The sequence below is a fragment of the Molossus molossus genome, unplaced genomic scaffold, assembly GCF_014108415.1.
Source record: "Molossus molossus isolate mMolMol1 unplaced genomic scaffold, mMolMol1.p scaffold_m16_p_8, whole genome shotgun sequence".
NCBI classification, from domain to species: domain Eukaryota; kingdom Metazoa; phylum Chordata; class Mammalia; order Chiroptera; family Molossidae; genus Molossus; species Molossus molossus.
In genome coordinates, this window is record NW_023425402.1 from 99538253 (window position 1) to 99826610 (window position 288358).

The 288358-nt window shown below is 44.2% G+C and overlaps 2 protein-coding genes and 1 pseudogene across 5 annotated transcripts in view; 2 read left to right on the forward strand and 1 right to left on the reverse strand.

The window, feature by feature from the left end:
• The first annotated feature begins 9199 nt into the window (after window positions 1–9199).
• Window positions 9200–220645, forward strand: PLEKHG1 (pleckstrin homology and RhoGEF domain containing G1). Its single transcript, XM_036248920.1, has 18 exons — window positions 9200–9226; window positions 59414–59472; window positions 67532–67588; window positions 129279–129784; window positions 160246–160346; window positions 177046–177115; window positions 184818–184864; window positions 188507–188657; window positions 192435–192566; window positions 194822–195004; window positions 195105–195200; window positions 195391–195477; window positions 200579–200612; window positions 202444–202521; window positions 204053–204091; window positions 205895–205917; window positions 209324–210965; window positions 217216–220645. The coding sequence occupies exons 4-18, from the start codon at window positions 129377–129379 to the stop codon at window positions 218268–218270; spliced, it is 4146 nt and encodes a 1381-aa protein (XP_036104813.1). The 5' UTR covers window positions 9200–9226; window positions 59414–59472; window positions 67532–67588; window positions 129279–129376; the 3' UTR covers window positions 218271–220645.
• A 5812-nt stretch (window positions 220646–226457) lies between these two features.
• MTHFD1L (methylenetetrahydrofolate dehydrogenase (NADP+ dependent) 1 like) overlaps window positions 226458–288358 on the forward strand; it is a 191257-nt gene continuing 129356 nt past the window's right edge. The window contains exons 1-16 of one of the 4 annotated variants that reach the window (XM_036248192.1): window positions 226458–226684; window positions 235064–235148; window positions 236288–236338; window positions 236430–236483; window positions 240309–240433; window positions 240896–240996; window positions 246321–246457; window positions 259507–259618; window positions 266515–266606; window positions 269096–269193; window positions 271783–271956; window positions 278926–279062; window positions 283603–283649; window positions 286068–286175; window positions 287038–287112; window positions 288005–288107. In XM_036248192.1, coding sequence (XP_036104085.1) covers window positions 226461–226684; window positions 235064–235148; window positions 236288–236338; window positions 236430–236483; window positions 240309–240433; window positions 240896–240996; window positions 246321–246457; window positions 259507–259618; window positions 266515–266606; window positions 269096–269193; window positions 271783–271956; window positions 278926–279062; window positions 283603–283649; window positions 286068–286175; window positions 287038–287112; window positions 288005–288107 — 1723 coding nt within the window. In that variant the 5' untranslated portion in view covers window positions 226458–226460. Of the gene's footprint in view, window positions 226685–235063; window positions 235149–236287; window positions 236339–236429; window positions 236484–237914; window positions 238028–240308; window positions 240434–240895; window positions 240997–246320; window positions 246458–252547; window positions 252681–259506; window positions 259619–266514; window positions 266607–269095; window positions 269194–271782; window positions 271957–278925; window positions 279063–283602; window positions 283650–286067; window positions 286176–287037; window positions 287113–288004; window positions 288108–288358 lie in introns of those variants that run through there. The other 3 variants (XM_036248194.1, XM_036248193.1, XM_036248195.1) reach the window with 3 other exon arrangements.
• Window positions 229675–230753, reverse strand: LOC118621013 (annotated as a pseudogene).

Here is a 288358-nt window from a genome sequence, read left to right on the forward strand (position 1 = left end):
TTTCCTGCAGATATTCGTGTTTACAAAGCAAGTAAACATACATCTTACTTAACTATATTGGTCAAAATTGAGGACATTTAGACAGTTAGAGGAACAGAAAAAATGATGATGGGGACCATGAGCTACCTGCACTTCTGGCTTTCACACGTTTCTGTTACTCAGGCACTTTTCTGTGCTTTCCACCTCTCTTGGTGCCCCTGTGCGGCCTTCTCTCGACCTGGCTGGTGTCTGGGGTCCCCCGCCCTGCTGGGGCCTTCCTCACCAGCAGGAAGTTAGGCTCTTTGAGAAGATCAGATGCACTCACTCCGCTAGTGCCACACTAAGCAGGATCATCCTTCGCCGTGTTATCCTTGACGGAGAATGAATTTGCACTCGCCTCCTGGACACCAACCTTAATCCACTAGGCTACTGGCGAGGGGACTTTCAGGCCCTGCATTGAAGGCCAACGGTGGAGATAGTCTCAAGCACCAGGATTTCCAAATGGCCTCAAATCCTCTACCTACTTCTAGGCCCCAGTCAGCTACATACTGGTCAACGTGGACCTTTCTCACTTTATCTCTCACTCATTGAAGTTAGCACAGCTTCTTCATTTTTAAATCTTCTAGCTAATTAGAGGCTTCAGAAAAAGAAGCACCAGCACCAGCATGGACTCTGGTCCCACTCCTGGCTGAGGGAGTTTGAAGACGCATCTTGGTTTTCTGTCTTCCTTATGTGAGACCCTACATAAGCTTTACCCTTTAACACAGAATACTCTAGGTCATTGTCAACCAAATGTGAAAGTGAAATCACTTTTTTTTTTTTTTTAAAGAATAAATGCTCCTTGTATTTTTCCTGAGGTGCTCCTATAATCTAGGGCTCATGATGTTTCTGATCTTGTAATGATCATAAATTCAGTCCAGCCTTCATCAGCCTCATAAAAGTTATCACCAAACGTCATAAAACGAAAGCAAGGCGTGATCCAGCCTTTTAACTCTGTAACCTTTGCAAACATTACCTCCCATATGGGCAGCGTCGATGGGTGATGAAATGTGAGTGTGTGTGGTTGCCCCGCCTTCACTAGAAACAGCTGGGTAAGTGGGACACCCCAGAGAACCAGACACACCGCTCCAGGTTTGAAACCTGCTCCGCCTTGTGCAGCTGCGTGAGCTTGAGCACGTCACTGAAACTTCCTCGCAGGTGATTTAGAAATTATAGTATTTACCTCACCAGGTCTCCATGAGGAATAAATGAGACGCTGTGGGAGATGCTCCGTGATCTCTAAAGGCAAAAGCATTTCCTCCAAAGCAATCTAATGGATAAGCCCAGTCTTATTTGAGAAAGAAAAAGGTATGATTTGAGGGCTGTGCTAGTCTAGGCTCGCTCTCAGCTCTTCTCTGCCCTTTTCCGGCTCAGCATCACAGGCTGCAGGGATGGCAGGGAGGACACCCAAGTCTCCCTGTCAGCTGGGTTCAACCTATGGAAGGCACTGGATTGGAGGGTGAAGGAAGGAAGAAACCAGGGTATTTCTCCCCCTCTCTGCCACCGCGTAGGGCAGCGCCCAGTTCCCCGGCTCCCACAGAGCACCCCTCTCCTTGCCCCTCTGTGCTACGGGTGGTGGCGGCTTTCTGCTGCTGTTAACTTCTGCATTGCCTCGCTGTCTTCTTTGGATCCCTGGTTTTTCCATCACTTGTGGAGCCAATTCCCTGCATTCAGGTCTCTCTTTTATAAATACTTTAAGTGGTTTCTGTTTTCCTCTTTTGACCTTAACTGATATTAGTATTCGTATTAGGAAGACCTCGCACCAAAAGAATTTTCCTGATACTGGATGCACCTCTAGAAAGTCAGTCCGCTGTCAACTTTTCCTTAAAGCGGGGTGTAGCATGTTACTGTTACGGAATGCTACATAACAGCATTTTCACAATGCATGTTGTCCTCTAATCCACCCATCTAATCACCCACCCTTCGACATTTTATACCTATTGCATATTAGGTGTTACACTGAGGGCTGGCGAGCACAGATAAACTAGACACACAGTCTATCAAACCAGGTGATTTCAGGACCACTCTCTCCTGATCAGAAGGACAGAGCCCATTTTTTGGGAATCAGGGATGATGAGCTGCCTAGCACTGTGCCTAGCACTGCGCTTGGCACTCAGTATCAATGAGAGCTCTCCCATTTCTCTTTCCACTTCCCACCTCCACCTTGCTAGCAAACAAAGGTGAAGAGAAGTGGGTTGGGCAGGAAATATGGTCACCATTCCATAGACAAGGAACCAAAGTTCAGGACTGTTATCTGCCTAAGATGAGCAGTCTGTGGCTGGCGGTCAGATCACACTGCCTCACTCGAAGTCATCTGTTCTAAGAAATTTGATTACGTGAGGCCAGGCAGTAGAGTTGCAGAAAGAGCTTTTGCAAGGAATCAGGAAACCCTTCCTCTCCTAGTTGTCCCCAGCTGCCACCTGTCAGACACGGACACACCCATCAATTAGCTTATTTGAACCTTAGCTCTTTTGAATGTCCAGTGAGGGCCAGAGCCTAGCTCACAGGATTAAAAGAGACCAAAATGTGCTACACACGTGTGAGGTGAGTAGCTCACTTCTGTTGTGAGTACCAACATAGTAGGGTGACAGGCAGGGTTCTATGTGAGCTCTGGGTACTGGAAAGGGTCTGATGAAGCCTCCTGAGTCTCAGCTTCCTGTCTGTGAAAGGAAACTAGCACCTGCTGTGGACCTCACAAGGTTATTACAAGACCAACTGAAATTTTGCTTTGAAGCTGACAAACGTCTGCTTTAGTCCCATTGCAAATCGTCTGTGGTAAATGTATCCCAAGCATAACCGAGCCTTGGAGCTTTAGGTAATACAAGTCAGTTGTGGAGACAAAATAAATTGTACAATAGAACACAGACGGCACGTTGCAGGGAGAGAGCTGGGCCACTGTGTGGCCCTCTTGCACAAAACCTTACTTTGTTTCAAATCTTTATTGTAATCTCCATGACCACGTACATGCATAGAAGCAGCTAACCGGGGGAGTCAACAACAGTCATTGCTACCATTTATCCAGGCCTGACTATGTGTCCGGTCGTCGCCGAAGCCTTTTCTGAGCATGATCTTTCTCGCCACTTGACAGATGAAGGAGATGAGGCGCAGAGAGGCTAACTAATTCCCCGGAGGCCACACAACTAGTGACTGGTTAAGTAAAAAGCCTGTGAACAAGTGATGCAGAATAAGTGCTTTCCTACAAATTACAAAAGCTAATGGAGTCGGTGGGCAAACGGGAGAGGGGGGCCTGCCTTTGAACGGAGCGGGGTGCTAAGAAATCACTCCGCGCACCGTCCTATAGGCACCTTTGACTCTCCGTAATGTTATCACACAGCTGTGCCTTTAAACATCAATCTGGCTGTTACAAAGGTTAGTCTTCCTTGCCTCCTTTTCACTTTTACCTTCTCTAAGCAAAGGTTATTTGGTACATTAACTCAGGTGATTAGGGTAATGATGCCTGAAAAACAGTGAGCTTCCCTCCGTACAAGGACCCAGAGCTTCTGTGTAATACTAGCATGTTGACTCAGAAGAATTATTTTTTGTATTATTTTAAAGAAAAGCCCCTGAAGATCCTGGAAAGTGAAGAAAAGTGATGTGTCTGCAAAAACAGTAGCAGGAATTTTTTTTTTTTTAATTTCTCCCCCAGGCGCTGTAATTTGACTGCTCTCTTTGGCAAGGCTCCAGAGACAAGTCCAAGTGTTGAATCTCTTTCGCTTTCTCTCTCCCTCTCTTCCTTCCCACCTTTCTCGCCCCCGGGCAGAGAGGAGGCGGGACGGGGGATCCGCTGCTCTCGGCCGGCGGAGCCGCATCTCGGCGCTGAGAGGGGCGGGCCGGGGCGCGGCCGAGCCCGAGGAAGAGGAAGTCTGAGCCCGAGCAGCGGTGCAGGGAGCTCGGCGGGCGCCGGAGCCGGAGCCGGAGCCGGAGCAGGAGCCCGCGCATCGCCGCGCAGCCGCCCCTTCCCGGACCGGACCGGCGAGCGCGGCCCCAGCTGCGGGCCGCCCCCCTCCCGGTAAGCGCCGGCTTTGCCTTCCCGCCCGGGCCCTTTTCCAGTGATGCGACCGCTCTCCCGGAGCCCCGAGGAATGGGAGGGAGACTCAGGGACCACCCCGACCCGGAGCCCCAAGTCCGCAGGTGGAGGCGGGCGGAGCATGGTGCCGGGGCCCCGCTTCCCTGCGCGTCCCTCCGGGGTCGGGGCAGACGGTGCTGGGAGCGTCCCTGCCGCAGGGACCCGCCGCCGCCTGGAGGGGGCGACCCGCCGCCGCCCGGCTCCGGGCTCCTGGCCCCGAACCCTGGCGGAACCCCGGCCCAGCCTCGACCGGGCAGCCCGGCGCTCCCGACCTCCACCAGCAGCCACGGCGGCTGAAATGTTGGCTTCTCCGTGGAGCCAACAAAACCCAGTTTCACCACTCAAACAGGACAGCCCCAAAGCGGTACCCGACAGCCAGCCACCCTAGGGCAGCTCCCGAGCACCGGTCCCGGCGCCCGGCCCGCAGCCGGTGACCGCGGCGGGAGTCGGAGGCCAGGGCGCCAGGCGCGTCGGGCTTGGAGGGTCCCCGCTTTGTAGAGCTAGCCTTGGTGGCCCAGCTCCGCCGATGTGCCGGGGTGGGGGTGGGGTGGGGGTGCTGGGGCGAAAGCGGATGGCGCCTTTGTCACGAGGGTAAAAGGTAACGCCTGGTCCCCTCTGGGACTCTGCAGAGCTTTCTGGCCTCGGAGGACAGTCCGGGTCTACGGGTGAGGCCGGCAGCCCGCCCCTCTTTGTGTCCTTTGAGTCTGGTTCTTAAACTAGACGCCTAAGGAGGGTCTAATTCGGGGAAATCGTTACGCTGTTAAACCGTATCCCGTTCGCTGGAAACAATGAGGTGGGTGACTTTTTTCTAGACGCGCCGGTGGAGTCTTGTTTGCAGAGCCGGTGTTCCATTAGGTTCTGGTCCCCGGCGCTCCCTTTGTACCACCCTCAGGTGGCCGCGGCTACTGCACATATTTTTGAAATCGCTGAGTGGGAGTCCCCCTGGGAGGCCGTTTCCAGCTGGCCTCACAAAAGACACTGTGGAGCCCAGAGACAGAGTTGGTTTGGGGGTTTTCCGACAGATTGAATTCAGAACTACCGTGTGTTTCCTATTTAAATCAGGAGGAGACCAGAATGTTGACTCTGGGTCAGGTTTGTCATGGAACAGAATTGCAGGCCCAGCTAGGTCGTGTTAAAATCGGCATCTTCTGGCTTCTCAGTTTTCTGTGGCTGCCATACTTTTAAAGAATTTAGAGACTTTGGGCCTTGATGAAGCGCTATTCAAACATTCCCAAGCCCATGGCGTCAAGGAAGAAAACTCCATTGTAACTTGGGCTTTGCGAGGTGAGACCCCAGCAAGCTCCTCACCGCGGGAGCCCTTGGCTGCCTGGCTCAGAAAGTGATTTCTATAAACCAGGTAATTTCTAAAGCTTCATGCCCAATCCTCCACCCGCTCCCCTTCCCCTTTGTATTTATTTGTTCTACAATATTTTACACTTAGATACAAAAACGATGCTTTGATATATGACCCTCTGGCTTCCCCATTCCACACTTCTTGTCCCATTTGAGGCTCTATGTCTAAGACACAATACCACCTGAAGAAGTGAATGTTTTCCCCGGAGTTCTCCCATCTCTCTGGCGTCAACCTCAGCAGACATCTCAGCCATCAGAACATCACCTTTTTCTCCCCCCTCCCCCCCCAGCTGCTCCCTGGATCTCTCTGCTGCGGGGGGAGCACAGTGAGGAGCAGTTCTCTCGGTGGGATCCATGCCCTCATCCGATTTTCCTTGCTCACCTTTTCCTGGTCATCTCCATCTTTCCCACGAGCACCAGCTTGTCATCAAATCCAAGCTTAACTATTTCCACGAGAGATTCAGTCTATACTTCAAAGAGTTTAAATGATCATTTGCTAACAAATCAATAGGAAGTGGTAATAATTTTTCAAATCCAGGAATAACCAGTACTGTTTTGTTCTCCTGTGAGGTTATGAGTTTTTAAAGTGAGTTAATTAAGATTTAATGGTTTGTGGTCTAACACATAAATATGGGAAATGCATCAGCAGCATTATGTTTTGAGCCCTTAATAAACTTAAAGCAATTCCTGGATCTATACTCGGATTTCTTGATGGCCGCAATCCACTTTTTGCAGGTTTCTCTCCCCTCCCACCTTTCATTGCTGGTAGTGGGTCTTTCAAACAATTGTCATCTTTTAATCCTCCTTCGGAATGATCCATGGAATACTGAAGCTAGAATGTAGGGGCTACATCTTGGATGATCTAGTTCAGCCCCGACATTTTAAAGATTTAGGAAAGTGCTAGAGGTTGAGACCACGCGCTCTGGAAGTAGCCACCCTGTGTGTGAAGTTTGCCTCTGCTGCTTATTAACACCGAGACCTTGACCCCTCTAGGAAATTATTTAAACATAGATTATTTTATAATCAGGAAAATGTAACAATCACAGCTGATTACTCCAGATTATCTCACCTTTGCTCATTTCTTCCTCTGTAATTTAGGAAATAATGGCCTTTCAGTCTGGAGTCATGCTGAGCATTGGTGATGATTCATGAAACAGTTCTTAGAGTTTGGCTTGGCGTGTGCTTTAAAGAGGATTGTTGTTAATAAACTGAGTCCCAGGAATGAGTGATTTTGCTAGAGATCACACGGCTCTCCATGGGCAGAACGATGATTTAACCCAGTTCACTTCTCTTTCCTCTGAACTGCACTATCTAGAAATAATGGTAGCATGGAGGCATATTTTTAATTAAATGCAATGGCTCACTCTTGAAGAAGAAGAAAAAAATCACTGTCTCTTTTGACTTAGGAAAAGCATGATTTTTAAGGCAAAATGCTCGTGTCTCCTGTAGGAATGGGAATGGAAACATTTTCTAGACAGAGACCCTAAGCAGCCTAGGGCTCACAGTCTGCAGGCATCTGAAATACAATGTTTCATCAGTCTGCTTTATAAAATGAAAAGCTGACCCCTGCCCAATCGGGCAGTCAGAGCCATAGGAGTCTGTGCCAAGTAGAACTGACTGCAGAGCCAGCTTTCAAGTAATTAAAAGATGAGTACATGTTCCTCTTTATATTGCTCTTGCTGATGAAAAGCAGCAGATGCTTTAGCAAAGATGATAGAAATGTAGCCCTCCCAGCAAGGGGGCCCGGGTATGTTGAGGAATAACTGGGCCACAGGTTATCCAGATGCTGCAGAACAGCTTCAAATAGGCCTGGGTGTTCGCACCCCAGTGATTAGGAGTTGACTGTACACTGTATCTAGAATAGTTTTCATGTTTAAGGCAGGCTTGAGTATCTTTTCAATCTGAGTACACAAGTTTGTCAAAAAATGTTTTTTTCGATGAGATACAAGCCCAGTAAAAATTTCCAAAGCTAAACATTTTCCTTTAGTAAGTCCTGAATGACTGTTTGATGGAAAACGAAAGAATGCTGGATTCGTGGAATTGAAATCCACAGCCCTCCGCGTCTTTGCCTCTTCCTGTCACCTTAGAGGAAGGGCACCTAGAGTGCTAATGGTAGGCTGTTCCAGAACTAGTCCAGCCACGCCCACTCGCACTAACCTGATGGGAGGAGAGTCAGGGTTTTCACGGGTCTTTAATTAAGAAAGTTGTTTTGCTAAAGCTTTAAATAACCAGTGTGCTGCGAGCCAACAGGGGCCACTTACCACCGGCATTGGGAAGGTCAAACCGGCACAGCATTTGCCCAAAGGCCAGTGAGTCCTTAAGGGTAAGAAGGACATCTTTCTCAATTATCCAAGACAAAGTTAAAATGGGTGTGAGTCTAATAATCACTAAAACTTTAGTTTATAACTAAATCAGTAAATCATCATACCGTGAGATTAACTCTTAGCTATTGAAGTGGTCAACGGATCTAGTTCTCCTTGTGTCCGGTCACATCGAGCGCTTAAATGACCTGTGTCTGAATACAGTTGGGGAGGATGGTAGGTTCTCGGTCGGGAGGCGGTAAACCCTTCCCTATAAAGAGCCAGACAGTGACTAGTTTGGGCTTTGTGGTCCATGGATTCTTTCCCATATAATTCTTCGATTGGAGGCAGGGGAGTACTTGTTTGCAACCCTTGAAAAATGTAAGAACCAGTCTTTGCTTGAGAACCGCACAAAACAGGCCATAGGCTAGATTTGTCTGACTCTGTTCTAAAGGCAACATTTTATGTGTGCGATATCCTTCAGTACTTCCCTGGAGACCCAAAATGACAAATTTCGTAGGCTCTGTCTGAGCTGGAGTGATAGACACTAACTGATAATCACATCTCTTTTGTTACCCCTTTTTCTAGCCAGTCTTTATTTTCTCCTTGTGCTGGGGTTAGAAGTCTCTGTTAGATACAGCAATCAGTTGGTATAGGAATGGCAGTGCCCAGTTTCAACATTTTTCCTTAAGTTAGAGGCTAAATGGAGAAAGAGGCCCAGCTGGGATGGAATAAAGCCCTCATTGGGAAAGGTCATTGATGAAGATCATCAATCACATGAAAGTTCAGACCCCCGAGAATGGCACCCAAGGCTCTTATACCTTCTTTACTTCTAGCGCCTCTCCTGTGTATGCTGTGTCCCTATCATTCAAGATAACTCTCAGAGCCCTAGATGGGCTGTGCTCACTCTCACTGATGGGGGGATCCTTCCACATGAAGTTTAAATCTCCATATCTTCCTTGGAACCTCTCATCTTACTGGGCAGAAACGTAGGCATCCCCACCTCTATGTTAACAGAGGACTTTATACACAAAGCACTTGAAAAGACAGGGGAATGTAGTCATCCAGTAGATGATATTACCTCTCAAGGGTGGGGGAACAGCTGTATCCCTCTCTGTAGCTTCGGGGATCTTCCTGTATATCTTTGGACCCATCACAGAGTTCAGCACGGAACCTCCCCGGCTTGTATGTGATATACAGTGTAACGTGGTGCTTATGTCTCTGGCTTGAAGTTAGACTGAGCTGAGGTCTTATCCTGGCTTCCCCACTTACCTGCTATGGGTTAAAGTTGCTAGGATAAATGAAATTTTCCTCTAGAAAGCATTCAGTTCAGGGTCTGACATGTAGTAACTGCTCAATAAATGATAACTTTTCTTTATTCCAGAGCCATTTATTGAGAACCCGCTATGCCCAGAATGATGCCTGATGATGGTCTAGGCCAAGCAGTGAACACGAGAGACATGGTCTCCATAGAGATGTGATCAGCAAGGTGGGATTATCAGGGTGATGTGGGAGCCTTAGACTGATGCTCCAGGAAACCTCTGAGAGAAGCAACATTTGAACTGCAGCTTTAATGATATTGATGAGCTCCTGTTTCATCAAATCTAAGATACCTTTGAAATACGCCATTTTTTCCTTCTCTTTTTTACATTCAGCATTATTTTGTGTTCATTTCAGGTGTACAGCATGATGGTTAGACAGTCATATACTTTACAAAGACCATTTTTTAAAAAGTTACCACTAAGAAAAGAAATGCTCTTAATAAAATTGACACCACCTCCTGTAAGATGTGTCTGTAAATTGTAAGAAAAAAAAAAAGGTATTTCTTAGCATCAATCAAATGCATTGATATTTATGCTCAGTATGTATCTGTTGTCTGAGTTAGTCTTACTCTATGGTTGATACAGGGTTCTGCTCCAAAGGTTTACATTGTAACTGAGTTTCTCTGTTTCCTAAGTTGGACCTGGCAAAGGGTTAAATAATGACATAGGACATGAAAGTAGTGTAAGACATTTGTGATCTGAGGTGTTTTTAAAAGTCTAAAACATTCCCTTTGGTCATGTGGATGAACACAGTGCATCAGTGACTCCTGTGTGAGTGACACTGACTGACACGTGCTTGGGAGGAGCGAGGTTGCCCGCACTCGCAGCCGGAGAGTTCCTGTCGGTCGCTGTCTGCAGAGATGTGTGCATCCTTCGCGCACATGAATGCCTTCCACGGGGCAATGAAGGCATTAGCTCAGAGCTCACTGCCTTCTGTTTTCTAGATTTAATTTACTATAAATATCTCAAGGGGCTGATCAGTCCTCCGAGCATGTAGGTCCTTTCTAACAGTGAGAATGGAGGGGCTCCATTTGGAGCCAGCCTCCTCCCCCACTCTGCAAGGCTCTGGGTCCTCACACTCCAAGCAGTGTTCTCTTCCAGTCCTTGCCCGCCCTCCACTTAGAGTTAGACACCATTCATGTCTTTGCTTTCTGACCGCCCTCTTACCTCCGAATCCTCCTCAAGATCGTTTTCTGCACCCAATTTGGAGTCTCTTGTCCCTCTTTCCACAGCTCCCCTCTGTCCAAGATTCTTTAACTCAGTTTCAGGTTGACTCACTGGGAGCTTGGACAGTACTTGGCTGTTTCTAGCTGTAATTAAGTGTGCTTTCATACTGTTTGGTTTAATTTCAACATGTCACCCATGTCACCGGGTGGCATGCTGGCCTCCATACATGGCGAGCATGCCCTTCCTAACACCCTCTCGGAATCTGTCTTTGGGGGCACTTTTCAGTTCTCTCTACCCTCTCCCAGCTCTGCGACTGAAGCCCCAGCAAAGTTCCCTCCTGTACCCTGCCTGCCGGGAGGGGTCAGGAGCCCATCGGTCCTTGGCCAAGGAGGAAGCAGAGTGCAGACCTTTTCCCTTCCAGAGCTACCTCCATCCTCCCTCCGCCTTCCCGTGTGACCGACCACCTCTTGCTCTAGGACGTTTTCAGAACTGACACCAGCTCTGGCAGAAATCTGAGTCTCTGGAAATGAGTAGATGCCAAGGAAAGGCCATTTGTAGGCATTGCCGGGTGCCTACTCCCCAGCATCCAGCCTAGGATGATGGAAGGCTGTCTCTGACCTGTGACCTGCAGGCTGGGCTGGAGGGGGCGGGGGGAAGATGGGAGGCTGAGAGCAGGGGGTGCCGGGGCTAATCCCAGGCCGTCCCAGAGTTCAGCTTCCCGTGGCTGCGTGATTACAGACAGTCCTCAAACACTGACATCTGCGCCTCTCTGATGTTCTGGGAGAGAGCAGAAACTATAATCTGGGGCGTAAGTATACGACCCTGTGTTTGTTCCCTTTAGCCATGTAACCCTGTTATTAGTTTAAGCATCTATGTTGCTAGAATATTATAGCTGCCTGAAAGAAGCATACGGGAGCTGGACTGTAACAGCTTACCATCGAAGTATTCAGGCGTCTCACGTTTATTTTAAATCAAAGGAATACATGAAGTAAGAAACATAAGGGTCAAAATCAGGAATATAGGATTACTGAGTGGGTATGAGAAGAGCATCTCGAGGGAGACACAGACTTTACAAGTTAATTTTTATAAAAGAAAAACCTTCCCTTATCAAGGGTGGAGAATGTCCAGCCCACAGGCCATATAAACCCTGAGAAATCAATACTAGCTAACATCACACGCCTGACCAAATACAGCAAGCTAATATTTAAGTTGACAATTTTGTGCGGCCGAGAGTGACATCATAAATGTGCACATGGCCTTGGCCGCTCTGGATCAGAGCTGGTGGCGAGTGCCTGGGTTAGGGTGATGGGGGAGGGCGTGGAGATGGGCGGGACAGGTGGGAGACTAGCGGATGAGCTGGCTAGGATGGGCCTGTCTGGGAAAGTGCTTGGGGAAGGATTTGGACACTTTTGGAATATAGTGGAGGAAAATCTTGGTGGTATTGGCTTTTCTCCACTTCTCTTCACTGCCTCTATAACATGCGTATCCCCGCTCCCCATAACAGTTGTTGAGATTCAAGTCTAAGGAATGCCATTTAATCACAATACTTAATGAACTCTGATCTTGAAACTGAAATAGCTAAGAAAGCAATGTGAAAATAATGTTTCTTTGGCATGCAGAACCCTCCCTGCGGCCCACAGGTGTACCCTATTATAATGAAACATTACCTTTAGCAGCCTAGAAGCCTACACTTTCAAAAAGTGTCAGTATTATGAAACACTCTTCTATTTTCTTTCTATCCTTCTTTTTAGAACTTAACCTGAGCCCTGGCCAGTTTGGCTCAGCAGTTAGAGCATTTACCTGCGGACCAGGGAGACCTGGGTTCAGCCCCCACTAAGGGCATGTACCTCGGTTGCAGTTTGTCCCCGGCCCCAGTTGAGGTTGTGTGGGTGGCAACCAGTCAATGTGGTTCTATCATGTTGATGTTTCTCTCTCTCTCGTTCTCCCTTTCTCCCTTCCGCTCTATCTGAAGATAAATTCAAAAATGTCCTCGGGTGAGGATTAAAAAAAAAAAAAAAAAACTTAGCCTGATACAAAGCAAATAATATGAAATTCTAAAATTTGAGTTGTGATGAGCTCCCTAATAGCAGCGCCTTTCAATATTCAAAATACCCCTGAGGAGCAAAACCAGCCTTGTTTTGCTTTATGGTTTATGGTCTGCCTTATCCAGATGCTAAACTGTCTAACCTAATACCTTGTTTGAGAAATTTCCCAATAGGAACTTTACAGGTATTTGTGTTTAACTTCTTATATGAATGAAAATGAGGATATATTCCTGTACTAGATAAAGACATAATAGCTAACCATAACTATTCTAAAACCTCCTCAGCTTGGGATTACTAATATATGCAGAAAACACTGTACAAATGTGCTGAAACATGCTCTTGACCGAGAAAACTCTTACTTGATACTTGCTATGTGTAATAGACATAGCAAGCCAAGCTGATGCTTTCTTTGCCTACTTATTGTAGCACTGGTTCAAACACTGCTTCTGTGATGTTAATTAGGGTGGAAATGGTATGCATGGAAGAGAAAGTCTGTTTTTCTAAGCTCTGAGTACTCAGAGTTGAAATGCATGGATAGACTGAAATGCAGTCTACATATGTTATTTGGAAATTATTGGAAAATGCCTTCTAAAATGGGGACAAAACATATAATAAAGATATTATAGGTTAACTTGCATAGTGTGTATGTATAGCACCTAGTATATAATAAGCACTTGATAAATAGTGGCTCTTTTGTTGTGGGGACTGGTGTCACACCTAAGTTCTGTTCCCTGCTGTAGATGGCTGGAACAGTAGCCAACATGACAATATCCTGGTGGCAGGAGAAGGCCCCTCAGTTTCCTGAGGTGAAAGTCAGTGATGAGAGAAAGGGAAGAGAAACACATTTTGTTGTTTGCTTCACTGTCGTGTAGACAGAGTGTTTATTACAGTTGGGAATTCAGATTAGAATTATTTATTCAACAAATAGAATTTCCTAAGTTCTGGGGATCGATCCAGTGATGAACAAAACAGACTAGATTTTGGGGGGGGGGGTGCTGTATAGTGAGAGCTTCAAAGACAAGAAGACAGGGACTGGGCAGGGTCGCTCCATTTGCCTGTGTGGTCAGAAAGGCCCGTGTGAACAGATAACATTGAGCCAAGGTTTAAATAACAAAGAAGGTTCCTGAGAAGATCCGAGGAAAGAACAGTCTAGGCAGAGAGAACAGACGTGGGGGCCCTGCAGCGGGGGACAAGCCCTGGGACTTGGGGACGAAGAAAGGCAGCTGTGTGTGAACAAGCAGTAGTAGGAGATGAGGCTGGGGAGGAGGCCGGGGCCTGGACTGTGTGGACCTTTATAGTAACAAAGGGCTCTGCCATGGCTTCAGTATGCCATGCAGAGCCACTGCTGGGGTTGTCGCAGGGGAGGGCACGTGTGCCGAATGCCCCGCGTCGCCTGGGCAGAGCAGTTGGGAAGGTGTGGCCGAGGAACAGGGTGCTGCACAGGGCGGGGAGACCGGGTTGGTTGGCACTGGGGTGCCCGCGAGGCAGTGCAGGCAAGGAGTCGATGGGACTTCGGAAGCAGCGTGGCCATTCTTCTTCGCTTTGTCCCCCCTGCTTACCAGTCTCCACCCTTTGCCTCCACTGGCCGCTGTCTACGGCTCTCAGGAAAGTAAGCAGGGCAGCGTGTGCCGGGAGGGGTCAGCCACCTTCCCGCACGCCTCCAGCGCTGAGTCCCTTCCTTCCTGCCCCTCGGCGGTCCCCGTCCTTGTTCCCCGCTCCTGTGAGGTGCTATTTTCTATCACCAGGTAGTTGTCCCCCTCCCCTCACTAGACTCTGAGCTCCTGGGTGCAAGTGATTGAACAAAATAATTTTTTGTCTAATCATTGAAATGAGCTTCCTGAAATTCAGGCAAAAATCTCAGTTTTCACAAATTAGTTGAAGAAAGGAAATTCTGAGCAGTCAGCTAAATATTTTAAAAAGAAGAAAGAAGGGGGGGGGGGTAGAAGAAGGAGGAGAGCAAGAAGAGGAGGAAAGGAAACCCACTGGAGAATCCGAAGGTGCTCTGACTTAACACTTCATAAAGGTTTCTTTTTTTTTTTTTAATTTTTTTTATCCTTACCCGAGGATATTTTTCCATTTTTTTTTGTACGGATAGAGTGGGAGGGAGAGAGAGGAAGAGAGAGAGAGAAAGAAACATCGACGTGAAGGGACACATCGAGTGGCTGCCACCTGCACCACCAACCAGGTCCGGGGACAAACTGCAACCGAAGTACGCGCCCTTAGCGGGAACTGAACCCGGGTCTCTCCGGACCGCAGGCCGACGCTCTAACCGCTGAGCCAAACCGGCCAGGGCCATAAAGGTTTCTTGAGCAAAGTGTTTGTGTTCAAACGATTTTCCATAAGGGGGGTCCAGTAGCTATTGCTTTGCAAGTTGCACGGGCCTGCAGGAAGCGTGGTGTTCTGTAAAGTTGAGGTCCATTGCCGGCCCCTCACCAGCTCATCGGGCACTCGGAAACCCAGCAGTGTCTACTCTGGAACTGAAACAACTTTCAGAGAATTGTGGTAAGAAATCTTTCTAATGTTCCAAGCCAGTTGAGTGGCCGCTATGCATTTGTAGACGGGATACCAGCCCTACTCCAACCCGATGTACCTGCCTTTGTTTGCATGGGAGGACACCTCAGATCTTTTGGTGGGTTGTGACTCTCCTGGGACATAGACATTATGCATATTCATCCCCGTGTTCCTAGTAGAGAGCATGTTCACCGGCACACCATTGACCTTGAACCAATGGTCTCATTGAAGTTTGGTCCAGTTCTCTATTTCTGCTGTAGAGTAGAATTGGGAAGTCTTATGTTTGGTGCTAGCGTGTGGGTTTTGGGTGAAAACCTTAATTCTAGTTTACCAACTTAGAGCTCAGAAATATAAAAACAAGTTTAAGAAGTCTAGATTTGTTATTCTTCTATTCAGAATTTAGCACTCTTACTGGAAAAAACCCCCACAAATATAGCCAAACCACATTGTTTAGTGTTGGTACAAAAACTGCTCTGTTATTTGTAAATTTAGTTTATTAGTACAGGTTTTCGAAGGATCCCATCATGTTAAAAGTGAATGGGTTTTGGTAGCCTAGTTTTAGTTTCTATGTCTCTTGGAAATAATGACGTGAAATTCCTCTTAGAATATCCTGATTTAAAATGTCTGGCTCAAATAGTGAGGCCTTATTGTGTTTCAAAATAAACCAAAGGAAAAACTGTGCCATGGGCCTGTCTGAGCCTCTCACTCTTATTCACATGCCTTCTGGGATTTACCTGTTGGCTTTTGCACAGTTGAGTCCAAGTCACCCACCCAGAATTGGATTCATAATCTCTCTTTCCAGATCTACCTCTGACTTCCTAGGGAGGTGGTTTTCCCCCTCCTTATCCAGTTCTTAGTTAGTAGCACCACCATTCATGGGCCACTCTCCTTCCCTTTCCTGTCTTGTCCAATCAGTTAACAGCAACTTCCTAAATCATTCTCAGTCGATATCCATTTATTCATGCCTCCTTCCCAGACTTTTGGACACTTATCGGTTGCCCAGACAAGTAGAATAATTGCTGAGCCAGCATAAATTGCTATGTCTAGACCTCAAACCCGACCAGTGAATGCATTTTCGTAGAGGCCCCTTATAATGGCTTAACCCCAAGGCACGGATGATGGTAAGAACTTGAGGTAGAGATAAAGGCTTAATTAGAGAGCCTTCAACGTTTGTCTGGTCACATCCCCCCTGCCTCAGTCCAGTCCGCAGTCACCCCTGAGGGTTCTGTGCAACACATGCGGAACCCTCCCCCTTCCCACAGTCCTCACTGCCCCCACGTGGTCTGGTCCACTACCCTCGCTCCCTGTTAATGCAGCAGGTTCCTAACCGGCCTCCCTGCTCAGACCCGCGCCCCCTCTGTCTCACGGCAGCCGAAGTGATCCCGGGCGTATGCGGCTAATTCAGACTCCTGGAGGGGCCTCCTAGCGCACTCCGAGTAACAGCAAGTCCACGGCACAGCCCCCTCCAGTCCGGCCCCTCCTCTGCCTTCTCGCTTTGGTCATGTCTCCTGCTCTCCACGTGCTCACCCTGCCTTGGCTGCCTGGCCTCTTTGAGTCCCAGGTTTGCCAGACACACTGCAGCCTCAAAGTGTTTTCTGCCTGAACATTCTTCCCCGGAGAGGAAAGCCTTATGTCTCACTTTTTCCAGTGTCCTGCTCAAGTGCACCCTTGTCAGAGAAGTCCTCCTGGTCATGCTGCACGTGGCCTCGCCGGCTTCATTTTTATGTATAGATCTATCAACATGTAACCGGGGCCTATTTGTTTCTGTCTGCCCTTCACGAGCAGACAGAACTCCTGTTGTTCACACTGTATTCACACTGTTGTTCACACTGTTGATGTGGGACAGTGCCCAGCGCAGAGAAAAGCTGACACGGTTTTGAACCAGTCATTCCACACCTTGGCAATGGCCGTTACTTGCCCCTCGGTCAGGTAGGTGCTGGTGGTCTGATACGGGTATAGCACCATGTTCCAGAATGAGGTCAGCACCCAAGGTGCTGAATGCAGGTGTGGGTGGGCGGGTGGCAGTGGTGGTGGGTGCATAGGGAGAGAAGTGGTGGAGAACCGGCTGAATGACTCCTCCTGCCGCATTCCTGCCCTCAGCCTCCTGGGCTTCTGAAGACGTCCTTGGGGTCCAGCGGGCCTCTTCCTGTAATGTCTGCTCTCCGGCGCCATCCTGCCCAGAACATATGCTCTCGGCTCTTTCCCCGTAGCTGCCTTATTCCTTCACAGCATCTGCAGCACCAAACAGCGTCTCGTGTGTGGCAGACACTCAGGAAATATCGAGTCACTGCTTGATATTTATGTCTAGTCTTTTACCCTGCGTGTATCCAAGTGCTGTTCATCCATCACAGGAGGCAGGGTGGTGTGACAAGTAGACGTTCAGACTCTGGAGCTGGACCACCTGGAGTCAAGCTGGGTGCCACCACCTAGAGTCTGCGTGACCTCGAACCCGCTGTCGAGACTCCCTGAGCTTAGGGCAGTATATTGGAGGTGAGGAAAATAGTACCAGCTTCTGGGGATGTGATGAGGATCGAATCCAGCCATTCTTTAACATGCTGGCAAAACCTGATTTGATCATATAGAAAAGTTAGGTAAATGTTAGCCATTATTTTCATCCACATTCCTTTAAAACTCACGTTTCATAAAACTTAAATTCCTCTCTTGTTTCTCAGAAAGCTGGTTGGCCTTTAGTTACCATTTTATTCATCATGGTGTGTATGGATACCTTCCACCGAGGCAGATGATCAACTCATGTCTTCTTAAATTATATGCAGAAAATAAATGAAGACTACGTGCATGTGGAAATAGTATATTTATCCACCCCCTCTAAGCTTTTCCATCTCCCCTGCTTTATTTTTCTGCATAGCATGTGTATCTGTCTGATTGACACACCATAAATTAATGTTTACCTTTTTAAGCTCCAAGGAGAGAAGGATACATCTTCTGATTAAGGAAATTTCCAAATAAGCACAAGTAGAGAAACAGTATGATGAGCCCCCTGTACCCATCCTGCAGATTCAACAGTTATAGACATTTTGCCGATCTCATTTTATCTGTTTCTCCAGTTGGTCCTCCCTCCCCCAGCTTGGATATTGGAGGCAAATGTCAAGTATCCTTCTATTTTACCCATAAATACTTAAATATGCATTTCTAACTGATAAGAACACATTCTTCCAAATAACCACCACACAATTAAATTACCTACTAAAAATAACAGTAGTTCCTTAATTCAGCTCTTACCCTTTTCAAAGTCTAATTTACTGTTAGAGTGGGGGCCTTTGCCTGTTTTGTTTGCCACCACATCTCAAGTACCTACTAGGCACTGCAATATTTAAATGAGTGAGTGGCTAGGTTGTATTCTTAAGTTTTACTTTTGAAAGACAACTCCATAAAAATATTGCCCACAGTGATTGTGATCTTGGGCTAATAGAGAAAGCCCACTGGACTCACAGTGGAGCTGAGCACAGCTCTGCCTGATGTTTCCGGACCCTACAGAGCAAGGATCTTCTCAGTTCTGACTTGGGCTGGGCTGCCGGAACCTGCCTCTGTTGCTCTGAGGGGTCGACTTCCCTTTCTCCTCCCCTTCTTGAACAGGAAATAAAAAGTGCATGGTTCATAATTTTAGAGTTGGGTAACTGTCCTCTGAATATAAACTGTACTGCTTACTAGCTGCTTCTTCAACCAGATAACGGAGGAAATTATAACTACTTTGTGAGATTGTGACGCACATGTGAAAACCGGAGAAACGGTTACACAGGGCCAGGCCTTTTGCAGCTGTTTAATGGGCAGTTGTGACCTCTCCCTGGGCACCAAGCCACTGTTGTTGGCAGTCTCCAGCATGAGCGCTCCTGAAATGCAGGGGAGGGTCCCAGCGGCTGCCTGGGGTCAGGGGAACCAAGCAGAAGCTGGCCGTCAGCAGCACTGCCTCCGCAGGCCTCCCTGCCTCTGTCCGGACGCTCTGCCTCCTGCATCCAGGTTGGCCCTTCACGTGTCTCACTGTGGCTGTGGTCGCTGTGGAATGGGAAAACAGAGCTGTGGTTTGACTTCCAGGCAGTGAACTGCCCCTCCGAGGGTTCATTCGAAGAGCTTTTGCTGCTAATAATGAGATTTAAAGAAATCCTTGTAGTTCTACCTTCTCTTTTGAGTAAACACTGGGGAACACAGTTACGTGAAAATCAGGTTTTGTGCTAAGCTGACTGAGAGACCGGTTTATAGTTTAGATTCCTGTCTAAGATTATTGTCAGGCACCCTGGGCTCCGCGATAAATTCTGAGGTCACAGCTAGTCTTGTCAATAACACATTGGCAAATCATCTCTTGTAATAAGTTCAGACACAGAGTTAGTTTTCCTTTCCACCATTCCCCTAATGCATGGAAATGCCTTCTCATTTCATGACTTGAAGCAGTTGTCCTCTGTTTCTGAGACCACACGTTGCTCTGATGCAGAATTAACCTGGTGTTGGAGCTGAATGACGCTTCAGATGACCTGTGACCTCAGGAAAACTCAGTCCCTCTGCACATCACAGAGGGTTCAGAGCATTGCATCCAACTCCGATCGCTGTGTACCAGAACGTACGCATTCAGCCTTCCTGTGTGACACATCTGTGCCCCCTCAGGCCAACCCCAGTGTGCAGCCCCGGGCTCTGGCTGCCCTTGCTGGCCCCCCTCAGCCCTCTGGAAGCTTCACTGCCCTTTCTCCTCCACCATGGCTCCTCCTCCTTTCTGAATCTCCCCAGAGGAGAGCATGTAACATGAATTTACTTGAATTCTCACAAGAAACAGAGAGATGTAGATTCACTTAGGCTAGAAATCCTTGTGAGAAGAATCAGATGGGGAGGGATTGCAGTGGGTGAAGTCTGCTCTCAGGAACAGAGTGGAAATTCTCCGTGAGGAATAAGGGGCTGGAAGGGGCTGGGCCTCAGGGACAGGGCTGGGAGAATGAAAGGAAGTGCAGGGGACAAGGGCCATGGCTCTGAAGCTTCCCCTTCTCGGTCCCATTTGCCCCCGTCCTGTAATTTCCTGCTGTACCAAGGAGTGATTTACACACACTGGACTGAGGGCTGTGGCCACGGCAGTGGTGGAAATAGCAGCTGACACTGACTGAGCACTTCTGGTCCACGCTTTGCCTACTTCACTCCTTTCATGCTCACAAGCACTTCGAATACATGCACTCACTCCCATTTCATAGACGAGAACACGGCTATAAAGATGGTTCGATAACGTGTCCAAAGACACCAACCAGTCAACGGCCGCACTGGGATCAGTGCCCTGCTCCCGATCTCATGCTCACAGCACACCTGTTAGGGTCGGATCATCTGAAAGTGGGGGAAGGGGCGAGACACCGGACTCACAGCTCTGAATAGGTCCCAGGCTAGTAGGAGCTCAGCTCATGGAAACCCAAGCTCATTCTATCTTGTTGCCCCAAGAGATGTTAACGTAATTTGGGGCAGCCACATACCTAGTTAAAATTGACGGTTGCATTATTGGAAAAGAAAAGAATGGCTAGTTCTGGGTCAACTCATTTGATCAGAGAAAAAGAAGGTGACACTATGAAGTCAGCTGGCAGTCTGGAGTGACGGACCTCGATGGCTCACGTGCCTCGCAAAGCTGGGGCTCAGTGTAGCTACTAGAGCGCCTGCGTGTGGGGCTGTCTTCTCTAAAGGAAAAAACATGTCTCACATGTTTCACACCTGGTGGGATGCCCCGCTCAAATACAAAGAAGTGTTAGATGTTAGTATTTGATTAACAACTGGGCATTTCCAGCAAACATTTTATTCTGGCAAGGGCTGTTTACGGACAGCGTCAGAAGCCTTCTTCTGGAGAGGAAACTTCTCAAGGTGCTAATCATCTAGGATGTCAGTCATTCATGGTGACATCAGGAAACACCTGAAAACGAATATGGTTTACCAGCCTCCTTCAGTGTAAAGTCTTGTAAGAACTTGCTTTTCGGTCGGAGGTTCATTAATCAGATACCAGCTTGAAGGACTCCACTTTGGGGCTGAATTGATTAATCAGAGAAATGATTGAGGTTGCAGGATTCTCAATCTATTATGATTTTTAAAAACTGGTGAATGTTGAAGTCCTAGAATGAAGACTTAAATTGAGGGAGGGATGATATAAGTGTTATTGAGAAGATTAGAAAGAAAATGAAGAACTTGAACAAAAAGATTTTCACCAAGATTAACAACTCGGAGAAGGTAATTGAGCTACATTGTATATTTTCAGAAATTGAAATACTATGATTTTTCTTCTATTGCATGTTCCCAGAGAATTACAGGAAATCCTTTGCAACAGGGTATCCTGAGTTGGAGGGTTTGTTAAGTTAAAAAAAAAACCACAACACTCATTTGGTGTGTGCTTCTGGTGAAGATTATAGGCTCCTTACGCTTCGCTGGGTTTGAAGAACAACAGCACTTTAATCACATTTGTTTTCATGGTGGCCCAGGGAAGAATTAAGAGACTTCCTTTTTAAAAAGTTTTTGCTAAGACAGCACTTTTATTCTCCAGTTGAGTCAATGGAGTTGTCTTCTATTGGAATTCCCAAATCAAACTTGGTGTCTTACTGAAATTTAAAAGTAAATTGAAGAACAATAATTGACCAGTTAACTACTTACTAGTGTAACAAAATAAACTTGTATATAAACCTTTTTGAACTACTCCAATGGCCGGAGCTTTAGAAGAAAGCAGTTTGTTAAGGTAATGAAGCCTTTGGAAGCACAGAACTCTAAATCTCCTTGGCGTTGTTTCCCATAGAACTCGGGAAGGTTTGGGTCTAATTGAAAGGTGTTTATCTCTCTCTCTGAGCTGCCCAAGAATGTTAAGAACAGGGATGCTGATGGCGAGTAGTGAATAAAGCTTCCAACTGGCGAGAGTGAGCTTGTGAAGCGGAGCAGCAGAGTGCTCACCGGGGCTCATAAATGCAAAGGATTTCCTCCCATTCTCCAAGGACGTTTGACAGACAATCTGTTGCGACGTATTGATGGGCATATCAGCAAGCATTGTTTTGTGAAGGGCCTGGGGTGTGGGAACAGGTCTTAAGGAGTGAGGGGAATACATGCAAACTTGGTGATGAAAAGCTAATATGGCAAGTGTGGGTAAATGTTTAACAACCTACTGGGGTGGGGGTGGGGGACTCTGTGTGCGTGTGTGTGTGTGTGTGTGTGCATACAAAATACATATACACATATACATATAAATTTATAAATTGTACTGATATAAAGGATGTATAGCATAGAATTTATAAATAATAACATGCAGATTGCTTCTCATAGAATGCTTTTGTTGATGTTTGCTCAGCTTCATACAGAATAACCAACTTATTCATAAATCAGTGTAGTTTCGACATGAATCTTGTTAGATATTTTCTTTCACATTAAAAAGACAAAAGTGAAACAATGAAGATGTTTGTCAGCTTCACTCATTCATCACTGACACGAGTGGCTCTGCTGTACTAAGTGCTGGGTGAACACGTGCCCATTTTTTGGTGCTATGTAGACAATGTTTCAGCCTCAGACTTTCATATTTAATCTGTATTATTGGCGTTTTCTCATCACTTTCTTGGACACGAAGGGAGCAAATTAAACTCTGATTTGTAAGATTTGCCTACTTTCGTGGTGTAAATATTCCCACCGTGGCCACTTTCAAGCTACCAATGGGACCTCGTAGAAGGCAGAGTTGGCAGGAAATGTGCAACAGCGCACCGTTAATGCAGCATTTCTCCCAGACACACAGAATAGCTGGCAGTAGCCTCAAGAGCATGGATAACAGTAAAACACAGCAAAATAATTATGAACCGATGAGTTTTGAGCATTAATACCTTTGTGTTTAGTACAACTTTCCTTTTAAGTTTGCATTATTATACATTAATGATGGCTTTCAGAACTGGCTGGCAGGATTCCTGAAGTCTAACAGTTGGCTCCTGTGAGTTGCTAAGGGGAAGGGTCTTGATTAGGAGAATGTATCTCACAGAACATGGAGAAGCCTAGAGGCGGCTTCAAGGAGAAGGCCAGCTGGGAGGTGTCTGCTGACAAAACAGACTGTGAAGAGCGGTGGTGATTCCCCTCCAAGCTGGGGAAGTGCACTTGGGTAACCAGACAAAGGTGGCCTCTGCCCAGCCCTCGCTGGACCCCTCCCCCCTTATCCCGTGGTTCTGTACTTACTTGAGGGCGAGGGAAGTCACCCAGAGGGGCAGCAGGACGGTTAACTTTGTGAAAAAACACCACCTGGGAGTTCAAAAAGCAAAGGGAAGAAGCTCTGGGAAGCAAAAAAGCAGTTGAGACCTGCTTTTGAGGACAGATCCTGGACATTTCCATTCAAGTGATTACCTTTCTCAACATCTTACTTTTGAGATATTCATGGCTTACAGACTGGGAAGGGGGTTCAAAGGTCATCTCCGGTGTGTGCCAGGGATCCGGTACACGGCGTCAGCCCTCCTTGCCTCCCCCTCCACGCCCCCGCCCCCGCCCCATAAACGCCCTCACATTCTTTCACATTCTCCTCTCTCCTGCCCTGTGGAGGGTTTTGTTTTTTAAGCTTTCTCCATTCTTGCATTTGCTCATACCCACCACCCGGTTCAGCCCCCGGAAGACCCTCAAACCCATGCTCCTCCCGCTGCACGCTGTGCGGGCTCCAGGGCCCCAGGCCCCGACCCCCTCTGCTCCTCGCAGAAAACCCAGAACACGGCTGTGGGCCCCGCTGGGAGCCGGAGCTCAGGAGACGCCTGCGCGCTTGCACTGCTTCGAGCTGGGGCCCTGAACTGGTTTCTTCCCAAGAGATGTTCTGAGTTAAGAAGGAAGTCTTTGTGGCATGAACACTTAGCATTTATGCTGCTATAACTTCTGTCTAAACGCAATGTTTTATTTAGTCACTATCATTATGTTCTTATTGTGATTACTTATTTGTTTGTGTTTACCTTTATTTATTTTTTATTCCAAATATTTTCCCCGTTTTTATGGTGCTTTTAATCTGAAAGAAGATGTGTGTGCGCATGCGTGTGTGTGCGTGTGTGCGCGCGTGTGCTTGCGTGTGCTTGAAGGGAAAGAAAACCACGTTTCAAGTGTGGTCATTAGAAATAATTCTAAACGTGGGCTCTTCAGAGCCCTGGCTTGGCCACAGGCAGGAAACCCCAGATGCGGGACAGCTAGACTGCTTGTCACCACAGAAAGACGCCCACCCTCAGCTCTGCCCACCCCTGCCACACCCAGGCCTGGTCGCACAGGGGATCGCTGTGGCCACCTGGCCTGGCCTTTGTTCCCAAGACCCCTTCAGTATTTGTGCAAGTGGGGAAGGGCTCTGCGTAAACACTGTCACTCCCTCAGTGACCACTGGGCACTCCACACCCACTTACTCCAAGTGAGGGGTGAACAGGGCCAGTTGTGTGTTCTATCTTGCTTGTCCTTTTCCTCACCCAAGAACATTTTTCCATTTTTTGTTCAGATAGAGTGGGAGAGGGAGAGAGAGAGAGAGAGAGAGAGAGAGAGAGAGAAACATAGACATGAAAGGGACATATCGAGTGGTTGCCACCCGCACGACCAACCAAGGCCAAGGACAAACTGCAACCGAGGTACATGCCCTTAGCGGGAACCGAACCCGGATCTCTCTGGACCTCAGGCCGATGCTCTAACCACTGAGCAAAACTGGCCAGGGCTCTTGCTTGTCTTTTAGATGGCCAGATCTTTTTGAAAGACTTAACTATTTTTTTAAGTTGTCTAGATTCCTGCTGTGTGTGTGTGTGTGTGTGTGTGTGTGTGTGTAAGTTCAGTAAATATCTGTGCGCCTGTTCTGTGCCAGGTGTCATTCATTCATTCACTGTGTGGGCACTGAGGGTACAAGCTCTGCCCTGGTGACGTTCGCATTCTCTGCAGGACACAGATTAAAACACGTCAACATGAGCTGTCAGCAGCAGCGACCAGTGCACGGAGAAAAGTGAGGCAGGATAAAGGGATGGAGAGGAAACTCGGATTTGGGAAAAGAGACTCTTTTTCTTACTGTTACTCAAATAAATCTCATGTGTTGATGTTAAAAGCAGTAGCCAGAGTGGTAAATGAAATCATGTATTTATCCTGCCTTTGTAAGGAAAAGAAAACCTCTGGCTTCTCCTTCGTGGATTGAACCTCAAAGTTTCCTGACTGTAGTTTCTGGGCCTCTGTTTTCTAATTTTTAAATAATTTTAATAACAGTAGCACACTCCTGGAGTTACTGCAGAGTAACTGAGTTAATGCTTGTGATGTGCTTAGAGCAGGGTCTGGCGAGCAGTAGGTCCCCATGTGCCAGCTCGAACTGTGTATGAATGTGAAATAATGATATTTTATGGGTGCCTCGTGCTTACACAAGGGAGCTGTGTTCCAGAACGTCAGGATGAGGGAGCTGCTGTCAGGATGAGGGAGAGTAAGTCGGCCGCTGTCTTCTGATCCTATTAGTCCACCTGACTTCAGGGGGGTTTACTGTGCAAATCACTTTGTACAATGTGAGAGCACAGTTTGAAAACTGGGGTATACGTGATCAACATGGCTGGTGGGACTGAGCACTGATAGGGACCCAGAAAGATGTCTCTGATTATGAATGCTTTCAAAATATACACCTGTGGTCATTTATGCTACACATCTTGTTCTCCTTACCTTATTTAGGTGACATCGGTCCTTGAAACCTTACAATTCACTACGTGGTGGCAGAAGCTACCCCTTACTGCATGGCGGTCCTCGCTGCTCGTGTCCAGCTGTGTCGTCTTAGTGCAGTTGACCTTGAGCTGTAGATGAGAGGGACACATTTGATCTGATTCACATTCGAGCTTCTGTTTCCCTTACTGTTCCCTGGCACAACCCCTCCCCTGAGGATTCTGCCAGCCTCTGGGGACACTGGGTTGTGCCAGTCAGCACTTGCAGAGAGTGGAGTGTGAAGACTATACTGAGGGGCGTCAGCAGTTTGCTCTGTTAAATGAATGAATCTCCATAAACACAAAAATGTATGAGCATTTTTATCTCTAGGTGCTATATGATGAGTGGTGATTTTAGTAAAGACAAAGAACTCTTTATTACCCTGCCTACAATAACAAAGAGGAAGCCTTCCCAGGGACAGACTTTTTTGGAAGTTGGGGAAATCAAAATAACTGGAGATACCAGGCTGTGTTCCAGTGTGGGGACAGCTTGGTGGGTCACCCACCCTGTGCCCTTCCTCCCCAGCTCACCCCACCCACCGTGGGGCAGTCTTTGGTGCCAAAGGTTCTCGGGCAGCATTGAGCTACCTCAAGACTTCTCCCCTCCATGCTACATTCTTGAACCAGTTGACCAGCCTGGACCCTGGGAGCCCACCCTCAGGCCGGCCAAGGTGAACAGTCCGCCGAAGGTCCACCCCTGGCCAGTGTACCTCTGCCCCGGGCAGAGTCAGAGGAGCCTCGCCCTGAGCCCTCCAGACAGGTGTTTTGAAAAGGATGTGCATGCTCCCAGGCCAAGGGTTATCAGAGGTCATTGTAAAACCCGCTTGTGGTATTTCACTGCCACAGGAAATGGAAGACTTTCCCCTTAAGAAAAACTTTAGACCTTTTCCCTGAAATAAAATCAACAAATGTTTGTTTCAGTAACTCTAAGGGCCTAAAAGTGTGTAAGGCCCTTTTATTGGCCAGAAAAGCCAAGGGGGGTCGTTAGTGCCCCCCCATCTAAGGAGAAAGACCTAGTCAGCGGCATTGTTTCAGCTGTCAGAGGAGGTGGCACTTCCTTTGTGCCCTGTAGATATGGCCTCGCTGTGGCTCTATGGGGAACGAGTGCCGGGCTTGCGGAGGCACCTGCTGCTCGTCGGTGGCCTACATGTCACGGCACATTCTTGAGGTTTCACTTCTCTCCGCCCCAAGCCTCGCTGGACTGTAACTCATCGAGTGACACTGCAGTCACATCTGATGTTACCGTGCCTTCCACCACACAGGTGCAGCCAGAAAGAGGAAAGCAGATGGGGACTTTTTTGTTTTGTTTTGGTTCGTTTTGCAAGTCAAATAACCTTGGGTGGGGAGGCATCGCATAGTTTCCTGAGAGCTTGTGCTGTTGGGGACAATGACAGTGCTATCTTTTGGGGGACATGGGTACCATCTTAAATGTTCCTTCGTAAAAGGCACTAGCAAGGCACTTTGGGATTTGTTCTTGACCGCATTTCCCCCGTCCCCTCCCATTTAAATCAAGAAGAGTTACATGAGCAGGCTTTAGAGCAGCCCGTGGGGCGCGATCCCTTTGGGGGTCGAACGACCCTTTCACAGGGGTCACCTAAGACATAACAGTAGCAAAATTACAGGTATGAAGAAGCAACGAAAATAATTTTGTGGTTGGGGGTCAGCACAACATGAGGAACTGTATTAAAGGGTTGCGGCATCAGGAAGGTTGAGAACCACTGACTTAGAGTCTCTTTAAGGGTCTATGTGTGGGTCCCTAGGGCCCTTTTTGGGGGTCCAGGAGGCCTCAGTGTTTTTGTAACAGCACTAAGACGTGATGTGCCTTCTTTACTGTCTGGGGGGAGACCGTGGAGTGTCCCACAGACCACAGGACACATCACCTTACAGCACATCCAATGCAAGGTCGACGTGAGAACCCAGGTCCTATAGAGCCAGGCATTTGAAAACTAAGAAAAATGGGGAACAGTGCCCCTCTTCTTACTAAGTGTTTTTGGTTTAAAGAATGCGATTTTCCCTTTAAATTATATTTATATTAACATGTGGCAGGTTTGTGACTGTTATTTTTAAATAACTTAATATATATCTTGAACATTTTTCAGAGTCTCATATGATAAATATTAAAATTCATAACCCACACAGTCCAGAGCTCTTTGGGTTCACCAGTAGTTTTTAAGAATATAAAGCGTCCTGAGAAAAGTTTGAGAACCACGGATCTACTATAAGAGTTCTTAACTGAAGAGTAGCGAGGATCTATATTCTTTACCTCCTTAGGAGTGTCGAATGCAGCGCCTCGGAGGGTTCCGTGAGATCCTGCAGAGGTTGCCCGTGCCTGAGGAATGTATCATAGATTTCTCACCCTGACCCTCAGTCTCTTCTTCCAGCTCCTTCTCCCATTACTACCCTGTGCTCTAGGCACTCTGAAAGTGCCCGGGGCCTTGGGCATGTGGCTGCCTTCCTATTTCATCTTTCTCTGCTCCTCATCCTTGGGGTCCTGTCCCCCCACTCCAAGGGACTCCTGCGGCAGGAGAACCCTCCCTCCCCTCCCCTCAACACCCGCACCTCAGTTTCCCTCTTTGCTGCTTTCTGTAAGGAGAAAGCAGTACCACCTCATAGATTTGTGAAGGAGAACAAACGAGTTCGTTTCCAAAGCATTCAGCACAGGACCTAACACGAAGTGAGCGCTCAAATGCTGCCTAGCGCTTGTAGATCATGAATAAAGTGATCTCTTTACTTTCCACCCCATTCAGATGGTAACTTCTCACGGGTGAAGGAGGCCTTCCTGTTCTGCAGGACCTGGGGATGTGACTGTGCGGGACGGTCTCTTCCAAGAAATTCAGGACAGTTTCAGTTTGTCAGAGAAAGGTAGGGAGACCCTGTTGTCATCCACATGATTCTTATGATCATGGCAACCAATTCTTCAGAAATTTCAGAATTTCTGTTCAGGTTAAGGAATGAGAGGGACGTTTACCAAAAACTGCACCAGAAACTCTAGTTCTGATTTGTTCTCGGGTGTTAGCGTAATCGGCCCAATTTCCCCAGCGGCTCGCGGGCTCGCTGTGTGGTCTCAGGAGGAAACTGAGGCCCAGGAGCAGGAACTGCCTTCACAGCCTCCTTGTTCTGCAGAAGACACTGTATTTGAAATCCAGTTGGTCAGACATAAAAGCCCAGAATTTTTCCATTACAGACAAATATAATGAGTGAACCTTGCTTGAGTCATAGATTTTTAAAAACTATAAAATATGATCTTTGGGTAGGATGCTTGGGCTGCCCTATGCAAAGTACTGCAGACCAGATGCCTTTCAACACCAGACTTGATTTTCTCAGTTCTAGAGGCTAGAAGTTCATGGTCCGGTGTTGGTGGGGCTGGTTGCGGTCTGAGGCCTCTCTCTTCAGCTCGCAGATGGCCGTCTTCACCCAGCATCCTCATGTGTCTTCCCGTGTGTGTGTCTGTGTGTCCAGATTGCCTTAGAAGGAAGGACAGGAGTCAGAGTGGATTAGGGCCCACCTGAATGACCTCACTTTAATTTACTTACCTCTTTAAAAACCCTACCCCCAAATACAGTTACCTTCTCAAGTCCTGGGGCATTAGTTCTGCAACAAATAAATTCGGGGGCTGTGATTCCGCCCATCAAAGACAACGTTAACTTTGAACATGGACTGGATATTTGACAGCATCATGGAATTCTTGTCAATTTTCTTAGGTGCAGTCATGGACTGTGGTTTTCTGGGGAATCCATGATGCTGTGTGTAGGGGTGAGGAGTGATATCAGATGATTCAACCAAGTCTTGAGGGTGATGACACAGAGCAGAACCCCCAGCCGTCGGGACAGACTCAGGAAGGATCTGCAGCACAGGCAATAGACGGGGGATCCATTGTCCACACATGTAAGAATCCCACAGGTCATTTAAAAAAAAGGACCATGTTTTTTTCCAGTAAGGAAGGGCAGATGGAAATACCGCATATTTGCCCAAAGAGAAAGTGTCATCCAGTCCACAGTCCACAAGTCTTGAGGTAAAGCCCCAGAGCTCCCGGCCCTGCTCAAGTCAGTGTGCTGTTTCCCAACTGCCAAGGATTGGACAAACCAGCCTGGAAAGATGCTTCCCGCTCTGGTAGTTGGGTCAGCTTTGGTCTCCTGCATGGTTCTGTCTGTGAAGGGAGGCACTGGGGACACTGCGGAGTGGGTTCTAGTCACTGCCTGGTGCTTGGGGGTACAGGAAAACCTCGGCCCTCACTTTATTTTTAAAATATGTTTTTATTAATTTTTTTAGAGAGAGAGGAAGGGAAAGAGAGATAGAAACATCGATGTGAGTGAGAAACATCAACTGACTGCCTCCTGCACGCCCCCTACTGGGGATCGAGCCTGCAACCCAGGCATGTGCCCTGACCAGGAATCTAACTGTGACCTCTCGGTCCGTGGGACAGCCCTCAATCCACGGAGCCACACCGGCTGGGCTGCACTCATTTTTTGCAATCCCTCAGATGTACCCTGTTGACAAGTGTTCTCTATTATTAAGGTTCAGTGATGACACCACCTAAGTATTATGGGATATGACTAAAGTAAGTGAAGTTTCTTCAGTAAGTGTTTATCAATTCCATTTCAAAAGCCTCAAAGGCCCAATATCAGAGAATTCAAGCCCCTTGTTTGGTGTGCCTGAGGGACAGCATTCTGTCAAATATTGTGAAGAGTTTCAGTCTCATCCTGAGCAGTGTGTGTATGTGTTGTATCCTCAATTTAGGTCAAGGCTACAGAAAACTATTTAAGTTCAATATCCTTGCACTCAATTATTAGTAAACTCAGAAAAGCCTATGAAAGAAAAGTAGCAAAGAACCCATGCTTTAGGGTGAACGGGACCCTTGGAGAGGAAGCGAAGACGGAAAAGCCACCGTCTAGACGCCCTGGTGTGGCGAGTTCCCTGGTGACAGGTCAAGGGAAGGGCTTGCGCCCCGACCCCGCTTCTGGAGAGGTGACACAGCCAGTGAAGCCAGCAAGTCCACGAGCAGACATGCTTGTTTACGCCACGTCAAATTCTGGACAAAATATTTATCTGGAAGTTGAAAAATATTTATGTCTTGAAAGGCATTTTTGGTGGCAGGCAGAGATGGAAAGTTTTTAATCACTTTTCTTCCGAAGCTCTACTTATAAGCTACAAAATCTGCTCTTAAATCTTGTACTTATGAGACAATCAAAGGGATCATTATCTCTACTTCTGAGTTTCGCTAACATTGCAACAATCTTGGTTCTGAAGGTTTTGGTTTTTTTTCTTTAATCACATGTAAGGTTATCATGGTTTCTTCCATTAAGAAGAGGGAACATTTCCATGGACCGATGTGGTGCAAATCCCAGGAGTGAATAGAAATGAGACTTGAACTGACAAATAACAGTGGTCATTTTAATGTTTTAAATCCACACTCATATCATTTTTGAGAAGAAAACTTAAACATCTGGTTTCCTTCTGGGAAATTGCACTGTTGTTGTTGTCTTTTTTACCTTAATCTTAAGTCTTTAAAAAAAAATGTTTTTACTACCTTAGTCTGCAAGTATGAAGTTAAAAAAATTACTACATACCCGAAAAATCCAACATTGACGCAGATTGCGTTTGTTAGGATTATAGGGGTAACAGCATTGGAAAGCCATGTGCCCTGCCTGGCAGAACAGAATATAAATATCTGTGTCAACATATGCTTGCCACAGTTAGAAAAGGTTTTCATCACACTCTTGCCGTCAGCACTGTTGGAGGAGTTTATTGCCATCTGCGATCATTAGAGACGTAAATCCCAGATTATGGAGATAATACTAAACAATTTCTGCTTTGCTGCCTTCCAAACATGTTGCTATGTAAGATGCAGGGGGTTTTATGGAATGTAGGCTTTATTCAGTTTTAAGAACAGATGAAGGCCTCTGTTGATATTTATTTTTAATACTATTCTTGTAACCATATGATAATGGGATTTTTAAGTAGAACCCGTTCTTATACAGAATCGGTATTGCAAATGTAACTGTTGTGATATCTGACATATGGGAAGCAGATTGAACCTAAAGTCAGTGTTTTAAAGGCCTGATAATGCTGGAATGATTGTCTGAGGAAATGCTGTTTCTGCAGTGAAAACTGGACCAGGAAGCAATGATTTGGGCATTTGAGCTCTCTCTTTTAGAGGTTGGAAATATAATATGTTTCTGCTTGTTTTGTTTTTTCCCTCTGAGTGGGGTTTTCTGTTTTACTGTAAATTGCCACTGCTGTTTAGCATGAGTGTATTTTTCTTGGTGCAAACTTCAGAAAGGACGTTGACTGAGTAGAAAACCCCGTGGCTGGGAAGCAGAGCGTGAGCAGCAGTTTTCCATGCAGAGCTCTCTAATCCCGCTTGCTCTTTGGATTCCTTTGAGATCAATTTTCAAAGAGTCCTCAGCAAAGGACATTTGTTTAGGGATGGTACTTAGGTAGGAAAGCACACAAGCCTGCACACACACATGCACACACGCACATGCACACATGCACATGTGCACACACATGCACACATACTCACACTCTTGGCCTTGCCCTGCTGGATTACACCCTTTCCAGCTAGATTATGTATTAACTCGACTCAGCTGGAGGAACTCGGGGTTGAATTCATTTAGTTCAGTAGAGTTGGTTAATATTCTGCCCTCAGTGTTAGTGGCCCTATAATCTAGCAGAGAGGGTAAGGTGACTGTGCAATCGTTATATTATCCTGTAGAGCAATAATGTGCATTGTAACAGTATCCCCAAGTGACTCACAGGCACATAACATTAGAAGAGTTCTGTCCAGATGACAAATAGGAATGCGGTTCTGTCACCCCCGCACAGATGATGAGGCCTCCAAGCAGGGTGGAAAGCAATGGAAATGCAGAAGTTTACCCAAGAGAAAGTGTGTGTGTGTGTGTGTGTGTGTGTGCATGGCACGCACACGTGTACTGTGGGCTGACGGTGAGAGACTGATAGAGAAGAAATATAGAGGATTCTAGCCTGGAGACTAGACTGACATTGGCATCCATGGAGTAACCGGCCAGGAAGCCCCTTTAGATGTGAAGGGCAGAATTCACAGTTCAGGGCTTGAGGTGACTTCAGTACATCCCAGTGGTATGTACTTGGGACAGCTTGAAATAAAGGATTGAACACAGGGACACATTGCTACTTGAAGTATATGCTTCTGAAAGCCATTGACAGTTGTACCAAGGCCTCAAATGTTCATGCCCTTTGACCCAGTAACTCCATGTTGAGGATTATACCCTAAACAAATCATCCTTTCTGTACACCTAATTCCATGCAGGGTTTTACATTGCTGCAATAAACAACTTACATTTTAACAATGGAGGATTGGATAACATATGGTACATTTATACAAGGGACTATTACCTGTAAGATTTCCTAAGAACTATCAGTGATAAAAGTAAAATGTTTAAGACATGTTAGAAAGGAAAAGATAAACTTAACATGGAATAATCAATTCTTTTAAGTCACTATTGCATAGAAAAGAATGGCAGGAAATTAGACCAAATAGTAGTGCTAATATTAGTTATCTTTGGGCTTTGACGCTTTGATTTTTATTTTATTTAACTTTTCTGTATTTTTTCAGGATAGTCAAGAATTCTACAATCAGAAAAAAATGGTCTTGTTCCGTAAAAGTTAAGACGACTTATCTGGGCAACCTCTTCCCAGTTAGAATGGCTGAGGCCAAAGGCTGTTTGCGGGGAGTCACTGATGAGACCGTTCTTTATATCTGAGCAGTGCTGTTCCTAGAACTGTCTTCAGGGATCTCTGCCATGTTCAGCCGGGGGGCCAAGGGGAGAGTGGTACTCAGGAGCAGGTCCTGGTCAGGACCTTGACTCTGTTCTGGTGGGTGGAGGCCTCTGAGGGGCTGGGCCAGCACGGTGACCTTGCACATGAGCGGCATTGCTCTGGCTCCTGTGTGTGTGTCAGGCAGCAGGAGGCTGCGGTCCCGAGGAGACGTGGCGGGGCTTGGGTCAGGGTGGGGTCGTAGAAGCGGTGAGCCGTGGTTGGACACTGGCTGAGAGTGCGGCCAGCAGGACTTGAGGGTGGCTTAGTTCGGGGCACTGGAAAGAAAAGAGTCAAGGATGAGGCCAAGGACATGGGCCTCAGTACTGAGTGCAGTTGGCATCATCGGCCGAGGTGGGAGACAGGGGGAAAGGCCATTAGGAAGGCTGAGAAATGAGGCGCGGTGGTGGATCTCAGACAGGCATCTCGGCTTTCGGTGGCCACGCCGCGTCGGCACTTGAGGGTGCAGATCTGGTGTTCGGGAGAGAGGTCTGGGGAGGAGATCACACCTGGAAACCATCAGTGTATCCACAAGCATGGGCTAGATAAGACCTCCCAGAGAGGGAGAGCAGACAGAGAAGAGACTGGGCGGTGGCCGAGAGGAAGACCCGGCCCAGGAGAAAGGGCAGCCAGCAGGGGAGGAAGCCCGGCACCTGTACAGGTCGAAGCTGAGTGGAGAAGGTAGATCACAACTGCTCAGTAGAGGAAGATGCTCAGGGTCTGTCCCTCGCCCGGTGGCAGGAGGGCGTCGGTGTCCTCGGAGAAGTTTCGGTGCGATCCAGGGAGTGAGCCTGATAATGTGTCTTACTCTGAAGAGAAAGCTCAAACTCTTGAAGGTTTTTCTAACTACTGTGGAAGATTAAGAGAAATAAAGGAAATCTCCTACCCGCAAAAACACAAAAGTTCACGGGTTTCTAGATGTTCTGGGGCTGTGTCATCCCAAGTCTTAGGGTCCAGGTCATTCTCCAGCCGGTTTGGAAAGAAATCAACACTTCGGGTCCCTCTTTGCAGCCAGCCACCTGTCTCTGTTGCATCATAGTTGATCACCACAATTTCTCCCCCTCTTCACTAATTAAAACCAAGAGCCAAGCCCACCTGCCCTCCATCTAGCACCCTCCTTCCCGGGTCTTCTTTGGGGTGAAAAACAGACCGGACCATGGGGACTGATGCTATGGATGATGTTTCTCTTTCAGAGACACACCACCCCCTGAACTCAGGGACTAATGGGACCCCTAGAGGCCCAACATGGCAGCACCCTTTATTTCACGTGTTGTCTAACCAAGTCCTGTGGCATGAAGACTCATGCCATAGTGAGAGCATCTTTAGGTCCCCTAGCAGGATGCCTACAGTAACTGAACTACCATGTGCAGGAAGAGTTCTGGGAAAAGCCGCAGTCTGCATTTTGAAACACTTCTTCCTCTGCTACCATGGACCCAGAGCTTCCTCTTCCCAGCGACCACTCCCCACTCGACCACAGGAGGATTAGAGGCTTCACTGCGTGGCTGGGGGCTCCAGAGATGGGTGGAGGGTAGACCCAGGCTGGTGAGAAGAAGAATGTTTTGGCTGGTTGAGGGGGCGCATGTAAGGGGGAAGGCCCCAGGGGGCGGGTATCAGGGCTTTCTGGGGGCTGGCTTTCTGCCAGGGCCTCTCAGCCCCAGGTGCTCCCAGGGGCTGGCCGTCTGCTCTGCCACTGCCACCGGGCTGCCCACCGGGCTGCCCACCGAGGTTCCCTGCTCCCCAGCCTACTGCGAGTTGGCGCAGTCTCGCCACATCCGGGACTCTCTGGAACCTCAAATAAGCATGCGGCGTTTCTGATATTTTCTGAAAAGTGTTTGCTGCAAATAGCAAAAGGTCAACAGTTCAAAGTTCTCTCCTAAATGCCTGTGTTACAATGCTCAGTGGGGGGGCGGGGGTCAGAGTACACTAAATTGTTTCATTCCCATTCTCATGTTAAACAAACAGGCAGACTGGAAAGAACGCCTCGGTATTAGCCGTGATGGTCTCTGAGTGGTAAGTGATGCTTTCCCCTTGTTTTTCTTTATTCTCTACCCTTTTTCCAGTGTGCGTCTATACTTTTTATAACTAAAAAGAAGTAACTATAAAGATTGCTTCCCAAGTCCAATTCTTTTTGTCTACTGTTACATTCCTTGGCAAATGGGTACCCAGAGGGCTCTCAGCCTTTGGTGCTGTGGCGGATGGTCCGACTTGGGGTGGCCTGGGCGATGGTCCCCGGTTGGGGTGGGACTGGCGGAAAGACAACAGCTAAGCTGCCCATGGCCCCGGGCAGGCGCTGCCCAGACGGCCACCTCTCTTCCTCTGGTTTCTGGCACGGTGTCGGGGCACGCACAGCTGGTGTCACACAGGAAGGACACCAATGTCAGGACTAATGTGTGTTTTTTCTCTTGATGTCCCGGGGGCCTGGGAGGCAGGCAAGAAGGGTGCTCTTGCTCCGCAGTGGTGAGGAGGCTGAGGCCGGTCGATTGCATAGCGGGACGAGGAGCGCTGAGCCCTGGTCCCCTCACACCAGTCGACGACAGTTTCAGATCTTTGAAAACCATAAAAGCTCTGTAGAAATGAAATGTTTAATGGCAATTTTCATATAAATACGAAAAACATAAAATTGAAAAGCTCGGAGCAGGAGTGAGCAGGAAGGTGGCCTTCCCCAGAGGAGGCCTGTGTGGGGAGGGCGCTCTGATTCCCGGTGCTGCTGGAGCACAGACGGAAAGCCCCTGGCTCGGTGCTGTGGAGCCACGGGGTGGAGAGGAAGGGACATCAGCAAAGGGCACGGACAAGCCAGCAAGACCTGGGGGGCACTTCGGGCACGTTGAGTATCAGGTGACTCCAGGGCACTCTTTCTGGAAGCTCAGTGTTGCTCAGTGGTGCGGGGTCGATGATGGACCAGGTAAGGGCTGCCCTTGCAGCCAGGGGAGCCCACATCCCTTACGGAAGAGTCTCCTGAGAGGGAGAAAGTGATTCTGCACAGGGAGCAGATGTATAAGAAGCATGCGGATCAAAAAGTCTCGGCTTGCTTAGTGTTTTCCTTAAGAAGTGAACAGAAACAGCAAGCATACGGGCATTGAGCGTGTGGCTGAGCCGGACTGGGCGTGCAGGGAGGACTCGTGGAGAGGACCAGGGGGGCCAGAGGGAATGAAAGGGCAGGGGGGGGGGTTTCTGTGGCGGGGCGTGCTCTCAGACTCACCTTCATGGAGAGAGAAGCCCCCTCCTCTGAGAATGTGTGTGAGGATGAGGGGGAAACCAGAGGCTCTGTTTTTTGGGGTGAAGTCTGTGCTGTGGACTGTGCTTGCCGCCCTGTCCGAGGCGAGTGCATTCAGAAGCCAGGTGTGGAGGGAGACGTGGAGGTGCGGAGGGCTAAGGTTCTCCTGTTAGGACGTTTAGCACTGCTCTCTCCTGCATGCCCAGCAGTCGGAACTTCTCTGCGGCTCCCCCAGCTTGTCACTGGTCACAGCTATCCTCACCCCCACCCCAGCACCATCATCATGTACCCAGCAGCTCACGGGGAGGCCGTGTGTGGCATGTGTCTGCACACCTGGCTCAGAGCTGCTTCCAAGGCTCTGACTGTGGGTGTCCTTGACCCATTGGGGTCAATCCCTTTTCACTGAGTTCCAGATGTGTGCTGAACCCTTAGCCTGTCTGCCTTCCAAAGGCTCTTCATCCTTAACTCTCAGCGGACCCTGTGACTCCCTGACCTGTTTCTTCCTCGTAAGTCCCTTCAGACACCCTGCCTTTGTGGTGCCCGACGTAGTCCTCAGTGTCGGTCCTTCGGCCTAAGGCCGTGGTGGACACCACAGTGTCCAGGCTTGACTGTGGCCTGGCCTGCGCTTGTAAAGCTTCTTGGGTTCCAGGAGGACCCGAGAGGCCTCCAGGGGCCATCTGCCAGGGGACCTCCACAGCCTGGGAGCCCAAGGGAGGTGGCCCAGGACTTCGGGTGGACGGTGCAGGTTAGTGATGTAGAGCGAGGAGAGGGACACTCCTGACTTCTACAGATAGAAAGAAGCTGTGCGAGTGTGTGTGCTAGGGTAAGGGGGTCTGTGAAGAAGTCGAGGTTAGAGAATCTACTTTGTGACTGCAGCCACAAACGGAGCCCTGTCTGTGTGGTAAAGTCTAGAGGAGCACCTCTCCATCTTCCTTCCTCCTGTAGGAGTCACCTGGGGCCGGCTGAAACGCAGGCTCCCACCCAGGAGCCCTGGGGCCGGGCTGAGAGATGTTTCTCAGCGCTGCTGACCACCCTTGTGAGGACGCTTGTGCCCAGATCATGCTTTGAGTAGCAAGGCTCCGGGGCACTCAGAGGCGTGATTGATGGAGGTCAGTCCCGAGAAAGGCTAAGGAGACTCTATCTAGCTCAAGCGTCATCAATATGAAACCTGAAGCTGTCAAGGTCATGGAGAACTGGAGTAGAGAAATATAGAAACCTGGCTGCAGAGGTGGGTGGTACCAACGAGGGCCCCTCTCTGGAGACCTGAACTGGAAGTGCATTTTGATCTGACTTGAGAGTTGTGGGAACTTTTTAGATGTTCACATTCTTCGTTGCAGTCATGATTCTGTTTTGACCTAAAGTCATGCAGTGAAGCTAGTTGTCTCTGTATGACTCTCCATTATTTTGGTGACTGGTAACACTTTTGTCATAGGAGAGTCAATTTATGAGTATAAAGAGGTTGTTATTTGCTGGGGAGCAACCTGTGCATTCTGGCTGCCAGTCTCCTGAATTTCAGACTCTTGGCTTTTTGTGTCTCTACTACAGGTTTTGAGTTTCAGAGCAGTGATGCATATATGTGTGCCATATACATATTTATGTACATAAATATACCTATTGTTATCTAAATATTACATATACATCAATATCACCATGTATAGATCCCAGATTCTTGGAGCTAAATGGTAATTTAAAGATTAGTCCAGTCCTCTGGTTTTTATATGAACTATTAAGATACAGGAAGAATAATACATAATGTGGGCATGCTCATGTTTAGAAGTCTTCTACGTTCGTTAGAGATCTAAGGGACTAATCCAGACCATGTTATCACAGTTGACGATGAATAGGCTGAAGAGGGACCACCTTCCTTTTGAGAAAAGAAAAAGAGGCTTCAGACTTATAGTAGGGTTGACTTGTATGTTTCCATGGTCACCATTTGTTGGTGGCACAAGCCTCTAATTCTTGGCAAGTGTCATCTTTTGCGTAAATAGTATACATAGGCTGTGCTATTGTAATTTTCCATATTAAAAAATCTTTACTTATCATTCTTGTAATTACATTGTCATAAAACCTCTCTATTACAAAACAAAATAATCTTTTTCTTGTGTGTAGAATGGACATTTGAAAGTGACAGGGTTCTGCTGGCCCTGATTACCCTGAAGTCATTGTCCATTGGTGAGTGTCAGCTGCCTGGGGGAACATAACTCAGAGAACAAGGTCTGTCTTTTAAATAGTGTGCTTCTATTTACTTGCTATTCAGTGATGGCAACAAAGCTTCTCATGGTTACAAGCACAATGTAAACTTGTTCTAATAAATATATGCAGTTCAACGAAGTGAATAGTGGTAACTCCTGATTGTTTGGCTGGTGGAGATAAGGGGGAAGGTAAGGGAGTCTTCGCCTCTAAGAACAGATCTGCCAACACCAAGATGTGAATTGCCTGCCAAATGGGGGTCCAGAGACCAGGCAGGGAAATTCACTGAGTTTCTAACAGCCACCATAGGGTTCTTCATAGGAAAGCACAAAAAATGGCCAGCAGAGGCTGCCTGCTCAAGTACCATGCACTCCTTGATCCAGCAGAGCCTGAAGGTGCATCCCTGACTATGAACACTGCCCTGACCAGTGCTCTATGACTGGCTGCGGGACACTTCTGCCTCTGCACATGGATGAGCTTCTTGTTTGGACATGGATCAGTCCAACGTACTTGAGCTTCTTGTTTGGACATGGATCAGTCCAACGTACTTGAGTACCACTGTGTGAATGGCGCTTTGGGAATAACCAAAAGTAGAATTATAACACTGTTCTCTAGCATATTTAGTTAGATAAAGGCCATATCCCTACATACCCATCTACAAGATAACAGAAAAGGATGGAGGGGGCCGTAGGTGATGTATTGTCAGTGTAGATCATGAACACATTCTAACAGCAGATGACATCACTGCTGATCCGAGGAGGAATGGCCTATGCCCCGCTCCCAAGGCACTCCCGCCGAAAGGGAGAAAGGGCAGAGCAGTGATGGTAAAGGCAGGGCAGGAGTCAGGCCGAGTGGGAAGCGTGGGTAGGTTTAGAGTCATGTGGAATGTGCTTACGTGTAATATGTCTTGGTCTCAAAACCACCTAATCTTCTCTTGCCTCTGATAGTTGTCCTCAACATTCTCCTTCTCGGGATCACCCCTTCTTTCCATCTTCAAGACCCGCACAAGCTTTAGGACAACCTCTCCATGAGCATTCCTGAGCTGTCCCAATCTAATGAAAAGGACCCTGATCACTTCTCAGGCCAGTTTGTCGGGTGTGCTGGCCAAATGGCTGCGGGAAGGCAGACTGTCGCATTCCCATCGTGCACGGGTGACCACCCGCCGTGCCCAGGACGGAGAAGAGCACGCTGTGCCAGCGGATTCTTCCATTCGGTCCATGCTTGTTGAACGCCTGTATTACCTTGTGTCGGGCATTGTTCTTGTGTTGCAGGTGATGAGTAGAAGAGGAAAGTAGCCACCCCCTTGAGCACAGAGTCTAGCTGGGAATACAGACAGGATAAGGTATCACGGTGCAGGGGAGAGAATACCAGAATGGTAACTGTGTGCCGAGCTGGAGAGCAGATAGGAGGTCCACTCAGTCCAACTCGGACTGACCAGGGGAAGTGTCCCGAGGAGGTGACGTGGGAACGGAATCTGGAAGAATTGGGCTGAAAGGGTCGGTGTCCAATGAACATGTAGAATGCCTTTAGAAAACCTTGCCGGGCTAAAAGATGCAAATACCTGGATTTCATCTTCTATCCTGCGTGATTACATTAAGCCTCTTCGCCTTCAGAAACATGTTTTCTTATGGATCTGACCAGTCTCAGAGCTGATCTCGGGGCTCAGGATGACGCTGTTCCAGTGAGTGGTGTGAGGAGAACCCAGAGAGGATCAGAGCCCCGAGGTCTGTGGAATGCATCTCAGTGTACTGCTTACTTAAAGGCCTCTTTAAAAGAGGATATAAGTGATATATGATGATTGGGGCTGGGGATGAAAAAGAGAGCATACCAACCTAATCATTCCAGCCAGGGGGATAACCCCTTGGAACACTTTATATCCTTCCAATGTTTTCCTTCAAGCGCGTCTCTTGTTTGTTTGTTTGTTTCAAATATGGGATGCTACTATCCTATGCATCCTCGTCTGCAGCCTGGATTTTGCAGTTATGTGTTGTAACTGTATCGAATATTTCTTAGAAGCTTTGTAATGAAGTGAATTCCAAGTACCTTATTAGTCTCAACACCTACAGCTTGCTTTGTGAGGCAGTGTTGGCGGTGGGGTTACTGGTGGTTATAGACAAGGGGGTGAGTGAGGAACTGGAAGTAATGTTTATAAGAATACTTTAGAAGACATTTGCTAGGGAAGAATACATATCTAATGATTGGCTTTACTTACCAAACATTTTTCTGGGAAAACCAACTGGTTTAAAATTAGAGAGTATCAAAGGCTAAAGTTTGCATATACTTTTAGTATGATTTCCTTTGAATTTCCCTTTTCTAACTTAGTTGATATTTTACTAATGACTTAAATTATTTAGGCCTTTATACTAGTCTATGCAAATGCCCTATGGCATGCTTTTTTTTTTTTTTCTTAAAGCTCCATTTATTCATTTTCACTAAGCTGAAAAACACTTCACATCTGGGAGCAACCAAAGAATGGATGAGCTTTCCTTTGAAGACTCATAACAGTTTTGAGCAGTGACGCCGGGCCCGAGGTGATGCAGGTGAGACGAGGTCTCTGCCTTTGAGGTCCCAGGTCCGCTGAAGAGGCAGAGCTGCAGCGCTGTGTGGAGGTGACTGTGCAGAGGTCGTCGGGAGGAGGTGGGGGCAGCATTGCCAGCGCGGGCAGTGAGGCCTCAGGGGTCGGGGTAGAGCTGGCAAGGACCGGGCGGGACGTGGGCTCTCCGCTGCTGGGCACCCCGCCTGCAGACGGTCATGGAGCCGCCCTCCAGGCAGCTGAGGACCCACGACCGAAGACGTTGCTTGAAGCTGCACATGAAGATTCGGGGGCCTCTGAGGCCCCGCGTCGCAGTGCAGGAATAGGAAAAGGGAAGCAGGTTGGAGCCCATGAGTGATGAGGAAGTCGAGGGTCATAAACGGTGGCACTAAAAACAGGTGGCTGAGCAAGAAAGATGACAGTAGCTGAGGGGAGAAGGGGAGCAAAGGCACGAGAGTGCGGCTGAGATGGCCCCGTGTGAACAGACCGAGCCAATGGAGAGTGAGTGAGGGTTTGGACGTATGGGAGAGAAGGGCGAGACTGGGCACCCTGGGGACTGGGTGTCCTGCCTCAGCTCTGACTGTCCGACCTCTGTGCCTGCAGGAAGATGACAGAGGAGAGTGAAGCCAGAGGTGGGTTGTAAGTGCAGAGCTCAGGATATGGAGGGCGAGCGTCCCCGACGGCCTTGCTGCTTCAATGCAGTGGCTGTCTTCTGAGTCCAGGGGACGGGTGCGTGGGAAGCTTGGGGGGCAAAGGAAATGAGAAACGTACTGCAGAGAGGAGCTCTGGAAGGATCTCACCAAGGAGAAAGGCAGGGACAGCTTATCCCAGCACAGTCCCTGGCATAATAGGTATTCAGTTAATTTTTAATTAAAAATAATGTCAGAAGATGGTGGAAGGGCATCGAGAACCCACTGAAGTTGGCAAGCGTGGATTCATCTCGATATTATGTGGGTATGGTTTTCCTTCAATGTCTAGCCTCAAAGAAATATACGGTAAAATGGAAAGATGGAAACTAACCCAGTGTTGACCTTTTCCTGGGCAGGTGCAAAGTTCAAGAGTGGAAGGGAGTGAAGAATATGGTTCAAAGAATGGTTGCAGGGTGAGCCAGGCGGGTCTGATCCACGAGGAGAGAAAGGGGCTTTGAGGTGCGAGGGCATGGAGGTACTCAGAGTTTGTAAGGTGGGACTGTAACTTTTATCACCATAGATACATGTTTTCTCATTCTTTAAGTGATATTGATATATTATTAATTTTAAATTTTTGTAAAGATAAAATAAGCAGCAACCTAAATGTCCAACAAGAAAACACAAGTTCAAATTAAGGTGGTAATGAAAGAAACCGTGTGAAGTCCTGGGGGATTGGTGACAATATCACATTGGACTCGGGTAGATACAGCGAGAGAAGCCTCAATGTCCAGCACAATATTAAAAATCAGACTCTTGTTACCTCTCCCTTCTGAGAATAAAGGACTGTGCTAAATGCATGCTGATGGCCACGGCATGTCCTACTCTGGTCGCTGTGTGGGCACCCCCTCTGTGCTGGGCCTCTGCGGCTCTAGGAGGCGTGGGAGAGACTGCTGACCAGAGGGCTGGGTTTGACTTGGTTTAGGAGGAAAGGTCAACATGCCTTTTAAATAAAAACAAAGTGTGTGATCAAGGGGCCACATGAGTGGTGGGGAATAATAAATACGAAAATGATTTTATAGTGAAGGAAAATGGCCTAGGGTAGTCTAGGAAAGTGTGATGGAACTGGTGAACTTTTAAATAGTACTTGCAGAGCCCGGCTGGTGTGGCTCAGTGGTTGAGCGTCGACCCATGCACCAAGAGGTCGCTGGTTTGATTCCTGGTCAGGGCACATGCCAGGCTGTGGGTTAAATCCCCAGTGGGGGGCAAGCAGGAGGCGGCCATTTGAGTTTCCTCTCATCAGTGTTTCTCTCTCTCTCTCTCTCTCTCTCAAATCAATAAAGAAAAAAACGTTAAATAGTAGTTGCAGAGAAAAAGGACTGGGAAGTTCAAAAGGCGCACAGTAGGCCCTGAGTAAGTCCCCCGTTGCCCCGTTGACTTCTGTAATTGAACCATAGCCAAGGCTCCCCTGAAAGATGCTTGGAGGCCTGCAACAGCTCTGGGGTGAAGCTTTTTTTCCCTATAAAGTGAATAGAAATAAACATTTTACATATTTTAACTGAAAGAAGAAATCAATTTCTCCATCACTAGATCAATTGACTTAAATTCAGACATATGGAAAATTTTAACTCTCAATTCTAGACTCTGAGCCTAATTCTGGGAGAAAACCACTGAAGTAGTGAAACAATTGAACAATAAATCTTCATTTTGTAGAGAATATAGCGAGTGCTTGGAGGATGATGCTTTTGGATGATGGCAAACACCAGCATCTTTGCCTGAGAAGCACAACTTCTGTGGTCTGTAACTGACTTCAGGGTGAGATGGGTAGGGATTTTTAGGATGCCATCCTTCCGAAAAGAGTTGGGAGAGTTTTTATTTATTTATTTATTTTGGATGCAGAAACATGAAACAACCCAATGTTTAAAGTAGTTGAGTGACTCTTCCCCTGGAAAAATAATTAGTTCTCCATCCTGTTTAATTTGAATATTCGATGGAGCCGTCACTGGGAACGAAAGGCAGTGACAATGTGGGCAGACACGGTTGCTACCAGAAAGGCTGACGGCAGAGTGCCTTGAACCTCACGGCTGTTTTACTTGAGTTCGTGCAGTTCACCCCAGCACACTCCACTCTGTGTGGTGGAGAGCAAGTCAACTTTCACCACTTTTTTAAAGTTTTGTTTGGGGCAGTTGTGGAGGCTTATGTACAGCAAGTTTTGCTTTTAGTAAATGACAATGAAATGTTTTCAGTGCCTTGAAAGAACTGAGTAAGAATTTTAGGAGTGTTGTAATTAAAATGAAAATCAGGAAAGCTACGGATGGACCGTTTAGAGGAATCATCGTTCTGTTCTTTCTTTTGGGATTTGTGGGTCGACCCTATGGAATTTGTAGTCCTAAAGACTTGGGAAACGTTCTGTGTCGGTCTGATTTTGTCCTTTTTAATATTTCAAACCTCAGCCGCCTTCACTTGTTGGACCAACCTCTCAGCTTATCCAGAGCAACTTTTTTTTTTAATCCTCACCCGAGGACATTTTTCCATTTTTTATTCGGAGAGAGAGGAAGAGAGAGAGATAAACATCTACGTGAAAGGGACACATTGAGTGGCCGCCACCTGCATGACCTAACCAGAGCCGAGGACAAACTGCAACCGAGATACATGCCCTTAGCGGACACCGAACCCAGGTCTCTGTGGTCTGCAGGCCAACACTCTAACCACTGAGCCAAACTGGCCAGGGCCAGAGCAACTTTAAAAATTTCTTTCCATGGGTTCTAGCATGTTGCTCATCATCATATCCATGTCCAATGAGTTTTGAATGTGATATTTTTGGATTTCCTCGGTTTCTAGGCTTGGGGTTTTTAAGATACACAATCGATTTAACAACTTTACAGAGAACATAAGTAAACTGAGCCACTTCCAATGTTCATGTTAATTAGAAGCCACATCCTGAAGCAGGTGTGTTTTAAGAATGTCAAGTGCATGACAACATGAGGAAACTGGATAGGGGTGCAGTGATTTGGCAGACACCCACCAAGTCGTTCAGTGTACAAGGGCCCTAGTTCCTGCTCTACACAATGTACACAACACTCACAGTGGATCTTGATTACCCACTGGTAACTAGTGATTTACCGAAGGCAGGACTATGGGTTTTTTCTATTTTAAATTCGGGGCATCAACAGAGGGCATTCTTAAGCTGAAGGGAATGAAACAACTATTATCTTTCAAGGTTGTGTTATCACTTGTAGATAAGTTAATGGCTTCCTGTGCAAATAATTGTGGATCAGCACATCTAACATTTAAGTTCTCTTTTAATTTAAAAAAATTTTTAAAAGTACAATATCTGTAGATATGAATTCCTCTTCAGGGTCATTAGACAAAGTTCAAAGTGTTAATGCTCATGAAAAGGAACCCTGGTTTGAATTTTTTACACGAGTAACAATTTTTAGCATTAAACGGGCAGATCACGGTATGTCATTCATTGCTTTTGAAAAAATGTTAGCCTGTACGTGGTTAACTTGGCCCAGTCGGTCCTGTGTTTTGGTTCACTGAGCACTTCCTCCTGTCCTTTCCTGTGACCATCCATTCTTCACAAGAGTACAGAAATTGCCCCTGGACAAGGGAACAGACCTTCCTGTCCTTGATTTTGTTGATACTCTTGCTTTCAAATCACATTTTAGATTAAAAAAAAAAAAAAAAAAAAATCCCCTGCTTAGTCATTTTTAGTTAGCTTCCCATGTTTGGGGCCTTAGGTTTTTTTCTCTCTTGGAAACATTCTCTTTGTTCGAAGTTAGATGCCTCATGAATAAGAGTTGACTTAGTCTACCCTAAATGGGTGTATTGTTTTAAAAATCTATATGGTTTGGATGAAATCAAACATCAAACCTCATTCCTTGAGTGGGCCACTACTAATGGTGCTATGTTCGTGATGGTTGTCACCAACTTGTTCCCTTCCTAAAGCATCTGTGGAACCTCTGCTCTGCAAAATGAGGATGTTAGTTAGCATCCTTCATTCACCTCTTCTTCCCTCTGCCAAGTCTTGGTTTACCCAGGACTTTCCCAGTTTTACCACTGAAAGTCCCACGTCCGGGAACTCCCCAGGTCTCAGGAGGGTTGGCTCTTACCTATAATCTCCCTGTTTGGTAGACTGTACTTTTTTACAGTATCATGGTTTAATACTTTTGTTGTATTTCTTGTTACAGCATAACCATGAGTGTTTCTTTTGTCTATGGATTGTTTCTAAGAAATCAAAGCCAGTCTGCCAGTATTGTTCACTGTGAAGCCAGGTAATAGGTTTAGATCCACAGAGAAAGAAATTCCGTCCGAGATCACTGAGTGTTGCTGCTTTAAGGAGATTTCCCCAATGGCTCCGTTTCCTTACAGACACTCCTCTATCTTTGCTTTACCTTTGGTTCCTTCCATTTTTTCATTCCACACTGTTTTCTTCCTTTCATTGGGCAGGAATGAAACTTTTTATAGAGAATATGCATGAATGGTAAGCCCTGTTTGAAATGTTTGATTTTACATTCAACTTGGTCATTTCAGTCTACATGTAAAATGACAGTTCCTCAACTTTAAAGGCATTGCTACTCTGGTGCCTGCAAGCTAGTGAGCCAATGAGTCTGATAATCGACGATTTTTATCACTTATTGGTTGTGCGTGTATGCACCTGTGTGCCTGTCTTCCCATCCAGCTCCCTCTTTGAAGCTTTTAGGAATGTTTGCTTTATCCTCTATTCTGATGTTTCACCAATGATCTTTTTTTTTTTTTAGTAATCCTTTGTTTTTTCTTTTGGCCTAATTTATCTATGACAGATAAATTATCCACTAGCTCTGGGAATTTCTTCCCCACTGATATGCACTCACGGTTTACCTAGAACTCCAGTAGGTGGGGTTGGGATCTTTTGGAATCTATTCTCCATGTCTTCCCTAATTTTTCTTCTCTTTGTTTATTTGCTGTATGTTCTGGAGGTTTTCTTGGCTTACATTCTGCAGCCTACTGGATGAGTCTTTAGCCACATATATTTGTTGTTTAGTCCATTGAGTTTTCTGTTTGGGCCCCAGTATGTCTAATAATCTGAGAACTTTTCCATTCTTGGTCTTTTTTCAATGAAAAGAATGTGATTATCTATGACTATTATTTCAGACCTTACAAAAGTATTGTTCTTTTTTATTAAATGTATTGGGGTGACATTGGTTAATAAAATTATACAGATTTCAGGTGTACAGTTCTACAGTGCACCATCTGTATATTGTATTGTGTGTTCACCACCCCAAGTCAAGTCTCCTTCCATCACCACTTATCCCTACCTTTACCTTCTTCTACCTCTCCCCAAGCAAGTATTGTTCTTGACAGTAATGATCTTGACAGAGGATCTTACTGGACTGCTGAGAATTTTTTTCTTTTCCACAATCAAATACTTCTTTAATTTTTAAGTACAATGTGGTACTACTATTTTCCACCAAAACCCCAGCCCCGACTAAGTTCCTCATCTTGGTTCTTCAGAGCAATGTGATCTTGTCTACTTTCTTATGCTCTCCCACTGATTTTCCACCTCTCGACTGTCCTCTGACTGCCCTCCCTCCACCCCATTCACACAGGCGCACTGGGACCCCTCAGCCAGAACCAGTCTCCCCTCCCTTAACAGGCACTGACCCTTGCTTGAACTTGCTTGTCACTGCCCCTCCCTCCCTCTTGCTGATGGTCACCACAGCTAGAGTGGGATTTCTAAAATGAAGGCCAATAAGGGTGTCAAGAGGACGAGAAAATTCCTAGGCATGGGAGGGAGAAGATGGGGCGTTCCAGTGGCCAGGTGGAGGCCCCCGCCAGGTACCTCGTGTGTTGAAATGGCTAGTCAGTAGGTAGCGGCTTACCTTTCTCTCTCGTCCCCAGAAACTTACTTGGACTGAAACTTAATTTTTCAAATTATTTTATTTCCCAAACTTTTTCTAAGTAACAATTAGTCGATGGAGGACCAAAATAGAAACTATTAAAATTCTCTTTATGTTGCAGGGAATGGAATTATATAACCTGGATACATTCCTGAAATTTCTTTGCGGTTTGGCTTCAGTAAATTACTACTTTACATTCAGCTTTTAAAATATATTTAGACTTAAGTTTAAAGGGTGAGAACCACTTGTGTAAACATCATTGAATACCATTCTTTTAATGAATGGGGTGATGTTATTTATATTCTTTCTTCACTTCCTCTGGAAAGCCCGTTTCTGTGGAGAAGGCTTTAACTTACACCATGCTCCCCTTGAAAGGCGAAAGGAATTCACTCTAGTGTATTTTAATTCAGCCACAGGTTCTCACCTTTGCTACTGAGAAGTGCACGGAGCAAATCTCTGTGACCGGTATGTTTAGAACACCTTATTTTATTGATGCTTCAGTGGAAAAAATTTTTCTCTTTTGAAAAACAATTTTGCAAGAGAGTATTTTAGGGAAGCAGTGAGTGAGGCAGGGACCGTGGCAGAGGGTTCTCTGGGCTGGGCTGAGGAGTCTGGGTTTATCTAGACACTAGTGAGGGGACCTTCTGAAGGATTGACACAAAGAAGTCACAGATCAGCCTTGGCCGGTTTGGTTCAGCGGTTGGAGCATCGACCCGCGGACCAATGAGTCTCGGGTTCGATTTCAGTCAAGGGCATATTCCTCGGTTGTGGTTCATGGCTGGCCCTGGTCGGGGTCGTGCAGGGGGCAACCAATCGATGTGTCTTTCATGTCAATGTTTCTCCCCCCACCCCATCTGAAGATAAAATGGAAAAATATTCTCGGGCGAGGATTAAAAAAAAGAAATCACAGATCACATCTGTCATGTAGATGACCGGATGGGAGTAGGATTGGAGGCTGACCAGAGGGGAGGTGGTGATATGATCCGTGTCAAAAAGTCATGAAGCCAGTGACTGAGGCAGTGAAACAGTCCAATTCTAAGTTTTTATTCTGTGTGAACTATGCCACCATTAAACTAATTTACTGGGTATTTTAGAATGACTTACCCCTTTTAGAGCTAGAGGGGACCTTGGAGGTCCTTATGCAACGTTGTAATTTTACAGATGGCAGAACCCAAGGCCTAAAGAGAAGTGATCCTTCCAACTCAGACAGTCATTTCTAGCAGAGCTTGGGCTTGGACCCAAGTCTCCTGACTCTGAAGCCAAGGCTTTTCCACTGGCCACCCACCTGTCCTGCCTGCTGTCTGCTAAACACCTGCCCAGGCCAATTCCTGCCTAAGGACCTATCACCTGGTGGTCGATGACACAGATCATAATATTGACGGACTTACTATTTCCTCTAGTCAGCCTATGCCTGACTCTTCCAGGTCACTTAATTCTAGTCTCCCCTAATCCTCCCAACCACACATTCTTGTCCACCGCATTCAGAAGGCAATTGGTCAGTGACTTCCCAGAGAAAACAGAAACCACCCAAGAACACGCTGGCTACTGCCTGCCATCAAAACTAATCGCTATCATCTGCCTGTCCCTTGTAGCTGTGGAAGTGTGCTGAACTTACTTAGCACTGGGTCCTGGGCCCTGGGTCCCAGTGCCTCCCATCTTTTTCAGGGATACTTTTGATGATTCCCTGTATTCCAGTAATTTTAACCACTTCGTCTCTGAAAGATCCGTCCTGTCAACATTTCTGTGGACCGCAGGCCGCCGCTCTAACCGCTGAGCCAAACTGGCCAGGGCCTGTCAATATTTCTATATCGTCTGGACCCTCCCATTTAAAACTCTGCTGAGAATACCTACGAGCACATTGCACTCCGTTATTCATGGAACAACCATGTGTGAGCGGCCACTGTGTACTAAGCACTGGGCACACTGTCGTGCACAAAAGACACGGAGCCACACATGGGCTAATGGGCGACACAGATGCTAAATATCTGTGCTTGCTGAACATAAGATTGAAAAGTGCAATTCTCATTTTATGGCCGTAGGTACTATTTCAGGTTTTTGTAGCGACTGTATTTCAGGTTCGCAGTGAAATTTGTGGCAGTGTGTTCTTTCTGGCATATCTGTGCGTGTGGAGAGTCCCCCCCTTTGCTCTGGGTTTCATACCCAAGTATCTGGGCTAAAAAAATGCACACAAACAATCTGCGGAAATCGTTGATCTGCTCCTGGTGTGAGACACTAGAAACCACACATTTATTCTAAAGAAAGTTCATTGTTCAGTGAATAAACCATATTAAAGGTGATCCAGGCTTGCAAGGTAGATGGAAGAGAACGTCCGTCGTTCTCGGCGAGGGAAGCAGACCCGTCAGGCAGGAAAGACGAGCCGCGTGCCGAGCTCTCCCTCAACGACACCCACGTTCAGGCCGAAGGCTCAAGCCCGAAACCCGCGCGCAGGCTCCGCTGCAGACGCTAAGGACACATTTCGTCCAGAGAAAGCCCGCTTCCCGAGGCCGGGTGCAAAATGACAAGGCTTCCTCGCCCGTGTCAGTCACCCGCCGCCTCTTGTCCTCTCGGGCTGCATAACTCAGGTTTAGCACTTCCCCTCTTTTCAGTAGAACAGACCACACTAGCAAAGCAAGATTTCCAGGAAGCAGTGGCTGCGGTGCGGTGGGGGCCGTGCGGGGGGCGGCAGTGCGGGGGGCGGGGGGGCTTGTGGGGGACGGGGGGCGTGAGTGGGGGGCCGTGCGGGGGGTGGCCCACGCGGACGCATAGATCACTGCTCCCCGAGAGCTGGGCAGTGTCCCACTGGGAGTCTGTCCTTGGCGTTTGCTTCCTTCTTTCCCCCGAACCTGGAAGGTCAGTGAAATATCCTCTAGATGGATGTGAAATGAAAACTCTGTGATGTATTTGGTGGTTCATTTCTTAAAAACTGATATGTCAAAGCCTGTTTTGCTTGATTGATGTGGAACGGTTTAAAAAAAAAAAGACCTCAGTGAAAGGAAATTACCTTTCTAAATATAGCATTGTGCAGTGATGTAACAGTTTTTTCCATACGTTGCCTGAATAAAAGTAGTGTTTTTACAGAATCCTGGTTTAAAAAAAAAAAAAAATTAGTACTTCAGTTAAATAAACAGTCTATCGCAAATCCAGATTTCTAAAGCTATCTCCCAAAACATTGGATTATTGAATAACGAGGATAAGAAACATGGTATCTTCTGTGCCCTTGTACTAAAATCTGTTGTCCTTAAGAGACATTCCAGCTCCAAAAACCACAAGCATCTGAATTCTGTTCATTTTCCTGGGTTTCGCTTTATTTATTAACATTGCTCACTTTTGCTGCTTGCTAGCATCGGAATTGCTTAATATTATTAATCTCGGTTGAAAGAGACTTGGGCTCTAATCTAGAAAAGATGTTGCTTATAAAAATGTTCTGTTCAGAAATGTTGGTTCCTTCTGTGGCTTCCTCCTTTTTTATTCAGTACAGAATTTGCTAAAACCTTAATTTTCATAGTCGCCGTTCTTCTCCTTATTTATATCTGGAGGCTCTTTGGAAAGTCTTGCTTTACCCATAATATTCCTCCACTGGTGTGTTACTAAGCCCCCAATTTTAATATTAGAGTTGTGGTTTTGTTTGTTTTTTATGCTTTCAGAAGCATACCTAGGCGCTGCACTGTTGCTAGCTAAATCTGTGGCCCTCCCCCCATCCCCAGGGTGCAGATTCCTCAGGGGAAGTACTCTGTCCTTGTCACTGCTGGGTCCTCAGCACCCATGCCTGGCACATCGCTGGTGCTCTGGTGTCCGATACCTTCCAGGCATTTGAGGAGTAGCACAGGTTGCTTGAGTGGCAGAAACGTGAGTTAGGAAAGCATTGACAATGATATTAGGGCACTTGCCACCTGGCTGCCGCCCCATCTGGCACACCTCCCTTCACAGCCGGCTGTCTTGGGCGGAGGCCTGGTATTTTCCTCTGTAATTTAGTGCCTGTAACAGCGCTCAGATGTACATCATTCATTCAAAACCATTCTGCCCTGGCGGGTTTGGCTCAGCGGTTAGAGCGTCCACCCGTGGACCAATGAGTCGCGGGTTTGATTCCGGCCAAGGGCACGTACCTCAGTAGCAGTTGTCCCCAGCCCTGGTCAGGATTTGCGGGAGTCGATGTGTCTCTCTCACATCAATGTTTCTCTCTTCCTCTCTCTCTATCTGAAGACAAATCAAAAAATATCCTCGGGTGAGGATTAAAAGTGTCTCTCTCACATCAATGTTTCTCTCTTCCTCCCTCTCTATCTGAAGACAAATCAAAAAATATCCTCGGGTGAGGATTAAAAGTGTCTCTCTCACATCAATGTTTCTCTCTTCCTCCCTCTCTATCTGAAGACAAATCAAAAAATATCCTCGGGTGAGGATTAAAAAAAAAGAATTCACTACTTCACATTTTTGCCCAGTGCATCTCAAACATTGAAAAATAAAGGAAAATGCTGTTGGAATTCCTACTTCTATTTGGCCAGCTTTTGCTATTAAGAGGCTCACTCCACTTTTAATTTAAGAATGAAAAAGAGAGGGACATACAGGGGAATATAAAGAAGGAGTCACCTACTGAAACGCCTAATCTCTGATTAAGTATTAGAATTAACAATACTTTGTCAAGTAATTATGCCAACTGGTATTCTTTTTTCATTATTATTCATTAATTTATTTATTTTTGTTATAGATGTTTCTTTCTCCCCCGTTGACACCCTCCTCCCAATCCCACCCCTCACAGCATTGTTGTCTATGTCCATTGGTTATGCTATATGCACATAAGTTCTTTGGTTTATCTCTTCTCTCCCCTCCCCACCCCCTACCCTCTCCTCTGAGGTTTGTCAGTCCAAACCCTACTTCTATGTGTCTGGATCTATTTTGTTCATCAGCTTCTTTTGCTCATTATTCTCTTTTTATAAAACTAAACAGGAAACAGCAAATTCTAAGGTCTGGGCCATCAAAATTTCATGTGCCATGCTTTTGTTGTGTATCCGCTTTGGGTTCCTTTTTTAAAAATTCATAGCCACATTTGGGGAGCATCCAGGATCAGCCTAAAATGTCTTAATAATGTATACAGAACATTAATCAATTCTACCTAGTGTTGGCGTGTGACCCTGTGGAACCTAGGAATTGATACAAACTAAAACTGAACTTGTCTTCACTCAGCTCATTTCATCGACGTTATTTATGTGCAGCAGTCGGTCAGTGCCCAATGAGATATGCGAACCCAGTATAACATTAAGATTGAGTGGCTAGAACCTCTGTTTTGACAGATTTTTCCTGATAGATCTGTTAAAATGACACGGGAAACTATTCAACTTATTAAAAATTGCCAATCGTGTCGTTTTTCCAAGAACACATTCATTTTGTAACACAAGATGCTCTCCTCGGAGACACCATGATTTACTCACTTTGTAACCCCTGGCCTAGTGCCTGGCACAGAGCAGGCATTCACTATGTAATTTAATCAAATTATGGGTAAAACTAGTATTTTTACTGTTCAGAAACCAGTGAATACTAGCTATTGAAAGATTTGTACCCCTTCTTCTTAACTCCACTTCCAAATTCTAGGGTTTCTTTACTTAAGTGGTTGAGACCCACTGACTTTTCTTTGAAACAAGAAATGGTCAATTAGAGATATCAAATTAGAAGTAGAAATTGACTCGACTTTGCAAGAAAAGCTATAGCGTTGTCCGTGTTTGAAGGTCTCTGTGAGAATAGAAATGTCTGTACATTACAGGTCCTAAATACTTGTTGAATTAATAAAAAGCCGAGTCTGAGATATTTAAATATTCACCTGCATGAATGAAAGAAATCATGTGATCGTTTTACATTCTTATTCTGAAATGTTTGATGACTTTGATTTTCTCCCCTGCCCACCTGGATCAACCAGTTTCTTATGAATTTGGTGGGTTTTCTTGTTTATATCTGAACAATTATGCATCCCAGAGTCATGATTCTAGGAAAGGACTGATACAGTCAATAAACTTGACAAGAAAGAACTAGGAAAAAAGAGTGTTCTTATTCTTGCCACTTTTATTTACATTCCAAATGTAATTTTTTTAAAAGGTAACAGCCTCTCTAGAAAAAGCAGGATACCTTTTTAAAAGATAGCTTCTCTGTTAATAACAAAAATAAATTTCCTAGAACTATATCTAATGAAAGGTCTGTGAGACCTTTATGTAGAAAATGGAGCCCTGGCCTGTGTGGCTTGGTTAGTTAGCATTGCCCCGTGCACTGAAAGGTCAGCGGTTCAATTCTCAGTCTGGACACATGCCTAGGTGGCTGGCTCAGTCCAGGTTGGGGTGGGTGTGCAGGAGGCAGCCAATCAGTGTTCTCTCTCACATCGATGTTTTTCTCTCTCTCTAAAAAAAAAATATATATATATATATATATATATATATATATAATGAAAATGGAATAATTTCAGCATTATTGAAGGATATTTTTAAAATACCTAAAAATGGAGGGGGGATCACATATATTCATAGATAATTTTATTATTATAAACATGTCAATTCTTCCAAATATAGAGCCAATGCAATCCTAACTAAATTCCAACATGTTTTGGTGGAACTTAGACTGATTCTAAAATTTATGCAGAACAAAGATCCATAAATGGCCACATACAAAAATCCAGAAGAAGCAAAGGTAGGAGAATTGAGAGATGTTATTTATATTGTCATCAAGCTATAGGAATTTAGACAATGTGATTTTGGCAAAAATTTTACAGTATCAGGTTGGCCATAATATGGAGCAAAATGAACTCTCATATACTGTGGGTAACGTTGTATGCTGGTGCAATTACTCTTGAAAACAGTTGGCATTACCCAATAAAATCCGACGTGTGTATGATAAACCGCCCCGCAGTTCCAATTCAGGTAGAAACATGAAATCAGCGCCATGTACAACATTGCTTGTACTAGGGGCGAAATGAAAGTCAGAAGGCTCCATTAGAACATATAGGTTCCAGTAGAGCATATAAATATGCCACAAAGTATCCAGTGAAATACTGTCCATCAGTGCAGACAATTGCACTTCGTAGTTAGCAAAGCAACATGGAGGAATCTCACACACATAATATTGAGTGGACAAAAGCAAGTCATGTTGGAGTATGTGCAAGTCTGTTTTTTGGTGCAAAAGCACACAATGTATTAGAGTGAGATTATTCCACGTTGGCTCATTTCAGGCCCCACATATTTGCAGGATTGCTGCAGGAGCTCTGGCCTCTAAATCCTCACTTATTTGTGTCTGGTGGGAACAGGAAAAGGTTGGTTTTACTATTAATTTTAATAAAATACCCCAAATTAGGTTTCATTGGCCCCAATTGGTCTGGCTTGAGCCACGTGCCTATCCATGAACCAATCACAGTAATCTGAATGGCTTAATCTAATTAATGTCATTCAGAACACAGGGGCTGGGAGGAGGGAAAGGGAGAGGAAAACACTTGGCATGGTTGCCAGAAGGAGGGTGGATGGACACTGAGCTTCTAAAATAATAGATGATATTACTCTGCCTGGTTTCCGCAGCCAGTTTAAGGCTTGTATTACACTAGCTGTTGTTACTTGCTTGCGGTCTAGGAAGGAAATGAGGCAGCTCAAAGAAGGGCACTTAGGAGCCACAAGGTGGTTTTTATGGTGCAGTGGGCCTAGAGTTGTAAGTTACCTAGCATTCCCCAATCGGAATGGATGGATGTGGACTGGCACCCCAGGGTGGCAGGATGGAGCCGAAGCAGGACTCTAATCCAAACAGAGATTCCTTTTCGATTTACGCAATCAAATTGTGTATCCCCTCAAAACTATTCCCTTTGTTTGTGTCTATTTGACCATCTCTGTTATTGATTTAAAGAGGACTTTTAAAAGCCTGTGGGAGGGGCATTTGAAGATCTGCTGTTTTTTGGCAGTATTACCATTAACTGTATAGTCTACACTGGTCCAAAGTCCTGTGATTTCTCATAGTCGCCTATGTGGATTTACACCCTCACTTGATTTCTCCTATGAATTTCATGTGTTTTACCCAAGCAATAAAGATAAGATATTTTGTGCTTTTAAACAAATCTTCAGTGTTCCTGTATTTCAAATAATTGACATTTTAGGTAAGATATTTATACTTTGTGGTTTTTTTGGTTTTTTTTTTCCACAGTCCTTATTACAAGTAGAAGTGCTTTTTTGTTTTTTGTTTTTATCAGACGTGACTTTTCAATCATTCCTTGTCTGAGCAACACCTAATTCAGGCCATTAAAAGCTCTTTCTACCTGGTTCCCAGTTATGATGGTCCTACCTATAAACAGCATAGTTGGTCTCTTCCGTGGGTAATTTTTCTTAACATTCATTTTGGAATAACTAGAATTGATCCTGCAGTTACTGTCAGGAACACAAAGCTTTCCGTCTCTGTCTGCACTCTGTTGTCTAAAATTAAGAATAAGCTTATTTTAGACACTGTAGCTGAAAGGATGTGGTGACATATTGGATTTGTGTCTCCTTTTTGCAGAACCAACCCTGACATTTTATTTATTTTTATCCTCAGAAGCACATTAGTTGTGTTTTGCCTATATAACTTATTTTAAGCATCACCCTGCATACCCTCCCGACTATAGGTTTAGCATTGTTCTTTGGCCAAAAGCAATAAAACATGACCTATTTTACCATGATTCGGTGACATGCAGTCAGCATTTTCTTTTCACAAATATAACATCAATGGATATTTATAACATTCCCCCAACCTTCAAACCGGGGGTGGAGGGTTTACATAAAATTCTATTTTTATTTAAAGTCCTAAGTATAACATATTAGTGGATTTTGACTTTGGGCCGGATAATCAAATATTCTTAATGTGTTGTTGTTTTTTAATCCTATCTTGAATTTATAGAACAGCCTCTGAGGCCCTCAAGTAGTCACCTATAAATAGGCATCACTCATTGTGAAAGCTCTCTTGCTGGTCTTATAGTCCTACAATGGGAGTTCGCTTTCTACAGACCAAAAATATAAATTCATTGGTTTACCTCATATTGCATTTCCTGGCTAGATGATGCTTTTTTCCCCCTTTTTGTAAAAATACATTTGTACTTTACATCATTTCCCATGAGGAAAGCATTATCTTAAAGATTTGCTCGAATGTTTTCTATATAAATCATTAGAAGCATAATTTTGTTGAGTAAGATCTATTTTCAGACTGTCTCCATTTTCATTTGTGGCCAGTCATTGCTGCCACCGGATGAAAGATGTTGCTTTTTACATATTATTTTTTCAGATCATCTTATAGCCTTTACTATTTCCAGTTGGGTATTTTTAGATATTTCTCTTGAATTTTCTAGGTATTCAACCTTGTCCCTTGCTGGTGGTGGTAATTTAGTTTGTTCATTTCTTCTCACGATTGCATTGTGAGCTTCTTCCATTTTGTTCTGACTTTTTAATATAAATGCTATCTGTTGGTTTTAGATCTTTGTAAAAATCACAGTAAGTGATCTTTCTGTTTCTGGGTTTCTGAGAGGTTATCAGATTTCGGTGCTGAGTTTATCACATGCCTTTTTGGCATCTTTGAATTTGGCCTGAGTGGGGAGGAGGGTGTCAAAATGGGGAAAAGGAGGGACATCTGTAATAAAAAAATTTAATAAATTAAGTATTAAAAAATAAAATAAAAAAGAAAGTATTAATATGTGTTGACCCCCTGTGACCTATTGACAAAACATAATAGGTTTATTTATAGAATGTTTCTAGAATAAGCACAATACATATTGTTGTATCATTATTTTAGAGTTTTCTGGGCACTTTATTTAGTACCCTTCTATCTTATTTAAGTCGAACAAGCCTCTTACATTTTTTTTCTCTTTTTGTGTCTTATCAGGTTTGGTTATCAGGCTTGTGTTAGCTCCAAAAACACACTGGGGAACCTCCTTTGTTCAAATCCTGAAAGCTCTTTTCATAGGTTAAGAATAATTTAATCCTTGAAGTAAATCACATTCATTAGTTGTTCAGTTTTTATAGTTTTGGTTTAGTTATAGCAATTAAATACCACCTTAGTATACTGTTTTCATTGAGATGTTCAGATTTATTCACAAGGATAATTTTATACAATGCTCTTTTATAATCTCTTCCATGTCCGTGATATATTCCTGTAATAATTCTGATTTTGTGTTGGATTTTATGACTAGATTAACTAAAATCTCTCTACAAGGTATTTCATTCTGTAATGACCCAGCTACTGCTTTTTAAATATCTTGAATACCAAATCACTGCTTTTATTTCTTTTTCTGCCTTTTCTATATTATATTTATTGCTGGTTTTCAACTTAAGTGAGTTTAAATATTTCACTCATTTATTTGTTCTCTCAAATTAAAAAGAGGTAGTGTTACAAATGAAACTAAAATTTTTTACTTCCCATATGCAAAATGCAACAGGTTCACTCCGAACCCACAGGATGAGAACAACTTTCTAAGGCCTTTCTATCCCTGAGCCCTTGTCCATGTTGTTGTAGCCCATAGTTCCTCCCTTCTTACACTCCTCCTACTACTCATTTCCCTACTTTTGATAATATGATCTAGGATTTCAGACTTAGATGGGGCATTAATATAGTAATGTTCTTAGTTGCATTTTTTTTTTCAAAAACTGAAAGTTTGCACTTGATTTTGACTACTGTTAGAACAACTAGCATACTGTATCCTTTCTTTACCTGCTTTTAATGCTGTCCACCAGTGCTACCACTATGTGACCACTTTTCACTCTTAAATTCTTATTTTGATTTATCCCTCAGCAACTAGAATATTTTTGAGTAACATTTTTCTTTTTTTTAAAACATATGTTTTTATTGATTTTTTTTTTAGAGAGAGGAAGGGAGAAAGAGAACCATCAATGTGCGAGAGAAACATAGATCTGCTGCCTCCTGCACGACCCCCACTGGAGATCCAACCTGCAACCCCGGGCATGTGCCCTGACCGAGAACCGGGATGACACTCAATCCACTGAGCCACACCAGCCGGGCTTGAGTAACATTTTTCATGAAGATACCCAGCTGATAAATTTCTGGGCACCAATGTTTTTCCTTTAAAAGTCTACAAACATTAAAATATCTGTGTGTTTTTTTGTCTCAAAAGTAGTGACCAGAAAAACAGCAACCCCAGATTTTACCAGATGTAAGCATTACCCCCATGAACATCTACCCTCCTACCCCAGCTACTTTGCATAGATGTAAGATGGGAGGAACTATGGGGTACGACAGCATGGAGAGCGCCTCAAGGATAGAGTAGCCGCGGCCTTAGAAAGTTGTTCCCACCCTGTGGAGGACTTGTATTTTGGAGATAGGGATACCATGGTTGAGACTGAGTGAAATAGCTTATTTTCTTTCCACAACTTGGGGTTTCTTTCCTCCAGGTAAGGGAAATTCTTCCTGGCCTCTGGCAAGTCAATGATGAAGTTAGTTATTAAGTGCTATTGAAAGTTCAAGTCTCTTGAATTTTCTGAATATTTAAAGGGAAGGAGAAAAATCAATGATTGGATATCAGTAACTTCCTAACACCGTATCCTATAAGGTTTTTTTAAAATTAAATTGTTATGGTTATTGCATTAACTTTATTGTAGACTGACAACACGGATGTGGCATTTTCCTGGGGAAATTTTGGCCTTTTTGAATCCAGTGTTCTGTTTGCTCCTTAAAATGAGCCCTGATTCTCATCCAAGTGGGAAAGTAATATTTAAGTTTTTAATTGAGCAATTTCTTTTTTGTGTTTCCGCTACAGGTGAAGACGGATATTAGGAGTGTGTGGGTGACGATACTGGAAAGGCGTCAGCTATAAAAGTAAGCTGGTTTCTTTTTTTACCGTTGGGTATGAACCAGGTTAAAAGATTATTATATTCGCCCTGGCCAGTTTGGCTCAGCGGTAGAGCGTCGGCCTGTGGTCCAGAGAGACCCAGATTCGGTTGCCGCTAAGGGCATGTAGCTCAGCTGCAGTTTGTCCCCGGCCCTGGTTGGGTCGTGTGGGTGGCAGCCACTCGATGTGTCGCTTTCACATCGATGTTTCTCTCTCTCTCTCCCTCCCACTCTATCTGAACAAAAAATGGAAAAATGTCCTTGGGTGAGGATAAAAAAATTAAAATAAATAAATAAATAAATAACGATTAATATATTCAAAGTTTAGTTTTGTTAAGTATTTTTGTATAAGTACATGGTAGGCACAGTTTTTCTTGCTTGTGATTATTTTGTAAGAAAACAAATATTCTAACAAGAGGATGAATTATGAAAGCAAATGCATACTTCAAAATACATACATGAGGAATGAAAATAGAGTCAGGAAGAGTTAAACGACGCATGGCCCAGTTTGGAGTCCTTTCTCCAGTTGGGTGTCTGGTTCTGAGCCAGTCTTCAGTGACATTTTAAATGCTTCTTATTGGCCAGAAACGTTTTTCTTGTCCTTTGTTAACTTCTTTTTCTTCAAGATTGAAACGCTCAGTTCACTTTTGTGGTGGTAGTATTTAAAAAGCTACAATGAATGGAAAAAGGCAAGGGAAGGAAGGATGTGTCCTTTTCTAAGTCTAGGCAATTATTTTACTCTGTTCTTTCCTAAGTACTTTCATTTATCATTCTCTGACCACATTTTAAGCTATTTGTCAAGACTGAAATGTCGCTGTAACATTGCTCAATTACATGTCAAATGCTTACTAGAACAATAGGAATAGATGAAGAAGCTCAGTCTGGGAGGTAATGCGTTATGACTTTTTACTCACAAGTTTATATTTTCAATTTTACACCAGGTCTCTTTATTTAAACCAACAGTAAAATAAAAACACAAGCCTTAGAACTTCGTTGCCTTTAGCAAAATAATAATGCTTTTATGGAATCATAAATATTTGAATCACTGCATTATTCTTCTTGAAGTTCTCAAAGGTATTACGAAGACAGATGGTCATTTTAATGGAGTGAGATGGCTTTGCTTGTGTCAGAGTTCAGAATTCACTGGTGTTTTGTTAACTGGTAAAACAATGGTCTCCTTACTGCACATCTTCATTACTGGCAAGAAAGTCCCAGAAGATCTTTTGCTTGACTTATGACTGCAGTGCTGAGTGGCTTAAACATTAAGGGTCTGTGGTTCAGAGTTGACTTATCCATTAGGCACAGTGCCCAGGGTCTAGGATGCTTTTAGTGGCCATGGAAATGTTTTAATTTTAATTTCTTTTAGAAGCAGGATAAAATGAATAATAATAATAGTGACTATATCATAATGAACCCAGCCTGGATTATATTTTTCTTTATACCAATGCAGTTGTAAAATATGGTTTTTAATTTTTTATGGAAGGAGCCAAAGTGCACAGAGTACAAGAACATCATCGTCACTGTGTCACAGTCAGACTTACTCCACATATGTGACAGACTCAGTCATTTGATTGTGTGTGTGTGTGTGTGTGTGTGTCTGGAAAGGACTGATCATTTTCTTTTTAATAAATGATTATCTGCTCTGTAAATAAGTTTATAGACTTGTCTGCTCATCAGCGAGATATGTGGTTCTAGCTGCAATGAAATGACATATTCTCAGATTAGATAGCTGTGGTAATTCATTATGTTTTCCTAGAATAAAACAGGACATTTCTCCCTGGAGATACCCACTGATGTTCTATTTGCTCTGCAACATGCTGTGGAAAATAAGAAAAGGGAGTTGAGCAAGCCCGCGCTCAGGATTCTCCCGTCCGATTTTTCAGATGGGCATTTTTGGCCTGAGGGGCGTGTGCTCCCTTGGAAGGGTGCCTCACCCGGCCCGCTGCTGCCAGAGTCTAGAATTCTATTTAGTTCTTCCGTAATTGCTCATCTATATTCCTGTGCACATAGCATTTTCAATTACCGCAACCAATCTGGTTTTGTCTGTTTCTGAAACCAGAATCTAGTTTGGGAGGAAATATTTTTGTTAGTTTTCAACTGCAATGAGCATATAAATTGTGCACAGAATATCTTCTGAGAATCACTTGTTGATTTTAAGTACGTGTATTTCATGTCTGAGGGACTGCTTTTTCAAAATAGGTACCCACTCAAATACAAACTCCCTGAGAGCCAGCATCTTTGAATGTTTTGTTCGTTACTGTATACTCTAGAAAAAGCCAGGCATGTACAAGAAGCTCAAATGTTTGCTGGAAGAATGAATGAGCTACCTTCCTCATTTGAAAGAGTCACGCCCCCCCTCTCCCTTGGGGTGCTCAGGGGCTTCCTGACCTTATCTGTTTCTGCTCGCAGATGCCAAGCCCTTTAGACAGGAAAGTGGGGTGCTTTTAGTGAAAGTGCCAGAGGCTACAAACGGTCTGTTTCCCCCCACAGTTGCTATGACTAGCCCTGCCATCATGGTGCCTCGTGGCTTCATGGTGTGGTTGTGCTCTTCTCTGGAGGGTCAGCATCATCCAGTGTCTTATGTTTCAGTCTAAGGACTCCTGCTGCCTTTTTATGAGCAGTTACTGGAGGACTTCACGTTGAACCCATCCTGACTCAGCAGCTGCTCAAAAGTGTGTAGTCTTGCCCAGCTGGTGTGGCTCAGTGGTTGAGCGTCGACCCATGCACTAAGAGGTCGCCAGGTCAATTCCCGGTCAGGACACATGCCCAGGTTGTGGGCCCGATCTCCAGCGGGGGGCATGCAGGAGGCGGCCAGTCGATGTTCTCTCTCATCGATGTTTCTATCCCCCCCCCTTACTCTCTTTCTAAAAAAAATCAATAAAGAAAAAAAAAATTTTTTTAGGTGTGTAGTCTTGAAGCTAAAGGTTTTGTGGTTTGTGAGTATTGAGGCTTATTACCCCTGAGTCTTACAAATAGCATGGCGAGGGCATGCTTAGGGAGGAATCAACACTGTCCCTTCACCTGTCCTCTAAATGACCTTGCCCCTGCGTTCCCGGGCCTTCTAAGTGCCTTACTTAGGGCGGATAAATGTGTCGGAAGCAGCTAATAGAAGAATTATCACTGGCTACAGCATAAATGATTCACATTGTGAATAAATAAGTTGTTGTATTGAGCTAGATGTTGCTAATAATATAACATCAGTACAGTTCCGGGCACAGTGCCGGAGGACAGGGACCTAGGGCAGTGTGGAATCTTTGAAAAGTCATTGGGAAGCTCTCCTTCAGCTTTTCCTGGTGCAGAATCCCCTGATGATTTCTTGACATGGAGGTATCATGGGAAAAAATTGTTAATGTATAATCAAAGCTAAAAAGTTGTAACAACTAAGTAGAGTGGTTGGTTACAATAATGTAGCACAGAATTATCTCCTATGCAAAGGTTCTGGAGTGCAGTTGCACCAGAATGTGAAAGTACTTAACACAACCCAACTGTACACTCAAAAAGGGTTAAGACAGGAAATTGTATTTTGCCACAATTTAAATATTTTTTAAAAGATCACCTAGAAGTTTGCATACCTTAAGCTGATGTAGAGACTAGATACCCTTGGGGGCGGGGAGCGTGGGAGCCAGATGAGGAAGACTTCCTCACTGTAGGTCCTTCATTATATCTTCAAAGGGGATGAAGGGTCCCTTACCATTCTTAAGAGGAAAAGGACATAAATTTAAAGAAAAATGCACCTGTTTTCTTATGCAAGGATGACCTTTGGAATGAGGAACCACGTCCCATCCCTGGCATTGAGCATTAGGGAATTCTCAGGACACAGTGTCCTCAGTTTTGTGGGATTATGATAATAGGTTTCTGTCAAAAACAAGGAGGGGGAGGGGGTTTCATGGTCACATAAGGCTGGGGTTTCAGTGAGGTCAGTGAGTTTCTTTTTCTGCAAAGCCTTTCCTGGACTGCCCTGAACCATACAGCTTCAGTATGGAGGTGTTGCTGGCAGGGTTTCCCAAACTTACTGAACCACGGAATACCTCCTGCCACCCACAGCAACCTGCCCCGCCTGCTACTTTTAACCTATTGCTGTGTGGTTCTGTGGAAGGTAGTTTGGTAAATGCAGATGTAAGGTCAAGTCTGGGAAACGGAAGTGGCTCACACAGACACACACACCGGTCATAGAAGCGATATAAGTGAACGGAAGCCACACTGTGACCTGTAGGAGGAGCACACAATGGTTCCCACTGGACCACCAGCCCTGGGGCCAGCCCTCCGGTGTGCTGGTCAGGAACCCCTTCACCTTTTGTCTCCCCTCAGACTGACCTGTTCCGTGACTTGTGGGACACCTTACAACATTAAGCTAAGCCACTGGCCCAAGGAGCAGCCAAGGATGGCATTCGGTCATCTGAAATTCTAGCGTGGAAGAAAGTTTTCTTAGATCTTTTGCAATTTCAATGACCTCCAGTCTAATAACGTTTGATAGAACCTGACGAACTCCTTAAACAACATATTATTTGAAGAGAAATAGCATAAAGTTACTGTACACAGTTGTTATTGACACATCGTTCAGAGTGACCTGTGTTGGGATGATCCCCTTGTCCACGAGTGCTCACTTCATATGAAGCACTACGGATAAAGCACAAAATGCTGTGAGGGATGCCAAGGCCAGAACACCAGGCTTCTGCCCTCGTAGCCAAGATGATCAAGCGAGTCAGAGGAGGGAGAACAGATGTACAAATAACATTTCTGTGAAGCAGTACGTGATAAAAAGGAGTATCAGAAATTCAGAGAACCAAAGGGGTTAGAAATGTGATCGAAAGAGACGTACTTTCTATGTAAAGTGTTCACTTGCGAGTGTTCTGTGTCTTTGAAAATAATGGTTGTTTTCTGTTGGTGGGGTAGGAAGTCCAGAATTAAATCAAAATCATTTCACTGTGGTTCAAATCATCAATATCCTCACTGAATGTTTTCTTCCCTGGACCTGTCGTCCCCTGAGAATGCCTCCCAGGCTCTCACTGTGTTAGTAGATTGTCAGTTTTTTCTTTTAGTTCTATTAGTTCTTCCTTTATGTGTTTCAAAGCGATGCTTAGATACATGAAGGTTAACAAGTTACTCACTTATCAGGTAATGGTATATTAGAAACCACATAGAATATTGTATCCCCGTGAAATGTGGGAATCACAGGTTTTCAGCATCTGCAGCTGACGGTGAACTTGAACAGACCTGCCAGGGGCTTGCCCAGCAACCATCTAATAGGCACAGAAAGACCATCACATGAAGTGTCAAAAGAACCAGATGCGCTCAGTCGTATCAGGTCTGCTTTCAGAGCAGTGGATCATGACTCCAGTGCCTGGAACAGAGAATTAGTTGTAATATTTGAGAAACTTGTAGGAGCATTGGACCAGATTCACCAAGCTTCAGAAGTCAGTAAAACAGAATTATCCACCTTGGCTTTAGGTAGTCTAGGCCCGTGTTCAAGTGGACTGACTCAAGCTGACCACTCCTCCCCCACTGCCACTGTCTTGACCCCTTTCTTCTGTCTCATTCAAATCCCAAATCTCAACCATCAAAATTTCAGTTGCATTTTTCTAGGTCTGCATACTTTTAGAAATCTGTGTTTTATTATTGCTGTACACCATCATGCCTTTTCTACGCTGTAAGGAAAGCTGTTCTGGAGGAAGATTACATTTGTGATAAAGAGTTTTAGAGTTAAGTAGGGTATTAAAGCAATCATTGTGTTTTCAAATCAAAAGACACGGAGTTGCAATTGATCTTAAGTCTGGTATTAAGGAGACTATTTTCTTTTAATATTCTTTGTCTTAAAAAATGTGGGGTCTGGTTTCTTAAAATGTTGTAACTTCATATATATTCCTTTGATTTCTAAAGCTTAGTCATTCAAAAAAAAAAAAAAACAGTGTCGCAGTTTCACCAAGTCTTTATAAATGGGATACTGTAGCACCCCGGCTCTTAGGCAAACGGTCGCCAAATGGTTTTTCTCTGGTTTCCTTTTTCTTCCTAAGCGTCCTGTCTCATTTCTAACTCTTTTCCGGGTGTTTTCAATTGGGGATCTTCCAGACACCTTTAAGGTCACTTATTCTGAGAACTGCCTGTTTCCTACCTGCTATTTGAAAAGAATGAATTTTTGTGCAGGCTTGCCATTTCAAATGCACACTTGACATCACTCTCTCTCATCCTCCTCCCTGCCCCGACCCTCAGTTTCTAATCTGTCACCACATCTCACTAAATGTACCACCTGTCTCTTGCCTTCTTTTCTTTTCTTTCTTTCTTTTTTTTTGGGGGGGGGGTACATGCCCCTAGCAGGAACTGAACCCAGGAATCTCTGGTCCGCAGGCTGATGCTCAAATGCTGAGCCAAACTGGCCAGGGCTCTTGCCTTCTCTTCTATTTCCGTGACCTTTATGACGGAAAAAGAAAAAGAGAACATTTGAGTCTTTCCCACAAACTACACACTATACACTTTTTCTTATTCTCTTAGCCTTGTGCAGTTACCACCGTGAACTGAACTGTACAGGTCAGGCGCCTGAAGCTCTCAGAGATTTACACAACTAGTGGATTTTGAAACATGACTGGTTACAAATACCCAAGTGCAAGTCCAAGGGCAGAGATCTTCACTGCCCTGGCGGGAGCAGCACCCCTGGCCACCATGTGCGGGCCCCCAAGCTGCCACATTAGGGCAGAAGGACCGGATCCTCTTTCTCTTCAGTTTCTCTGAACTGTGTACCGTCCAGTTCATTCTGCCCACCAGCCTGGTCCCCCGAAATGCTGGGTTAATTATGTCAGGTGTCTGGTCTAAAGTTCACTGTGACATGTTGTCACTTGCTCGCTGTTCTCCAGCCTTTTTTTTTTTTTTTATCTTTAAATCAACTTCTAGAAAAGTGTATTTTGTGCCACCCAGACCTCGCTCTGCTCATGGGGTTGGTGTGAGAGAAGCGCAGTGATCTCTGAGGTCAGAGGTCCTGGGCGTGGACCTCAGCACCCTCCTCCCTGGGATGCCTCAAGCAAGATTTTTGCCACTCTCATTTATAAAATCGTGACAGTGACCTCACGCCAGCTTATTCGGATCTGGACAGGACGCGTGCAATGCCAGCTGCAGAGCCCGGCCCTTGGCAGGCGCTCAAACGGAGCCAGAGGGCAGTAGCGGTAATACTATTATCTGGACTTTATCTGTCCTTTTAAACCCAGCTCAAATTTCTCCTCCTTTTTAAATTGCTCCAACCTGATTTTATCTGCCCCCTCCTCCAAGCTGCTGTATCGGTTCACCTCTGAACAATTCATTTAGCAATTTTAATTATGTGGTGCCTCTTGACGCTGCTTTGTGATCTTGAAAATCCTTCTCGAAGTGCCGTCTTGAGTCTGGTAATTCCCGCTCTAATGGACTGAAGGAATCTGAGGCAGGGCTGGGTCACACACGGCGCACCGGGCCCTCACCCTCACTGTTCACAAGCGCTTCGGACTCTAAATAAGAAATTTCACATTCACTCATAAGCAATCAATGAGCTGAGTTGGTTTTAAGTATAGAGGGTTCACAGAGGGGTACCTCCATCTGGCATGATGAGCCCAAATTTCTTTGTTCCTAGAGCCGAATGTGAAGAATATTACGGAGTACATTTTCAAACTCCGAGAAATGTTACTGTCTAACATTTCTTATAAAACTGTCTTTTATTTTTTATTTATTTTTATTTATTTTTTATCCTCACCCGAGGACATTTTTCCATTTTTTGTTCAGATAGAGTGGGAGGGAGAGAGAGGGAGAGAGAGAGAGAGAAACATCGACGTGAAGGGACACATCGAGTGGCTGCCACCCGCACGACCAACCAGGGCTGGGGACAAACTGCAACCGAGGTACATGCCCTTAGCGGGAACCGAACCCGGGTCTCTCTGGACCGCAGGCCGATGCTAAAACCGCTGAGCCAAACCGGCCAGGGCTAAAACTGTCTTTTAAACTCTGGGAAATCTTAAAACACGTCATGGTTTTTTCTTGGCATAACTCCAACTTAGGAAATATTCTAATTTTCTTCATAACTATTGTTTTCCAGGCTTCAGTTGTTTTCTTGGGTGGATCTTCGTTTTCCTTCTGTGCCTCTTCAGTCCAGGTAACCGTTTCTTTTCTCCCCCAGCCAGGTTTTCCTTGGGAGAGGCTGGTGGGGAGGGTGGTCCCGGAGAAAGATGCCTGAGGAAGGGTCAGAAGAGATCTCGTGTACAGATAAAGATTTGATGGCACTTTAAACCAAAGGAACTTTTGTGTTAATTATGGCCTTTTTTGCTTTATTGAATCACTGTATATTCAGAGCCAGCTTTTAAAACGCCATGCTCTATTTATCATCTTCCCTGGAGGTGTGGGGGCACCCTCTTTAAACCATATAAGAATTGGTGAAAGAAAATTCATTTGGAACAAGTTGTAGCAAGTGTCACCACCCCACACGTGTTCCATCCACAAAATCGCGTTAAAGGCACTTGCATTAAATCTGTTCCTAAACAAAATATATGTAGGAGTAATTTGGCAGTATTTGCCTACACAGAAAAAGTAATTTCTGTTGAAATGCTTATCTAAGGAAAAAGATGTGTCCTTGGTTTGCCAGGGTTAAGGCTGCGGCACGGAACTGTGTGAGATCCTTTGGCAGAGCCCTTCCCTGGGGGGTGGCATGCTTCCTTCTCGGGGTCAAGGACGGAGTGAGGGGTTGGAAACCACACCCGCAGCTGTGGAGAGGTGTCCACCGTGGAATGCCTGGCTCAGGGACTGAATTCTTTGCAGTGGGCTCACAGCCTCTTTGTCTGTGAGACAATGCTAGATAAAGCACATACCGCCACTGGGATCTAGAAAGATCTCCCTCTTAGCAAAAGGCCACTTCAGAAGGAAATTTTGAATTTCTGAAGAACACTGGAACATTGGAGAGTAGGATCCCACAGGGAAAGACTGGAAAGGAGGAAGGCTTCAGCCAGTGGGACCACGTGCACACACAGCATGTGTACAGGCCATCACCAGTCTAAGCCAGGGCTGTTCTCCAAAAGCGCGTTGCTCCCTCGGTAAACATACAGCTATGCATGGGGAGTCCTCCGGCGAATAGAGCCTGTGAACCCAAAGAGAACCAGAAATGCAGTTAGGGCCACTGGGGGGGGCCAGTTCCTGGGACTAGCATTCTTCTCCAAGGTTCCCATAAACAACTGAAATTCCAAAATTTGTGGACAAACCTCATCTGCTGGAGAACGTCCCACAACTGGAGAATGAGGCATAAACATTTTTTATTAGGTGATGTATCTTGATTTTGGACGTTAGAGATACACACATAAGCTATAAAACCATAGTGATACAGACATAGAAGAGTGTCTCAGGAGAGCCTCGTGGACACATCAGAGCAATAATAGAAGATAATTGTGTAGCACTTAAAATTATATATGTGTGTGTGTGTGTGTGTGTGTATGTGTGTGTGTGTGTGTGTTATTATTGTTGTTGTTGTTTTTTAATTTTAGCCCAGTTTTCATTGTGGAACTCTGAGACCCAGACATTCTTATTTATCATGTGGCAAGAGCTTAGGTGGAAGGCTTTGAAATGAAGAATGTTGATGGGGCCTCGTGTCCCGAGAAGAAGATGAGGAGACAGTGAGAATGATGGCCTGTTTGAGCCGCTTAGGGAAAGGAAGGAGGAGGGAATACTTCAGAAGAGCTGGCCGTGGAAAGGAGTAATGACATACGGAGAGATTGCCGCGCCACCATCTCTCCCAGGGTGAGAGTTTGCTAGGTTGAAGGAGAGAAATAGAGAGGGTAGGGATATCTTTCTGTCCCTCCTCCTTTCAACAACTCATTGTCCCCATGAGGTTCCTCCCTATTATCTTGGACGTCTGTTCTTCCATAAACACACTGACAAGCTTTTCTTTTCTTTTTTTTTAATTGATTTTAGAGAAAGAGGAAGGGAGAGGGAGAGAGATATAGAAATATCGATGAGAGAAAACATTGACTGGCTGCCTCCTGCATGTGCCTTGACCAGGAATCAAACTGGCGACCTCTTGGTACATGGGTCGATGCTCAACCACTGAGCCACACTGGCCGGGCTATTGTGCTATTTTCTATACAAATATCTGTAAACCTGCTTTTGCTTCAGCCTATATATACCATTAGAACCTGGAGCACGTTTTCCTGTAGAAATAAAACACATTTACCAGGAGTCTTTTGGGACATGCTCCATGTTTAAATCGGTTCTGCCTGTCTGTGCAGGGTTGAGTGAGCCCGAGCAGAGAATAGGAAAGTGCTCCTTTCTCATGGGGGATACAGGGCTTTCTTCCTTTGAAACTTGGTGAACTGGTCTACCACTCTGTATACCTAGAGACTAACCTCAACTACGTGTTCCCTAGACACAAAATAAACTTTCAAAGTTTTCCATGTTTTTGATTTTTTATGAATATGAGCTTTCCTATCTGAGAAACTTTAAACACTTATGAAAATGATTATGATGCTCATGGGGTCACTTTAGAGGATAAAACAACAGATGGAAGGAGGTCGGTTGACAGGACCAGCTGACCTGCTGGGAGAGACTGAAGACTTTTTTTTCTTCCTCTGTGATCATTCTTCTGACCATCTTGAAAGACAGCCAAGGAAACTTTTCTCCTCATTATTTATTTCCAACCACTTCTCGGAAGTTCATTCAGACTTATAATTAAACAAACCATCCATGCTTTGGGAGCACCAATTTAAACATTAAATGTTTACATTTATAAATAGAGAGGATTAATTATCTCCCCCAACCACCACCAACCAAGTGTTAGCCTTACAGGCAAGTTATTTCGTTTTGCTCACTCTTGTATACTGAGCAGTGGCTCAGTAAATGAGTTAAATAAGATGGTGTCTTGGTGCAGGAAAATGTGGTTCCTGAACCATTTAGAGCAAATGATGAGCATTTTGTATTTTAGATTTGTAGCAAATTGAAGACTTACATTTTTTAATTTTAGTATATCATTGTATGTTTATGGAGAAAATACTAGAGGTGGGAAAGACACTTTCCCCTAACATTCAAAGCACATTCATATGTAGTACATCTTTAATCTCCCACTTCCTCACTCCCAAGGTTTTATACTTTCAATGGTTTACTGGTTTCACTGTTTTTGTTTGTTTTTTCACTTTAATAGGTAAAATATTTTCAACTGTAATAGAGATTCTTACTCAAATGTGCAAAAACAAAAGGAAATTTGCTAAATTGCTCTTGGGGAATTGTGGCCTTTAAGGGTCATTAACTCGCGACTCAGGAATATCACACGTGGATGAGCAGATTTCTTGTCCATATGCACCAGGAGAAAGTGAGGAACCTCTCCCCAAGCCATGGAATACAAGCGCCTTCTTCCAGTCTGAGAAGGCCACTTACATTGTGGAGAGCAATTGCCACTAAGAATGCCATGCACTGATTGGCTTAGGTTATCAGGGTCCACTAATAGTGTTGGGGATGGGGTCAGCTGCACCTTCCATATATCTGTGAGTAGATGGGTCAAGGAGTTGGAAACTTAAATAAGTTGTTGGGCCCTGGCCGGTTTGGCTCAGCGGTTAGAGCATCGGCCCATGGACCAGAAAGTCCGGGTTCTGTTCCCGCTAAGGGCACGTACCTCGGTTGCAGTTTGTTCCCGGCCCCGATCAGGGTCATGTGGGTGGCATGTCGATGTATCTCACTCACATAGATGTTTCTCTCTCTCTCTCTTCCACCACACTCCCTCCCACCACACCCCCACCGCTCTATCTGAAGATAAAAAATGTCCTCGGGTGAGGATAAAAAAAAAAAACGTTGTTGGGAAGGGAGAAGGAGAGAACAGATGCTGGGTAAGCAGCCAGCAGTGCCCATTAAAGTGGGGCTGTTGTACTTAATTGTTGCATTCTTATTTTAATCCCTCACTTCCTGGCTCTTATCCCCACATCCTGTTGTAGACTGTCCATTCTTCTTCTACAAAATTCCTCAGGTTCTTTCTTTTTTTTTTTTTAAATCCTCACCAGAGGACATTTTTCAATATTTTGTTCAGATAGAGTGGGAGGAAGAGAGAGAAAGAGATACATCGACATGAAAGGGACATAGAGTGGCTGCCACCCACATGACCCAACCAGGGCCGGGGACAAACTGCAACCGAGGTACATGCCCTTAGCGGGAACCGAACCTGGGTCTCTCCGGACCACAGGCTGACGATCTAACCGCTGAGCCAAACCGGCCAGGGCCTCAGGTTATTTCTTGGCACCTTGGGGGAGGCAGAGCATGTCTCACCTTATAAATAGCTGTGCTGTTGTCTTCATCTTCTGGTCTAAGTTGCTGAGGTCTCCATGACTGGAAAGTGCCCACAATTCAGCTGACACTGCCATCCAGAGTCACACATCAACAGAGCCTGCTTGGAGGCCAATTAGTGCTTTGTTCTTTGGAGCATGTCATATAGTCATACTATATTCTGTGCCGAATTGGGGCGATACTTCTAGTGGCTCATGGAGTTTTAAGTGAAAAAGACTGTTTTCTATTCCTCTAGCTTTTGGATGCAGACATAGGCTGTAGAGACAGAGCCTGGGGTCAGCAGAACAGTAACTGAGCTGCTGAGGGTGCCGTCCCAGCTTCTGGCTTGTGCAGCTGGATGGAACTAGGTTGTAGTCAGGAGGACTGGCTCCTTGTGGCATTTGGCACCCAAGTTAAATAGACCAATGCAGGCAGTTTTGCAACCTAGTTATCCTTGATCATGTTATATCAATGGGAATTGGCGTCTGGACTCAGTGATTTAGAACACATTCTGAAGTTACTGAAGTAAGTTGTGGATCTTTTTGCCACTGTCACTACAGGACAATTTTCTTCTTGTCTTCTTTTCCCCAACAATACTGTGTCATTAGAAAAGAAGGCTTTAGAAAAAGCTAGATTTTTTTTTTCTTGCCTGGGTCAAGGCTTCCGTGATTTGATTTAATAAACAATGTCAAGGCTAAGTAGGGGGTTTTCCTCCTGATGGATCCGTCTGCTCAGTTCCATACAGGCATCAGTACAGACCCCAGGGGAAAGGCTGTTATTTCTCTTAGCTGTAAAATGGGTGGTAAATGCCCCCCACTGCTTGTGGCATTTGTTCCTTTATTCTTTAGGGTGTGGCAGTCCAGGGGAGTTGGTTGAGGTGGTCTGTGGCGCCCTACTCTGGGGCTCAGGTAATAGGAGAAGAGCACAGGTCAGCCCGAAGAATTTGTAATGTATAAACGTGGCCCCAGAGGGCCCGCCTCCTGTCATAGACGTGCCTTGCTTCCACCTCTCACCTGGGCTAGTTATGCGATAGAGGATCTGATTATCATTGTTCCTTCTCTGCCCTTGTTTGAGCAAGAATTTCCCTGTTAAAGCAACAGCAACAACAATGAAACATTGCAACAGAGATATGTGCCCGGGACGTTCTGAGTCCTTCCTCCATTCGGCCAATACTCTGGATGAAAGAGGCAAGTTATATAACTAGAATGCAGACATACACTGTGGACAAAATGTATTAGAGGGTCAGATGTTCCACTCTCCATGGTCTTGATGGGGTTGTGGTTGTCTGAAGTAAGCCACTGTATTCAAATTGGAACGCTGCCCAGGGAAGAGACTTCAGGAACAAGGGTAGACGTAGCCTCCCTCCAACAAGCTGAGGTTACATGGATAGTACTGCCTCCCTCCTGCAAGGGCTTCTGTGGCCTGACTATGTGCAGCTGTATCTCCTATTACTTCCCTATCCCATACGTCCTCTGCCACAGCCAGATTGGTCCGTTCCCTGCTAACCGGGGTCTCTTTGTCATCTTCCCCTGGTCATGAAACACCCTTCTTCTCTGCTTGGGGCAGAATCCTACCTTCCAGAAAACCAATGAGCTTAGTGTCGCTACCCCTCTCTGTGTTCACTCTGTGTTAATTTTAGACACAGAACAGATCTAGTCCTAAATGTCTCGTGATTATGAGAAAACTGAGGCTCAGAGAGAGTTGGTGAGACTGTCACATCTGCACAGCAACTTGAAACTGTACTGGAATCGAGGTGTCGGTCTTTGAGCCTAGAACAGTTGCCATCATACCAACTGCATTTCTAAGATTCTTTATTTTCTCTGCAAAGGGGACATGTGTACACACACATGCTTTTTAAAAACTGATAAGTAATGAGAAAGGTGAGTTTTAAAAAATTCATTAGTTAAACTTGTCTGTTTAGAGCTGGAGATGCCAACTATTTAATCTCACAGCGTGGAAATTGGGCTTTTTAAAACACATGGTAGGGCCAAGTTTGTATCACCTTAGTTGTGGTTACCTAACTGCTCAGATCTCACATTTCCAGCGTCCTCAAATCTTTGAGCACCAGCCTTTTTAAATGTTGCTATAGATAGGACTTCTAAAACTAATTTTCACATGTGACTTTATGGGTACCTAGTCTTTGAGTAAGGATCGCCACCAGGAAGGTTGCTGATTTCTATTATGTGTTCAACTTAGTCTTAGGTTTTCTGCAAAATTACAAGAGCCATCATTATGTTGTCATAATATAACATTAAATGTGCTTCTGTTTATTATACACGATCTAGCATTATAAAGCATCTTGCAAAAGAGTAGTTTGAAGCACAGAATCCACTGACAACTTCCCATAGTATAATTCATTTTCCCATTTGCAGCAGAAGTATCTAAACAAGCTGTCCCATTAATTAAAAATAGCCCTGGCCGGTTTGGCTCAGTGGTTAGAGCGTCGGCCTGCGGTCCAGAGAGACCTGGGTTCGGTTCCCGCTAAGGGCATGTACCTCGGTTGCAGTTTGTCCCCTGCCCTGGTCGGTCGTGCGGGTGGCAGCCACTCGATGTGTTCCTTTCACGTCAATGTTTCTCTCTCTCTCTCTCTTCCTCTCTCTCCCTCCCACTCTACCTGAACAAAAAATGGAAAAATGCCCTCGGGCGAGGATAAAAAAATATATATATATATATATATATTTTTTTTTCCTGCATTAAAAGTCCTAATATCACATGGGTTTCCCTACACAGCCTCTGTGCTGCTCAGGAACTTTTAGAGAAACTAAATTCAGACGTATAGAAAAAACCGAAGCTGTAGAAAGCAGAACTGAGTCTTCGTTCTCATTAAAGTTATATCAAATCCCTAACAATACCAAGTAAAAATATTATCTTATTGTCATCGAGTGCTTCTTGTTCCTTGAAAGATTTCTCAGCAGGTATAAAAAGGATTCAAGACCTCCTATCTATCTGTGAGATGTGTGTCTAAAGAGACATAAAGAGCAGACGTATTTGAAGATGACTTACAACACAGTGGCTAGAATACTTATATACAAATAGGTCTTTCCAGGAATATAAAAGTGAAGATTGAGTCTAAAAGTCTACTTGCTATGCCCAGGCGGTGAGGCTCAGTGGTTGAGCATCGAACCATGCACCAAGAGGTCGATAGTACGATTCCTGGTCAGGGCACATGCGCAGGTTGTGGGACCGATCCCCAGTCGGGGGGCATGCAGGAGGCAGCCAATCAGTGTTCTCTCTCATTGATGTTTCCTTCTCTCTCTCCCTCTCCCTTTCTCTCTCTAAAAATAAATAAATAAATAAGAAAAGTCTACTTGCTATTTGTTTAAACTGGGTGTGTTTGGTGGGAGATCTTTTCTATGAATTAGGGCAAGCTTCCTGTGCGTGTGTTCACACATCGACTGAATGAGAACCTCACTGCTACCTGCCAAGATAGGACATAACTCATTGTCTGCCCTACCTGTAACTTTTGCTAAAAACCAAACAACAAATTACCATGGGAGCCTTAAACAACCAAAGCATCTTCTAAACATAATGCAAAGTGAGTGGGTTCTTTATGGCTCCCTTAAATAGTTTTCAACTCCCTGTAGTCTAGTTCCAAAAAAGGAATTATGGTTTTCTTTGAGAGCCAACGATTTCCTTAGAATTTGAGTTCTTCCCCAGTAAAATGTAATGGTCCATTTGAGAAACCGCACCCATATTGAGCATCGTTTCTGTTATTGAGTCATCCCAGGCAATTCTTAAGTGCTAAACTCTTCTTTGATCTGTGGGGCTCCCTGGTTTCCACGGAGTCTTGCTGGCTGATGACCAAGTGAGAGTTCGGCATTCCAGTCAGTGTTCCTAATCCGGCCTGAGCTGAAACACTCGCACAAAGGACTTGAAAATTATATGTGATCACTGAAAATAGGTTGATTGTTTGGGGGCGGGAGTTTACGCTAAAGGTTTAACATTTTGTTTTTCTTCTAATTTAGATTTTTATTGGTTTCTGGGAAAACATTTCAGTCTTCTCTTGGTGCAAAATACATAGCTCCTCCAGTCCTCCTATTTTGTGCAAAGTAATACAAAACAGAATTTGTCTTATTTGACCTTAAATGTAAATAAAATGAATGCCAAATTATTGTGACCAATATATTTTGTACATCTGGTAGTAATCTTTCTATTTTATGGCAGTAATGCCTCGAAGCAATTGTTAATCCTGATTTATTTTTAACATTTTAACTTAAGCCTTCTTCTCAGGGCGTCTTTGCTTCTCCCCCACCTAGTTTTGTTGGATGGCTAAAATAAGATCGCTGTAAAAACCACTGTTCTTTTTTTTTTTTTAACTCAAACATTTGCAAGCTACAGGGTGGATTCAGGAGAGACAAAAGGAGATTCCTGGGGTAGAGCTAGTCCTCAAATCAAAGGAGACTAAAACTTCAAGGCTTATCATTGTAGAGAGCTGGAGATGTCTGTATTGTGCGAATTGAGTAAAAGCAAAGAAAAAGAAGAGATGGCTTCTTTTCTGGGTAGATGGGGGTTGAAGAGGCTGCTGAGATACCATCTGAGCTTCTACAGAGGACAGACCCTGACCCAGTTTGATGCCTGACTCCCTTGCAATTTCTTCTGCCTATAAGGCTTCAGTCCAAAGGAAGAATTAGCCCTGGCCAGTGTGGCTCAGCGGTTAGAGCATTGGTCCGCAGACCAATGAGTCATGGGTTTGATTCTGGTCAAGGGCATGTACCTCGGTTGCAATTTGTCCCCGGCCCTGGTTGGGGTCGTGCAGGAGGCAGCCACTCCATGTGTCCCTTTCACATCGATGTTTCTCTTTCTCTCTCCCACTTTATCTGTACAAAAGTAAAAAAATGTCCTTGGGTGAGGTTAAAAAAAAAGGGAGAATTAGCTCTTCAGTTAACATGTAAAACCATGAGGTGCTCTTTGGAGTAAGTTTTTGCCTAAATGACTTTCAATAACTGATGTCAAAGTTACTTCAACTATTTACGTAGATCCTTTCAGCAGAATCCTGTGAAGCAATTGTAGGAATGATTCTTACACTCAGTCAGGTTCTTTCCAACGGTGTTCATGTTGACACTGGGCTAACCCAGAATTTGACCTTAAAAATGTACTTCTAATTTCCTTTTGAAACCATTCCTGGAATTACTGAGGGATTTTTGTATTAAAGGACAGCAATAGCTTTATTAATTTTTATTCCTGTGCCCTCAACAAAATAGATGTTGTTGTTTTTTTCATAAACTCCATGGATTTTTGTAGAAATACCAAGAAAAATAATAAAGAAAAAAATTTATACAATATTTTCACATGTGTTTATGTTTTTAAAGTAAATAAACAATGAAGAATCAATTTCAAAAATCAGTAGTGGGCCCTGGCCAGTTTGGCTCAGCGGTTAGAGCGTCGGCCTGCGGTCCGGAGAGACCCGGGTTCGGTTCCCGCTAAGGGCGCGTACCTCGGTTGCAGTTTGTCCCCGGCCCTGGTTGGTCGTGCGGGTGGCAGCCACTCGATGTGTCCCTTCACATCGATGTTTCTCTCTCTCTCTCTCTTCCTCTCTCTCCCTCCCACTCTATCTGTACAAAAAATGGAAAAATATCCTCGGGTGAGGATAAAAAATCAGTAGTGGGAGTGTTTTCCTAATTTAAAAAAATAAATAGATTCTCTCTTTATAGCCTCTCATTGACTTTTATTTCACTGACTTTATAAGGAATATGATCCATTTAATTATATTTTTAAAGATATTATAAGATAAATCTTGGGTTTGTGACAAAGAATAAACCTAGGAGCAAAGCATAGAGCTGGAAGAATTATCCAGATGGCAACCTTGAGGAGCTGAGCAGGGCCACACCTACTCTACACAGACCTGACCTGCTCTCCACACTCCACCACGGGTCATCACAAACCCCTTTGTGAACAGGGCCCCTGGGGGCTGTATCAACACAGCAGCCCTGGAGCTAAGGTTATAAAAAATGTTTTCACATTTGTTATGTTTATTCATCAAACTTTTGGCTTTACTTATTATTTTAGGAACAATGGGGATACTTGGGATCACAGAAGCATTCATAGCTAAGGGGTCTATGAGTTGTTGACCCCAAATAGTAATCCATTTGGCTCAGGCAAATGACATAATGTTACAACTCTTAGTTGCTTTTTGTTCCTATGTCCTAAAGCATGTTCTTTTAAAGAGGAAAGGGCAGAGCCATTGTGAGGAAAGAGGAACCAAGCCAAAGACTGTCAGGGGATTGGTTAAGTCAGAGGAAGGAATTGGTCCAAGTCAGGAGCCCTCCCATACCTCACTTGCTCAGTCTTTCACGAAGCCAGCAGTATGGGAGGACTCTGTATGCCAGGCTCAGTCATGGGTGCTGAGGACACAGTGGTTATAATCGAACGGACACTTGCAGGGAGCCTAGAGTCTAGTAGAACTGAAAGATCATGTTAAAGACCATCATACTTGTATAATTACAGATTGTGATGAGTACTATGAATGGAGAGAGCAGGGTGCTCCTAAGAGACTGGGTTTTCATTGGCAGCAGGAGATTGGGGAAGGACTGCCTGAAGCCGGGGTATGAATGAAAGAACAGATGATTGACAGAGAGGGAGGCTAGAGGCCTTGAGCAATGAGCCAGAAGGACAGTGAAATGGGGCTATTGGGATAGAAGAGGATTAGTTATGTCATGATGTCCTTGGCCATTTAAGGACTATGGCTTTTACTCTAAATGCAATGAGAATGTATTGACAGGTTTTAAGCAGGGAGGGGAGTGATGTAATCTAGTTTAGCTTTTTGAAGATTCACTTTGGCTCTGGGGTGGAGAATGAATTGCAGATAAAAGGGTAACCAGTTAGGAGCCTTTGGCAGTCGGCTGGCTAGTCAAGAGCTAATGGGCTCTGGGACCAGGCAATCCTGGTACTAATGAAATTACCCTTCAGGGCACACAGACGATGTGCAGATGTTATCAGGGTAATGGAAAGGAAGAACGATTCCAGAAGTCATCATCCCAGTATTTTCCTTACCTAGCACACCTTTTGTAAGTGGTGCAAGGACCTCCTCTGCCAGGGTTCTCTATATACCTTGGAGAATGTTAGAGCCGGAGTCCATGATGTCCGTATAATGAAATTATTGTTACTAGGTGATTTGAGGTACTATGCAAATTTTAAAAATTGCTGCTGCCTCTTCTGTTTTCTCCTTTGTTCCTGTAAATTTCTGGGAAGCCAGAGGGCATTTATATTGTTTGATCCTGAAGATGAATGAACATCGAAACTAAGGATGATTTTACAACTGTCATAGAATTTCACCCTTTGAACAGTTCTAATTAATTGTAACAATAAGCCTATATTAAATTGATGCTACCAATAGTAGCATTTAGATGAAATAAGAATATACAAAAAAAACCCTTTAAATTATTATTGCTTTGACACGTGAATAGTATAATTAATATAGACTAATATATAAATATATGTATTAAATTATTTATATATAATACACATATGTTAAGTGGATTATAATATATATCATATTTGAGGAATGTTTTCTATGATTTTAAGCAATATTAAAGTACTAATGCATAAAATCTTCAGCTATTTGTTAATGGATTATCATTTTCCCTTTGAATGTTATAACAAAGTCATCTCAAAGACTTTAGAATTACAAGAATTTTCAAAGATGAGTTGGTGGAACACTCTGTTTATTTTTATAGAAGTAAATGACTTAAAAGCAGTCCCTGATCATGGACTCAAAAAATCAGACTCTTCTCCTCTCCAGAAGAGAAATACAGGCACTGCCGAAGCAAATAAATGTTTTGTTGATAATCCAAAGAATGGACAGAGAAAAATATAATTACTTGTTGTTTTCCTTGTAGATATTTCATTTCATTTCACACAGGTAATTTTATAATTATTGGAAGGAAGGTGAGAACTCATTTTTCAAGTGTGGGAAGAGTGCTATTTACAGATAAAAAGGAAGATAAGATTTAAGCAAAATAACTGGCATGCTCCATTTTCTCCTTGTGTTCTTCCTATAGACTCACAGCGTGAGTGTCTGCTTCTGAGGGGCATGAAATAAATAATTCAGCATTTTCTGCTACCTCTCAACTCTCTGCTTATCCCACCCCCTACACCCCCCCCCCCTCAAATTACATATTCTGGCAAGATTTCTCACTTGTTAAAGCATTTAATTATTGTGTTTGGCAGTCATGGTTGGTTGCATTATATAAACAAATGCCTACTTCAAACACTGAAACTGATTTTCTTCATTCTCTGCCAGAAAAGAGACTATTTGATGTGCCGTTCGACTGCTCTATTTCTGATTATATAATTTAGGTCTGGGAATAGAATTTTGGCATTTGTCCTCAGTCCTTATGCGATAGAAAATTAACCTTTAGCATCTTATCCTCTTTAAAAAGGCAAATCATCATGGATACAAGTTCCAAAAGCACTTTTAAGGTAAGCGCCATTCTATTAAAAGATCCTTTGATCACCCAGCAGTTGCACATCTGGCTAGTTCTGCATTATTTTTAAACATTCTGTGTACTCTGTGACCTCTGCAGACGGAAGCTGAATCAGCCCCGCTTCTAGTCTTAGAAAGGTGCCTGAGTTTTAGGTGAAGAGCCTGGCAGACCAAGCTGATCTCCGCCGCCGGTCTGTAGGCAGTGCTGCTTTTAGGTGCTCAGGTACGTTCTCGAACACTCCCCGGATCCCGAGACCCTCACGTAGGCATTACCTACACCTGTAGTTGAGTAAAATCTAGGTAAGCCAATGCCCTTAATGGACTATTATTTTCTAAACTCGGTTTATAGAAGAAAATCTAACCCTTTCTTCCCCCCACACATGTGAATACTTACACAGGAGGGATTTATTTAAGGAAAAAAGAACAACCTCCTGAAGTGTGTTACCCCATCGGTGTTTATTTATTTATTTATCCTCACCTGAGGACATTTTTCCATATTTTGTTCAGATAGAGTGGGAGGGAGAGGGAGAGAGAGAGAGAGAAACATCAACGTGAAAGGGACACATCGAGTGGCTGCCTCCCACACGACCCAACCAGGGCCGGGGACAAACTGCAACCGAGGTACATGCCCTTAGCGGGAACCGAACCCGGGTCTCTCTGGACCGCAGGCCGACGCTCCAACCGCTGAGCCAAACCGGCCAGGGCCCATCAGTGTTGATTAAACCCACTTCGCCCGTCTTCTCCTCCTGAGTCTGGTGTGATGCCGCGCATCCATAGAGGTGACCCCGAGGCAGGCACGAGTCAGAGTCATCAGGGGAAGGGGAAATTAGAGTTTGGACATCGTACTTACTCACTGAGGTGGCATTTGTGCGACTGCCCCCCACCAAATTAACAAGGGTTGAAAGAAGGTTTTATTGTTAACCCTAAAGTTACCGGAAAGTTCAGTTAGGCAGAACTTCTCATCACTTGAGGAATTTGCATAAATGCTCTTTTATTCTAATAATGCTGACAGAATTATTGATCTCAGAGGCCAAACTCTCTTCCCTCTGACTTTCCCAGGATCAACTTGTTTCCAGGGAGTTATATCCGCTCACCTGAGAACGACACCCACCTAAATTTGGCAGGCCAACTGGGCTCAAGTTGTTGTTACAAATTGTACAGCTACATTTATGGCACCTGGGTTTCACTTCTATTGCAAATTGCATAGTGCCAGATCACACCTCAAACATTTCCTATAAAAGGTCCAAACAAATCGGGAACTGTTTTCTACTTGAAAATGTAGTAGTATGCCCTGGCCGGTTTGGCTCAGTGGTTAGAGCGTCGGCCTGGGGTCCGGAGAGACCGGGTTCGGTTCCCGCTAAGGGCATGTACCTCGGTTGCAGTTTGTCCCCGGCCCTGGTTGGTCGTGCGGGTGGCAGCCACTCGATGTGTCCCTTCACATCGATGTTTCTCTCTCTCTCTCCCTCCCGCTCTATCTGAAAAAAAAATGGAAAAATGTCCTTGGGTGAGGATAAAAAAATGTAGTAGTAAACTCATAAGTTTTATATGAATGGATGAAGTTGCCTGGCTGAGAAATATTTAATAGTCATAGTAACACTTGGGGAGCTTACCAGGTGCCAGCAAGCGGTGTGGGGTAAGTACTCTGCCCCCTGTGCCACCCTGTGATGACAGCCCCTGAGTCATCTTCCTGCGTTCATTCTTGTCCCCTTCAATCGACTCCCATTTGCACCATTTATCAATGCACAATGTGGGCAAATGTCCACAATTTGGGAACTTGCCCAAGGTCACACAGCTCCTGTGTGGCAGAAGCAGACTCACCCCAGATCTGTCGGACCCAGAGTGCATGCCATCATGTGCATGTTCTCACATGCACTCATCAGTTCTTGCTATTTTTCTCGTTCTTTCTCTCATGCTTTCCAGGTTGGGGTAGGGGTTTAGGAGAAAGGAGCTTCTACCTCTACAACCTCATCTTTTGGTTTTTCATATTTCTAGTATACATGGGTATCTTGAGGGATAGTTTTATTTTGGCCCCTTGTATTTAATGATAAAACTTTTTTCTTAGTGGAAGATTAAGCATGAGGGTTATTTAAATCCAAGATGATAAGATTAAATAGCAAAAATGAGCCTACATAAGTATTTGTTGCAGATATTAGGATAAAATATAAATGAATTGAGTAAAAATGTAGTAAAAATAAAGTTGCTAACCACAAGAATATAATACAAAAGAAAAAAATATCTAAGATTCAGACTTCATACCATGAAATATATACTTAATCTGTGAACTTCTTATGAATTAAAAATTTTTATATTTGGAATAGTTTCAGCTATAAAGGAGAAAATGTTGAAGGCAAAAAAAAAAAAAGGAAGAAAGAAAAAGAAGCAAAAGATGGACAAATGTATTTATATAAAACTTAAAACTTCTTAAAGCTAAAATAGAATGAAACAAAGTGAGAAGGTATGCATAGCAAAAATTTAAAATTTGATCACAAATACACATACAAATTTATATAAATGTGAGTACAATATCAGATTCTATTCAGATAAGTGGTCCAAGGATACTAACAGCTATTTCACCCAAAAGAAAACAAATAGAAAACCATATATGAAGATAAATTAAACTATAATGAATTTTTTTTAAATGAACATATTTTACACCTACCAGGTGAACAGAAGTTAAAGGCCAACACTGGAAAACAGATAGACTCATGCATTACGGCTGACAACATAAATCAGTTCTATGCTTTTGGAGAAAACTTGGAAATATATAGTAAGAATTATTCAAGTCTTACCCTTTGAACCTGCAGTTCTCTGTCTGGGAATTGTCCCAAGGACATAATGAGATAAGTACTCATTGAGCAACTGTGGTATTAGAAGCTGTGAGAAGTGGACGTGAAGGAGACAGATTGTATTCTCAAGGAGTAACTAGGGCAGCTCAAGTGTACTGAAACAAAACATGTTCAAAAATGTTTTCAAATAAATAATTATAGTGGGGAAAAATACTAGTGGTAGCCTAAATACCTAAGAATCGGAGAACTCATTTTCCTGAATCACCCACCACCCTATGAATAAAACCTTTCTGCTCTTCTATCATACCCTTGTGAATGAAGGGCCATGCTAGCCCCAAGGTGCCCCCACCAGAGGCCTTAGTTCCTCCCTGACTCCTTCCTGTCCTTCATACCCCACCTATTGAATCAACTCTCAAACCCCGTGCTCCATACTCCAGCTGCCTTTACCCAGGCTACCGTCATCTCTTTCCTTGCGTCCGTACTTCTTCCAGTCTGTTTTTTAACTTCATTAAGAGCCTTTTCAAAATACAGAACTGATCATGGTCCTCTTCAATTTCAAACCTTTCAAAACCTTCCCATTGCTTCAGGACAAAGTCAAACTCTTTGTTAGGATGTCTGAGGCCTTTCATGGCCTGGTTCCTGCTTACCTCTGTGGTCTTGTCTCTTGTGTCACCCCCTCCTTACAACTGCTAACACACACACACACACACACACACACACACACACACACACACACACACAGAGTTTCTACCTTACTTGCAGTTCCCCCAAATTGGCACCATTGGTCTGTTCACATGGGACTCTCAGTCCCTGGCCCTCACCCCACTCCCCAGCTCCAGGCTGCTGACTCCTACTTATTCCTGTTTGTTTTTCTGGAATCAGTTATAGTATCCCCTCCAGGGGATCATGACAAGGATCCCTTTCTGATGTACACAGACACAGACTAGCTTAGGGAGCCCACCTGTGTTCAGCACAGCACCTGAAAAATTCTGAAGTCTGATGTCTTAACTGTTTTCTGTTTAACTTGAGGCAAACTATATTAGCCTTTCTAATCCCTCATATGGCTAATTGCAATACTACCTATACTATTTGATGAATAGTGGTAGCTAAAGCCATTTAAAATTATGGGTACAAGTTATATATCTTTGTGCACTTCCTTTCTGTCTGCAGAAGCAAGGCCAGGTTTCTAGGACTGCCAGGTTCGCAGCCTTGCGCAGCCACAGCAGACGAGACAAAGGGGAGGACTGTACCTCCAGTGGCGTCCAGGGGAAATTCCAGACCAGAGGGGGAGGTAAAGGGTCACTGTGAGAAGGAGGTGATCCACATGAGATTACCCAAATTTCATGAGCTAGAAAATTTAGGTTGGTCTCTATTTATTCATCAAAATGTCTATTATCAAATGTTTTCAACAAGAGTCAAGTGGGAGACCTTATGAGTTATTTTTAATGTGTTCCCCTGTCTTTTAATATAAGTAGTATTTGTGACCCCAGTATTTGTAACCCCTTAGATGTTAGTATAGAAGCTACTTAAAGATCAAATGGGACCCAAAGAAAGGAAAATGTTTCCCCACTTTTTCTAGTCCAGTGTTTTCAAAGCTGCTCCCAATGATCACCTAAGTTCAGCAGGGCCCGAGCAAATTTTAATAACTCTATAAAGTGAACACAGAGGAATCTAATTCTTTATGCCATTAATAACGCACCACATATATGTAAGAATTATTTCTTAACAGAAGTAAGCCATGTTCACTTCAGATGCCTTAGTAAACAGAAGTTTTTGTATTCAGTTCAGCCCGAATTACCCATCTTGACCCAATCTAATTGATGTAAGTGGTAGGAATTAATTTTCTGCAGACAGGGATCAAGACTAATCCAAGTCAATCAGCGCCTTGTAATTAATCCACATACTCTTTTTAAAAGAGAGAGAGAAATGTTGGCACATGCTCTGGTTTAAGGTTCTGCACCAATCTAATTTAGAGTTCCACAGTTTTATAGGGTTCAGATTTCAGGGTGGATTTACAAATAACAAAGGTGTTGCTAAAGCAGATGGTTATTTCCAGCTGCCAAATGTTGGGTTTTCCTTGGGAATCTGTCCCAACCATCCATGAGCAAGTGAACAATTATTTAAGGAAAGACTAAATATTTCTAGAGGCCTTTTAAATATGGTTAGAAAACCTGGATTTTATCATATTATGTTAACATTGATTTTATCATTTTAAAGCCTGAACTCTCTGAGAAAATAGATAATAAATCCCTAAAAAAGGGACAAAAATATTAATAATTTCCTAAAAAGAACCAACGTGTTCAACATATTCCTATTAAATTGCATATGTAAGTGAAGGTGTCACACTAGTGTAAGGTGGCCTTGTCGTACCGAGGAGAAACCAAATGTGGAAAACATGTTTGTAGTTACATCCAGGGTTGGACATAAGCAGACTCTATTGCCTTTACTTGAGTTGCTGTGTTTTTAATCAAGTTCAAGTTTAAAAGTTGTTAATGCATTTTAACCTAGGTTCTAATCTTACAATGAATACTAGACTACAAGAGATGTTCAGTCATTTGTTAAACTTCTTGAGCTTTATGGCTCCGTGTTCAACAATATAAAAAAGATTTCTAGGGGCACAGCAGATGCAAATCTGAAATCTAAGTGGAAGATAAATGTAGGCAATCCACACTTCTTTGAAGGATCCATAAAATAAAGTTGGTATGATAAAGTAGATCATAGTTCCCATGGGAATGATTTTATAATTATGGGCCACTTTCTTTACAGAACTTAGTATCTAATTATAACAATAGTGTTTTTTTAAAAAATGACAACAGCTGTAATAGAGATACCATGCACCCTAATTATACCTAAGTCCCCAGTGCACTACAGCTGTTCATTCAATCACTCGTTCATTCATTCATTGTACATGTATTCGATGAGTATTTATCATGTGCCAGGCACAATTCCAGGCTCTGAGGATTTGATGTGGGCAAAAAGTACATGCCCCCCACCCTCATCAGTATCTCAGAGTAGACTAGTTGCAGTGATTACTATAAAACAAATATTTATTGCAAGCTATACATGCTAGAAAGAGAACATATTCAGACACTGCCTTGCAAAGGCAGTGACTGACCTGCCATCTGGAAGATCAGTTATAACTGCAGTGGGAGTTGGTTTGTGGCAGCAGATCAAGGTGGAGACACCTTGATTCCTGGGTGACACCTAGAGGATGGTGAGTTTGGAGTGGTGCAGGAGAGAAGACCAGTAAGGTTAGCAGAAGGCAGGGACTGGAGGTGCTGAAGACCATGTTAAAGATTTGATCATTGTCCTTGAAGAGATGAAAAGGCATGGAAGAGGTGTTCACTGTCAGGGTGAGGGTGGAGTAGCGTCACATTTGCAATTTGAAAAGTGTATGGTGTGATAATTCTATGCCCTCCAGGAGAACATTTAGAACATTATACCAGTACAGATGAAAGATAGCCAGTGTAGAGATGGATCAAAGTGAGTATTTGAGAGAGAGAATTAAGAAGCTGAAAAAAATTGACTGGAGTTGATCATGATTCTGAATATTTGGAATGAGAGAGAAGTTGAAACAGTGGCTCCCAAATTTCTGGCTGATTGTGTATCGTTTTGTATATATTGCATTTCAGTTACCCGTGGAATCTCAAAGCTGAGACATCAAACAGTCACTTGCATCTACTGGTTTGGTACTCGGTCATTGTAGGATCTTGCAAAGGAAACTTTGGAATGTCAATATTGGTAGGAAGAATATCAGGACAACAAGAGATCTTGGTTCCCAAGTGCTTCAAGAAGGGAGTGGCCAAAAGTGTTATATGAGAAAGAGACCGATACATACCACTAGGACCACAGGGTGTCATACTACAGAGGGCCGTTTTGGTGGTTGTAGAGGGTGAGGGGAAAACCAGATTGGAGTGACTGGGAAAGAGGTGAAGAAGGTGAGTGCAGATGACCCATTTGTGATCTTCCCTTGAAGAGAAGGGACTCAGCTGCAGAAGGAGAGTCAAGGGAACGTCTTCTTAGATGAGCAGGTTGGAGCACATTTTCCTGCTCGTAGGGCAGATAGAGAAGGGATGTCTTTGGTAGCTAAGAAACATCTCTAGAGAGCAAGGCTTGCTTATGTATGTGAGCGTCCAAATTCGGTATGAATTTACAAATAAGTTTTTCGGGGATTAACGTACATTAGCAAAAACCCACACGGGTTGATAATTCCCCATATGTGAGCACTACAGCACTGAGGACTGTAATGTCATATTTGGGGGTTAGTGTGGTGCTTGGCTGAATTTTGTACAGCATCTAATTCACAACAGTAGAGCATGGGTTGTGGTTATCACTTAGAAGAACTACAGCATCATATTTTTATTTTCCTTCTTAAAAATTTTGTAGACTTTTTCCAACATTCTTCATGTTGAGAACTATGCAAACACAATGGCCCCACACCCTCCAAATTCAGAGAACAGGTTTTATGTCCCATCTCCTGGAGCAGTTGGCTATGCATAGCTCTCTTCCCTAAATGCAGTGCTTTGATCCATAGGCCGCTGCCAGTCCAGAGCAGAGTCTCAGTGCTATCTGAGTCAGAACCAAGCGATACGGAGCCAACTTGAGACCCCATAGTTTGGGGTGAGCTTAAACCTATGGGTGAGCTACAAAATGCAAATTTTGTCTTCAATTTCCTCTTGGCCTTGAATACAGAGTGGAATTTGGGGCGGCCAAGAAGGTGCTGCCCGGCTCAGCAATACTCAGGTGAAGCCACAACCTACCCACCAGCAGCGCACACAGAATCGCTGCCTTGCAGTGTCGTTCCAGCCATGCTGTCTAGAAAGCCTGCAGACACAAGGACCCTTCTCCTATAGTTGACTCTTTGCCTCAAAACACCTACTCCAGAACTCCTGTACCTGTGTGGGTCAAGGGCACGCATCGGTCACCTGCGTCCTCAAGCCGCCCGTCATTATGCTAAGCCTGCTCTTGCTGAGGCCCCCCAGCCATCTACGTGGGGGAGGTGCCTGATACCTGCAGGTGACCCTGTAGAAAGAACTACTCACCTGTGGGCAAAGTCATCTTAAGCTGAGTCAGCTGGCAAAGTAAAAATTGCATGTGGTATAAGCCTTAAAGCTGCTCACAGGGTCTCTCTCTCACACACACACGCCACTTGTGCAAGCATAGAAGCTGCGGCACAAAACAATTTGTTGTAAATCTCCAAATAAACACAGTGCCCCACACTTAGAGCATCTGCCTAAGCATCAGTCTTTAGGAGTAATTTTGTTCTCCGATGCCATGGCCATGAGCCAGTACACCAGATTTGGGGCTTTGAGGTAAGGGTAATAAAGACCCTCTCCTCCCAGCCAGGCTCTGAACCAATTAGAGGAATTGGAACAGAGTAAGGCAGGTGGAGACTAAACCCCCAGCTGTATTACCGATAAAGCTGACACTGGAGAGCCTGTCCTCTCAGTGGGCGGCGGGGCACCCCTAAAACTAAACTCAGAGGCCTCCCTGCCATTGGGCTGCACCGGGCAGACCTCCCCGGGCTGGAGCAAACTTTGCATATGTGACGGGTGTGGCGCCAAGAAGTAGAATGGAACGTGTGCTAGCTGTGGGCAGCTCTCTGCCCAAAGAGCCAGTGCACGGGGTGCGATGACACTGCCCAGTTGTCCTTCCTGCACTCGCTGATCTAATTCCTGATTCCTGCTCCCAGGAGAAGTATAGTGGGGGTTCGGAGAGAGACAGGAAGAAATCCCCACATACCGCCCAGCCCCTGCCCCAGTAGCGCCTTCCCGGAGCAGGACGAGGAGGCCAGTCGTGCAGAGGTGGAGCTCGTACTTCGCGCTCATGGCTCGGTGCAGTTTGCGCAGTTGACAGCCGCGTCATGCCAGCTGACAGGCGACCCTTCAGCCAGCGCTTGCTAAGTGCCCTTGTGCACCCGGAACCACACTGGGTCCCAGGAGATTACAGAGAAACAAGTGGCCCACTGGAGCCCTGCTCCTCTGTAGAAGGTGGGTGCAGACAGCACTTATGTGTGTGAAATTTAGAAAACGGTTGGTAACTCACAGTCACCGTGGGAAATTAGAAGCGAACATCTGTGAACCACAGTTTGTTGTGAGCCATATTGACCTCCAAAAAGCCTTCAGCCTGATTCTGGTTTTCTAGACGCGCTGTCTAGTGGAAAAGTGGGGTTTCTTCCCCGGTGTGCCCCTTTTCATGAGCGGAGGGGGAGGGTGTCTTGTAAGAAGACCGATTTGGGGGAGAATGACCTCATGCTCTCACGGCTGAGCTGTTTCCCTTTGCTCAGGAACATCTTGGTGCAAGAGCACGGTCACCGTGGCGGGTCCGCGGCAGGAAGTACACGGACATGGATTGGGAAGGGTGGGTTGACCTACACAGGCAGGATATTACTGCGCTTCCTTTTCCTGACTGCATTTCCCAGAGCAGCCATGGTCATTGCTCAGCTTCCTGTTGGGGAGAACCTTGGATACCAAGTGTCCACCTGCCACAGCCGGCAAACTAAGGGCAGCGAAGCGCCCGACGCAGCTGTGAAAGCTGGGGCGTTCACGTACCGACCATTGCGACAGTGTGGGGGACCCAGGGCCTCTGAGCCCAGATGAAGCCGTTCTTGGTGCAGTTGAAGGGACAGGAGACAGCCGGCTTGACAGATCATGTTCTGGACCGAAACTTCACAGGCGAGTGAAATGTGGGCACCCTGAGGGGCTGGGCTGCAGAAAAGACAAGGTGATGTCATGAGATGGCACGCGTCGCCAGGGTGGCACTGGGGGTAGTGGCGAGAAGCACGAGGCTCCGTGGAAGCATGAGGTGTCAGGCAGCCCGGCCGGTGGGGAGACGAGGGGTGGACGTTGCTGGACTCCTGGCCACGGGCTTGATTCTCTGCACCCAGCCCTGTGCTGGTACACGCCGTGCGGGGCCCAAAGCTGCCACGGGTTTTGGTCCCTGACTTCAGGAAGCCCACAGCCCAGTAGGCTGGTTTCCTCATACAGCCCTTGGGTGGTCCAGGCTGGCAGTGAAAGTGCTGAGAGCTGGAGGAAGGGCAGGCTCCCTGGCACTGTCTCCGTCCTAGGAGAGTGGTCCTTCCAGGCGCGCCCTGGGAATCTGCACTTACAAAGCGTTGCTGCTGCGCGGGAGATCGGGGGAGGGCTGGTCAGTGGGACAGCTGCAAGGAAGTGGATGGTGACAGGAGGGGGAGAAGGGCTGTGGTGTGTGCCGAGGGGACCGGGAACATGACGGCGGCATACATACCTGTGTGAAAACTCAGGTGCGGGCTTGGGGAGTTGTATCGGAGTGTCATCTGGCTCCAGTGACCTCCTTTCTCACGCACGTTGACCTCTGGTGGCTGATCCCAGCAGCTGTGCGGGGGTCTCCGTGTCTGAGTGTGGGTCAGCAAGGGCCATGAGTCCTGTGTCTCCCGCCCTGGACTTCTGATTTGCCCACTGGGGACAGGTGTCTATTGTTCGTAGGGATCTCAGCTGCGGGACAGCAGCAAGGCCTCAGAGGGCAGTGTTAGGAGTTCTTCACAGTCTTCATGGCTAATCTTTTGCTTTCAGCATCATGTGTAAATCAGCCCCCTCACTCCAGGATGGTGGTGTCTGCTTGTCATAATAGGGCCTCTCCGGGAATCCCTGCCTCATCCCCAGCCCATTCGGTCTCCTGATTCTGTCCCCTGGCGAGTGACCCTGGACCTCCCTCAAGATCCCTGCTTAATCCCTTGCTTCCAAGCCAAGACCAGACCTCGGGCTTGAGTCCTGGTTCCCCTGGGGTCCTGTCCCCAGATGCCACCCCACTCCCACAGAGCATGTCCCCAGCAGAAGGCAGGTTCAGCCTGTCTTTGTGACTGGGGGGGAAGGGATCACAGAACTGAGACACTGTTGAAGTCCCCTTTGCCCTTTGCCCTCGCTGCCCATGGGAAAGGGAGCCCCCACCTTGGTGAGGAAGGAGAGGCACACCTCGGGGAGGAACGGGGCTGGTACCTCCCCGGCTGCTGCCCCGGATGGCACGGCCCCGCACGCTGAAGCTGGGCTGTGGAAGGAGGCCCAGCAGCTTCCTGCTCTCACACAAGCTTAGTTCCCATCCTTCACTCTCCCGTCCCTCCACCCGCAACGATACTAGTCCCTCCACCCGCAACGATACTAACGTTTTTCTAATTTGGGATATGTCAAAATAATTAGCAAATGAGGGACATTTCGACGAAATGACTACAAAATATATTCCCTAAAACACCGCTGCTTTTTTAGTAAACTGTAGGCTTTTTAAGAAAAATTGTGGTCAGCTTGGGGGAATTTTGGGGGGATTTGTCTGCCTCCTGCAAAAACAACCTTGATCTTTTTAAATAAGATGTAACTGGGGAAGGGAGGAAAAACGTGAAATCAGGTGCAGATCCTTCTATCTGTAATTCATAAAAGTCATCAGGACAGTAAATAGTATTAGAACCTCTCAGGCTGTCTGCAGTTAACTCAATTTTAATACCACCCAGCTGGATGAATATAGCATGTGGAGATACTCAAGGGATTCTAGAACTTTCTACTACTTGACCCTCCCACAGCTTTAATGCGGTCAGTGGTCTCTAACCCCTGTGCACCTGGCCTCTTGACCAGTAGGGGGCATACGTGAGCAATGAGCTGTGTGCAGGAAGCTCGGTCAGGTTCCACCTACTCAGTATGTGGCCACTCCAGCTACCATTGACACCCACTCATTGTTTAAAAGCCTTTGAGAGTTTACACGATTGTGAGCTTTTATTAAACCCTTTTCATCAACTTTCCTCTTCCACAAAAGCTCATGTAATTCTGAGAAAGGAACACTCAGAACATTAGAAATACTTTTCGTATTTTGTAAACAAATTCTGTTTATCGAGAAGAATGGTTCTCTTTGGAAAACCAGTTGTCTGAAACCTCCAATTCCAGAGGGAAAATAGGCTGGAAAACGAGAAATAGATACATAGGAGCGTGGCCCACCCACCTACAGTCATTTTTAAAGGTTGAAAAATTGGACTTGACTTCTTTAGGTGAAAGATGAATGAAAAAAAACAAAACAAAACACACCTCTCATAGAAAGGAGATCGGCAGTGCCGTAACATCGATTGACCAGTATTGATTGACTCTATTCATATCTTCATTTTGATTTCTGCTGTTGTCTGCTTTTTCTCAACTCATCACCAGACTTGCCCTGGGCCTCCGGAGGGAGGGCAAGCGCAGGGTGGATGAGAATGTGGGTGGAGGACGAAGGCGGGCAGAACTGCCCCGACCTGTCTGCCTTGGGTGTAGCGCCTCATCCCAGGTGGACAGGATTCTCCTGAGGGTGTCAGGCTGACAGCCGTCCACCCCGCCCGTCGCCCGGCAGGGCCGCGGCTACCTGGGGAGCATGCTGTCAACAACCATGGTGGGGGCTCTGGTCAGAGGATGGAGGAATCGGAGCTCTCCTCGAAGGGTTGAACCCAGACTTCTAATGCCGCAGAGCCAGGACGGGGATCGGACTCAGGGTATGTTTGTGACATTTGGCTATGACTGTGTGATTTTTCTATCGTTTTAAGGGTTTAGGAAGGTGACAATGAGCTCATAAGCTTTCCTCCCACTTCAGCTAGAACTGACAATGTAGAGTCTGTCTTTCTTCTCAGGTATTCTGGCTAACTCACTTGTGGGAGGTTAATATTCTCTCTTTCTAGTCGAAAAACATAGCTATCTTCAGTAGCCACACAGTCAAAGATTATTATTTCCACCTTATTTTCTTTCAGTAACTTTTCAGTAACTTTTATTTTAATATCTAATCCTTGTTCCCTATTATTTGTATTTGACTAGTAGGATAGAAAAGGTTTACTGGATTTTGGCAAATTCTTTTTAAACCAAATTACTTTATTTCCTCTGGTATGGCAAATGGTAAAGGTAGTTCGCACCTGGGTTTCCCCATTCGTTGCTTCTGTTTTCTGTCTTGTCAGGGTGTGTGAGGCAGCGACAGCATTGGTGACCGAAATGTGGCTCACCTGTTCATTTAGTTCAAAAGGTTGTGGTGGCCTTTCTGGAAGAAATTTCACTGAGATGAAATACTTTGGAAATACCTGACCTCCTTCTGTTCTGTCTAGACCTTGGACTTCTTAGTGATACTTCCTTAGAAGGGAGCTCCGGACCTTGGACTTCTTAGTGATACTTCCTTAGAAGGGAGCTCCGGACCTTGGACTTCTTAGTGATACTTCCTTAGAAGGGAGCTCCGGACCTTGGACTTCTTAGTGATACTTAGAAGGGAACACCGGCCTTGCTGCTGCCTGACCTCTGAGAAAGCAAGTCTGAGCCCAGAAATCATCTCCCAGGGGCTTCGTCTGACCCAGGGCCCTGAGAGTTCTCTAAGCAGTAGACGTAGCTGTTCTTTCATTTCAACGAATATGTATCGAAGCCAATATGCGCGTTTTTCCAGATAGTGGCGTGCTCCGGTCTAGAGCTGACCTACGGTTGAGAGGTGTGAAAACTGAATGTTGTTTGGTTCTGGCAGTGATTTCACCCATGCCTTTCTGGCTGACTCTATTCAAGAAGAGTCAAAGAGATTACTTTTTTAAATGATCTGTTAAATAGTCATTGAAAGGTTGTGAGTTAGTTATTGAACCAGATATCCAAAAGATAGAGGGTTCTTCTGTGTTCTAAGCTGCTCAAAGGATTAGTAATTATTTGTAAAACTGAGGCATTTGGTAAGAAGTATGAATCGCAGTATTTCAAATGTTAATCACCTGGTTCTGCTCCCGGTCAGTTTATTTAAGAATATTCAGAGATTTTCAAGGTGGCAAAGTAATACGTTATCATGTCAGGAATGGTCTTTTTTTTTTAACAGCTTTATTGAGATATAAATTACATGGCACACAATTCACCCATTTTAAGGGTACAATTCAATGGTTTTTAGTACATTAGATGATTGATGTTTAAAGTTGTGGTAAAATATATATCATATAAAAATTGATATTTTAACCAATTTTAGTTTACAATTCAGTGGCACTAATTGAATGCACAATTTTGTGCAGCTGTTACCACTATTTCCATTTTCTTTTCTGTCTCCATGAATTTGCCTATTCCAGATATTTTGTATAAATAGCATATTTTTCTGTATGTCTTTTGTGTCTGGCTTATTTCACTAGGCATAATGTTTTCAAATTCATCCATAGCATGCGTTAGAAGTTCATTTCTTTTTAGGGGATGGTAGATTTTAATCCCTTGTATCTCATTCTCTTTCCCTTAAATACACCTTCATTTCTAACCTGGCCATGAAGGAATCTTTGCGTAATTTTCAGTCTACTGGTATTTTTATATTTAAGTTATTTAAAGCATGACGAGACTCTTAGGAAGACATTTATTTTCAGTTAGTTGTTTGTGGTTTTTTTTTAAGGTGGGGGCCACAGATTAATCTTTAAAAAAAAATAATAATTCTTTAACAAATTTATTTTGAGATGGACAGATGAATGTTTTTAAGGTTTTACTCTTAGGTATCAAGAAAGAGATTTTAAATAAAAAGCGATATGGTCTTTATGCTTCAGTTCTTTAGTTTCTGAGCAGCGATGTTTTCTTTTGACAGAAAAATGTACAGTTGCAATAGTTTCACACGCCACAGAGTCACTAAATATCAAGAATAGGTGTGTTATGTGATGTAAATATTTCACTGCAACATACTAGCAGTTCCCTCAGGAGATCTGACCTGCCTGGTGCATGCCTCTAGTGACCATCTGGGGATGTTTCTTATCAAGGGTGACCGGAGTAGCCCAGCTGCTAAGCAGTGTGAATTGAGACAGGTCTTTCCAACGCGTGAACTTGGCTCCGTCCACCTTGTTAGTTTCTCTCTGTGCTTGACCCAGAAACTGGGAGCCGTCCAACTGAAACAGAAGCTGCTACAACTCGGAGAAGCCCTTTCAGCCCTCTCTGGAGTAAGGAAACTAAAAGCAATGGTAGATGTGGGGTGATTCACAGTTTTCATCTTTAAATAAAAAATGTAACTATGTTTCTGCCAATTCTGCCCGAAGTCAGGATGCATGTATTTACAGATGGCAGCCCACCATCCAGCACACTACAAGGTGCTCTTACTGTGCTTTGACTCCTTCCAGAGGTGTGAAGGGCATGAGAAGGACTCTGGATTCGGACTTGAAAGTCATCCAGGACAGGTTTGCTAGAGATGATTTCCCCACCCACTTTCTCAGTAGCTAATCCAGAGCAAACATTTGCAAATTTTAAATTGCAACTAAGTTATCTGCTTTGTTGAGTGGAAACGGTTGGTGTTAGTGTGTGCGCTATTTAGGAAATTCTCTTCTCCTTCAATGGAGCCTCTGTGAACACCAGAAAGACTGTTGTCACCCATTGCAGCTTCCAGTACGCAGCATGCACCGTGCACTTGCCCTGTGACCCTCCCTCCCGATCTGAATAGTGAGTCCAGAGAGCTCTGTGGCTTGATACTGTCTAAATCCCCGTGCCCAGTGTCTGTGTGGAGTAGGCACCCAGTGATCATTTCATAGCAGCAACTTTAGAAACATGAAATGCAAGATGTTATAAAGTAAGGAACCCAGTTTTCATATATGACCTGTGTAATCTATCTTGATGCTCTGTAAGTCATACCAGGTACTTAAGTTATTACTGCTTTTTTCATTTCAAAGGCATACAGACTACCATCGGCCTAAATTAAAATAATAATTTCTGACTGTAGCGCTGCACACCCTGTAGTCGGAAAGAAAGCCCTTCCTTCCTCGTTTCTCAGTGACAGCCTGTAATCATCTTTGAGTGATTTTTAAGATTCTTTCTAAACCACTATTTCCTTCATTATGTTGGCTGGGGAACAGTTTCTCATTGTGTCAATGGGATGGTTCTCATTCCTTCCCAAGCCCAGCCACCCACCTAGTGAGAAGAGGTAGCTGTAAATCTCGGCCAGCTTTCTTTTTCACCAGTCACTCTGAGAAAAAAAGTCAGATTACACAGTCAGCTAACCACCCGAAACGTATTGAGGACCTGTGAAAAGTTTCAGGTAGCCATTAGAGTATGACTGAGTTCTACCCAAACCTAATATTCTCGTTAAGGTCCATCTAGGCTTGAAGGAACAGGTGATCAGGGGTGGATCCGGGTCCCAGTGCAGCCAGAACATGGCCCATTTCCTTCTTGAGGACTGGGTGGAGATTGATGGAGCCTGCTTGGGCATCTCTAAATCCCCACTGGAGTTTTTACCTCGCCTCATATGTGGCCCAGCCACTTCGGGGGGGTGAACACATCGGGGGGGGCGAAGTGAACACATCACGGCTTGTATGGTTTGTTTATAAACTAAAGGCCTTTTCTCTCTGGAAATCAAAATTAAAATGTACCCCCACTTTATAATTAATGGTAATGACTAAATATGATAATAATGCTTTAAAATAATTTACTGTATCTTTCACTGTTTTCTAATGGGATTTAATAGGCTCATACTCTGACCTAAGTAATTTTACTTCATTTACATCTGGTATACAGTCCTTTTCCCATATTTCCCCATAATTAACTATGTAATTACCATTTAATCAGAGCCCCTTATTTTAATTGGAATAATCATAGGGCTCATGAAATAATAAATATTTCCAGAGCAGCTCCTATACAGAAGACTAATGAGCATGCTGGAAAAATAAAATAATTTCTACAGCTTACCTTGACCTCAGAAAAGTGTTTGTAATCTAGAGAAAACAAACACAAAGAAACGCAACAAATACAACATGAATAGGTAGAACTAAGTGTTAAGGATATCCGGGGAGGAAATGATGAACTTTAAGAGACAGTGTAAAGTTTACCACATAAGTAGAACTCGAATTGGGTCTTGCAATTTTTGAGGATGCTTCCAACTCTGAAATTAGAGCTAATAGAAAGTAAATATTTGCCCTTATCACACTTTTAGTCTCTTTTAACTAATGAAGGTTCTACCAAGTCAAACTGAAAACTCAAAGCGAGTCTAGTTATATACTGTCCGGGGCAACTATAGTACGTAAGCAGATTGGAAGGCCCGGTGTGCACTGTGATTTCCACGCTTGGAGAAGCGCGGGAAGAGCATGCCAAGGGCAGGCACCCGGCTGGGCAGAGGCACGGAGGTGTGAACAGCTCATGGGATTTGTGGGGGATTTTGAGTTGTCGGACATGGTGCCGTTCCTGGCCAGACCTTAGGAGACCTGAGTGCCGAGATCCGGGGTGTGGACTTGATCCGTAGACCGCGACTATACTGTGCTTTCCTGGCAGAGGGTAACCTGCACCCTGAGTTTAGCAGACAGCTACATAAAGAAATGGTCTCAGGAAGCAAGAACGGAATGTAACGAGATATATTAAGGAGGCTAGTGCAATAATTCAGGCCACAACTATGACAGCGACAGTGAGGAAAGAGAAAAGGTGGGGAGAAGAGACATAAACTGAGCCGATTCCGTTTTATGACCCACGTAGCAGTTAGGATAGCTGTTATTTATTGAGCTTTGTCTCAGTGCTTCTCCCCATGGATTTTAATTTGTAGAGTTGACTGGATGACAGCACAGAGAGACTAATGCCACTGAAAGACTTTTATTAAGTACACTTCTCAAGAGGAGGAGGCACGGTGTGCCACGCAGGCCACTGGGAAGCACCCGTGTCAGTGGGAGGCCCAGAGGAGCAAGAGGAAAGCACAGGCCAAGCCTTTCCTGGGGTTTCCATGGGAAGGGCAAGGAGGGCAGGGCAAACTGCTTGGCATCAGCTGGTCTGGTCCAGCGGGCCTTGGCACATAGGAGCTGTCCCTAGTTGTCTGGTACCTGGCCCTGGGCCCTGGGGTAGGAAGGGCAGGGGAAATACTACTTTTATGTGTGAGAGTTAGATGAGAAGGTGCTTCAGAGTGTGTGCCTTGGATCGCAGGGGAGATATGAACAACTCTCGCTTTTCGCTTGGCCCTGTAATTGATGGATGCCGAATAGATGAATACACACTCTAAGAAAACACGAGTAAAATCTATGTCCCGGATACTTTGCTAAATGCTTCATGTGCTTTATCTCGTTCAGTGCTCTGAGCAAGCTGCGGTATGTGCTAAATTGCCCCCATTTTACACATGAAACAGCTGAGCCCCAAAATGATTCAACAGCTTACCCAAGTCCAGACAAGTAATCATGATTTTTTGAGCTGGCATCTGTCTTAGACATCATCACCTCCAACCCGTTACTGATCTCTGCATGCCACTGCACACAGCTCTGCGTGGTTCCTCTTCCTCGCGCTGGGCTCAGGACCTTAGTCTTGCTGGAAGAGGAGCGATGGACACTTGTAGAAGCTTCTCCAGAGCCCACTGGAATAGGGAAAAGAGGAAGATGTACATGGTTCACTGTCTCCATATATGTGTGGATAGGTACACAGGTGACGTATCAGTTGGCAAGTTAAAATTAATTAATTAATTAAATGTGTGGCTTAATCACTGTCCACTCCCTTCTGGAAATGCTTCTCTGCTTTTGGCTTCTCTCCCTCTGATTCTAACTCTGGGACTTTGTCAGCAAACAAAGCCCTTATCAGATTCCTTCCTCCACTTTGTCATCAGCCAGTGACCCAAACTGCCTGTGGAATAAAGTCTGATTTCCCGGGGAGAGACGGTGAGGTCTTGCATCAGTAACTCCCCTATTAGGTCACAGTTCAGCACAATTCCCTGGTTCAGGCCAACCACTCCCCATGAGTTCCGCCTCTCACAATCATCATGACTTTGTTCTCTAACACTTGGCCACGCTGTCACCCCCACCCCTTTCCATACATCTTCATGCATCATGTCCATGAAGAGCCCCCGCGGTGCTCAGCCTCTGTGGGGAGGGTCCACGGCACCTGTAAATCATGCGAGGACATCTATGGAGCACCTACTTTGCACAAAGCCATGCAGGGGTGCAGAGCCATGAGTGACCTGGGTCAGGAGCTCAGGGAGCTTGTGATTGGCTTAAGAGACAGGGTAAAATACTAAAAGGTACAAAAAGCAACTCATGTGAATGGAGGCTGTGTCACACGAGAGCTCAGAAGTCATTCCCAACCAAACTGGTACCGCTTTGTAGGTAGGCATTGCTTCCCTCTTCACCTTGCTACATGCTCCTACAGTTACCTGGAGCTCCGACTCTTCAACGGGACTGTGACCCATCAGACAGAGGCATCACAAGTCTCTTTTCTAAGAGCCTCGGATGAAGGGACATGGCAGAAGTTCCCGTTCTCTATCCACTATGAGTTACGTTTTGTGGGGACGGTTCCTGTCCTTGTATCAGGGCTCGGCTACAGGGAGTTATCATGGCAGGAAGAGTCAGATTTCAACTCCAGAGTTGGACTGTCTGGTTCAAATACCAGTTTTACCACTTAGTAGTTGTCTGACTTTGAACGTTACTTCATCCATAAGTGCCTTTTGTCTGTCTGGCGTGTAAAACAGGGATCGTAGGGATACCTACCTTTTAGAGTAGTTGTAAGAATTAACCGAGTTCATTTTCTTTAAGAAGCTTAAAAATGGTACCTCGCACATATTGAGTACTTAGTAAGTGTTAGCTATTATGATTAGTTATTAGTTTATGGTCCTCGTGGCTGTGATTCTCATCTCTTAAGAGATTGTCTAGTCCATTCCTAGTAACTAGAGCTGCCCGATCTCTCTAAGTCATCACACCCATCAATCTTCTCTGCTAGTAAACTTTCATAAAACTAAAGTCTAAAAACTTCAGCATAAGCACTTCCCTTGGAATACTAGAAATATTGGTGTTTTATTATTCCTGCCCCGACGTTTTAATAGCCAACGATGGCTTTTAAAAGAATTGGGAAGACCTGTGGCATCTGTTGGTCTCCGTATTAGAGCTGCTGTTGTGCTTGTGTTTCCATGTGAACCTTATTTTTTCAAAAGTTTATGAGCCTTTCGCTCCACGGTGAGATTCAGCAACAAGTTTCTGTTCCAAAGAACAATATTTGTCCTACTTGAAAGTTGAACCTGGTTTCCATTTTCCCTACAAAGTGGTTGTCCTGAGCTTTATGCTTCTAGAGCTTGAAGTTAGCTTGACGTTTCTGCAAATGTAATTTTTCAGATTTGATCATTCTGAAAAACATCTTAAAAGCTGCAAGGATAGCAAGGACATTGTCTTTTGGCTTTTTGATGCTGAGTTGCCTTTGGTTGGTCTCAGTTTGAGATAAGGGGGTAGGAAATGTTAGGAATTCACTAGAAAGAGATCCCTGTTCTAAAGGCTTGGATCCTAGACTGCAGAAAATATTTCTTTCTTAGAGAGAAAATTGCTAATATCCCTTTCTTGGAAATCTTAAAGTATGGAGCACTGATTAACAACTCTAGCACTAAATAGATCTGGCTAGAATCCTGGTTCCGCTGCTGACCAGTGGTGTAACTTTGGACTTGTATGTAGCCTGCCTAACCCTCCACCGGCCCATCTCTGAAATGGGGATAATGGAGGCCTTAGAAGGACTGAATGAGACGGTGCATACTGACTTCTCACGGCAGCGCCTAGCAACTACGAGCATCGAGTGCTCATCGGTGCAGGGTCTGACCCTACAGTGTCTATGATGAACTATATCTGGCGGTTAAACTTTTCTGGAAACAAAACATGCCCTCGCCCTCCTTGAATGGAAGGGGATTGTGTGTGAAAATGCCTATACAGTGACCAGGAATGCTTATTTAAGGCACTCTGGTCAGAAAGAAGAGGGGGAAACACTAAAATAATCATTCAGATTTAGAATCTTCACCTTAAAAATGTTACTTTCTCATTTTCTTGACTATTTCCACCACCAGGCACGTGAACTCGGGTTCTCTTTGTACAAGCGATGCGGAGCGTGCAGAGACCCAGTGATCAGCTTGAAACAGTGTCAGAAGCCCTGGCTAGCGGGCAAGGTTGTGATGAGGAAGGATTCAGATCTCGGAAAATATTTTAGAATGTCTTCCCTCTGTAAACATTTTTTCAAATCCATATATCTTATTACTTCTCTGATAGCTTAAGATGAAAGTCTAGGAAGTCTGGCAGAATACGTTGTACTAAAAGCAAGAGGCCGACGGTAATACCACCGGTAGCAGAGGTGGCGTGCTCTGTGGGAGAGGTGGCATGCCCTGAGAGTGACGTCCTTCCCTGTCCCTGAAGCCCTGAGCCACTTTCCAGCCCATGGTGACAGCAGGCTGTTAGCTCTGGAATAAAATCTGCAGGTTTTCATTTGAAATCAGAGGATGACATTTAGACACTTGTGAATCTTGCGTTAAACTCTTTGACTCTGTTGCACACACGCATGCACACACATACCCGTGTGCACACACACGTCTCCCTTCTTCGGTGGCACAGTCGAGCTTACTCCAGAGGGCTGGCGTTCTTCAGGCCCCTCGCTCTCACCGTGTGGCTCTGTTTCTGGACAACAGTTTCTCTATGCAAAATGCATGAGAGGAATCTTCAGGCAGCCAGCATTTGAAAAAGGAATAACCGACTCATGAGCATAATTGTACAAGTGCTTTGTAAGTCCAGAGATGTAAGAAACCATCTGTGCAGAGGAAAAAGGTCCCCAGGTAAGGGTTCTTTAAAAGTATTCTTTGTGCGCCTGAGGCTGAGTCCTCTGGTGGTATACTGTGGCTCCAGAAATCCAATTTGAAAGCTTTTACGGAGGTGGATTTCTGTTACATGTCATCTATTAAACATAAGACTTTGTCGTATTTCAAAGGATAAAATTGCTTTTGAACTATCAAGAAAATATGCGAAAAAGTATGCTATCATCACTGAAAAATTCCTTGGTTTTGATTATTTTGGTGGTTTTTAATTTTATATGTGTATATAAATTTGTATATATGCACACACATACATCTATGTGTGAGTGTATATATATACAGTATGTATATATACATATATATACATATATATACATACACTCTGTGCTACATTCTACTAAAGATTGATTGGAAACCATATGTTCCTATCAGAAGTACTTTTAAAAATATGAATATCTTTAAGTATTTTAAATTTTCTCCAGTTGCTGAAGTAGACTATATGGGATCCTGTGATTCTGAAAAAGTAAGGACCATTACATACAACTTGTAAATTCTTGAGCTTCAAAAAAATGGCAGAAGTAGTAAATGTTCAGTTACATAGACATACAGAGCAGGCTGCCATGCTGGAGGTCCCGGAGAGGTCACCGGACTTGGGGCCAGGCCGACAGCTCCCGACTCTGCCCGTGGGCAGGTTATTTGAGCTCTCTCCCCGTGTCCTCAGAGTCTCGTGGTGTGGCCGAGCTCAGGCACCAGCCCTGGAAGGGGGGATTCTGGGTGGGTGGAGGGAGGGGGCGGGGAGATTTCAGGACACTCAAGTGGAAGTGAGTGGAGTTGTCTGGTTCTGGACGAGCTCCTCCTAGTTCAGAACCTTGCTCAGAGTGGGCCATGAAGGGGGAGCCCTCTGCAAGAGTCCTACTTGGTCATGCAGAATTCCCATGACCCCCGTGGGGGTGGCCAGGTCTCTTGTGCAATGGAGAGGAGTTTGGCTTCTCCAGCTCTCGAAACCTCTGTTCACACTGGCCAGCTGGCGGGGGGAGGTTGACACAGCTCCCCACCGAGCAAAGGGAAGGTGGGTGTTTTGTTTCCTGATGCCAGAGTGGCTTTCTTGGGGAGAGGAATAAAAAACGTCACCACAGCCCAGCCAGTGTGGTTCAGTGGACTGAGCATTCTCCATGGACTGAGAGGTCCTGGATCTGTCTATTCTCAGTCAGGGCACCTGCCTGGGTTTCAGGCTCGATCCCCAGTAGGGGGCGTGCAGGAGGCAGCCCATCGATGTTTCTCTCTCACATCGATGTTTCTATCTCTCCCTTCCTGTCTCCCTAAAAAAATCAATTAAGCGCTGGCTGGTTTTGCTCAGTGGTTAGAGCTTTGGCCTGCAGACCAGAGAGTCCCGGGTTTGGTTCCCATTAAGGGCACGTACCTTGGTTGCAGTTTGTCCCCGGCCCCGGTTGGGGTCGTGTGGATGGCAACCATTCGATGTGTCTCTCACATCAATGTTTCTCTCTCTCTTTTCCTCCTTCTCTTAGTCTCGCTCTATCTGAAGATAAATGCAAAAATGTCCTCAGTGAAGACAAAAAGAATCAATTAAAAAAATTGGTTTTAATGTTACCACATAGTTACCTGCTCAGGAAAGCAGTTCTAGCCCTGTGGATAGACCTAGAGCACCTGCCTCTTAGGAGCGTCTGAAGACATGCTGTTCTTCTGGCGGGCTGTTTCTTCATCTTTTTTTTTTTTTTAATTATTTCAGTTAAGAACCAAATATTGGCAAATGCATCAAACTGGGGGATCAATTGTGAACTACCATGTGTTGTATCAATTTTGTTTTGTTTCATTAATTCTCACCCGAGGATACTTTCATTGATTTTTATGTAGAGTGGAAGGGAGGGAGGGAGGGGGGAGAGAGGAAAACACTGATGTGAGAGAGACACATCGATTGGTTGCCTCTCACATGACCTCAGGGTCGGGGATCAAACCTGTAACCCAGGTACATGCCCTTGACTGGGAATCGAACCCAAGACCCTTCAGCCTGAGGGCTGATGCTCTAACCATGGAGCCAAACAAGCCAGGGCTGTTGTATCAACTTTGAAAGATAGTTTTAGTTAAGGAAGTTGTTGGCATATTAATGGTTTGACTCCCTCACCTGACTACATATTATGAAAATGAGATACAGAGTAAAACCTTACCTATTTCAGCCAGTTGCAAATTTATACACACACACACACACACACACACACACACACACGAGACTGCTCATGGAAGAATATTTGGGGAACTGTGAAAGAACCGATAAGACTAACTTACAATAAATACAGTAGCAGGGCATCTAAAGAGTACTTAGGGGACTGTACCCAAACCCAGCTACCTGCCACTCGAGGCCAGACAACGCGGCCAACCCTAGTGCCCCTTGTTCGTCCTTTTATGGCAGTTGTGCAGGTGGCATGTGAGTTTGGGGGGTTAGGATCTGTGTGTATCAAATCTGAGGTTCATTTCTCTCTTTAAACGAGCCTGGCTTCAGTAATAAATGTTTGCATCTACAGATAACTTGAAAAACAGGTTCATTCGATTATATTTGTTCAGCTCAGTCTCTGGAAAAAATATTTTAAATTCTGGTTTTCAGGGAGAGTTGTACTTATGCAATTTATGTGCTTAACTTGGATCTTTTTCTCATGGCGAGTACAAAGACCAGTTTCCAAGTAACATTAGATGATAGTGATTGTGTCCATCGCCTTCATATCTTTTTATTTCTTCTCTTGGTTTTTATGTCCTTCACAACCAAAATGTAACTGTCTTGGAAACGGGTGACATTTTAATGGACTCGATGGACTGGACTGACGTCAGTGTTTTGTTACTGTTGTGTTACAGTTATGGTCATGCAAGATGTTACCCTTGAGGGCAACTGGATGAAGGCTGCATCATTGAACATTTCCTTCTTCCTTTCTTTTCTCTCTCCCCCTCTATCTTCCCTTGTCTTTCCTTCTCTTTTTTCTTTCTTCCTATTTATTCTAGCTTCTTGAGTCATACTTAACTTCAAAATAAAATAAAAAAACTTGAACCATAACTGTTCTCTGAAAGGCTTGCCTGGGGTCTCTAGTGCCTCACAGATATTCCGAAGAGGTGCTTCGGTTCAGTAAGTGACGACCGAGTATGAAGTCCCATGAGATTCTGTGTGTAACAGAATTGCTTTGTAAATGTGGATGTTCATAAATGCTTCTTGAGTGTCATGGTCTCCAACTCAACTTGCCGATGGGGAAGAATGAGTTTGGATTTTGAGGTCTGTCCCCTCACTCAGCCGTGCCATTTGGCCCTGTCTACTTGCCTGAGCAATCGGGCCTACCCCTGGGCTCTCAAAGAGCAGGAGCGGTAATGTTGGGAGCTGGTGACAGTCTAGGAGCCCTGGGATGTGCCAGACTCATGCCTTCCACTCATTAAACATCTTAAGCCTCAGAACAGCCCATGACAACACAAAAACTAAGCAAGTTTAAACATGGCAAGTTTAAACAATAGTTAATGTCCCTAATTGCAAAATAGTTAACTCCACGAGGGATCTTAATGAAGGCAATGGATCCTCTTTGCTAAACAAATACACAAAAAAATTTCCTTTTGAATTATAATGTAGACAAAAGAAAACTTTGAAATTGTCTAATTGTCCTTCTCCTCTGAGGATAAATACTGGCAATTATCCATAGCCCCTGCAAGTCTTGCTAACTCCTGCTACGTTTAGCATTGAAAGAGCCAAATTTCAGGTCACGAGTGAGAATAATATTTATTGCTGGCAGTGAGCAGGTTTGATTGTTTCAGATTGGTTATGCGCTGAGGTAGGTGGAGAGGACCATAGGAAGTACAATATTAGAGTTAATCATGGTGTAACGTGTCAGGTTGAAGCTTCCGGATGTCTCATCTAAATTGGGCGGAGGGGGCATTCCATGCCAGCACTCGGGGCGACCAGCAGGCTGACCAGCCTGCCTCGGTCTCTCACGGTTACAGAGCAGCTGGGATCCACGGTTCACCGGGAAGATGCGAGGTAAGGAAAGCAGAAGCGTCCTGCCTCAGCCACTGGCCAAGGCGGTCATTGATTCTGCAGATGTGCTCCCAAGACCAGCAGCATCAGCAGCATCAGCAGCATCTGGGGACTTGTTAGCAATTCTCAGACCCCACCGCAGACCCACAGAATCAGAGACCGTAGGCGTGGCGGGGCCAGGCAGTCTGTGTTCCAAGCCTTCCAGGTGATTCTGACACCAACTGAACTTTGAGAACCACGGGCAAGCTTACCTGGCACAATCCTCTCTCCAGGCCTCAGCCGCCGCTGCTTCGACATGGGAGCTTTGCAGTAAACTTTCTATGGCCCTGTCTGAACTCCTGCCCACACCCCCAGCTCCCCTTCTGCAGGCCTGCGACGTGAATTTTCGTAGCTGGCAGTCCAGCAGTCATTGGGAGGCCAGCAGCCACCACGAGCCCCCCCTGGAACCACGGTCCTCAACCTTGACTCGGCACAGAAGCCTCCAGGGGGCTCAGCCGTCCGTGCCCACCTGGGCTCCCAGGCCTGAGCCAGGCGTCTGGCTGCTTGTTGGAAACACAGCTGATGGTGACCGCTTGGCCAGCCCGGGCTGCCACAGCACGACGCTGCAGACTGGGGACATCACTGCCAGACGTTTGTTTTCTCACAGTTGCGCTGGCTGGAAGTCCGAGACCGGGCGAGCGCTTTCTTCCTGGCTGCGGCTGCTGCCTTCGCGTGTCCTCGCGTGGCATTTGCCCTGTGTGAGCAGGGAGAGAGCGAGCCCGGTGTGTCTTCCCCTTCTTACAAGGACGCCAGTCCCATCCGAGCAGGGCCCCATCCTGATGGCCTCATTCAGCCTTAATTACCTCCTTAAAGGCCCTGTCTCCAAATGTAGCCACCTCCGTGATGTAAATCATAGGGCCTCACCTACGACGTGGGGGTCCTGGGGACGCACACCCGTTCATCCACGGCAGCGATGTGAGACTGTTGGACGTGCCTGGAAAAGTGCTGGTTTAGGGTTTGTACTAACATAACACCCGGCGGTTTCCCTTGTCAGGCATTGTGTTTACAACACCATTATGATAACGGATGTATGAAAACGTCGACATAGATGAAAATGTCTGTCTACAACACCTATTTAAATGCAACGTGCATTTTGAATGCCATCAGCACTCATTCTCCTCGCTGAGAAGTGGTTTTGCTCATCCTCAGAGGAACCTGTGCAAATGCAGTCCTGGTGCGGGGTGCACCGATGCAGAGAAGAGTCCCTGCTCTCTACACTGTCCGGTCACAGGGTTTCCAGAGGAGCAACTGGAAGAGGGAAGAAAGCCCCGGGCACCGGCACCCTCCCTTGGCCTGAGCCCGGGTTTGCGGCCCGGCTCCGCTCTGGCCTCCCTGTGATGTCCGACGCCCCGGAGCCTGGACACCAGGGGCCAGCAGCAGACGCCCCGTGAAAGCAGGACTCCTCCGCATGCCAGGCTGCTGAAGAGAAAAGCCAGCCGGTGGTGGCGTCTGAAGTGTGTGGCTGGCTCGGACCCTGTCGGACCGGAGTGCTTTTCCCTCAGGGAAGCTTTCTGCTGCTTCCCCCAGATCAGGACGAGGGGCACACGCTGGTTTGCCCCCCCCCCCGAGGGAAGATATCACATATCAGAGAGCTGCTGCTTCAGAAAGACTTGGGTACGGCTGCAAATCCACACTGAGGCGGGCCTCTGTGCATTAAAATGTTATCTCCAGGGTTCAGGAAGAAATAAACACTGGCGTGGGGTGCAGGATGGGGTTTTCTCCCTTCCCAGGAAGAACTGCTGACGGCGAGGGCCTCTGGGCGTCGTTTTAAATGCTGTGTCACGTGCTCGAGTGGGGCCCGCGTCCCTCTCTTTTTGTTCTTGCCCCTGAGCCCCGTCTTCCACTCTTGTTTATTTTCATGGGACTGGGACCTCCAGTTCTAAGTCTTGACTTCTGTCCTTTTATTTTTTAAAAAGGTACAACAAAAACAAATGTTTGACGAGATGAGGATATGATATGTAAATTTTGACATTTATAGTTGATCTTGGCTTGTTTTTCAGAGGAGCATCAAAAACGAAGCCCCAGTTCAATATTTGTAGAAGTGTCTTAGATGGCCGGCCCCCCAGGTGTGGCCAGACATCTCAGTGGGGTATTCTTCCAGCTGTGGTTTTTGTCTTACTATCCCAGGGATTTTCAGTGTCAAAAAGTATGACACCAAGCCATTGGGATGTTTGGTTTGGCAGAATTACCAATGAAACTACTCCTTCTATCTTAATTCCTTCATAGAGATCCTGAACAAATTCCTACATATATTGATGTGTTGAAGGTCTGTGAAAGAGCTATCAAAATAAAGACTTTGATTAATGTAAAGGGTGAAAAAATGAAAATAAGAGCTCATGAGGTTCCATGGTAAAGTCGATCTAGACTTTCTGACCTGCAATGAATATTCTCCTACCCCTCACCGTAAACGTTTGCCCCTCCCTCCCCTCACTGAATCTTTCCATGGTGGTTCCGATCTTAGGGTCCTTTTTGTTGTTTTGTTTTCTGTTTTGGGCCTCATCTTGTACAGCATAACAGACACGTGATATTTTCCATTCTTTGTTTCATTTTCATATGATTTACACATGAAAGAGAAAGAAATTATTCTTGCCAGATTATTCCTAGTCATCTGGTCGTTCTGTGACTACTAACCTAGATCTAGTGTAGTGTCCAAATGTGTCCACGTATGTAAAGCAGGGTCACAGTCTCGGCTCCAGGGACAGGCACGTCGCGTAAAGAAGTAAAGGGGCACAGGTGTCACACTGAAGGCGGCAGGGACTTCACCGGGTAACAGGAGCAGGCTGAGCCCAGCAGCGCTGCCGGGGGGGGGGGGGGGCCTGGGTTCTCCCTCCTGCATCCTGGTGCCCTCTTCCCAAGCCGCACTGGTATGTGAGATACCCTAACTTTTACAGTTTGGTTCCTCAGTTGAAAGAAATGTAAACCCAGTGTTGACTAACAAGTCTTCGGGTCACCCTCTGCCTGCTCGGCTCAGATCACAGCTTCTGGGGGAGAGTCTTCAGCTTATTCGGGCCTCTCCAGCCCTCGGGGGGCCGGTCAAGCCCCATGAAAGGACTAAACTGTGCAAGCTCCATTATCCCTTCCCGCCGGCGTAGGGACCTCACCCCCTTTTCTCTACTCCCAGGCAGTGCCTCTCTGGCTCCCCATTTCCCTGCCCTTGGCCCCCATCTGCTTACCTCCCAGGGGCCCCGTCCTGAGATATTTGCAGTCCCCACACTCCCTGTGGGCGTTCACCTAGTTGGCCACCCAACCCCCAAGCTGCTGATGCCACCTCTCTTCACGGGAAAAGGACTCTATTGCTTGAGATGTTACAGCTGTTCTCTCTCCCTCTCTCTCTCTCTCTCTCTCTCTCTCTCTCCCTCTCTCCCTCTCTCCCTCTCTCTCCCTCTCTCGCTCTCTCTCCCTCCCTCTCTCTCTCTCTCTCTCTCTCTCTCTCTCTCTCTCTCTCTCTCTCTCTCCTTTACTACCAGTCTTTGCTTTCTCAGGGGCATTCTCAGGCTGCTGGGATGGCGGGGGGGAGGCCGGCCTCAGTAGTTGCTACTCATGAAATAAAACACCAGCACTTCACCGGCCTCTCGTGTCCTTGTGCCGATTCCTTCCCCAGCCTCTCCCGGGGCCACCAAGTCTTCCATTCCCATCGGATCACTCACCTCCAGCCCCTCCTCCACACCCGTCCCCGGATCTGTGACAGACACCTGAAAACCTCTGAACCCACTGTCGGATATCGGCAGATTCTGTTTTTTGGAACCATGTTAAATAGATCCCTTGAAAGTCAATCAGTCAGTTGCTCAGTCAATTGAAGCAAGCAAACCAGGTTCCAGGTTGGGGGACAACTACAAAGAAACTCCCAGTCTTACCCAATTTCCATGGATGCTCAACCAGAACCCCCGTTGCAGCGAATTTGTTCTAATCACCATAACTGCATATGTACTTAAAGCATATGATCTCCTCGGATCATTTAGAACAAGCCATCCTTTTTATTATCTGTATTCTAGGAGCGTAATTTTTGCAGTTGCAGTTATATCAACTTTCATGCTACCACTGTTCCTGGAGTGTATTAGGTCAGGTACTTGGTTGGGATGCAACCCCAAATTATATACCCCTGTGGTCAGATGAGTTCTTTCGTAATCTTCACCACTGCAACCTGGTTTTCAGAACGCGAGTTTGCAGCAAGTGGAGATGAGGTCACTGAAGGAGTAAGAAGCATCATCTTGATGCTAGACATTGGCCAGCTGTCAGACGATGTCCAGAACTTTTGTGGGGAATCTTTCTGCTGAGAATGGATGAGCTAGGTGGCTGGCACAGGTTTGGCCACATAAGGAATAACAGGCCATTTAAAGCAGTTTCCCTGGGCGGCGGCTACAAGCTCCTAGTGTTCTCCTCGGCTCATGGCCGCCTGACTGTAACAGTGAGGCCACATTTAGGATCCGCATGTTCTAGGAGAGTCTCAAGACAGACTGTCTGTGGAGTTAAGAAGTGGGTCATTGTGTCAACACATCATCCAAAGCCAGGAAATCGTATTAGATTCATAGATTAGAGAAGTGTTCTTAAATGTCATAGACTCCAGAGTTTTCATTTTACTAATGCAGAGGGAATCTGGAACCCAAGAGGTTAGCGACTTGTCCCAGACGACAGCTGTCGAGGACAGCTGAGATTCCACACCTCTCCACCCCAGGTCTTAGGACCTTTGCACATGCCATTTTATGAGCAGCAAACGATGGTGTAGATCGAACAAAATCAGTTCAGCTTTGGGGTGATAACCTAACTCCCTGATACTCACAGAGCAGCTTAATCCACTGAGGTTTGCCATTTTGTCCTGTCTTTACTTGTACAGACACTTAAGTGATGTCTTATGTTTGGAGCCACACTGGCGCTGAGCACATGTCCCTGGCTTTGGTGTCCCCGGAATGGTGACCAGTTATCCTGGAAAATACTCAAGGCTCAGATGTGCACAGTCAATCCATAAGTCCCCTAGAAGTAGCAAGACAAACCAAATAGAGCGACCCCTCCCCCAGTCTATTTTTCATGACCCCCTTCTTCCTGTAGGGCTCCTTTGATGTTCACTTTAATCTGATTATACCTGATAAAGATGCTGGGCAGGGAAGTTTATGTTGTGATTTACAGTAACCACACCTTGTAAGGGGCCCTGTCCAGACAACTGGGCAAGAACAGTCATAGTTACCGCCCAGCAGCTCTGCCCAGTGTCTGGGGGCAGAGTAAGAAACATCAAGAAGAGAGCGGCTGACATATACAGAGGAGGGGGCCGCCCCAAAATAGAGAAGGAAACTAAAAGACACTTTAATAAGGGTCATTGTTACAGTAAACACAGTTATTACTGTGGTATGCACAGTATATTGGCAAACAAGATTCTCCAGAAAAAAATCTAGCTTGGGTGGTCACTGTGGGCATAATGCCAAGTATACCAGCAGTCTACACTGCAGGAATTAGAACCACCTGGACGAGCTCTTCTCTCTGCCTGGCTTCCCTAGTTAACCCCTTCTCCTTCAGATGTTGCACATCCCTCCTGCAGGGAAGCCTTCCATGACCACCCAACCCAGGCCTGGTCCCCTCTACATGTCTTACAGCTCCCAGTCACTTACTCGTGTGGTTGATCAGTGTTGGTCTCCCTGACCACACTCCGGGCCTTTGACAACAGAGTGTTGTTGCTGCATCTAAAAGTACGACTTAGTAGGGAGAGCCATTATTTTCCAGAGGACGGCCTCTAAAAATGTCTCTCTTCAACATTTTTTACAGCAGTAATTTGGCATGAGGATGGTTAAGATTCTGAGAACACTTTGGTGGAAGCCGTAGAAAACCTGCTCCTGAGATACATGGAGCCAGTGATCGGAGGGTGGTGCCATTTCTGAGTGTCATCCCACACTCTGCGCAGCACAGGGGCCCAGCTCCCTCGCCCTCCCACCCACCGAGCCCTGCCTCCAGGAATTACTGAGGCCAGCTTCTCAATAAATATTTGAATGAAGAGGTATATATATATGTGTGTTTTCCTGTAGCGGCCTTTGAAGAAGTTCAGCCCAACGTGAGAAAATACTTTCAGGATTAGAACTGCCCTAAAGGGTGATGGACGGACTGTCTGAGCAGGGACCAAATGTCTGGTGACTGACAGTGTCCAAGCAGACTGCGCATGCCGCATGAGTTATTGTAAGTGATCAGTCACACGGCGCATGAGGAGTTCGACTGAGAAACCTCAGAGCATCTTTCCAATACTGACGTGCTGTTATTGTAGGATTTCAGTCCGCGTGTCCCCTACTCAACATAAACTCCATAAAGGCAGGGGTTGTTACCTATTTGGTTCACTGTCATATCTTGAGTGCTTAAGACCTTGCTTGGCATTTCGGAGCTGCTCAATGAATATTTACTGAGTAAACATATATCAGTAGATAACAAATTCAGAATGTGTTTCTGGCATCCAGCAGGTCCAAGTTAAGTATGTATTGCATGGACCTGAATCAAGCCAGGCTGTAAATCAAAAAGACGCTAGAAGTGGGCGGTAGAAAGCTACGGCCAACGTTCTGACTAAGCGTGTGAAGTCGAAATGTTATCAGCATTTCAGACCAGAGATTCTCTAGTTAGTATGAAGCTGTATCCGCCGGGTCCTGGCAAGACACTGAAGTCGCTGAGCGGGTCCCGATGGAGAGTTTAAGGCACCTTCATGCGAGGTGTGGCAAGGGAGCCCACAAGAAATGTGAAGCTCCAAGAGGCTATAGCAGTGGCAGGAAGCTTAGCCATCATCCTCGAGCACAGTCCCCAGGGACCCCCAAGGGACAAGGGAACAGCCATCGAGAGAGCCCAGTGAGTGGGAACCATGGAGGCCGGGCCACCTTGGATGCGCCCCTTCATCCCAGGGAACAGGGAGAAGTGCCCGTTTCCCTCTGCTCTTGCTTCATCATATCGTGTCTCCCATTAGCCAAATTCACGGGAAGCCAGCCAGCAGGGGCCAGGGCCAGCAGACCTGGGCAAGGCGGGCAGAGGAAGACGGGGGTCAGCACGGTGGGAATAGCCATCCCACGGATGTATTCTGTTCACCTACTTTCATTACACAAATAATACATACTCATTCAAGAAAATGTTGAGCCTGGGTCACAGCGAGGGAACTCCCCCATAACCCCACCTCTGCACCCTCTACAGTGAACGTTTGGGCTTTTTCTCCTTCCCTCTCTCTTGTGTACTTTCCTACACTTGTAAAGGATTCCAACATTTTTATTCAGAATAAACCAAAATAAATTTGGTTGCACTTGTTTCTTGGCCTAATTAAGACGAGGCTGGAGGCTGACACAGCTCCATTTCCTTCCCTTTGTTCTGCGAAGGTAAACAAGTTACTTCATGCACCTCTGTGGGAACGAGGGATTAGGCAAGCGTTCGGACTCGCAGAAACCCTCGGCAAGTCTGCTTCTCAGCTGGGAGACCGAGTAATTAAATATAAGATGAAAGACGAGTCCAGCAGAGCTCACTCGCCAAGACTGCAAAAGGAAATACAAGTGAAGGCAGCTCGCTTAGCTGGATTTCAATGTCAACATACAGTTTCTGTCCCCTTGCGGTGGTGCTGGAAGGGCAGTTTGAACGTCGGGGGCAAGACAGTTTAGGAAAATAGAGCAAGTGCTTACGTCCACAGTTCCTGTGCGGGCAGCGTCCCACACGGCCTCTGAGCACTCATCACACTTGTCATTATTTACCGGACACTTGTCCAGCCTGCTCAGCAGGAGGTTCCAGAAGGCAAAGCCCATGTCCGTCCCCTGAGCCCAACACGGAGCCTGGCGCCGAGCAGGTCCCCAGGTAGCGAGGGTGGCAGAGTGGCTGGTGTTCTTAGCGTCGAGGGAAAGCCAGTGGGCGCCAGAATTCTGAAAAGGACGGGTGTTTAAGACCATTGTCATAATGTGCCTTAGGTCAGCGGCCCCTGTCACCTTCTGTAGTTAACAATCAAAAACCTGGGAAGTATTAAGCCATCTCTGCTCCTTCAGAGAAAGTAAGTTCTGCGTTCCTGGAGTGGGGTCTCTGGTGGGCCTTTTACAAACTTCTGCCTGAAGGGCATCGTCCTCATGACCTGGTTCCAGAGGCCGCAGGAATAGGGACTCGAACCCCTGTGGTTCTGCACGTTAGACAGCCTCCCTGGGAGAAATCCATTTGTCTTGGATCACACGCCTACAGGGTAAGCTGTCAGCTGCTGCGCTGTTGAAAGTGGCCTTGGGGTGGGGGGAAGAATACGGAGGGTGGCCACCCTAAAGGATGACAGTCGCTGTGGGAAAGATTCAGAACAGCTCAGAGACTGACTCATAGCTGCTCTGAGTGTTTTGTGGGTGTCTCCCCTGCAAGCTTACGTGGTCACCACCACTGCTTCTGTAACTGTCTCTATACCCACCCTCGAGGGTCTACAGAGCAGGGCTGCTGCTGGCGAGGTGGACTGAGCCCCCCTCCACTTGATCACCGGGGGGCTGTGGGGGGAGGCTGGCCAAGAGGGCTTGTCCTCTCCGCTGCCACATGCGAACTGGAGGCCCTGGCCAGGTAGCTCAGTTAGAGTGTTGTCCCTATATGTCAAGGTTGCAGATTAGATCCCTGGTCTGGGCACAAACAAGAATCAACCAGTGAATGCATAAATAAGTAGAACAACAAGTCACTGTTTCTTTCTCTCTCTCAAAATCAATCCATTGAAAAAGAAAAAAAAAGTGAAATGGCTTTGCAAGCTCACATAAAGATTATGAACCTCCATGTGGCACTCAGAATCTATAATGAATATTTTTTATAATAGGTTGTTACTGATTTTTTTAGAGAGAGGAAGGGAGAGAGAGATAGAAACATAGATGTGAGAAACATCAATCAGCTGCCTCCTGCACGCCCCCTGCTGGGCATCGAGCCCACAACCCAGGCATGTGTCCTGACCGGAAAGTGAACTGGGACCTCTCAGTTCACGGGAGGATGCTCAGTCCACTGAGCTACACTGGCCGAGCTATAATAGATTTTCATTTGAATTGGTATTTTGGAAAATACTGCTGCAGGATTTCAGCAGAATGTCCAAGCCCCTTCTACAAGTTTAAATATATTTTTAAAAGAGTGTTTTCAAAGTATAGACTGTGTTGCATGCCTTTCGTTATGAATGGATTGGATGTGTGTTATCTCCTAGGGAAAAAAATGTGTCTGGAAACAGACTGCATTCTTAGAGGGATAATTAGTTCATTGTGCTCAGCACAGCGAGTCCTCCCTGGTGTCCTTAGAGATGGGACTGATCTAGTATTGAAAGCAGGAGACTATTTGTAACATATTGCTTGCTTGATATCTAAAAATTGTTCAGTTCAGAAATAACTAAGACTTGATTTCATTGTCTCTGGACACTAAAGACCAAAATATCCTAATAAAAGCACAGAGCAAAAAAATAGAGCCAGCGATTGTCCTAGGGGCAGAGACACTGGCCCATGGAGGGATCCTGGGACCTTCAGAGTCTAGAGACGGAGAATGTGCTTTTCCGGGCCAGCTCTCTGGGTTTCACGGCGGAGATACAGGGTGGGAATCATGCCTGATTGCAAGGTAAGGGCGGGCCATGGAAAAAATTTGTGAATGATGGGCTGTGCGTGTTTGTTTTCTAAAATTCTTACGACCATGCCTCAGTATTGACATTTTAGTGTTGCTGGGGCTGAGGAATTATATTTTCAGCTCGATAACTTCAGTCCTGGTAACTATTTAGTATTTAGAGTTTGGTTTCCATTGTTAGATTCAGCTCTCCAGGACTGACAAAAAAATATATATTTTTGTTTCATCTCTCCTATACTTAAGTGCTTTTGTCTGCCTTAGACCTATGTCTTTTGCTGAGAGTAAACACTTTTTAAGTTTGTGAAGTCAGACTCACTGTTCAAATTATTTCACTTTGAAAATAGTCCTTTAGGGGAAAAAAAAAAAGATTAGCTTTTTTTTGTTCGTTTAACAAAATGTATAGTTGGCTTCGTGTAACGATAAGGCAGAATTTATAGTTGGTAACATCTTCTAGGTTTACAGTAGAATGTCCAGAGAGTGTAGGTAGATTTTTAATAAACAACACTGCAATGCAGAGGGTGTTAGGATATTAATTCTTAGGAGAATTAGGAGGAAGGTCAGTGTGTGCTCCTACAGGACATCAGTGGTGGGGTGGGGGATGGACACCTCTTGGCATGCAATTGACTTTAATATTTATCGTTTACTCCAGGGCATGCGTTTAGAAAATGTAATTGTATGCCTTTTTCTTTTGAAGAAAAACGTTCTGATAGACTAAAAAAATTAAGACTGTTTTGTCAATGGCCTGAGCTTTAGAAAACAGTTGGTTTTGCCACTTGTCTTGGGACATGTGTCCCATCAGCAATGTCTTAAATCTCAAGATAAATAGGTTGACCCCTCCCCCAGCATTTAAATTATTATGCTTCATGTATAAAATATGGGTCGTGTTTTGAACTGCTCATTATACCGTCGAGTGCCTTTGTATCTGAAAATGTCAGATTATTTTCTATATCGGCCTTATGCAATATTGATTGTAGGAGGTGAAGTCTGAGCCGGAGTCGGAGAGTGTATGCTGCCTTCCCTCTTTCCCTGGGCCGTTCTTCCACCTTCATTGCACAGCCTCTTGGAGCTGTTGCCTGGCTGCAGAGTCAGCAAAGTGTCTCAATTAGGTCAGCCCTGGTCAAGGCCCGAGAACCACAGGCTGTTTGTGCTTCGGCCCCTCGCCTCCCCGCCCCCCAGACAAGCCCGTTCGGCCTCCTTCCCGAAAGACCTGAAAGTTCTCAGGAGGAATTCTCACTCCTGGGACAGTGACTCCATCGCCTCCCCAGGGATCATTAGAGTTTTAACTGATGGACTTTACCTGAAGCCAGAGTTGGTTTCTCTTCGTGGAATTCCAGGCCTAACGGCAGATTTCTGGGAAGGGATGTTTTTCCATGGTGGGGCCCTCTGGTCCTCCTCCAATTAGGCCACAGGCCGGCCTGCACTTAGCTTGCTGGCTGGACTGTGTCCCGCTGGCTGCAGACATGTCCTGTGGGTGCTGGGTCCCTCTCCTGCTTCCTGATCGTGGAACCGGTGCTGCGAGGGCGGTCACGGGAGCCGCTTTCCAGTAAGAGTATCCTCTTCACCTCGCGAGGCACAAATGTGAGTTTTATCTGTGGCCAATCTCACTATCGTTCAAAACCAGGTTTTGCTGAGCAAAAACAATCTTTCCACCTACGGCGAACACTGGCAAATCCATTGTGCAGCAGGGAGCCGTGTCCCAGCCTTTCCCTGCCCCGGGTGCATGCGGCCGTGCACACAAGTCCGGGCCAGACAGCCCGACCCCTTCCACAGGGGCTGACACTCCCGTGTGACCCACGCGTGGGACGTGAGATGGGAAGGACGAGAAGGAAACCATGCAGAGCTAGGGTGACAGGGGCCCTGAGAAAACACTGAGGCCAGAAGGCTCCTCCGTGCTCAGGTGTGCAGGAGCCTCCGATGTGGCTCAAGAAATGTAACTGCTTTGCCTTGACCCCCTCGCTGCTCTTCCATGTCTGCAGTGTCCCTCCCAGGGCCCGGGGCACCATTCAATTGTTTGTTCATTCAGCAAATACTTGAGACTGGAAGAAATATAAAGGCAACATTTGAAAAGTGTGTGAGTGTGAGTGTGAGTGTGTGTGAGTGTGTGTGTGTTCCTTGCTCTAAGAAGCTTCTAATTGAAAAAACTAGATTCAAAATGTAGTGTCCTCTCCAAGACTATGGGTGCGATACAGGTGGTTTCAGTTACTTGCAGTTGATGTGACAGGACTTCACTGATACCAGTTGATGATTTCACTAGAGCAAGAATTGCAGGTGAACTCACAAGTGACTGACCCCGGGGACCACGTATGGCTTGTGCTGTCGCCTCACAGCTATCCTTCAAAGCCAAGGCACCAAGGATTGTAGCTGACAGAGTGCCCAGCACCCACACACCAAGCAGCTTTGCTGGTTTTGTTCACTTGTGATATACACAGCATCTCTCAGAAGTGGCTTTCCAAAATAATGTTTCTTTGCAAAAACATCCGAGTGCTGTACAATAATACTTTATGGAAACTTAAAAGTAGTTAAGTTGTGGTACCAATGAGCCAAGAAGCCAGCAGCCTCTTTGTTTACCTGGTCTAAGAACTGAGATCTTTGTATCTTCCACACGGACATCGAATCTACAGGATGGGAAGATTTCCTTCTCCCCAGGCTGACAATCCAGGGCAGGAGAGAGACAGTTAGGCAAGAATTCAATATGAGACCACATGATACTCACTGTACATGCAACAAATGGAAAGAGCAGTGGGCTGGAGTTGTTAAGATCAAATGGAGCTTGTAAGATCTGAGTTGACTCTGAAGTAGAAATTTCAGCATCCATAAGGTAGTGATTTCCATCAAACTGTTAAATTGTATTGCAGAGAAATCACTGCAATAAGTTGTCTTATGAAGTGGCTAGTAAATTTCTATCCAGATGGCTTACTGAAATAGCCCTATATATGTTCGGCCTTATTTGAAGGAAATAGGCATTAAAACAAATTATCCTATTATGTTGTTAGTTTAGAATCACTTAATAGGCACGATCGAAATGGCTATAGTAGAGATGATCAGCTAATGTTGTTTTCCATAACCACAAATGAATGGTTTAAATGGAACTTCTGTTTAAAGGATTTTTTATTCTTAGTTGAGTTTTAGATGTCTATCTGTGGCCATAATCCATATTTTGAGTTGTAGCTCCCTGGTCCCCTGGTATCTGTTTTCAATAACATTTTTGTACTTCTGAAAACCTGCATCTAAGGAACTCAATATCTCTTTCCAGTGTGAACCCTTGGACTCTTTATACTAAAACAGATACAGTACTTTAAGATGAACAGGTGGGTTTAGGGCAGCGGTTCTCAACCTGTGGGCTGTGACCCCTTTGGGGGTCGAATGACCCTTTCACAGGGGTCGCCTAAGACCATCGGAAAACACATATTTCTGATGGTCTTAGGCACCGAGACACCGCTCCTCCATCCGTCTCCAGGCGGGTCCGCCCACGTGCAGATACGCCACACACAACATGAGGAGATGTTTTAAAGGGTCGGGCATTAGGAAGGCTGAGAACCACTGGTTTAGAGAAATTGAAACCCAAAATAATTCAAAGATCTCTCCTACTAAAGTTGGGAGTTAATCATTCTGTCTTTACTTCTTAGTATTTGAGAATATAAAATCACAGAATGTAACTGTTTTTCGAAGAAATGCCCATACATTTACATTGTAGGTATTTGTCATCGGACAGATTATTAAATGCTGTTTCTGAAAAAGTCAAGCTTCGGGGTATTCCTGGTTCACTTTGCTTACTTAGAACTGTGTTAAATGTCTTGTTAATGAAAACTAAGTATCCAAACTTTTTCCAACTGTGTTATTCACCGCCTTGCCCCCACACCCCCAAACTTCTGTGTGAAAAAGTTTAATAAAGATGTGTCCATTTACTCAGAATCAAACTTATAATTCGGGAAGTGAACTTGGAAACATCCGAAGATCTGGGTTCTTTTGTGATTTAACGAGAATGGTGGCGGGGCCGGGAAGGTGCAGCTTCAGGCCACGTGGGCTGTTTGATGTCCACAGAGACTGGCAGGCACAGGGCGCAGCTCCCAGACGTGTGCGTTTTCAGCTTACCCACAGTGGTGTCTATTGTCCTGTTTCTCAATTGAATGATGTCATGTTTCATTTAAGGCTCTTAGTGATGCTGAAGTCTGTGGTCTGCGCACTGGGGGAAAAGGCAGTGAGAAAGTTGCTAATCAGGTTTTTGTAAAGCCTTTGTGTGTCGGGTTTTGAGAGATAAAAGCTGACTCATGCAATATTTCCACGGAAGGAGCTGCACAGACTAGTAAAAGCTTCTTGTTTTACCTGCTTGAGCCTCCAGTGAGGTCACTGCATCAGCTGAAGGCAGACGATGTGGCTTAGCCTGGGAGAGCACAGGTAGGTGCCAATGCGACTGTGCTCCAAGGACGCAGTGCCCCAGCAGAGTTGTCGCTTCCCGCTGGAGCAGAGGGAGCCCGTCCACTGCGGTGGGACGCTGTCGCAGGGGGTTTCTCCACAGTGCTGGCAGGGACAGCAGCTTGCCTGGGTGCATTACCGCTGTTCTATTATACATGCGGTCATAGGGGCAGGAGTCATTCAACAATGGGATTAGTCTGGAAGGAGATTCTTTCTTCCTCCCTCTGAACTGCAGTGGATCTCAAATGGGTGTTGCCTTGTGTTGGTTTGGTTTGGATCATTCCTTAAAGTTAGGTGGAAATCGCCAAAGAGCTGATGTTTGTGATTCTGGGGAGACAACGGGAATCTGAAGTTGCCATGCATCGAATCCTCAGCATTTTAATGTGCTTTCTTGGTGAGGGTCATGCAGGCTTAGCTGGGGGGACAAAACAAACGTTCGCAAACTTTAGGGTTAGCAACTGTAGTAATAAAATGAATTTGAGTCCAGTGGTAGCCAACCTTGACTAAGTAAATGCAGTCTCCATTTTGAGTGTTTATTGGTAAGAAACAATTTTGTTAGGAGGAATAACTGAGGAGAAGGAGGCATGGATTATATTCAAGGCTTTTGCTCATTGGAATCTGATTTTATTTTGTTTTATTATTTCAATTTAGTGATACTAATATATTTTAAAGATGTATATATTCAGCATTCCTTTTCCTTAATCATACTGAATGTAAAAAATCAGTTATCTTAATTTAAAACATTTAAATATTTGCTACAAATTGAGGCTGTGATTTGAATTTCTTTAATAACTTTTTCAGATTATAAAAATGATACACTTGCTGAAGAAAAGTGATATTTACAGATACATAGCAAAGTAAAAGCATCTATTCTCTTACTTGGTAATAAGAACCAATGTCAAAATTTTATTACGTAGCCTTTTGATCTTTTTCTAATGTGGATAATAAATAAGTGGAATTTTAAATTCAAAATTGGGATCGCATTGTACGTATGCTTTATAAACCACCCATTTACTCAACTGTGTATTATGACCATTTTCTACACCATTAAACATCTGAAAGGACATGGCATTTCACAGTTTCATATTGGCCCTTTCAGATGGATTTATTTACTCAGATCTCTATTGTTAGACACTTGGAATTCGCTTCCTCCTTTTTCGCTAAGAAAATGTTTGGTGTACTTTATGACTCGATTTATTTGCTCAGAGTGCTATTGTTAGTCACTTGGGTTTCTCCTCTTCTTCCTCCTTTTTAAAAGAAACTGTGATTTAGCCTCATGCCTCCCCTCTCAGCTGTGCAGAGACGTTTGTCCACTGAGGGTGCTCAGCTGTGCAGAGACGTTTGTCGGCTGAGGTGGAGCCTACATCACTCTCATTGTTTCGTTCCCAGCCTCAGTCTGCCGTTGCCACACTCACAGGAAGGTGATGTTCAAAGTGAAGCTGGCGTGTAGATTATTGTTTAATCCAAACTAAAAACAGAGCTTTGCAGCCTTTGGAAAGTCAACGGCATACGTTTCATCATCCAAGACCTGGCATTAGCAGGAGGTAGAAGAAAATTGCTGTTTTGTGGGCGCTGCCTGTGCTGTGAGGGCAGCTAGGACAATAGATGCAGTTGTAGCTTTATAATGTGGTTATTTCAGGGTGAGAGTCACACCCTGGGGGCTGGATGGGATCTGGGGAGTCATATTGCCCAACTGCCTAACTTACATGCAAGGAAACCAGAAACCCAAAGGTTGCACTACAAACATGGATGGCACAGAGCCAGGGCAGAAATGCAAATTCTCTGTCCACAGGAGACCGTGTTATATCACAGCCTGAGCTCTGGCTGGTCCTCTGAGCTCTTTCTACACACACAGTTGGCCGCATAGACATTCCTTGGCTCACACACACCTTCTGTGTGGGTCCTTTTGGCCATGTCGGTTCTGTGGGCTTTCCACAGGTAGCTCCTACTTGGTCCTTCATTTCCTGATCTCTGAGCCCCTTTTTTTGCCCTCCTGTTGTATGAATCTATACCGAAGTACGAGGAAAAATGGACTAGAACTCAGAAACCACAGACTCTGATTCACAGGTCAACTTCTACCACAATGTTGCCCAACCTCTCTGTTTATTATGTTCCATCTATAAAATTTGTGAAAGTAATGACACATGAATTCATTTCGAGGCTTGGTTTTGTTTGTTTGCTTGTTTTTTGTTTGTTTGCTTGTGTTTTTGTTTGTAACGGTAGTTCTGATACAGTGTTATAACAGACTGTTTGGGTTACCCTTTGCTGCATAACAAATCACTCCAAAACCTCGTGGCTTGACATGGTAGCAGTCATTTATAATCTCTCAAGGCTCCTTGGCATCTGGAGTTCAGGAGAGGCTCCACTAAGTGGTTTTGACTCAGGGACCCATGAAGTTGTCGTGAGAAATGACAGGGCTGTCATCCCAAAGGCTCCTCACCCACGTCTGGTGCCTGCGGGAAATGCTGGTGTTCCTTGAGCATCTCTCTCCACATCTGTGTGGCCTCACCGCCTGGTGCCTCCAGTGCATCAGCTTCAGGATAACTGGGCTTTGTAATGTGATGGCCCAGAGCATGTCCGACCCCGCGACCACCAGGTGCCTCTGTCTTCACGCTCTGCCATACTCCAGGGCGGCGATTTTCAACCCGTGCAACTGAACGTTTCCATGCAATACCTGCCGTCTAGTCAGGGGCACTGACCTCTTTCCCCGTAGACTGCCAAATACAAAAATGACAACAGCCAACACAACAATAGCCATCCGGTGTGAATGAATAAAAATTATACCTTTTTTTCTTGTCAGATCAACAAAAAATGTGTTTTATGGTGTGCTATGGAATTTTAGTGGTTAATGTATGTGAGCCATGAGGTGGAAAATGACTGCTCTAGGGCATTGGTGTTATGTCCGTGTCCTGGGCAAGGTCCCTGCCGTTTCTAGGTTGCAGTGGGAGGAAGGACAGCTGGAGGAACAACGTCTAATGCTTGAGAAACAGACCCCCAGAGAGACACATGTCCTTTCCATATGGCCATATCGAACGGCAGGGAGGCTGGGCAGTGTGTTCAACTGAAACTACTTACTAAAGACGAAAGGGCCTGGGTTTTGGTGGACAACAGTTCCCTCTAAAAGTGAAAACACAGCCCATAGTTTAGCTTTAATCCCACCCCATAATCTCCTTCACCTCCCACACTAAACCACCAGATAAGAACAGCTGCATTTGTATAAAAAGCCAGAAGGGAATTCCCTAAGGTCCTCTTTAACCGAAATGCATGCCTGTGCCCTGCATCAGGGACTTGAGTCCCCGCTTGGCTAAGGCCATTTATCTAATACATTAGCTGTATTAACTGTCTTGTTTAATCCCTACTTAGCCTTGGTGGCTCTTGTACCTCTTAGTTCCCACGCATGCGCATAGGGGTCAATTAGAAATTATCTGAATACTTTGTTCTTTATTCACCTCTTGTTTTAACAAGAGCATTTTTGCAAAATGTCTTTCTTATTCTTGATCTTCTTCGAATACTTGCTTGGAGGCAGGCTAGTGTGAAGCTAGGAAAATCCCTTTGCAAGTGGAATGGGGAAACTGAGACTGGTGACTGAGCAAACTGGCTGATCCAGAAGGTCCCCAGGGAGAAAGCCCTAGGGGGCCTAGCAACGAGCAAGACTGGTACCAGGCCTCCCCGCAGTGCGACCCGTCTTCCCCGGCACCTTGCTGCTCGTGCAGGTCACACCCTGAGCTCTCTTATCGCGGGTCCTGGGGTTTGGACCCCTGACCTTTCCTCCCTGGAGTTAACACCTCAGCCTCAGTTCTCTTTCTGCTCCAGGCCCAGACGAGCAGCAAGTCCAGGCGGGCAACACCAGGACTGGCTGCAGTGACTTTTGACCCCCTGTTCTGGCACACACCAGTCAGTGCAGACTGTGCCCCTGGAAGGACACACCTGGAAAAACGTTCTTTTGAGATCCTCCCCCAAGACCTCCCCTAAACTGCCAGCCTTTAAAACCCCTCAAAACGAAGGTCCCAGGAGCACACCCACGCTCATCCCGTGCCCTCTTCTTCCCCCACAGGCCTGCGTCTCCTAAACTCTAAGGGTCCCCATGAGACTTGCAACCAGGGGAGCAGCAGGCAGCAGCACTTCGTCCTGAGCTAACCCCCGACCTGTCTCCAAGGCCCCTCCTCTCTGACTTCTCACTGAGCCAAAGAGCCCTGCCTAGGCTCTCCTGCTGCTGCTTGTATCCTCGGTCCTTCCTTATTTCACCGCTCCAGCTCTACTAAACATATTCTCAAAACCTCCTGGACTCATATTGCGCAATCTTTCCTGCAGGAAGTCGAGAACCCACACACTGCAGGCCAGCCCGAGGCAGACCCACTCCAGGCGTGTGCCCCGTGCAGCTTCGCCGAGTCTTCAGTGCAACAAGACTTGTTTTAACTGCTCGTTTTGGAAATGTTCTTAATTTACAGAAAAGTTGCCAAGATAAATCCAGAGTTCCTCTGTGCTCTTCATGCAGCTGCCCCTAACGTAAACATCTTGCATAACCGTAGAACATCGGTCAAACTAACAAATTAACGTGGTAGCAAGATTTTTGACTTCATCACCAAACAGCTACAAAATTAGCGTGAAAATCGTGTTTCCCGGATTGAACACTCTGAGCTTTAAGGAACATGTGGAATTGTAGTCCTGGCCCTGCAATTAACGCAAGAGTCTTGTTGGTATCTTAGAAAGCCAAGAGGTGTTGTGACCTGGGGGCTTTTATCTACCGAGCTGTCCGCAAGCTCAGAGCTGTTAGGGGAGAAAGTTTCTCTTCAAATACCTGATGCTGTCTTTGAAATACATAAATGTGTATATTTCTTATAACTTTGACTCTTAAAAGATGTTTGGGTTTCTTTGTTTTAAATCACGAAGTTGGTTGTTTACACTTTGATTGAGGCTGTAGCAAGGACTGGCTCTGTTCTAAGTGAACTTTGCTGACCACTAGGATAACTTCTTGCTTACATTTTAGTCTCTCTCATGCCTTCCCTCTTTGAGCAACTTGCAGGCAGTATGACAAGGAGCCACAAATTTTAATCATTTGATGGTCTTGAGCACAACACAGTCTCTTGATTGTCCTGATTTCCTGCCAAGGAACTCACTTACGTGTCTGTAGTCTAGAATAGCAATGAGCAGAATCTGGAGATCCTGAGCAGTTCTCAGCTGCTGTGCAGGGTTCTGCCTCGCCGTGCAAAGCCGTCCTGGGGGGTGACAGGAAGTGGTCAGTGCGCACCCATCATCCCCTTCGACGTGTAAACATGGTCACAGGAAGCTTGGGCTTTCCTTGCCATGGAAAGTTCGGCCTCAACCCTAAATCAGCCCAAGAGACGAGTCAGAGCCCAAAAGGGCTGTTTTTGATTCTGGCAGGGATATTTCAAAGGAGAGCAATTAAAATAATGGAAGTTTGAAGAGGAAACATAGACAAGCCAAGGAGTTAAGGCTTTCACTGAGGAAAAATGAGAGAGAGGCTCGTCGTGAAGTGAACTGTACAAAAGTGTATCTACATCGTAGCTGTGTAGCCATTTCTTTAAATCGAAGACGCACGAGGAGGAATATTTTATTCTGATGGCTTTGGGGCTGATGGCTTTGGGGCTGATGGCTGGTGGGGCTGATGGCTTTGGGGCTGATGGCTGATGGGGCTGATGAGAATCATCAGGACTCCAGCGCCCCTCTGCCTGGGCTTCCACCACCAACAGCTGTGGGTTAGCAAAGCAGAAGGACCAGGATACTCAAGGAGGGTAGAACCAACTTATTTTAGGGTGTTCATGATCAAAACACCCACTCACACTGACGGGGCCATCAGCAATGTTTGGCAAGTTTGCAGAAGATGCTATATCACTAGCCCCGCGTGTGGGGTTTGGTAAGAGAGAAAGAGAGGCTGTGAAAAGGAAAGCAAAGCAAAGCATAAAATTACCCACATGGTAATACAACCTGCCAACATCTTTCACTCAAGGAAGAGGGAAAAGCGTTCCTGCTCTATAGTTTTCTAGCTCGTGTTTCAGTTTATCATGGGAAATCAGTAACCCCAGGAGCTAGCATGCTGGGATTGTCGCCCAACACTATTTTTGCCAATCTGTAACAATATTGTGTGCTAATAAGTGGAGCTTAAGCAAAAAGACAAACTCAATCATATACACCTCTCCATTATTATTGAAACAAAGATTGATAAGGAAACAAATTTAAATCTTACAGAATTACCTAGAATATTTCTCGATCAGCTTTGTGCATCTGAAACATAAAGCAAGCCACATATATAATTTGCAGTTTTCTAGTAGCCACATTAAAACGAGTAAAATGAAACCAGTGAAGAGAATATTAAGGAGATATTTCATTTAGCACACTATTCCAAGATAGTATTTCAACATGTAATTAATATAAAAATTATTAGTGAGGTATTTTATAGTTTCTGCTGCATAGCATACTAATTCTTTGAAATCTAGTATATTTTTACACTTAAAGCACATTGTAATTCAGACTGGTTGCATGTCAAGTGCTTAATAGCCACATTAATGGCTACTGGCTGCTGTGTTGGTCAGTGCAGCTCCAGAAATACATATTAAAAATTGGTGAATGGCATTAGGAAGAATAGGCCAGACAGGGTGAAAATCTTAAATTATTTTCAAGTAGGTGAGAACAAGACTAGACAGTTTTTATGAGGTATCTTGCCTTACGTGAGAAAGCTATAATTATCTTCTAAGCAATGAATTAACCTGAAAAATGTTATCCATTAGCAAATGCAGCCTCATATTATATGCCATTATACAACCTAGCTTTTAATGTTTCACTTCTGTCATTGGTAATTTTGGAAGGTGTTTAATTTGGGGCAGTATGCTTGGCTAAATACTACAGCTACCAAATATCTCATAGTTGGTGTTATGAAATGCCTGGTTGGCAGTCTGAAGAACAGGTTTGTCAGTCCAGTGGCCTAGAATACTATTGGCCCTCGAACAATGCAGGGATTAGGGGCTCTGACCCCAGCCCCGTTGTCTGCATTTAACTTTTGACTCCCCAGAAATTTAAGTTGTCCCTCAGTATCTTCGGGGGATTGGTTCCAGGACCCCATGGATACCCAAATCCCCAGATTCTCAAGGCCCCTATATAAAATGACATAGATCAATGCATACAGTTGGCCCCCTGTATCTGCAGAGTCCTGATCAAAAACAGTACAGGTATTTATTGAAAATTACCTGCATACAAGTGGACCTGCACAGTTCAAACCTCTGGTGTTTGAGGACCAGCTAGACATGGCCTGGTATTGTAACATGTGAACCTCTCCTCGGAACAGGGCCCCATTCATGCTGCTATTTGACTCTGCTTAAAGTGACCCCTGTTGACCTGAGTTTCAGATCCCACTTCGCCCTACCTTTGGAAGTGTAAAGGCACTGTCATCCCCAGCAGGCCAACATGGACCCCTCTGAAAACACTGGCAATATTTGGTTCTTCTTTCATCCCTTAGTCCCAATATTGACTGGCTAACTGAAAGGAAGTAAAAAAAATGAGTCTCTATTGTGTTCATTTTTCACCATTTCTGATAATGAGCGTTTGGCAAGAGTTGTATACCTATTCAATATAATTTTCTGTACTGGAGAGAGGGTTGATTTTTGTCGAGTCAGAAAACCAGAACTTGCCCTGGAAAGCAGTATATCAGATCTAGGGAGGTAGGTTGATCAAGAGCCTGCCAGGGGCCCCAGCTTTCGTATACAGTATATCCCACTTCCGTTTCGTCCTAACTCATAGCCTCATTCGACCCTTGGGACCTTAAAGAATCCTCATATACTTTCCAAGTTAATGCCCGGTTGTGAAAGTGAAATCAACCTCACTGGTTATGGTTATGGTGGATGCCAAAAGGAAGAAAACCTTGTTGTGTCTGCTCCTACTCTGAACGGCCCAGGGCTTTCTTAACCCCAATCCCAAATGTGGGCAAGCATACCTCAGTGCCTGGCTGCTGCTTGGATTTTTGCCACAAGTTGGATCATGCTTTTTAGGGCAAGTGCATTTTAACTACAATAACCAGTCCATGTTCTATAGATCATAAAGTTGTTATAAGGTAAGCAGAAAGAATATTGCAAAAGCTTTAAAAATTTCCCGCAAACTTATACCATGTGGTAGTGGTTATGCTGATAAATTACTCATTTCCTACACATTTCTTACCATTCTTCCTTGTTGGCCCATATTAGTTCCTTTATTCTATATTCAGTCATTTTAATATTTGTATTTTAAGTTATCACTAATATTTGCTACGGATATAAATTCTCTAGAAAAAGTCAGAATATTGAAGGATGCAGACTTGATGGATTCTTTTTTTTTTTTTTAATCCTCACCTGAGGATATTTTTCCATTTTTTGTACAGATAGAGTGGGAGGGAGAGAGAGAGAGAGAAACATCGACGTGAAGGGACACATTGAGTGGCTGCCACCTGCACAACCAACCAGGGCCGGGGACAAACTGCAACTGAAGTATGTGCCCTTAGCGGGAACCGAACCCGGGTCTCTCCGGACCGTAGGCCGACGCTCTAACCGCTGAGCCAAACTGGCCAGGGCAATGGATTTTTTATATTCTAGAAATATTAGTACCAGCTGTTTGATGACGCTTGTTATAGAGTAAACCCAAATTCATGTTCCTCTTGAAAAAGGATCATTACTCTATATTCTCGTCATTGTGTCTGTCTTGTCTTAACCTCCCAAGCGTAAGTGTTACTCTTCTAATTTTCTAAACGAAACCCATAAACACGGATTTTGGCGGTAAGGCAATCTACCTCAGTGAAGCAAACTTCTTCATAAATCACACTTTATTGTATGGCATTTTGTTTTCATAAACCTGAGATCTCATCAGGGGGGCAAATGTTGACCCTGCCTTACAAATGAAGAAGTTCGGAACTTGGTGTTTCACCAAAATAGCTTCTGAAAGGTTGAATTTCACGTAGGGCCTTTATGGACCCAAGGTTTCAGCGCTATGGGTGTTAAATGGCCTTGACTTCCCAGATAGTCTTTTCTCATGCCCTCTTCTAAAAACAAACAGCCTGTTTCTTTTCAAATACATCATTTTCTCTTAAATGAATTCTTATATTTATTTACTATTTAATTATATGATTGCACTGTCATGTCATCTAACTTTAAATATACTTTGTAACAGCGTAACTCTATATATACCACAACGTCAGCTTTCAAGTAGAGATTTGGAGACATGTTGTGGTAAGAGTGTGAGTTTGAAAGGGGGTGTGGGTCTTAAAATTAGGATTTTTCTTGCCCAGAATTAGAGACATATTATCCATGAGACACTTTCTCTAATGCTGTGTGCTAGTAAAATGTACATCGTCAGCATCCGTTAAGTAGTGGTGGTTCCGGAATGGAGGCTTCAAATTGTGTGGAATTACGGTGGAACACCCCAAATGAAGAACAGTGTTTCGCAAAATTCCATAAGAATCACATAGGGCGCGTTTCTTTAAGTACATAAGAATCACTTGTGGTGCTTGTTAAAGCGATAGATTCCTTATGCCCTGACCGCTGAGCTTTTAATTTAGAGACTCAGGACCAGTCTGCACGTTAGCCATCCCAGGTGCCCACATTTTGAGACAATGGTTACAGCGCTTCTCAAGCCTTAACGTGTGTGCAAACGGCACCAGCCCCTTGTCCAGGTGCAGTGGAGTTCAGTAGGTCCGGGTGGTCCTGAGACTGCGTTTCTCGCACGGTCCCAGGTGATGCTTTAGCTCAGCCTACCACAGTACCTCTTCACGTCCTTCTATAACTGACCTGCGGCCTCTCTGTTTTTGACTCTATGTATTTGGGCTGGGTTTTAACCTCCTTTAAGTCTTCTGTTTGATGTCATTTTAAAATGCTTACTTTGTCTTTTTTCTTTTCTTTCTGTCTTTTTTTAATGTATGTAGATGTCCACCGGTTGCGTCTTGAAGTGCCATTAGCTGTAACCGAAGATCCGGATCCCAAGACCCCAGCCAAGTGCTCCCGCAGCCAAGAGCTGAAGACCATGGAGCTGTCGGACAGCGACCGCCCCGTCAGCTTTGGCTCCACGTCGTCCTCGGCGTCTTCCCGGGACAGCCATGGTTCCTTTGGCAGCCGAATGACCTTAGTTTCAAACAGCCACTTGGGCTTGTTTCCCCAGGATAAGGAGGCAGGGGCCATAAAACTGGAGCTGATTCCAGCCAGGCCCGTGTCCAGCAGCGAGCTGCAGAGGGATAGCCTGGCCGGGCAACAGAGCCCCGACGCGGGCAGCGAGAGGCAGCCCCGGGCCCAGCGGAGAGCGGAGGCCAACGGGGCCACCAAAGCAAGTGCGGAATCGGCTCCCAGCCCCAAGCTCCTCTATGTGGATAGAGTTGTTCAGGAGATCCTGGAGACTGAGAGGACTTATGTGCAAGATTTAAAAAGCATCGTTGAGGTAAGGCAGACCTTTTCTTATTGAGTTTGTCACGCAGGATAAACATGCTTGCAAAATAAGGGCCAAAGCCAGGTGTTGGGGATTTGTCGTCTCCCAAGATGCAGAAGTGCTGTGTAAACCATCTCAACAGGTCGTAACTTAAGAGAAACCCTAGGGCCGTACTCATTGTGTTAGACTCCTCTCAATATTTGCATGACTGAATTGATTATGTGTTAGGAGCAAGAATGATAATACCAGCGCATTCACCAATGTGTTAACAACTCCTACACCAGACGTCTGAGCGCCTGGCAGATAGTGGAGTGGACAGAGGATGGAGTAGGACTTCAGGCTTCCTGCATTGCAGGTGTCAGGTGTATCTGGACTGAGCCCATCAGGCTATCTTCATCTTAATCACAGCTCTACCGGCGTCTGGGAGCTCCCAAACATACTGATGCCTGTGTCCCACCTCCAGAGACTATAATTTTGAGGGCCCGGGGTGTGGCCTGGGTGGTGGGAGATCCCAGGTGTTTCTGATATGCAGCCAAGCTTAGGAACTGCTGCTCTGTGCTGTTCTCTGGGGTGGCTGGCATTTGGTGGAAGGTGGTGAAGGGCAAAGAAAACTGGGGGCTTTGTCTGGGGAATTTCTGTTCACTTTTCCAGTAAATAGATAGGTTTTTAAGGATTGAGTAAGACTTACCAGAGCAGCTCAGATGTTAACTCATTCTCAATCAATGATTATAATATTAATATTTAAAGGAAATTTACATATTATAAAGCTACACCCACTTTGCTGCCTAATAATATACCAAATTTTTTCCTTTGTTAGTGCCTACTTCCTGTTTTAGACTTTTAATTCTAAAGTGTTTCAGAATAGAACATATAGTAGAACATTTGCCAATGAGAACACTCTCCACCAAATACATACATTCTTACAGCTTTAGCAAAAATATTCTAAGGCCTGATTGTGTGTTGAGTTCCACAAATAATAGAACCAGACACTGTCTACTAAAAATAGTTATGACATGACTTCCCAGTAAAAATAAAAAAATCAATTGATGTTCAACCAAAACAATATGTGATACCAAATGTCAAATAAACCAGGCCAATTGTTTTGTAATTTCAACAGTGATGTCATTTGTACTTGCAAAGGAATACCTGTGGAACTGCCAAACATTTCACAACCTCCTAGGAAATTTATGGTTGTCGAAGCTTTCTTTAATCTCTCCCTTTTCTTTCTCTTTTGGAAACTTTTTCACCTAATCCAAACGTACTATCCTAAGAGAGAAGCCTTCAGTTACTGAACTGGAATTCCATGAACACTTGCTTTCTCTGGGCTGGTTGATTCACCTTAGGTGAGAAGTAATAAGGTAAAATGTGAATGAAAGAAAGCAGATCGAGAGAACTTGCATGTATATTGCCGTGTCTGAAGGTCCAGATCTGCAATCCTTTCTTTTTCCTGAATAAATCCTTGTTGATGATGAGAAGAAAAAATGAGTAAAAGACACTCAAGACAGAATATTTGCTGAGAACGTTTCAGTAAAACATCTATTTCAAGCTGTCCAAATGTTCTTGCCTTTTTTTCCTTTCCATGAATTACCCACGTTTTACATGAGGGATTGGTGGACATATTCTACGAAGAGCCAGATAGTAAATATTTTAGGCTTTCTGGGCCCCACGGTCTGTCTGTCACCCCGGCTCCGCTCAGCCACTGCGGCTCGAAGGCAGCTATAAGGGGGCGTAGAAGTTCCAGTAAAACTTCAGGACCAGGTTGGTGCTGACCACTGTATTAGACTGTAAATCTGTGCCCATGGTTCAATTATAAAATGAGACTAATAAGTAGTTCCTGCCTCAGGGTTATTATTATGAGAATTAGATTAAGTAATATATGAATAGCTCTTACAACAGTGCCTGGCACAAGGTCAGCAATGAACAGATAGAAATTATCATCATCACCAGCCTCCTTTGAATTTGCCAGTTGAGCGTAACTATACTGTCTTACCTAAGGTCTTTCAGAACAATAATCAGAGTATTCAGTTCACTACAGCAGAAGTTCAATTAGGGAAAAAAAAAAAAAGGGTGATTCCAACATTATTATTATGAATGCAGTTGGATTGTTTCTAATGAGTCCACTGAAACTTTGAGGCAACACATCACTTGGAAGAGGAACATGAAGAAGGGGGCTGAGAGGGAGGGTAGTGGGGAAGAGGAGTCCCAGATGTGGATGGAGTCACCCAGGCAGGCAGAAGCAGATGCTGCTGTGTCCCGGAAGTCCCTGAACACTCTGAGTCATCCACCCACCACCTAGAAAAAGCAATCTCTTCGGATTAGCGATCAGTGGTCACAGCCTTTCTTCACACACTTTTGCTATGTGACCACCTCTATTTCTGAAGATCAAAACGTGGACAGAACATTTTGTCTAGTTCTTTCCTTTCTGAAGAATAGCCAATTACAGCAGATCCTGGAATACTGTTGTTTCTTTCAATGTTGTTTCATTAGAACATTGATGAGATGCCTTAGGAACTTAACTTTTATCTGTATCAATCAGCTTTATCATGTCTCTTAAACTCACAAAACCTACCCACGACATTAAGTAGGACTTATTGTATTTTCCCACGTGCAACAACTTTACCCAATAAAGACAGTTTTGATGGGTATTTTTTTTAAATGCAAAGTGGCAATTCCTTTAAAATCTGTTTTCCTTGAACTCTGTCTAACCTGTTTTTCTAATTCTGCAGCTGACTTCTCTAATATTCTCGATTTTGCAAATACAGAATTTTATTTATTTTTTTATTGTTGACAGTATTACAGGTACCCCCCTATTTCCTCCACCTTTCCCCCCTCCCCCCAGCCCCTGCCCCACCTCCAGCCTTCACCACACCATTGTCTGTGTCTGCAGGCTATGCCTATATGCATATAAGTTCTTCCCATCCCCCCACCCTCTCCCCTCTGAGATCTGTCAGTCTGTTCCATGCATCCATGCCTCTGGACCTAGTTTGTTCATCAGTTTATCTAGTTCATTAGATTCCACATATAAGTGAGATCATGTGATATTTGTCTTTCTCTGACTGACTTATTTCACTTAGCATAATAATCTCCTGGTTTGTCTATGCTGTTGCAAAGGGTAAGAGATCCTTCATTTTTAACAGCTGCATAGTATTCCATTGTATATATGTGCTACAGCTTTTTATGCTGGTGGACACTTGGGCTGTTTCCAGATCTTAGCTATTGTAAATAGTGCTGCTATGAACATAAGGGAACATATATTCTTTCTGACTGGCATTTCAGGATTCTTAGGATGTATTCCTAGAGTGGGACCACTGGGTCACATAGCAGTTCCATTTTTAGTTTTTGTAGGAAAGTCCGTACTCTTTTTTATAGTGGCTACATCAGTCTGCATTCCCATGCAGAATTTTAAATTACAAAAAGGGCTACTCATTAACACCCTACACACCATGCCTGCAAGGCAGAGCTTCTTGTTAGTTGACTCTTTCTCAGCAAGTAGTATTTCTGGGGAAAAAAACAGTCTAAGCATTTATAGAGGTAACTGGCAAGTCACTTTTTATGTAAGCTATAGCACAATTCAGACTTTCTGTACTTTGCTTTATTAAATCCTATCTATAGTCATTCTTGGTAATTGATTTTCCCTGTAAGTAGTTCATTTAATCTGCATACATATCCACACATAATCCTTGCAGCTCAGGTTCAGGTTTGGTTTTTAGAATTTATGAACCGAAACATTTTTGTAAAAAATTATTGATACAGCCCTGGCCGGTTTGACTCAGTGGTTAGAGTGTCAGCCTGTGGACCAAAGGGTTGAGGGTTTGATTCTGGTCAAGGGCCAGTACCTGGGTTGCAGGTTTGATCCCTGGCCCCAGCTGGGGTCATGCAGGAGGCAACCAATCATTGTGTCTCTCTACGTTGATCTCTCTCTCTCTCTTTCTCTCTCTCTCTCTCTCTCTTTCTCCCCCTCCCTCCCTTCCTTCCACTCTATCTAAAAATCAATAAACAAATATCCTCAAGTGAGGATAAAAATTAATAAATAAATAAAAGATGATTGAAAAATACACTGATTTAAGAGACACTGACACAATGTGATTTGACATGTTCAATATCATCAGAGTTACTTATTCCTGAGAAGAGATCCTTCCAACCTTATTTAGGCAGTAGGGTTCTCAGATGTTGGTTACACCTGCAAAGAAGGTTGTATGCCTTTCTTTCCCGTATGTAGAGACATTAAATTAAAATAATCCCAAATACATAGGTATTTTTCCTTTCCCATGCCATTTAGGGATTCAGAAATGAATTCCCAATGCTTTCTGAAAATTTAACTAAAAAATGTTATTGTTCTTATTCCTGTTGCTCCTCACTCCTTGAATTACTCCCTAGAGCCTTCTCTCTGGCCCACCCCCCATCATGGCAACCCCGTCCTCTGCTCCTTTAACCAACATCCAAGTCCATTGCTTTTGTACACTTGACATTTGAGAGAGAGAGAGAGAGGTGAGGTCTTGACTATTAACCCTCCTCGAAGGAACAATGGAGCCGTTGTTTCCATGTCTATATATGGCTCCTAATAACATTCACAAAGTTAGATAAAAATAGAAATCAGACTTTTAAAGTTAAAAGTAAAATAGCCAGTAATACAATTTGTGGAGAGAGAAAAATTTGTAGTTGGAAAGCAGAGAATAAGGGTCTCGTCCATATTTCCTGAGACCTTAGATTGACCGATCAGGGACTCGTGAGTCGAGTGGGGGACTTCAGTCTTTCTAAGTGATCTATAAAAGAGCCTTGGGAGCCGCCTAAGATTTGGCCCCAGATATAGTTCGTGGCCTGTTTTCACCTTTTAGGGGAGTTTTTAAATAGTTCATGTTACACAATGCTGTGTAATTGGAAGTTCCATCCCTATTAGAAATGGCATTTTTGAATTATAAGAGATGCTAAATTAAGTCAGCATGTTGGAGGGATGTTGAAGACATCTGTGTTATGAAAAAAGTGGGTAAAATATTTGTGGCACGTTTATTTTTCTATCAATTTCTAGAGAGTTAAAATCCTGTTCAAGTACCTTTATCCATACAGTGTGTTAAAAAACTAAGAACCGAGTACTATAGCAATAATGTTTACATTTTAAAGAGCCTAAGCCTCAAGCATATCTTTGTTGAAAGCATTCAGCAGTGTTCAAATGCTGTAGCTGAACCAGGATTACAGTGGTGATCTCTGACCTTCTCCATAGCCCAGCTCTTACATTTATCAGTCTACACTTACTCTTTGTCTATTGCATGACAGTATAGACAATGTCAAGGTAGGTGGTAGAGAGAAAAATGCTTTTCACACACAGTGACGGGAAACACATTAAGAACTATTCTGCCCATTGCTGGAGCTTAGAGAAAGCTGCCCTTAGTAAGGAGGTATCCAGTTTGTTGGAAGGGGAACTCTCTCACACTGGGAAGCAAGCCTTCTGCTATGTCTGTGCAGAATGAAAAAGGAAACCTAGGGACCACACCTTGGGAGTTCTTGCCATTATGCGACCCTTTACTCTGCCTGGAGACTTAGCTCTTAGGTAGGCTCTCGAGGTGACTAAGACTTGGATGGAATGGAATCTAAGTTGGCTTTTGTCCCAGGTCATTCCTCCCTCAAGGACAACACTGTATTTGAGGTGGTTTCTGATGACACCTGGCTTCCTACTGATCCTGTTGGAGACAAGCTTGTAGGGTATGGAAGAGGCAGTTGATGTGCTGCTACTCTCTTCCTTAGCTGTAAAGGACTGATTTCCACCTGGGCCTTCCCTGGACCAGCCGTAACTGCTGATGCTTGACAAGAGGAGAATGGTCTTGAACCAAGTGAAAAGGCTCTAGAGAAGAGTGACTTATCATAGGTTGTATCGTCTTGGTTCTTGCAGATGTCCTCACTCAATACTTTACCTCCAAGTTAAATAAACATTTATTGTACTGACACTTTTTATGAGGTTCACGGAGACTAGACTTCTTGAATGCAGGGGGAAATGTGTTCAGTGCTAAAGTGTGGGGCTTGGCAGGGATTGTCTTTAATGAAGGCTTGTTATGTGGGTGGATTTAATAAAGAATTTACACTGTGGTACTTGGCACAATTTAATGTACTTTTTTTTTTTTTTTTTTTACGTGGCATTTGAGCACTTTTATTTGAATGTCTCTATTTGTTTTTCCCTTCAAGGGCTTTTATCATAATGGGTGAATGAGATATTTCTTTAAACCATTTAAGATCTATGATAATTTAGAAGCAAACCTGTTAACTAGGCTTTTACTTATGTAGAAACTATTCCTCAAATAGCACCTCTAATTACTGTCTGTAATTCCCAAATCTCGCTGACTGGTCCTTTGTGTGTCTTGTTGTTGTTGTTGTTGTTGTTGTCATTGTCGTGCCTCCTTCTTTCCTCCCTATCCTGTCTCACTCCAGTGTCATTCTCTCTGCTCTGTGCAATGTCATGTGGGAGGGAGGGCAGGTACCTAAGCCTTTCCCCTCTCTCCATGCCTAATGGGTTTGCCCATTTTGCAAGTTCTGTTAATGCCTTCTGATTTGTTGCCAACGAGCAATGAAAATAGTTCAAGGTCAGCAGCATTTACTAAAACCCCAGTGAGTTGAGGTTTTCAGAGCTGCCATGAAAAGTAGCTGTTGGCTGCTCCCAAGAATTCATGTGTATTTAATGACTGATGGCAGTTTAGGTTATTCAATTACATAAACATTTTTACAGCCAAATCTTAATTTATGACCAGACTTGGGGTCAAAGCTAAGGAGGGTATTTAAAATACCTACCTTGGTCAGATTCTCCTGCAAGCTTGGTGGACAATGAGTGTCACCAATGAGATACCTTGAGCTTTACGACTTTGCATCACTTCATGGATTCTAACAGCTGTAAATACACTGCATAACTACCACTTCTAAATTTTCTAGAGATGTGCCCTAACACAACAAACACACAAAAGATTATTATATTAACAGCAACTATTGTTTGAGTGTTTACCATCGATCAGGCACTGGGTTAGGTACTTGTACCCTCACTCAGCCCCATCGAGTGGGTACTACTATAATTCTCCTACTTTAGCACAAGAATACTGCATGGGCAGAGGGTAAAATAACTTGTCCTAGGTCACATAATGGTTAGTGGTGGAGCTGGAAGTGGAAGCTGGGTTTCACCCAAAGACCACGTGTCTTACCACTAATTCACATGGCCGCCGCAAATCTTGTAGGGTCTCACAAAGAGTTCAAAGATTTGGGGCCTCTTCCAAAATGCTTATGCTCTCTAGAGCAGGGTTTGTAATGACAGCACCGAACACATTTTGGATTAAATAATTCTTGGTTGTGGGGGGTAGTTAATTGTATCGTAGGATGTTTAACAGCAAACTAACCTTTACCCACTAGATGCCAATAGAACCACCACCAGCCTCACACATGAAACCAAAAATGTCTCTAGATTTCACCAAATATCCCCTGAGGGGTAAAATTGCCTCTGGTTGAGACCCACTGTTCCGAAGACTTGGGACATTTAGTGTATGAGAGTCAGCTAAGCCACAGTAACAAATAGACCCCCAAATTTGGTGACTTAATACAACAGAAGTTAATTTCTTTCTCCTGTCCCGGCTATGTTCGAGTGAGTGCTCAGGTTAGTGAAAGTGGTGACCCCCCACACAGCCATCAGGGCCCCACGCTGTTGAGGCTGTCACTTCAGCATGTGGCTTCCGAGGATGGGGGGGTCTGCATCCTCTCAGTCAACCAAGAGGCCAAGAGGACATAGAGGCAGGCATGTGGGAGTTTTCTGAGACAGGCATAGAAGGGGCTCACACCCCTTCTCTCATGTCACGGGTGGGAATGTGGTCAGGTGGCCACAGCAAGCTCTAAGGAGGGCTGGGCGATGTGGTCTAGCTGTGTGCTCAAGGACAGTGGGAAACATGTTGGTCATCTGGCTGTCTCTACAACGCCTTATACGTACAGTCCACCCTTGAACAACACAGGTTTAAACCACATGGCTTCGCTTGTACATGGATTTCATTCTATAAATATACAGCCAACCCTCCATACTTTCAGGGTTTCACATCTATGGATTCAACCAACCTCATATTGAGAACAATATTTTTGATTCTCAATTGGGAACCTGCAATTTTGTGAGGGCCAACTTAAGTTATACACGGATTTTTGCTGCGTGGAGATCAGGACCCCAACCCCCCCTTGTTCAAGGGTCAACTATAATTGAAATATCCGCATTGTAAAACCTAACCCATGTATCCCCACCACCATCACTAAAAATAAAAATACATGCAGAAGAAAGCAAGAATGATTTTTATGGTGCTTACTGCTGAGATTATAGCTACTCTCTCTACTAAATAATTCTATAGAATGTTTTAAATTGAATTCTTCATTTAGGGCTTAAAACAGATCCAGACCAATGCATCTTCTATGGGTCCTCTCTTCCCTCTTGCACATCCCCATCACCTCCACCTTCCTCTGCCCCCTCACTCACTCTTGATGACCTCCCACTTACGTTTTCCTGCTCATTCCATATGACCTGCCAACAGGGCTCTTTGGAATTATTGGACACCAGGAAGTATTTCCATTTAAAATGAGGGTTGTGGAGTCTAGCATCGTTCAAAGGAAGAGATCTTGCTTATTTTTCTAGTGTTCTGGAAATTTTGTGAGTGTAAGTGAACCAATGAGGGCAACAGACGGAAGCCGTCACTTAATAGAATGATGCTTGGAAGCTGTAGGTTTATTGCCATATTGATAAAGTTTGTGAGACGACTGAATGTCCTCTTCTTCACTACCCTGTCCTTTTTAAAAACGAATTTCTGTGGCCATTCTGAAAAGCCAAAATGAGAATTATGAACACTTGAAGAAAAAAATAAGCAATGAGAAAGCAAAGTGTTAGAATTATTTTAATACATCCTTTACGCCTTACACTGCCCAGAACAACTGCCATTGTGATGGGTGCGCTTCCATGAGAAGTTGAAGTCAGCTGGCCTCTTTTCAAAAGTGAACTTGGAGAAAATAAATTTACCACTGAGAAATAGTTGTCTACTCACAGTTGACCCTTGAACATGAATTTGAACTGTGTGGGTCCACTTATGTGTGGATTGTTCTCAATGCATTCCTGTACTGTTGTTTTTTAATTGACTTTAGAGAGAGGAAGGGGGGAAGAGAGAAACATCGATGGTTGCCTCCCGTACGTGCCCCAACCCGGAGTTGAACCCACCATCTTTTGGTGTACAGGGCAGTGCTCCAACCATCTTAGCTACCTGGCCAGGGCTACCTGCAGTGTTTTTGATCCACAGTTGAGAGTCCATGGATATGGACAGACAACTGTATGCACTGATCTACAGCATTTTATATGGGGACTTGAGCATCCACAGGTTTGGGTATCAAAAGGGGGTCCTAAAACCAATGACCCTCAGATACAGAGGGATAACTGGTGTAGTTAAGTTTTTGGAGAGTCAGGACTTACACTCAGATTTTCAACTGCATGAGGGTTGGTGCCCATAGCTCCATGTTGTTCAAGGATCAAGTGTATATTGTTAACCCTTGCCTGTACTACAGTTTTCAAATTACTAAGAACTTTGAAGCAATAGTGTAAAGATCATCAATTTATATCATAATTATGGATGCAGTGACATTTCTGGGTGTCTCCCCAGGAAATACTTAGTCTCAGATAGTGGAGAGGTCACCCTTGAATTCCTGATACTCCTGACGTTGACTTTGTTCTTGGAACTTGGAGTCGGACGACTAGTTGAGGTCAGGGTGAGGGTGCCAGGCCTCAGGGGCCCCGAGCCAGGCTTTCAGGGCGCTCTTCCCAGGCTGCAAAAATTCGTGATCTAGGAATTGCTTTTAGATGGGGACTGCTTGTAACACCCGTATCCAGTGTCTAAGACTCCAGGAAGAGGGCGGAGATGATACAGGGAAAGAGCTGGTTGCAAGGTGCCTACCATAGGCTCTGCTATAATGTGAATGACATAGGTGTTCCTAAGTCACTCGCTGTGCAAATCATGGGGGGAAATAAAGCCTGTAGGAAAAATGAGTGCTGAGTGCACACTTAGAAATGTCATCAGTGAGCCCTGGCCAGTTTGGCTCAGCTGTTAGAGCGTCGGCCTGCGGACCAGAGAGCCCCGGGTTTGGTTCCCACTAAGGGCACGTACCTCGGTTGTGGTTTGTCCATGGCGCCGGTTAGGATCATGTGGGTGGCAACCACTCGATGTGTCTCTCTCACATCGATGTTTCTCTCTCTCTCTTCCCCCCTCTCTCTCTCCTGCTCTATCTGAAGATCAATGCAAAAAAAAAAAATGTCCCCGGGTGAGGATAAAAAAATAAATAAAAAGAAATGCCATCAGTGACACATATAAGAAGATCAGAATCAAACAGAAATGGAGGCAGTTTTATGTGTGTTCAATGGTTAAAAAATATATACACACTATAGTAAATATGACGCTTCACCACAAAACCCGAACTTTCTGGTGGAAGCCACCTGGTTCCCACCCCTGCCACCCTCTGTGTAAGAGGAAGAGAACACAAGGGAGCAAGAGAACAAGTGAGAAAAAAGACCAGGGAAGAGGAGGAAGGACAGAGAACAGGGAGGGGAAATATAAGAGCTAAGAGGAAAACGAGAGAGGAGGCCACCTGCAGGGTTGCAGCATAGGAGTCATTACGAAATAGGGCTACCTGACGTCAACACAAAGTTGTTACACCTCACGTGTGTGGGCGTGGCTCATCATGCTCACAGGTGGACTGAGTACTGGGAGGCTGGTGTATGTGTGTGTGTGTGTGTGTGTGTCTGTGCTCATCTCCGGAATGGGTGCAGTTTTCTGTGTTCACCTAGTAATTTCTTATGGATGAAATCCTGCCTAAAAGCAAAGGCAAAATTAAGAAATTGGAAGAAGTTCAACTTGTTCCCTAATATATTAATCCTGCGGGAACAAAGTCATGTTTTCAAAACAAATGTTAAAGCAAAACTGACTGTACTTATCCTTTTGAACTGTTATGACTCATTGCAAATAGGTCTCACCACATCCCTTCCCCCTTTGCTCAGCCAGAAGATTGAAGAGTACTAAGCTGATTGTTAAAAAACAAACAAACATGGTTTTCCATGTTCATTGAATAAGACTAATATGGACTATGACAAATATCCTTAATATGTTTTTTATTTCCTTATAAGAAAAAAATTGCTTTAAAAGGATTTCAAGCTTTCTTAGCAGTTTGAGAGTTTCTTCATATTTTTGAAAACTTTAACAAATGGATTTTTACCCTGATCTGAAACCAACACACCTGATTACTTGTAAATACAAATAGTTAGAAATGTCTTCATTACTGAAAGGATTTGCATAAGTTGATCAAATATTCTTGCACAAACTATAGCATTTGGTGTCTATGAAACTCTTAGTACACCAAGATTTTAGAGGTAACTATTAGTGTTTCTGATGTTAAAATTAGAATAATAATATTTTTCACCTACACTTGCAGATTCAGTTAGACAATGTATTAAAGGAAAGGATCAACTTACAATGTAAATGGGGGTAAAAAAAAATAGAAACTGCACTTTTCACAGACATAACTGAGTACATTCATGTCTTGAGTGACTACACACTAGTACAAATAACTGCAACTAAAAAGTCTCCTTCCATTCTATCAACCTTTTCTTTTAAGGCAATATTTGATTTTTTAATGAAAAGGCATTTTCCAAAACTTCACTTAACTCTGGTGATTGAGTAGTTATTATTACTAGACTGCTAGAGAACTGCTAATATATTTCAAAGACCGCCCATGGGCAACATTCTATTGAAGATTTGCTAAAACAGATCCTGTTCAGTTGGGCTAGAATCATGCTGCCTTTGGGTGTATGCCATCTTGAATATTCAATGAGACTGAGAGGGTAGAAAATTATAGAATTCAGGAAATTATGTTCTAAACCAACCAACATTCAGCTGGGAGAAGTTTGACATGGACAGAAATTTCTTCCAAAGACTAGATGTTGCTTGAACCTTGTGAAACTAATCCTATGGAAGAAATTACCCAGGTCATGTGACACGTCTTACTGTGTGTGTGTGTGTGTATGTGTGTGTGTGTGAGCGTGTGTGAGCAGCCCTGCTCTGCAACACCCAGAAGAGGATGAGGCAGCTTGAGCTGATGTATGGCTTGTCAGCTTACATAACTTAGTAGTTAACTATTCTGATCATTTATGTTTTCGATTTCTCCTCTGCCCACCGAGACTACTTTGCCACTCATAGGAAATAGATTGTTCCATCCAGCAACTCACCTGGAATTTTTTCATCTCTTTTTAAATTGTGGCAAACATAACATAACTGTATCATCTTAAGTGTGTAGTTCAATGGCACAAGCACATTTACATTGTTGCACAACCATCACCACCATCCCTCTCCAGAACTTTTCTGTCACCTGGAGCTGAAACTGTGTACATAGTAAACAATTAATTCTTCATTCCCCTCAGCCTCAGGCAATCTTCTTTTAATTTTAATTTTTTATTAACTGATTGATTTTAGAGAGAAAAGAAGGGAGAGAGAAAGAAACATTGATTTGTTATTCTACTTATTTATGCATTTATTGTTTGATTCTTGTATGTGCCCTGGCAAGGGATCAAACCCACAACCTTGGCGTATTGATATGATGCTCTAAGCAGCTGAGCTACCCAGCCAGGGCCTTCTTTATGACTTTTTAAAATTGTGATAGAATACACATAACATAGAATTTGCCATCTTAACCATTTTTAAGTATACAGGAGAGAGGCATTAGTACATTCACAATGTTGTACAACCAATCTCCAGAATTCCTTTCATCTTGCAAAAATGAAACTCTGTACCTATTAAACATAATTCCCCTTTCTTCCCACCCTTCCCTACCATTCTTGTTTCTGTTTCTGCGAATTTGACTACTTTAGATGCCTCATAGAAGTGGAATCATACAGTCTTTGTCCTTTAGTGTCCGGCTTATTTCGTTTAGCACAATGTCCGCAAAGTTTACCTATGTTGTAGCTTGTGTCAGAATTTTCTTCCTCTTTAAGGCTGAGTGATATTCTGTTATATGTCTATATCATATGTATCCATTCCTCTTTCAATGCACACTTAGGTTGCTTTCAATTTGCACAGAATTTTTGATTACATAGAATCACACCAAGTTTTAGAACTGGAAAATAAGTCAGTGAGGTCTAACTGACTACAGATTGTGAAAAGGTGAGGTGTGTTGGTCAAGTTTTCTGGGGATAGAAAGTGTCAGCAGTGTATCTGACACGTAATAGGCCACCAGTACATGTTTGCTGAATGAATTACCTCATCCTACTTGGTCATTTTTATAAGTGAGAAGATGACTATTCAGAGAGCCAAGTGATTTCTCCAACTGGTTGCAAATGCTGGTTCTGTCACTTACTACCTTTGATCTTGAGCAATTACTTAACCTCCATAACCAGTGGTTTCCTCATCTTAAAAGGAAAGACTGAACTACCATGAAAAATAGAGACAGACTCATAGAGAGCAGGCAGTCAGCTCTGGTGGGGGGTGGGGGTGGCAGTGGGGAGAGGGACTGAGCAAAAAAGGGACAAGGGAGAGAGAGAACACAAGGACAACAGTGTGGTGACTGCGAGGCGGTGAAGGTGGAAGAGGGGATAATGGTGATAGAAAAAATAAAATAAGAGGGTGTCAATGGGGTAAAAAAGGAGAAACAACTGTAACAATAAAATTTTTAAAAAATAAAATAATTTTTAAAAATTAAAATTTTGAAAAGAGAGATTCTGTACCTCACAGGACACAGTGAGGACTGACCGGGGTCATCTGGGAAATGCACAGCTCAGCCCTGGCACTGACCTCGCCCTCGACAGTTCAAGCCGCAGACCCGGACGCTCAGCACTGGCAATACCAGGGCTGTATCCTGGTCCTGTCTCCCATCCATTTCATTGAAAAGCAGCCAGAAGAAACAAAAAGCATCTATTGGGTGCCCCTTCTGTACCTTAAGGAGGATCCTCATACATTCTTATTAATGAAACTGTCTGGAAACCTATTACTTTCGTTGCCCGGTTTCCTACATCTCACCCATCAGAAGGATAAAATTGACATGGATGCGAGTGAAGGGAAGAGCTTGTCATTTCTGCATCTTCCACCACCTGCTTTAGACAAAACCAGAGCGGTGACACAGAGAGGAAGTGCGAACCATCAGGGACACTCTCTTGGAACTTCTTGGGACAAGTGTAAAGCAGCCTGTGAAACTGTCCCTTTTCCCCCTAGCGCGGACACAGGCAGCCTTTTGAGGCTAAGAAATTGTCTCCGACGAGACCAGAGAGTCTGTCTGGGCTCGTCCCGGCCATCATTAACAGGCCACGGGTAAGCAGGGACCCTTCTCCCCACTCCTGGCCTGAAGTCAGAGCTGGCTCTGAGGTTCCAGATCCCATTCGAAAAGGAATAAGGTAAAGAAACTTACTGATAATATGTGTAGATTTACTTAACATTCAAAATTATCTAGAATGTTCAAAAACTACTTTTTGGTAAGAAAACTCCCTCGAGGAAAACGCCTACTTCAAAAATAGGGGAAAGTAAAACATCAGAAAGACCACACAGGTGCCTGGATCAGCTAGCCTCACGCCGAGGATAGTAACCCTCATAAACAAGTTCAAAGGGGCTATTATTTGAGCCATTAATACTTATCACCTAAGAAATCTGGTCAGGATGAGCAGCTAGAGGTGGAGGGCTTTTTCCAAAGCAGACGCCGCACTTGAGTCTCACCTAGGAGTTCTTGTAACTCCTGCCGCCCACGCTGCACCCTGGGCGAAACGAAATTCAAGTTCTGGGGGGTGGCATGTTTTTCCTAAAGCTCTCCAGATCCCAGTAGGCAATCAGTGGCGAGGTCCACAGTCCTACCGAAAAATTCCCCCCTTGTTATAAATTAAACAACAGACATCTTTCAAGGCAGCACAAATGACCACCCTGTCCCCAGGGAACATAGCAAAGTGATGAAAGGCTAAAAGCTGCAAGAACCGAGTCCAAACCTGACTCTGCCCTTTCTCTGTAGGAGCTTGGACAAGTTACTACACTTCTCTAAGTTCCATCTTTATCACCTGTAAAAGGAAATAATAGGACTGTTGTGAAAATTAAATAAGATTATCCATGCAAAATGCTTAGCAAAGTGCTAGGCATAAGTAAGCACTCAAATAAGAATTATTATTACTATTGTTATTATTATTATTATTAGTGGTATTGGTATTATTTGGACAAGGCCAATGATTTCTGGTAAGTTTTAAATTATAATATTGTTGTGCTTTCTAATCTATGTAAAGCATTAGTTTCAAAATCTATTTTAACTTTGTAATTTAAAAAAAGATATAGCTTGTGGTTTCTAGTTTACCTGACATACCTACAGGTAGTTGGGATTCATTTCTAATATCATGAAGGGCTACAATGGTAGGATGAGATTATTTTCAGAATTTTGATTTGAGCTGAGTCCAAGGGAGACTGACCTAAGGGACAGGGCACTGGCCTGGGCTCCTGTGTCACACTGACAGTCAGCTGTGTGCCCACGGACAAAGGGCCAGACTGACCTCAGCTTCCTCCTCTGTAAATGAGCCTAATTCAAAGAGCTGAACTCCAAGGATGACTGGAGATTGCGTCTCCTCCAGCCTCAGCTCTCAAGCGGAGAGCCGGGTAATAAGTAAGCCCTTTGAGCAGCCAAAATAGATATTTCAAACGCCAAACAGTAAATCCTTGTCTTTGCCCAAGGAGAGGCCCCAAGCTCCCACTAAGAGCCTATTTACCCTACTTGTTTAAAATCAGTTTAATTATTTGGTTTCCTAGCCTAAGGCAAAGGTGGGGGTGGGTGGGGGTGGGCTCCAGGAGCACAAAGGAGCAGAGGAAAGAACCCCTTAGTACATTAATTAGTGGAAGGCTATTTGGAATGGGTGCAGACTCTCCTTCGTCCCCTGATGAATTTTACCCGTAATTATAGCCCAAGACATAACTGAAGTCCTTACTGATGAGCCTGAATCGCAAGAAAATTTTATTATGTTTGGTGCAGCGTCTTCAGATGTCCGTCCTTCATAAACAAAGTGATTATTCAATTATAATAATTGAGTTTTTAAATGGTTTTCACTAACATAAAATATACGTAATGTAAAATTCACCAGTTTGACCATTTTTAAGTGTACAATTCATTGGCATTAAACATATTCACAGTGTTGTACAACTACCACCAGCGTCCATTTCTAGAACTTTCTTATCATCCCAAACATTAACTCTGTACCCATTTAACAACTCCCCATCCTCCTGTTCCGGGCCTCAGTCTCCCCGACCTTGCAGTTGCTGGATTCGGAGGTGTTCGTCCTTCTGCATCTGGCTCATTTCACTTAGCATGTTTCCCAGGTTCATCCGTGTTGTAGAACGGGGCCGAACTGCATTAACTGTCATCAGCTTTTACCACTTAGAGAAAAAGCTTGGACAATAGCTGGTCCCTTAACAAAAACGAGATGACACTTGATGAAGAGTGAGGCCCTTTCTTCCTCGGCAAGGGACAGAATGATGAAAGTCAGAAAGGCATGCTGCAAAATAGCAAGCACCCCTCCAACCCAAAGCAAATGGAATCCTTGTCCTAAACGCGAGGGTTCTTTGTTTTGTTAAACTAATATAGAATAATTCATCAGGATTCCTGGGCTCGAATCATCAGCACCCCTTCCCCTTGAAAACAGGCCATGAGGAGAGCAAAAGCCCTCCTTCCTCTTCTCCCCATGCTGCCTGAAGGCAGAGTGTGTGTGTGTGTGTGTGTGTGTGTGTGTGTGTGTGTGTGTGTGTGTTGGGGGAGGCAGCAAGAGCCATTCCTTTAAACCACACTTTAAAATATTTGCTTCTGAAACAAGCCTTTTTCTCTCTCCCTCTGGAGCAACAAGAAATGTTACGAGTGTCCCCTCGGCCCTATAATGGGGCTCGCAGTCCTGCTGACCTTTCGGGGTGCGTTAAGTGGGAGATGAGCCGCCACGCAGGCTGGCCGCCAGCAGCCGCCTACAATAAATAGGATCGGTCCCTGCAAAGACCGGCCTTTGTCCTCGCCCATGGAGCACTGGATAAATCACTCAGCCCGCGGTCTGTGTGTAGCCTCCTGAATGGTGTTCCAAATGCAAATGCGGGGAAAGAAAGGGGTGAGAGTTAATCTACTTTTGATTAGGGAAGCAAAGGTTTCTTTTCTTGGGGCGGGGGAAGAGAGTTAAAAAGGGAATGCATAGTTTAGGGACCTTTGTCATCTCGGAGAGGTCCTGTGGTAAAAATGCTGTCCCAGAGACAAAGGGGAGGGGAGGGAGCCAAAGAGGAATGCTGGGTTGGGTTACAGTTCAATACAACTTGGGCCACTTAGAGAGCTTGAGAGATCAGCCTGGACAGAGTTAACCCTCCCCTTCCCGGGCTCTGCTTCACCCGTTGGCAGATTGACCCCGTGTACGGGAACCTTCCACCATGCTCATTCCACGACGTGTGGTGCTGAGAGCTAAAGCGGAGCCAGCAGCAGTTCCCCTCTGTCCCGGGGCAGAGAAGGAGCCACGTGGAGATTTCCACAGCACTGCAGGATGACCGTCCTAGCTCCCGTTCTCATGGAACTATAAACAGAAGTTGGCCCGGGAGCACCTGACTCAGACTGGGGTGGGAAGGATCAGAGACAGATTCCTGGGAAGAATCTTAAAGGAGGAATGAGCAAGTTATGATAGAAGGAGGGATGATTTTGGAGGTGAGACCAGAATAAAGACAAAGAAGCATAAAAGAACAGGGGTCAGGAAAGATGACAGTTCAAGGAATGAGTGGGGAAAGGTGGACAGATAGGGGTGCAGGCCTGAAGGGCCTCCCCCTGCGCTGAGGCTGTGATGAGTCCTGGCAGGGTTTTGTGCAGGTCACGTACATCAAATCTGAGCTTTAGAAAGATCACACCAGATTTGTCCTAAAAAGTTGGAGGGGGTAGGACCCACAGTCCGGGGGATTCCTCGGGGTGTCCTTGCAGGAGTCCTGCTGGGAGGTTAATAAGACCAAGGCAGCCATGGGAGAAAAGAGGGGTCGGTTTCAAAGAAGAGCTGGGCGGGACGGCCGGACTTACTGTCCGCTGGACTTGGCAGGTGAGAGGACCAGGTCAGGGGAACTTGAGTGTCAGGGGACTTGCATGCCTGTCTCCCCTAACAGTCTTCAGACCCTGTCCCAACAACAAGGGGTAAAAGCTGCTCACGTAGGTTCTCCTTCCTTGGCACACAGGGGCGGGGGGAGGGCTCCTTGCTGTGGTTTGTCCGAGGGCAGATAGAGTTCATCTGCTTTTGAGCGAAGGGAGGTTTCAATCTGGCTCTTTCCTGCTCAACTAAGAAGGCACCTGGGACACAGAGGGCCCCACAGCAGGCCCCACTGCCAGCCAGTGTGAGCCGGGCACCTGTGCAGGGCTCCTTGCCATTTAGCCCCGTGAATGATGATGAGACGTGGGTAGATGTGCTCTCCCTACTTGACAGCGGACACAGGGGAATCTCAGCAAGTCAACAACCACCCAAGGTCTGGTTCTCAGACCCGGCGCCTGCCTTACAGCCGGTCCAGTCCCACCACCCTGAGTCTGGAGCGGCACAGGGGCCCAGGCCTGCATGAGGAACTGTCCCCGGTAAATCTGCTGTCCTGGGACAGACGCTTACCGCAGACGAAACCGCATGTATTTCCCAACAAGTGTGGAGTGTACTTCTGTTCAGACTGTAAAGTTGCTGCTGTCGGAATTCATCCTATATAATCTCTTGAAAAGTCACTTAGGAAACCTCATCCTATGATCTCTTTCTCTCCCCTCCCCCCCCCAATAACAAGATGACCACAAACAATTGTGCTTTAGATCTCAGAAAAGAGAAAAAAGGGTTTCCTCAAATCACATATTTCACTCTATGGGTACCAACTGGGACCAGGCCTCCAGGGCGACAAAAGGAAATCTTAGTGGTTCACCCCATTCAAAAGGCCCCGGCCTCTTTAAGAAGGTCACGTTTCTGGGGAGTGTCCCATCTTGCTGGCCTACCTCATTTTACCCTCTGGACAGTGCCTCTCCCTGCTGCCCCCCACCCCCACCCCGGGCTCACCAAGCCCACGGCTGATTGTGTCAATAAATAACTTCTGGTTGAGATCTTACAGTGATGAGATCAACAACAGTATAACCAGAGAAGCAACAAAATATGCCCTCAGGGCTGCGCATTGTTTTCAGGACAATGAACGGAACTGCTTAGCCTATGCATTTCCATATTTAGCTCTGGATTACCTAATGCCGCCTGAGAATAATCACTTTCCTCCGCATTGAAAAACTGCCCATCAGGAGAGTGCCCTTGTGTAGATTCTTCTTTTAATATACACAGGCTTGTCGCACTGCGGTTCTGAGTAGAATAGCTTGACCTTGAGGGTCATTATCAAAGTGACTCAGTAGATGGGAAGTCAGCTAATGTCTTTCAGCTTCTTCCTCTTGCTCGTTAATATCGTCCAGATTGAAATTTTATTTAGTTTCAGGGTTAGAGTTCTGAGTACATTCGCACAAGCAGCACTAGGCTTTTGTCTCTAAGGCCTTGTTTTATAGCTGTCATATCTTCAGCACCTACTGTATACAGACCAGTTCCTTGAGAATTACCGATATTGTCATTTCTGTCCCAGGGAAAGGGACTAGACGGTGTTCCAACCCATTAGATAAGCCGTCCAGTTCACTGCTGTCCGGCGTGTGATTAGGCGAAGGCTACGGTAACCAGTGAGGCGTACGTGGGAACCTGTGGCTGCAGCTGTTTTAATGGGCTGTTACTTGGTGTCCTTGTTTCACAGTTGCTGGTGCCCTAGAATGAGAAGACCTTGGGCGAAGTGTGGGTGGTGATTGGGCCTGGGAACCGGAAGCATTTCTGCTGCAGAAATCAATGTTGTTGGCCACGCGCTGACGCTGAGGGAGGCTTCTCGGCGTTGGTGTGCAAGGCGATGTGCGAGGTCCGTGGAGAAGTGGGAGCCTCGCTGGGGAATCCCAGACGGAGTGGCATCTGGAGGGCGCGCCAGGGGCTCTCACGGGCTTGCTCCTGTAGAGACCATGTGAGGCAGTAAACCGCGCTCAGGAAGTTCCCCAGCAGGGCCTCGGTGCCCAGCCGCTCAGCCTTTCCCTCTGGCGAGATCCAGGCGTTCAGAGCTGCTCCGCTCTGCCTGATCGTCACTGTAGTGATTCCTCATCCTGTCGCTTTCCGACGTTCTGCGTGTGCATTTTTGTACGTACTTAGAAGTGTCGGGGTGCTGGGAGAACCCCTTTGCAGCGGTTCTGAGGGCCTGGTTGTGTAAGGGGGGCATGGCGATGGGAGGCCTACCTGCTCTTGTGCAGACCAAGAGCAATGGCTGAGCGGCCTGGGCGGCGGGCCTGCGAGGGGCGCCTGTGGGAGCAGAGACCACGCACTGGAGTGAAGGGAGCAGGGAACTGGGAACAGGCGGAAGGCCCGAGCCAGCGTTGAAAGTAAAATGGCGGGTGGTTGGACGCTGGTGTGTGGGCCGATGGAAAAGCACAACCTGGGTGTGGTTGATGAAAACAGGAAGGAGCAGGGTCAGTATGTGGATGAACAGGCACGAATTCACGTACAGTCTGTAAAGGTCCTGACACGTGGGAGGGGCCGAGTCAGAGAGAGCTGTCATTTTTCGTGGGCTCCTACCTCATACCTCCCGAAAACCACAGTTAGTCCACAGACAAGGTCAGCAGCAAACCTCTCCTACGTCTAAAGATACTATATTAAGGACTAAAACCTTTGAAGCAGGAGTGCAGGGTTTCAGAGCCCAGGCCCTAGTCAGCTGGTTCCAGTCTGAATACAGCCGAGTCCCTCATTGTCTATATGACCTTGGGAGGCGATGGAACCTTTCTAGGATTCGAATAAAATGGGATTAATAATGGAACCCACCTCCTGGGGTTTCTGTGAAGATTAAATGAGATAATGCATATAAAGCAGGGAGCTTAGTACCTAGCAATAATAATAATAGTAATAATAATACTGATAGTGATGGCAATGGTAAATAGCAGTAAAGAGGAATTAAACTTCAGATGATCTAATAATATGCATTAACTTTACTGATCTTTTATTTTCTTTCCTATATACAAAACCCCTTGGGCTTTATTTAATTTTCCTTAATTACCATGTTTCGAATTACACCATCAGTAGCATGATTATAATTGAGATGAATCAGTTTCTTATTTTCAGGTACTTAAAGTTTTGTCAGGACATCACATCCCTCCACCACCTGTCAGGTTTCACATTTTTCTTCTTCAGGATTAGAGCCACATCTAATTGTATCTTTCTGCTTCCACGCCTGCCTTGGGACCTGGAGAGTAAAAAGGCAGTTTAAAAAAAAAAATCATGCTAAGCAAAGTTGACCCACTAAGGAGGAAAACATAAAAAGAGAGTTGGTGGGAAGTGGGGCGTCTGGAAGGCTCCTTCTCGAGGGAGTGACTCCTTCACCTCCCTGCCTCCTGGGGCCCCCGGAAGCCTGCTGTCGGCATTTCTCTGGAAGGCTCCAGCAAACTCTGCCCATTTTGAAGTTTTAAACATATTTTTACATTTCTGTGCATTCACTAAGCACAGAGATTATCCTAAAAATGTTTTTTTGTTTTTCTGGTAGCTGGAAATGATGGCAGAATTAAAGGTGCAGGGAGAAAGCAGGGGTAGGTTTCAAATGAGCATGGGAAGACATTTCAGGGTCACCAGGAGCTCTGTGTGGGCGTGTGTCCACCTCTCACATTTTGAAAAGAGCTTTGGCGTATGAGAACTTTGTCAATGTAAGTTGAAAGCTCTAAGCATTAGTTGTAAAATAAATATTTAACAAAGCAACATTTTTTATGCTATGTTATTATTATAGAAGGGACTTGTAAGAAATTTTTTCCTTGTTATAAGTAAGGGCAGTATAAGAGATTGATTTTAGCGTTATCTTTGTATAAAACTTTTTCTTAAATCTTCATGGTTGAAAGTATTACAGATGCCCTCCCCCTATTTTCCCCCATTTACCCCCTCCTCCCCACTCCCACCACCCTCCTGCTTTCCCCAAACTATTGTCTGTGTCCACTGGTTATGCGTATAGAAACTTGTTTGTTTGTTTGTTTGTTTTTTGGTACATGCCCCTGGTGGGAACCGAACCCAGGAATCTCTGGTCCACAGGCCGACACTCCAAATGCTGAGCCAAACCGGCCAGGGCGAAACTTGTTTTTAATTATCATAACATTTTTAGGTGCATTTACATTTACATGCATCAATGTATTCCCCCTGATACCAATATGAAGTAAGTAAATAATGACAGCTGTTTTCTGTAATGGTCATCAGAGGTGTAGGAGAAAGAGGGCCTCCAGTTGTGCTAAGAATTTTAACATAGTAATGCTAATCCTCTTTCTTAATATCTTCCTCGTGTCTTTAGATTACTATAGACAGCTAGTAGACATGTGTTTTCTGCTTAAAGTCTTTGGGGGAAACCAAATATTCCCAGTGGTCTTCAAGGAAAGATTATTATTGCTCTTTCTATTCAACATTGCTGTTTTGAACAGAATTCCAGTTCCCCCATCCCCTCCCCAAGTTTCTCTTTCTGGAAGAACTGCCCAACCCTCCTCTTTCTAGGTCTAGCAGTCCAGCCTCCTCCCCGAGAGGAACTGCCTAGCCCCCTTCTTTCAGGAGATGCGAAACAATGGAGGTGACTGAACAGGCTCATGTACCATTTGTCACAGCTTAAGAAGGCCATTCCTGACATTTTTCACTGATGTTTTATGCATTGAAAGGATTGTAGAAGGTAAATGAGGCTGAAACCTCCCACTTACGTATTCTCTTACTCCAATATCTCAGAGCCATCAAACCTGAAGACCAGCCTCTGTGCCATCAATTAGGAAAACTGATGTATCAGCCGCAGAAGCTGTTTTTAATTTTCATTTGGATTTCTCTCTTTCTATCTCCCTCTCTCCCTCCCTTCGCTCTCCCCTTTCTCTCTCGCAAATGTGTGCATGTTTTTTTCTTTCTCTCTTACTTGGTCTTTCCTCTTCCTCCTCTCTCTTTGTTCTCTTCTTTCACTCTCTCCCCCTCCACTCCTCCCATTTGTTCTCCTATCCTCTTGTCTCTTCCTGCCTCCCCTTTGCCCCACCCCCAACAATGCTGGCAGAGAGATTTTGGCATGTTGATGATATATTGTATTTTCAGTCCAGTTCTCTGTGGTGTGGGGGCTCCATGATATCATCTCAGGGAAAACATTGTTCCCACAATCACAGCGTTCGTTTCCAGCCTGAGGGTGTGGCCAGAGACCCCAGCTTTCACCCTTCTCTTTGGCGGTACCTTCCTCCCCCGTGGATGTGGCTAGAGAAAGAAGAGAGATTAACTTGGTGATTAGACTTCTGATACCTTATCTAAAAGCTACAGCAGGAAACTTTACTATAAACCTTGTTTAGCAGCTTATTTGGAAGAAAGATAAAAGTTTCTTTCATTTGAAAATGTATTCTTCTACACTCTCCTGGCACTGTAAATAATTCTAACACTTACATTGTTACACTGTGACTTACTTGTTTTACATGTCTTTCTCATTGCTCTCTCGTGAGCACCCTGGAGGAACCGGAATCACATCTGACTCATCTCTGAATGCCCCCTTTCACACAGTGACTCACACATAGGATGTGCCCCCCAAAATCTTTATTAAATGCATTATATACAATGCAGCCATATAAAGAATGAGAAAGAACTATATTTACATGCAAGAATTATGTGTATTTATATACATTGAATGGGGGAAAAAAACAAAGTTGTGAATCAAGCGTAGAATCTCATTTTTGCAAGATATAATTATGCCCTAGAATATAGCCCAGAGTCATGCATATGACATCATTAACCAGAGTTACCTCTGGAGAATGACATTTGGGGAGAAAGGGGTCTTTGTGGAGGAAGAGGGAACTTTTTACTCCAAACACTCTGACTTGTTAGAATTTTGTTTTATACAGCTTAAAATGAAGCTGACCAGTGTCAACTTGGTCAATCGCTGCCCCACTCAACTAGATGGTGCTCCCTGCCCAGACTTCCCAGAAGTGCTTGTCTTTCTGTCTTTCATCCCTGTTCTCATCCCTTCACCTCAGCTCTGACAGTCACCTTCTGTCTTCTTCTGTGCTTATGATTGCTAGTTATTCCCCTCCCGTCATGCCAAGCTTCTGCCCTCCATTATCTCCTTTCTGACGCCAACCAGCCTGTTTATGGGTGGGTGGGTGGGTGGGTGGGTGGGTGGATGGATGGATGCATGGATTCATGGATGGATGGATGGATGGATGCATGGATTCATGGATGGATGGATGGATGCATGGATAGATGGATGGATGGATTCATGGATGCATGGATAGATGGATGGATACATGGATTTATGGGGGGGTGGATGGATGCATGATGAATAGATTTATGAACAGATAGAGGGACAGATGGATGCATCAGTGAATCAACCCTTCCTGGTCCTATTTCTCTCCCAGTTACTGCCCCACCACTCTTTTCCGTTATAGCCCAACATCTCAAAATGTAGCTCCCATTCTCTCCTACTTCCAAGTCAGGCAGTACCTCTCTGTAATCACTGGACGGGAATTCCATCACCCCTTCGGTTTACCTGAGCTTGTTTCTGGAAGAGGTGGGGAGTGCAGGCCTGGCTCTGTGCGCAGGATCCTTGGACCCTACAAAGCCCCTCACACTTCTCCCTAGGAGTGCAGTCCCTAAACAGTGTGAGCCACAGATCTCTGCTTCCCAAGGCCTCACAGCTCTGAATTTGCTTTGCTAATTTTCTTTACAAGGGCTTTTTGGTGTTCTCACTGCCATGGGAGACTCCCTTGGGTGCTGTGCCTGCTGATCCCCGCCCCTCCAAGGTTGCAATGTACTGGCACTGAGATAGATACTCTAAGGCTGCTTTCTCAGGGCCACACACGGCGGTGCCCCTGGGCCTGAAGCAGGGGAGAACGTTCGGCCCCATCACCTGCCAGCGCAGCGGAAGACGGAGCCCAAACCCGCAGTTGGGCACTTCCAGCTCCCCACAGGGCTCTGAGCAGACCCCTCAGCTTTTCTTCCCGGACCCTGTGCCCAACAGGTCTTTCTTAGGGAATGTCTCATAGTGGCCACAGTCTTCACGCGTCCAAAACCAGTGCCTGCCTTCACTCCAGAATGCCACCTGCTCCGCTCTGTTCCCTCGGGAATGGGCAGAAAGCGTGCAAGCGATGTGGGCAGGCCTGAGCTCTGCACCAGCCACACCTGTGCTGGTGGCCCTGAGGGCTCGGCTTGGACAGAGGACCGTGACTGGAAACTAAAACCCGCACTTAACTCCGAGCTGTGACCCTAACAAGAACAAGAATGGGCGCTCCAGCCATCTACCAGCTAGATGAGCGAGGCCAAAGGATAGGCCTTGTCTTCTTCTCACCACCAGTCCCCAGAGGTGTCTGGGAGTATTTCGTCTGGGTGTGAGCGAGGCAAGTACAGAGGGTACACGCTGGCCAGAAAGGCCGGAGCCCCGTGGCCGGTCTCGCAGGCCCAGCAGCAGCGCGCCGCTCGTGTCGCCCCAACAGCCACCTGGGGACGAAGGTCCGGCAGCAGGGTGAGAGCTGGTCGTTCCTCTCCCCGAAGGGAGCAGCGGCCCCCCCATGCTGCAGCCACACGGAAGAGGAGATGGGGGATTGGTGTCACCGCCTTTCCATTCACTTACTGTCGCGTGGATGAGAAAATGTCTTTGCCAGAAGCCAGGGGAACGGCACCCTCCTCCTTGAAGTGGAAAGTGAGAGAAGAGAGAGGAGCCCAGACTCCCCTCACTTGAAAGCCATCACTGTCCCTCAGTCACTTCAACTGGGACCCTCACCCTGGACTGGCTCCCATTCTCATTCTCCTCACCCAGCTCAATACCACCTCCCCAGGAACCTGTGGAGGACCTGGGTGAGCTCACCGGGGCTGCTGCACTGGTCTAACTGGTCTCCCCACCGGCCGTTTTATAGCTTCTGTCCTATTTTCTTTACTGATACTGGGATGGGCTTTGGCCTCATTACATCCTTCAGTGGTTGTAGCACCTACAGAGCATGGAAGATTCTCTGGGATCAGCCCTGTCCTCACTCCATCCTGGTCCCCTACTGCAGCCCACCTCCCAGTCTGGGCAGCCAGGGGCGAGCCCTGCACCTCCAGCTCTTCTCGGCTCCTTTCAGCGCCCTGGCTGACCGTGCGCCCCTTATCCTGTGCCTTTGTTTAGTCTTTTCGTCTTCCTGGATGTGGTCAGCTCCTTCCTGCTCCTTTCTCTGTGTTCAGACTCCTGGTCCTCCTTAAAGATTCAGTGCCCTGGTCACCTGCTCTACCAGCCTCTCCCTGCCCTGGAACCGACCACTCCCTCCTCGGCCGCCTCTCTGCTGCAGCTGAATGTTTACCAGTCGTGTGGCCTAAAACTGGATTGTAGTTATTTGCTTACACTTGTCTTTCAACTACACAGGGATCTTCCTGGGCGAAGGGATCATGTTTTATTCATTTTTTAAAAATTCCTAGCTTGTAAAACAGAACTTGACATGTATTCCTGTGTCCTCAAAAAAAGGGAGAAGGGGGATTTCTGTGGGAATGAACATGAATGTGCTTTTAAGCTGTAAACTGACATGCAAGTGGAAGCTGTGTGGCCTCCCAGCGTAACACCGATGTTCGGGAGGCAGGTTTGTGGATGAAGAGATGACTGGCTGCTGGAGAAGGTGGAGGTGGAGAAGCAGGAGAAGGTGCTTCCTCCAAAACGCCTTCAAGAGGAATTATAGCAAAAGACTTGGAATTTGGGGATGCTAACAACAGAAATTAGATCAAAAGGATAAACCACAATATCAGTAGATAGAATTTTGAAATATGAGCAGGATTTATGAACAGAACATTTTTTTTTTGTTCATCCTCACCCAAGGATATTTTTTCATTTATTTTTAGATAAAGTGGGAGGGAGAAAGAGAGAGAAACATCATTGTGAGAGAGACACATTGAATGGTTGTCTCCCACATGGCCACAAGGGCTGGGGATCTAACCTGCAACCCAGGTATGTGCCCTTGGCCAGGAATTGAACCTATGACCCTTCAGTCTGCGGGCTGACGCTCTAACCACTGAGCAAAACCGGCCCAGGCATGAACAGAACCTTTTTTTATTTGAATCTGAATTGAATTCTTCCCCAACTTCTACAATATCTCTGCTGGACAGTTATCCAAACCAGGCTTCTCAAACTAACTGTCATGAGGAACATGTGTGTGTGTGTGTGTGTGTGTGTGTGTGTGTGTATTCTGATCAATCACACAATGACACAGTTGAAAAATACAATAATAAAACTACTAGAAAAATAAAGTAGAATAAATCAGACAGGCAAAATACAAGTCCAAATGTATCATTAGATTCGGCATATCTCATTCTGTCAAAATGAAAGTCTCCAGCGCTCCCTCTCCTTTTGCACTAACCTTGCTGCAGATCAGTAACCAACAGCCCGCAGACAGGCTCCTGTTCACTGACCACACCTCAAACAGCACCAAGTTAGATGATCGTATATTTTCAGTATAGACATTACAAGGAATGAAAAAGTTAATGAGAGGAAACTCATGGACAAATATTACAGTGGTGGAGATCTTAAGGGTATAAATTGATGGGAAAATAAATACCTTAGGGAAAACTTAAAACTATGTAACAAAACGATCCAAGTGGTGAAAAGTTCTTTGTGTGAGTGTATCTCCCCCGAGTAAATTCTTTTTTTTTTTTTTTTATCCTCACCTGAGAACATTTTTTTCCATTTTTTGTTCAGATAGAGTGGGAGGGAGAGAGAGAGAGAAACATCGATGTGAAAGGGACACATCACCTGGCTGCCACCCACACGACCCAATCAGGGCGGGATCAAACTGCAACCGAGGTACGCGCCCTTAGCGGGAACTGAACCCGGGTCTCTCTGGACCGCAGGCCGACGCTCTAACCGCTGAGTAACCAGCCAGGGCCCCTGAGTAAATTCTTGATCCTCTTGGAGAATAATTGTTTTCAATGCAAACGTTTTCAATGGATCCTTCGTTGTTAACAGTAGGGTAGCAATAGGCGCTCACATTAAGCCAATAAAATTAATAAGCAGTGCAACAGTCTCTCATAAATTTTTTGGTGTCTTTGCACTGTCGTTTGAGCACAGAATGAGCTCTTATTATCACTGAGCTACAAACCTCTCATTTTGGCCTGAGATGATTGCAACTGCTAACGCATGCTACAGTAGGTTTCAGTAACTGGTTTCGGGTTAAAGTATCCTTTTAAAGGACTTAATTATGATCAGCAGGGGTAACAAGTTGTGGCCATTTGACTTTGATCTGTTTTCTAGAGTGGCCTGCAAAAATCTGGACTCCTAACGATGTATTTTCTCAACGATTTCAGAAAACAAGCAGCTTTTACAATCTAGTTTCTCTACCACAGACTCTGGGGTTTTGAAATGCTTTCAGTTGGCCACAGGCCATCATTTGCTGGAAGGGGGCCGCATTCTTTGTCTCTCACCCCAGATGAAATTCTTTAAGCCCCTTAACTCAATCTTTCCCTCACATGAAGAATTTAGTTTCAGGTTTCTGCAAATGAGCAAGCTTCGCGCTTGAAGTGAGAAAAAGGATTGTTCGTTTTCTCATTAAACCCCATTGCGCCAGCCAGATGGATTTGGCGTGAATCCGTCCCCTCTGCCCCTCCCTCCATCCTGCCTTTTGGTGCCCATCATGCCCATCCATAGCCTTCTGGTTTCCTCTTTAATTTCATATCTATTCATATCCTTCGGTTCTACCTTCTTAATTCTGTGTACAATTTGTCCTTTTAAAATGTTGATCAAAGCAACTATCAAATGTAACCATTCAGTGCAAGTTCAATATTAGCCCATCCTTGGGAACCATGTACCATGTACAAATTTATGAAGATATGCATGAATGCATGTTTTAGTTTTGTTTTGTTGAGGAAATGTAGTTTAGGTTTTACGTGTTCAAAATGCTGTGACAGCATTTCTCATCTGGGCACCTCTGCATGCTCTGCAGACACGTAAGCCTCTTATAATTGTCCCATTCATAAAAGTAAGGAGACTAGGGCTTGCTCTTGTGGGTTTTTAATGACAAATGCACTTAAACTCTGTGAATCTAATTTCTTATTGAGATGACCACTTTCTTAAGAAGAACAGATGTTACCACAAAGCTAGTTTCAAAAACAAAAAATTATGAACAATAATTCATGCATGACAATGATCTTAATGCTAAAAAACTGGAATGTTGAACAGTTATTTGATGTCATCTGTGAAATGTGCTACTGGGAAAGTTAACGACGAAACCCTGCCTGTTTTTCATCGGCGGAACACAAAGCGCATGAGGGAATCAATGTGGATTATTAAAAGAAAAGAAACAATTATCTGATGCTTCTTACATTTCAGTTCCCGCTTTTGCTAGTTGCATCTAAATCCTATCGTAATTGTGACTGGACTTTGGATTGAGGTTATAGTGCTGGGATTTTCATGGTCTGCCTGACTTTTCACAGGGTTGCTTCTTTTAAGTGCTGCAAAGTGTTTGGTAGAGGGTTATAGTACATCATACAGGGCAGGGGACTGTGTTTATTTTTTATTTTACGTTATTTCAGCTGGTTTCACTTTTGTCTTTATTGTGTTTTTGCCTCCTACAGAGGTCTTTTTTCAAGAATGCTGCAGGAAGAAGACTCAGTTACGAACTGGTTAGCACACGGGGCAATAAGGAGTTCGCCTCTCAGCAGTTCAAATAGCTACCAAACCACGTGCATTTAACCCACTGTGGGTCTGAGTCCCAGTTAGCTAGTCTGCAGCTGTTTCTATGCTAAAACAGATCAAATCATTTCAAAGTTTCCCATGGGGCGTTAACATCGCCTATTAGATAGCCTGAGTTAAGTGTTTTAAAAAAAACTTTTTAAAAATAAGTTGGTATTTGGGGATCAATTTAGTTCTATAACAACTGAGTGCTTTCTAACTTGAAGGTTATGTTTAAATCAACTTTGTCACTTTTTTCTAGTTTTATTAAGATACAATTGACATATAACATTATATTAAGGTTTATAATATATACGTATATATATATATATATAGTGTGTGATAGTGTGTTAAGTAAATAAGTTTAACATCTATTACTTCACATAGTTACAAATTATTTTTCTTGCCATGAGAAATTTTAAGATCTGTATTTCTGGTTTCTCACTGTATGAATTTTGAAGTATCTTTTACCATATCAAGGTATCATATCATATCATTCAAGGAAACAGCAGATGATGTTTTCGGGCCGAGGGCAGGTAGATCATTAAATGTATATGATACTCTCTTTGCTCAAAATCCCCATTCTATGAATATGTTAAGTATTATCATCATTAATAAAAGAGAGACTCTGTATTCTCATAGTAGAATTAATGAGCACTTTAGTATAATAGTCACTTGAAACGGATGTGAAAGACACATCTTGCCAACTGGAGCTGAGGTGAAGGACCACAGTGCTCAACATCCTTCTCGTTGATTCCACAGGATTACCTTGACTGCATCAGGGACCAAACGAAACTTCCTCTGGGGACAGAAGAAAGATCAGCCCTTTTTGGAAACATACAGGATATCTACCACTTCAATAGGTAAGTGAATACTCAAAAGATTGTTCTCGTATTGGGACATTATGACTTTCTCTCAAATGAACATAGCCTAAGAAAACTTTACCTGGAATCCCTGCTTTGACTTCATACAGTGGCGTGGGCTCTCATGCCGTGAGGTCTTCCACCTGGAAACATTCTTGTTTGTTTATGGGTCTTGCATTTATTCAATGTCCTGTCCCGCTCCATCCTCCTGGCTCAGAAGAGAGACCTTTGCCCTGACACAGCAGTGGCATCTCTCTTCCACAACCCAATATGAACAGAGCATCCAGTAACCCATGCTGGCCTCGTCTACAGCATCCTCACCTCCACTGCACCTCCCGAAAATGTTCTTCTGTCTAGGGAGTGGACAGGACACAGTAAACACACAATAAAAACTTTAAATCATATATATATATTAATTCATATTAGTTAATCATTAAAATTGAAAATGATTAATTTAATTCAAACATGTATTAAGTACCTATGATGTAGCAGACACTGGGCTTAGAGAGTTTCCATAGTAAACAAAACAGACAGGGAGCTGGAGGGGCTGGGCAAGCAAGTGAGTTATTCTAACGTAGTGTGATACTTCTTGAAAGACCAGGTAGTAGGCAGGTTAAGAGTACAGACTCTGCCCTGGCCAATTTGGCTCAGGGGTTAGAGTGTCGGCCTGCGGACCAGAGAGACCTGGGTTTGGTTCCCTCTAAGGGCACGTACCTCATTACTCGGTTATCTGGGTTCGTCTCCCAGCCGAGCCATGTATATATCCTTCTGTGAGTCTTTAATGGAGTCAAATAAATAACTCTTCAGTTCAAGTCTTTGCTCAGCTCTTCCTATCTCAATGCGCTTAGGTGGTGCCCCTCCTCCCCAAACACACACACCCCTTACCTACTCTGCTCTTTCTTTTCCTCCCAGAACTTAGCAGTTTCTAACATATGATGTGATTGACTTTTGGGATACGTGTCTTGTTCCTTTCTTCCCCACTCCCACTTACAGAACACTCCCTGAGGGCAGGGATCCATCTGTTTTGTTACAGCCCAAAGGCCTGAAACAGCACCTGGCCCATAGTGAGCATCAGAACTTTTGTGGAATGAATGAATGGATAGATAGATAGGAACAATAAGAATACCTACCTCCTTTGGTTATTGTGAAGTTTCAGTGAGCTGATCCACCTACAGTACCCAGCTCAATGCCAACACAGAATAAACCCAAAAATATTAAGCGGTGAGGACCGACTTTGTTTAGTAACATCCCGTTATGACGTTCTGCGGTGTCCTGTCATCATGCGACTCAACCACGATGCAGGTTATAAACCCTCCCCACTCTTTGTACTGAAATGAGTGTATGGGAGCTCTCTGAGATCCACATCCCCTTTGCCACCTCTGAGTCCCTACCCGCTAGCACAGCCTGGCTGCTGGGAGATGTGCCTGCCGAGTTGCATCAACTCATCCTTCAGCTTGGAAAACGAGGATGTCAGAGATGCCAGTGTTGCAACATCTCTGTCATTTGATTCAGTAGCCTTTGAACACCAGCTTGCATGTTCCACGAGAGTGGTTCTCAGCCTGGGCTGCACACTGGATAGAATCACCTGGAAAGCTTTTCTTTTTCTTTTTTTTTTTTTTATCCTCACCAGAGGACATTTTTCCACTTTTTGTTCAGGTAGAGTGGGAGGGAGAGAGAGGAACAGAGAGAGAGAGAGAAACATCGACGTGAAAGGGACACATCGAGTGGCTGCCACCCGCACAACCCAACCAGGGCCGGGGACAAACTGCAACCGAGGTACGCGCCCTTAGCGGGAACCGAACCCGGGTCTCTCAGGACCGCAGGCCGACGCTCTAACCGCTGAGCCAAACCGACCAGGGCTGGAAAGCTTTTCTTTTAAAAAAAAAAATATGTGGGCTGCTACCCCCAGGAATTCTGATTAATGGGACTGGTGTGGGGCCAAGGCACCAGGAAGTGTTAAAAGGTCCTCAGATGTTTGTAATGTGCACTGTGGTTGAGAAACACTGTCTAGATCAGATAAACACAGTAATAAGAAAACAGAGAAAGGACATAAAAAGCTGAACTAGGGCATGTAGAGTCCACATGTCCATGCAATGTGCTGGTGTTAGAGCAGCCCCCCTCCATGTTGCTGATGGTAAAATCCTCCGAGCCTTCCAGAGCCCACCAATGGCACTGTAACTTGGGCAGAGGGATGTGGCCAGATCGCGGGAGGCCCCGGCCTGTACCTTCCTGGGGTTTGGCTGTGAGCTGATGGCAGTGACTCGTTATCTGCTGCTTACTTCAGAGACCTAGAGCCCTGCGTGTGTTCACCCCATCTGCCTCATCTGGGCCTCTCTGACTCCCACTCACTGTGTGTGATACAGGGAGGGTTCCCCGCCCTGGAGTCCAGAACTTCATGTGTCTGCTCATTTAAAGAAAGATGAGAATGGAGTCACCCTGTGTCAGCAACATGGGGTCTTGCCAGTAGAGCCCAGTCTGCAGCAGTTGGAAGACTGAGAAGACCTTTCAAGTTCTGAATTGGTTCTCTGTTCTTTTCTCTTTGGCGTTCTCTCAACGAGGAAGTCAGACATGTGTGAAATAACCCGAGTCAGCATGAATGAGAGCCCTGATGATGATGTGTGAGGCATCGATGCAGTGACACCACTGTGTGTGACCATGTTCGGGCCTATCCCCTGTGTGGATCCCATTTACATAGCCTCCTGCACATGCATTCTCTAATGTACCCTCTTAGCTTTGTGAGGTAGATCAGATGCACATCTCAGAGCGCGCGGGTCCTGTCTGGTAGACAGGAATGGGTCGTATAGTGTAGACGGTCTCTTGCTCAAGGACATAGCGCTGGAAATCCAACCCAGCCCATTTGAATACCTGGTTTTGTCAAATCTCTATTGGTATTATTATTTTTATTTCATTATAAGTATGTTCCAGAATATCTTCTTGTTAACTTTTATAGTTGAATTGTTTGTACTGTTTTGTCTCTATTCATTTTTATTATTTTCTGTGAAATCTGGAGTCTAAATATAGAGCTCAGATGTCTTTGCTAATATATTTAGTTAAATAAGAATACTGATGTGCCTTTTTATGTTAATGCTTCTTATGAATCTTTTAGACCATACCACCCCACATCAGTTGACTTCAAAGGTACAACTACCCAACAAATCTAGGTTTGGGCTTGAAATAATTTAAAAGTTTCTATTATTTACTCAGGTCCAGGTTTCTCAACATCATATAATATTATTATGACCAACTAAGCAAGATTTAAATCTGTAAAATTAAAGAGGGTAAAAAAGAAATGGTTTTATGATGACTAGGTTTTGTTTTTCGGGAAATATTTCCAAAATACAGAGAAGCACAGAGTAATATGATCAACACCCGTGAACCACCCCACTCTATCAACGCCTCTCTTTATGCCATATTTGCTTTAGTAATTATTTAAAACATAATGACATTACAAATAATATCGAAGCCTCATGTGTACTCCTCCCAATTGCATTTCACTCTGGGGTCAATGGCACAGTGTTGATAAACCTGTTCTCCAGGCTGAGGACAAGGGAGGGGAACCTGGGATTGGTAGTGTTTGCCAATTCCTATGGTACAAACACTCCCACCACAGCAGATTTCATGCCCCTACCAAGACATCGCTGAGCATGGAATTAGGAAGAGATGCAGAATTCGCTCAGGCAAGCCAGTACAATCTGACTCAATGTGCCACTGTAACTGCAACTGCTATCCAAGACTCGATGTTTCATTTCCAAGTATGATTTTGTTACCATGACTATATATTTAAATATTTATTTAAAATATGTAACATGGTGCCCGGCCGGTGTGGCTCAGTGGTTGAGCATTGACCCATGCACCAAGAAGTCACTGGTCCCATTCCGGGTCAGGGTACATGCCCAGGTTGTGGGCCCGATCCCTAGTGAGGGGTATGCAGGAGTCAGCCAATAAATGTTCTCTCTCATTGATGTTTCTATCTCTCTCTCCTTCTCCCTTCCTCTCTCTCCAAAATCAATATATATATATATATATATATATATATTTTTTTTTTTTTTTTTTTTTTTAAATCCTCACCAGAGGATATTTTTCCATTTATCTTCAGATAGAGTAAGAGGGAGGGAGAGATGGGGAGAGAGACAGAGAGAGAGAGAGAGAGAGAGAGCGAGCAACATCGATGTGAGAGACACATCAACTGGTTGCCTTCTGCTGGTGACAAACTGCAACTGATCTATATGCCCTTAGCCAGAATCATACCCATGACTCATTGGTCCATGGGCTGATGCTCTACTGCTGAGCCAAAGGGGCCAGAACAAGAAAAAATATTTTCTAAAAAATAAATAAAATATGTAACATGCTTTCATTTATTTCAAGCATGGCATAAATCGGGTCAATTTTTTACAAATGTTTTTCTTTTTTTTGTTTGTTTTTTTTGTTTTTTTATCCTCACCCGAGGACATTTTTCCATTTTTTTGTCCAGGTAGAGTGGGAGGGAGAGAGAGGAACAGAGAGAGAGAGAGAAACATCGACGTGAAAGGAACACATCGAGTGGCTGCCACCCGCACAACCGACCAGGGCCGGGGACAAACTGCAACCGAGGTACATGCCCTTAGCGGGAACCGAACCCGGGTCTCTCAGGACCGCATGCCGACGCTCTAACCGCTGAACCAAACCGGCCAGGGCTACAAATGTTTTTCACTCAACATTTTTGAGATTTATAGCTCTACTTTGTTTAACTGCTGTGTAATATTCCATTGTGAGACTGTATTGCTTTGCCTTTTGCCAATTACAGTAAGACCCAGCATCTTTTCTTGTTTATTGGCTCATATCCATTGCTTATTTGTCTGTCAGGATGTTTCTTTTTCATGTTGTTGTGTAGGAGTTGTTGATAAATTCTGGCTAGGGATCATTGTGGATTATGTGAGTTGCAAATCATGGCCTAGTATGAAATTTGTTTTTTTAACTTTAGTTGTGGTTTCTTTCAAAAGAAGTTGTAGTCATAAGTTTGACTACACTAAATAAATATAGTTTTTACAGTATGTGGGTTTTGTGTAGTGTTTAAAAATCATCTCCTATTCTCAATTTATGAATTATTTTTTATAAAAGTCTTAAAATCTTGCTTTTTACATATATCCTTAACCTAACTAAAATTGATGCAAGTGTGGTATATGTTAGGAAATCCAGATTCTTATTTTCATATGGCTAGCCAATGTTCCCATCACCCTGGGCTGAAAATACATTCTTTCTGTGTTGATTTGTAGTTCTACATTCTTCCCATGTCAAGTTTGCTTGTATGCATGGGTCTGTGTCTGGACTCTGTATTCTGTTTCACTGGTCTATTTGCTCATCTCTGCCCTAAACCACTTTGCCCTAATTATTAAGCCCACATTGCTCTTATTCAACATTGTCTTAATTTTGGGGTTTTTGGGGTTTTTTTTTCATTTTTAGGCAAGACTTTTTTTTACATTTTTAAAAAATTAATTTATCTTTGTTACAGATGTTTCTCCTTTTTACCACGACACCCTCCTTCCTATCCCACCCCCACCCCCCCAAGCATTGTTGTCTATGTCCATTGGTAACACATACATACATATAAGTTCTTTGGTTTATCTCATCCCTTCCCCACCCCCCTCTTCTGAGGTTTGTCTGTCTGAACCATACTCCTTTCTGTCTCTGGGTCTATTTTGTTCATCAGCTTTTGCTGTTAGTTATATTCCACAAATAAGTGAGATCATGTGGTATTTTTCTTTGATTGGCTTATTTCTTAGTTTTTCTTGACTCTTTGCTCTGGCAAGTTCATGAAGAACTCTGTTGGAATTTTTATTGAAATTGCATTTAAATTATAGATTAATTTTGGCAGAATTGACATCTTTACAATATTGAGTCATCCCATCCATAAACATATATCTCTTTAATCAAACCTTTTTAAATGTCCTATAATAATGTGTTATAATTTCTCCATCATTTTTATATATGTAATTTTTAGTTGGCTATTATTGTCAGCGAAGAATGCTCTTGCTTTTATATGTTGATAATGTATCCAACTAACTTTCTAAACTTTCCTATTAGTTCTAATAGTGTTTTATAGATTTTTAAAAAAAATTTTTATGCAGACAGTGGTATCTGAAATGAGGAGAGTGTTTCATTTTGTTTTGTTCCTTTACAGTTCTACCCCTCATGTTTTTTCCTTGTCTTATTGCTTTGAGTCCCACCATATAACGCTGACTTGATGTCGGCGTACTTGCCTTCTTTCTGACATTAGCAGGAATGCTGTAACTGTTTTACCATTAAGTACGATATTTGCTCTGGGATTCCAATAAACCCCTTTTCCCATTTTTCTAAGATATTATTGTTAATGAATATTGAATTTTATTGAATGCTTAATAAGAAAAATTAGCATATGGTTTTTCTCCTGTTCATAATGTGGTAAATTATATTAATAGGCATTCTGATCTGAATCATGCATACATTACTAGACTAAACCCTACTTGATGTTTTATATATTTATACACTGATAAGTTTGATTCGTTTGTATTTTTTAAATAATTTTTTGCCCTGGCCGGTTTGGCTCAATGATTAGTGTCGACCTGTGGACCAAAGAGTCTTGGGTTTGATTCTGGTCAAGGGCACGAACCTCAGTTTCTGTTTGATCCCTGGCCCTGGTCGGGGTCATGCGGGAGGCAGCCAATCAATGTATCTCTCTCACATCAATGTTTCTCTCTCGCTCGCTCTCTTTCAACCTTCCTCCCTCCCTCCACTCTATCTGAAATTTTAAAAATTAATTAAAATAAAATAAAAAAAGAATTTTTCATTCATATTCATAAGTGACAATAGTATTTCATTCTTTCCTAGTACTGTCTTTGTTCAGTTTTGGTATATGACTAGACTTAAATTGGTATTTCACAAAATATTCCAACATGAAATGTTTTAGAATGCAATTAAGACTTCATTTTTGGGTTTTTGTTGTTGTTGTTGTTGTTGTTTTGGTGCCAAGATCTCTCTTTCTCCCCTAATCCCTATGATAGCCTGGATATTTAAGTCTCTGGTTTGGTGTCTGGAAGAAATCCCCAAATGGTCAAGAAACTAGGTCAGTCAAGAAAAAAAAAAAAAACTACTTTCCCCATTTTAACTTGCCCCTAAAATCCCCAAAACTTTTTTTTGTTTTGTTTTGTTTTGTTACTGCCAACTATAGTACATAGCATCTTGGAATAGAAAAAAAGTTATCTAAACTGTAACTTGAATCTTTCTTTTTTTTTTTTTTTTAATTCTCACCCGAGGACATTATTGCATTTTTATCTTCAGATAGAGCGGGAGGGAGAGAGGGAGGAAGAGAGAGAGAAACATCACTGTGAAAGAGACACATTGACTGGTTGCCACCCACATGACCCCAACAGGGCCGGGGACAAACTGCAACCAAGGTATGTGCCCTTAGTGGGAACCAAACCTGGGACTCTCCGGTCCATGGGCCAATGTTCTAACCACTGAGCCAAACTGGCCAGGGCATTGAATCTTTCTTTAAGAATAAAGAGTGAGGAGCCCTGGCCGGAGTGGCTCAGTTGGTTGGAGCATCATCCTACACCGAAAGGTCTCGAGTTTGATTCCCGTCAGGGCATACTGAGGTTGTGGTTTCAATCCCCGGGGGTGCGTACAGGAGGCAACCAATCCATGTTTCTCTCTCACATCGATCTGTCTCTCTCTCCCTCTCCCTCTCCCTTCCTTTCTCTCTAAAATAAAAAGAATAAAGAGTGAAGAAAGAGAAACCATTCCTCTGTATTGAATTTCTAATTTAAAATTATTCTTTGGCAAATTACAATAATCAAAGCTCCCTTCCCTCTCCTAAAGAAGCAGTAAAATTTCCTTTTTCCTTCAACTCGTCTCCAACACCTATGTGCAATCCCTAAGTCTGGCAGTATAAAGACGAATGACACCACTGTCTGGCCGAGGAGCCGCCAGATCATCGAGGAATGGACAAAATGCTTTGCAGACTCTGAGGACCATGCAATTAGTTGTATCTGAGCTTCACAGAGCAAGTAACACATCTTAAGATTTTTAAAAAAGGTATTTGGGCCCTGGCCGGTTTGGCTCAGTGGTTAGAGCGTCGGCCTGCGGTCTGGGTTCGGTTCCCGCTAAGGGCATGTACCTCAGTTGCAGTTTGTCCCCGGCCCTGGTTGGTCGTGCGGGTGGCAGCCACTCGATGTGTCCCTTTCACATCAATGTTTCTCTCTCTCTCTCTCTCTCTCTTCCTTCCACTCTATCTCAACAAAAAATAAAAAAATGTCCTCGGGTGAGGATAAAAAAAAAAGGTATTTGGGCCATGCTTTCTTTCTCCCTTGAAATGTAATGTAGAAGATGAATCATGGGACACATAACAATAAAGCAAGGAAAGGTGGGGGCTGTTCTCTTTTCTTCCCACCAATTTTCATGCCACCAATATATCTTTAACTTTTGCACAGTGGTGGAAATACTTGTACCCACAGGCTTTTTTCATGGGAACTTTTCAAGGCCAGTACTAATGTATCAGTAAAATGAATGATCATGTAATTCTGCTCACCTCCTCCCATTTTCTGTTCCCACGTGCACGAGAGCCTCTGTGGATGCTGTGACCTACTTAGCGGGGTGGGAAGAGGGGGTGGTGCTGAGTCTGTTGCAGACCGGAAGGGGCGAGGCCCCGTTCCTGAATCTCATTCAGTGTAACGCAGTGCAGTCTCCAAGGTCAAAATACAGTTTCCAACCTCAAGTTCACATCAGTGGTTGGAGAAAATTTTGTATGTGATACGTTCTATCACAGAGAACAGTTTCCTCTTGTTTCCCATCCAAACAAGGGACTCGAGCTCGAATGAAAAATATTATTGTCTTTTTTATAGTCCTACTCAAAAAGGAGGAAATATTTGGAACAGTTTCTCGGGGAAAAGGGAAAATACCCCAAACCTGAAGGTAGGATGGCTCTAATTTTAGTTCTGAGTACAGAACACAGTCCACGAGTCACCCCTTCCTGCCGATGTCCACATGGAGGTGTTCATTAGTCACACTGACGCAATGAGAAGCCTAGTCCCCACCGCATCGGGCTGTAACTCCAGAGAGACAGTCCTTTTTCTGGTTTTTATGAAGTGTCTTTAGTGACTGCTGTACACAGCCCATGGCCCCATCTGTGCACCCATAGTACATGGCATATTATTTTATAGTTTGTCTTCCTTTTGTTTTCTTGTTCTTTGTTTTTTGTTTTATCCTCACCCGAGGACATTTTTTCATTTTTTGTTCAGATAGAGTGGGAGGGAGAGAGAGAGAGCGAAACATTGACATAAAAGGGACACATCGAGTGGCTGCCACCCGCACAACCCAACCAGGGCTAGGGACAAACTGCAACCGAGGTACGTGCCCTTAGTGGGAACTGAACCCCGGTCTCTCTGGACTGCAGGCCGATACTCTAACCACTGAGCCAAACTGGCCAGGGCAGTTTGTCTTCTTTTTGTACTTCCCACATCCCCTGATATTCATCAAACTCCAGCCACGGGGGCTTCCTTTCTATACCTTGCACAAGAACACACCAAGCCTCTTCTGTCCAGGACTCACAGCCAGTATCTTAAATGACTTTCTCTTGTAACGCTCCCCACACTCAAGTGTCCCCTCCTCGGAGAATCTTCCATGCCTGCTCCAGCACCCTTGCCCCCGCACCCAGCCTCAGGTGCTTCCTACCACATCACCCGCTTCATTTGCTCATATCTCATAGTAAAATGTCATATTAGGTGAGTTTTTTAAATTTTTTAATTAATTTATTTTTGTTACAGATGTTTCTCCTTTTTTCCCCATTTGACACCCTTCTCCCGATCCCCCCCCCCCACCTCGTCCCCAGCAGTGTTGTCTATGCCCATGGTTACATATACATGCATATAAGTTCTGTGGTTTATCTCTTCCCTCCCCCCTGAAACCCTCTTCCGAGGTTTATCAGTCTGTACCCTACTTCTACGTCTCTGCGTCTATTTTGTTCATCAGCTTGTTAGGTGTTTTTTTATTTGTTTTGTTTTTAGTAAAACCAATACTTTATTATTTTTCACATAAACATTTTTCTTATTAAGTGATAATGTGCTATAATGTGTGAGTTTCTCCTGTAATTTCATTTAGGGATTTTTTTTTTTTTTGGTAGCAAAATGGGTTTTTAATATTTTATTTTTTCTTGGCATGTGATGTTACCCTCTTAACAAATGTTTAAGTGTACAATGTGTTATTGTTTCATCCATGTTATCTCGTATTTTACTGTATCTTCCACATTTCACAGTTTGTTTTATTATTATTTTTTTATCCTCACTCGAGGACATTTTTCCATTTTTTTGTTCAGACAGAGCGGAAGGGGAGAGAGGAAGAGAGAGAGAGAGAGAGAGAGAGAGAGAGAAACATCGACATGCAAGGGGCACATTGAGTGGCTGCCACCCGCACGACCAACCAGGGCCGGGGACAAACTGCAACCAAGATACACGCTCTTAGCGGGAATGGAACCTGGGTCTCTCTGGACCGCAGGCTGACACTCCAACCACTGAGCCAAACCAGCCAGGGCACACATTTCACAGTTTTACCCCTTCATGAGCATTTGGGTAGTTTCCACATCTTGGTTTTATGTTAACTGTTGCAATGAGTATGGGAGTCCTCCTATCTCTTCAAGATCCTGATTTCAATTTTTTTGGACAAATGTCCGAAAGTGGGATTGCTGGATCATGTGGTAGCTCTGTTTGGTTTGGTTTCTGAAGAACCTCCATTCTATTTCTCATAGTGGCTGGATCATTTTGCATTCCCACTAACAGTGTTTGATATTGTGTTGTGTATGTATTCAGTTATTAACACTATCACCCCAATGAGAACATGAGCACCATAGGACAGGGCCTTTGTCCATGTTCTTTACTCTCTAACCCTGGGGCCTATCCCAGTGCCAGGCGCAGGAGGCTTTCTGTAATCACTGTGTTGAATGGAAGGCAAACAGGGTGGTGGGCCAACTCTGTCAAGATGATAGCCCCAATGACAAGGGCGTGAGCAAAATCCCATTACTTCCTCCTCACTCTTCCCCATTCTCAGAGTGTTTATCCTATCTTAGAGAAGAGTTGTAAAGGAAAGCTGGCCAAGTCACTCAAACAAGGCCTCCCAGGTAGGCAGGCACCATGTTGAAGACACCATGATGCAGAGTCTAGCCCACAGCTTTCTGGAGCCAATCAGTAAACAAATCTTTCAATAGATGAATTTATAATAGAGCACAGAACTGACATTTAGAACCCTACACCAACCCCAGCCGTGGCCATTAATTATTAGCTGTGTGACCTAAGAGAAGCCACCTCCCTTTTAATGAGCCATGATTTCCTCACCTTAAAATTAGGGGTTGGGACTGGAAGGTGTCCGAGCAACCTCCCAGATCTGTGGTTCTTAAGCAATGAGAGTCCGTCATTCATTTACCTATGAGTTGTACCTAGAGCCTGGGTGGGTGCCCGAGACACTTCCTCCTGCCGGCAAGTCAGCTCTGGAGATGACATTAAAGCTCCAGGGGCAGCTTGACGAGCATAGCATTTAGGACAAAGGAGTTAAATACTGTCACGGAGTATTTCTATTAAGCTATGAGAAATAACATGATGGGTTCTTCTCAAAATTCTTCTGTGCTCAGAAAGAGGGTTTCAATGGAAAGACCTGGGCACTAACCCTACCTCCAAGCACTGCATCTCCCAGTAATGAGAACCACTCACCCAGAGCTGTCGCTCCATCGGCTGTCCTTTCTTCAACCTTTTATCTCTATCCAGTGTTTAGGTCCCAATGACTAGATTTCACCTGTCTTTAATTACACCCACCTTTCTATAAAGGACTTTTTTTTACTTTTTATGAGAGTATATTCAAGCCAACCTGATGACATATGCTGGGGAGCAAGATCTCAAATGCTCCTATAAAAGATATTGATGTAAATATCAGAACTATATCTTCTAAGCTAAAAACAATCTTACAAAAGGAATATTTTTATAAGAATATTAGGAAAGAGTGTTTGAAATTGGGACTCTCCTGAAATCATGCATTTGGTAAAAGATCTTTTCAAAGTACAAGATAGAACAATGGATTTTAAAGTGACAGTATGGTACATTGGTGTGGTTTCAGACTCTAACAAACCTCTAAGAAACTACCACTTGTTGAGTTTCAGGGTAATGTCTAAGAAAGATATCCCCATTTCTCTGAAAGGCTATTAAAATATGCTTCCCTTGCCCTGGCCAGTTTGGCTCAGCTGTTAGAGAGTCGGCCTGAGGTCCAGAGAGACCTGGGTTCAGTTCCCGCTAAGGGCATGTACCTTGGTTGCAGTTTGTCCCCAGCCCTGGTTGGGGTCGTGTGAGTGGCAACCAGTTGATGTGTCCCTTTCACGTCGATGTTTCTCTCTCTCTCTCTCCCTCCCACTCTATCTGAACAATGGAAAAATGTCCTTGGGTGAGTATTAAAAAACAAAAACAAACAAATAAACAGAAAACTAAAAAAAAAAAAAAAAAAATACGCCTCCCTTTTCTAATGACATGTGTCATTATGTCATATTTTTCCTGTATACTTCAACCAAAATAACAGATTGCAGTAGATTGACTGCAGAAGCAGATACGGGAGTCCCATCTGGGTTAAAGTAGACATTAGAGTTTGGAAAAATGTAAAACAGGGCTACTCTCCTCACTGATCTTTTTGGTTTCATAAAAATCTATATTTCACAGAAAGTGATTTATGCTAACATATAATTATATTTATTATGAAGTGAATTGATCAATTTTTAACAATTGTTTTCATTTTTAATATAGCTCATGTTGATAGATAAAATCCACATCAAGAATTCTTAGGAGTGTAAACAGGCCCTGGCCGGTTTTGCTCAGTGGATAGAGCATCAGTCTGTGGACCAAAGGGTCAAGGGCATGTACCTGGGTTGCAGGGTTGATCCCCGGCCTTGGTTGTGGTCGTGTGGGAGTCAACTAATCGATGTGTCTCTTCTCACATTGATGTTTCTCTCTCTCTCTCCCTCTCTTCCTTCCACTCTGTCTGAAAAAATCAGTAGAAAAATATTCTCAACTAAGGATTAATCAAAAAGAAAAGAGTGTAGACAGGTTCCAACACCAATAGCTGAGAGCCGCTGCCTTGGAGGGAGGAGCAGCTGTGAAGGAGGTACTTCTGCACACTTTACAGTGGTCGATGGTGTCTCACCTTCGCATGGAAAAGGGCCAACGCGGATCCCGAGTGTTGGGGGAGAGGTCTAGGTGAACGACAGAAGCCGGAATGATCGGAGAAAGAGAAGTACAGCTGTAACCAAGGAGCAGGGAGGAACAGACCAAAATAACAACAACATTCTCATCCTTGGAGATAAAAGGCTTTATACCCATAAAGTAGCAAAAAAATATCGAAAGAGCTTACTTTAAAGAAAAACACTTTGAAATAAAAATCAGATATTAAAAATGAAAAAAATTCAATAAAATAGGATGGAAAATAAAGTTGAATTCTCTCAGAAAACAAGACAATAAACAAAAAGAGAGAAAATAGGAGGGATAAAAAATGTGAAAAATAGGAGCTTCAAAAAGAGAGAGAAGAGAGAATGGAGGGAAGGAAATGTCAAAAACATCATCCAGGGACAGGTTCCTTAGCTTTTTGGTTCCAGGATCTGTACGTGCTCAAAAATCCTGAGGACCCAAAAAGCATTGTTTGTTTATAGTTTATGATATTTTGTTTATTGCAATAGAAATTAAAACTGAGGAATTGTTAAAATATCAAGTTATTCAGTAATAACAACAATAAATCCACAGATTTTTAGAAAATGAATTTAACTACTATTCTCACTAACATTTTTGGTACGTTGGAATTGTTTCACATTTTTGCAAATCTCTTTACTGTCTGACTTACTAGAAGACAGCAGGATTCTCCTATCTGCTTTTACTTTTCATCTATTACAGGTCATACAGCCCCTGGAAAAATCCACTATAGTCTCATGGAAGAATGAGAGTATAGTGTCTAAGTATCTTTATGAAAGTAATGACCTTCTGGACCTCCTAAAGGAGTCTCAGGAACCCGAGGTCACTTTGAGAACTGAAGTTCAAGAATATTTCCCAAATATTCAAACTGGCTCTGTTCAGGAAACAGACTTTCAGAATTATGTTAACAAATAGAACATTCCAAAAGCTTCCAGAATAGAAAAACAGGTCTCGTGGAACCTGGATCATAAATCAGAATGATATTATTCTCTTCGGCATTGGAATTCACGAGGCAATAGATAGTTTCCTGAATACTCAGAGAAAATGACTTCCAACCAAGAATCCTATATCCACTGACATCATCAGCCAAGTGTGAAGGAAGAATAATTTGAAATAAGAGTCTCAGAAAATGTACCACCTGTTACCCCTACTCCGAAAGCTGCTGGAGGAAATACGTCTGAAATGGCATCTAAGAAACAAATCTTCCAGCACAGCAGCTAGGTGAAGGGCAACGCAGGACGGTGCTGGAGAGAGAACCAGCAGGCTGGAGGGCCACCTGTTCAGGTGGGAGCAGGACAGCGGGCTGCAGGACGGAGGTCACCAGGAAAGAGTGCAGCCAACAGACGACCTGATGTTTGCACACAGTGGGAAGAGAGTTCTATTTCTGGGGCAAAGTTTATAGATAAATTAGTGGTGTGTGCTTTGATACAAAGCAAAATAAGAGAGAGAGAAAAGTTTAACCCCAGGGGAAACATGGTTGTAGAAGAAAGGAAATGTAATTATGGTGTACTGCAAGACTTGGCTGGGAATAATATTTAAAATGTACCTGAGAGGGAAGGGGGAGGGGGATGGGAAGAGATAAACTAAAGAACTTATATGCATATATATTCATAACCAATGGGCACAGACAGTAGTGGTGTGAAGATAAGGGGGTGGGATTGGGAAGGAAGGAGTCAATAGGGGGAAAAGGGAGACATCTGTAATACTTTCAACAATAAAGATAAATTTTTAAAAATGTAAGCTCCGTCCAGCCGGTGTGGCTCAGTGGTTGATTATCAACCAACGCCCCAAGAGGTCGCTGGTTCGATTCCTGGTCAGGGCACATGCCCGGATTGTGGGAAGGGGGACATGCAGGAGGTGGTCAATCAATGTTCTCTCTCATCGATGTTTCTCTCTTTCTCTCTCTCTCAAATTAATAAAGGAAAAAAAAATTTTTTTAATCTATTAAAAATAGAATAAAAATGTAAGCTCTGACTTTAAATCAAATTTCATAACAGAACTTATTGAGAAGATGGGAGGAGAACAGCTTTGGGGAAATGCAGAAGTAGATAATACTATATCAACCTGAAAGGTAATGAAAACGTGGTGTCAGCATGTTCAGAAACAGGTACATTCAGTGGAAACAGTTACGGCTGAAAATGCTTCTGGAAGGTAGTGATCAAAAGTGGGGAACAGAAGGCGGGACTGTGTAAGTTAAAGTTTAATAGTGCCTACAGAACCCTCTTACTTTTTTATTAAATATGTAATACACAGCTAATCAAAATAAACACTTAAGCCCTGGCTGGTTTGGCTCAGCAGTTAGAGCATCGGCCTGCGGTCCTGAGAGACCCGGGTTCGGTTCCCGCTAAGGGCACGTACCTCGGTTGCAGTTTGTCCCCGGCCCTGGTCAGTCGTGCGGGTGGCAGCCACTCGATGTGTTCCTTTCGCATCGATGTTTCTCTCTTTCTCTCTGTTCCCCTCTCTCCCTCCCACTCTACCTGAACAAAAAAATGGGAAAATGTCCTCGGGTGAGGATAAAAAAAATAAATAAATAAAAAATAAACACTTAATGTAGTAAAATATATATTAATACAATTTCTATGAAGTGCAATTTGGAAATGTGTTAACATGTACACTGAGTATGCCCTTTGACCCAGCAATTCCACTTGTAGAATTTTATCCAAGAGTGGGAAATTAATTAAATTAGTTATGCTACTTTTACCCAATGAAATATTATACAGTTACTTCAAATAATGAATCATTACAAAATAATATTGATTTACATCTAAGAGAAGATATTTTTGCCCTGACCAGTTTGAGTGGTTAGAGCATTGGCCCTCAGACCAAAGGGTCTTGTGTTTGAGCCCTGGTCAAGGGCACATGCCTGGGTTGTGGGTTTGATCCCCAACCCGGGCAGGAAACAGCCGATCGATGTATCTCTCTCTCTTTCTCTCCCCCTTTCTCCCTTTCACGCTATCCAAAATCAATGGAAAAATATCCTTGGGTGAGGATTAACCAAAAAAAAAGAAAAGATATTTTCTTCCCTAGCATATCTTTCCGATAGAGCACTATCTTTGTTTACAGTTTGTATATGTTAGTGTGATTTTCACTGAATGCCTGACTCCTCCATTGGATTCTGAGCTTCAGGAGACCGTTGCTCTGAGCGCCCCCACAGTACCGGGTACCAAAATGCTGTTTGATGAATGAATGAATGTGTGTGAGCACCGTGTAGACAATGAGAAACATCTAGAAGACCTAAATGTTAGTCAGAGCTTATCTCTGGTTGGGACAGTTATAGGTCGGACTAATGTTTAAATTCCTGTTCATCATGACCTTGGGCAAGTCCCTTATCCAAGCCTTGGATGTACTCACAATAGGCCCTCATTTATCCAATTAAACATGATTCCTTGTAGAGGCCATATTAATGTTTAAACTTCTAAGTTATATAAAATGTCCTCAATCGTAAGACTACAGTCTAATATTTTCTATTATTTTTTTATTAGTGAACTGTTGCAAGATTTGGAAAACTGTGAAAATGACCCTGTGGCCATAGCAGAATGTTTTGTGTCCAAGGTAAGCAGGGCTCATGCCTCTGGGCCAACAAGACAGATGCGGAGTGCAAGTTGTTTTCATTTTACCACTCAAATGACTGGTTTGTTTCATGTTGGGTGAAGCTAGCCACTAATCTCTATCACTCTGATTTCTTCTCTTTTCACCGGCAAGGGGAAAAAAAAAATACTGTGACTGTCCCCTGTAAGTTAGGAAATCCTAACTTAGTAGTTGTTCTGGAATCTATGTAGTAACTGAATGATGTTACTCACCTTTTCTTGAAATTTGGGGAAAAAGAAGAATGTTAAAATAAATCAATATAAAACATCACTAGGCCAGTTAGACTATATCTATTTTATACATAATATATAAGGCACTAGCCTAGGCTAGGCTATAGAATTACCACTTAAGGAATGAAGAGAAGCAGAATTGATCTCTTACATCCTAAAAATGTATTCTTATGTCCCTATGTTGTTCTTAAGCTGCATTGATGGTTTAGAAAAATACAAGAAAAGGAGTTGACTTTTAAAGCTTAAATGACGGTTGGTTCGAAGGAGATAGAATTCCGAAACATACAGGGCAACCCTTTACAGCATTAGTTTCTGGACATGCTGCCTACTGTATAAAGAATCCTCTCTTAAGTTCCTCTAAAAAGTCAACAGCTTTGTTTGGAACTCCTGTCGTAGAAACTGTTTTGCTGCAAAAGTCGGTGTGAGCTCTGCAGTTGTGGTTTCACACACACAAAGGTATGAGCAAAGCTCATGATGGTGCTCGGGATGAACCAAGAATTAGCACCTCATTTCTAGCTCCAGAGTCCAAGCAAGGCCTGTGGGAGCTTGGAGATGTCCTCCCAGCCTGACCCCGCTCTGCACTTGTCCCACAGGGTCATTTGTCAGTTGCAGACCCATCCATTGGCTTTGGATGCACACACAACACTCGGGGTTTATTGAAGTGTGGTTCCTTACAGGCAGCGGGTGGCCTTGTGTATAAATCACTGACTTGTGGGTGGGTGTGGGTGTGGGTGTGTTAACTTGTGAAATGTTTGTGCACACATGGTTGCCTACAATTCTCTTCACAAGTTTCCTGTGTCATAATTAATTCTCCTAAAGGGTAGGAATTTGAGAAAGAGCAGGAAAATGAAAGCGAGAGAAATGGGTCAAAAGATATGCCAAGTATATCAAAGAAGATATGTTAAAATAACCACAGCCCATAAACAACACAGAGGCTTGGGAAACGCTTGGGCTTTTACTGGTAACTGTAATCACAAGTTGATTAAAGACGGTCCAGCATATGCTTAGCTCCGGCTTAATTATTCACATAAAAGTTTGTTTATGTGCCGGGTTGCCAACTCCCAAATCTTCCTTTTCATTGTAATGGTGCCAAGTTTAATTAGAAGACCGACTCCGGCGCTCCACACTTTCACATGGAACAGGGGATGGGGGGTGTTGGGTGCTGGCACGACCTGCTTTTCACTCAGCACCCTGAAATTTCGAAGATGCTACGTTTTCTGAAACCCGACCAGCTGCTCCACTCCGGGGAGGAATGGAAATTGCTTTAATTGAGAGGCCATTACTGAGAGAAGTGAAGCTGGCGGCTGACTTCGGCTTTTATCTGAGTCACTGGGGCCTGCACAGAGGTTCATCTTTGACCTTGCGCTGTGGTCCGTGCAGGTTCCAGGGATCCTTATGACAACAGGGGCATGGGCATGTCTCCCATCTGCTGCTGGGAAAGAAGTGCAGGCGTGCAGCAGATGAGAGATACGCCCAGAGATATGACAGAGATAGCAGGTCCCCCTGGGCAGGCCCGCTGCCCCCAGCTGAGTGTCTGCTCTAAGGCTCTAGAAACATCTGGAACAGGTTTACCTCTGTTTCCTGCCTTGACCTCATTTCCATCTCTTATCTTGACTGTCACCTGGGCTGACCTTTAGCAGGGCCACCTTGAGCAAGGCGATCAAGTTTGTCTTCAGAGACCTGGCCTCCCCTTATTAGCCTCGTCCTCTCCCCTGATGCACAGCCTGCCTCCCCATTGTTGCCGTCCGACCTCCAGCGCCCAGACATGCACACGTGTGTGTGCACACGCCCCACCCACTTGTTGAAATCCCCAGGAAGTGCTGATCTTCCATAATCGCGTCACGTCAGGGTTACCTTACCTATGTGCTCTTTACATATTGAATTAAGCCTTTCTCATAGTGTCCAGGGAAACCCCTCGGGAATCAGTGTGTGTGTGTGTGTGGGGGGGGGGGTGTCAATAAACATTTGAGTGCCCTAAACATTTGAGTGCTCAAATGAATAGCCCTGACTATATATTTTCATTTCTTTATAATTAAATGTCTCATTTCTGCATCATCTCTAATTGCAATTTGAGAGAATTGAATAATCAGAAGGAAGCATCTATTTTTGCATAATTTCTTTATCATTGCCTTTGTTCCTAAATACTTCTAAAAGGATTTGGAAAGGCATCTATCATAATAGGCATTTAAGGATTAACTAACTAGGAGCTATTGATTTTTGTGTAAAACTATTGTTTAAATTGTTCACAGATCTTAAAAATCTAAGATCATATAAGCATTTGATTCTATATTAAGAATATACAGCCAATTTAAATCAAATCCCTCTCATTTAATATAGGACTAGAGCCATGATGTCACAAAATGCACAGAAATTCAATTACACAGAAGCCTTGAGGCTTTATTAGGGACAGGTCTATATAGGTCAAATATATGATGTAATTTAGACATTTTCATTGAGGTCGTTGTTTTTAAGTTTGGTGTTTCAAATGCTCCTAAACTTCTAAAAAATTAAGGAAAGCCAACCTCGTATTGCTCTATCCTGGGTTGAGTGTAGCAGGAAGCAAGAAGTTGAGAGGGTGTGATCACACCTGGAAAAAGGCTCACTAGATGACCTTGGGCAAATCACTTTGCTTTCCTTTTTTCATTTTTTTTTTTTTAATCCTCACCCGAGGACATTTTTTATTTCTCTTCAGATAGAGCAAGAGGGAGGGAGAGGGGAAGAAAGAGAGCGAGAAACATGATGTGAGAGAGACACATTGGTTGGTTGCCACCCACACAACCTCACCCAGGGCAAGGGTGAACCGTAACCAAGGTACAGGCATGTCCTTGGCCAAAATCGAGCCCAGGGCTCCCTGGTCCGCGGGCTCCAACCACTGAGCCAAACCAGCCAGGGCCACTTTGCTTTTGTTGTTCATGGCGCCAGGGCTGGACACTCCGGTCTTTCAGGAGCTAAACAGGTGGACGAAGTGCATGAGTGGGCCCAGGTGGAGGCTGTGGCCGTCCAGGTACTTGCCTGGTCTTGTAGAAACATAAGTGTCATGTGAACCTGTGGGCCCAGGACCAGGGGATCTACTACTTTATTAAGAGAAACTAGACGTCAAGATGTTTTTATCATCTAACTTTTAGAAATTGGCAACTCATTTAGTTTTTTTTCTTTTAATCTTCAATCAAGGATATATTTTCCCATTTATTTTCAGACAGAGTGGGAGAGAGGGAGAGAGAAAGAGACATCAATATGAGAGGGACACATTGATTGATTGCCTCCTGCACAACCCCGACCGGGGCCAGGGACAAACCACAACCGAGGTTCGTGTTCTTGGCCAGAACTGAACCCACGACTCTTTGGTCTGCAGGCTGATGCTCCAACCTCTGAACCAAACCGGCCAGGGCTCGTTTAGATTTTTTTACTGTACTATGCTTTAAAATTTGACAGCCTTCTAAATTGGTGAGGCCATGGAGAAACAGGTACTCCCATAATTATGGGAAAACAAAATAGCACAGACTCCGTGGAAGGGAATTGGACTCTATCTAGCAAAGCTACAGCTGAATGCACCCTTCAGTCCAGCAATCCTACTTCTGGAAATCTACTCCGAAGAGACAGGGACAAAAATTCAATAAGTGGAATGCTATTCTTTGTACTAATAATTGTTACAATGCATAAATACATACAATTTATAGGAACACACATCGTATATGTGCAAATGTGCATATTTGTGTAGAAATACATAGAAACAGCTCAGATGTGTGTAACAAGAAGCTAGTTGAGCAAGCACAGAATGAAGTGCTGTGAAGCAACAGACGCATGTAAAGAGCATCTCTGTGGTTCTCAGAGTGTAGAACCAGCCCCTTCTAGGAACTTGTTTGGAAGCAGTTTGCAGACCCCATCCCAGACTCAATCAGAAACTCGGGGTGCAGCTCAGTGTCTGTTTTCTAACAAGCCCTCCAGGTAATTCTGAAACATACTCAAGTAGGCAGATCACTGGCATGGCTTATTTTTATTTATCTAGGAATGGGGCGTGATATGCCTGTTTAAATGAGGTTTTTTTTAAAAAGAGGATAAGCTGGATGATTAAATATCGGTATCTGATGGGGAAGGGAGAAATATACTAGAATGGAAAGGAACAGAAGCTAGACTTCTTTACATATGCACTTCCTTGTAGAGTTGACTGTGAAACCATGGACATATTTTACATAATTATAAAGCAAAATTAAAGTTTAAAAAGAGCAGTCTCCAAAAGTTGAAAGCAGAATGAAACAATGAGCTTAATTGTGTGTCTGGTTTGTGACATAATCATGCAGAGGAAATTCCAACTGATTGAAAAAATATGCAATGGACAAAATTCAGCAAATACATCCTTAACCGTATCCTGGAATGATATCATGCATGGTGCTGTTGGTATTGTTGTCCTGACATTATTGAGTGTGTTGTGGAATAGAGCAAATGAGTATTAATGTTAGTGTCATTGAGAACTGGAATTGGTAGGAAAAAAAACACAGAATAAGAACAAGGCTAATAAAAATGCCACAGCCATGAATCTGAAATTGCAAGTATTGGTATGAGCTAGGGATGTACTTTATCTTAAAAAAAACACACCATTTTTCTAACTCTGTCCACTGAAGAGGCCTAGAAATAATAATTAACCTAGAAGCAAGAGCATCCCTAGTGTTCGCACCGTGCTTTCCCCAAACACTGTTCCTAGCAGAGCGAACCAGGGCTCCGTGAAGAATGAGTGTGGGAAGAAAACGAACAGGATGGTCTGGAACATCTTGTCACACCAGAGAACAGGGAAGCTCCTGGCGGCTGTGGGTTGGGTCACCCATATTCAAGAAGAGGCTCCTACTGGCCAAGAATGGGAGCATTTGAGCATCAGCAAAGATAATTAACTCAAAATACTACAAATAATTAACCGTGTTTATATTCACGAATTCACAGTGATTTTTTTTTTTTTTTTAATCCAAGCCCTTTGCAGGATGCTGGAGAAGCAATTCATTCTTCTGAAATTTAAGGAAAAGAATCAAGCATTTATCCTGCCTTTCCCATACTAACCATAAACTGCCGGGCAACCAGTAGTTAATATAAGGACGTTCTTTTTGAAGAAAGAGTCTGCCTAATGGAAGAAGAAGGAATTGTAGAGTTAGAAATATCATCAATTTGCAACCCCTAACAAATGCATAAATCTAGGCAATAATTACCAATAGTTATGACAAAAAAGAGAGACAGACAGCCATTCTGTGCCTCCCGATGGAAATACAATACAACCTAGGATGTGTTCATGCCAAATTATGGAACCCAAATCTGATCATGCTCCCTTTAAACCACAAGGAGTGCAGGGCACAGGAGAACATTTTAAGGAAGCCATGGAGATATAATCGGCAGAAGCGGGACTGTGAGAAACTCTGAAGCCAAACCATCTGGTTTCTTTAACAGCTAAGCCGCCAGGGGAAAAGATAGAGGGGAACTTACAGATGAGCAGAGACCTCAGAGATACCAACCAGTGGCTGTGTGTAGATGTTGTTTGGATTCCAAATCACACAGGCAAACTATAAAAAAAGAGAGAGGGAGAAAAGAAAATAAGAATAGTGACTGATGAACTTGCATGATATTATGAAATTATTTCAATATAATGATAGTGTTGGGGTGATGCTCCTTTTTAAAAAGTTCTTATATTAGAGACATAGACTAAATGTGTTCAAGTGAAATGAAGTGATGTCTAGAATTTGCTTGAGTGATGGGGAGGCAGGAGAGTCGTGGATACAGTGAGTTAATGATATTGAGGTTGGGGGATCACTACTTGGGGATTCATTATACCATTCTCTCTGCTTTCGTATATGCTCGAAACTTTCTATAATAAAACATTTTTAATCTAATCGTACTTTAGTATAACAGGAAGGATTCTAAATAAAAATTCTTTTTAAATCAGAAAAAAATATTTAAACCATGAAAGTTCCAAACAGTAAAAAGGAAAAGGGGAGGGGCACTCTGGAGAGTAATTCATTGAATTGTTTATTCTGACTGAGAGACTTACAATACACATTTTTTTATTGTTATGATTGTTACGTGCCCCTAGCGGGGACCAAACCCAGGACTCTCTGGTCCGCAGGCCAACGCTCCAATCGCTGAGCCAAACCAACCAGGGCCGCATTCTAAAACCTTCCTTTGCCACCTCACTCGCCCATCTGCAAACCTCTTCCCCTTGGCAGTCTAGGGAAACATTTGTTGAGGACTTTGAAATTGACCAGAAGGGTTATTGGGTGCCTCCAACAGAGAGTCTCCAGTAACCTTTATTGTCTTTTCATTAGTTTACCACTCTGTAAATTGTAGATAACTGATAGCAACATGCGGTACGTGATTTTGGCCATAGACATGCGAATGGATACTGCCCCACAGACAGTCCAGTGGACGCTGAGTGGACACTGCCCCCGCAGAGAGACAGCTGATTTCTTTACCTACCCATCTCTCCAGAAAAAGTCACTTTTGTGTCATTTGTAAATTCATTTCGGCATTCCCCATGGGCTTAATTGTGATGCTTTTATTTCTTTTTTGATCTTACCACTCTCCTCATTAATTAAGAGGTTAAATAAAATCTTGACAGTGTTCATGTTATATTTGTGGGGAAGTTGTGGTTCTGCCTTTTAAAAAAATTCTCCCCTAAGAACAAGAGGTATTATTTGAATATTTTGCAATATTTTATCGTATGAACAGGCGTCTGCAAGACTAGGAGATACTAGGGAGCTGGGAATACGATCATAGCGAAAGGCAAGAACCCCACATTAGTCGACGGAACTGCATTTGAGGCCTGGCCGGTGTCTGTGCTGCAGCAACTCGCAGCCTGGAGTGCGAGGCCGACGGCCGCACAGAAAATGTCACGGTCATTTGGTTAAAGGCCGCAAGAGAGACAAGTACTGGGTTTAGTGGAAGCCCAGAGTAGGAGCAGTTGGCTCAGCCCAAAAGCTGAAGGAAGGCTCTGGGAGGAATTAAAGCCTCAGTTCAATGTCACAGGATGCACCGTGGCTCGCCACTGACAAAGGTGGGGAAGACAGAGGCAGAGAGACCTGCAGGCACGTACAGCAGCTTTCTCACGCCCGGCACCTGCTTCCAACACGTGCCTACCACGCGACGTTTAGATCATCTACTTATATTCCTCTCCCACACTGCAAATCCACAGAGGACTGTGAGCACCTGGGCAGAAACCTTGTTTTCCTCCTCTTCCTTTTACCTCCAACTGTACCTGACACAGCAGATGCTCACTACGTGTTTATTGTGCTCAAATGGGTTCAAGTGCACGTGGATTCTGGAGGTAACACAGCATAGACAAACAGGCTCATGTCATCAGAGAAACCAATCTAAAGGCATGAATGCTGTTTCTTTTCACTGTTTTTAAATGAATGCTGATGTCTGCTTTTTTGCCTATAAAAGTCTCTCTTGTTTCCTTGCAGAGTGAAGAGTTCCACATTTACACCCAGTATTGCACGAACTACCCGAGGTACGCTCCGTGAGTGGGCCTTTTCTTCACCTTCGCATGGTTTCAAGTCCATCAGTCCGATATGTGTTGGTGTCAGATATGTGCTGAATGCTGTGGGAAAACCGGGACACCTGCTGAGCACAGATCATGGGGGTTCCCAGACACTGGTCCACTCAGGCTTTGGGCTCCCTGCAGAGCCAGGGTAGGGAAGATCGTGAAAGACCTTCAAAGAGCCTGAAAAGTTTCCTAGGTTTCCTTCAATGGAAAACCGAGTAAACCTGTGTGTTTGGCTAGAGGTCTTGTCTATTAAACCGTTTTATATGGGCGTCATGTTTTTAAAACACTGGAAGTACTGCTACTGAGTATGTACAAGAAGGCTGGAGAGAAAAATACGTTCTGTTTTTGCTATCTAAATTCTATGAACGATATACGTTTTATGGGGTTCAGAGAAAGGAAACATCATGATGAGCTTAGGTGACAAGAGAAGGCTCATGGTCGCCCCTGATCGCTGCCCCCATTTTCTTACCCTGACAGCGCCGGCGGGTGGGCAGTTTAGGGAGCACCCCCTGGACAGTACTTCAGTAAGGGAGTCAGGCCTAAGACCATGGGTCACACGGTCTGAATTCCTTTTCTGTGCAAAAGACATTTATTGATACCTAATCACTGTGTAACATGCTATAAGTCGGATATTGCTGAACTTAACTTCCACAGCAGTCCAGAGCTTTCCAGGGATCAAAGCGAAGGAGGACGGCCATCAGAGTGCTGGCCCGTAACGGTCCTCAACCTGTGCTCCTTCCCCACCCCGCGCCCATTCCCCCGCATGGACGAAGCAATGAGGCTCCAAGAGGTTTATTGATTTAACAAGGGTCACATAGCTGATGAGTGACCCCGTGAAGATTCTCCAACCTCAAACCTCATGCTGCTACATCCATGTAAAGTTTCTGTAAATTTATGACATACACACACCCCCGCCACTCTCATGCCTTTTTAGGGTCAATTTTCTCACACGATCCTTGAGTTGTTATCCCAGGGACCAGCCAGGAAGATGAACACCAGGGAGATTGTACATGCTCTGTGGCCAGTCGTGGTAGAGTGTCCTGAGGATCAGGAGGGTGGTGGGCCCCACCTAGAAGAGAAGCCAGCAGGGGGAGCAAATGAGATGCCTGCGTGAGTGGCTCTGGAAAGTCAGTGAATTAAAAGACATGAAACCAGAAGCTTGGACTTCCTGATGGCTGGACACTTTCCATTGGGGAATTTTAGTCTCCTCCTCTGGACATCGGTCGGGATATCAGGCTGTGGTGATGTACTGGGTGGGTGGCCAACCATACTTTACCCAGGTTTCCCTGCAAACAAAACAGTAACCCACAGATTGGTGCATTGATCACATGTGCATATCTGTTGACCTACCCATAGCTCACAGTTTCACATAAGCAATATTCACTCCTCAAATTTCTACCTCTATGCAGAGGATATCAGGAAACTGTAGGATGCCCCAGCTAAATCCATGGTGCATATGCCGAAAATCAACAAAGTTCTGGACTCAATGATCGGGCTCTGGGCACTGGAGGGGCTTGTTGGGAGAGTATATCTATATAAATCTCATTGCAAACATGTCATTTGAAGAAAGAACTTCTGAATTTGCAATTTGGGGGGTTATATTAAGATTTTTTTTTTTTACTTAGAAATAAGAAAAGAGAATACAAAATAAAGGCAGCTTTTATACACAAGGCTTTTTTTCTTCAGGGCCAAGGGAAAGGCAAAATCATTTGTGCCAGAATATTTTTAAGAGCCTGTCAGTCATGGAGCACAGAGCCAAGCTTGGTGCATGTCGCTAAGAGATAGGAACTGTATCCCTTGTCTTCCAGCAGTTCATATTCTTTTGAGGCCCAGAACCCACTGAATGCAACAGTGGAACAGCGAGTAGAAAAGACCAAATTAATAAATACAAATGAATGTAGTATGGACTCAGCAATGTGCAGTAGAAGTGAAATATACCAGGACGAAGTAGTAAGGCCCAGTGAGCAGAGTTAAGGACTGTTTCTTGGAGGAAGTAGTTTAGTGAGTCTGACTTGCAAAAGGAAAAAAAAATGTGTAAGAGATGCTTAAAAGACATTCTCATAAACCCTTTTCAAAGAGGCTTCTCCGCGAAGCGAGCACAGTTTTGCCAGGTCTGTGTTTCCAGATTCACAGACGTTCTCCTCCCGTCCCCTTGTCCCCAGTCAGTTTGCCCTGTACAGCCTGTTTCCTTTCCTATTTTAAGCCAAGAGCACGAGGTGTTTCAGCCCATCTGACAACTTTTCTTCCCTTCAGATCCAGGCTGGTGATATTAAATGTCGCCAGCACGCTTTGACAGATGTCCACCTTCGTGCCAGTCACGCCCCGGTGGTTTCTCTGTGAAGAGACACAAGCCTCCCTCTTTCCCCCAGGGAGGGGCCCGGACTCAGTTAGGTCGTTATCCTCAGATGTACCCTGGTGCCCTGAGTCTGGAGTGCAGGGTGCTCAGGAGTGTGGCACATGTCCCACCCTTGGACAAGAGCTCCAGCCTTCAGGTGGCCAGTGGCTACTGAGCCGCGGATTTTGAGAGTAAAGAATCTGACCGAAGTTCCGTGCTTACATGATGAAAGGGGTTTTGAAATATTAATTTAGGGGGGAAGTAAACCTGTTTGAATGGATATTTCTCAAAGCATATGGGCTCAAAGGGGATTGTAATTGCTTAATTAGGAGACCTGCATTTCGCTTCCTTCCGAGGAGTTTTATTTTGTTGTTTGGTTCTGTCTCATTTTTCAAATTACTCCTGAAAACAGATGACTGATTTGGGGAGAGATTACTTCCACCTGCTTCCTTCTAAGTTATGAGACCATAAAATTTTAATTTATATGAGTGTGTGACTACAAGCCCACTCACTCGCTCTATGTCTGAGAGCTGAGCATGTTTCGGCCCTTCCCCTGGCATGCGTGGGGGCCATCCTCATTACCTTTCGGGGAGCTGGGAGGGAGAAGGATCCTGACCCTCTTCTACTCCACTCCGTGAGAGGCGCCCCTTGCGCCGGGTGAGCCAGCTGTTTCGGAAGCGGTCTTAGAACAAGCAGAGCCCTTGGGATCTGAAAAGAGGGATCCGTTCAAAGACTGTCAGAGGGCAGTTGATTTGTGGGACTAGGTCTCCAAAGACCTGCATGTAATGTCATGGAGGGTGTACATGATACAAAGACGACCAGCAGAAGGGGCGACAGTGTCCGGCGTGCGGCTGGGTCTACTGGGAAGTAGGAGCTCCTTTTCCTTAGTGCGGAGGAGCCCCTCCTAGCCCTCTAACCTGTGGGAAAGGAATGCAGATGTGTGGCTTGAGCACTGCATGAAGACACCCAGATGGGGCGCGAGTGGGGTCTAACGGCCAATGCGAATCCCCTTTGCTAAGCCCTGTGTCCTTGTAGGAACCAGAGCCCTGGAAGGAAGGAGCTCGCTGCTTGGAAGCCGCGTGTCCATGTGTGACCATCGCTGACTGAGGGCCTTTTTCTGATTCCCCCGCCCAAAGGGACTCCTTTTTCTAACTTGCCCACAGGCCGTCTCGACTAGCTACAGCTCTGTTGCTTCCCTACACTGGCATTTAAATTCTGAATACCCACATTAAGCATTACAAGTGAGATAAAAATATTGACTCTTTTTGCAGGTCTGTGGCTATGCTGACAGAGTGCATGAGGAACAAGACCCTGGCCAAATTCTTCAGGGAACGTCAGGAAACTTTGAAACACTCACTGCCTCTGGGGTCCTATCTCTTGAAACCAGTTCAGCGGATTCTCAAGTATCACCTCCTTTTGCATGTAAGTTTCTGCCTGCACTTGAGTTCTTTCCAGAGGACGGGGATTGTGTGTGTATATATTAGGTTTAAGGGGGGAAACATATCGGAAAAGGCCGGGGACATATGGAAACGTTTTCCACACTCATACTTTACAACTGACTAATCTGCTTTGAGGAATTAGAGATATTTATGTGCTGGGCCTGCAGCCCCATTGACAGCAGCCAAGTAAAGATTCATTTTAGCTCTGATTCTGATGGGGCCTCGGGAGCACCTCACGGAGCAGTGACAGTTTCAGGCAGGGAGCGATCATCTTAATGAAAAACAGGTTTTTTAGGTTTTATTTTATTTCCACGAGCCCAGCTTCAGTAGGCAGGAGGGAGGGAGAGCGATTTGTCACAGATCGGCTTTTGTATGAGCAAAGAGAGGGGCTGAAAGGGGAGAAGCCAGGTGAGCAGTGTGATGAGTGATCTCTGAGCGAGGCCCAGCCTCACTGCAGGGAATCTTCTTTGTGTCCTCTCCCATTATCCGGACAAAAGTCAAGGAGGCTTTAGAAACAAAGGTTGATGTAGCCCTCAGATTCTCATTTCTTATCATCTGAGGAAGTGGATAAAAACGGGGGAAATTGTGTTGAAAGTGACTTTCATTCGGTAGGTAGGGTTGGATTGCCAGTGAGCTGTGAGAAAGACAGTATAGCACAGTGGTCAGGGGCTGGCTGCCTGGGTTCCACTCCTATAAATCACCCATGTGCACTGTGACCTACAGGCCATCAGGGAAAATAAATTATTATTATATTTACCTTTCATTAAAATACTTTTAAGGTTTTAATCCAGAGTGCTCCTCCATAGCAACATGTCTGCAATGTATATGTATCTCCTCTTCAATGCTCCCGGGTTCCTAACCTGGGTAATCAGTCCGGGATCGCTCAGTTCACACACATCTAAAATTTTAAGAACTCTTATGTTGCAACTTCACCAGGAATTTCTCAGCTTTGTCTGTTTGCCTGGGTGGCTTGTCTTGGGAGAATCTCGTGCCCTGTGAAGCCGTGCCAGGGAGAGTAATTGAATTGTTTGATTGATACTAATAACTTCTTAGATTAGTGGGATTAATTTGCTAAATCAGTGTCCAAATGATTCTTAAGTAATAACCTGTCCCAGGATGGATCTCTGCTGGACTCTGCGAATATAACACTAAGACCTGCAGGTCCCACCCATCCCCAAGTCCGGCGTTCTAGACCGTGAGGTGGTTAGCAACCGAAAGGAAAGTCTGAGATCTCAGTTATATCCCATGGCAGATGTAGCAAGTCACAACCTTTTAAAAAGTTAACAGATAGGAAATTCAGCGTTTACTCTCTAAATTAAGAGCTGGCGCCTCAGTCAGCCTGGCTCTCGAACGGAGGGCCATAGACTTGGTGGCTTAAGCAAAAATACTGACTTCGCACAGTTTCTGGAAGCCCGAGATCAGGGTGCCAACATGGCTGCGTCCCAGTGAGAGCCCTCCCCTGGGCTGCAGACTCCTGGCATCCCCTTGTTTTCTCACGCGGATTAAAGCAGAGAGTTGTGGGGTCCCTGCTATCAGGGCACTAACCTAAGGGCTCCACCTCACAACCCAGGCACCTCCCAAAGACCAGCACAGGAGGGTTAGGATTTCAACCTATGAATTTGGGGGAGAGACACAAACAGTTAGTCTATAACCGCTGGTAATGAAGAGCAAAAGGGAAAAACAGTGGTTAGATTAATCGACAATTAATTTCTGGTTGCCTTTGAAGTATTTTTGCTTTTATTGTTTGTTCAGAGAGTGTTCCTTCGGTGTCACTCAGAGCACTTCAAAGTCGTGTAGCCATCCGTGAAGATCCTCACAAGAAGACACTGTGCTCTGAGTGTGTTGATGAACAGAACTGCCTCTCCGACTAAAAGGAGACTTTTTTTTATCCTCACCCGAGGACATTTTTCCATTTTTTGTTCAGGTAGAGTGGGAGGGAGAGAGAGGAAGAGAGAGAGAGAGAAACATTGACGTGAAAGGGACACATCAAGTAGTTGCCACTTGCACAACCCAACCAGGGCCGGGGACAAACTGCAACCGAGTACGTGCCCTTAGCGGGAACCCAGCCCCGGTTTCTCTGGACCGCAGGCGAAGCTCTAACCGCTGAGCCGAGCCAGCCAGGGCAAGACCTTTTTTTAACTTTGCTCTTGACCTTGAGCTTACCTGGGAGTTGTTAGCATGGAGACACAGTTTTATAGGACCTTTCTGAGTGTGGAAAGAAAATGTAAATTTCTTTCCAGTTTCACCCTGGCCAGTTTTGCTCAGCAGTTAGAGCATCGGCCCGCGGTCTAGAGAGACCCGGGTTCGGTTCCCGCTAGGGGCACGTACCTCAGTTGCAGTTTGTCCCCGGCCCCCCTTGGGGTTGTGCAGGAGGCAGCCACTCGATGTGTCCCTTTCATGTCGATGTTTCTCTCTCTCTCTTCCTCTTTCTCCCTCCCACTCTATCTGAAGAAATATGGAAAAATGTCCTCGGGTGAGAATAAAAAAAAAAAAAATTCCTTTCCAGTTTCTAACTAGATGGAAAACTTGAATATTCAGTAAATGTAAAAAAATTTATAAAATGTGACTATAAAATAATGGAGCTAGTCTTCAAAAATTATACCATAAGATTCAACCTCCATCCGTTAGCTTAAGAATATGCATGAGAAGCCCGGCCAGTGTGGTTCAGCGATTGAGCATTGACCCATGCACCGAGAGGTCGCCAGTTCTATTCCTGGTCAGGACACATGCCCAGGTTGTGGACCAAATCCCCAATGAGGGGGCATGCAGGAGAGAGCCAATCGATGTTCTCTCTCATCGATGTTTCTCTCTCTCTCTCATCCATGTTTCTATCTCTCTCTCCCTCTCCCTTCCTCTTTCTCTAAAAATCAATGAAGAAAAAATAAAAAGAATATGCATGATGAATGTCATGGAAATGATCTAAGGCACTATAATATCTTTTTACTGTTGCTGTAATAAGAAGATACAGCTTCTATTTAATGAACATTTCTGACCACCCACTCACTAGTAGGCACTACTGAGAAGATAAGGGATAAAGGAACGATGCAACAGTCCCTGTCCTTATTCTCTTGAGGATTCTGGGGACATGTGCCTTATGTGCTAGAAAGAATTAGAGCCAAGACTGTGTCCCTTGCTCATGCCCCTGGGATTGTGGGCCCTGTGCTAAGCTAAGGGCTGGGCATCCTAGTGAGTACTTGACCCAGAGGTCTTCCTCAGCCTCTGAAGGATGGTCTTCAGGGAGCTGCATCTGGGCTTTAAAGCCTTGACTACATGAAAATGCGTTTGCTATAGAAGTTTTGTTTGTTTTCTTTTTGTTGTTTTTTTAAGGTAATGTCCAATATATGTTCCAGTCTGTTACATAGTAAGTCATATGAGAAGTTTTACTTTCTCTGGGAGAAAACTAATTCACATTGGCCACCAGGAAACTCAGAAATCTCCAACTACAATGTCAACCCTCATATCTGTCATAATAACGAAAATATCTCCGAGGCTGGATGGCCTGTACACACGTTTTGTTTTGTCCTGTTTGTCATGAAATTCTAATCCACTGCTGTTTTTCCTGGCCCCGTTTCTGTCCTTTCTTACCATTTTGTTGTAGGTACTTCTGGTAAGTTATCTCAAGATCTTAAAGAATGATGGTGGTGTGTAAATAAATAAGCAAAAATAAAATACAATGAACTAATTATAGAGGTGTACCATTTGTTTCACTGACGAAATGGGAGGAATTGGAAAATAACTAGTTTTGGGTTTTTTCCCCAAGGAAATAGAAAATCACCTTGACAAGGACACAGAAGGTTACGATGTGGTGCTTGATGCTATAGACACGATGCAGCGTGTCGCCTGGCACATCAATGACATGAAGCGGAAACATGAGCACGCAGTCCGGTTACAGGTGAGCTCCCAGCTGCGGCGCCTGGGGTGCGGCAGGTGCACTGGCTTCGTCTCGGGTTCGAAATGGAACAATAAGGCCGCTCGAGTATTGCATTCACGGTCTTCATCAGAGTTCTCCCTGAAGAAAGAGCAGGACACCGATAATGCCAATCATTGTTTAGTGTGGTATTTAAGAGGAAGTCCCATCCAGCCGGTGTGGCTCAGTGGTTGAGCGTCGACCCTTGTACACAGAGGTCACGGGTTCGGTTCCCGGTCAGGACACATGCCCAGGTTGTGGGCCCGATCCCTGGTGGGGGACATGCAGGAGGCGACCAGTCGATGTTCTCGCTCATCGACGTTTCTATCTCTCCCTCCCACTTCCTCTCTCTAAAATCAATAAAGAAAAAAAAAATTTTTTTTAAGAGAAAAAGTCCCATGGTAACTTCTAAACTAACAGTTTGTTCATAGCCCCTTCGATGACCCAAGTGAAAAATTAAGTCTCCTGAGGCTTTATCTTATGTTGATTACAAATAAGTAATTCTTATTGAAAGCAACTGTCTCCAAGCTGTTTAAAGGGGTATTTTTATTTTTTAATCCTCACCTGAGGATATTTTTACATTTATCTTCAGACAGAGTGGGAGGGAGAGAGAGAGAGACATCGATGTAAGAGAGACACGTCGATTGGTTACCTTCCGCACGACCCCGAACGGGATTGGGGATGAACCGCATCCTAGGTACATGCCCTTGGCTGGAATCGAGCCCAGGACCCTTTGCTCCATGGGCCAACGCTCTAACCGCTGAGCCAAACCAGCCAGGGCTTAAAGGGGTATTTTAATCTCTATTCCTCTGTCGCTAGTTCGTGCAATGCCATGAGGTGGTACATGTGGTATTGGGATAGGGACTCAGAGGAAGGAGAACTGGGTCTGGAACTTGGTCCTGTGCTATCTCGTTTGAGATGAGACCCACTGTTTCGTTTTAGGGTCCTCATTTTTAAAATAATACAGACGAGGGTTTGCTAAGTTTCCTTCCAGCACCCACATTTTGAGGCCTGAATCCCTAAAAATTTTTGATAGATGCTAAGCCAGTGATCATGTCCTGGGCACCTCAAAAGTTGTAGTATTTAAAAACAAAGGTCATGTGGGCCCAGAGGGAGTCCCGGGCTCTGGGGTGTCCCTGGAATGAGACATAAAGCCCAGAGTGACTGACTCCATGTTCTGCAGGGCACCCATGCCGACTCAGGTGCAAAAGACACATTATTTAGCCCATTAAACCGAAGAGAATTCTGGGTTTCGTCGATAGGCAGCCAGAGTGTGGTGTGATGCAGCTGACTATCAACACTCAAAGGAAGGCAACATTCTAATCTTCTAGGCCATGTCTGTTTTTCGTAGCAGTAAGGAAGGGTTTAATGCTTCATCATTTAAATGTTTCGTGGATAGAATGTCAGATCTATAATGTCAGACGTGATGTCTAATGCGTTTCCAAACGGCTCAATGGCTAGTGCTTCCTACCCTGTGAATGTGTGGCATTCTGAAGACACTGCTGAGTCAGCCGCCGGCGCAGACTCATCTCCACGCCCACCCACTTCCCCTTCCACCAAAGACATCCTGGGTGTCTTGTGGGCCGCTTCATTAGATGCTGTTTGTGGGCATTTTCATCTTTCAAAGTAATAAAACAGCTTCCTTAAGAAAGATGGACATGGAGGTACAGTAAATCCCAAAGACACTTCAAAGTCCCGTTATCAATTTCTACTTATCACGCTCCATTCAAAACAAAGTGATAAAGAAATATCCTTTTTGTTTCCCCCAAATAACTGGGATTAATCTCAGGAAACATCTGAGAAGATGGGTCTTGTAAGGTTTTCCACAGGCCTTAGTTCTGAGTTGCTGATAGGTGGTGTGCGCTTCAGTTTCTGGAAGAAGGTTTTCAAGCCAATAGCTTTGAAGGTCTTTGTCCAGAGAACAGGGGTGAGAAAGTCGGGAGAGGGGTGCCTGTCTGAGAAGGTCACACACCCGTGGCCTCTTTGTGGGGCTTCTGAAAGACGTAACTGGGATGATCTAGGAATGGAAATAAGCAGTTGGCAACTCATCAACTAACAACTTGATTCATTTCTGTTAACCCTTAAATGACACCACCCATAAAGGTAGACAAGTGGCATGGATCATTAGATGCCACACAAATATCTAGACACCGTTCTTGAGACTCAGGAAGTGGGCCGCCGTGTGCTCGCTGCCTTGCCTCCCCTCCTGTTCGGTCACTGGGGACGTTCACTTTTCTCAGGAGATACAGAGTTTGCTCACTAACTGGAAGGGGCCGGACCTGACCAGCTACGGGGAGCTGGTGCTCGAAGGGACCTTCCGCATCCAGCGGGCCAAGAATGAGCGGACCCTCTTCCTCTTCGACAAGCTGCTTCTCATCACAAAGAAGAGAGACGACATGTTCACCTACAAAGCTCACATCCTGGTAGGTCTGAAGGCTGGTCACAGGCAAGGACTCGAGTGGCTTCTTCCTTCCTCTTCCAAGCACGCTCACCTGTGTGCTCTCCTGTGTGCTCTCCGCGCAGTGTGGCAACCTCATGCTGGTGGAGGTGATCCCCAAGGAGCCGCTCAGTTTCAGCGTCTTCCACTACAAGAACCCCAAGCTGCAGCACACGGTTCAGGTAAAGCGACGCCCTCACGTCCCTGCGAGGCCCACGGGCTGCGCGATGGTCACCCTGCACCGGGCAGCCTTTCTAGAGCTTTCTGGCCATGTGGTGTGTTCCCCGTCCGGTCGGAGTGCGAGAGGAGCATCTGACTCTTGTTTGTGGTGGAGGCGGGAGTTGTCTGACTGTCCGAATCTCCTTCCTGTAGGCGAAATCACAGCAGGACAAACGCCTGTGGGTTCTGCACCTGAAGAGGCTGATCCTGGAGAATCATGCGGCCAAGATCCCGGCTAAGGTAAGGCCACGGGGCCGATGAGCTACAGTGTAAAGAAATTCACGTCCTGGGAAGGCAGCCTGGCAGGAAGGAACGTTCAACTTCAAAATAAAGAAAAGTGAGAGATGGGGTTCCCCAGGGACCAACTGAACCAACCTTTCATGCTGAGAGGATTCACGTGTAGGGAGACTCTGTAAAGAGTTGGGGTGTTTTTTTATTTTTAATTGTTGTTTATCCTTTTGAGCTCAAAAGAAGAAAAAATAAGGAAAAGACTATAAATTTCTAGAGAACGAGTAGAAAATAAAGAGCGCTGTGGGAATTATTCAGAGGTGCCCTGAACACCTATGGGAATAAGGCTGGCTCAGGTCCTGGGAAAGGGAGGGAACCAGACCCAGATGAGGCCATGAAGAGATCCATAGATGAAGGAGCCAGCCCTATATTATATAACTGTTTGCTAAGCATGATGAATTAATCAAGGTATTAGCCAAGTGTTGTGGAAGGGTAAAGTGTTCAATTGCAGTTGAGTGGGGAGAGGAAGGAAAACGCCTTTCAGTATCTTGAAGGATGAGGAATATTTTTATCAAGTGGGGGAAATGGAAAAGGGAAACCAGGCTGAGGGAACAGCACCCACAAAACAGAGATGCCTAAGGGCTGAGTCCTCAGGAGGTAGAGCTGGAGGTGAGGCTGGAGAAATGGAAGGCAGTCAAATGGGCAACAAAGAGCTCTGACCCCACACACTAGAGAGCCTGGATTGTATTGGTGGTGGGACAGGTTTTGGAAGGAGAGTATGGCATGGTTTGCCGTGTTCTGAGAGCGTAACTTTGGGGACAGTGTGACAATGAATGGGAGGGGTGAGACTGGAGACAGGAGAGGAATGAATAAGCCACCACAATAGTCTAGAAAAGAGATGAGGGGCACTACCAGGGAGCCACCGTATACAAGGGAGAGCAGATGCAAAAACCCATCATGGAGGCAAAGGGAAAAAGATTTTGCCCACCAAGTGCATCAGAAAAGGGAGAAATAAAAGTCGAGGATGAGTCAGGAGTTAGGCCAAAAGGTTGGAATTGTGCGTTTCAAGATAGACTGAAAGGGGAGGAACCGGCTGGCTGGGAGCCAGAGGGCAGAGCACTGATACTGCGCAGGAGTGGTCAGCTGCAGGTAGAAATTCAGGTCCTGGAAGCTGCAGATCTGGAGGCTCTCTCCACCCAGACAGCAACTGAAGCCCTGAGAGTTGATAGGAGGGCCCATCAAAATGTGCAAAGGAAGAAGCAGCCTTGGGAATCCCAGTGTCTGAGTGATCTGCAGCAGGGTGGGGGTCTGCAGAACCAGAGGGAGAGTAACGGTGAGGTAGTGGGAAACCGGGGAGAAAGGCGTGGTGTCACAGGAAGGAAAGAAGCTCAAAGAGAAAGAGCAAAGTAACAGCCTCCGATGCTGCCCAGGTTAAAACAGATTCAAACAGAAACACAGATATCAGATTCGCCCACTTAGAGACCAGGGGGAAAGAAGGAACAGATTGAGTGTAGGCTTTTCTTTTTTAAAACGGAGTGCAGAAAAGGCAAAAGGTGATAGTTTGGAGAAAGGTAAGATCAAAGAAGACACTCTTTTTAGGTGAAGAATGCGTGGGCATAGTAAACAGAGGGGAAGAAGACAGGGAAACAGGAGATAGAAGGGCTAAGAGGACGGATGCCCCTTGGAATGTGACGCGGGGGGGGGGGGGGGCAGGATGGGATCAAAAGCCCAGGTCTAGGGGTCAGTTTTGGAAAAGGTCAGAAACATCCTCCCTGGGCTGAGAGAGAAGAAAGACAAGAGAGGACAGAGAAGCTTTGAGGTGGGTTTGAGGGAGGATCAAGGGTTTGATTTCACAGAAGTCGGTGGTAATGTCATTTACTGGGCCAGTGACGCAAAGACGGGGTTGGGGTTCCTGAGGCAAAGTGGAAAGGTCCCAACACTTGCTAAACACAGTAACCGATGAAAGGCGGCCAAGACCCAGCTGAAGTTGGCCACGGTGAACCAGGGCGGTGAGGTCATTTCCACATCTGCTCGGTGACTCAGAAACTAGTGTTGAGGACCCTGGATGCACGTGGGTTCCCCAAGGCTGGGGGTTGGTGAGAGGGAAGGTTAGCAGGGCAGGAAGGCGGGGCGCGTCAGCACCTGCGGCAGTGGTCGGACAGGATTTCCAGGCTGAGCAGACAGTGAAACCAGCTGGGGAGATGGCATGCGCTGGGGGTGCTGGCCTTGGAAGTCAGAGAACTGGTTGCGCAGGGTTGGAGGTGGGGAATGGAAGCGGAGATCTGTAGTGAAGAAGGGCCCTTCAGAGTCCTGTCTTAGAGGTAGGGCAGGTCTGAGTGAGGGTGAGGTTCGGGGCAGCTAGGACTGTGCGCGGCTGCTCTGGAGTGGAGGAAAAGGTTATGGGGGTAACATGGCAAGGACCCAGGGCGAGGATTATCCACGTGGATGGTGCAATGCTCTATGCTGGGGTGGGGAGGAGTAAAATGAGGCAGAAAATGGGATGATGATCATGAGAGAAGAACTGGGTGGGATTAAGGAGAACTGACATTTCTCAGAAAGGAGAGTCGATGTTGCTCTGTGTATATTTTGAGAAGCATCTGCAGCACTCTCTCGGGGGCTGTCAGCAACACGTGGTACCCAGGAAATGAGTGTGCATAGGTGTGTGCTTTGACTGAGGCACGAGTCTCATTCTGTCAGGTGTTCCGAGGCGCCAGGGAGCTCATGCAGAGGCGATGGTATTTCTTCATGGTTAGTCATTTGTCGCTGGCCTGAGCTTCGGACCGCCCTTCTGAGCAATGGCAGCGTCTTCCATGAGCCCGCCCGCTGTTTACCTGTCCCTGGAAATTCAAAACAACCAAAGGGATCCCGAAAGGCAGTTACAGGCCATCGCAAAACAAGACTAGCTGACATACCTATCCTCTTTCCGCCACACTGGGTGTGTGCGTTCCAGGCCCTTTCCCTCAGTGTGTTAAAATGGTCATAACAGAACTGTACTTTTTACCTGACTCCCTGATCCTTTTAGAATCTAATTATTTTTCAGCTGCACCTTCTTGAGCACACACACTGTGCTAAGTTTGTATTCTTATTTCACACCTTCTGAGAAAGGCCTTATTCCCCCCATTCCAGAGAAATGAAAGCAGAGGCTCAGAGACTTTCAGCAGATTGTCCCAGTTCATACAGTTGTATGTGACCGAGCCTCAAAGCCAGGTCTGTCTGGCTCCAGAGAGCAAGTCTGCACTACATTGTTCCCCGTGGCGATGAAAACACACTGATTTAATACACTGTATCTGCTATAATGTTATCATAATTTTCTTATTTTATTTAAGCAGACTATTCATTTGAATTTTTCACTTCTTTCCTTGACTATTTCTTAATTTTTTCTTAAAGCTATCAAAATATATTTATTCCTGTTAAATAAAAGAAATGCCTAATGGGGATTTTTTTAAAAACATCAAAAAGGTATCACCTTTTTAAAATAATATTAACACAGCTGTTGGAAATTAATTGGTGTAGTTCTTCCCAACCTCCTTCCAATCCTTTAATTCAATAACGGTCGCTGGCTGCCTCCTACTGGAAAGTTTGGAAATAGCACTTTTGAAATTAAATGTTAAGATTGGAAACATGAAACAAAACACTGCATTCTTGAAGTCAAGTTTATAGACGCCAGAAAAGTTCTTAGAAACAGTCATATTGCCAGTTCATCTACATGGTGTGTAAGTGAACTCTCACCCAAATTAACTGAGAATAAAGGTGAAGGTAGAGACTTTTGCATTTTACATATTCACATGGTTCTGTGTGCACTTCACAGAAACTGAGCTAACATTTGTGTTTGAAATGAATTCCAGCTAGTAATCTCAAAGTCTGAATGGATGGTAAAATATCAGTGTTATAAAAATCCAAGCACCTGTTTTCTCGGTTATGGTGACTACACCAAAACTTCTTTTTTACCCCTTTTGTTAAACAAAATGATTTGCCACTTGTTCTAAGTATTTTTTCTGTGATATCACAGATGATAGAAAGATACAACTAAAATAATTTTGAAGTTGTTTCCAGCAAAATGTTTGCAGGTTCAGTTACACTACCCTTAACAAAGGACAATTACATTAAAGAGGCAAGAAAGGCTACCCAACCTAGTCTTTCTTTTTTGAATCCTTGGGCAAAATGATTCATGTTAGGGTAATTATCTTATCTTTTTTTTATTCCCCTAAGCATTAATAACATGTGGCAACAACAATAATTGTTAAAACCTCAAAGCATTAAACTTCAGAAGGCTGAGGCTGAGCTGGGGAGAAGTATGTGTGGAGGAAGTGAGTCACACACGGTTATGGGCCCGTTCCCTGGGGAGGTGGACAGTCACCTACTTGGGTTGAGTGCCTACCATTCGGTCCTAGTAGCAACGCTGGCCGGTAGGTCCCGTTACCGCCTTCTAGTTAAGGAAACATTCGGAGATGTGAGACCAGCCACAACCCGAGTGCCAGAGCAGGGATCCGTGTCCTTCGGAGCTCTGCCCCCACCCCAGGGAGATTCTAGGGCTCATACAAAGGATGGTAGGTGCAGGGGTGCTGTGGGAGCCAGGAGAGTCTGATGATAATCTCATAGCATTTGGAAGGAGGAAAACAGAAAACCTCCAGCAATCTCTTTTGCAATCAACTCGAAATATCGGAGTGATGAGGGCCAGCTGTGCAGATCTGGGCCCTGTCCCTCGGGCTCTTGTTCAGTAGATGGGGCTGAGTCCAGTCGGTCGGGGCTGGGCAGCAGGACTCTACGTTCTGTAAGCAGCTGACCAACAGATACCCCCTCACCTCTCCCCTTCTCCCTTCCTCTCTCCCCTCCCTTCTTTTTTCCAGGTGGGGGCTGAGGTTGCACTCTGGCGCCTCAGTTGTGCAGCAGCTACTCCCCACGTGGGGGCGCTCATCTGTTTGAACCCCTTAAAAGAAATGTCTAAAAGACATTTAATGTCTAAAAGAAATAATGAGTTTCTTTAGAAGCTTTTCAAAAACCACTTATTCAGGTGGGATAAGACCCATGTTAGAATTGGTAGTTTAAAGCAGAAACAAAACAAAAAGAAAAAAGAAAATTGCAATCATAGCTACACTTTCTTTCTTTCTTTCAGGCCAAGCAAGCAATACTTGAAATGGATGCCATTCGTAAGTTTGCTTTTCTTAATGTTTTGAAATTTCATTTTCTACTTGTATCTATCCCATTTTCTATCTTAAAGTGTATAAAGATGTCATTGTAAGTAAGTAGCAGCTCTCTGCTCATTGTTTTAGCACATAGTCGGCAGACAGTCCTGTTCCTTCCTGACACAGTGACTTGTTTCTACATCGATTCCTCCTGCTTTATCTGTGAGTCACCTGATGGCCGGCCACCTGGCTAGGTCTTGCGTCCACTAACAATGTGAGATATGCTTCCAGGGTCAACTCACCCTACCTCCACCACCACCACCAATGAGGTGGTCCGTTTCCCACCTCACCCCACTGATGGAAAACCTATGTTGATTACCTTTAAGCATCACAATAACTAGATAGTTACTGGTTTTCCCGATAACAGCACAAATCCCCAAATTATAGCTGCCTCACTCGTGTGACTGTTTCTAGGCGTACACAAGCAGTCAGAGAGTACATTTACTTTCCAGTTAAATAGGACCTTGTTGAACAGCATTTACCATGCCCTTGTTACCTCCCAGATCAAGTGGAATAAAAAGACTGACAGCGCCTAGCAGCCAGGTTGGACACGTTTTACCACTTTCAAAACAACGTACTTTGCAGCATCTCCCCAAGCGCAAACCCTGCCTCACGTGCCTTCCCACCCGCAGGTGCAAACTCTCCAGGAGGAGAAAGAAACATTCCCGAGGCAGAAGGATGAGCACCATTGCCACCGAGACCCCATTCCACGGCCCACAGATTCAGGGGAATGACCCCCACGGAGCGCTGGGCGGGGCTCACTGCCCTGTGGTCTCTAAATCCCCACATTGACTCAGTGGAAACCTCTGAGATGTTCTTTTTTCAGAAAAGCACTCCGAAGGGAAGGCAGGGTCAGAGTGGCCATGTGAGGATCAGGAGGAAAGGAAAAGGAAGGTGGGGATCTGGAGAGGTCAGCTCTTACTCTGAGAGTTCCATTCAATAAAATGATTTCCTTATTCCCAGGACCTGGGCTAGCTCTCGGATACCGTTAAGATTTTATGGTGCCCAGAATAATTTCAAGCCACAAATCGGTGCCACATGTCTCTCTTCCAGGCCCAGAACTAGGCCAGAGCAGCCCAGCCCAGGAAAATAACCTTATTTGCCCTACTGTGACCTCAGACTTGGCTGAGTGTGGACCGAGTAGGCCATCCCATTGGACCAAAGGACCTCATTTATGTAACTTTACCTCTGACATTGGAGAAGTCTTTGTGGTCTTTACAACCCTCAGAACTCTCTCGAACTCGGGGTGCCTTTGAAGAGCATTAAGCCCTATCTGAAGAGCACCGGGTGCAGCGCCATCCTTAAATGGTTACCCTCAGGCTTCGGGGTGCAGACTATCACTGGGTCCGCTGCAGGGCTTTAGAGTTAGACCAGATTTCCTTGATCCAACGTCTGGGTACCCCTTAGATGGGGTGGAAAGGCAAACAAACTGTGAAATTCAATAAAAATCCCTTTTCTGAGAAGAGAACCTGAATCACTCATCACATGCTCACAGGAGCAAAGTCTAGACAAACATTAAGAGTCACTGAACTGGAGGGCAGCTGCCACGGGGCAGGAAGGGCCCAGTGTCTTCTGCCAGGCCGGGCCCCAGTGCCTCACCGAACTCTCCAGTGGGTTTACCCTGACGGGCCCTCTGCAATGTAAACAGAGTCCTGAGAGACATATCAACACCAGTCATGGAAGAAGGGGCATCATGTCTGAGAGAATAAATACAGAGATGTCCAAAACAAGGCTCACCCATATTCTGAGAGGCCCTGAGCTCCCTGTTCTCACGGTGCGTGTCCTGTCTTTCCAGATTACCCGGGCTTCTGTTACGGTCCAGAGGGACAGGCGAAAACCCTCTCCACCCAACACCGGCTGAGAAGAAAATCTGGTAATTCGGATGTTGTCATCAACATTTGATAAATATGGGGGACTAGCAATGCACGCCTGACAGAAGGCATTTTCTCTCTGGCTTTGGAGACCTCATCTGAGGCAGATTAAGACGGGGTTCTCAAGCTTTTGTTCTACAAGTATTGTCTACCTACCTCTGTTTTCAGGCGACTGTGGCACATATTGACATCTAATTTTGCTTTGCATAGGGTCTTACCTTAGCAAACAGGTACTTAAAACTTATTTACTATCACTAGGGGGAAAATTGTATCCGATAGATGACACATACCAGAGATTATTCATCCTTAAAACCCTATCACACAGTTGCTGCCCCAGACTCAGGGAGTGTTATTTTTGGTTGTCTCATTTTTCCCCCCTTTGAATCGCTGTTGATTGAGTACCTGCCTGATCTGTGCTAAGGACCTGCATGCGAGAGTAAACGATGCGCAGGATTTCTGCTTGCAAGAAGCTCATAGTCTAGTGGGAGAGTCCAAAGGGGTGACTGAACACCAGCCTGCAGGACAGAGCTGCGGAGACATTGATTGGAAGGAAGGGTGGAGAGCCTAGGGAATGAGGGGTGAGCCCTCCAGGGAGAGAGAGAGCTTCAGAGAGCAGAGGGCCCGTACCCCCCAATGGAGAGAGAATAGACGCGCAGAGGCCCTGAGACTCGAGGCAGCATGTCTCAGATGGGACATCTGTTGTCGGTTGTTCAGAGTGGCTGGGAGGCGGGGTGGGGGTGGGGGTGCAGGTGGGGGTGGGGGTGGGCAGGGTGAAATGCAGAGGATGTGTCTGGAGATCAGAGAGGGGCCTGGTCATGGAAGGCGAGTAGGCCACACAGAGGGTTTGGACTCGATCCTGCAAGCTACCGAAGGATATCAAGCCATGGAATATTTGCCTTTTGAAAACAGAATTCTGGCTCAATGTGGAAAATGCAGTAGGCAGGGAGCCCAGGTGGGACGCTGGGTTAAGATAGCAGCGACCAGAGTGGAGCATTAGTGGGATCCCACAGGACTGATGGATGAAAACAGGAGGCGTTTAGAATGGTGTCCTGGTCAACAACTTGGGAGGGTAATGTCAGTGATAATCCAGATGAGAAATACAGAAGGAGGGGCAGATGTGGGGCGAGACTGGTGTGCTGAGATCGAGACGTGTGGTATTTGCCGGATCCATGGGAACGCTGGGGACATGTCAGAGTGGCAGTTGGCATCTGAGGTCTGAGGCTTGACCCAGAGGTCTGGGACAAGAATGTAAAGTTGAACATTATCAGCTTATAGGTGGTGGTTAAAGCTAAGGAAATTGCTCCACCAGTTGGTAGGGTGGGTATTCTGTTATGTGATTCTCGGCTGCACAGCTTAATGTTTTGTTGAGGTGAATGGCTTGCTATTAATATCTCTAAGCAGTGGGGATTTAAGTAAATTTGATGGAAAATTTCTATAACTGAATTAATTTGCCCATAGCTAGTAATTTACTTATAAAGAAAAAAATCCTGGTTTGGTTTTGCAAATGATGCTGGCTTTATTTTTTCCTCCCAGAACCTTCCTCAAGATCACATAAAGTTTTGAAGGCCAGTGGTAAGTCCTAAAATAGCTTTTTTTCCCCATTCTTGTTGATATCCACTAAGTCAAACCATATACACAGAAAAGTACCAGGTGAATTATAGATTGACGGATTTGATTAACTTCAATAAATAATAGTGCCCCATTATAAAATGTAAAGCCAAATGACATAAAATGTTTTCAGTATAGATAACAGGCATAGGAAGATTAATATTACTACCATAAAAAAGAAATCCGCCTGGCCGGTGTGGCTCAGTGGTTGAGAGTCGACCCATGCACCAAGAGGTCACCGGTTCGATTCCCGGTGAGGGAACATGCCCAGGTTGCAGGCCAGATCCCCAGTGGGGGGCATGCAGGAGGCGGCCAATCGATGTTCTCATTGATGTTTCCATCTCTCTCTCTCCCCCTCTCCCTTCCTCTCTTTCTAAAATCAATAAAGGAAAAAAAAAATTTTTTTTTTAAATCCTACGCCCTGGCCGGTTTGGCTTCGCGGTTAGAATGTCGGCCTGTTGACCAAATAGTCATGGGTTCGATTCTGGTCAAGGGCACGTATCTTGGTTGAGCTTCGAGCCCCAGCCCTGGTTGGGGTTGTGCGGACCAATTGATGTGTCTCTCTCACATCAATGTTTCTCTCTCTGTCTCCCTCCCTCTCACTCTATCTGAAAATCAATGGAAAAATATCCTCGGGTGAGAGTTTTTATAAAAGAAAGAAAGAAATCTTATATATCAAAAAGAAGAGGCAATGGACCTTTTTTTTTTTTTTTTAAGGCAGAAAATATAATTGGGCAGTTTCACAGAAGAAACACAAACTGCCAATTAAATGTATACATGGTCACCCATGTTAGTAATCAGAAAAATCACACATTTAAGTGAGATAAATAGACGGGGGAAGCTTGAGTTTTACCTAAAGATATAGAAAAACAGGTATTTTGAAACTATTGGTGTGTAAATGTCTGCAAGCTTTTTGGAGCAAAATCTGGTAGTGTCCAGTGACATTTGAAATGTGCATTGCAGGGAATATTTTGCAGCTGTCAGAAAGAAGGAAGTACGTCTCCATGCACTGACAAGTGTGTCCACATATATTTAGCAGGAAATGCAATGTTGCATAACGCACCTTTATTTAAAAGCAAACATTGTGCTTTGTGGTGGGATGGGGCAGCGGGTGGGGACCTGGAAAGATGAACATCCAACTAAGTTTGGTTACCTCTGCGGGCTGGGGTTCATAGAGAGCATTTCATCACTTCTTACTTTCTATGCTTCTGGAATTATACAGTTTTTAAAGATGAGATGCTCATATTCAAGGTATCTGTAAGGGTCTCTATAAGGGTGCAGCTCTGTGACTCCATCCCCAGAATCCCAGGTGTACCACTTCTTAGTCACAGTGCCAAGGTGACCCTGTCGACAAATGCTGTATCTTTCAGTTATACCCAATAAGCTGTTTTAAAATTAACAGAAGCATAGTTGTATGTTTAAGTGATTTTCATGGCTTAAGCCATGTGGATTTTTTCAGATAATGCATATTTGGGTCGGGTGAAGCTTTTGAAACATATTAGCATGAATCAGTCCGTTGCTCTCAGGGATTAAGGAAGATACTTAACACTCAGATGTATATAAGTTGTTTCACCTCAAGTACAGGGCATAGAACCAATTTAACTTAGAGGCATTTCCTGAAAATTAGCTCTAAAGGGCCTAGAAGCCTCTGGGGCTTTTACTGTGAACAATATGCTTAAAAGTCCTATAAAATATGAGTGCTTACCTGTATACAAGATACATTTTTAATCCACAAACTTAAAAAAAAACAAAACATTTCTTTTTCAGAAACAGCACAAGACATCCAAAAGGTAAGCACTCTTACGTCTCTTATTTTGAAATGTGCACTTCCGGCATTTCTCACAGGTACTCTTATATGTCCCATCCCAGCCTCCGTTCCAAGTGTAAACAACTATTTTACATTTTAGATGTGAGGACCCATCCTTATAGTGTCCCTCCCCTCTCTGAACTAAGGCAACACTTCCTTCATCCCCCTGCCCCACCTTTCACCTCAGAAGCTGCAAGGTGACCTTAGGGTGCGATGCCTGTACCTCCCAGGGCGGTCCATCCACACTGTCCTGCATGTGTAAGACCGAGGTTCTTGCATCCTGAGAATTGCTTCCTTCTCAAAGCATTTGCCTTTACTCACAAAGATCCCCTACTAAGAATATGGTCCTGCTGGTGGTGTAAGAGGTGTGATCCTATGTCATCTAATGAAATTTTGCTATGACAGGTTTTGATTTTTCCTCCTCTGATAAAAGGTTAGGAGAAACGGAATAAAAATGGTATGCTTCACTGGAAGATATATATTTTGACTTATGAAGTACGGAGACCGCATCCTGACTAATTAGACCATGCCCAAAATGGATCCTGATCAGTTGTCTCAATGAACAGTTCTTAGAGATCAGGCCGTGGCTTCTTGTTTAACGTTCTGTATTTGAAAGGATGTAACTACGAAGCTGTCACTTGTAATACTTAGCCCAGGGCCAGAGCACCCATGTTAATAAATGCTCTATCTTTCCGTTAGAGCCAATTATATGTCTAAAAGTCAATATATTCTTATCTCTAAGTGATTTTCCTAAAATTAGGGCATATAGATTTTCTTCGGATAGTGCATATTTTTGTTTGAAATTGATCAACATGAATTGGTTCATTGTCCTAAAATACAACATGAGATTTTGATTATTTAATCTACTCTGTTTTCATAAACAAATGCTAGGGGGGAGGGGCACTCTTTAAGGCAGCAAACCGAGAGCCAAGCCCCGCTCAGCCCTACGTGGGGGAATCGCTCTATCAGTCCTAGGGATACAACCTCAAGAGATTCTTGGAAAATTTCTACAGTAGTGATCAAGCCAGGTCTCTATATGGGGGATGGCTAAATCCTATAAAATCTGAAGACAAGAAAGATAGAAAGAAAGCACCGATGTACTTTTTGCTTAGTGGTAAAATTCCGTCTCCTAATAGTAATGAACATAGACTAAATGCAAGGAGAACAGATATACTGATGACTAAAGAGCTTGTAATAGAGCATATTCCATAATAATATCTTAATACTTCCCCCAGAATATATATTCCAATGCCATGTGTGTTTGTGTATGTATATATGTGTGTACATGTATGTATATGTGTATATATATAGAGAGAGAGATGGAGGGGAGAGGGACAGAGAGAGAGTAAGCACATATAGAAGCTGTGCATTAAGACACGAGTGGATGCAAACCTGTTTCTGCCACTTACATGCTGTAGAACGACAGGCAAGCTGTTAACTTTACCAAGACTTAGTTTCCTAATTTATAGAATTGTTATAAAGTTTAAAAATGTGATACTGTGTTTTTAAAAGTACTCAGTACAGTATTTGGAACAAAGCAAGTGTTTCATAAGCGACAGTGACTATCGCATCACTGTTAAATAGCCATAATGCCGAGAATGTGGAAAAAGTGGGGGAAGGTCCATCGTAGCTCTGGGAAACAGATCTATGTCGAGCCCAGTCTATATACTGATTATTTTTTAATCTAAGAGCTTCGTCAGTTCTTCTAATGATTTATTTTATGTAAAATGTCAGCTTCCAAAGTATTGCTATCTTCAACTGAAGTGGAGTTACCTTAAAAATATACTCTGATATTAACAATTTAGGTTTCCTAAGTTTCTAAAACATCAAGGAATTTTTCTGGGATGAAAGATTTTTAAGACATATGACTTCTGGTGTTCACAAAATCATTTTGTTATACTTTCAAAGTGTTTTGTTCTGATTTAGCTGGATAATATTGACTGGTTTTATTTTATAAGATGTAGTTACTGGGCGCCTATATTTTATAAACATTATAAACATTACACCAGTGAGACTGGGTAAGATGAAAGAGGAGAGATACTAAAGGGAAAAAAAGTAGAACCATGAATATAATACCATATATGTAATTATGTGTATACACATATGTCCACGTGTGTGTATTCATTTTTTCCTAGACCTCAAATGATCCACGGTTCTACTATGTGAAAAAATAAAATAAACAAAAGATTAAATCACTAATTGAATTTTTTTAAATATGTAATAGAAAATAACATTCAGGATGAAATTTTATTCTTTCCCTTCCAACCTGTCTCTCCCTGATAGACAGACAGATAGACATATTTACAGGTGATATTCCAAGGCAATATGTATCTGTTTCATTGACAAGTGATGAAAAATTCTTGCTAGTTTGACATTTCCAATAGATTACTATAGTGTTTTGATCAGAAAACATGTCCCCGGTACTAATTAGTTTGAACCGGTCTTCCTCCTATCGAATAAACTCTTTGAAGCTATTCTTCATACCTTCAGACGCCCTCAGAGGGCCGTCGCGCCCAGTCTGCACAACTGAGCTCCATCAAAAAAGGTTCCAGCTTATCAAAGGCCCCATTGTCTTCTTGGATTAGACATCATTAATGTCACTCATATTTTACTTCCTAGCAGGCATCTAAATATTACTTAATTAAGTATATTTTGAAAGAAAATAAAAATTGCATTAGCTCAATAGTGGACTAAATTACATTCTTGCAACAAAGGCTGTTTGCTTAGATCCTGTACTAAGGCAGGACTGGCCAGGTTCAGGGCGGGTCTGCAGAGTTAAGGGAAAACGTTGGGATGAGCAGTCAGATCACTGACGGGGCTTCTGGTATACCGGAAACCGTCACAGGACTCCTAGGAGTCAGGCCCCAAATGGAAACAGGATACCACGCTCTTGTCATCTATCTATGTTCACTTATATAATGTTATCTGCCGAGCGCACACTGGAATTATTGGATGCCTCTAAGAAGTTTCTATATTTAGCTGATTCCGAGCACTGGGGTAAGGGATTTGGAGTTAGGCCTGGGTTTGAGTCCTACCCTTTCTATTGGCTACCGAGAGAAAGTTATGGAATTCTCATGAGCCTAGATTTCCTTCCTGGGAAACTGGTACAATCATATCTAATCCACAGAGTGATTGTGAACATTGAGTTTGCAGGGTGTCTGCAAACGGCCTACGTTATTTCCAAGGAAATACCAGTTCCTGTCCGTTCTGCCCCTGTTGCAAGAATCTGAAGTGCTCTTCCACTCTGTTACAATCATCACTGCTTACTGATCATATTCTTTATGAACTTTACTGCTTAATGGGGTGGGCAATGTGTAAAGACAGGAGAATGTGGTAAATTATGTGCCCACAGTGCTGTGATTCAATCGACACGTTTCTGTCCCCCTCAGGTTTCCAGAGAGGAAGGGTCTCCCCAGCGGACTTCGGCAGGGCCCTCTCCCGCCCAGAGGAACAGCCAGCCCAGCGGTTCTGCCATTCTCAGTGCACTTCGTGGGGGTGGAGCCATCAGAAACATCTGGACAGACCACCAGATCAGGCAAGCCTTGTTTCCCAGTCGACGGTCCCCGCAGGAGAACGAGGATGATGAAGATGACTACCAGATGTTCATGCCATCATTTTCCTCTTCAGACTTGAACTCTACCAGACTGTGTGAAGACGGCACTTCGAGTCGTCCTTGTAGTTGGCACATGGGACAGATTGAGTCCACAGAGACCACTAGTTCTGGCCACAGGGTGGTTAGGCGGGCAAGCAGTGCTGGTGAGAGCAACACATGCCCTCCAGAAATCAGAATCAGGGACGGTGAGGGCTCTCAGTACGGTCCCCGAAGGGAACTGCAGAATGACCCTAAAACAGAAGGGCAGGACAGAATGATTCCCTTTGGGTCATCGATAGAGTTGACTATTGATGATATAGACCATGTCTATGATAACATAAGTTATGAGGACTTAAAACTAATGGTTGCTAAACGGGAAGAAGCTGAATCCACTCCCCCCAAATCAACCAGGGACTCTGTTCGACCCAAGAGCACCCCGGAGCTGGCCTTCTCAAAGGGGCAAGCCAGCCACGAGAAGAACTCTCTGCATGCAAAGAGAGAGGGACCTCTGCCAGGTCAAGAGGCATCGAACCAAAGCGCACATGACCTCGAGGCGGTAGAGGAAAACATCTATGACACGATCAGGCTCCCCGACCCACCCTCGCTGGATTTCACGTGCAGCAGCCTGGAGCGTCCCAAGAGGAGCACCTTCCTGGGTCTGGAAGCCGACTTCACGTGCTGTGATAGCCTGAGGCCCTTTGTGTCCCAGGACAGCCTCCAGTTCAGCGAGGACGAGGCGCCTTACCACCCGGGAGCCTCTGATAATGATTACTTGAGTTTGCTGTATAACTCGTTCAGCTGTAACTTGTCAATAGCTGATAAGTCTATATCTGATCAGCTGTCTGAAGAAGTAGACGAAATCTGGAATGACCTGGAAAATTACATCAAGAAAAACGAAGTCAAAGCTAGAGACCGGCTCCTCGCAGCGTTTCCCGTTAGCAAAGATGACGTACAGGACCGGCTGCACTCGGAGAGCACGCCCGAGCTGAGCAGAGACGCGGGCCGGGCCTTGTCCACACTCTCGCTGCCCGAGAGCCGTGCCCTGCTCACGCTGAAGGACCGGCCGGGCAGAGTCAGCCGGGCCAGCTGCCCGTTGGAAGAAGACCTCATCGCTAAAGAAAGCTCCTTTGTGAGCCTTAACCGGCTCTCTCTGGCCAGCCAAGTGCCTCCCGTGGAAAATCCCTATGACTTGGCCAACAGCAGTCTGTCCCAAACAGACCTGGACAACCCTGACCCTGGGGTGGACGCCACAGATAAGACCAAAAGCAGAGTGTTTATGATGGCGAGGCAGTACAGTCAGAAGATCAAGAAGGCGAATCAACTTTTAAAGGTGAAGAGCCCGGAGCTGGAGCAGCCGCCAGCCAGCCAGCAGCATAAATCTGTGCACAAGGACCTGGCAGCCATCCTGGAAGACAAGAAGCAAGGAGGGCCCGCCATCGGTACGTTCCTCACCTGCTTTCCTCCCTCTTGACAGTAAGGTGTGAGCGCAGCCGTCAGGTTCTAAACGGCCGTGAGACAGTGAGCACATTGTCGCTCAGATGTCCATTTTCTCAGACTGCAGACTCACTAACGTGGGCTGTCCTAAAGCGAATGTTCCCCCCACCTTGCTAAATTCTGCCAGCTGGGCTGATAATCAGATTGACGTGAGACAGAGTAACAGGAGGAAGTGTCAAAAACGTATTACAGGTGTATATGTGGGGGCTGCCCGACATATACATTGAGCAGTTGAGGCTTATATGTCGATCTGGGGCTAAGGAGAAGGGGGATGTGGTTTGAGGTCCCAAAGGGCAGGAAGGCAGCTCAGTGGAGAAAAGCAGTGTTTGGTAAATCAGTGTTTGGGGGAGCATTGTTAACAATGGGACACAGAGAACTTGGAACAAATGGGCCTTGCTAAGTTTCTTCCTGTCTATCACTAGTTTTTTGTGTGTGTGTGGTTTTTTTTTATCCTCACCTGAGGACATTTTTCCTTTTTTGTTCAGATAGAATGGGAGGAAGAGAGAGAGAAACATCAATGTGAAAGGGACACATGGAGTGGCTGCCTCCCGCACGACCCCAACCAGGGCCGGGGACGAACTGCAACCGAGGTACGTGCCCTTGATCAGAATCGAACCCAAGACTCATTGGTCCGCGGGCCAACGCTCTAACCGCTGAGCCAAACCGGCCAGGGCTATCACTAGTTTTTATAAAACTATAGAATAATGGCTCCCTTCCTGAAGCAGGCCCTCGATCTAAATTCCTTCTAGGCAGTTAGGGGGAAGGTCAAAGGTTTTTCCTGAGTCTTTCTTTTCTTAAAAATAACCAGCTTAAAAAAATCAATATGCCAAAAGGCATCTTTTAGGGTGGCATACTCTGTTCCCCTTCACCGACAGACAACACAGACCCTTTCCCACGTCACCGTCTCATGCAAGTCAGAGGGTGGTCTGGTCTCGGAGGGCTTTCCAGTGCGTTTACCATGGTCACTCCAGATTTGCTGTTGTAAGGCGTTTTCTCCAACATGACCTGAACCGTGGGGAAGCGTGACCGGTTTACCCTGTGGCATCTAGAGCTATTCCCTGTGCGTCACTGTGTCAGGAGGAGGCGCTCGGGGAAGCTTTTACGGTTTGAAAGCATAAGGGCCAGGGTTGCTCTTTACACCAGAATCCCAGCCAACGCGCCTACTTGTCCTAGCAGACAAAAAGGAATCCTTTATGCATTTTTCAAAGCTGTTCAGTTTTTTCCTCTTGTATTTCAGTTACTAGTTGATATTGTTTTAAATACCTGCTATAATTCATTTACTACCGTTTCATTTGGTTTTCTCATATACACTTCCAAGATGTTTAATTCTTTTAGTTAAGCCTCCTTTGTGGGGCAGAACTAAACCAGGATCTCAGGTGTGATACTGGTATGATTAGGACTAAAGGAATGAGGTGTCCATGGCTTGACTTTTTTCTCTGGCTAAATTAGAGAGGCCAAAACTCAACGCTGACCTTGGTGGTGTAGTGTAGATGGGAATTAAGCACACAAATGTCATGAAAAGAATCCCTTGCGTCCCGCCCCCCCGCCCCCCAAGGGGCGCTGGCTCTCACCTGAGGACCTTTTCACCTCTAGATCTAGAGAGATTTCTAGGATTAGGCCCAGGAATTAGCATTTTAAATTAGTGTGACCTTTCAATCATATTTCAAGAATCCCTGCCCTAGATTTTCTGACAAAGGACCACCTCAGCATCCAGTGAGAGGAGAAGGTTCTCCCATTAAAAGTAAAAGCCAGACAGCTGAGCATCAGGGTGCGTTCAGATACTTAGCTTAATGGCCACCTGGCTCCTCTGGCCAGAATTCCACCCCTGCCTTCTTTCTTTGGGTTTGGTTTCTTTATCTGTGGAAACCAGAGAATACGAAGGGGATATCCAAGTCCTAGATGAATCTACAAATCTCATGACAAGAATCTATAGGGAAATTTTTTTTTAAGTTTGAGAGTATTTAAGAATTGTCTAAAGCTCTACTCTTTTCTTAGAGCTAATCACACAGCCCGATTTCTTAACAGATTGGGAAGTTAAGCCCTGGAATTGTCGCCTGAAGGATTTTACAGACTCTCTGAGATGTTTTTCTTTTCAAATAAAGGTTTAAAGCAATTTTCGAATGAATGTGAGAGACACTACATCGCATATATTTTTCCCTTTGCAATAATATGCTTGAATTAATTCATGTCCCCTTTGCAATGCCAGATTGCTAAACTGGTTTGTCGTTTTACACAGACCATGAGACCAAGTTCCAGCTGCAGAAGGGCAGTTTGGGGCATAGATGGCATTGGAAATAGTAATGAGTTGGCAGTGCAACCACGGACTGAATCTGGGCCAGGGCTCCTCCGAATGAGAGAAAGTATAATACTAAAGTGTCTGATGATGATGGATTATGCCAGCAGACTGTCCTTTAGAAAGTGGTACATCCCTGAGCCAGATTGTTTTGAACATAGACCATCCATTAAAATGCAAAACTCCAACCTTGACAGAAACGCATCCTTCAATACCGAGTCTAGGGCTTATAGCTACCTTGAGTAGCCTTCTTTGTTATGCTGCCTTTATGTACGAGTAGATTTCCCCTTGTGGTTTTCTTTTGCTTTTCACTTTTGGTTTGTTGTTTTTGTTTTGCCTGCTGGTGTGTCTTGGGATCCCATAGGATCGTTTCTCAGCTTTATGTCTGGGTCCTTTCTTGGCATGGTGAGCTACTGTCATGTTCTCCCCATCAAAGAGGAGAAGACCTCTCCCAAGTCATCTTCTGAGAGTGGAGTCGTCCCTAGGGCCTTCCATCTCTCCGACCTGAGGAATCTTCCATCTGGGTGGATCGAGACCACTTCCTGTGCCCACTAGGCTTTCAATCAGTTGACGTGATGACACCTTTTCTCTCTCTTGTTTATCTGGGCACAGGACGTCGTCATCGAATGGACCGATTCTCCAGACTTCTCCGTGTGGGCCTTGCCACTTTGCCAGGAGCTTGCTCTCGGTGTTGTCCGGAAGGAGGAGCACCCTATTCACCTGCCGACACTCTCGAGCACCTTTATTGAACTCTCTAGCCAGGGTCTCCAGGCCCCGGGTCAGATTTCCGCCTAGAAATCACTCCTACCTGTTAGAGCCTGGCGTAGCTCGCTGGCCATTCGGTCCACTCAGGCCTCCCTCCTTTTGGCCCTTGAGACCAGGGAGGCCTTGGGGTTCTCTTTTCTGTGTGATATTTGGTGTGGGAGAAAAGTCCGTACAGGCTTGAGGAACTCTCCTTGCAGTGCCAAGTAGGGGGGGCAAGGTAACATTTTATGCTTTGGTCTACATCTCAAGCAACATCAGAAACAGTGATTTTAATCCTCTGTCTTGAAAACAGTGTATTTCATACTCCTCTCAGCAAGCATCCCTTCAAATTTTTATCTGGAATCGTAAGAACGCCCTTTCAAACTTACAAAAGAGAAATAAACCAGAGTCGGCCTTGGGTTTGTCACGTGATGACAACGCGCATGTTGTCTAAAGACTGTTAAAGCCAGAGCGAAGGCTGAGGGAACGTGGATCCGGCTGGCTAATCTTAGGCTGCAGTGTCATCTTGGGCTGGCTGTTCCTGCACATCTGGCTAAAGGAACCTAATGATAGCCGCTGCTCTGGAAGCTTGTCTCTTGTTCACATTGGCATCAAGCAAGCTACAGACTCTCTTAGATGGTCAAGCTGAGATAAAAACAAAAAACAAAAACTGAGACGCAGTATATCGTCTACTTGTAAGATACTTTTTATTTCAAATTTATAAATGGCCAACTTTTTTATTATCCAAAGAGAAACTGTATGCATTATGAGTTACTTATAAGGAGCATTTTAATCAAAGGTTATCTTCCTGTTCCTCCTTCCCTGCTATGCCCGATTTCTAGGCTGCCTTTCCACTCTCAGTGGGATGCGCTTCGGGAAGCACATCTATTTTCAACACCATGCTTCAAATAAAAGGGGGCAGACCAAAAATTATCTGAGTAATTCAGTACTTCTTGAGACCAGTTTCTATCTCAAACTATGCTTGGTGCTCTGCAGGGATTTGTTCTCCAAGATCAAAAGCTCACGGACTAGCTAGAAAAATAAACTAACCCATATAAAACAGCTAGGAACACAAGAGTGTGTGTGTGCATGTAGGCATGTACATGCATGTATGCACAGCCAATAGCTCAGTTTTGCTTGCATGATACAGCTGCACACTAAGTATATACAGCTACACACTAAGTATATAAGACTTCAGAGAAAGAAATCAGTTAGACCAAGATTCATGGAAGGGGTAGGGCTTATGGAGGGTTTTGAGAAGCAAATAGGACTTATTAAGCAAAGGAAGAAAAAGAGTGTGATAAGGAAGAAAAAGCCATGAAAAATACTACAGATATTTTGGATGACACATGGTTTCAGATGATCTGAGCCACCATGTTCTAACGTCAAGAGCTAATTGTTCTTATTGAACTTTAGGGTTACATGTGGGTATCAGAACAGCGTGACTGAGTTTTTAACTTAGCACTCACTGTTTTCCCCAAAGCTGTTCTCTTCTGGGGATCTTGTGAGAGCCTTCCTGGTTCAGCTGTGGGATCAGCCCTGGCCTAAGAGAATGGCTTGGGCACACCATCTGACTTTCAGGTGGGACTACTAGCCAAAAACTCTTTCTAAAGGTCCAGCTGCCTTTGGTTGGGGTTCATAGTTAATGAAACATTATAGATTTCAGGATGGTTAACGTGGCTACCTTGATGTCCATGTAGACTTTCAATCTCCTAAGGGGCTGCCAAATCTCAATTGGTATTGAGAGTCTTTACTATGCCCCTTAAGGAGTAATAGCTAAGTATTTATTACTAGAAATTATAAACTAATAATCTCTGTCCTTCCAGGGGATTTGGATTTGAAAAGCTGAGGGATTTGGATATAGGGTCTATAATGAGAAGTTAAACAGACTATTTGTCCTGATTGCAGGAACCAGGGGCAAGTAACTTGAGGGGTTTGCAATTAAAGGGTACACTGAATAATAGCTGATTTCTGTCCTCATAGAAGATAGACTCAAGAGAAACGGCAGACACTGAACTAAAAATTTAGTTTAAACTGAAGGAATAATTTACTAACAACAGATTACTAAAACTATAAAGAGCTTAGTGAAGAAAATGTAATGTCACTTGCTGGTTATCCCACATGGGCTAGGTTCCCTTTGTAGAGACTGCAGATGTGGTCTGAGTGATTTATGAGGTGCCTGGAATTCTTTGATTCTAGGGTAGTCGTGTTAGTACTTGGTTGAAGATTTGGGGGGAAACTGCTCTTGAAATTGACATCTCTGGGTTCTCTCTCTTAAATCATCCCTGGCCTAAGAGTCTGTTCTGTCCGTAGCAGGGTTCTGCTAATGTCTACACTCAGAAGTGGAGCAGAGAGAACATCCTCATAGCTTAATTTGTAGTGGCAATAGCTTCCGTGGACATAATGGTCAGATCCTGTTCTGGAACCAATACTCGAGTCGTTAGAGTATCAATTATATGCACAGATGGTTTATTCTTAATACACTGGAAGCACAGACTTCAGTGCCCAGTTTCTTGGGGGTGGGCAAGGCTACATGGGTCAGTCAATACATGCAGTTCTGAAGTGCTGGAAGGGAGGACCCCTGCAGACCTTGACTCCCCAGACAGTGGCTGCAAGGGCTGCCTGGAAACCAGAAGTGTGTGAACAGCCCAGAGAGCATCCTTTCCTGGGAGTAGTTGTCTGAGAGCAATCAAGACTGGTGAGAAGCAAGGGGCAGCCACTGCACGGTGGATTGCAGGCATGCTCCTTTTAATGACTACTTTAGGTTTCATTTTGTTTTTATTAACCAGGGTATAGAGCTGACTTTCTTATTTTTATGATGTTTGTTTTCAGCACTGACACTATTTTATGCTTGTACAGAACACTAGAAATAGTCATTACAAATAGCAAACACTTGCAGGCCTCCTGTCGAAATAAAATAATCTAGAATTAGATACAGTTAAATGAATTTTAAGTGGCATTTTTATTTTGTATTAAACTATGGATTATTTTATTAATTTGTTTGCTTAGTATTCAATGGTTAGTCACCTTCAAGCTTACAAGTTCTCTCTACCGTTTAAAATGTTTAAATAGGTTAGAAGGTAATGTTCTTCTTTCTTTAATCTTCTCGTGTAGGAATAATCCTGTGCATATGTTTTGTTTCACTGTTTGCTTTCCAGGTGCCAGGATTGCCGAGTATTCCCAACTGTACGACCAGATTGTATTCAGAGAGACTCCCTTTAAGACGCAGAAGGACAGCTGGGCCAGCCCTCAAGAATCCCCCAACCTCAAATCTACACCATCTTCCCAAGTCCCACGTGGCAGTGAGGACTGGCATTCAACCTACAGTAATGGAGAATTAGCAGGTTTCTGTCCCCGGCCAGAGCAAGACTTGAAGGCAAAATATCCCACTTTGGAGATCAACACAAAAAGTACTCCAAGACATTTGTCCACAGCTTGCTCCGTGCCTTCTCTTCAAACCTCCGACCGTCTGCTGGGCTCCATGCAGAGACATAGCGTGGTAGTCAGTCAACCCAACAAAGAGAACTCATGTCAAGGCCATCTTTATAACTCTTTGGGTCGGAAAGGAGTCAGTGCTAACTCTCAGCTTTATAACAGGTCCCAGTCATCTTCCTCAGTCTTAATAAACAAGTCTGTGGACTCCATCAACTACCCTAATGAAACAGGGAGGAAACAACTGTTGTCTTTACACAAAGGTTCAAGGTGTGAGAGTCACCAGGATCTGCTACCAGGAATGGGTGACTCGTATCAACAGGGTACTGGAAAACATTCAGATCTCACTCTCCAAGACTCACAGAAAGTTCTGGTAGTAAATAGAAATGTATCCTTAAATGCCCAAATAGCTACACAGAACTATTTATCCAATTTCAGAGAGACTGAAGGAGATGAAGATGACTATGTGGAAATAAAATCAGAAGATGAGTCAGAGTTAGAGCTGTCTCACAATCACAGAAAGAAATCTGACCCGAAGACGGTAGACGCTGACTTTTCTGATAACGTCTGCAGCAACAACACATCTTACTCTTTGAATAGTCCATGCACTCCAAAAAAGCCAGTGAGCGGCAAACTTGGGGTCTCACCCTATCTGACACCGTACAGCGATTCTGACAAACTGAATGACTATCTTTGGAGGGGCCCTTCTCCCAATCAGCAAAACATTGTCCAGAGTCTAAGGGACAAATTTCAGTGTCTCAGTTCTAGCAGCTTTGCCTAAGGTTCTTAATAGTAGCTGCCCGAATTAACTTCTTCATATGCTCATGAATTCCACATCCTGAGGCGTGTTTTATATGTACCAAATTAAAACAGTTTTGTAATTAACAGAGGTGTAAAATGTACTTTCTTTTACAGCACAACTTTTGGAAAGGCTGATGAGCCAGCCAGGATTGTACTGTAGCCACGGTCAGCATCTAACTGTTTTCTGATGCTGGTGGTCATGTTTCATGTAAGTCAATCTTACTTGAACATTTCTAGGTTGGTTGTTGTTGTTTTTTAACAAGATGACCATATTTTTTTTCTCACATTCTGACAACAGTGCCTAGACTTTACGAAATGCAATACTCCTCTTATTATCCAGAAGCCAGTAGACTAGTTTTATCCTATGACTCAAAGGCAATAAGGAGGCTTTACCAAGTTTTTAAAAGGAAACTAAAGCTGTTTAAAGGATTATGCTCATTACATCTGGCATTTTTGTTCTATTTGTGGCAAGATCCTAGAATGACTTAAGCTAAAGAGCTCTAATTGGAGTGTAGTCTGCGGAGCCCTTTTTCGGGTTTCTATTCTGGTATTCCTACATTAGATCGTTGTAATGCAAAAATGGTGTAGCTATTGGAAATTAGCATGTACTGAGACCAATTTTCTGTAAGCAAAAATCGTTACCTGGATTCTTGGACAAGGCCTGGAGACTGTGCTGCTCTTCATGTTTATTTTATTATTTCTTTGGTGAAAGGAATGATTTCCTCAGTGGCTTAAAGAAAACCAAGGGCAAGAAAATGCAAATTGACTTAGCTATAGAAAAGGGGTGACACCTGGGAACAGCTTGATTATTATCTGCTTATATTTCAGTTGCAGGGCTGGGAGGAACAGAACATTTCTTATTATTTTTCTGTGCCTGTCTCTAATCAACATGAAGTATCCCACAAGCTAAAATAAAACAAAGCACTTTGAAGTTCCCTTTCCAGAGCAGCTTTTCGTATGAACTTCCATGAGGTCTGTGCTCGGCCACGTGACCTGTCCCCTCCAGGAGGGTTTCCTTGGCCGCAGTGCAATCTGTTTCCTAAAGCAAACACAACGTGGGGACCTTTTTCATTGTTCGGACTCTGATTAACACGTTCTAATAACATCTTTTATGCTGTAATTATGGTCTTTAAATAGCAGTTCACTGGGATATGTTGTAGTAATATAACTCTCTATGGGAGGAAACTAAAAATGAAATCTTGTGGGTAGAACGCAAAATCAAGGAAGCTAGAGAAAAACGAAGGTGGGTTTGTTGCTCCTTTATATAAATATTCTATTTTACTGGAGACTCCGGTCAGTGCAACAAGAATGTTTATCAACAGTGGCCTCTGGGTTCTCATTTTAAGCAGTTGTACATTCTGTGGCCCCCTCTTCCACCCTCTCAGTTTTCATTTTAAAAGATATGCTAATATGTGTAGGGCAAGGGATCTGGGCTTTTCATTTGAAGTAGAGCAGTGACATTGATTTGAATCAGTGACATCTTATGCTAATTATCCCCCCCCCCCCTTTTAAGTCCTCTGTTTCTTTTCCTTCACTGTAAAACATAAAATGTGACCATCATTATTGTACAAACAGGTACCCAAGGCATTCAGTTTTCTTTTTAAACAACAAAAAGTAACCCAGGCTTCCTGCTTCTCCATACTATTCTTGCTTCATGTAGCTTATAAAATGAAGTCCATACAAATGGCATGGTTCTGGAGACATTTTTTCTTTCCATTCCTTTCTTGAAACGTGGTCATGAGTTTTCAAGGTTAGCAGTGGCAGAAAAAACAAGCTCTGTGAGAAGGTAGGTTCTGAAACCTGCTAAAGGTATTTGCAAGAGTGCTACAAATCAGTTACCTGCCGCTTCCTGTTCCAAGGACACAGTCTCGCATTTTTGCCTTTTATTTCTATGACCCAAATTCTGCAGTGTCCATCGTTACCATGGTGTCTTATCTCGGAAATGATCAAGTCTTAACACCAGTGTCTTGGTGATAGCTATGATGTCACCTGTAGGAATATACTCCATGTATGATGTGGATGTCATACTGTATAAAACGTCTATGTGGTCATCTTTAGGTTCTAGGACAAATCTCTAGTTTTATAGATCACTTCTGTCGGACAGGATGCAGATTTTGAGAGCTGTGTGTGTGTGTATATATATACACATATATATATAATCATGTTCATATTTTTCCTCAAAGTTATCAATTAAGTGCTTTTGTTTAAAATAGTTTCTTTTGGAGGCGGGGTGAGGATGTACATAATTGAGGAAAAAGGGGTATATGTACTTCAAAGTATGTCATATCTTTATTAGGTCTCTGTATTGAAGGTTCATTTTTTTTTTTTATCAGTTCACTTTTCACCTACTCTATTCTTTGTGCAAAATAATGCATCTAAGAAAACATAGTTTAAATATTGTATATAAGTTAATAAAAGTTAGTAATGCTCATTATTTAATAAAGTTTATAAAGTACAAAGTGAATTATAGTGTGAATTAATGTGTTTATTCTAGAAAGGTCAAGCATTTTGTTCAAACATTTTGTCTTATGATCCGTGCAAAAAATGGTTCACAGTAGTGATATACCATATTTCAACAAGAGATCATTTTCTGTAATTTGGCTTACTTTTCAAATATTAAATTTAAAGTCTTGGATGTATTTGTTTTCTTCACAGGTGGCTAAGTTAGATCTATCACTAGATTATCTTTTATCTTTTTTTTTTCACTTTATAGTAACAAGATACCCTTTTAACTATTTCATTATTCAATAAAAAATTAATGTAAAATTTTTTGACAAAAATTAAGGTTTTTTTTTCATGTAATTTCATGTTCTGGATTTTTTGTTGTTGTTGTTAGACAAAAATTTTATAGAGAAGAAAAGCATGTTGATATAAATTGATAATTATAGATATTTTCTAAAGCAATTCTATTTCCAAATATAAGTAACACCCTGCTCCAGTTTAATGAAAACATATGTTGCCTAACTTTCCTCATACAGAGAAAAATGGCTTTAAATTTTTTCTTTACAGTGTTTTAGAGTGAAGAGTTCCCAACTTCACTCTGAGGATCCATCAGAGGATCCATATCTTCCTCTTCCACCTGGAAATTGAAAATAGATGGGGGATTTTTCTTTTATAAGTCATAAGAATTCAGTTTAGAGATGTGAATGACAGTAGAAAAAAAAACACCCTGTATAAACTCTATACATAAATTATAATTCTAGGGCAAAGAAAAAAATCTAATCTACACAGGAGGGAAATGAACTATAAATATAACTGTTAAACATGAATATTTAATAACATTTGTCAAAGTTTTCTTTTGTTTAAAAAAACTTCTTAAATTAAGCAAATCTTAACAATACTTCAAGAGCTCTTGCAGCCTTTAGTACGTAACTTCCTCTATCTGGACAGTGGTAACCAGATTCAATCCTATCAGCCAAAAGGGATTACAATTTTTTAAAAAACTTGCCCTGGCCGGTTTGGTTCAGCGGTTAGAGCGCCCACCTGCGGTCTGGAGAGACCGGGTTCGGTTCCCGCTAAGGGCATGTATCTTGGTTGCAGTTTGTCCCCGGCCCTGGTTGGTCGTGCGGGTGGCAGCCACTCGATGTGTCCCTTTCACATCGATGTTTCTCACTCTCTCTCTTCCTCTCTCCCTCCCACTCTGTCTGTACAAAAAATGGTAAAATGTCCTCGGGTGAGGAAAAAAAAAACGAATTTAATTTATTTCCTAATTTACATACGTCTACATGTCTTTAACTTAATCCTTGTCCTATGGACAAGGCCTGGAGCTTTCTTATGCATGCTTTAGCAGTGTTTTGTTTTTTGCTGATGTCTGGTCAGAGCACATGCCTGGGGTTCAGAATTAATCCCTAGTAGGGGGCATGCAGGAGGCAGCTTATCAATGTTCCACTCTCACATTGATGTTTCTTTCTCTCCCTCTCCCTTCCTCTCTTGCTCAAAAAAAAAATATATATATATATATGTACATATATATATATACATATATATGTGTGTGTATACATATATATATAGTTGTTAATCCTCACCTGAGAACGATTTTCCATTGATTTTTTTTTTTTTTTTTTGAGAGAGAGTGGAAGGGAAGGAGGGAAGGAGAAAGAGAGAGAGAGAAACACCGATGTGAGAGAGATCAACTGCCTTCCCCACAACCTGGACCAGGGCCAGGGATTGAACCTGCAACCCATGTACATGCCCTTGTCCGGAAATTGAACCTGAAACTCTTCGGTTCATGGGCCAATGCTCTAATCACTGAGCCAAACCATCCAGGGCTTGAATGGAAATATTGTAGATAGCAAGTAAAGGCTCTCCTGTTAACATAAAATAAACATATGTCATAGAGTCTGCAGAGTTACTGCTTCTTGGGGGAAAATTTTACACGTGGTCCACTTCACTAGTTTATATCATCTGCCTGGCCTCTAAAAGCCTTAGGTTTGTGAGATTGAATGTTCTCTGCTCCATTCCCTAATATGAACTCACCCAAGGCTCAAACTAACATGTATACTCTATTTCCTAAAACACCATCTTTAGCTTAGATTTCCCTCCTGCATGAAAATAATTTTTCCTATAGGACATCTCCTCCCGAGTTGTCATTTTCCCGAGCCAAGTATTCCTTTCGTCCTCTGAAGCTCCTCCTCTCATGTGTACTTCCTTTCTTGGCCAATGACCACAGCTTTCTAGCTGGTTGTCTTGCCACGGCTTTCCTACTTCCTGACTTGCTCATCTCCGCCTTCCTAATCTTAGCTAGCAAAACATTCAAACACAAGCAGAGACAAATTCTCTACAAAGCCCTCCCAAATCTCTCTGCCTTTATGGAAATGTTCCCTTTGCCTGCATGGCCCTTACCACTACCATCCAGGAGAAAACCTGCGTGGTCCTCAACACTCAGTTCAAAAATTACTGTCAAGAACTGTGCAGGGTCTGGGATTGTACTCAGCTTGCAAGCTAACAGGTTAGCCTGCCTCATTGTCATGGATGCTGGCAGAAGACATGAGACTCCTAGGTCAGAGATAAAGGGCATTATTACTCCTAGCACAGCAGGGAGCATGAGTTTCACATTTGTGTTGGTTCTCCTTGATCCCCTAGGCCCATGGGATGGGGCAGGGGGCATTCAGAGCAGCCCAGGTGCATAGTACACACACAGGAGGTTTGTTTCACAGCTGATGAATCCTGAATTTAGGGATCCCCAGTCTTTTTTTTTTTTATCCTCACCCGAGGACATTTTTCCATTTTTTGTATAGATAGAGTGGGAGGGAGAGAGAGAGAGAGAGAAACATCGACGTGAAAGGGACACATCGAGTGGCTGCCACCCGCACGACCAACCAGGGCCGGGGACAAACTGCAACCAAAGTACGTGCCCTTAGCGGGAACCGAACCCGGGTCTCTCCGGACCGCAGGCCGAAGCTCCAACTGCTGAGACAAACTGGCCAGGGCGGGATCCCCAGTCTTAAAGGGCCACTAACAAACCCACCTGACATTTTCCCCTAGAGAAATACATTATCTTTACTCTCTGGGTAGCAAATAAATGTGTCCCCTGCCCCAGAGAGAGACACTATCTTCTAAGGCTATTTGTTTACAAATATCCTTGTAACAATAGCTGGAACAAGACAATTACAAGACAGAATGGAATGCAAAATGCAAGAGACCCATAGAGAGTTGTCTCAGAACAATCATATAATTCCATGACATACAAAATTTAAAAAAAAAACTATTACCCAAAATTGTCAAGGATGGAGAAAGATGGTTACTACCAATTAAGTGAGAATATAAGTCAGTATCAATCTTGCATAAATGAACTTGGTAATATGGATCAGTAACAATGAAATTCATAATCTTTGGCTCAGTAATTAATACATCTGGTAATTTATTCTAAGAATATTATCAGCTATGGTTAAAGCTATATGTTGCAACTGTCAACACCTATGGTCTTGGTTGCAGAACCGGTTGGTAATAATGAGGATTTTGAAGAGCAGAGCTGGTGTGTGTTATCCACACTTCTAGGGACCAGGCCTGTGCCTTCTGGGTTCATGCTTTCCATCCAAACCACTCCCTAGGAGCTTCAGAAAAGCTGCATTAAACTCAGAGCTTCTCCCTAAGTCCAAGCAAATCATTCAAGCTTCATGTAGTCCTTCCTGAGAGACCAGTCTCCTCGTCTAGAGAGGGCTAGAACTCCCATGGAAGTGTGATCTGTCCTGGCCCTTGAAAAAGCCCAAGTGTACTTGCTATACATTTAACCTTCCTGATATTTACCAGGTCTGTCTCTTTGGCATTGGGACCACTTCAGTCTCCATGCTTCGTATCCCTGTTATTCTGGGCCACATCCCAGGACATATGCCCCTCAGATCATCTTTTCATGCTCGCATTCCTTTCCTGCTTCCTTTTCCCTAAACCGCCTTCCCACTGCCACTAATCCTCCCACGCCTCTTCCCTGTGTGTTCTGGATCAACTGAAGTCCCATGCTTAAACTCCTCTACATCCTCATTTTTTTAATGAAGTAGTCCCTTTTAAAAACTTTATCTTAGCCCTTCCTTGAGGATGCTGTTCCCCTTAAGGCTTTCTTAAGGGAAGAGAGCCTTAAATTCACCCATTTAAAGCACACAAGTCAATGATTTTTCCAATATTCACAAATTTGTTGTGCAACCATCATCACAATTTTAGAATATTTGTATCCCCTCAGAAAGCAATCCTGTACCCATTAGCTATCACCTCCTAATTCCCCATTCTCCCCACCCTTAGTTGTAAGCAACCATTAATGTATTATCCATCTCTAAAGATTTGTCTTTTCTGGCCATGACCTATAAAGGGATTACACAATACATGTCTCCACAGTCTTTTTAAACATCACTATTGTCAGCCTGGTCAGGGGGAGTGGCAGATTGTCACTACTGTGGTGGAGTTACTATTGGAACTTCCTGATGGCAGGAAGTGAATTTTACAATTCTTTGGGATGGAGCAGTTTTAGGTTCACAGCAAAATTAAGAAGATACAGAAATTTCCATATAACCCCTGTGGAGTGGGTGGTTTTCATCTTTGTGACCAGTGATCTGTATTCAGTATTGTCCAGTGAAAGATCCCCAGTTTAAAATGAGACAAATAAGCCTCCAAAGGGGTTTGATGACTTGCTCAAGATCATGGTGGCAGTAGGTGAATGGGCCTTTGGAGTCTCCTTTCCCATATTTATATTTTGTACAAGCATTACTTCTGCGACCGTCTCCTCCTGTGTAAAAGGGTGTTAATTTAACACCTACCTCACAGGGTTGTGGAAATGTTAGCTATTCTTATACCCAAAACAGTCATTGCATGTCAGATGTGGCAATCGTCCTACAAAGAAAAATACAGACAATAGTATAAGATTACGAACATGGTTGTTGAAGTCCGTCAAACTCTCAGCTCTGCCAAAAAAAACAATTGACCTCTGTGGACCGGGACAATACTCAACTCACTGCATTTTTTAGGATTAAATGAAGGTGTCTCTCCAGCACCTAGGAAAACCAGTGTTTATGGTGTGAACTAGGTTTATTCCCACTTTACTTGGGGATTATAACTGATAAGTTTATGAACGAAGTATCATTTTAATTGAGGCAGCTAAGGTTTGCAGAGGTTAAGTAACTTGCCTAAGGTTTGTGAAGTCAGCATTGGAACACCAAGGTCCCACTCTCTTTACTGTTAGGCCTAATAAGTCCAAGCTCTGGTAGTCAAGCCTGCTGAGCGCCCTTCCAGGAGCACACTATCACCTGAGGGCACGGGTGCCTCTTGATGCGTCCTAGGCAGAGGAAGGATTTTCTGGCTCGGGCAGGGCCTGAGCCCCACCCCGATTTTTATCGCTAGCCAAATTTCCAGTAGTGAAGAAAGTGCCAGAATCCCGCCCTTGGCAGCCTGGCACTTCCAACCAGTAGTAGTAGCCGCTTGTCCCGCAGGACCCCAGCCCTCCCAACCTCGCGGCCTCCAGGAGCAGTGCCCCCTAGGGGCTCCTGCTCGCCGGAGGAGGAAGAGGCCCTTCCTGCCACTGGCAGGTTGCGGAGCCGGTACTCCTGCCTGGAGCCCGCCCCGCCACCTTCAGGAGGAACTTGTCGCCGCCACGCCTCCGTGCTCTTCAGCCGCATCTCCGCGTGGCGGGAGGACCTGCAGCCCTTGGCTCCCGGTCTCGCTGCCTTCACCCCACATCTCCCGCGCCATGAGCGCGCGCCTCCCGCTCTTCCTGCGCCGGCTCCGCTGCCCGCTGCAGCCCGCCGGCCCGCCGCGCCGCCTCCGGGTGCCCCGTCGCGCCGGCAGCGGCGGCGGCGGCGGGTGTGGCGGCGGCGAGGGCCTGCTTGCGCAACGGGGGCAGCAGAACGCCCAGGCCGGCAGCAGCCACGGTCCGGGCAGGCGAGAGCCTCCGGCGTGGAACGTGATCGTCAGGTGAGTGTCCGGCGCTCGCCGCCGCCCACGTCCCAGCTACGGTGCCGGGACCCAGGAGGTAGGGCAGCCGGGCGCCCAGGTCTCGGCGCCGTCCCGGGGGCCTCCGGCGGGGGGGAGGTTTGCAGGAGCGGGGCAGTGAGTGCTTGGTGTCAATTTATTAGGGGCGCTGGGGGGAGGGATGCGCGGGCACCAGGAGGGCGTGCGGGGTGCATCCTGGCACCGAGGGATCGGGCCGGCGCGGCCATCCCCGGCGGGCACTGCGCAGCCCGGACCGCACGCCACACTGCACGTGCGCCCGCCGCCGGCTCTGATGCAACCGCGCGGGGCGCGGCTGGGGCAGGAAAGGGCGGCGCGGCCGAGGGGGGAGGAGGAGGAGGAGGGGCGCCCGCCTGCGGGTCGGGATCCCGGCCAGGACTTGGACGCCGCTGGCCCCGGGGTCCGGAGAGGCAGCCCGGCCCAGCTCTGTTGCCTGCCCGTGCAGGGGCTCCGTATCCGGGCGGCTGGCGGGGGCTCACTGTGGGGTGAAGTTTGCCCTCTCCCGAACGCCGCCACCTCCCCGAGTGAGCATGTTTTGGAGTTACATCATCTTTTCCTGGGCAAGTCCAGGTGGAGCCGGGCCCACCCGATAGGAAATAGGATGCGGCTGGAGAAGTCTAGACTGACGCGTTGCCAGCATCGGTGCATGATGGGCAAGGATTTCCCTGCGCAGCTGTATTTCCAAAGTTCTCTCCTGCCCCAGAGGCGAACTGGGGGAGCTCCGGCGAGCTTCCAGCCTTGGGACTGGCCAGCCTCCAGACCCCCCAGAGAGGACGTGCGCCGCCACCACCCCTCTATTACCCGCCCGCGTCCTGGTCTCCACCCCTCCAACGCCAGTTAGCCCTCCCAGCACCTTTGGGAGAGAGGGGAGGAGTCTGTCAGGCCCATCCTGGAGATGCCTGTGAACTGGGGACCTGACCTTGTAGAGGGAAACGTTCAGACAACCACGTGGAGGTGGCAGGAAAGCCCTTGCCTTCCTCCCCACCCCGGCCTAAGTTTCCTGGCTCCATGTCACTGAGCAAGCCCACCTCCATCCATTCACATCCTTTCTTTTTCCTTCTATACTTCATTCTAAAAGTAATTGTCAGTTGCCCACCCTCCTTTTCAAGGCTCTTTACACTGTGAACGATGACTCTCTGGAGCGCTTTAATTTACCAGGTCATCTTTCTGAATGTTGTTGTTACTTTAAGTCTTTTCAGGTCATTATATTTTAACTACTGTTCAGCTGAGTTCATCTTAATGGGTGAGGGTCTGAGGACAGTATGGGAGGCAAAACCACCAACGCATCACCCTGTTTTATTTTCTGGGTAGCTCTTAGCACTATTTGAAGCTTTTTCATTCATTTGTTGTCTGCCTTGGCCTGGAATGAAAGCTCTGTGGGGTCAGGAGCCTTGTCTCTTGCTCACATGCTAGATCCTTCCTCCTGGAGAGTACCCGGCATGGTTGGTGAATGAATGGCTTAAAATTTGGGGTCATTTGTGGGTTTTATTCATGCCTTTTTTTTTTTCCCCCATTAAAAGCCATGACTGACTTAGAGATGAGTAGAGTGGTCAGTAGGGGGCCTGGGTAGGATCCTGCTGCACTGGACTGGCCAGCCTCCATTCCCTCACTACAATGGAAGAAATGGTAGTGTCTACTGCAAAGGGTTATGGAAGGGATTACAAAAGAGAATGTAAATAAAATGCACACTCCAGGAATGGTCACATACTAAGACCTCAATAGATATTGGCTGTTATCTTTATTTGTACAGTAATAAGCCATGATTTGACAAAATAATGGCAAATGTTTTAGGTTCTGCAGGCCAAGAGGCAAAGTAGAAGATATTATGTAGCTACTTTTATATGAGAAAAGAACACATCAGTATTTTGTTGGTGATATTTAAATTTTTGTTTATGGATACTGACGTTTGAATTTCAGATAAATTTCACATGCCACAAAATACTATTTTGATTTTATTTTTTATTAAAATGGAAAAGCCATGCTTAACTGGTGGACTATAGTTTGTCAGCTCCCCTTCTAAACTTGAAGAAGAAAGTATTGTACAATGAATTATTGCTTCACAGGATTACAGTTGAGAGATGGGTGCTTTTTTTGCAGTATGACTTCACCTAATAACTGTGAGAATTTGGGCAAGCTATTTGACCTCAGTTCTTCCTGTACAAAATTGAAACTCAAGTATCATGTGCTATAAGGTTGTTTTGGATATTACTATACTCTAGTGATTCTATGAAGCACATTTTTAAAATCTCCAAAACTTTTATCTTTCAATTGATTGTTTTTTAATTGTTGTTGGCAAGGTGTCAGCCACAGCACATTTGTCACTGCCTGTACCTGTAGGAACTTGGCCATAGCTATGCTCATCATAGTACCTTTTTGACTTGTATGCGCATCATCTAACAAAACTTTTCTCCAAGAGATTTCCCCAGGACTTGGAGGAAAAGGGGAGGTGGACCTGTCTTAGAAGTCACCTGGAATAAACATCCAGGGACCTATGTTAGTTAATTCTTTTTTTTTTTTGCAGGTAAGGTAAATCACAAGATAATGTATTGGGATAATTTTGTTCTTTTTTACATAAAAAAAAGCCTTAAAATGATCAGGGACTGATGCAACTGGGGGTGACAAAGGTACACTTCGGACTTTCATCACCAGTGAAAAAATAAAGCATTTTATCAACTTAAAATTGTCATTAGTACATTTAGATTTTGGTGAAAGAAAATGTTAAATACTGTTATAATACAGTGTTAACAAAAATTGGCCAAGTACTGAGGTCATTTTAGTGAGCTACCATCATTTAAGTATAAGAAAAAGTAATTTCTTGATCCAAATTAGTGAAACCTTTAAAAAGATTGTCTCTAGAGAACATTATTTGAGAATACTGCCTTTTCAGACATGCTCTGATACTCAAATTGACTTTATAACAACAATTATAGATTAAGTTTTTGATTACTTCTTTCTTAAAAAGTGGTCAGATTTCCATTTCTCCGGGAGACATTTTCACCAGTGTGCTGTTCAATCCCACAGGTTAGACTTTCCTCATTATTATTAAGAACTTCATACATATCAGTGAGATTGCCATTCATTGCTTTTTCGTCTTTTCGAATAGACACAGGAAGACTTGCTAGACTAAAGCTGACGTCTTTAAATGCATGCAACAAAAATATTCCCACAATGATTGTACAGAAACCACTCAGAGTACCAATGACGTCATCACCAGGCATGTCCTGCCACTCCTTAAAGAGAATAGCTGAACAAGTCAGAACTGACGTAGTGAAGAAGACATAGTAGATGGGAGTCACGAGGGAGGTGTTGAATATGTCCAGGGCCCTGTTCAGGTAGTTGATCTGTGTGCTCACACAGACCATGAGGCTCAGCAGCAGGGCCCAGGCCAGGGGGTGCTGCAGCACAGGCTTGCCAGCAAACAGCTCCTTGATAGCAATGCCCAGGCCCTTAACACAGGAGGCGGAAAATGCTCCGATCACAGAGCAGATGGTGATGTACACGAGAATGTTCGTCTGTCCATGTCAGGGTCCCACCACAAAGATTAGTATCAAGGACACAATGACCACAAGTGTTGCAAAGACCATAAAACCTAGATCCCCGAGCTTGTGAGACATTTCATCTAAAGTCTCGATCTCCTCTTCTTTTGGAGCATGAATGACCATAACTGTAGAGCCCAGAATACTCAGCAAACATCCAATTTTCCCATGAAGATTCAGTCTTTCATTGAGAAAGTATGAAGAAAGAATGGCACTGACTAGGACGCTGAAAGCTCCCAATGGCGTCACAAGCGTGGCTGGTGCAAAGGCGTAGCAGCGAAGTTAGCCACCTCCCCGCCTCCCATTGAGCAGTCCAGCCCACCACAACCACTCTAAGATATGCATGGCCACCTTGACCTGCTCTCATGGAGCCTTTCCTGGCAAGTCGCAGAAGGCCTTTTTTTTTTCAAAATGAAACTCCCTCCAATGAAAATGCTGGAGCTCATAGCCAATCCCAGACCAATATAGAAGTCATATTTTCCATGCCCCTGGCTCATTTTGTTACTGAAGAATTCCTATGACTCACATTGATGCTGGTGCTGGAGGCAAGACGATGCAGTTTTCAAATAGTTTGAAAAGAGGCCATCGGTGTGAATGTCCCGAAAGGACCGCCCTTGCATGACTCCTCTCAGACCCGGTACTGCAAGTCATCACAGCCGGGAGGGCCCCAGGGGACAGGATGAGTGCGCCGCTTCCCCTGGCTACCCGCTCTGGTCACCTCCGCTCATACCCTCCCGCAGGCCACATGGGCCAATCTCCCCTGCGATCGCGCGGCGAGCGCCTTCAGCGAGCGCCTTCGGGGCTGCAGCCGTGCGCGCCCTCGCGTCTATGAGCCCAGAGGGCAGCTTGCCCGACAACCTCTGACAACCTCCAGCCGCTGTGGCCACCGGTTCCTAGGACCGCCAGGAAGAGAAACTGGGTGTGGTCGGATTGTTAGTTAATTCTTGATTTATTTCATAGACATGTATCAGAAAGTTTAAAAAATAAACTCCCTCATTCCTCAGATTGTTATGTTCATTATATTCCACAAGTAAACAAAAACTAATTAATAAAAAATAAATTAAAATAAATAAATGAACTCCCTCAAAAGCATAGTGACCTGTCATTAATCCCCACCGTTTCCATCAACAAGTCATGGAAGGGCTATTTTAGGAAATAATGTGATTTCTGGTTCTTGTCTGATAACTTTCCACTGACATTTGGTAGAATCTGGAGAGCTCCAGCATCCGAACATGCAGGCTGGATGTCAGGAACTTAATGAAAGCCCCAGGGACAATGGTGATGTCTTTCGAGAAATGTTGTATCACTGACACCCTGGATAGCACCAAGAGTGATATGATGTTGTGGAGGGAGGGGAGGCTAACATCAGGATTCTAAGTCAAAACAAAAGGTCCCTCAGGCCCTGGCCCGGTTGGGATTGGGGTTGGCTTGGTTGGAGCTTCTGTGGTTTCAGGTTCTATCCCCACCCCATTGGGGTCATGCAGGAGGCAGCCAATCGATGTGTCTCTCTCACATCGATGTTTCTCTTCTCTTCTTCCCTCCCTTCCACTCTCTTTAAAAATAATAAGAAGAAGAAGAAGAAGAAGAAGAAGAAGAAAATATCCTGGGGTGAGGATTAACAAACAAACAAAAAAGTCACTCGGGAGAGTCAGATCCTAAATGTGAAGAAGTTTTAAGAGGATCTCAATCAGGTTTTTTTTTTTTTGGTGTGTTTTTTTTTTGTAGTTGTTGTTTGGTATGGTTTCCTTTCCATGTAGTATATGAGTGGCTTATGACACACACACAAAATAATTTAAGTTAATTTTAAAAATTCTTTAAAACTTACAGAATAAACACTATGTTAATAAATGATTATAACATAGTTTACTTGGCAACATTTTTTCTTAGTGGTTTATAAAACAATGGTATGTCTTTTATTCTGTATCTTCAATTGGATGTAACATAGTATATAAGACTAAAGCTCCCAGATCAGACCTGTGCATAAACTAGAAAACAGGCTAGGCCGCTTTAACAAAATACCCCCAAATAACTGTGAACTTGATCATCCAGAAAGAAGCAGTCCAGGGAAGGTAGGATAACTGTGATACTGCCTCACTGCTCCAGGTCTCCCATCCAGCAAGTGGGAAAGGTGGTCAGGTTGCTGGTATACCTTTCTGTTAGCTGCACAGTCCTCTCCTTCTGGCTAGTGCTCACCTGTTGACCAGAGGTTAGTCACATGACCCTATGAAAGTGTGGGCAAGCCTGGGAAAACTGCTCTTTGGCTGGGTAGCCACGTGGTGCTAAAACTCAGAATTCTGTTATTTAAAAAGAAGAAAATGGTCCTGCCGGTGTGGCTCACTGGTTGAGCATCGACCCATGCACCAACAGGTCGCTGGTTCCACTCCCGGTCAGGACACATGCCCAGGTTGTGGGCCCGATCCCCAATGGGGGGCATGCAGAGGCCGCCAATCGATGTTCTCTCTCGTTGATGTTTTTATCTGTCTCTCCTTCTTGCTTCCTCTCTCTAAAATCAATAAAGAAAAAAAAAATTTTTTTTAAAGAAGAAAATGCATGGAAGTATTCATAGGAATTACCCAGTAATGTAAGCCATCACTAGCAACTTTATCATTGCTGCTGCTACTATCATACAGAAGTTATCCACTTATTGCTAGTGCAGTGGTTTATTCAATGGTCTGTGGTGCTCCCACCCTGCACTATTTCTTCAAATACTGATGGCTATTTTTGGAAGAGACTGTTTGAGAAATCTTTACTATATTTATTCACAGGTACCTCTTTTGCCTTTGAAAAAGTTGAAATATAGAATGCTATTAATACACAGGCTTAGCATTCAGGGATGCACTTAAATTGGTAGTTTTCTTTTTTTTAATCCTCACCCAAGGATATTTTTCTATTTATTTTCAGGTAGAGTGGGAGAGAGGAGAGAGACATGAACGTGAGAGAGACACATCAATTGGTTGCCTCCCGCATGACCCTGACCAGGGCCGGATATGAACCACAACCAAGGTACATGCCCTTGACCGGAATCGAACCTGAGACTTTTTGGTCCACGGGCCGACACTCTAATTGCCGACCCAAACAAGCCAGGGAAGGTAGTTTTCTTTTTTTATAAATGTGTTTTTATTGATTTTTTTAGAGAGGGAGAGATAGAAACATCAATGAGAGAGAGAATCATCGAGCAGCTGCCTCCTGCACACCTCCTACTGGGGATCAAGCCCGCAAGCCGGGAATGTGCCCTGACCGGGAATTGAACCGGTACCTCTCAGTCCATGGGACAACACTCAGTCCACTGAGCCACATCGGCTGGGCTAAATTGGTAGTTTTCAATAACATGAACAGCTACCACCTCCCAGACTCTTTGGCAAGGCTACAACTAACTGCAAGGGAGGCTAAGAAATGTCATCATTCTGGCAGCCTTGTGCCCAACTAACACACGTTACAGATGGCTTTTGACTTAGTGCTTTCCAGAACTAGACAGAAATAAGGGCCCAACTTGGCCCACGTTGGCAGTCATGGAGGCAGGGAAACAGCACAGCACATGGCCCTCAGTCACACGTGATTGGAAAGATTTTGGTGTTCATTTCTAAGGTGATTTGTAAATTTTCACATATGATCTCATTTATTCAACACAATAACATAGTTATTTCACTGGAATTTAAGTTGCTTTATCTAAAGTATCTAAAAACAAAACAAAAATCTTCACAAGTCACATAGAGTTGCATGCCCACCTATTTTGTTGCTTCTAGCAAAGGTGACGTAGAAAGGCTCACCCTGGTTGAGTTTTGAAGCTCTGATCACCCCCTCTCCTAGTCCACCTACTCAAGAGCAGTACCTTCCAGTTACGTTCATCAGCTTCCTCTCTGAAAACTTGGAGGAGCTGACCCATGTCTCTTTGCTGTTGGTGCTTTAGTTCTCATGATATCTGACTGGAACTTCACCTTGCTTTTTTTAAAAAAGCTGTTATATACCAGAGACAGAAAACAAAATGTAAAGATGGTTGAACACCAAAATGTTGGCACTGCCTTGGCTGAGGGGAAAAAGCTTACTTCTTGTGCAAGTGAGGAACATTTCCTAGGGATGGTGCTAAAGTCGATCTCTGAAGCTGCTCATTCCAGAAGGTTGCAGAAAGAGACTTGCACCACCTTATCTGGATCTGCCCCGCTCACGGCTGGCACCCCAGGTGGTGCTAAGGTGCAGGGAGCCCCTGCTGGGACTTTCAAGAGCTCCAAATGCATTGTGCAGAGCCCAGGGAAATGAGGCACCCTCTCCCTAAGAGGCCTTAGGAGAGTATCTAATTCTGATGTATCTCCGGTGTTTCTGTACATTTCCTTCCCTTCCCTCTGCTCCCTTCCCATTCCTTTAAACTCTGGAACTTGGAATTTGTCCACCACTTCTCCAACAGCAAGCCCCCTCCCCAACTCCCTAACTTCACTACCCTCCCTCCATCAATATATCCCCCCCATCCCAGTCTCTATTTCTGCAAGGTGTAGGGACTATGGTGCAGGAAGTGGATTTTTTCACAAAGAAACCCAAATTTTCCTTATAGTAAACTTGAAAAATACAAGGGAAAATTACTGTTAACATCTAGTTTACCTCTGCTTATTTTCAAAGTTGGATTGGCACACTTTCCACTGGGTTAGCAATTCATGATTTCACTGTTTTCCTGCGCTTCCCCTCCACACTTGAAGCACATCCTTATGTGGTCTAGTTATTTTCACTTACAGTAAAAAACACTAAAGGAAATGTGCTGTATCCATCCTGTCTAGTCACTAACAAAGACACGGTATGTTGTTTTTCTTTCTCAATGTAGAGAAGTCATTCAGAATTCAAAAGAAGTTCTGCATTTATTGCAAGAAAAAAATCCTGCCTTTAAGCCAGTTCTGGCCATTATTCAGGTAAGCTGAGAATGTGGTCCTGCCCTACTCTTTTAGGATGCCTTTCAATTTTGAAGATAATTATATATAAAAGACCAGCTGCATTTCTTGTCACAGAAGTGTCATTTGAGCTTAATAGAGGGAACAGAGCGCTCACCTGAAACTGCTCTCATTTTCCCTTCTTTCGGTCTTTTTGCTTCCACAGGGCTCCATTTAGGTACTGCCCTGTTTGAGCGAGTCTTGTGTGAGTCTGGTATGGGTAGCTTCCAGAGGTCAGGAGGCAGGTGCTCACATAGTTCCCATTACAGAGGATTTATTGTGATTCATTCATAAATACTTATCACATGTGATACGAAGGTGATGGAAAAAAGTTCCCCTTTGTTTCTGTGGAAGACAGATGGCTTTCTGCGACACGGTATTGGGTAATCTTACTACTAAGTCTTTGAAAGCCTGCCGTAAGTTCGAAGGGTCCAAAGTCATTATATGTTAGAAGTACTTCCACATTCCATGTGCCTCAGCTCCGCGTCCAAGTGCAGTTGGCACTGTTTACCATCCTTTTTGGCACACCCGTGTGATGACAGGTGCAGGGAAATAACGAGGTGAGCCAAGCCTGTAAACTAACACAGCACAACAGTTGGACTGCTACTGTTGTCTTTGGCATGCACTTAATATGTCAAAATAGCAGTGTCCAGTTCCATCAATGCTGTCTTTTTTGAGACTGTAGAACTATGCTCAAGTCACCTGCATTCCTTGGGGTCTGTTTCCACATCCCCCACAAAGATAGGCCAGTGAGAAGAGTAGAAAGTAAAGTGGGTCGGGAGCCTGGGCCTCCTGGGACGACTCTGCTTTCCACCTACGGGCAAGTCATCTAACCCCGTCTTTGGTGTCCTCGTTTAGACAGGGTTGTTGACTATGTGGCTTTACATGCCTTAGGAGGACGATTATTTAAAAGAAAGTGACACAGTTGGAAAGCCTAAGAAACTGATATGTTAATACCAGCCATTAGTCCCCTTTTATGAGCAAGAAGATTCTCTCTGTGCACTTTCCTTATCTTTATAATTAGATCACTTGTAATCACAAAATTAGTCTCTATTTTGTTTTGTGCCTTTTCAAGATGTTTCTCTGTTGTTACATTCTTCTTCTTACTCCCCTCTCCTAAGGCAAGTGATGATAACTTGATGCAGGAAGTAAACCAGAATTTGGCTGAAGAGGTGAGAATTGTTGCTTTTCAAAAATTCATTTTAATTGTTTTGATGATACACCCTCTCTCAGTGGCAAAATAACCTGGTGTTCTCTTTTCAGGCCGGTCTGAACATCACTCACATTTGCCTTCCTCCAGAGAGCAGTGAGGACGAGGTAATTATAGCAGCGCACTTGAACCCTTGCTTTGCTTTCCTCTTTAGACCTAATATACCTGTCAGCATCTCTTTCTTGTGGTAGGAACAGATGGAGCCTTTTCTTAGGGCTGAATTTTTTGAGGAAGAGTTCACTTTCCCTTCCAGCATAAATTCCTGGTTCTTGGTCCCTTGCTGCATATTTCTATTGAAGACATGGACTAGGACGTGGTGACTTTGATTGTGTTTCTTCAGGGTATCAGCAGGGTCATCTAATAGAAATTGTCTAAAGACTAATTCTGGGTTTGCTCTGTCCTGACAGACTGTTTACACTTGAGCCTTTTCTTTTCTTTTTTTTTTAATCCTCATCCGAGGACATTTTTCCATTTTTTGTACAGTGTGGGAGGGAGAGAGAGGAAGAGAGAGAGAGGGAAACATCGATGTGAAAGGGACACATCGAGTGGCTGCCACCCGCACGACCAACCAGGGCCGGGGACAAACTGCAACCGAGGTACGTGCCCTTAGCGGGAACCGAACCCGGGTCTCTCCGGACCGCAGGTGGACGCTCTAACCGCTGAGCAAAACCGGCCAGGGCCTTGAGCCTTTTCTTTGGCTTCTCTGGGTTACAGTTGCCTTGTTGATAATGAAGGAACAGGAAACAGTGAGCTTCAGGGTCCTTTCCAGGCTAATATTCTGTACATGTCTAAGTGACAGGTGATGGAAGAACCCCTATAGGATCCTTTCACTCCTGTTGCGTGTGATTCAGTGGCTCCTGCCAGAAGGAAGTAAAAGTCTTCCCAAGTGTCATCTCCAGCCTGGGAGGAGCAGCCACCCCCATTAGTAGTAGTGTGGCAACTGGACCGCGGGCGTGGGTTCCTGGGCCTTGGGGGCAGCTATTCTTCGGCTGTGGCAGGCAGGACTTGGTCTGATTTCCAGTGAGAGTAAACCGAAAGCAGCTGAATCTGAATAGCACAGGAGTTCATTTCTCTCGTGGGGAGTCAAGTTTAGAAGCAGGCAGCCGCTGGCGAGGGGCTGGCATCACCAAGGCCGTGCACGCTCGGCTCCTTCCATCTCGCTGCTCCGCCATCTTGGTTGTGCTGGGTCTCATCCAAGATGGCGGCCTCGGCGCTCACGTCACTTCCGCGTTCCGGTCGGTGTCAGACGAAGAAGAAACTGGACGTGGGAAGCGGAGACCGAGTTCCAGAGGATCCTTGTAAGGTGGGGAGAAGGCTGTTGCAGTAGGGAGAGCTCTCTGACCGTGAGATCTGCACGCCTCTGAGAGTTAGGCAGAAGAGTTTTTCATCTTTTCTTTTTTATTCAACCACAGTTTACATTCAGTACCATCCCATACCAGTTTCCGATGTACAGCAAAGGGGCTCGAAAACCATGCCCTCTACGGAGTGGGCCCCACAAACACCCACCAGGCCCTAGAGCCAGTTATCTTGACATCGTGACATTATTGACTGTATTTTCCGTGCTTCAGTCAGCCGTCTCTGTGGCTATTCTGCGACTACCGACCATCCGAAATGTGTGAAGGACTCAGACAGCTTAGCACCAGAGAAACAGGTGGGCCAGAAGACCTGAATAGACACTTTTCCAAGGAAGACATACTGATGGCCAATAAACATGAAAAGTTGCTCAACACCACTAATGTTAAGGGAAATGAAATGGGTTTTTCTTTTATAGGGAAGGGTAAAGACGTCTAGAAAGAACCTCATGGGAGAAAGTGGGGTGAAAGGGCGGCTTGATGAGATATTAGATCAGAGAGTGTTTTACCTCCAGTTCCAGCCTGTTCTCTGCTAATTCAGGGTAGGCCAAAGTTTAGGAACCTGGGGAAAGGAGGGAAAGAAGCTTGCTCGGAGTTTTACTAGAAAGCTTTTCTTCCGACTGATCAGTGGGGACAAATAGTTCAGCTAATTATGAGTGAAAATATGGGAAATTGTAGGGTCTCTGTCTGGCCTTGTCCTAGGTAGATAAGGGAGTATCAATGAGACTTACTCTTTGCAGTACTGGGAAGGTGGGGTGATTTCTTAACTGTCCCTGTTTTCCAGGATCATGGGGCTCAGCTCAACAAGATCTTATCACCAGCAAGTAAAAGGAAGGCCAAAGATTAAAAACAGCCCCTCCCCCCACTTCACCCCCAATTCTTCTCTTCAGGGACCTTTCCTGAAAGATAATTCTGCTTTCATTCTATTGACCTGAACCTAGTTGCTTGGCCACGATATTGGGAGACTGGGAAATGTAGTCTGCACCAGATGGCCTTAGATGATTTATTATCACAGCCAAAATCAAGAGTTTATTCTAAGTAAGAAAGGAAACTAAATATTGGGAAGACACTTTCTGCCACACTTGCACGCTTGCCATTGTAGTAGTAGAAATATTGACACCTATTGAACCAGTATTAATAAAATGCTGAGAAATGTGTTGTCCATTTGTAGGACACCCATTGTCTGCAATGGAATCTGAATTTCTTTAGATTGTTTTGCCACTGGTATTGATAACTCTTGACCTTTTTTTCCCCCTTGACTTATGTTTTGACAAGGAGTTGTTTATATCCTATTTTTCTTTGAAATTCTGATAAAATGTGAATTTGTGCGGCAGTGGTATTAGAAAAGAGTAAGGATTTTAATTTATTAAGACTTTGTTGTTGCTTCTATCACATCCTAGTTACAGGTAACCATAGTGCCCTTGCTTCGTTCTGAACTCTATTTAGATGTTACCCCTCTGACCAGTCCCCACCTGACATCACTGTATTAGGCCTTTACCCTGCTTAACCTGCTCTATTTTCCTTTACATCATTTACCACTTCCAAAGATTATATTATTGATCTTGTCTTCCCCACTAGAATATGAGCTCCTTGAGGGCAGAAATTTTGTTTACAACTCTATTTTGTTTACTTAGATCTGGTCAAAGTAGGTGCTCAAAACACTCAGTAGTTGTTGAATCAACAAAAGAATGATGAATAAATGAGTAAGTTTTCTTTCTGAATTTTGTATATCAAATAGTTTTTCTTCTCTTGCCATAGTGATTTCTGCTAGATAGTGAAACAGAAATGGTAAGCCAACACATCCTAGTAAAATCCATATCCATGGGCTAGTAGTAATTCTCTTACTTATGAACAAATAGTATATTAAGTGAAATGAGTCATTTCTCTCCTGGCATGAATTAAAGGTAATAGAGAAGACAGTGTATTGCTTACAGCCATGTCTTGCCATTCATTAGCTATTAGATTAGCTTCCCAAACTGTACTAAAGTATTTTTCATAAACAGTGAATTAGTTTAGTGTTTCTTATAAAATAGGAGATAGGAGATATCTGAGTTTATCTATCACAAGCCTTTGGAAATGCTTTCTGTGTCCCGTTCAGGTCCAGAGAACTGGAGGGCCTGAGTGACGACTTCTTGGATGTCATGATTAGTAAGCTTTTGTTGAACACAGTTTGGAACACAGGCTTGGCTGGGGCAGGTGGAATGCTCGATTCATGCTTCCTGGCCTCCCTGAAAGTTGGCAGTCTGCTTGGCTTAAATCTGATTGTTGACAGCACATTGTCTTTTGCCTTTCTAAACTTTACTAACTGTTGAGCTTTGGTTTTGTTCTGTTCTCTTCTGTTCTGGCAAAGAACAGAGTGATAAGAAAGACTGAGAAGTCACTAAAAAATTCAGGCAAGCTTTTTTTGAGTAAACATAGTGAAAAGAGAAAATAGACTTCTTCATTGTGCTTTCCACCAAGTCTTCAACAAGGAGTAAAAAAGAAACTACAATAGATGCATCTTGATGAATCTGGTTTTTATATGAACCTTCTTTTGTTGGGTCTTATTTTTGCAAAACAGATTTTATTTTTCCTCCTTAGATTATAGATGAAATCTTGAAGATTAATGAAGATACCAGAGTACATGGCCTTGCCCTTCAGATATCTGAGAACTCGTTTAGCAACAAAGTCCTCAATGCCCTGAAGCCAGAAAAAGATGTGGATGGGTGAGAAAATACAAAAGAAAACAACTCTAATTGCAAAATGAGCTTTTACTGTGATTTTTTTTTTTATTCCACTCTTTCAACTATGTCAGTAATTAAGAGAGAAAAGAAATCATTCTAATATTTAATGTCATTTAAATATCATATAATACTTTGGGAGTTTGGGGGCCTCTTAAATTGTGTAAGAAAGTTACATATTTTAGAAAACACACTTGCCCTTTTGTAGTGCAGAATCGGAAGACTCAGGGTCGTCCTGATCCATAGGGCCCTCAGCAGAGTTTTCGTGGGGGTACTCCAAGAACCTAATGGCTTTTATTTCTCCCACTCTTTAATTTATATTTAATTATTTAATATATCTACACACCCAATGCTGACTTGGATGTTTTTGCAGTTTAATTTATGTAAATTACAGATGAGTGACTTTTGACCAGTTTTGACTACTGATTACCTCATTTTTGGTTTCAGAGTAACAGACGTAAACCTGGGGAAGTTGGTACGTGGGGATGCCCATGAATGTTTTGTTTCACCTGTGGCAAGAGCTGTAATTGAACTTCTTGAGAAGTCAGGTATGATGCTCCTGCAGAAATGCTGCTGTTTTCTGTGTATTGGTATTTACATTATTTTTTAATAAAATTTGCTGCTAGAATGTCAAGATTCTAATTGAAACATGGAAGTGTGAAAACTCAGTGTCAGCTTGATTTATATCATCTTTTGAGAGAGATGAATGACCATGGGAGATTCTTCTAGTAAGATTAACTGTAGTGCAACTTAAAAGAGAAACCAGGAAAGATAACCTATTTTAAACAAATTCTCAACTTCTCTCATGAAAACAGTTTAAATAACCACAATGAAAAATGTGTCAAGTTTTAACTTCTCAAATCTGTCAATATGTATACCTATGTAAGAATTATATTTAAGGAGGAAAAAAATGGCGGCAGAGTGAATGGAGCTACACAGACCATCTCCCAGGACCAAACTGGATTTACAACGAAAATAAAGACAAATCTTCAGGAAGGGGCAACCGAAAGGCAGCCTGGAGGACCACATAACCAGGGGCACTGACTCAATCCTGGTAGGCTTGTGAGGACGTGAGAGGGGGCCGGGAGCCCACGGTCCACAGCGGTCTGGGCTGGGACCAGGGGACTTGGCTGGAAGCTGCTGCCGCCTCGGCTGCTTTCGCGACCGCGGCTGGGTCCTATGAACTCAGCTGAGTGCTATGCCCTCAGCTGGTGTGGCAGACTCGGCCACCCTTAGCTGGGAGCAGCGCCCTCGGGTTAAAAGTCCCAGGCGGCTCCATAACGCAGAGTCTGGACAGAGGCTAAATTGGCAGCAGCCACTCACCTTGGGCTCCGGCACAGGGAAGGCAGACTGGACTGGAACTGTGTGGGGACACTCGGGATTTGGAGGGTGCTCAGAGCTTTTGCTGAGTGCAGCCACACAGGACTATGGTCATCTTACTCCTTCTCAGGGCCCTGGGGAGAGGCGGCGGCCCCTCCCTCGGAGATTCAACCCCACCTGGTGGCCATTGAAATGCTAATTGAGGCCCATTAACAACCAGCATCTGCCCCACCCTCAGGAAATCCTCTTACACTGAGCACCTGAGGGAGTTTTTCAGGCAACTCAGAAACCAAGGATCTTCAGGTGACCTCTACTAATAGCCTCCAGACAAAAAAAAGCTAGAGGAACTTTAAGACTTGACAGTGGTGTTTAAAGTGGGTCCTCCCTGCCTCATCCAAACCCAGGAGAGGAAGCCACAAACAGCAGAACACCAACACCCACAGGGAAAATTTGGCAGACTCCAAAGCCCACTGTGATAGTCAAAATGGTGAAAAACAGAAACAAAAGCCAAATGAAAGAACAAGAGACCTCTACCGAAGATGAGATAAATGAGGTGCTGTTAAGCAAGTTAACAGATCTAGAATTCAGAGCCATGATCTTGAGGAAGCTCAACAGCATGTGTAAGGACATGAGCACCATGAGTAAAGACATAGAAATGTTGAAAATCAACCAGTTGGAAATTAAAAACGACATATCAGAAATGAAAAACACATTGGAAGGTCTAAAAAGCAGAGTAGAGGAAGCTGAGGACTGGATCAGTGAATTAGAAGACAGTGTAGAAAACAATCAACCAATCAGAAAACCAAAAGGAAAAAACGATAAAAATACAGAAAGACACCTTAAGAGAACTGTGGGACAACTGGAAACGTAATAATATTCGCATCAAAGGAGTCCCTAAGAAAATGAAAATGAGCAAGGATTAGAGAATATATTCAAAGAAATAGTGACAGAAAACTTTCCTAATTTGGTGAAGGAAGAAGGCATTCAACTTCAAGAAGCACAGAGAGCCCCAAGTAAAAAGAACCCAAACAGGCCCACACCAAGACACATAGTAATCAAACTACCAAAAATTAAAGACAAAGAGAGAATCCTAAAAGCAGCAAGAGATAAGCAACAGGTTACCTACAAAGGAAACCCCATAAGGCTCTCAGCTGACTTCTCACAAGAAACACTACAGGCCAGAAGGGAATGGCATGAAGTAATCAAGGTCATGAAAAACAAGTATATGAATCCAAGACTACTCTACCCAGCATGGCTATTATTCAAAATGGAAGGTCAAATAAAGAGCTTCCCAGACAAAAAAAAAAGGCTAAGGGAATACATTAGCACCAAACCAACACTGCAAGAAATGTTAAAAGGAGTGCTGTAGTTAGCAGGAGAAATGGGAAGAAAAATAGAACCACACTAAACAAAAATGGCAATTAATAAGTATATATCAATAATCACCTTAAATGTAAATGGATTGAATGCTCCCATAAAAAGACACAGAGTAGCTGATTGGATAAGAAAGCATGACTCATCTATGTTGTTTACAAGAGACCCACCTCATAACAAAAGACTCACATAGATTGAAACTGAAGGGATGGAAAAAAATCTTCCAAGCGAACAGAAAGGGAAAAAAAGCTGGGATAGCAATACTCATATCTGATAAAATAGACTTCAAAATGAAGGCCATAACTAGAGACAAAGAAGGCCACTACATAATATTGAAAGGATCTATCCAACAGGAAGATATAACCTTGATAAACATATATGCACCCAATATAGGAGAACCAAAATATATTAAAAATCTTCTGGAGGACTTCAAAGGTGAAATCGATAGCAATACAATCATAGCAGGAGACTTCAACACCCCGCTGACGTCACTGGATAGATCCTCTAGACAAAAAATTAGCAAGGAAACCGAGACTCTAAATGAAGCACTAGACCAAATGGATTTAATAGATATCTACAGAGAATTACACCCCAAAACTACAGAATTCACATTCTTCTCAAGTGCACATGGGACATTCTCAAAGGTAGACCACACGTTAGGGCACAAACTAAGTCTCTACAAGTTCAAAAAGACTGAAATCATATCAAGCATCTTCTCAGATCACAATGGCATAAAACTAGAAATCAGTTGCAAGAAGGACATAAACAAAGACATTTGAACACATGGAAGCTAAATAGCATGTTATTAAACAATGAATGGGTCACCGAGGAGATCAAGGAAGAAATCAAAAACTTCATGGAAACCAATGAAAATGAAGACACAACAACACAAAATCTATGGGATGCATGGAAAGCAGTTCTGAGAGGGAAATTCATAGCACTACAGGCCTACCTCAAAAAACAAGAAAAATCTCTAATAGACTATCTAACCTCACAACTTAAAGAACTAGAGAGCAAACAAAAAGAAAACCCCAGAGCAAGTAGAAGGAAGGAAATAGGAAAGATCAGAGCAGAAATAAACGACATAGAGACCAAAAAAACAATTCATAGTATCAATGAAACAAAGAGCTGGTTTTTCGAAAAGATAAACCAGATTGGTGGACCCTTAGCTAGACTCACCAAGAAACAAAGAGAGAGAACCCAAATACACAAAATCAGAAATGAAAGAGAAGTAACAACTGACACCACAGAAATACAAAAGATCCTTAACAACTACTATGAACAATTATATGGCAACAAATTCGACAATCTAAGCAAAATGGACAAATTTCTAGAAACACATAGTCTCCAAAACTGGACCAGGAAGGGATAGAAAACTTGAACAGACCAATATCAACAGAAGAAATTTAAGATGTAATCAAGACTGTCCCAGCAAACAAAAGCCCAGGCCCGCATGGCTCACGGGGGAGTTTTATTGAACATTCAAAGAAGAACTAATACCCATTCTCCTCAAACTATTTCAAAAAATTCAAGAAGGAAGACTTCCAAACTCGTTTTATGAAGCCAGCATAATTCTATTTCCAAAACCAGAAAAAGACACTACAAAGAAAGAAAACTACAGGCCAATATCCCTGATGAACATAGACGCCAAAATCCTAAACAAAATACTAGCAAATCGGCTCCAGCAATACACCAAAAAAATTATCCACCATGACCAAGTGGGATTCATCCCAGGGATGCAAGGCTGGTACAACATTCGCAAATCAATAAACGTGATACACCACATAAATAAAATGCATGATCGTATCAATAGATGCCGAAAAAGTCTTTGACAAAATCCAGCATCCATTTCTGATAAAAACGCTCAGCAATGTGGGAATAGAGGGATCATATCTCGACATAATAAAGGCCATATATGAAAGACCTACAGCCAACATCATACTCAATGGGCAAAAACTAAAAGCATTTCCCTTAAGAACAGGAACAAGGCAAGGATGCCCACTTTCGCCACTCTTATTTAACATAGTACTGGAAGTTTTCGCCACAGCAATCAGACAGGAAGAAAAAATAAAAGGGATCCAAATTGGAAAGGAGGAAGTGAAACTGTTATCATTTGCAGATGACATGATGCTATACGTAGAAAACCCCAAAGACTCCATCAAAAATTTACTAGACTTAATAAATGAATTTGGCAAAGTAGCAGGATACAAAATTAACGTCAAAAAACGATGGCATTCTTATACACCAAGGATGAACTCACAGAAAGAGAAACTAAGAAAACAATCCCATTTACCATTGTGGCAAAAAAATTAAGGTTCCTAGTAATAAACTTAGCCATCGATTTCTAGACATTTATTTTGTATCCCGCTACTTCGCCTCATTCATTTATTAAGTCTGGTAGATTTTTGACGGAGTCTTTAGGGTTTTCTATGTATAATATCATCCGCGAATAATGACAGTTTCACTTCCTCCTTTCCATCCTTTCCTCCTTTGGATCCCTTTTATTTTTTCTTCATGTCTGATTGCTGTGGCTAAGACTTCCAGTACTATGTTAAATAAGAGTGGCGAAAGTGGGCATCCTTGTCTTGTTTTTGTTTTCAAGGGAAATGCTTTTAGTTTTTGTCCATTGAGTATGATGTTACCTGTAGGTCTTTTATATGTGGCCTTTATTATGTCTAGATATGATCCCTCTATTCCCGAATTGCTGAGCGTTTTTGTCAGAATTGGGTGCTGGGGTTTTGTCGAATGCTTTTTCAGCATCTATTGATGTGATCATATGATTTAATCTTTCAATAACTTCTTTTTCTAGGTTATTAAATTTAATGAGCAAACTATTGCTGGTGTTGCACATTGTAGCTGAGTTCATAAAAATTCAACTGACTAAAGTTTTCTCTACTACAGCTCGAGTAAAAAAAAGCAAATGCTCCTTTCTGTCACCTAAACAAGCAAAGATAATTCATATAGACAGTGTTTTTTCATCCTTTGAATCATCAGAATGATGATTCTTGGTCACTCTGCCATCAAATTTATAAAGAAAGTAAATTATGGCTTAGTCATTGTAGGCTGGTGCTCTGAGGGCCAGGTATCAACAGGTTATTTTTCCTTACATTAAAGCTGTATGTTAGGAAGGCTCTGATATTTGGATTGCAATACTGATTTATTTTCATTTGGTGGGCAGGTGTTAACTTAGATGGGAAGAAGATCTTGATAGCAGGAGCTCATGGGTCTTTGGAAGCCACTCTACAATGCCTGTTCCAGAGAAAAGGGTCCATGACGATGAGCTTCCAGTGGAAAACACCTCAGCTTCAAAGCAAGGTAAGCATCACACCTGTTAGAAACATAACCTTAAATGCTTATATTAGAAAGGAGAAGGGCTGGAAATGTGTAGGCTAAGTATTTAATGTAAGAAGAAGGTGGAGAAGGAACAGCAGAAAATCTCAAAAGGATGGAGACAGTAAAGAGGACAGATTAATGAAACAGAAAACAAATATATGTGAGAGATGATCAGCAAAGCCAAAAGTTGATTCTTGGAGAAGTCCAGCAAAATAGATACACCATTAGCCAAAATAATCAAGACAAAAGAGAGAATACCACAGGGTTAAGGATGAACAAGGGTGGTTTAACATCTGAAAATATATTACTGTAATTTATTCCACCATCATATTAAAAACTATACTCTCACCATAGTAGGTGAAGAAAAGTCATTTGATAAAATCTAGTATCCTTTATGATATTTTTCTCGACAACCTCTTAGACAAGGAATTTAACCTTAATTCGATAAGACGTCTATGAAAAGTTAGAATATGTATCTCATTTAATAGTGAAATATTAGAAACCTTTCTTTTAAAATTAGGAGAGACAGAGGGTACCTTTTATCAGTGGTCCTAATTAGCACTATGTAGGAATTTCTAGACAAGCTGTAATATAAAGAAAGAAAAATTATAATGATTGGAAAGGAAGACACCCAACTGTCTTTAATCCTAGATGATACGGGTTATCTACATAAAAAGCCCCAAAGACCCCTGGCTGGTTTGTCTCAGCTGTTAGAGCGTTGACCCAAGGACTGAAGAATCAAGGGTTCGATTCCGGTCAAGAAGCACATACCTCGGTTGTGGTTGGTCCCCAGCTCTGGTCAGGGTTGTGCAGGACGCAACCAGTTGATGTGCCTCTCTCACATATATGTTTTTTTTTCTCTCTCTCTCCCTCCCTCCCATTCTATCTGAAGATAAATGGAAAAATATCCTTGGTTGCGGATTTTTTAAAAAAGTTCCAAAGAATCTATTAAAAACTATGAGAATTAACAAGAGTTCAGCTGGGTTCTTGGATATAAAATGAACTTGGAAACACCAGTTGCATTTCTAAATAGTACAGTTAGAAAATTAAATTAAAAAAATATATATAGTTTCTGCCCGGCTGGTGTGGTTCAGTGGTTGAGCATCAACCCATGCACTAAGAGGTCACCGATTTGATTCCTGATCAGGGCACATGCCCAGGTTGTGGGCCAAATCCTCAGTGAGGGGCATGCAGGAGGCAGCCAATCGATGTTTTTTCTCATGCATGTTTATCTCTCTCTCTCTCCCTTCCTCTCTCTTTAAAATCAATAAAGAAAAAAATAATAATATATTAACTATTTAAGACATGAAACTACAGAAAATAGTATGACATATCTGGACACCCCACTCACTGCCTAGTTGAAGAAAAAGCTATGACCAATACAAGTGAAGGTCCCCAGGTCTCCTTTCCATCCACAGCCACATCGTTTTCCTGATTTGGTTCATACTTCCCATTCGCCTTTTCATACTTTTACTTTATATGTACGTAGCCCTGGTAGATGGTACTGCTTTTAGAACTTGCATAAGTGGTGTTCATGAAATGAAATATATCCTTCTGCTGTGTCCTCCTTGCTTTCTTCAAGGAACGCTGTTTTAGAAGTCCTTCCGTGTTGATATCGAAGCTCTCGATTTCTCTCAAAATCGTCTTGTTTTGGTCCTTGTAGAATCAGCTTGTCAAATCTACAAAACAATAGTATGTCAGGATTTTGATTCAAATTTATAGATTAATTTGAGGAGAATTAGTATCTTGAAGAGAGTGAGTCTTCTAATCCATGCTTTTATTTGCTTCTTCTTAATGAGTTTCATCAAAATTATATAATTTCTTTCAAAAGGTCAGGAAAACTTGTTAAATTTATTCCCAGGTACCTTATTTTCTCATTGCTATTAGAAACTATTTATTTATTTATTTATATTACTTTTATTTTTTGTTCTGTGCTGATTTATTGTACTTAATGCGCTTTTAAGTTAACTGTTTGATATCTGTGAAATGCATTTTTAAACTAAAGAATGTATTGCCCTCGTGTTGTTACGTGAGGATGAAAACAAGCAAGTTGTAGCCCCACCCAGGGAAGGCTGGCATCTGATCTGAGACTTACGATGTTTGACTGGTAGGTGGATCAAATCTATTGAATTCTTGTTTTAAGACAGCTCAGGAATTTGGTCTTGCAAGTCAACTCATAACAATGTGTTTTTTTAGTTGTTCACCACATGGTGGCAGCCTTCTCAAGAAAATTCGAGGGCAGTGTTTTGTAATTTAAAGCCCCGGATTTTTTTATTTGGAAGCTTAGTGGAAGAGGAAAAGAAACCTTGCCCTGAACTGAACAGCTGTGGTGAAAGAGAGAAAAATGCCTTCACTGGCAATTGAATGTTTTCACAGCTGTCACAGATACTTTTGCTAGTTGTATCTGTATTGTTGAAAAACAAAGACATCTTTTAAAGTACTTTTTTTATCATGGAAATAAATCACCTGACCTCTCTGGACTAAATCTCATTCTAACTTTGAGAACGATTAAGTAGCTTTACTCTCTAGAGAATCTAGAAATCGGGTAACATTTCTGTTTTCATAAATTTAAGAAGATTCTCTCTAATAGCTCATGTTACACACACATTGTGTTTTCTAAGTCCTTGGAACTTATAACAGCACCACCGTGAATCTTTGAGCCTGTCATCCGTCACTCTTTTTATTGCTTCGTCTATGTAGTGAAAAATAAGGAAAGAAAGGTTCAGGGCTCCCCATACTTGTCTTTGAAGTTTATTTGGTACCTGGTGTTTGGCCGCCACTACCTGGCCTACTTAAGTTGTGACAGGCTCCCGTCCCACCGCAGGATAAGCCTGTATCTTCCCATCTTTCAAGCTAGTACTTAGCACGTCACCAGTCACGCCACTTACCTTCCCACTGATATGTCTCCATACTTCCGACTGACCTTTGACTTTTCACTATTCCTGTACATTGCTGGGCCTTGTTGCAGGGGGTCAGTAGGCCCTCTGTAGACCACAGCCAAACGGTGGCAGGCAATATGGAACAAAGAGCCCCTAGGCATGGGTTCACGTCCTGGGGCACCCAAGCGGGACAGACTGTGTCCACTCTTGCCCCATCCTGGGAAAAACATCACTGTCAAAACACTTGAATATATAAATTAAACAACAGATTGGGATTTTTGTCTTCTAATTTCATCAACAATGAATAACAGTGCATTTAAAGATTCATATCCATTTAGCTCCTCGGTCCACAGTGATGTGTTGGGGAAAGAAAAGGGCAAGCAAAGGCTTGTGGCTATTAGGTCAAAGGGAATTTTCTTTGAAAAACATTTCTTACCTGTTTATTTGTACCTGGTGTGGAACAAGAATCCCTGTTGGCCATCTGGTTGGGGATTTCCAAAGCCAAGGGCATGAGGGGTTGACCATGTTACACTGGAGTCCTATCCACCACCTCCTAAACTCCTTACAGCCCTTCAAGTTTGGGGTGACCTTCAAGTAATCGCAGCCTGCTGCAACCAGTAAGAACTGCCTTCAAAGATTTGGAGTCAGCACAGCATTTGTGTCCTCGGTAAGCAGTAGGACATAGGCTTCAGTGACAAACAGCTCTGGGTTCAAGCCTTAGCTTAACTTCTGTAAACTCATCTCCTCATGTGTAGAATGGGGATCATGGTACTCCCTACCTCATAGGGCCGCTATGAGAATTCAATAATTGTGTAAGTTTGCTCAGCACAGAGCTTGGCACCTATTAATATTCGCATCATCAGCTTGGCTGCTGTTAATGGTCAGTCAGGAAAGATATTGGCAAGTTTTACCATACAGATGTGTAATTGAACCATGATGTAGACAGGCAGGTGGGTCAATCAAATAATCAGGAGCTAAACCCCAGCGGGATCCAAGATCACTCATTGGAAGCCTGGTATACGGGTTTCCACTGAATGGTTGGGAGAAGGAGAGAGTCGCTCTGTCCGTGAGGTTCCCAACAGTATGTGGAAGCCAAGGGAACCAAACCAAAGCAAAACCAAAAGACGATGTCCGAGAGTGGATGCCCAGCTTCAGCCGGGCCCAGCTGCCCTCTGGTCCCTCTGCCTTCCTGTGATTTCTCTGTTACTCAGAAGCCACTTTATTTTGATTCATGTCTGCTGGGGATTTCTGGTTTACCAATTATTCCTTCTAGGTCCTACAATTTTGAGGAACAGTTACATCAAGTTAAATAGAAATGGATCTTTTGTCTATCAGCCTATATAAATCTTCTAAGGATATTCTTTGGATACCATAATATACATAAAATCTCCGTGGAGCCTGAGTGAAGAATTGAGATTTGTCTTTAAGAGTTCTATAGAAAACAGATTTCTATATTTGGTGGCTTTATAGCTTATGCCCATCTGAGTATATCACTGAAAATTTAAGAATCCATTTTCCTGCTTTGTGTCTGAGCTTGGAGATGCGTTATGCATTTGTGTGTTTTGGGGGGGTTGGGGATGTCTGGGCATTTGTCCAAATTAGCCTCATGCTGTGAAGCATCAGATGTCCGTGAACAGAGCACTGGGCGGGATGTTTTTGCAGAGGGCTAAGGAATAACCTACTTCCTCCAGCCCCACACTCAGCTTCCCAGGCCCCTGGAGTGGAGTGACCCCAGTGTGGGGATGGGACAGAGCCATTGTCCTAGGACAGTGAGAATTGTCCTAGATTTGGAGATATCCTCTTCCTCGCTCTAATGAGTTGTTCACCCTCATGCCAAAAGCAATCCGAGGTGAGAGACTGTTCCACATTTAGTCCTTACGAGGCAGAGTGGTACCCCTCTCCAGGGAGGAGGGTGACAGGCACCACAGGGCTCTGTGTGTGCAGTGCCTGCTCGCTCCCCTAGCTGAGAGCCACGTCTGCATCTGTGTGAGACGCAGCTGGACCATGATGCCAACGGCCTCCAGCTGTGACGAATCCCCCTCAGTCCCAGCTGCGTGGATGAGAAAGAACCTAGAAATAAGAGAACCACTTTACTTTGTTTTTCTCAAAGGCTCTCATTTCTCTTCTGAGCACAGGGACCCTCAAATCTAGAACTAACAGAAGAAAGAAAAAATACAGGTCTTTCACACTTGAAGAATCAAAGAGTGTCTTTTTTTTTTTTTTAAGCAAATTTAAATTATCACAAAGTCATTGCCAGTTTAAATTCAGAGCATAGCCTAGATTATAAAATGCTTTTTTTAAAAAAATGAATTGAGCCCTGGCTAGCGTGGCTTGGTGGTTAGAGCGTCAGCCCGTACACCAAAGGGTCACACGTTTAATTCCCAGTCAAATGCATGTACCTGGTTGCTGGTTTGATCCCCTGCCCCAATCGGGGCACATGTCGGATGCAACCAGTCGATATGTCTCCCTCAGATCAATGTTCTGTCTCTCACCCTCCTTTCCTCCCTCCCTTTCTTCCTTTCACTCTCTCTTAAAAAAAAGAGTGAGTTGAAAAATTCTAAATATGTTTATATTATACATATGAAATCTTGAAAAAAGAATAACTGCTTTTCCAAGATTGGGAGGGAAAAAACCTTAGCTTTTAACTGGACTAGATTAGTGAGTTACATGGTAATTATTTTTTGATATATATATATTTATAATTAAAATTTTTTTTTCTTTATTGATTTGAGAGAGAAAGGAAGGGAGAGAGAGATAGAAATATCAATGAGAGAGAACATCGATTGGCCGCCTCCTGCATGCCCCCTACTGGGGGAATTGGGCCCACAACCTGGGCATGTGCTCTGACTGGGAATTGAACTGGTGACCTCTTGGTGCATGGATTGATGCTCGACCACTGAGCCACACTGACTGGGCTATATTTATAATCCTGTAGGGAATGAAAAGTATAGTTATAAACCAAAAATACAATAATACTGGCTTTCCTGGAGATCTTTATTTCTTCATACAGCTTGGAGTTACTGTCTAGTGTCCTTTCATTTCAGGCCGACGGAACCCCTTTCACATTTCTTGAGGGTAGATCTAGTGATAATGCACTCCTTCAGCTTCTATTACTATATGCAAATGCTCATATTTCTGAAATAGTTCTGCTGGATATAGAATTCTCAGTTGACAGATTTTTTTTTCCTTCCAGCACTAAATATGCCATTCCATTGTCTTCTGGCCTTTACGATTTCTGATGAGCAGGATAATTTTTTTAACAGGAGCAGCTACACTTAAACCAGTAACATATTATAACAACAATAATGGTGGCTAACATTAATCAAGTAAGTGGTTACTGTGAACCAGGTGCTATCCTTGACTTATGTTTTCTCATTGATTCTACACAGTCATCCTATTAGGCAGGGCTCTCATTCTCCCCGTATCACAGATGAGGAAACTGAGGCTCAGAGAAGTAAAGAGACTCCAAATATCTACAATTTTTAAGTGATGGAAGTGGCACTATAACTTGTGTTTTTAGTCACTGTCCCTTGTCAGCTCTTATTCCAGATAATCATAGAAAGTCTAATCACTAATCTTTAAACTCAAAAGTACCTGACAGCTTGGATGGGGAACATCAGAGAGACCAAGGCCCAAGACATAAGACTTGTGTTGAGTTCACTATTGTTTTGTGCCAACAGTTAATAATTCCACAGATACCCTTTTAAGAGAAGGGAGCTAAACCAGACTGAGTGCCATTTCTTCCGTGAGGCCTGGGCTTGTCACCACCACTCAAGGCTCACTCCTCAGAGGGAAAGGGTCCACTCTACTGAGGGCAGGGCGGGGGTGGGGAGCCACCTTGGTCATAGGTGTGGGCATGCAGGACAGCCTCATTGTTGTGGGTGTTGGGGGGGTAGCCCCTGACCCCGGACACCATAGATCTTGTGCCAGGCCAGTAAGTACCAAGGTTACTCAGAAGGTGTGATTGGTTGACCTGAGTCATGTAGGCCCCTGCGCTTTCTTTGACGGATTTTTGAAAATAAGGGCTGCAGGTGCCTTTGGATGTCAGCTCTCGTGCTTTTCACTGTTGCTTCTGCCTGATCAGTGCCTGACTTATTAACACCACCAAAGGGGGTGAACAGAGCTTTTATAAAAGCCCCCAGACTAGCCAGTTACATTTAGCAGTGTTAAGAAGCAAATTTGTGAGAATCTATTGACACTAATTGACATGTGATCAAGAGGGGGCCATGTAAGGTCCCAGGCCTGGTAGTCTTAGATGGTCTAAGGTGTACATTGCACAAAAGAATGAGGGCTCTAGGCTGTGTCCTCAGAGAACAGGCGAGTTACATCACCCTCTGTCCTGGGGATCATCCTCTATTCCCCTTTCGGCACTGTTGGCAGAGCCTGACTTCATTTTTCACCCCCTCTTCTCCAGTGTTAATGCTTTTGAAGGATACAGAATTAGAATACTTTAATCAGAAGGCCTGCAACATAATCTGTAACAATAATGCACCTTACATTTGTGTAAAGATTTCGTTTTCAAGGCCTTTTTATATATGATCTCATTAATATATGAGAACCGGGTGTTATGCAGGGTGTCTTGACCCTAGTCATCAATGAAAAGGAGCAGAGCCTGGACTGGAATCCAGATCTTGTGACTCCACCCAAGTGCTCTTCCCACTGGGCCTCAATCCTTTCTGTCAAGTGCAATGTCCTCACTTTTCAGCCAAGGCAACTGAGGCCCCAAGAGTTACTCAAAGGAAGTAGAATGCAGAAATCTTGATGTGCGATCCAAGATTCAGAGTTGGTGAGCACAAATGTATCAGGAAATGCAAAGCTTATTTCCCACAGCCGCATCAGTTTGCATTAACTGAACGTGCTGTAGACATTAAAGCACGTGGTTAGCAGCATCAGCATAAAGCATGAGGGCTGCCCTGCCTCTGTGAGTGTTGCTCTGGGAACTGTCACTTGGACGTGTCCTCATTTTTGTGCTACATGGTTCGGAGTCTGTCATATTAGATTTCCTCTCAACATACACACACACAGTCTTTGTCTCTCAGCCCTACTTTTTAATTTTATTTATTTCCTAGGGTGTGAGGAAGGGAATTATTTTCAACAACTCATTGAAAGTATATCCATTATTAGATTGGAGGTTGCAGCATAAACCTTTTCCTTTTATCACCTGTCATAACTTACGTGTCAAGGTCACTTGAAGAGGGGTTAGCTATCTTTTCTATCATTTTAGACACAACCGAATATCTGATATTCTCTTCTCGTACACTGAGCAGCAAATATGCTGAATGATGATGTAAGAGGTGAATTTAGGAATATTTAGAAAAAAGAAGGTCATTTATTAGCCTTGGAGGGGAAATTTGGTAATAAGTGCTGTAATCATAACCCCTCCTTGTCCACTTGGCTTGTAGTCATTCTGATTTATGAAATAACCATAAGGTAGGTCTTAATTTTAGCGGCCAATAATCTGTTCTACTGATCATGGAGGAGAGTGGAAAAAAGAAACGTACCCAGTTCCTGAAAGGAAAATTCTCCCAAGATGAGATCACTCAGTGAGCATGAATTGAGGGAATTAGCTTTTGCTGAAATTGTCATTCTCATATCTTGCCAAAGTATTGCAACATCTGAATGAAGTAGGTTTGACAATCCTATTTTACAGTATTCCCGCAGCTATTTTAACATTTCTATTTGATAGGGTGCTTAATATTTCAGGAAAACACGGATATCGATCCATAGGTACAAAGCAATAATCCTATGATAGGTGTTCAGTTAACTCAAATAAAAAACTAGACATTCTAAGTTAGAATAATTTATGTGTAAACAGGGACTCTGCTCATGAGAACTCTGCCCAAGTGAAATCTCCATATGCAGGGGACATGCTCCACTGAAATGGCAAGAATTTACCAGGCGTGGTCGCCAGTGCCCATTTCTGTAGTAAAGCCAATGATGAATTCCTAATTGCCAAAAATGGATTATTTTGCTTTTAACTTGCTTGGCTATTGGGCATCATTCAAACCCGTGGGCCACACCCTTTTCCCTTATCCTGCATGAACACACCTCTCCTGGGCCACGTGCCAGTCACATCGTTTGTTCTCTCCACTTAGCGTTTGTGAGGAGTCTTCCCCAGAGCTGTGTTTTAACCCCTTTTCTTTCCATTCTTCCTGTTTCCTTCAGCTCTTTTTCAAGCTGCTGGTTTTAACTACATTTGTATGTTGATGGATCCCAACCTGTGTCCCCCTCCTTCTGGACCATCCCCAGCTCCAGCCCAGGGCATCTGACTCCCCCCCAGCCATCTCCTCTTTTATATATCAGTGTCTTGCCCCCCTGTCCCCCGCCCCCCCCCCCCCGGCTCTGACCCATCCTCCACCCAGCTTCCAGAGTAATCACAGTGAAACATGCCTGGTGGTATAAGGGTACCAAGGCAAGGAGCCCAGTCTGACAGCTACTGCAGTCTGTGACCAAGAAAAGATCAGCACATTCGAAAATTTGGCACTTACTGGGGAAGGGGGGGGTGACATTTTATTTAAAAAAAGAAAAACACCTAATTTTTTAGGACTTTGCCATGAGCTGGTCAAGGAACCTCTGTGCCACATAAGATTTCAGGGACCCTCTGTCACTGCAAAGCACTGGGAAGACTCTTCTGTGGAACAGTGTGATCTTTCAAGCCTCTTAACCAGCTCGCACAAACCCCTACATGTCCTGTTTGTTGAAAGTGAAAGAACAAGCAAGGGGCCACCCCCCTCCCTGGGGAGCCCTCCCTGTACTTCCTGCATGCGACAGCTGCCCAGCCAACACACAGGGACGACCAAGAATGCTGGGTCGACCCAGATGTTAAACACCAGTGAAACTCGCTTTCCAAGCTGCGGGCAAGATAAGTAGAAAGTGAGCGTTTATTCGTTTCTTTTCCTGTCCCAGGGGTTTGCCCTGCGCGCCTCTGTCTGAAGCTGCCAACTCTAAACTCTGTGGGCAGGGACTTTATTTTTAAATCCTCAGCTACCTCAGTGTCTGCCCCAAATGACACTTGAGAGATGGCAGGTGACTGAGTGTGTCCACTAAAGAAGCCTGGATCTTTTATTCTCTTGAATGATTGTAATTTTAGTATCCCGTCTTTGCTGGAAAAAGCACCTATGGTTGATTTTTTTAAGTACTGTTCTTCATTTTGAACTTTATTTTCTGAACTGTGCTGATAACTGCTGAAGGATACAGAAACAGGTTTCATAGTCCAGGTAATATAAACCACCGTTCTTCAGAAATATCTCAATGTTTTCCTTTTAACCCATCCTAAGTTTTGATATACAATATACACAATTCTCAGACCTGAGATTCTCAAATGTACCCTTTCAAAACATCGATAGCAGAAGGTAAATTCTGTCTTCTAGCTAAGACACTGTACTCTCTATATAGTTTAAATTTCAAAATGCATTTTATTTGCTAATTGCATAATTATGGTGTTCCTTATAACTTTGCAGATACTGTCTTTCTTCCCTCTCCATGTTCCAACACGTGTCCCTCCCCTCTTAAAAATCAATGAGTTAAAGAAAAACATATTTCATGTTATCTAAACTCTCCACTCCTCCCATATGCTCCCATATGCTCCGCGTTAAATGTCTGCATATCTGGGTCTTGCTATTGTTTTAACATTTGGTCTTCTGCCTGGGGAGTGGGCGGTTCTCTTTAAGCTGCTTCCACTCAATTCTCAGCAGAGAAAGCAATGTTTTGTTATGAGGTAAAGTTTCAAGCCAGGCTCTGGCCAGGGTCTTTCCCATTTGGGAGGAGGAAAGTAGGAGCAGCCAGTGACACGATAATTCTCCTTGAAATTTAGCTCATTAAAATCTCCCCTGGTCCTCAGTGGGTTATTTATTGATCTAAGCATCTAGCACTTTTCCCTTCCAGAAAGAATTAGCAGCTATGATGTGATCATTGCTAAGGGAGGGGGGTTGCGTCCTTTCTCTGTGGGACCGACTGTCCCCCAGCTGCTTATTAGCACCGCCCACTTCAGAGTGGGGTTTGGGTCCGGAGTTGAGGGGTCGGAATGAGAGTGCTCAGATTTATAGGTAATGAAAAGAACAGGTTGTATCAAAGACACCACGTGTGGGAAACTAAGTGTTCTTAGGGGACTTGTGTGAACCTGTGATCCTTGGCTTTTTCCAAAATGAGCATTTCAGTCTTGTACATATTAACTTTTTATAGATGTTTTAACATGTTCTGTTTTTGCTGCTATTGTACGTGAAAATAGAGCAAAATGGTGTTTCTTATCTGCTGATCATTTTCAACAGTGTTGAACATTTATGTTTCTCTTGAGCCTTACTATATTTGAACATCAGCACTGGTACAGGTTAATGAAGAAATGCATTTTCTCATTCAGATTTGTGAAATCCTCTTTCCATAAGAACACTTTTTTTCCCCAAAATATAACATCGCCCAAAAGTTGGCTGCTTTTCAGATCTTTCTGTGGAAAAGATGTGTGACATTAACACACTCGATTGTTGGTAATTTTGGCTTTAAACGTCTTAATTCGGTTTTGCAGTGTCGTGGCCACGGAGCATAAGAATGGGTGTTTTAGTAGGAACTTGTCTTTTTACTGTGATTCATACAGTCGACTCACTGAGGCACCGTTTCAATGAATTCATTCTCCTTCCCGTGCCTTAATAAAGTGCGAGCACTCTTTGGCTCATTAGTGGTACTCGGTGATGTTAATTCACTTTGTCCTATTTGCATGATCAAGTTGATCAAATGTTTCTAGGAATGTTTCTTGGCTTCATCAGCTCCTTGAAAAGACGTGCATTTACTTTTTCACCATGCTCTTCCCCTGCTGGGACATGGAGCTCCCCTGGATCCTGGCCATTTTGTTCACAAACCAGGGGGGACTGTCACGAGCTTGCTTCTCCTCTTCGCCATATCTGGTCCTAAAAGGCCACGGAGACCTTAGCTGACACATTCTCTTGCCCAGATGGTGTTACAGACTCTCAGACTGAGGGGCTGGCTTAGTTCTCCCCGAGATCTTCAGCAGTGAGTCTGTCTGAGCTGAGAATGGAGGAGGATGTGTGGTTTGTTTACTGGGGGTTGGGGGGTGGTAGTGACAGCATGAAAGCCTGTGAGAAGTAGAGGCAGCACCTGCCCTCTCTTTCCACCTCAGGAAGGACTCCAAGACTGCTCTATTAGGACAAACAGGACATGCGACAGAGATACTTGTAACCACTGAGCCTCAGTTTCCTTATCTATTGAATGGATATAGTGACACCACCCTCATGCTTTTGGGATATTCAGTGAGATACTGACAGCACTGAGTGGATATGTGCAGGTGTAGCCAATTCCCCACCAGGCTCTGAGATTCCTGCTTCGCCTCTGTCCCCCCACATCCGGATCCACTCTCAGGTCATTGGTTGTTTCGTTGGTACTGGGACCAGGGAGTCATTCCTTGGTTGAGCTCAGAGCCACCCGCTTACCCCACCTCTGGACATGACCTTCCTATCAGACACATTCCTCCAGCGCTGTGTGGTCACAATCCAAACTGAACAGATGTGATGAATGTGTGTGCAGTAGTGGTTGCATTCTTTCCTTTTTCTCAAAAAAAAAAAGAACAGTTTCTCAAGAAACTAACCAGGGCCTCAAGGAAAATGAGATTCTTTCTTGAGCACTTGAAAATCCTTCCATAGTTCTAGTAAAAGTTCCATATGGCTCTAATTTTGATTGTGCAATTGTGCAGGGTGGAGGCTTCCTGCGCTGGTCATATCTTCCAGCGGCCTCAGTACATCACCTCCTGGGTTCCTCCTAAGCCCCTGCACAGATCAGGATGCCATCGCCCCGTGCGCCTTCCTGTTGCCCCCTTCCAGTGGTAGTTTTTTCCCCCCCTCCTTTCTTAATGCTGCAGTGAGTGGTGAAAACATGTAAGTGACAAGGCTACACACAGTCCACATGCTGAGTGTCTGACTACCCGGAACACAGTGTTAGTCCCCTTTGTCTTCTGGGAGATGCTGATCACGCTGTTAGTACCAACATGGGTAACATTAGCACATCAGTAACGTGATTCTGTCTGTGCCGTCAGCGTGACCGAAACTCTGGAACTTCAATTATCTATTACGTTTGAGTCATTTGACATTGGTCATTAGTCATGTCTTTATGTGACAGATTAAAATGTGTGTGGTGTTTTTCTCTTTCCAGCTTCAGGAGGCTGATATTGTGGTCTTAGGCTCCTCCAAGCCAGAAGAAATTCCCCTTTCTTGGATACAACCAGGAACTATTGTTCTCAACTGTTCCCATGACTTGCTATCAGGTAAATGTGTTAAAATACCTGCTGGGCTGCTGATAAAAGTAGGTGTGATTGTTACAAGGCATGTTAACTTTATTCAAAAGAGTATGTTCCTGGAATGTTGGTCATTGTCGATATGCATGCACAGGATAGGAGACGGAAGGTTGACATGCCCACCTTTGGGTTACTGAAGTGGGAAGCATATTGTCTGGCAGAGAGGAGCTGACAGGCCGACTGCAGCGGCTGTCCCCTCCGCCCCCTGCCGGTCAAGTCAGCTGTGGCCTAAAGCAGATCATGTGTACCTTTGTGAGGTCAGCTAGAAATAGTGGCTTCTGTAGTTTTTAAGAAGCACCAGAATGTTTCCTCCCACGGAAATCTCAGGTAAACCTCAATATAGATGAAAACAGGAGCCAGGAGGGATGGAAAATGCAGACCAGCCCTGGTGTCTTCGTGATTTCCCCTTGCAATGAGCCCCCAAAAGGCACCTCAGAACAGTGTGAAAATCACCATTAGAAACAGAGGTGCCTGGCCGGTTTGGCTCAGCGGTTAGAGCGTCGGCCTGTGGTCCAGAGAGACCCGGTTTCGGTTCCCCCTAAGGGCGCGTACCTCGGTTGCAGTTTGTCCCCGGCCCTGGTTGGTTGTGCGGGTGGCAGCCACTCGATGTGTCCCTTTCACATCGATGTTTCTCTCTCTCTCTCTGTTCCTCTCTCTCCCTCCCGCTCTACCTGAACAAAAAATGGAAAAATGTCTTTGGGTGAGGATAAAAATAAATAAATAAATAAAGCCTTGGCCGGTTTGGCGCAGCGGTGGGAGCGTCGGCCTGCGGTACTGAGAAACAGAGGTGGTGTTAGGATTGGTGCTGATACCTGATGGTGTTTCGCCAAAGGATCCAGGAGCGCCTGGCCCACCCCAGGCCCACCGACAGTGCAGCTCCAGCTGCGCCAGCACCGGCACCAGCCAGCAGGTCCTAGGAGCAGGTCACAGAAGGTGCCCTTCTCTCGCTCTCTGAAAGGCGCGCTGAGGCCAGGGAAGCTTTGGACCACACTCAGCTCGCTGCCTCAGGTTCCTGAGTAACAGGCATAGGCAAGAGACACTGTCAGAGGAGGCGAAGGAACCCTCCTTCCTCCTTCCCTGTGGCCTCCAGATGCAGCGTGAAGAGGACTGTCCGAGCGGCTCTGCAGGACAGTGTTGCTTTTCCCCAAAGCTGATCAGAACTTGGGGCCAAAGTGGGAGGAGGCCCTGCCCTCTTCCACCTTGTTAGCACCACGCTGGAGTTCTAGACCTTGAACCCTCAGACAAGAGTATCCAGAAGAAATTAAAAATGACTTCTGATCCAGTCATCCTGGGAGACCTTTTTTTTTTTTCCCCCCATTAAAAAAGCATTCAACCTAATTTTATGGGATATTATAGAAGGAAGAGAAAATAATATGATGCTAAAAGCGTTATTGAAATTCCTATAACTCTTCAAAGAGAAATGTTTGATCTTCCTCTCTAGGAAATGTAGCACCTCCCACAATTGAGCAATAAGATTAAAAGCTCCTTGAGCTGCAAGGGGGTTGGGTGGATTGGCGAGGGCAAAGGAAAATGCCCAGGAATTTCCCAGAATGCTGTGTACTCAGCTCTTGGGCGAAGAGCACAGATGAATGAAGCAATCAGGTGCAATACAATATGAATGTGGGATTAATGGCTTTTTTTTTTAAGCAAATAGAAGGCATGTTTAAAATAACTTCTTTGAAATAAATGTAGTCCCTGGATATAACTTTTCCCCCTGAAAAAATCAGTACGTTATCCATAAAATGGTAGACAGGGTAGATTTGCTCCTCTGCTCAGAATCCTAGTTGGATTAGAAAAGTCAGTTATGACACTATTTTTTTAAATGAATGTTTCTTTGCTATAATATTTACTTGCAGTTTTTTATTAGAGATTATATATTTAGGACAATTTTGGCATAATCCTGGCTAAAGATGGGAGAATCTACTACCAGATTCTTTTGGAACCCCTTAGAGTTCCATGATTATATGAAGGTGACATATTTTATTAGTGAAACTCTATCTTATTTTTAATAAATTTCTTTTTAGGACCTTTACATTTTTTAGGATATTCTTTAAAATATTAGATTTCAATGTAATGATTCTCTGGGGGGTGGGGGTGGGATGGGGCCACGCCATTATGTTTTCATTTATCAATTTTGTGTATAGGCTGATTGCGGTTTATTTTAAATTTATCTGGTTCAGTAGTCGTTTTCTTGTTTTCGAATGCCAGAGCCCAGGATAGTGCCGGATACACAGTGAGTGCTCAGTTAATACTGAGTGCTGGAAGAGTGAATAAATGTGGGCTCCGCTCAGAAGTGTACTTTGATGCAGTTTTTGGTTGTAGATTTAGAGATATTTCCTTGAATTTGACTTCCACGAGAAAGCAGGGCTGGCTGGGCTAAGTCAAAGATGAAAAACCCTGTGCAGATCTAATAGATGAACATTTTCTAGTCGATATTATTTATAGTTGCATTATATTTCTCAGTAGTCGAAGTTTTAATTTTAACAACTTTACTTAGTATGAAAATTTAATCTATGAGTAAATTGGTGAAAGACCCCTCCATTTATATAATCTTTACCCTTTGAAAAAAAATGAATGGATTTTTTCAATCATTATTAAAAGGAAAAGTGCTTTTTTTAAAACTTAAAAACAAAAGCAATTTTATCGAACTTGTGATTGAATGAAAGCAGGGTTTTATAATTTTAATACTTATCTTTATGGTGCAGGGTTTTCCCTCCCCTACCCCCTATAAAAGTAGATGGGATATGATGCGGTCACTCTGTAGAGGCATTTCACTGAATACCTCGTCTCAGGAGGTGTTCCTGATGGCTGATATCCCAGAAGCAGTGCTCAGAAAGCAAGCATACCTAACTTGTCAGAGCCGTTCGCTCTTCTATGGCACGACTATGTTTAGATTTAAAGCCAAGGATATAGCAATGTTCAGTTTTCTAGCTATAAGGATTAATTAATTTTTTATTTATTAATTATTATTAATTTTTTTAATAATGAAAAATTATTTCAGCCTGGCTGGTGTGGCTTAGTGGATTGATTGAACGTTAGCCCATGGACTAAGAGGTCCCGGTTTGATTCTGGGTTTCAGGCTGAATCCCCAGTAGGGGGTGTGCAGGAGGCAGGCTATCAATGTTTCTCACATCGATGTTTCTATCTCTCCCCCTTCCTCTCTGTCTAAAAAGTCAATAAAAACATATTTCTTAAAAAATATATTTCAAATGAAAGAAGTGGGCTGTGATTTTGTAAAGCTCTGCTGGTTAGAGCAAGACCATTTGTGCCCCAGTATTAGGACTTATTTCCTGATGTCCCAAATGAGGCAGAGGAGAAACTGGTCTTATGTCTCGGGCCCAGAAAACAGTATTAAAACAGCAACTTCATAGAACAGAATAGTTTATGGCATCATTTTAAGCGAACTTAATTGTGTTTAGTGCGGAGTGGGGACAGAACCCTCCGCTGCATCCCAGCGTTCATGCTGATGAGCTGAGGGATCCCGGGGGACTGTGAGCCTTCCCTCTTAGGGATCTGAAGGACATGCAATACAGTGGAAAGAACATGGAATTTGGGGTCAGCATTGATCTGACCCAGAGATGAGAGGGTTTTTGGATTTTTGTTTTAACTACTAATTGCATTGTACGTATGGGCTGGGTGACTCTGACCAAATAACCTAAGCTCTGTGTTCTTCATTGTCCTTATGGCCAAGACGGGAGCAAAGTTGTTGGGAGGATTAAATGAGATGCCCACCTCATGCACCATGCCTCTTTCATAGTAGCTGCCAATAAATGTTGGTCCACTTCCTCGCTCCGGTTCATTGTTGCTATACCACCAGCACACAAAATAGCTGTCAGGCTCATGTTAGCAGAATGAAAGTTTGTATCTGAGAAGTTAAACCTAAGGAAGGAAGAGGTCCAGTGAGATTCTGAGAGGGTGAGAAGGAAGCTTTAGAGAAATTAGGCATGTATACAACTTAATTATTATCCTATTATAGTTGGAATATTTGCTTATGACTTTAGAACTTTAATTATGGTAAAACCCATTGTATCTATGTATTACCCATTTTCCTTAGTTTATTTTTTAAGGAAATTCTAACTGTTTTAGACTTACCCCTGAAATATATTATTGGCAGATTTTTTTTATTTCAAATTTTAATTAGTTCTCAATACAATATGTTTAATGTTTTTTACTTGTTTTTAAAGGCTCAGCCATTTAGGATAAACAAGTTTGTATTAATTTTTTCTTAATTTAGTTTCATTGATTTCAAAAGGGCTGATATAAGTTAACACTAATTTCTAAATTATATTCCTTTCTTTGAAGATCCTTACAGTGTATTATTTTTTAAAGTAGTAATACATTGTCATTTGATAGTGTAATTACGGTGTTTTAAGTTACAAGTGAGAAACTCTTGAGCATTGTCACAAAAATTGTACTGAAATTGTATTTATTGCATTTTACTGTTAATGTATTTAACTTAACATATTAACATATTTAACTTAAAAAACTAATCACTCTTTTTTTTAATGTTTTATCTGAACTAATTTGTTTTTAGCTCTTTCTATTTTCAAACCTTCACATAATTTTTTTTGGCAACTTTTTCTCCTGGGAGGGGAGAAAACAGTTAGAATTCAGTCTGTGGGTTTACCGTGCATCTTTGATAAGAAGGGTGCCCTTAGCCAGACTGCAAAAGAAGCGGAAACGTTTCCATATGACAGAGATGGCAGGGAGACTGCAGAGTTGGCCATGGTTCCTCCCACTTCATTTATGCTGGCCCGATTCGCAGGGTGGTCTCAAAGCAGCTCCTGTCAGAAAAGGCTGTTCTGATTTCCAGGAAAGTATTCTAACACTTTAGCCTTGTATTTTCTTTTTGTGGAAAGTTTGGTTATTATAATAAAAATTATAAAGGAAAGGCTGTCTTTTAAAGTGATTCACCGATATGTCCTTGGAGGAGCTATGAGTTAATGGGGAGTGTTTGGTGGAAAGTGACAAGACCCATTTGGTTTGGGATGGGACTTTGCTGGACTCATAGGCAAAGTGTAGACAGTCCTCCAGATGGGGCCCACCCTCCATACAGGCAGGGGGTGAGATAATGATTTTCTTTCTCCGTTCTCTTTAGCCATGACATTTATTAAGGATGTATTTCTAGTTTGCCAAGTTATCATCTTAATTGCTTCAAATACTCTGGATTCAGAATTTTTAATTTAGTTTTAAGATGCATTGATCTTATAAAAGCAAAACAGTATTCATGTGAAGTACAGAATAGTACAGAAGAAAATAACAGTTAACTTCTGATCTAGTCACCATGAGATAACCATCTTGCATTTTTCCACTAAAAAAGCATTACACATAATTTTATTGGCTGGAATATAGTAGAAGGAAAAGAAAATAATATGACATAAAAGCATCACTGAAATTTAGATAACTTTCTCCAGAAAGAGAAATATTTGTTCCTATGAGATTCTTCTAAGGTTTAAAATATATGTGTGTGTGCATTTTGTGTTCTGTTTTAAAATCTTTTCTAGTTTAGCCATATTCTATTATATGAAAGACAGTGGTTGAGAGTATGGGAGAAATTATTCACTGTGTAATTCTGTAGGCAAAAATATTCTTTATTAACATGGGTATTTGTGATTCTGTTCCGGGAACACACATTTCTAAATTGATACCAGTTCCTAGAATGTAGCGTTGTCCTGTGTTTCCATCATTGAAGGATAGAGATAAGAATGCGGAGCGCACATTTTTTTTCCGTGGTAGTTGGACAAGACCTTCAGATCAGATCTCTAGTGATTCAAACAAAACAAAACAAATCTCTCATTCTCTAGACTCTTGGCTTTTGCCTGAATATGATTTATAAAACTGAAGTGTTGCTAATCTTTAAACAATACCTAAGGGATATGATTTTCCAGTTGCCCTGAACACATTTGACAGTGGAACCTCTTACTCCGAAGCATTTGGTGCTCTCTCTCACAAAGGATGTCAGCAGAATGGATAATGTCAAAGCGAACTGGCCAAAAAAGAGGGAAAGGATTTCTTTTTTTTTTTTAGATTTGGAAATTTCTTTTTTTTTTTTTATTGTTGAAAGTGTTACAGATGTCTCCCTTTTTTCCCGTTGACCCCTCTCCTCACTCCTACCCCTCCTCCTGCCTTCCCCAACCTGTGTCTGTAGGGAAGGAATTTCTTCATTCAGAAGAGTGGCTGTTAGAAATGTTTCTTTTCTCTAAGGGAGGATGTAGGCTAAAGCATTTTACATGTGTGTTTACTTTTTATAAACTTGAAAGTGCCAACTAAAGGAGGGAGAAGTAGAGTTCTTTTAATGCCTATGTTTTTTGAAAACCAGGTAACTTCCAAAATTAATATTCTAACATTTCTCAGTTTTGATGGGAAATTGGTCACATCACTTTTATGACGGGAATTTTTTTTAATTATCAAAAAAAGCCTCATCTTTCACATAACACTCTGGCTGGGCTTATCCTGTAGGTGTTTAGTCCCCCTTCTTATACTTTATATTCATGAGTGAAATTGTTTTCTTTTATACAGATTGTTTAAGCGTCCACACCACATGCCAAGCACTTTAACAACACACTCAGTTCTCACAAAATTCTATGAGGCTGATACGACATCAGTTAAAAGGCTCACAGTCACAGTTGCTAGTAAGAGGTAGAGGCAAGATTTTCATCCAGTCCAACTCTAGAGTTTGTGGCCCCATTGAGAGCCCCAAAGTGGTGCCAGGGACTGGTGACCTACTTGCAGCTGTGCCTGCCATGACACTCTGACTTGTTTGGATGAAAATGAGAACACTGCTGATTGTGCCGGCTTTGTACAAGGAGCACTTGGTAATCAGTGACGACATGCTGAAAGTCTTCTTTCCCTCCCGTTGTTCCCAGGGAAGCTTGGTCACGGCTCTCCGGGCATACCCTTCAGTGGCCCCATCGCGGAAAATGACGTGAGCCTCCTCGCTGCAGCTCTGCGGATTCAGGTGTGTGTGACACAGCTACTTGAGAATTTTTGAGTTTGGAGCTTTGGTTAATAGTGACTAATATCTTACAAGGGTTTCTGTTTAGCAGACGCAGCGTTAAACACTGCACACGCGTAGCATTTTCTCACAACAATCCTATCTGATAATGGTTTATAAAACTGAAGTATTGCTAATTTTATTTTATTTATTTATTTATTTTTGGTATGTGCCCCTAGTGGGAACCGAACCCAGGACTCTCTGGTCCGCAGGCCGATGCTCCAACCGCTGAGTCAAATTGGCCAGGGCTGTATTGCTCATTTTAAACAGCACCTAAGACTAGGATTTTCCAACACCCAGAACACATTTGACAATAGAACCTCACAGAACTCTTAGAAAACTTAAGTTACTTGCCTTTGATCACCTGACAAGTATGGGGCAGGGACCCAAATCAGGGCTTGTTATTATCTATTGCTATGTAATAAATGACCCCCAAAATTTAGCAACTTAAAACAACAAACATTTATTATCTCAGTTTCTGTGGGTTAGACATTTGGGAGCAGCTCAGCTGGATGGTTCTGGCTCAGTTTCTCATGCAGTGACGTCTGCCAGGGCCACAGTCATCTGAAGGCTTGACTGGGGCTGGCGGATCCGCTTCCAGGATGGCGCCCTCAGCTGGCTGTCTCATTCCTCACTGGCTGTGGGCAGGATGCAGTGTCCCCGTCACGTGGACTTCTCTGCAGGGCTGCTTACAGCATGGCAGTAACTCCCCAGAGTGGGTGCTCTGCCAAAACAGCCAAGGAGAAAGCTGCAGCAGGTTTTAGGACCTCGTCTCCGAATCATGGACCGCCACTCACTTTTTTCCTGTCCACTAGCAGTGAGCCACCAATATAGTTCACATTCAAGAGGAAGAGAATTGGGCTCACCCCTTGCAGACAGAAATATTAAAGAATTTGTGGCCCTGGCCAGATTGGCTCAGCGGTTAGAGCGTCAGCCCTCGGACCAAAGGGTCTTGGGTTCAATTCCTGGTCAAGGACTCGTACCAGGGTTGCAGGTTCGATCCCCAGCCCTGTTCAGGGTTGTGTGGGCGGCAACCAATCCATGTGTCTCTCACACATCGATGTTTCTCTCTATCTCCCTCTCTCCCTTCCACTCTATCTAAAAGATAAATGGAAGAATATCCTCATGTGAGGATTAACAAAACATTAAAAAGAAAATAGTTTGCCCTGGCTGGTTTGGCTCAGCGGTTGGAGCGTCGGCCTGCGGTACAGAGAGACCTGGGTTCGGTTCCCGCTAAGGGCATGTACCTCGGCTGCAGTTTGTCCCCGGCCCTGGTTTGTCATGCGGGTGGCAGCTACTCGATGTGTCCCTTCACATCGATGTTTCTCTCTCTCTCTCTTCCTCTCTCTCCCTCCCGCTCTATCTGAACAAAAAATGGAAAAATGTCCTCGGGTGAGGATAAAAAAATAAATTAATTAATTAAAAAAATAAAGAGTTTGTGGACATCCTCTTGAACTGCCACCATGTGACCCAAAGCCTGGGATCTCCAGGTCTCCAGTGTGCAAGCTTGTTCTGGCACTGGAGCCTACAGCGACGGGGACGGCAGCAGAGGCCTTAGCTGCCGGTGAAGAAACCCGGCCTCCCCTCCTGCCACAGGAGGATGAACCAGAAGCAAGTTTTAGTTCATTTCTTTCTTACACAGTACACAGCAATGCAGTTAAAAACGTCTTACTTCAAAATGGGATGTAGGGATTGTGTTACCTTTCAACCACAGCCAAATTTTATTTCTGTGTGTGTGTGTGTGTGTGTGTGTGTGTGTGTTACTATTTAATAATGCAGTTTGCTTGCTCTATTATATCAACCGTGGAAGGATTACACTTGAAATGGGGTTGCAAATTTTGGAAGCTAAGCATCCAATTCGATTATTCATGCGTTCTCATGTTTTCCTTATTTTTCCTTTCTAATTGAGATGAAGAACCTACTCTATCATTTTAATCTGTGTACTTAATGTCTTAGTGAACACTTAAGCTATTTTAATAGTACATATAGTCCTGGCCGGTTTAGCTCCGTGGTTAAAGCATCAGCCTGCGGACCAAAGGATCTCGGGTTCGATTCCCAGTCTAGGGTATGTACCTGAGTTGTAGGTTTGATCCCCAGCCCCATTGTATGGGAGGCAGCCAATCAATGCGTCTGTCTCACATCTATGTTTCTCTCTCTCTCTCCCCTCTTCTCTTTCTTCCTCCCTTCCTCCCTTCCTCCCTTCTACTCTATCTAAAAGTCAATGGAAAAATATTTTTTGGGTGAAGTTGAACAAAAAATAAGTAAAATAGTGTATATCTCTTCTTTTAAGGAAAAACCTACAAATCTAATTACATGAGAATAAGATTATTCCTGATGTTCACTCAAGCTGTTGTGCTCTTCATGGCATGACATCCCTGAACAGTATTCACGGTGCAGATGCACCCCGTCAGCTGTCACCCTCTAACGTGTTTTCCTTTCTGTCCCTACTGAAGAACATGGTTAGCAGTGGAAGGAGGTGGCTTCGCGAGCAGCAGTACACGAGGTGGAGGCTTCACTGCTTGAGACTTCAGCCGCTCTCCCCAGTACCCAGGTACCTGGTGACTTGTTATACTGGTGTCAGCTCATCCAAGTGCCTTGCTATCCAGAATGATCCATGGGGTGGGGGGAGTAATGACTTGTGTTATGGTTTTGACAGTAGATAATTTTCTCTAATCAAATTGCCACACTCTTTTTTCTATCATTTAAATACTCCAAAATTAAATAATAACATGTTTACCATCTCCTATCATTTCTAATAATGAAGTCAGTGTGTACCTTACTGTCACTGGTGTATCTTGTATTAAATGGCAGTGTTTTTTATTCTTAGCCATCCATAAAAGAATGGTGTCTTATATTTGACCAAACACAGTTGTGTAATAATCGGAATATGCTTTTTAGTGTTAGGAAAACCCAGCATATGTTATCTTGGTTTTGAGGGCCATGTAGGTTTCTAGTCTGGGGGTAAATGGCCAACCAAACCAAACACCAGTCTGTGTGGGGAGTGTGCTCAGTGTTCTGCAGAACGTAGCGGTGTCCGCTGTCTGACAGGGTGCTCTGGGCTCGTCCAGACGGATCTTGTAGGATCAGAGTAGGATTTGATGAAGTGTAAGCTACATATTCTCTCTGTGGAGATTTGGAAATACAAGTGGAGAACATAGCCTCAGCATTTTTAGCATAGCTAGACAAGACGTCTGAGCCAGAGAAATGCGTGCTCCAGCCCATAATGAGTCCTCCTTGGCCACCCCACCTGGGTGCATGGGCCCCGCCCCTTTCATCAAGGGCCCACACAATGCCCGCCTTTCCCCAGGTGATCCCATCGCCACTTGGGAAACAGTGTCAAGAGTAATGGACTGAGTTTTCACTTGGCAACCGGTTGTGTTTTAGAATTGACCTGTTTCCTTGGGCAGTCACTGAACACTGGTTCGATTAAACCCACCAGGCTGGTGAAACCCTCTGGCTGGGCTTTCACCCCTGAGATAGACTAAACATCTTAGTCATCTTCTGTGTTCGTTCATACATACATTCCAAGGAATGCTGTTTTTCATACTATCCTCCCTGTAGTTCTGTAATCTGTTTCATAAAATAGTTTTTAAGTTACTTATGTCATTATAGGACCTTAATTTTTCAGAGTAAATGAGTAAAGTCTACTTACGGAAAGCAAAAATATTTGAGATGGACACCACCAAATTGTGTACCCCAATCTTCGCATAAATCAAAATAAATTCTACTTGGGGGGAAAAGTGCTCTAATTGCTTAACCAAATTTGACTTCTAGCTCCAGTGGGGAAAGAGGCAGGCTGAGCAGTTTATAAATCACTCAGAAAATCAAAGTGATGTCACTGTCACTCTTCAGCTAGTGAAGACAGAAAACCTTGGAGATTTTCCAAGAGAGGGCTCTTCGATTTAGGAGATTGTGGCAGGAGAGAAAGGGGAGGGAGAGAGGGAGGGAGAAAGGGAAGCAGAGGGAGAAAAAAGGGGTGGCCTGGAAAATGAGGTGAAGCGGGAGCTGCATGGCCAGTGAAGGGGGTGGGAGAGGAGCATTCACAGGCCTGGGAAGGGATGCCTGGCTGGGGCACAGAGCTCGGCCCACTTCTGGCCCAGCGTACCCTCTCTCCCCTCTGAGCTGCCCTTCGGAGGAGTGGGGATTGGAGGTAGCTGTACTGGTATCTCGGGCACCGAAGTCAGACCCCTATGGGGTCACGAAGAAGAATGTGGGGTCCTGTGGCAGCTGCGAGGAGATCATCAGCGGTAGCAGCAGAAACAAACCATAGCAGGGAGTGGTCAGCTGCCAGGAGAGAGGGTGATCTGCCCCTACTGCAGAGACTCGTGCCCCAGAATAAGGGCTCCCGGGCAGTCTGGGAGCTGGCTGCTGTCTCCTCAGTCTCTGATGCCTGCTCTCCCACGGTCTGGCTGGTACCTGCTGGTCTCGCTCTTAAACAGAGGGCCGGGCAGACAGATGGACGGCTTGAACCCCCAGTAAAAAAAAATGGCCGAGCTCAGGAGCCCCCAGAGGCTCTCCGCAGAAGTTCAGCAGACACCGATTTTCATAGCACTCCTGAGAGGTGAGCAGCGGTGTTCCCATCTTGCCAGATGAGAAAATAAAAGAAAGTGTTTGCCCAGTGACACACTGGAGCTCCCACATTTTTCTGTGTCTGAGGTTGAGCTGCAGACATTGGGTCCATTACAGTTATATAATTAATAAAACAGTCTGGACTTGAAATAGGAAAGAGGGAAAGTGCGCACACAGATACAACAAAGCCGCATTTCCACATTTTTGGAAAGCCAGAGGACACAGTGGCCAGCCCAGTAAGAGCACTGTGGCAACCCGTCTGCTTCACAGACAGCGAAGCCCACAGAGAGCACTGTGTGCTACACGCTTCCGGGCCCATCGTAATCTACAGCCTCCTCGCCTGCGCACAGGTGTTCTCCCTGCACCTGGGCAGAATTCTAGGCGCTTTACCAGTGTCTAAGGGTTTCTCGTCCAAAACTGTTCATTTTCTCACGTACATTAATTTTTAGCAGTTGTGCTTAGTGCTGCTTGGGAGGAAGGACAAGCCGTGCATTGATGTAACTGCCGGCGTGCTGTAGGGCTGTTTTCGCTCTGGTGAGGAGACTCTTGCCTCTTTTGTGTTTCCCCCCAGTGATATTGAGATTTCACGAGCACAGACCCCAAAAGCTGTGGATGTCCTTGCCAAGGAGATAGGATTGCTTGCAGATGAAATCGAAATCTATGGCAAAAGCAAAGCCAAAGTGTGCTTGTCCCTGCTGGAAAGGTTAAAGGATCAAGCAGATGGAAAATACGTCCTCGTTGCTGGGTAAGACTACTTCAAAATCTCTTACGAAGAAGACATGTTTCTCAAACTCTCTTCCCTGGGTGCGTCTGTCGGCACACCCAAGTCCGTCAGATTTGACATTGTCTTGTTCGTTTCCTTTGACAAGAGGTATGTTTTTAATTCCGGTGCAAAACAAATTAGTCTTCACATAATATAAAGTGTCGTGAGTCGCTAATTCAGTACTTTCTTTTTTGTTTCTTATATTGTGTGTTGATCATCCCTTGCTCTCCCCCTTAGATTTTTTCTCTTTAGTTTTTCAGGAAAAAAATTAAATAAGAATTGAAAGTAAAATACTTTTAACTGAACAGGGTGTTTCTATGTTCAAGTTAGAAATGACATTTTAATGGAAAATGTACAGATAATTTCATGACACTTTGATTTTTCTATTCGTGTCTTTACTTTTTCTTATAAATGTATTTGAATTATAAAAACTCATTACTTCTCTTTTCTTGCATTTCAAAATTGATGCTGGACCAAAGATAAATGCACAGTATTTATGAAAAGGAGTGTTTGCTTTATTTTCCCTCTTTTAAAAAAAGAAATGCATTCACTAGCTGAAAAAAATGATAAAAAACAAGGGATTTGAAATATTTATTCAGTGTGACCTGAGGGAACATCAAGAGACCATATAAATTCCTTTGTTTTAAATTTTCATTGCACGGGCTTGCTAATGATCTATACACCAAAGCTTGAGGCACAAAAACTCTTTAACAGGCAGAGACAGTTCTTATAATTGGACTTGACTCATAGTTAACTTTCTTTTTACATATTTAATTATGAATGTGAGTGCCTTATTTCTTTTTCTGATTATAAAAATCAGGCATACTCATTGTAAAAATATTCCAGAACTGCAGAAAGTGTAAACAAGAGAGTGAAACATCCCAACTCCTAGCGTCCAGAGGAAACATCTGTTAACGTTGGAGACCGTCCTGACGCAGACACAGCCGTCCCTAAATGAGCTCACTGACGATTGCTCAGCAGCGTGTTTGCGCCTAGCTCCACGAGAACCCAGGCAGAGCCCCGTTACCACCTCTCAGGACTACACACCATTTCATCATTCATATCCGAGATCCTTCAAGTGCTGGGCAAGGGGTTCACAGGTGGAGCGGGTGACAGAAACGCCTGGGGGAGAGTGGGTTCCACATCTCCCATCACTGAGAAGCACTGATGTGGCCCAGCCACAGATACTGGCCCAGTACAGCACGTGTCCACTGCTTCAAGTCGACGAGGCAGAACAATGATTTGAGAGCGTCATAGGGATGTCCCATAAGTCATTTAACCAGTTCTCTATTTGCCAGCCACTTACTTGTTTCTCATCTTTGGCCATTATAAACAGTGCTAATGACCAACCTTCGGCATGCCTATTTATGCATTTGTCCCATGTCTCCTTAGGAAAGATCTCTAGAGATGAAGTCAGTGTTTCAAAATTACAAATTAAGATAAAACTCCAAAAAATCAAGATACCATGCATAATATCACCTCTTTAATGGCATCATAAATGCTTCATATCTCCTCTCCTCCCTCCCCGCTTCTTTTTCTCCAGCTCTTGTTACTGTTTTGTAAGAGGAGTCGGCAACCAGGGTCTCTCAGAGTCACTGTGGTTTCAGGAATTCATACCTTGTTGCAGCACCTTGGTTGTCTGTGGCTTAAACCTCCTTCAGGCTGCCCAGTTCACCTAGAGTTAGACTCCTGACCCTGCTGGGGTTCCTTCCAACCTAGGATCCCCCTGCCCCAACCCTAATGTCCCATAACTGAGCTGCAGGAAAGCTCCTTGCTGGGAAATGTTGGTCCACCTGCAGGCCCCTTGGGGCCAGTCTTTGAAAGAAGCCAGTAGATTGGGGGTCTCCTGGGTCCCTGAGTTGGCAGCGCACAGCAGTCAGTGTTGCTTAGGGATGTGTGCCTGATGCATGTTGGTTTACCGTGAACACGCAGACGTGGGCATTGAGAACTTCCAAATTCAGTATCTATCTACAGATTTGTTTTCCCTCTCCTAGGTGATATTGGGGTCTGGGTCTGCGGGTTATCTCATCCTGTTTAGGATGTGTTCTCAGTTTTATGAAGGAAAAGTCATACAGGGTTTTTTCAGATGGAGTGGCCGTGGTTTACTCTGCGTTGGGCTTCTGAATATTAGAAAGAAAAACAAGTGTATACATGGCCCTGCCCTTAGCTGGGGACACAGAATGAGTACTTCGAAAACCAAAGCTCTGCTGGCGTTGTCCGGTTCTGAATTGGAAGCCCTTCTGCCAAAGCCTCGCCCTGGCCACGTGCTGGAGAATGACCACTGCCATGGCTAACTGGGATGACAGTGGCCACCAGCCTGTACCCAGGAGGACACTGCTCTGCCCCGTCTCTGTAATATTGGTCTGTGCAGTTGAGCTGGAGGAGCCAGGCTGCCATGTTGTAGATAGGAATGGAAATTGAACCTGAATTCTCAAGTACAAGTTTAACCCCAAGAGATCAGTTCTTTTTCTGAAATTGTGGCATAAGTTCCCTTACTGAACAAAGGACCTGTGAAGGAATGAAAATTATATTGTGTTCCTTTCAACTGCTTTGGGAAAGAACAGAAGCTGTAAGGGTAGGATTTTGAGAGATGGGTGCATCTAGCAGGGCGTGGAGGTTTTTAGGAAATATACCCGCACTGTATTCTGTACGGCAGGAACAAATGTCCCCCGTCGACACAGCAAATGATACTTAAGTGTGTAAACTGCCTTTGTTAGTTACTCTTTTAATAGCTGGATGCTTGAGATTAGTTCAGAACACAGACCTTTTATTTATAATCTAAAATGAAAAGTTCATCTGAACTAAAAACCACCTCTGTATTTTTACTTGTGATCAAGTCAGTTATGGAAGAGTGACATTTATTAAACCATTATGTACTTCTTTAGAAATATAAGTGCTTTCTCATTAAATGGAGACTTTTTCTGAAAAGTTTATTTTATTCTGAATATAATACTGGCTCATTGTATAAAATTTTAACATAAAGAAAAGTAAAAAGGAGAAAACAACCTCTTGTTACTCAGAAGTGTTAAAACGTTTTGTTTTCTCCCATAGATTTTATCTCTGCATCGGTCCTTTTACACATTGAGATCATGCCGTGACCGCACTCTGTCCTGCCTTTCTGTCCGAGGACTAGCAGAGAGCTTTTCTCATGCTGTAGAATTCAGACGCCTATGTAATTTTTTAATAAACCTAAATAACAATACGTTTGTTATTGTACATTTCAATTTATGTGTAATGCGATTTAAATGTATCAACAGCGGGGTGCCTGTATAGAACAACGGATTAACATTTTTTTCTACTATTAATAACCCAAATGCAGAACAGATTAATTCCCTTTAAAAAGCTATTCTTCAAACTTTAGAATTTCTTACTCTGTCAGAATCATCTGTATTTCATCAGCTACACATCGCATGGTATTTACACCTACACATCACTTTATTTGCTTTGCCTGACAAAATGAAAAGTATTGGGAATTGTTCAGGGAAATATGCCAAAAGAATCTTAGGGGCTCTTGAGTTTTACATATTTTCCCAGTTACACTAATGAAAAAGAATTTGTTTGAGAACTTGACTCGGAGTGCAGCTGTAGGGCATTGCACAGTGTGCAGGAGCGGTCTCCATCGGCCCTTGACCGGTTCTGTACAGAAGTTTCTAGAACATCTATGAATTGCTTGGACAGAGCAGTTAAAAGAGAAACTCAAATCAGTCTGTGAAGAGACCAAATTTTACATTAAAGAAAAATTTAAATTATTCACATCACGTTTTGTTTTGTGTTTTTTCTATAGAGTGCCAAATACCTGATTGGATTTTTAAATTTTGTTTTTTAACTGTTTCAACCCATTATTTTGGTCAGTGTAAAAATAACCTTCATTGGCTTTTCTAAGATTATGCCTTTCTGCCTCGGGGAAGGATTTAAGTATCTGTGAGTTTTTCTTTTATCTGTGTTCCTTGCACAGTAGAACAAAGGTGTTTGGAAGAAAGCACTACTGACGGCCAAGGAGCTGCTTCCCTCCGGCAGTGTGATGGAAACAGCACCTAAGGACTGTGGAGCTCATCTCTAGATAATAAAGGGCTTTTAGAAACCTTCGGTCAGGAAGATGCCTGGGATGAGTGGGACCTGTTCACATGCTGTTTGAGCATCTAGTTTTGGAGTTTGTGGTTGGATCCATGCTACTGGCAATAATGCTGTTTAACAAGATTCTCGATTTTGAGACCAGTTCGAAGTTTTACCACTATGTGAGCAGTCTCTTTGATCTTGGAGTCAGGGGTAAACGTCTTTCAGATCATGTCCAAGTTGGCACGGAGCACTTTAATAAATTTTTACTGTCGTTGACAGCAAACCTTTGTCTCAGAAAAGGTGCTAAAATGCCTTTGTCAGCCACTTTGTGCTCATCGCGCCCAGGACAGGGACAGGAATGTGATGGGAATGGGCATCGCCCTTCACCTGAGCAAGACAGACGTGTCAGGAAGCCCCCCAGGAAAGTTAGAAGAAACACTTAATAAATGCCCTGGGATATTAGAGGGGGCAGGCCAGTCAGCGGGGGAGGGAGGAAGTTGAGGAAAATAATGGACAAAGATCCCACTTCTGCCTCCATAAACTCTTAGCTCTGCCTCCATAAACTCTTAGCTCTTATAGAAAAAGAAAGTAGGTTGACATGGTGCTTGTTTTCTACGTCCGTCCGATAACGTGGAGCCCGAGCTAAGGACATGGGGACAATGGTTATACCACAGTCTGATGCCATATGCAGAAATGAGGTGAAGTACGTTTTTGTAGCTCTCCTTTTATTGCCCCCAATAAATACTTCCTACTTTCTGATTTCCCTGACTTGTAATCATTGGCAGAACGCTAAGCAGCCCTGTGTTTCTAATTAAGAATTGGATGATGACTGAAGTTGGGAGGAGGTCATCTCTGGGCGGGTCCGCTCTTGGCTGTCTCCACGGCTATGTTAGCATATCCTTGGAACTGAAAATGGGATCCTTCGTGTGAAGTTTAAGTAAACCACTGACTCCTTTGCAAACAGTAAGTGCTCAGTTAAATAGAAAGTTGACTCAAAGCATAAACACCTTCTCTCACTCTGAGTCTCATGTCAACCAGGCATTGTGTGGCTGGGGAGTCAGGGTTACTTCACCAAGCAGAGTTCAGGTGGGCTCACCTTCTCCCTACCTGCGACCACTTCCTGGTCCTCTCCGGACCTCAGACCTCCAGACTCTGGACACTCCCTTGGTTTCTCTCCGGGACTCCCCGTCGCGCCCCTACCTCCTCCTCAGGGTTTCTTTTACCTGTAGTGCTCCCTCTTAGCTTCCTCCTGTTCTCTCTTCTGGCTTTTCCTTAAGAGAAAACCTTCTTAACAATTTTGTCATCTTTTTTCTTACTCTGTTCCTTCTCACTGACTGATCTTAACCATTTCCATGCTTTAAATGGCTAATTACAGTTAATGATGTCCATCCATAGAAATAACTGTGAGGTCAGAATACTTGCCTGGGTTTGAGTTCCAGCTCTCCTAATTGTGTGATCTTAGGCAAGTTATGTAAATCCCTTATGCCTCAGTTTTCTCATTTTTCAAATGGGGGTAAAAACCCAATAAATATAACAGAGTCTGGCATAGTAGCCACCCCAGACTCACCCTCAATTTTGTCTAGCTATATTTATTCATGTCAGGTTTCAGTTTATTTAGCTATTACTTCCTCCAGGAGGCCTTATTTAATGGTCCAAGTCTAGTTAGATCCTCCTTCCATGTGCTCTCATAATACAGTCTAATTACCCTATTTCCCCTATCTTAAATCTTATCACATTCCTTGTAATTGCTGATTTATCTGTCCATGTATCTCGTTAATCATGAGCTCCGTGAGGGCAGTGATGGAATCCAGCTTGGTCATCAGTGTATCCCCAGGGTATACATAGCAGCTTGGGTCAGAGAAGTACTTAATTCATATTTGCTAAATGAGGGATTGATTGCATGACTCTGGTGGTCTGAGATAGTTGGGGATGATGTATCTAAGGCAGATATTACTTCTTTGTGGTCATATCACTAGATTTTGTGCCTCAGAAAATTCTATCATCAGTTTTGTTGTGGTATCCTAGGCAACCTGACTCAAGCCATCTAACTCAGAAGACAATATCATAAGCTCAAATGACAGTTTTTAAAACTTGTCACAGTGATTAGAATATGCTAAGGAACAATTTTATGGGGCCTTACGTGGGATGCTTGGTTTTGTAGAGTGTTGTAGAGCACAGATGATGTCTTTAGTGCATTGAGGACCTTTGGACTTACTCTTTCTAAACATTTGAGGGGCTGATGTACGGGAGGGATGAGGCATATGTCTGACTCCAAGAGATAGGAGGCTACAGGCATGCAGACATCTCTTTATGGCAAAGAACTTTCCGACTGTATAGCTGTCTGGAAATGAAGAGTCACCCTAGTGGCAATGAGCCTATTGCTGCTTGTTTTGAAGCATGGTGGGGAAACCCTGGGCACTGGTGTCGAGATACAGATGGATGAGTGGGGACATTAGGATCCCTTCTAATCCTGAGAGTTGAGCCATGCCCCACTCACTCATGGACCAGTGAGTTAGGCCCTGCATCCACATTATGTCCCCAGTAAATGGCCCTGGAAGAACAAATGCCGAATCACCCATCAGCAAGAAACGATGAGAGTTTAATTTTTGAAACCATTTTGACTGATGATTCTATGTGGTTTCTTGAAGTTAATGTTCTTAGTGCTATTGCCGAATTCTTTTTTTTCTTTGGTCCCTTGATAAAGTTATGTGTATGTCTTGAAACTTAAACATGGCCTATGTGATGTGGGTAGACTCTACTGGTTCGAGCAAATTTACTGATTTTGGAATGGTATGTTCTCTCCTAATATCCTCTGATTTGACTTGGTACCTTAAGTTTATTTTGCATCGGTTGTCTAGGAAATACCATTAAACTTACTTTTTTCTCCCAAATCAGGATCACACCCACCCCTCTTGGAGAAGGGAAGAGCACAGTGACAGTCGGGCTTGTACAGGCGCTGACCGCACACCTGAACATCAACTCCTTTGCCTGTCTGAGGCAACCTTCTCAAGGGCCAACTTTCGGAGTTAAAGGTACTTTAGTTATCAACTACTGTTATTTTTTTCAGAGCACGATTGGAGAGTAAGATCTTAAAGAAAAGTCTAAAAAGAAAATCATCAACAGATGTGGAGTTAAAACTTATGAGAAAAACTAGTACATTTTATTCCTATATGCACCCCTTCCTCAATGCTTAGTAGGTGGAGGGTGCCCCGCCTTGGTCCTCCTGAACAGGGCGCTGTAGTGGGGGGCTTTAGTGGACAGTGGTCGGGCTTTTGCTCGAAGTCCAACCTTAAGCAAAAGTCTTCTGTTTCACCAGAATCTTCTTTGCCAAGTGATTTTGAAACTATTTATATTGATGTTTATCATCTCAACCGTGGTGAAAGGTCTTCCAATTCAAGCAGTTAGAGACCCTTTCGGTCAGACCCCCAGGTCTCATCTTGGGAGTTGCTGTGTGGGGCCTGAGGAGCTCTGGAAACTGGCTATGGACAGAGATGTGATGGAATTCTTCTTTGGCGGTAGTTGGGCTGATTGCTGGCACCATCCCATTCACTATTCTTTCTTTGTTGATTTATCATGAAATTATTGTTCTCCAGTTCACTTTATAATAGCTTTAATTACTGTTTGTTCTTGGCACTTTGTAGTTCTTAGCAGTATTATATTTATATTACTCTTGTAAATATTAATAGCTGCTAGTTCATTAAGTACTGATAACTCATAGAATGTCATACATTATGTAGTGTTATGAACACTAAACTTGGAGCAAGAAGGCCAAGGTTTTTATTCATGGCTGTGTCTCTTTCTGCTGTGTGACTTTGAGCCAGTTACAACCTCTCTGAACTGCAGCTGAAAAGTGTAAAAAGGCTTAAGCAGGACTTACCTGGTTATTGTAAAGAAACAGTATAGAAAAAACAGGGTAAAGTATCAAATGATACGGACGTGAAAGGTATTATTGTTTTAGGAAAAATGTCTTTTTAATGGAATAGCTTTACAACTTGGAGGGATAAGCATCATAGGAAACCTTATATCTTATTGCCTAAAATAAATGGTTAGACTTCCGGTCAAGATGGCTGTGGAGGTAAACGCGGTATGGCATCCTCCCACAACCACATCAAAGTTACAACTAAACTACAGAACACTCATCATTCAAAACCGCCTGAAATCGTGCTGAATGGAAGTCCTACATCTACGGAATTAAAGCAGCCGCATATGAAGAAATGCTCAACATCACTAATCATCAGAGAGATGCAAATTAAAACAACAATGAGGTATCACCTCACACCTGTCAGAATGGCTGCCATCAACAAATCATCAAACAACAAGTGTTGGCGAGGGTGTGGAGAAAAGGGGACTCTAGTACACTGCTGGTGGGAATGCAGACTGGTGCAGCCACTATGGAAAACAATATGGTGTTACCTCAAAAAATTAAAAATTGAACTTCCATTTAACCCAGTGATCCCGCTTCTAGGACTATACCCTAAGAAGCTTGAAACACCAATCAGAAAGAATATATAAACCCCCATGTTCATAGCAGCACTATTTACAATAGCTAAGATCTGGAAACAGCCCAAGTGTCCATCAGTAGACGAATGGATAAAAAAGCAGTGGTATATGTATACACAATGGAGTACTATGCAGCTGTAAGAAAGAAAGATCTCTTATCCTTTGAGACGACATGGAGGGACCTGGAAAGTATTATCCTAAGTGAAACAAGCCAAGCAGAAAAAGACAAATACCACATGATCTCACTTATTTGTGGAATATAATGAACATAACAGTCTGGAGATTAGGGTAGACCCAGAAACATGGAAATAGGGTACAGACTGACAACCCTCAGAAGACGGGGTGCTGGGGGGTGGGAAGAGATAAACCACAGAACGTATATGCATGTACGCATAACTGATGGACATGGACAACAAAGCCGGGGATGGGGCAGGGGGAAATGGGGAGGAGGGTGTCAATGGGGTAAAACAGGAGAAACATCTATAACAAAAATAAAATTAAATAAATAAATAAACAAATAAAAATAAATAAATAAATAAATAAAACTAAAAAAAAAAAAAAGCAGCAGCCGCATCGAGACTGGTAGGAGGGGCGGAGGCGGACGGGCTGGTCCCATCCCACGTGTGGTGGATACAAATCAGGAGGACACCTCGGCTGGGAAGGTCCTCCCTGAGGACTGAGGGGTCCCCGTCCCACACCAGGTGCCCCGCTCAGGGTTCCAGTGCCAGGAAGAGAGTCCCCATAACTTCTGGCTGGAAAAACCAGCGGGAACTGAGGCTCAGGGAGGCTGAGGCGGATGGAGCCCCAGGCAGCTCCTTTTTTACCCCATTGACACCCTCCTCCCCATTTCCCCCTGCCCCATCCCCGGCTTTGTTGTCCATGTCCATCAGTTATGCGTACAAGGGCCCGCGCACGGACTTGTTGGACTCTCTCCCTCTAAGCTCGGAGGGGAGGCAGCTCGAGGGGCGCCAGAGACATACAGGGAAGAACTGAGCTGTTTGGCACTGGAGCGAGGGCTGGAGAGGGGGCTTTCTCGGGGACAGACGTGCTGTCAGAGGCCTTTATTCCTTTGGTGAGCCCTTCCCTGGGGCGGCAGACAGCCGCCATATCTGGGACTCCAGCAACCTGGCTCACACTGGTAGCCCCGCCCTGCTGACTCCCTGAGGCCCCGCCCCGCCCCGCCCCACCCAACTTTCAGGCCCACCCAAGCTATTGCCAGTTGGTTAACTATAGGATTGGCCTGTCTTGGATCCTGCTTCAGGTTTCCCTAAATTCTTTCAAGCAAGCAGCATCTGGTCTCAGATAGCCGCATCCATACCTCTTGTTAAGTAATACATAGAAACAAACACAGGGAGGCAGCCAAAATGAGGAGACAAAGAAACAGGTCCCAAATGAAAAAACAGAACAAAAACCCCAGGAAAAGAACTAAGCGAAATGGAGATAAGCAACCTAACAGATGCTGAGTTCAAAATACTGCTTATAAGGATGCTCAGTGAACTTAGTGAGAACCTCTAGAGCATAAAAAAGGACAAGTCAGAAGTGAAAGATGTACAGTCAGAAATGAAGGAGGCACTAACTGAAATAAAGAATAATTTACACATATTCAACAGTAGAGTAGGTAAAGCCAAGAAGCAAACCATCGATTTGGAATATAAGGAAGCAAAAATCACCCAATCAGAACAGCAAAAAGAAAAAAGAATTAAAAAAAAAAATGAGGATAGTGTAAGGAGCCTCTGGGACAACTTCAAGGATGCCAACATTCACATCTTGGGGTGCCAGAAGGAGAAGAGAGAGAATAAGAAATTGAAAACCTATTTGAAACAATAATGGCGAAAACTTTCCTAACTTGGTGAAGGAAACAGACATACATGTCCAGGAAGCACAGGGAGTCCCAAACAAGATGAACTCCAAGAGGCCCACACCAAGACACATCATCAAAATGCAAAAGGTTTAAGACAGAGAATCTTAAAGGCAGCAAGAGAAAAGCAGTTACCTACCTACAAGGGAGTTCCACTAAGACTCTCATCTGATTTCTCAAAAGAAACTTTGCAAGCCAGAAGGTAGTGGCAAGAAATATTAAGTGATGAAAAGCAAGAACCTATAACCAAAATTACTCTATCTTGCAAAGCTATCATTTAGAATCGATGGCCATATAAAGAATTTCCCAGACAAGGAAAAGCTAAAGGAGTTCATCACCACCAAACATTATTATATGAAATGTTGAAGGGTCTTCTTGAAGAAAAAGAAAAAAATATGAACAAACAAAATGGCAATGAATACATAGTTATCAACAATTGAATCTACAAACAAAATGAACAAGCAGAACAGAAACATTCTCATAGATACAGAGAACATTTTGTTGGTTGCCAGATGAGAGGGGGGATGGGGGAATGGGTGAAAAAGGTGAAGGGATTAAGAAGTACAAATTGGTTGCTAGACTGACAAACCTCAAAGGGAAGGGGGGTTGGGGGATGGGAAGAAATAAACCAAAGAACTTATATGCATATATCCATAACCAATGGACACAGACGACAGTGTGGGAAAAGGCAGGAGGGGGGCGGGAGTGGGGAGGAGGAGGTCAATGGGGGAAAAATGAGGACCATCTGTAATACATTCAACAATAAATATATAATTTTTTAAAAAGACAAAAAATAAATTTAAAAAATAAATAAATTGCTTATAATGTATTAGTTTGAGTTTATCAGATAGATTTTTTTTAACAAAGCTTTTGGATACTTCAGTGCAAATTAAATGAAGCCTAGCCACAAAGATCTAATAATAAATTGATAAAATAATCCCATGTTTGCTGCAATGACATTTGCAATATTTTTTTCACCCTTTTTTCTAAACAAGGAAACTGAAGATCTTAAATTGCAAAGTTGGACATAGCGTGAGCCTTTTCCCCGTTCTGTTCTGCTTTGATAAATCATTCGTGTTTCTCACTGCATGTTATTCCATCTTGGGGATATATGCCTCCCCGTTGGGTTTGGGGAGCTGTGTCGCTAGGGCTCTGTTCATCGGTGTAGCTGTACTTGATGACCCATTTTAAATGGTACCTGCTCTGTTGTTTAGGAGGAGCTGCAGGTGGCGGGTATGCCCAGGTCATTCCCATGGAGGAGGTAAGATCTCTAAGGGACACATGTCATGTGTCACTGTTTTTTCTTCCTGGCACCTTCTTTTCTGTGCTCTCATAAACACAGAATCACTATCCCCAACTCCAAAGTCCTAAAGGCTCTGAAAACCAAAACCCAGCATGTATTGTTACGAGCTGTTTATGGATTTTGTCTGTGCCACTTGGAGTAAATCTTCACATATTTTTCTGTAGAAATACTGTTTTTGATGAGTGGATGTTGACCTAGACCCTGCTTGAGATGTTTTATAAATGAATTATATGTACATCATATCACCCCTCTAAATTCTTAGAAATTCTGAATTCCAAGACCCTTCTGGCCTCAGGGTTCTGGATGAGAAGAAACAGGCCTATATCACCATCTATCACCAGTTACAGCCAAATTCAGGAAGACTTGGACTCCTCACCTCTGTAAATAGGAACTCCAAAATCAAATAGTTCCTCCCAAAATGGGCAAAAAGGGCCAGCGGGGTCAATTCTTATTTCTCAAGAACCCCTCTCACCCTAATAACCAGTCCTTTGTTCTCTGTATATAACCAGTCAGTGCCCAGGTCTCTTCAGTTCTACTCTGTTCATCGGCCTTTTAGTTCAGGCCCTGAGAAATCTTCCTAACATGCAAGTCTGAGCAGGTTCCATTCTTGTCCAGTATGTTCCAGTGGTTAGGCTGTCCCTGTCCACCCAGCATAGCATGGCAGGTCCTCCTGGGCTGCTGCTCTGCTGTCTCCGGTCTCACTGTCTCAGGTCCCACGTGCAGCCTCCCTCTCTCCACCCCGTCACAGTCCTTGCAGACTCTTCCCTGTTGTCTCTTGATTCCAAGCCTGGGATGTCCTTCCCTTCCTTTTCTGCCCTCCCTTCCCAGCTTATACTTCTAGGTTCTGTTCCAGCCCATTGATTTCCCTCCTAGTCCATGTTTCTCATGATTTCCCTCCTAGACCATGTTTGGTCAGCTGTGGTGAGTTAGAGACCTTAGGCCTCAGCAATAGCAGAATGCCCAGCACATAGTTGATGCTCACTATGAAATACTTACTGGTTTGTTTTTGTTTCTTTTCTTTTAATTTTTTTTTTTTTTATCCTCACCCGAGGACATTTTTCCATTTTTTACTCAGATAGAGCGGGAAGGAGAGAGAGGAAGAGAGAGAAACATCGACGTGAAAGGGACACATCGAGTGGCCGCCACCCACACGAACCAACCAGGGCCGGGGACAAACTGCAGCCAAGGTATATGCCCTTAGCGGGAACCGAACCCGGGTCTCTGTGGACCGCAGGCCGACGCTCTAACCTCTGAGCCAAACCGGCCAGGGCTCTTTTAAATTTTTTTTAAGGGAGAGAGAGAAACATTGATGAGAGAGAACATCAATTGGCCACCTCCTGCATGCCCCCCACTGGGAATTTGGCCCACAACCTGGGCATGTGCCCTGACCGGGAATCGAACCAGCAACATCTTAGTGCATGGGTCGACACTCAACCACTGAGCCACACCAGCCGGGCATACTTACTGATTTTATCAAAGGAATAGGGAAGATGCTTACCTGTGGAGGCCTGAGTGTCTTATTTTGTTATAAAATAAGACTTCAACCACAAAATATAAATGTTTAAGCTTCCAAGAAATGAATGAAATGTGACTTAAAACAGAACACCGTTTTTTCAAATAAATCAACTTATTTTATTAGCCCAAAGTTACTTTGTTTCTGGAGTAACTGATCCGGTTTTTTTTTTTTGGGTGGTATTTCAACCCTTTCAAGAAGCAATGTGGTGATATCATCAAGATCAACTATAGACTTCTTTGCAACAGTTGAAAATTTAGAAGCCACTTTAATTACCAGACATAGGAGACTGAACAGTTTTGGTACATCTGCTCAATTATACAGTCCCTAAAGTTGTAACTATACAGAAATAAGATTATTATATAATAATAAGGTGTTTTTTTTTTAAGCAGGTACCAAATTATAAGTATGCTGATTTTACAAATAATTGTCATGTGTGCACATAAAACTGGAAGGAAAATAGCATAATTAATAGTGTTGTGAGAATGATGTATTTTCTATTTCTCACACTTTCTGTCATATTTCATATTTTTCTATCATTACTATTTACTTCATGCCCTGACTCATTGCAAAGTATATTTGATACAATATTTTCTAACTCATAAAACAATGCATAAAAATGAAAATAAGGAAACCAATCACGAAGTCCATCAGAATACTTCACCTTTAACCTAAAGAAAGAATTTGCAACAGAAAGTCTGTTCAAGAGTTCTTTATTGTCACTGATTTTCTGATTGAGGCTGTTCTATGGGCTCCACTCATAAGAATATGTAATTAGTATAATATTTAATTTATTCTGGAAGTTCTTGAATACTGCCATGTTGTTTAAGACAAGTAGAAAGCTGTTTTAATCTCATTTATAGTTCAACCTCCACTTGACTGGGGATATTCATGCCATCACTGCTGCCAATAACTTGCTGGCTGCTGCCATCGACGCAAGGATTTTGCATGAAAACACGCAAACTGATAAGGTGAGAAAGGGTTCTTGCTGGCCCTTTGGGGCATCTTGTCCTAGGATTCCTGGATTCTTACGGAGTTTGTGGGAAAACTTCTGGATTCTGTAAACTCTCTGGAATTTTATTCCAAATTCTGTGAATCTGTATATGTCCTTTTTTCTTGGGGGAAAGGATTCATACTTTGGTCAGATTCTCAAGTGAATTTATGACCACTGCCAAGTTGCTGGGAGGATTATGTTCATTGTACATTTTAAGCCAAATATTCTCTGAGACAAGTCTTTAGTTTTGAAGATAGTTGGCGTACTACTTCTCTTCACTCTGTCCATAGGTCTGATCTCTGTTCTGTGCTAAGGGGATTGGAGAGAGAGCTTTTAAGACTAATGTTACACGCAGCTGTCCTAGGTGTGCTCTAGAAGAAGTCAGACCCCCTTGATGGGCTTCAGGTGCATGAGAGGTAGACCATGCACCTGAAAGGGACCGGGTGCCAGCTGCTGACTCCTCATAGACATGGACATGGATGAGAGTGGGAGTTTCTGGCACTTTCACAGGGGTCTGACTACCTCCAATTAAAGTAACTTTCTAGTGAGTTTTGAAGCCAAATTCAGATAAATATTATTTTGGTAGTTATAAGGCTGTAGATCAAGAAACACATACTTGTGCAAACTCTCTGCAATGTGCATTGTGTCAGATCCAGTCAGATTTATGAAAATGACAGAACTTAAGGCTACATTGCTTATCTTAGCCAAGAATTTTAATAGGGTCTATAATCTAAACAGTTTGGTAATAAATGTAATGAACTTTGTTGTATCCTGTGAATTGTCCAAGTTCATGGTTAGCCCTTAAACTGTTGGAGTTTGTTTTTGTTTTGTGTTCCTAGGCTCTGTATAATCGCCTGGTTCCTTCAGTGAACGGTGTTCGAGAGTTTTCAAACATTCAGCTTGCTCGGCTGAAGGTAAGTTTCCAGTGGGTGGTTCTTTAGACAGAAAATATCCTGGAGACACATCAGAAACATGATCAAAGCCAGACATTTACGAACTTGGTTTGATTTTGGTTTTCAGATGCTCTCTGGGGTATTACACGCTAAAGAGAGAACGATAGAGCAGGGAGAGTGGGACCCAGAAACCCGAGACCTGCTCTGCCGGCCCGAGCGCCGAGCGAACTAACTCCAACGCTGTCATTTTCAGCCACCGTTTGGCAAATAATTGGTTTTAAAACTTCGCCCCCTTGCTTCTTACTGAACCACATTCAGTTTGTTGAGGAGAACGCGCAGTACACCCTCCTCAGCAGCTCCAATCTCGTTTGTCGCCCAGATTCTTTCCTTGTCCCTCATTAAAAGCCACTGTCCCAGAATGTTACCTTTGTCGAAACAGATGCATTGACTATTTCAGTGGCTTATTTCTCAGTGAATTCGAAATAACTCGTTTTGAAAACACAGACATTAAGTTTACTTGAATTATTGGTATTTTATTGGAAAAGATCTAATGAACTGGGCATCAGACATACAGAAGGGTTTATGTCCCTCCCGCCCACAGCACATGGTGGCCGTGGAGAGCCTCAGCTGAGATGGTTCTGCCCTTTGGGTACTGCCAACTGCATTACATTTTCAGATTTGTCATGTTAAGGGTATATGACAAATTTCATTGTGTTCCGCCTATAGGAAATGTTGGGTCTTAGGCATTTATGTATATGAGTTGGCCTAATCTACAGATAAGCAAAAGTCAGGTTCAGTTTTTAAAACAGCTTTTCCTAGTCATGGAGAAAATAAAGGAAGAGGAATTGTGTTGGTTACATCTTACTTTCTAGTCCTTCTAAAACTTAGTGCACTTTCTGTTCTTGGTCATTAGAAACTAGGAATAAATAAGACTGATCCAAGCACACTGACTGAAGAGGAAATGAACAAGTTCGCCCGTCTCAACATCGACCCCTCCACCATCACATGGCAGCGAGGTGGGTGCCGACCGCCAGATCGGGGCGGCGTGTTGCGGCGGAAGCCCTAAATCAGTTCCACAAAGGCATGGGTTTCTTTCTCCCCATTGTCCGCCCAGCCTGTGTTTCATGATTCCTTCCTGTATTTGCTTCCCGTCCTCTCCTCATCTCTGCCTCCTATCTGGGCTCAGTCACATCCTCTCCAACACCTTCCACGTGTCCAAGGAAAACTACTTCATTTTCTTCATCTCTTTCTTCTCTGGCTTCTTGTC

Coding starts and splice junctions, on each gene's coding strand:
- PLEKHG1 (XM_036248920.1), top strand. CDS start 129,377: ATGGAGCTGTCGGACAGCGACCGCCCCGTCAGCTTTGGCTCCACGTCG. Junction 160,347..177,045: donor GATATCTACCACTTCAATAG/GTAAGTGAATAC, acceptor TTTTTTTATTAG/TGAACTGTTGCAAGATTTGG. Junction 195,201..195,390: donor AGCTGCAGCACACGGTTCAG/GTAAAGCGACGC, acceptor TCCTTCCTGTAG/GCGAAATCACAGCAGGACAA.